Here is a 227,099-nt window from a genome sequence, read left to right on the forward strand (position 1 = left end):
GTATCACGCAAACATCTGATGAAACTTGGCCGTTGCGGAGTGCAGAGTCGATTTTCAACTTATTTCCCACATTAATTGGTTTATGGATCAGGCGGGTGGAGCGTGTAGCACGTGCCTGAGCAGCGAGTTGGTAGGGGATGGTTCGTGATCGACGAAGGCAATGAACGAACAGCGGGGTGAGGCGAAACAGAAAGAAAGCGCGTTCAAGCAAAACAAGAAACACGCGGCGACAAGAGAGAACGGTGAAGGAGCGCGTGCACTGGAATGGGGCAAAAGGGCGAGGTAAGGAACGAGCAGAGAGAGCGAAAGAGCGCGTGCGACCGAGAGGGCACGACGATCTAGAGTGGAGGAGCATGCGCGGGTGGGAGTGGCACCTTATTCGTCGTGCAGCTCCCGCCAAGGCTTTCTGTCAACTACGAACTCTCGGACGGAAAAGATACCCTGTCAACATATCGCGACGTGTATGATCGACACGAAAAGTTCTCTATAATCCAACAGTTTTACAGTGAAACGTTTCGTTGATAACGTGACACTCGGACAAAATTCGACACCGTGTGCGATTGTGAACGTCGGTTTACACTTCGTTTTGTATTCCGTGCGTGTAAACGTTAGGTAACAGCCTTCAGTGAAATTCTGTTTACATTCGAAGTCGTGCCCAAGTATCGACACAACTTGTTCAGGAGTGTATATAACGGATAGTGATAGAGGAATATAATTTAATCACGAAATACCTACACCTTATGAGGATTATATGGGTTCATGGAGGACAAGTGATCGGATGCAGCAAGTGTGATTAGAGTGATACAGTGATACTGTTCGATCGTATCGATCGATAGGAAGAGAGATGGTGACAATTAACCATATCGCGAGGCAGTGTCACGTGGTGTGCGGCTAAGTGGCACGTGGCTGTGTCTCGTTTGAATGCGTTTTAGAGTGACACAGGAAGCATCTCTTAGTTTTCTGCAGCAGGTTACCAGAAGTCAACGCGGAAGCCGACTACTGCAGTACCGTAAACACATTGTACAGTAGAGTGTACGTAAATCATTAGACGAAACAATCTCTTTGAAATTGTATTTAATTCCATTGGAACACCTAAATGTTGTTTAATTGGATGATTAACGAACTGAGAGGAATATAGTCGAATGGTATCGTCGGTGAAAAACATGTGTCTTTCAGGAAAATAGTGGATAATTAATTCGGTTACTAATTAGTCGCTGACCAAAGTGACAAATACGGGTGGTTGACGAACTGGTTGGTTCGACGGATTTGCTGATTAAACTCGCCATCGGATGACCTGGTAGTGTTCGGATGAAAGGGCGGGCTAATGAGACCGGGGAGACGCCTCGAAACCTTCTCGTAAGAACGCGGTAGATACCGGAAGGACGGACGGAAAGTATCGGCAAGATTGGCAATTTCCATCGAGAGTGGATAGAAAAAAGATGTGGGTCACTTGAAGTATATGAGCAACTGCAACCGGTTTCTCTTAGCTATTATCGAGCAACTAAGCGATCCGTGAGCTTCAGCAGTGCGTATGGTCAAGAGTCTGGGATAATAGTGATGTGAGAATTTTGAAAAAATTAAATGAGTTTTATCGTGAGATTATAAAAAGTGGTCAAAGGTGATTTAAACATAGTGTCGACAAAATGATTTGTTAAGAATATTTCAAGTTTGAAATGAATTTCCAATATAAGGATTAAATGTATGTAAATTTCTCAAAGTCGATCTATCGCTTCGAGTTATGGTGATCGAACTGATCTAGGTATCTATAAATTCTAATAGATTGGATTATTGGAAACGTTTGAAGCTTGTGCCCCAACGTTACACGAAGAAAATATATATACATCCGTTAAAGAGAAGCTATTTCCTCGATTTACGTTCCAGCATAGAAATATAATTATAAAAGATGATCGACGTGATTTGTGTGTCTATAAATCGGATTATCGGAACTGGATAAATTGGATTCTTGTTGAAACATAAATCTCCTAAAAACCATCTATTTCCCCGACATACGTTCCGCTATAAAAACATAATTATAAAAAGTGACAAAAGCGATTTAAGTATCTATAAATTTCATTAGATTGGATTACTCGATCTAATCGAGTCTGTGATCCAAAGATACACGAAAAAGATACGAATTGTCTTATAAAGGATTTATTTCCTCAATCTACATTATCCAGTTATAATTATAAAGTGTAATTAAAGTGATTCTATCTGTCTATAAATCCGTGCATTAAACTAGATTAAAACAAAAGAAGAAGAAAACCTAAATCTCCAAAGAGTGACTTATATTGTTAATTTTTAAGCAAAGGATCAATCCAAAATAGAAGAACTCTGATAATAGCGATATTTCTGATCAAGCCCAAAAATCAATGTTTCAATAATCTGGAATCACGAATAAAGAGCGGAGGAAACGTTCGAGACGGTATTACATCTCGCCACCTCGATCCAAACGATCCGAATGTCCCCGCCCATCGAACGTTTCGACGTTCGGTGTCGACCACGAATTGCTGGAAGAATTCGAAGGAGCCTTTGAAATTCTAGGACGAGATCGGAAAAGAGCAAGAGGATAAAAGGGAGGAGAGGAAGTGTAATCTAGTAAGGTGGAAACTCGCCAAGTGGTAAAGAAGTGCGAGGTGTCCTGGATCGAGGCTATCCAGGTGTCCCAATCTGTTGGATTAACAGTCGCAGGGTGCAAATTACAAGACGCGAGTGGTTCCCTCGAGGGACGACCGGTCTGCGCGGAGACATTTCTCAGATGTCGAGCGAACGATGAAGCACTCGAGGCGAGCGAGTGGCTCGAGTGTCACTTCGATCGCGAGCGATTCGTGTTCCAGGTGCAAGGGGATGTGTCCGACGAAAATGCGGCTCGCGCTACTGCTGCTCTGCTCTCTGTTCGGGACAGGTGAGAAAACGTCTCTACTTCTTTCTAAGAATTCGCTTAACACTTATGGGCAGAAGTTTGTAGAATTAATCGGAGTCGGAACTGGGGCTATAGAGTTAATTCCTATTTTGGGTGAAATTTGAGCTCGCCGCACATTTTTTCTTATTTTAGAGGTCATTAACAATTTAATATATTATTATTACTAGACTGTGGATTTTTATTCATTTGTGGAAAATTTGAAGGCACAAAAATACACAGAAAATAAAATATAAAATGTGTGAAATATATTATTCCTTACAGTATTTAGTACGTGAAAGAATTAGTACGTGAATAAAAGAATACTACTTAGGTACCGCTCCTTAAATTACGTTTATAAACATATGAATCTGCGTAAATATCTGCAATCTAATTATTACTGTCTAATAATAGAGAAGGAGCGGAAGATCTATCACTTGCAGTGGATATAAATAGCATTGTAATGGTATTATTATGAGACGACAGTATTGAAATAAAGAAAATTAGAATCACGATTGTAGAATTTTTTTCTATTCAGTCTATGATGTAGATTTTTAAATCTATTATAATATCTATAATAGTGACTAATAGTAGTGTGTGGATAATAGATTGTGGATCAATGAAATCAATTAGGTTATATCGGTATCGAAGTGAAATTTTAATTCTGATATTGACAATAGAACTGAACAAAGCATGGACAAAATGATCAATTGAAGAGATTTTTGAAACAGATAATATTTTGTAAAATATTTGGATAAAAGTTTGTTTTTCTCATTGTATTGTGTATTTTCTTGTATATCTTTCATTTTAATTTCACAATAAATTTAATTTCAATTTAATTTGGTTTGGTACAAATTTCATACTTTAGTCATGAACAGTTCGAGTGTTAATTGTAAATTGAAAGATCGATGGAACGCGCGTATAATATTTCATTGTTTTGCTTTAGATATTGTGCTAATGCAGGAAATAGCTAAAGCAGTACACCACTATTCACAAGTCGCAGAACATATACAATACTACGTTTACGATAGAGATAAATGAGAATGCTCTGGTTAGGAAATGAAGTACACACTTGTTAGCCGTGTGTTCGGATAATATTAGGAAACGTAAATTGTGTTTCTATTTTACCGATTATTTTTCGTTTTACGGATCTCCAAGCATTCGTGAATACGTATGCACATTATTAACTTGTTTGAATATTTAAAATTACAAAGAATTTCTATACTACAATTCAGTTTATTCAAAATGACTGTCTTTTTTTTCTCCTGTATATTTTTATATTCGGAATTTTTTTGAGTACTTATGAGAATATTTTCTCAAATGAAAGAAATCAAATCCAATTAAATCATAAATTAAAGCTTGTTTAGAAATCAGCAAATTTTGAGAAAATTTTCAATGTGAGACTGGAATCTGGAAGCAGGTTCTTCATATTTTTCTGCGAACTAGGAAATTTCGCAGCGATTGGGTACAAAATGATATAGTTTAAATTCTTCCCTGTTTCTTGCTTTCTGTTGAATACAAAAGGCTGATGGGCTGGTAGACAAATTCATCGAGGGCCATAAATTTCCGTTTCTTCTTAACGCTTTAATCTCTGATGCCCGGCAGGGAATTTAATCTTCGCCTAGGATAATTGAAACTTTTTCACGGGTTTTCGCCTGCTGTTTACCGGCTATCTGACCGGATAGCCGAACGGTTGGTAAATTGAATCGCGTTTTTCGTTCAGACTTTGGCTTTGAGACGCTTAATTGCTACGGCGAGATTCAACCAGCTCTGAGAAATATAGCCGGCCGCTGTATTCACCCGCAACGAAACATCCTTGATCCCTTGGCGCTACTCCTGTTGGAGAAATCGTTTATTTTAGGGCGACTGGCAACCGAGGGGCGGAAGTTATTAACGAATGTAGACACGAGGATGATTCACGGGACAAGATTCTTCCATTTGGCCAGCCATCTGTTGGATTCTATAGAACGTAGTTTTGAACGTAGTGTTGGGTCTGAAAATATGCGAAATGGATGATAGTCTAGATGTTTGTGATCTTGAACAGAATTTTTGCGGCACAGGTGTTAAGTTGGGAAATATCGAACTGATCAGAACCTTTAGGATGAAGGTGTTAACTTTGTGAAATGTGAAAAATAGCCGATAGCTGAGTGTTCTTGGATTCAGATATTGGGATTTGGGTTGGTATTATATATATATAACAATTCGTAGGATAAATAATTTTAATTTTATTATTATAATTTCAATTTTCTCGAAAACAGAGCGTGCAATGAAAAATTACATTTTTTATTTTCCATTTAATTTTGCACGTATAATCGTTCCTCTGCTGTTTGTAATATGATTACGAAGACACCCTGTAAGTGAGTAATTCCAGCTGAACCATGGAAGAAAATCAATATCATTCCATCAGTAACATAAATATTCAGAAAACTCAATTATAAAATGGAATACTGTGCATACTAGAATAAAAATCAAAAGATTAATAGGAAATAATGAGAAGTAGTTTAATTTAGTCCATGATTCCAAATTTTTATTTTATTTTGTATCAATAATTCTATTATATCTTCGTTCGGAAAGTAGGTGGACGAATTGCAACGAAATATTATATTACAATACTGACGAAAAAATAGATTTTTCATTGATATAGTGTATCGTAACAGAAATTGACAGTTTTCAGTGTATTAACCACATGTTCATCAATTTCAACGTTTGTCGACATGTAACGTTAGAGCTTAATTAAATATACGTCAAAGTGAAATTTTCAGATCGAAATTGTTACAATTTCTGTCATCTGAATGTTTACTGGGATAACATTGATCATAAGAGCGCATTTGCGTTCAAATTCTAGAATATTTTATAGTGAATTATGTATTGAGATGAATGACACTCCCTGCTTTTTTCACCATGTTTTATACACTCAATGAATCCGAAATTTTTTGTTGTATACGTAAGTGGTTACGAGAATACTTTATATATTTTTATGAATTTCGAGTGTAAAATATACCTTTTGAAAATGACGTTTATCGAGCATACCAATGGCTGCTACACAATGTCTAAACACTGACATTGTTTTGCATACGTATTGAATTCCATAGAAAGCATCTTCTGAGAAGAGATGTTGAGAAGAGCCTATTAGTTCAATATATTTTCAAATATTTCCTAACGTTTGTAATATCTATTCTTTGATATTCTGCGTCGTTACATGGAGAACAAATTATATTTACATTTGAAAAAATTAAATCGACCCATTTCAAATTAAGTTGTCTTTATTAAATTTCAATTTCATACTTATGAAAATGCATGGTTCTGTTGTTAGGATCAATATCCAGATTAAATGATACACGCGAAACGTGAAATTCATAGCAATGTTCTCCTTAATTAAAACGTCGCATTTAAAATATCTAGTAAATTTAATTAAAAATATTATTGTTCCTTTCATCGTTTTATTATCCTAATAATGGCTTATACAGCTATACAGCTTATGCATTTATTGAAAATTGAAAATTATATAGAATGCACGTGTGAAAGATATATGAAATACCTAAAGCACAATACCAGTAATATTTGATAATATTTTGTAAAACAATTTTCTATCGAGATTCTATATTTTTAATTATGTTCTCAGAAACATGAATTTGCACAAAAATTTGAATACAGCTTAAAAAGTAAAAAAAAAATGGAAAATTTAAACTATTTCGACGTATTAAAAAAAATGTAAGGAAATCCTAAATAGAATATATTAACTAAGGAGCGCACTGTATTCGTCATCATTTTATCTAATTCGTTGTCATTTTGAAGATGTAAAAACTAAATAACATGCGTGAAACGCAAAATTCGCGCCAAATGCAGCGATTACAACGAACTTTTCTAATTCGAGCTATTCGACGCGAACGTTTTCAGACGCAATCGCCTTCTCTCAACTCGTACAAAAGAGCGAGTTGAAAATCGTGGGCGAGGCTTTAAAAGCATTCCGTGGACTAACCGCGGCACTTGTTAAATAATGAATCCGGTAATCGTCGTTTATAACGTAACGTTTCAGCCGCGCGTTTCTGTAATTTTCATTCACGTCGGACGATAAATATGAACGAAAATATATGTACAAGTGAATCGCGAGATGTTTCGACGAACGACTGGTGATAGCGAAAGAGCGTGGATTGGCAGGGCGACTGAAATCCCGTGTAATAAATATTTCAGCTAACCAAATATTTTAATATATTTCACCTACACAATTCGTTGTTTGACGAAACGAGGCGTACCAGGTGCAATTTCGCTTTTTATCGGGGTGATATTTGTTCCACGCGTTGTAAAACTCAAACGCATGATATTTTGATTAAAATCATAACTGGAAGTACATATAGAAATCCCAAGCGAATCGCGTAAAGTTTGACAGGTAATTACATTTTGAAAAATATCTTCCTTTTCATTAAGATTTTATTCTTGCATCGATCTCATTAGCTCATTAGCAGCCACGTTAATTTACAGAAGGCTGCAAATCAAATGAAGAATTCTAACATGTTTCGAGAACTTCAATAGACCTGATTTTGAATTTATAATCAGAATCACTTGTTTAGAATTTTCTTTGATATGGTACAATCTTCCAGTAGACAATAGTAGTAGTACGGTGGAATTTACGATAATGACATCCACTGCAGCTCACATTGAACTTAAATTTTCAGAGGGAAATTCTTTGTAATTTCTTTATGCAAATAATACCTTCAAGTTCATCCTTGAATTTAAATTTAAATCTTTTTTCCAGCTGAATTTTAAGCTTTTATGGTTAAATATTTTTAACCTCGTTGCAAAGAAAGAGCTTTCTGTTTAATCTTGAGTTTTCAAGCTCAAAGGTTTGTTCAAGCTCTCCACGAATATGTGAATAGTCTTCAGTTTGACTTGAAGCTTCCGAGTGTTCCTTTATTTCCTACTTAAATGTGTGCTTTAAATATTAAATATATTTGCTTAAGCTTAGACACAGGTGATTTTGAAATAATTGTATTTGTTCCCTCTTATTTATTCATAGCTTTTGCTATTTTTTAAAATTAATTCAACATGACTTTTACATATGGTTGTGTATTTTAGAACGCAACACGTTTCGTCATTTGTCACGATGCGTTGTTTACACCTAGTTACCTGTTATTTTTAACAGGAGTACCTGTTTGCTTTGGCCGTTGTTACATCTGAGTGTAACAAATTGCGCAAATTAGCATGATGTGCGTACCATGTTCTGAACTCTCTCATCATTTCCATTTATATTCATGAATTGCATCCTTAGAGTTAAATCTGTGTTCTTTCGTTCGTTGTTATAATATTTTTTACTTACAATTTATGGACTTAGAAATAATTTGTGAACTACAAAATTTTGCAATCCAATTAAAGAAATTTCATTTCTATTCGTAATTTTGCCAAGTTTAAATATTTCCTACGTTCAGTTTTTCCTAAAGATTGGTATATTTTCGTGAAATAATAATTTTATAGTGTTATCTTACAGTACTTAAATTTCACAATATTTTTACACCATCCAAAAATTTAATATCGATATTTATGTTAAACAGCAACTTTAATATTTCCTTGTATGATTATTTCGCAAGTAAGAGTAGAATATTTTCGTGAAATATGTACTAACTTCAATTAATTTCTTTTGACAGTTAAGATCCTTCAGACATTATATCGTGCATATTTTTCTCTATTTATAAATGATACAAAAAATTATAAACATGTAATAATTTAATAATTCAGATTGAAGTTTAAATTAAGTGTAATTTCTTGCACTTATTCTATATAAGATCCCACCTTTTTTTCGATGTTAGCAAATATTAAAGTGAAATATGTTTCTACGCGCAAATCCTTTACAACTGTAAAGGAATGATGGCAAATGGGAAATCGACTCGTGGCTTCGAAACACCGGAAACGTTGTTATACCGAGTCGCGTAGTGAACAAAGGGTACGTTGCGAATAAATTCGTGAAATACGACGCGGAAGGAAAAGAGGAAGAAAAAAAACAAAGGACAAAATGAAGCGAAAGTAGCGTACGCCGTTGAGATGGAGGAGGGAAATCAATTTATAGAGGAGAATTTAATGTGTCGTCACAAGCAACGTTGGATCATGAAGTTGGCGAACAAGGTTTCGAACTCGTTATTGAACTCATTACTGGCTTAATTAAGGAAGAAAAGTCCAGGTTAATTTTGAGCATATTCCCGTTACGTAAAATTGGAAGGGAAAATTGTACTCGACGTATCATTCGTACATCCCGTCTGGTTAAAGTCGTATTTCATTAATTTTTCACATCAATATAAATATTTTCCAATTTGAAATGTGACTAAATTATGGAAAATCGTTTGTGAATTGTATAAAAAATGAAATGCTTTATTTTACGTTAGAGGAAAGTATTTCCTTCCTCTTTTAATGTAAACAGCAAGTGTTTCCCCTCATCCGATAAGCTGTGTATATTAATCCCGTGTCTCTTGGACGAAAATTCAAATTTTATTCATGGACTACGTGATATATACAAACTTAGTTGTCAAAATATTCTCCTTTATTCAAGGAAGTCATCTGAAATTACATGAACATCGACAGTCTTCCAAAGCTGATGTAAAAGGATAAAATACTTAAATTTAAGATAATCATCAGAAATAAATAAATTTAAAGGGATTGAATTAACTTATCCGCTTAATATTGTATCTACTATCTAATATTATCCATTTCACTCTTGAAGGTGCAGCTGATCCATGCGAAATACGTTCACATTGAAAATTCCACGCTTCAATACGAATGAGCACGCGAATTTCGTTGTCTCTGCGAATATTTCGTTCCTTTTGCCTCTACAAATCATTTATAGGTGCGTAACCTTTTCTATTGAGATAAAAATTGTAAAGAATTTTTGTTTCCATCGTTTGAAAGGAATTTCTCGAATGGGGGCAGAATTGGTCGTTTGCGCGATTCCTTGCTATCGGTGAAATGGGAACTGCTTAGCTAGCGTTTCTACAGGAGAAGTTAAATGACGTTGAGTTGAAAGCGTGAGGATTCTGATTTCCTCTTTGAAAATCTTGTTCGAATCTCGTTGGAACATAATTTGAAACATATATACATGTACTGCCACTCATGAGTATTCACACATTTCTAATGACCTGTGATAATAGTAAGCACGTGAATTTTAGCAAAATCTATAAATTGTAATAATTGAATCAATATGAATTAGTAACTAGAAACAACACTCACTACCTTTTTATGGAATTAAAATATTTTATATGGATATTGAACTAATACATTTTACTATTTACGCTGTATATTATTACATACACTTTCAATTTATCCGTAAGTTTTTGTACTTCTGAATGGTAGTGTACATGTAAAATTCTAATTCCACAAAATTCTTTATCCGTAACAAATGGCTGACATTCCATGAAAAGATTTGAACATTAAATTAATATATACACTTATCGTTACTTGAATCAAGGCAGATAGTTGTCCATTCGAAATTTAGAAAACGAATACTGACGAATCTGTCTCGCGAGTGCTTAGAAGTGCTCGTCATTAGTCACCTTGAATGCAAATCTGCTGAATGTAAATCAGGCAATATATCAAGTAGATAGGTGACCAGATTGATTTATTGGTCCTCTGTTATTGAGCTCCCTAAGGAGAGGAAGTAATAACGCCTTCTAGAGATATCATAGCTTCGACAACGTATATCGATCGTAACTTGTGCTTGAGGATCTTATGATCGCTATAAATGCTTTTGTCGTTCATGATTCTTCCATGTTAGAAGATCTTTGACAATTAAATGCTGGATTGTAGACTGATTTTAATAATCATATTTGATATGATGTTAATAAAATTTGATAATACAACAACAATCTGATCACGTGTATATCTATTTGATAAAACAATTTAAACAGCTCGATAATATTTATTGTTATAACATTAATTAAACCCTTGGTTCTATTTACAAAACCTCAGCATTATCGTCTGAACTGATTTGTTACCATCAGATGTATTCAAACAATTTTCCTTACACATAATTTTCAAATAAAATTAATCTTTCATTCCGAACGAGTCATAGTAGTAACTAACCAAACATAGCTAACTATCAGTCTTAAAAGAACAGAAGAAGGAACTGACTTTGAAAATTCTAATTTATTTACTCTACATATTATACGTATGGTATATAACCCCATAACATATAAATTTTCCCTATACGAGTATGTGCTCTTCAAACAGAATTAATTGCCCATCCTCAACTAGTAACAAAAGTAACTAATCAAACGTGACTAACTAACAACCTTAAAAAAACCTTAAGGTGGAAACGTAACTGGCTTTGAGGATTCCAGGTGTTTTATCTACTTCATCCATCACATGTATGCTATGTAATTCCTACATATCAATTTTCTTTGTGTAAGATCTTCAAACAGAACCAATCTCCCACCCTCCATGCAGCAACAAATAATAATCCAAACAGGTCGAAATACCCACCTCAATACCGTGAGAAACGAACGACGTAGTCTTTGTAGACTCCGTTCTATTTACCCTATTCATATAATACATATACGATGTATAATATACGATGTATAATTCGAAAACGACGGCGTACGGAAACGATCTTGCTCCTGTGATCGGGAAATCGATGGCTCCTTAGGAGAGCAGTAGCGACTGGAATAAATCAGACTGCATCTGGTCGTAAACAGCCGCAGCGAAAGGAAGGATGGAACCGCGAAACGTTTTCATCGGTAGTGTGCCAGAGAGTGGCGCGGCGAAGGGCGGAAAGGGGTGACGGCATGATGGAGGTTGTGCAGAAAGGGAAGAACCGGCTGAGAAGCGGAAAAGAAGCTGCCTGCACACACAGAATGCTTCGGTGTGCACGCGAAGAAGGCCGGAGATTATGCAAACGGCAGCCAATTCGATTGAAGTGCACCGCAAATAACTGCAGTTTTAACCCATTCGACTAAATGCGTTCATGGTCCGCATAAGGGTTGCCACCGATTAGAATATCCAGCGAGGGAATCAGCGTAGTCCCGAGGTCACGCGACTGAAGCGCAGCAGCTTGGTGTCGGCTCTTTCATTAAGTTTGCATTATCAGACCAACCCAATGATTTACGGATTACGAGCTTCTTTGAACATTGTCACCAGTAAGCTTTAATTCGTGCGTGATCTCCAGGGTGCTGGATCGAACCGTCAATGTTTGGTATGCTTTTCAGTCTGCTTTCTGGTTTTCGAATCTTTAGTTTAAGGAGTGATTGTGGGAATTGTTCCTAAATAAGTAATTGTGTGTGAGTGAGATGAATGTGGGTCACTGGAAATATTAAATATTAAGGATAGTAGAAGTATTTTAAGTATTTAATGCGACAGATCGAATATACGGAGACTTCAAGGGGCATCATTTCTGTTTTTAGTTTTAGAGATAATGTTACAAATAGCTGATAAATAATGTCTGAGTAAGGTAAACGTAGATTATCGGAAATGTTAAGCATACCGGGTATTTGAAGTTTTCCACGTCAATTCTCTCATCTCGTGCTGAAACGTTCGGCTCCCACAAAAACTGTAACCAACTAATTTCATCTTATCTGAAACAGAAAGTCTCGATCATGAGTAATCGTGCTCGTAACGAGTACGAGATAATTTTTCATGTCCGGATGCACCGCAAGAAAAATTGCAGCGGATTCTCTCCGAAATCGATCAGAGTAAGCTGACCGATGGATTCACGACGGAACGCGATCAATCACTTCGTAGTGATCCGCCTGCGAGGTAAATGAGCTTCCCACTCTTTCCCATGATCAAGCAAGAAAATAAAGACCGAAGGACAAGCATGGAATCGTTCGACCTCTGACTAACGAACCTCCGATAAAATTGATTAAGATACGTTTGACTGTAGATTCGATCGGCAATTTTGTCAAGATTTATGTGATTACTTCCAATGCAATGCTGCACTTACTTTGATCTTAGTTTCTAGTAAAATTCATATAGTGTGAAATTATTACTAGACTGTGGATTTTTCATGCATTTATAGGGAATCTGAAGGTTCAACAACGCACAGAATGTATGTAATTTGCAAAAATACATAGAATGTCAAAAATACAGTACTTTCTGCAATATTTAGTAGATAAAACAATTTTCTACCTAGGTTACACTTCTTTAAGTATATTTATTAAGATATGTCGCTATTACATTAATCAGAGGTGATAAGAAATTAGGATGTAAGAGTATTTTGATATTTATACAAAATATAATTAACCTAAGTATAATGAAAACACAATGAAAGAACAAAATCGAGTTGACATCATTTTATTTGCAATTAATTTCTATGAAATGTATGTTTTTGCTTAATATTCTTTCATGCTATCTTCTTTTCGAACATTATTATTTTATAATCTTATAAAGTATGAAGAAATTAAAGTACCTATCCGTAGCATTACGGTAGATACGTATACAAATTTCCTTTATATGGAATCCTATCTATTCAGCCCTCTTTCCGCCCCCTAGAAATACAACTAGAAAAAACACACAGATAGTAGTGCTCTCTACTCGTCGTTAAAGCACGTTTCGTTTCAAACATATCGCTTTTCGTTTCTCTATGTTTTATTTCGAGATATTTTTTACTTATTCGTGAACGTCTAAAGCGGAAATGTAGAAAATACAGACCGTTTGTAGCGGTAATTCAGCGAAACAGAAGGCGTCCGAAAGATCGCGCGAAAACGTTGAAATGACATCGTTTCGTGCGTATTCATATCGAAATTACGTTTCCAGTCGTCTCGCGATCTGAATAGCACTGCCGCCAGTAGGGATATAAACAAATATCATTCGGGGAAAGTTGGTGAAAGAGAGCAATATACAGACCGCAATATTTCGACCTTATATTGTGGACAATTTTCTGGCTTTTATCGTTTTCATAAGCACCATGGTTGGTTCACTCGACTCTAATCCCGCCTCTTTCTCTCATTTCCTACCTTTCATTGACGCTTTCGAAAAGTTGTTCAGAGCTGGATGATAAGCCTCTCTTTAACATCCATCTAACTTTCATTTTATCCTTTAGACTGATTACATATTCCTTTTAAAGGCTAAAATCTTCTTTTCGAATACCATTCGACGATATTTTTCAACTGGAAGTTGTTAACGAAATCAAAACTTGACCGATTTTGTTTTTTTCTTTTTATATATTGAAGGATTATATAATGTGATAAAAATAAATTAATATACGTAGTAATGTTTCTTAATGAAACCCAATGTCAAATTAAATAACGTTAGATAATAAATTGCAAACACAAAAGATATGAAATCAGACATTTTGATCGATTTAATAGATCTAACGTTAGAAACAATTGGAATTTATTGGAAAAAAAATTGAAGATATTAAAACGTACATTTATTTCTAAATATATTAAACGAAAGTTTTTTTTCACAAAAATAAGACGAAATTTGATAAAGGTCGTTTTTATCTTTCAAATTTTGCTCAAAATATTTGTCCTTTTTAAAATTTGACAATTCAATGTCATATAAATTCAGTTGATCTGTGGGATACGAGCTACATCGTTTTTCTTCAGGGGGAAAGCTATACGTAAGCTAAGAGATGTTTTATTAAAAGGTGTCAGTTCAAGTGAAAAGTTCTCTTTGCAGAGTTTAATAAAAACACGTAGCGAGTGCCAAGTTGTCGTCGAATAATCCGTGGACTTCTTATGAATTTCTCAGTTTGCTTGGAGAGAAGTTCAAAGTGCACCGTTGTTCAAAGACGCTTCGAGTCGAACTGTTCTGTCTCTGATTCTCCAAATTCTCTTCCGATGTCTGGATACGACAGAAAGTCCTCGAGGATCGTAGATCTACTAAGAATGTCGCATTGAATAACCTTTTGTCACTGTGAGGAGCTTTTTTCTTTTTCTCTTCTTCGAATCTACCATAATCTGCCATACGATGATCAAGATTACTAATGATTCTATTAGTATAAAAAAGAAATTTCTTTAATTCACCGACTGTAAAGTATAGATTTGTCCATTTTTCTTTATCCTAAAAAAAAAAACTCTTCGATATCGTGGTACTTTCAACTTTCTTATCGGCTAATTATATATTTTACATTTTTTGCTCTTTGAGTATCTTTGTCAGAGCAAAAATTGATCCTTTCCCTCGTCAAAAAGGCTTTCAATTGTACTACATTGTTAGTTTTCTTATCAGGTGGCAAAGTAGTATTACCACCATCAAGTGCTCATGAAAGAAAGTCTCCCTTTTTTCTCTTCTGTTGAATGTTCCTTTTCGAAACAATGTGAAAGATTGCTAATGAACGATAGAACTTTTTCTCTAGAGTACAAATTGATTCTTTTCTCTAGTCTACAAATTCCTCCTTGCAAAAAAGGGAGCTTTTAATTTCACAGTATTTTTAACTTTTTTTTACTAGGCAGCATTGTGGTATTTTCACAATCAATTGGTTATAAAAGAAACCTTTCATCCATTGTTTTGTTACAATAGAAGATTATCGATGCTTCTACAGAACTCTAAAAGTTCCCTTATTAAGCAGCACAAATATTTTCTTTATCCCTCGAGCTTCTTTACCAAAGCGCATCATCATCCTGTTTTCCTTAAATAACCGATATTTATATTGCATAACGTTTTTCATATTATCCGAAATCTTCTTACCACAAACTTTCCGTGCAACTTTTTCACCAAAGTACAACTTCACTTTTCTTCTATCAGTCTGCAAATAAATAATATCTAAATTCTATGACGTTTCTCATATTTTCATAAAAATTTCCCTTTTCCTTTATCCTTGAATCCTCTTGACAACAAATCTTTCCGGATCTTCTCTTCGCTTCAAGGAAATAATGTTTTACTATAAATCGATCCCGAAAAAAAGTTTATCCCATTCTCTCTCAACAAAAAAAAAAAAAAAAACGGGAATATATTTCAGTTTCATGCCACATTCGAATTTTTCTTATCACGAAATTACTCTCTACGTCTCTCAAACATTTTGCCGATTTCACCCTTCATCCCCTCCGCTGAAACCTTCACTTCTGTTACATCCATCGTCCGTATGTATTTAAAACTTCCGTCCTCGTAGAATTAACTTGCAGTCCCAGTGGAAATCCATCCTAGAGGCCGGCTCTCGATCAGATACCTTCTAAACGCTACGCATTTCAATCGTACGCAACAAGCAAAAATCAACTAGGGAAAAAGACAGAAAAGAGTAAAAGGAAGCATCGAGGGATTACGCGCAGTGTATTAATCACGATGTAGAGAGGGTCAATATCGGGCGTCCTTTTATCGAGGATACTCTGGCGTTCGTAACGAGCGGATTCTCGACGAAGACGACTCGTCTCGGCCATTAAACGTAGCAGAGGAACTGGAATTGGCCCGCGTCCTCCGGATTACGGTTGAAGACGAGCGAGGAAACGCGTTTCCCGAACGTAAACGCCACTCGACCGCCTTATTGGCCGTGTTACCGAACCTCTTGGTTCACGTAAAGCGAACGTTATCTCGCGACGAATTTCGTACTTCTATCTACTCGACGAGTATCGAAAGCACCGATTATCGTCTGGTAGATTGCGCGCGCAAGAGGAAATGTTTATACGGTACCAGTTCGTCCTCGAGATTTAACGGCCGAAAGATTATGCTGCGAAGGGGGCTAAGTTTAAGGATGAAATAGCAGAGGAATCGTCGAAATAGCTTTCTAGATACGAATGATATATTTAAGCTCGTTTCTGTATAGTACGATATTATAGTTGATTCTGTGTTTGAGTAGTGGGCAGAATGTTTGAATTTATCTTTCCGGGGAAGGTGCTGGTTTCTAGCCTGAGTGGAAGTGGAACGGTTGAATTTAGTTTCAGTGGAAGTAAGTGAGATGCTAGGGGATTTAGTTTTACTTGAGAAAATTAGCTAGATACGTTGTTCGTTGCTTGTATTTTAAATTGGAGGTTGTTTGGTGAAATTTCGTCCTTTGGGAGGTCAACTCCGGAAGTTTGTAAATGCTTCCCTCCGAGTTGCGGATAGCAGTTTGTAAAATATAATTTAAAACATAAAATGTATGTATCGCTCTCTTAAACGGGAAACTGTTTGAGGTACTTCCGTCTTTCGAGGGATGGATTCTGAAAGTTCGAGATGTTTAACTAAAATGTAATAGCCTTATAAAGAATTATACCAAATAAATTTGTATCTTTCTGACTGTGCTAGAAACTGTGTTTCCAATTTACAGTATCTCGAAACTTCATACAATTTCATTTTCCATTTTTGCATCTGTCGAAAAGAAAGGAAACAAAAAGACGCATACTCTTTAACATACTGAAATATGTGTTGCTCTTTGAAGTCAATCAGTCTATTAACACCTACACCAGCAATTTCCAGGAATCGTGTAATTTTCGGCCCATTACATCTCCGCGAGCCGCCTTTATTCCATTAAATGAATAAAAAATCCATTTGACGTTGAAAATGGACTTACACACCTGCAAATCGCTTTTCCGCTACATTGTACGATTCTCGTGAAATAGAAATGAAATTCCTCTCAGATTATGTTAATGACACGCAGTAGAACGTTTGATCCAATTAAAGTAAGCTTCAAAACGGTGGAATCGGTGTTTTCCTTTTTAACTCGAAAACAAATAATGAAAGCTTCTACGGAATTTTCATCGTAACAGCACATTTTTCGAATTCTGAAGAGATGAAAGAGTGTCGCGAGTCTTACAGTACCGCAAAGAATGATTTACGACGAGCGTGGAACCTTTAACGAAACGTTGACGTGAGTTGAAGGATGTTACTACGAAGACTCCGGTTGTGACGCCATGAAATTTCAAAACAGACGACGCTACGCTTCTGTATCTTCTGCTTTATGTACGACTCTGCTTCTTCTGCGAAACTCTTGTAAAAATACACGTCGCGCAGCTACGCTTCAGAGGCGAATAAGAGTAAATTTTTGCGCTCGCGGCATATAGTGAAAATAGAGGGCCTCCTCGTGAATTCTACAATTCGAGGAATAGTGACATTCTTGTTTCGTGCAATGTTTGCTTTAATTCAGCAGAGAGCCCGGCAAATTTTCAGTAACCATTCTTCGAGGTTTTTCAAGTTGCCCTCGTTTCGTTCTACTCATCTCTTCCTCTTTTGACTTTAAATAAGGTTTTCTTTGTGACTTTTTGCTGCTGCAATTCCTATGAGATGTTCATGTAGAAAGTATAGATCTGTGAAGTGGATCAAAAGTAATTTCATTTTGAATTAGTTACAGGAAGACCAAGATCCTTTATCTTTACGATTCTTTTTTGAAGCTTTTTTGTAGTTCGTGACCTCGGAAGATTAATTATTATTATGTCTTTGCGTGCTCGGTGAAGCTTATCGTTGTTTTACAATTATCCTCGAGAATATTAAACAGTCTTTACTATTAACGACGGTTCTTTATTCTTCCTTTAGTGAGTTACAGCACTTTTCTCATATCATATCGTCCTCCCTTTCTCTTATTCCAAATATTTACCGCATACTTCTTTTTCATAATAGCGAGTCAACAAATCTTCCGATCACTTTTTTTCGTTCCATCTAAATATAAACTGTCTTTACTATAATAACCTCCGCGAAGACTCACCTTCCATTGCATCAACCTTATAAATAGGTCAGCATGATTCCCTTTTCGCTTCAAATCCCACTAAAGCAGATTAACCTCTCCGATTATCAAACATCTTGCTCTATTTCTAGCCGCGAGTCTTCCATGTTCGTAACGACTGCGAATTGTATCGACAACGAGGACGTTTGACGCGCTCAGCCACCGCTAACGGACTTTATAAATCAGTTAGCAACGCCTAATACAACCTTGCTCGTACGAGAATCTCGAAAGTTTCGAACCTGTCTCTGTCAGTTAGTCGTCGGTGTCTTCAGCGCAGCGATTAAAGTTATCTGTCCGCCGCAGCTCGGCGGCTGTAATCGCTCGTACAAATAAGCAAAATAGTTTATATCGCGTTCCCACCGGGAGAAAAACGAATTCCCTTACGCTTGGTTAATGGATTAACGCAGGAATTATTCTTTCTGTCCACCATCGTCTCATAGTCGTAGTCGTGGTACGTAAAACGAATGCAAAGAATGCCAACAGAGGGGTGGATAGGAGCTGACACTATAAACTGTCACGGTTTATGAGCGGTAAAAAATTGCGAGGCGAATTTGAATGTACGCCAGGTTGGACCAGCTTTAATTACACGGAACGCGGCGGGAGACCAAGGATTAACGCGATGAACTAGGTTAGGTGTTTTCTTGGGACGCTAATGTTACATTAACTTCCGGGCATATTGGAGAATAAAGACGTTACGGATATGGCTGTTTTCGATTGGAATCGGTAGACAGGAAGTCTTACGTAGCTAGAACAAGCTATAGCTCTGAAACTATAAGAGATAGAAAAATATTTAGCTTTAAAATATCATGAAATTCTTTGAAAAAAAGTAACGAATTGATACGAATAAGTACTTGTATAATAAATATAGTATACGTACAAAAGAGATGGCTGTTATATGGTCAAATTCCGAATAATGATTGTTATAAAAGTTACTAATACTCACAGGTAAATACCAATATTAAAGTTTCCTTTTACCGTTCTTATAAATATTTTTCTTCGAATTTGAGGTTTTAATTTTTGAATTTGCAATATGTATCGAGTTCCGTACATATTGAGCGTAAATTTGCATTCGTAAATTTATATCTAAAGTTAGAAGCAAAACATTAATATGGAATTTTTGTTACATAGTAATTATTTGTTAGCTGTGATATATATATTTAATGAAAATTTGATTATCTCTTCGGCAGAGATTCCTTGATGAAGTAGATTCCTTTCATGCGTGTAATTTTATTATTTAAACGTAAAAGTGTGTATATGTCTGTGTATGTTAAGAAATAGAGGATGGATTTGCAACAAACATCTACACGTTAATTATTACCATTTGATGCGTTCCGTTGAAATAATAAAACATATGTTTCGACGGAAAATTATGTATTCCTGTTATTTTTTAAATTAAATAAATGTTCGCGAATAAATATTTATTTATTTACGAAAGCCAGAAAGTGTTTTTCAGCTTGTTGCACTACTTTTAATTTGTTGATTCTTTCTAACATTACTTTTCCAGGTCAACATTTTAGGTGGCAAAATTTAGCGAATAGATTTTCCCTGTTTGTGATTTTTTTATTGGAATATCACTTACACCAGATGGTGTAACTTGAACTTTTGTAACTCTAAGCTTTATTGGAGTATCGCTTATACACCAGGTGGTGTAGCTTTAAGTTTAGCTGATAGGAATTTGGAAGGACGTTTATAACAAATTAGGCAAGTAAGGAGACTAAGCAGTGTGCAAGTCAGGGGTGGAAGAACGACGATGATGTATCTATGTCAGGATAATAAAGTGGAATGATTGAGAACGGAGTCAGTTGATAGAGAAACTGAAAGACTACTAGACGGTAAACGAATTTTTAATTGTGAAATTTCAAACAATCAAACAGTATAAAGCAAAATTATAAAAGAAGCGTAGCACTTGGGATTCATATATTTTTCTAAAATAATAAACTTAAAGTTGTGGGCTTGCAAATTGTAAAAAGTTAATCAATAAAACTTCCTTCATGGTCAAGTATGACAAATACGATTAATAATATTAAGAACAATACTGCAATTAAGAATTTACAATTACAATCTCATATAAATAACAGAACTTGCGAACTAATAATTAGATAAAGTTTCGATTTAACGACAAAGACTCTTCCTGCGCACCCAAGTTTGCATATCTATTTTACCAAACGATCTCCAAAGGCAGCTATGGTTCAAAATATCTGTGACAACATCCGGTAACCTTCAAACAATCGATATCGCGAGTAACATCTCTAATTAAGAATTTAAAATTAATAAAGGTAGGGAATTTCTGGTTTAACAATTATTAAAGCTTTGATTCAACAGGAAAGAATCTTTTTCTTCCCATTTTTACTAAACAATCCTACTAAATTGCCACAGTTTGCGATATCCTGTGATTACAAAATTAAAAACTACAATTAGTAGCGAGAAACGAAGTTTGAACTTAATACTTGCGAAGCTTTCTCCATATTCGAATATTAGTTAAACGTTTCCTACGAACAAATATGAATTAGAAGCGTGCAGCTCTTCTTTCGAGTGGATTCAGAAGTGAGATTTTTTAACTAGACATTTTTGAATATTTTTGTCGACTCTTCAGCGTGTAACAAAATCATTAATTTCACCTAATAATCCTACAAAAGATCCATGCTTCGCAATATCGGCAACAATATCCGGAAAACTTCAAATAACCAGTCTTCATTGATATCCTCGCATCTAATCCCTTTAGCTCGATGAATCTCACCTCCAGTTTAGAAGTCTTCCCGGAGAAAGATAACGAAAGCAGCCAGAAGCAATCAGACGTAGCACACGTAGTTGGTCTGGTAATCCTCGCGTCGTCAAACTCTAATCCGGCGAAAGAAGTTTTGCCAAACAATCCCCGCTTTTTTCTCAGGCGTTTCCGCCAACAATACGTGTCTCGCAACTCGCAACGATTCGCTCCTTTCGGTCGTGATTCGACCGTGTTTCCGTGTAGACGCTTCCGGTTAGGATATTATTGTTCCTAGAAATTTGTACAGTAAAGAACGAAATCCAACAGATAAGGTATCTTTGTCACGTGTTTTAGAGTTTTTGAGGCTAGATTGCATTGGCTAATTCGACACGGTGGATGCCATTTTATGTTCCAAAGAATCTTCTTGCGAAATTTCACGAAAGCGATAGTTTGTTATTAAAAGGATATTAATACCAAACGCTTTCTTTTATTCTTTGGTAGGAGAGATTATAGGATTTGCTTTTTTCCATATTTCTGTTAAGCACCTTCTTTTTGTATCTGGTATTATCCTTATTGGTCTTATTATTGTAATCTGGTAAATTATGGACAAAGCAAAAATCTTTTGATAACTTATATAGCCTTTAAGTGTTAAATTCTCCATAAATGTATAAAAATTCGCGATCTAGTGACGTTCGTATCTAATCATTACCGATATCCATTCTCCATCCTCCATCTTCCAAAAATCATAACATTGCCTAGATATGAAGCGAAACCGAGCCACAGAAACGAGCTTAATTATGCGAGTCTCTTTAAATCTGATTAGCTGGAAGCAATTTGCGCTGCCGGTTAGTTCGCAAAGGTTCACGGTCCGAATGATTTCCGGATGTAATAATACCGTGGTAACGAACGTATGCGCGCGCGGAATACCGTTGTAATCAAAAAGAGAGAGGCGGACAGAATCTCAGACAGAGGAACAGAGATGGAAATTCTCGACAGGAAACACAAGTAACCCAGAGGAACACCGAGACGAAGAGAGTCCTTGCGTCTACTTAGGACGCATCATTTTCATACGTAAACATGTACGAATAAAGAGAAAACGGGCGGGGCTGGGATACGGCAATAAGACGAATGGTTGCTGCTGTTATCCCGAGGCGGTTTCGCCGACCTAGCGGATTTCTACTCTGTTTGAATTACCACAAAGATAATGCCACTGTCTGCTGGAAAATTCAATTTCACGCGAGCTATTAATTCGAAGGAGTCAAGGTGTTCGTCTCGTTGATTCTTAACTTGAAATTGTAGACTCGCTTATTCGATACAGATAATTCTTATATTATACTATTGTTGTAGATTTCTATCGTTTTAAGGATAGTTGGAGAACTGATGGAGAATTGTTGGCGATGAAGGAATTTAGATGAAACTTTAGTGGTAGATGGAGGTAAAATGAATTTATTTGGTGATTTGGGGAATGAAGTGTAAAGTTTTGAAGTAGTCCAGTGATTTCTGGCCGTTCTACTGTTTCAGCTGTTGTTCGAACTTTGGTGATACAGTAAGGATTCATAGTGTCTGCAATTCTAAACAACTGACTTGATTAATTTACTTTATCGTAATAATAAACTTCCCAAAATTTCCACCAAATCAAAGAGTGATCTGGTTTTTAAAACTCCTCTATAGTATTACAGTAAGAAATCTGTAAATTTCACAATAAAATTCATTCTTTTCATCCAAAGTCCTCTGTTCAAATTTCAATTTCCTATCTGCAAAGCATCATCATACATCACCGAAAACCTTCTCGAACAAATCAATGACAAGAAATTCCTTAAAGATTGCTCTCGGTCCTAGTTGGAATTGTTCGTGGACCGAAAGCATATGTAACATTCTGAGAGCTAGACACTCTCAGGGGTTGCCATTACGGCAGCGTTTTCACCGAAGACTGCGCGATTAAAACGCTGCCGTCGTCGTAACGAAACAGTCCGGCAATTTCATTTGCCAGTAATTTCGAAATGCTATTTCTTCGCTGCCTTGGGCGCCGTCTTCGCAAAACGCTCGAAGATCAAAGAGACGCTGTTAACTCGCTCGAAGGAAACGGGACTAGGCAGAGTAGTACAAGATAAATGGAACTTTTATGACGATTATTTGGACGTTCTCGAGTCTCGTATTCAACCTGATATTTTAGCAATCGATAAGTACAGATGTTTTTTAATTAGTGAGTCCTTATGCACTGCTCCGGTGCCTCTGATAAGATGGAAACGTAAATTCTCTAGGGAGGATTTTCACTGTATGTTATATAAGTTGGCTTTAACTCCAGTATTCTTTTGTGGAGGGTGCTTTTTTGTGAATGATAAAGTTGAAAAGGTATAATTATTCCTTTGAAGGGAATTATGGGATTTAGATGTGAGATTAGGTACTGCTATTAAGCTTGGGATTTTAATTAGGAATTTTCAGGCATTCAAAGAAGGGTATTTTTATAGGCTTCTTAGCGTTGTTTCGCTCATTGATTCATTTTCCATCGAATCGTTTTTTTTTCTTTATAAAATTAAGAATTAAAGTTTCTCGATCGTGTTTTGCTAACCATAAATAAATATCTTTCTTGTTATTTTGCAGATGATGGCATAAACTGGTATAAAGGGTAGAAACTGGTATAAACTCTTTCTGATAGGAACGTTTAAAGTTTAATGGAAAATTTAATGAGCCTCTAAAAACATATTATGTACGAAATTACTTCACTACCGATATTAAGTCTCATTATAACAACATAGAACTTCCGTTTTAATTACTTCACAGAATCAATTTACATACAGTTCGTACACTTAATAAACAAACTATAATTAAAATTAAATATTTTTATTTCGGACAAATCTTTGAAAGTTACTTTACTTGAGCCATTCTCAATTCTTGAAAATACATGTAATATGTACAATATAATGCAAAAATTCCAGCTCGTGAAATACTTGTAAAATGATTATTTAAATAAATGATATACCTCTCTCTTTAGCTAGACTTTATTTTGAAATAATTATCTGTTGGCTTCTTTGAACAAGCAAATGATATTTTTTCGAATTATTTCATTTGTAGCGGCACATGAGCGTGGGAAAGGTCAACGGAAAATTCGAATCTGGGAGAGACCCATATTATTATGCCTTTGTATACTAACGATTGTTTTGGTTTACAAGGTCTAGAGGCAAACGAATTCGGGACAGATTGTTATTGCCGTTTCTTGTAATCTTCAATGGGAGTTACATAAGAAGGTTGGAACAGAGTATTGTTATTCTTTCTTCGATCGGCATAATAGTATTGAGCGAGCGACGATTATAACTGGAATACGCTATCTCTTGTACTTATATTGATTTTAATACATCGTACTATTACGAATTCATCCACTCGTTTCTTTATAAAACAAACGCGTTTAATCCACGTTTAATCCATCTCACATTATTTACTTGTAGTTTTGTACTTTAGTAATAGAGGTTTTCTAAAATCTCTCAAATTCTATAATGTCGATATTATCAAGTGCATTAGAAATACTAAATTTATCGCAGTATACACAAACTCAGACACGTATTACTCAAAAGTAATAGAAATTTTAGAATAATTTGGTTATATTGATTATAATACAAACGCTTGGAAAATATAATATCTAAAATTCAAATTATTAGTTATTTCAATTTAAAATAAAAAATTATTTATTTGATGTGAAGTAAGTAACATGAAGTAGTTAGAACGATTCATATATTAAATTATTATTTCGTGCCTCTATTTCAAAATAAATTTCAAACTTACATTCATTCATGAAAATAAAATATTTTTGTTTGATCCAAAGATTTTGCACCGTACCATACATACATACTCTGACAATCACACCATCCGTATTATACGATTCCATTAAAACTAACGATGTTTGAAATGGACTCAATTATAATATAATTCCTCATCTAAATCATAATCACAATTACATTCCAAATCAAACGCGGAAGGTTTCGGTCTACGAATGAGCTCCTTGGTTCCTTTTATTCCCTTCCGGCTCGACCTATGTCGTTAGCCTGAGGTAAGTCAATTATCTACTATACTTCCAACTTGGTAAGTTGATTATACACCACCAAATTAGTAAGTGGATTAGCCATTATCACCAAAATGCAGAAACTATAAGATGTAACAAAATTACACTCTAAAACGATTCATTTCAAATAACGATATATCAGAGATATTCTGTTTCTTAGCAATGACGGTATATGATTCGTCATCTCGACACACCCGCGCTCAACAGTCTGAGAATGGTTTGTATTTTTTATATTCGTTTCAAAACTGTGACGAAAGTTAAGTTTATGTCAATTAATTGGAAAACATTGATTATCTCGTCATTATTCGAAAAGTACAGCAAATTTTTTAAATTTGTTCAGGCTATCGTGTTGTATATAAAACAAAAAGGCGAAGCTTCATCTTTCCTTGTTTCTCTCGCAAACTTGTCATTTATAAAGCAAATTAAAAGCTATATATAACGAAGTAAATACTATGTAATGTCGCAGAATTGGAAACAGAGGAATTAATGAACTGGTGCGGACACGCGTTGTATAATTTGTGACGTTTTAACAACGTTATTAAAAATCCACCACGATAAGCATTGAATCGAGTTTTAAAATCCGTGAAATCCCCGATGATTTATGTATGAGAGTGTACAGGGTCGCATACTACGCTCGTCACGATGCTTGGATTCGATTCGATACGCGCGCACAATGCATTTCCATCCTACTGTCGGTCTATTTCGTTTGCGTGTAACCTGCACAAAACATGTGGCATTAACTTGGTCGGACGGCACAGTGACCCCTGGACAATTAACAATGAGACTCGCATAATAGCGGTGCATAAGCCGATTGCGAAATTATCGTCGCGCTGTCGCACGCGCCTCGAAATCGCGCAGCGTGTCGCGCTCGTTCCACGAGTGACTAATCGTGAATGATTGTGACACAGTTTTGCGAGTTGCGGATCTGTTTTCGATTGACAGTTAATTGAAAACTGTATCGTGAATGTTTTATTTCGGAGTAGAATTTGACTTTTATGAAATTTTAACAACGTTATACATCCACTGATTCGTTTATGGATCAGTTGTGTTGGAAATTAAAAATCAGATACTTTATTTACGTAACAAATATTTGTATTATTCTTCTTTTTATTCGTTACTTTTTTCCATAAGCTTCAGGACATGCGGAGTACATTCTTTTCTGAACATTTTGTTTAATACGTATAATTATACAGTGATTTGTTTGGCGATACGCGTGTGTAGCTCCTCCGGATGTATACTTAAAAATTTATCATAGACGCTACTAAATGTTTCTCGCCTACTGTCGAACCGACATTTATTGCTTCGTTACTTTGAAAAATCTTCCAATTGCAAATACTGGAATTCTGATACCTTGCAATTTAAAACCATTTAATTCCAAATATCTCAACTTTAAAATCACTCAATTTCTAATGCTTCAATTCTAAATCCTTCCAGTTACAAATACCTCAATTTTAAAATTTTCCAGTTCCAAATACTTCAATTCTGAATACTTCGATTCTAAAAAGTACATTCTAAAGTCTTCCAAAGATTCTGATTCTAAACCATTCCAATAGCAAACATCTCAATTTTAAATTCTTCCAACTCTAACGCCTTCCTGGTCACAAATATTTCAATTCTGAAATTTTCTAATTCCACATATTGTTTCGACCACTCGCGGAGAGACGCGATCGCGAGGAAGCACGCCAACGGGAGTCGTAAATTCCCGTTACGATTAGATAATGGACGCCACGAAGATGATCGATCCCCTATTTCGATTAGGATAATAGAAGTGGTTAGAAGTTGTAAATGACAGTTTATTCCAACAACTTGGTGAAGAAGACAGTTACGCTGGTGCGTATGTATAAGATAAGTGAGTGACTGATCTTCGGGTGTAAACTCGGTCGAAGGAATGTTGACTGTTTGAAAGATGGAAAATCAGTGATGTTCGGTGACGATGCGGAGGAAAGCTAAGGATGGGTGTGTCTAGCGCACGGGACCATCGGATTTGTTGGTGACGATTTTGGCTAAGAGAGTGAGGGAAATAGGATTCGTTGTTAATTGGTTAAACGAAGGTTGGTGGACTAGGGTGGAAGGGTCTTAGCCGCCCTCGATAGAAAGTGGTTAGTAGGAGAAAAGTTGCATCGTACGTGAGAAAAACTAACTTTCCCTTGTCAAGCCGTAGTAGGTAATGGTGTTTAGAAATGATTCGGAAAACAGATGTTTGTTGGGTCTTAGCTAGCAAATTACTGGGATTTATGACGGGTCCTTAAGAATATTGAGGGTACGCAGCGAGGATGAGCGGACATCTAGTTCCCGCTTGGCCAGCGGTGTGTGGCCTGGTCTAGGTACAGTGTTGCCCGACGCAACAAATATGTTAATTTAAAAATCGTTGAATTGTAAATACCTCCTAATACCCTGCAATAGCCTCGCGCCATTAACATTCCTTATTCAGGCATCGAGAATCCCGTTGTATTCCGATAATATTCATTGCTAAACCGGTCTGAATAGAATCGAAACCAAGTCCCGGTCTTAACGGTGGTAAGGAGAGTCGTCTTTGATCAGCGACCAACTCGAAAGCGCTGCTGCGTGTGTTTTAAACACAGAAAGCCAACACGGTGGAAGCAGCGCGTTTCAAAGGATGCTCGAAGAGGTTTTGCTCCAAAGTCAGACGCAAGGAAATATGTAATTATGGTTGCACGGTGTTCGCATGCATTTGTAACCGTTGTCCGTAGGAGAGCTTAAGGGACGAGAAAGGGCAATAGCGGTGGAGATTGTCTCTTGGGGGTTACCGTTGAACCGCTTTCTGTCGGTTGTTGCGTTCCTAAATAACTGTTTACTTTGCTTGTGCCTCGGCGCAGCCAACAGTAATACATCTCACAATGACATTGGAGAACGAGATTTACGTCAGTTTCGTGTCACGCGTGCTTTTCCCTGTCGTCGTTACCTATTTTTCCTCTCTCTTTCTGTTTTTTTTTTTTTTTTATATTTTTCGTCTGTTTCAAATGATTCACTGTCGAAGTGGGATCAGTCCACAGCAAATCTAACAGAATTCCTGGCTTATCTGGCACTCGTGATTTTTATATCCACTCCCATTCCTGTCACTTCCTGTATGTTTCGCTTCTCCCTATTTTTTGGCTTTGGTTTTAGTTGTTTTTTGTGATTTTGCTTCCCCTTTTTTCGTTTCGGTTAAATTATATTTGTATGTTTACGCGTATTGAAATTATGTTTTGGAAGGCGTTTTGGAGAAAAATTCGAAATGATGATTAACGAGTGTGGCAGCACAGCGCGGCTTCGTGGCGCAGCGTTTATCTCTTTTCCGATAGTCTGATATCCCGGAGCCAGGGAAAGAGGTTACTTTCTTTGTGACTTGACGGTGGTTAAATAGAAACTGTCGTTAAGACGTTGTTTTACGGAGACGCGTCGTCCTAATTTTGGTTTCATGTATCGAGAATGAAACGTTATAGTACTATTAACGGTTAATGTGAATTTAATAACACTGGCCTTTCATCTCTTTATCTTGATTTTAATTTTTTCGAGGTCTTTAGGTTGTACACTACACAAATTTTCTTCCTAAACGCAATAGAACTTGAGAAATTTCGAAATTCTAGATAGAATACATACTCTTGTTAGTTTAACATTAGAACACTTACAGGAAATAAGATAAGCTTGAGAAATTATTGGAAATTATTAAGATTTTTATAATTATTACTTTATTTTAGACTGCGGCTTATAGAAAATCCAAATATTCTATGTTATAGCAAGAATCCGTAAATGATAGTCTCCGTTTTGTATCGCTGTTTTAATTCCACGTGTGAAACTTAAATCTTACGGGCTTCATTGATTTTCCCGATAAATTTATCCAAAATTTTCTCAATGAAATTTAAATCAAAGGGTTGTAAGCATCTACGTATAATCCTTGACGTATTATTCGTCGTGGTTCAAAAAATGGCTTATCCAAATCTTCTCTGCGTAGCCTGGATCTATATTTTGCATGAACGCATAATTCTAATTGATTAATCATTTCTCCGAGAATCTACGACTATTATTGCGTTTTTTACGAGACAGCAAGTATCTTTCAATATTTTTGAACGTTCCCCATAAACATACGTAAATATCAAAACCAATCAATACGATCACACGAGAAATTTCCGAAATTCTCGGTGAACCAAACTGGTGGAAACACATCGCCACGGTAATAGAATCCTCATCAGAGGACATCAGAGACGCTTGGTGAAGTATCACAGGAAACACAGCGATGGAATATTTCGAGTGGCACAAAAGCAGAACGGATAACCCGAGTTGCCTGATATCTCCGTGTTGCAGGAGACATTTACGAAGAAGTGTCCTGCAAGCCTCATCCTTTTCGGATCCGCTTGAATATTTCAACGGCGCGGGTGTCAGATCAAAAGGTACACCGAGACACGAATTTCTACGATCTTCACAACAACCCAGTAGTATTTCTCTTTTTTCCACTCCACGCAACGTCGAGCCACGAATTTCAAGAAACCACGATGTCACCCGAAAATTCAAAGGATTCAAACTTATTCGCCCCCTTCAACCGTAGGCTTGAGTATTAAATTAAAATTATCCAGAAAGGCTTCTTTGGTAATCCCACGGAGAGAAGGATAATTAAACCGGAAATCGAGGATTATCCTCAACGAGGCTTTCGTTTGTCGAAGTTTCTGACTTTCTAATTGATTCGATGAGATAGCTTGAGTTTTCGGTTAAAAGGGATGGAACGCCAATTTGCAAGATATTGTAGGAGATGCATGCATAAGGTTGATCGAAAGTTTATTATTAGATTTTAATTGCGTCTTCCTAAGTAATTTACCTTGGAATCTCCGAAAATCGCACGCGCCATCGAAATACATATACGTATATGTAATTATATGAATATAATTATTCTAAATAATTTTCACTTGTATTTGTACCTTGCTTTTTAAAGATTTTTTAAGGACAGATTCGTGGTTGAGTAAAAACTGACTTGCGCACGCATTTTTCATCTGCATCTTCCTTCCTTTTTTCTACACTTCTTTCACACTTGATTCAAGCAGACTCTGCAGATATTCCTACAGAACATTCAGTCACGTCCGCTGAAAATCTTGGGTGACCATGCATTTTGCTTTTATACCTCCAATCTGAAATATACAGTCCACTCCTAACAGTGAAAACTTTGTTACTCGCTTCAACGCATTCGCACGAGATACCTGTCCTTATAATATCTTTCAGCAGGTTTTTAATTTTAAGAATATAAAGGTTAATGTTTGGAAGAAAAGGCACGTTTAATGTTTTCACCCCCTTCTAGAAGCTTTCACAATTTTCGATTTTTAAGGGATTACCGTTAGTTAAAATTAGTCTGTTGAAACTAAAACAACGAAGAAAAAAGTTTCCACAATCTCGTCTGTAAATTATAAGATACGTAGAAGCTTTAAACACGATATTTATAGAAGTAGGCTTATAAAAATTTAAAATACAACATAACAAATGTCAACTTCATTGCATAATTAAAATATTTATCTTTATCGTCTACTCTATTCTAGTTATCGTCTATTCTAGTTATACGTACCGGGTAAATCATGCATACTTAACATACTTAAAAAGGCCTCAGTAAACCTTCTTATGTTGTTAAGGATACAAATCTATTTTAAGCAGTTCCTTCTCCCTTCGAATTCGAAATTAGATTCTTCTCAAATAACGGAGCATTAAAATTCAAATAAAATCAACCACTTCATTAATATCAAAAATTAATTCTGCTGGAAGAATCTTCTTCGGCAGTTTCGAACCGAAGAAAGCCAACTAGACAGACCTTCGGTTCTTCTTCCTGAATTTCTACTTGCCCAATTTAAGAACGCAATATGACGGCGTCCAATTTCAGTCTGTAAGAGATCTTTCTTATGCATACTAATTTCTCTAGGATATTCATCACGAAGAATTCCTACTGCTTCCTCGTTTTCATGAAAACGATGACCCGACGTGTTGAAAGGATTAAATTTAAAGTTGCAAATGTTTATCTAGATTAAGGAGTGGGGTCGAATGCCGAGGCGCGCTAGCTAATCCCTCAAACAGAAAACTGGGATCCGGACCTCGAATATAACCGGCAAAGTTGACCGGCTAACTTCATTATCTGTTTAGAAAGTTCGTTTATTTTTGGTAAATGAGCTGTATTTCACGTGGTATCTCGTGTTAGCGCCCGGAATACCAACGCGAAAATTCTCCACCTCGTAATTTATTCACGTTCACGCGCGAATGCGCAAACATTGCTATGGCTGCCCGAGAATCGCGAATTCGAGCGATATTTTCTTCGTTTTTTGGCACCCTTCCATACGCATCACTAATATATTTTGCATGTTATATTAGAGTGAATGGAATTAGAAAAAAATTAATTTTCTAAAACGTATATGTATGTGTGCGCGTGCGTAGGAGTTTTCAACAGAATTTTTTTATTCCATATTTGCGGGCGGAAATTTTAAAATGAAGGGGAAAAATGTATTTTTGTCTGCTTACTGGTGAAATCTTGTTGAGATTATTATTTCGAATGTATGCCAGAAATTATTGCAGATGTTTGATTAATTTTTGTTTTATTCTGTATTGCAGAGAATCTTTTTAAAAAATATTTCCATCGAAGCTCATTCTCGAGAAACGTACGAAATTTCTCAGCAGAATTTTTTAATTAGATGTGAATAGAAGCTTGGCAATAAGTAAAATGGAAAAATATTTTGAAATGCGGACTTCAATCATCTAACAGAACCATTTTCCCCGCATAGATTCCACTTATATATATGACTGAAATCGGCACGTGAGTAAGTAAGAATTGAAAAATAAGGAACGAAGGATTCTCTAAATAAGTTGAAAATAAAAATTCCTCTAAATACAAATAAAAATCCTGGAACAAGAATATCAATCGATTTCGCTGAAAAGAAGTTAGTTCGTTCTACGTACATTGATAAACGCAAACAGTTTATTATCGTCTTCTTCCGATCTAAGCAGAAAGACGTAGCTTCTCTATCCGATAACGATCTTCTTTTCCGCTATATTTATTCGAGGGAACGATACAAATGCTGCAGTAAAGTATTCGTAATATTCGAATAGTAGAAACATTTGTATGATTTATAATGTATGAATATTAGCGAATTTAATTCCGGCAGAAATCGCATAACTTTTCTAAAGAAAGAAGGATGGCAAGGAATAAAAGTCTGTCGACGTCTATTTGCGAGAGTGAAATAGTTCGCAGCTGTTTTGGATTGTCGAGTTGCTACAACTTAAGGGGGGCTAAGATTAATTCGTACAAAATAAGGCATGTTTTCGTGAATTATTTGTGACGACACAGTTAAAATCTCTTTATTAAAACCAATAGCACAATAAAGTATGACATTCGAAGAATATTGTATAAAATTTTCACGGAGAAATATTAAAAAATACGGCAATGGCAGCAATTATTCGGATGTGTCTGGGAAAAAAGTAGAATTGCTCATAACTTGGTGCTGGATCATCTGAAATCAAAAAATCAAAGTTCATTCGTTAGGTAACAGTTTTTCCCAGGTAACGCTGGGAGGGTTTTTCGAAATTTCAATTTTTCACTTTTTTGTTTTTGAAAATTAGCCGCAAATTTTCGCAAAATCGGCTAATTTATCCCTTCAAAGTGTTCCAAAAAAGTGAAAAATTGAAATTTCGAAAAACCCTCCCAGCGTTACCTGGGGAAAACTGTTACCTAACGAATGAACTTTGATTTTTTGATTTCAGATGATCCAGCACCAAGTTATGAGCAATTCTACTTTTTTCCGAGACACATCCGAATAATTGCTGCCATTGCCGTATTTTTTAATATTTCTCCGTGAAAATTGTATACAATATTCTTCGAATGTCATACTTTAATGTACTATTGGTTTTAATAAAGAGATTTTAACTGTGTCGTCACAAATAATTCACAAAAACATGCCTTATTTTGTACGAATTAACCTTGGCCCCCCTTAATGAAGGGAAATCGCCGATTGTTAATTAATATCTTGATTATGCCAATGCCAACAAGTTGGAAACGTCTCGTATCCTTTTACTTGGAGACGAGTCTTTTCCTTTCTTTCTTTGTCTCTCCCTTCTTTCCTTACATTTCTCACTTTTATTTTTTAAGAAATGTAAACAGATCGCAATTATTAGATATTTATATTATCAATAACAGGAGAATTAGCCCTTCCTTCCTTTATCTTTTACTTCTTTTTACTTCTATTTCTGAGGCAACGTAAAAAGATTTAAGGTATTAGTACGAGGAAATAATAGAATTTTCATTTCGATACTACACGTGTAGGATAGTACAATTCATTACGAAACATCAAGTTGATATTCGTATTACAGAATATGGGAATAAATTTTATTCCTCTCTCCGTTCAGCTTGTTTTTATGGAATCAACTTTAATTCAGACTGAAAACCGGAAGAAAAAAGTGTTGCGTTATTAATTTACATGTGAAGTGCTCTTATTTTGCCGTGGAAAAATTCAAAATGAAAAAGCGCGAGGAAATGCGACATCGAGTTCTATCAACTATTCAATGCCGTAAGGAACGTGGAAAATTAGTAGATATGTGTTTTTCTCGTTGGCGTGAGAAATTTAATTCATACAGCGTAATTGTATAGGACAAGATGAACGATACGTGAATCGTTGACAATGTACGAACATTGAATCGTTTAAAAATCAAAACACTCGTGGCGGAAGAATTCATATCAGAGAGTTATCGAATCGCCTTTCGGGCAAGTAGTCAGGAAACTAAAGTCTATATCTGTGCGATGCGCCCGACGAGAAACCCACGATGGAATCTGCCATCAATAATTGCGCGCGTTTGGTCGCGTTTCCATCGGGGCGAAGAAATCGCGCTTCGTGGGTGTCGCGAAAATAATTCGTGACCTGTCAACTGATGCGACATTGGCGCGTGCTGACGCGTCATCGCGGAAAGAAGTATATAACGGAAGTTACCGCCGATTCATCAAAATCACCCTAGGCAATCGACACTCCGGAACTGAAAATACAACAAAAAATATATAGGTATATACCTATACGGACGAAAATAAAAAACGGTGGAATCGCAGAAAGCGAAAACTTCCGAAAAAAAGTGAGAAATGAAAAATCGAAGTCGAACAACCCTCTGATATCGATTCGAAATCGAAATGCAGCGATCCGTTTGACGCGAGATTATTGGACGTTCGATCATATAGCTCGAATTGTACGAAGAATAGTTGGAAGAAGGTTGGATTAATTTTCTATCTATCTATTCCATAAAAGTGTAGCAATTTTTCGTTCAAGATTATTAACTCATCATTAATTTGTACATTTTAGTTAACTTAACGTATTTTTACTACAAATCAACCAAAATGTGTCTATACTTATGAACGATAATATGTGTGAATAAAATCTTGTTTTCTCCCACGAATTATATATCTTTTCATATGTATTTCATTTTAATCTCTTTGAGATACAATCTTCGTAAGATTCGCGTTTTATTTATCCATAATTCCAATAAGTGTTTTTTTTTTTTTTTTAATATAGCTGCATCATTCCTGCAGTAATCCGATTGTTGTGTCGCACGTTTCACGTGTCGATAACAGGCAGTATCCCAACATTGCAAATATTTGTAGTGTCACTAATTTGATGACGAGGCAACTGGCATGTGAAAATGATCGTTAAGTCTGGTGCCGTACGTTCCACCGAGAGCCTGTTCGGCTGATTCCGATGAAACTCTCGTCGCGGGGATCCTCGATTCGCGTGACATCAATTTATCGAGCTTGTTCTGTTCAGCAATCGGCTTGAAATGCCTGGCGATTGTCGAATAATCGGTCTATCTGGAGTTCGCCGCATGGACGTGATCGAGTTGAATCCGTCCAGCCGATTATCGTCGATTGCCGCTTCTAATTTATAATTTATCATGGTTTATGTTTCCCTATTGCCCGCGCGGTACGTGTTCGCGCGATTGACTCGATTTGTTCGAATAAATACGGTGAGAAAATATGTACGGTTATTGTTCGATTGTTTGATGTTTCAATTAATTTTCAAGCCATATGTGTGTTATAGTGAATATTTAAACGAGCAGCATACGTCGATTTTTTATGTTTAATAAATATCTAATTTGAGTAATAAGGTTTATTGTATGCTAATATTGTTTGGTGTTTGTTCTTCATGAAATGTTATGTCGAGTTGTTTCTAGAAATATTCAATTTGGATAGCTGGATATGAATTAATTTCAAACGAAATTAGAATGATTGTTTGAATGGATTTTGGAGTATTCTATACAATTTTGTATATTCTAAACGTTTTTATTTCTTTAACAAATTTATGCATTTATTCGCAGCTTAATAAGAAAGATAAGATTAATACAAATATCTTTCCACTAATAATGGTTAATGACTGTGTATGTGTAATTATTTTTCTTAGAAGAGGAAGAAATAAAGTTATCTTTTTTGGTCCTAATATGTACTGGTAATACCGAGAATACACCAAAGGATTAGAAAAGACAAAATCATCCGGTACCTTTCTTCATTTCGTATATATGAAAACACAACTAATTAAAAATTCTCACGTTAATCAATACACCTATCTATAAAGAGATCAATGGACTGCAAAATAGAATTTAAATACCTCCAAATATAATGAACTCAACCAGAAAAACCACAATAACGAATTAAATCTCACAAAAAACCCGATTCTTCATCCCCTTGCTAATCCAAAGTGCCAAAACCACGCTAAACCGCGACGGTTTGTTAACACGTGAAAGTTTCCGTCCATAAAAAGTCGTGAAACGCTATTCAGACACGGTGGAACGGTAGAAGCGGTGAACTTTGGTCGCGTGTTTACGTCTGTACAGGCGTGACGGGGCTAAAACAATAAAGAAAAAGCGGGAAATGAGAGATCCGATTATTATTCGCGTGCAGCCAGCTGTGCAGCTCGTCGATAATTCGATATACAACATCAGAAATAATAGATACTCTCTGTTCCATTCGCTTCCTCCGTCATATTTTCATTCTACGAAACAGTCCTCTCTCCGTTCTTCCACTTCCCTTTTTCAACTTCCGGAAATCCGGAAATATGGAGAATACACGGAATTTTATATTTTGAATCAGGTACATCCTTTGTCGTATCTTTTAACATACGAGAAGGAGTTATCTTGTTAGAATATCGAGAAAACCTTATCTGAATTTACAAATTTCCATGAAAATACATGTACGAAGATTATATTAATAATAACCGTTATCGTGTGATGTTCGATCTTTTCCATGATGCAAGAATCATTGAATACGATCAACGATAAATGTAGAGATATTGATCTCTATTTTTTTGCCGACGTAAGACTTTGAACAAGCAATGTCTTACGACAAAGAAAAGCTGTTGTAGAAATATTTGGGACATTACCCAAAAAGCCGCAGTTCAGTTTCGTCGATACTTTTCAATACCTCTCAGTAGTAAGAAGATTTCCCTCTGTTCCTTTTGAAGCCATGCAACATTCATTCGATTCGACTTTATCACGAATAATAATATTATCTCCAATCTATTATAGTCTCTCCGATTCTACCATCGAAATCTCTCAATGGCATCCATTTGCTTTTCGAGCATCTACAAATCAAACGTATCGAGATCATGCGTCTTATCGCGACGATAAGTTACTGTAAAAGTCGAAGACGATCTTCATTGCTGAATCGCGAGAAATATTAGGGTAGTTGAAAAATTCTATCAGGTTTCCCTTGTATATTTATAACTAGACTTGAGCAAATCTGAGTTGAGACTGAGATAATAGATGATGAAATTATTTCTCTATCGTCGAGATTTCGTGCATTTTTTGTGCTTCTTCCTCCTATACGAAAGAATAGTAGATCTAATTTTTTGTAGAAAATATAATACTATACTAATACTAATACTTGTGTTACGTACGATAATTCTTAAGCTATGAAATTTGCATATATTTGAGTCGTAAACAGCGTAATTAAATTATTTTACAACTGATAATAATGTTAATAATAATTTCACAATTAAAAATAATGTAGAATGTCAATCGATTCAAGGTCATAATAAAAGAAACGTTCCCACCATTGTTCTACGATAAAATAAACTACGATAAACACTGCGATCCTTTTACTCTTCGCACAAAGACAGACCTGCAGTGATCACACAGGCCATAAAATCATGGATAAAATGCTTATGATGCTCCCAAACGCCAAACTCCAAGTACCATTAAGCGGTACCAAAAAAATTTACCTTCTCCAATTTCACCAACCAAGCGTAATCTCGACGAATCTCGGTATCCCGTGAGTTCCATTCGCATTTTGAAGAATCCACTCTTCGTGGATATCTCGGCACACGAATAAATCGTCAGTGGCTGTAGGGAAACGCAATAAAACACGATGATCGTTCAACGTGGAACGCTTCCGTGGATCGATATAAAACGAGATATGCCTGGTCGCGACGCTGCGAATGGGCCTCTCTGATCGAATGAGAGAAAAGAAAAAAAAAAGATAGCCAGAGATGAAACGACGATGATGTAGAATGAGATGGGCTGTGGGAAAAAAAGAAACGAACGAAAGGGAAGATCCGTTTATTGGCGGTGGCGCGTAACAATGGCACCAGGCCTGGTAATTGACAATGAGGGGAAAAGGTAATGGAGGCGGTTCTGGTGTCGTTCGCCAGGTTCCTCTGGTCGATCTGATCGTCGTGGCTCTGATCGCCATTGTCCCTTGGATCTGTGCTGGACTCGCGAGTGGTCTGCCGAGTGGGAACTCGAATTTATTATTCGGTCGCGTGCTTCACGTCGGCCGCAGAAACAATAGGAAAACGAGAGAGGAAGCGGGCCGGTCCGCAAACGTTCGAGGACCACTCTCATCTGTCGATCTCCTCTCTCCTCTCGTTTCTCGCTCTCTCTCTCTCTCTCTCTCTCTCTCGTTCTCTCTTTCTCTATCTATCTATCTATCTCTCGGTCTCGAGTTGTCTACTCTTGTCGGCAATGTGGCTGGTCCAGGGAGGCGCTACTACACGAGCTGGACAATCGATCAAAGCCATCGACGCGTGTATGAATCGAGAATATCTTTAGGGTTCAGTGTGCATGGTGTCTCACGACAAGGTGAAATGGTTCGAATATAAATTAACTTTATACCCCTGTTTATGAGTTTGGACAGCCAGCAGGATCGTACAAGATGCGATGATTAGTTCAGATTAATTATGTCTTATAATTAAACTACGGATTTTTATGCAATTTTATATTTTCGTGAACACGACTAGAGGAATATTTGAATGGAGATTTGTTGTACTTCTTAAGGAATATAACGAGAATTCTGCCTTGGATAATTTACACGTATCTGTATATTATATGCATATTGTAAAAATCCGATGTCCACTTGTGATATACGATAAGTTTAATATCTCAAAAATGACTAAAAAATAACCCAACCTTGCTATATCGACAGTTCCACTAAAAACCATATAAAAACTATATAATTTAAAATTTATAGTTTATACCTGATATTGAAGTCTTGCTAAAAAAAAATAACACAAGGGTTTTAAGCGGGTGTGTACATTACCGTACATACACAGGTATATACATGTACATAAGACCGTATGCATCGTGCACGTACGTTTGACGATGAACAGCGTATCGTGTCAGCTTCGATGGTCCTGAAGATCATGGAAGAGATAGAGAGGATGATTGGAATTTCATGCCTCGGACGATTTTCTTCTCTACATTCTTTTCTCTTGATTTTTACTTGGTTAGAAAGGTTGTGACCGACGGCACGCGAGTAATGAGATTGACGAAGCGCAGGTGACGCGTTAGCGCCGCTTCGGTAATCGAGATCGCTATATACAACCTTTGCTGGTGACACCGACGCTCTTATTTTAACGATAGATTGAAGATTTTATGGTAATAGTCTGTGTACCAGAGAAGCGAGCCGTGATAGGCTGTTGAACCTGAATCTATTCGCATGCGTTTTTTTATCTCTCGGTGCATGATATGAATATGTAAAATAGAAGACTGTTCCTCGTGTAAGTTTGCATCGGTATTTGTATACTGGTATGCACTTAGTGTATGGTATATTTTAGCTTTTTCGATATTTCTAGAATCGAGGATGGCTTTTGGTTTGTATTAGGTCTGCGTTTTTGAAATTTTAGATTTTTACCATTTTTGTAGGTTGCTGCGTTTAGACGTTTTTTTATTATTGCTGATGTTGTTTGAATTTCTAGATTTGTAGAATTTTTTGTTGTATCTGATCACTATGTGATCTGTGTTTTTAGAACCTTGGAATTACATATGAATAATGTAAATGGTTTCAGTGTTCGATACTTTAGGTATTTGGTATCCTGGATCTTTGATCATTCTGGTATTAATAATTTGGTATTTTCAGTGCTCTTGAAATTTGATGCTTTCCATATTCCATATTTTAGCTATATATATTCTCGATTCTACATTTCTTGATGTTTTAGAATTTTCGATGATTTCATTATTGGTATTTCTGGTATGTATGCAATACTTTCGATGACTTTCATCGTCGATATCCGCTTAAACGATTTGCTATACAATCGGTCATCGGCTATTCTATTTACAACCCACAGGACCTACTTCCAACACCCAAATGTCTCCATGATTCTTTCATCCGATTACTAAATCCTTGTTCACCGAACGAACGAGCTAGAAGCAGCAACTTCAGCACGATTACCGTTCATTAGCACGTATAACATTCGTTCTTATCCAACATGACCGATAATCCTACCAGAACGAACGAGAACTTGGAATCACCTGTGTCCCCTGAATGTACACCAAAAGCATCTTGGTTCGTCGGTTGGTTTCACACCCTTAACCAAACATTGATATTCATTTACTTTCATAGTCTTCAACGAATGGAGGAACACCAGGCTACACATAACTTGCAAATATGCGTAATTAATGGCGGACGAGCGTAGGTGGTGTCGTAGCCATTACACGTGCAACATGAAGCAACATCGAATTACTTTCACGTGGTTCCCAGCACGACTCTGCGATTTCCAGCTTTTTCCGATATCAGAGTTGGTTTGACGATAGGAGTTCTCGTGGAAACACACACATCACGCGAAACTTTCATTTTGTTTAAAGTGTATACGGGAAACCGTGTAACTGTGGAGAATTTTTCGAATTTCTTTGTCGAGCGTGTAGTTAACGTTATCGTGTCGCTTTTGACTTTTTTTTTTTATTCTTCCGAAGATTCGGAAACGTTGGGACGATAAAACTATGTAATGGTCTCTGCATTGTTTCCAGTTGTTTCGAGTAGTAGTAGTGGGATGGTTAGGAAGTTTTGAGGGGTGGTTGTTATATTTTTCTGGAAGGTAGCGGAATTTTAAAGTGTCAATTAGAAGTATATTCGAGTATCGATATTTTTTGAAGTATTTATAATTTGAATTTATCTTTGTGCTATAAACAATCACCACAATAATTATCCATGTATTGAACCCTCTTACACCCTTGTAAACAATTCTTTAATTCAATTATTGATAATAGAAATATATTTCTCCTGATCTTAAATTAATAAATCTAACCGATTAATAACAACAAGTATCTTAACATTTGTGAACTCGAACGTAAATATGAGTACAATTAAAACGAAAAAAATATATATATAAATAGATTACAAAATATTAGGATTAAAAAATCAGACTGTATGCTACCTGTGATACTGTTTTATGTGATACGTGATACGTGTACGTGTTATACGTATGAATACAATCAAGGCAAAAAAATAACGTAAATAGACAAACAAATATTTAAAAAATCTTAATATACATACCATATCAATACACGAAGAAAATAAATTAAACTGCACGTCAAAAACTAAAATGTGTCAAACATCCAAACGACGATAGCATCGAGGAGCCGGTCAAGCGAACGAGCGGTCATGAGTGGACGTTAAATCAAAATGGAAGCATCCGTGAAACACGATTCGGTTCTCTGACGCGCATTATTTACCGCGTACTTTTACACCGCCCTGCCGATTGTTCGACAGAATCCACCGGTACGTTCGTTGTTAAATTAATGATTAAATCGGCTGACGAAACGTGGTAGCGCACGCATATTATAGGCGTACGCACGAGGAACGTGCGTACGTGCGTGCAATATTCCACGACCGTGTTTTACGTATGCTTCACGGCAGATCTGAGCGATCTATAGCGCTCGAGGTCGTATGACAGTGTGTGTTAGTTCACACAATACGTTGCCGATTTGGTGCAACATTCTGGTTGACTTGTGTCGATGTGTTTTCAACACGTGCAGCAAAAAGGTCCCCTCGAATTTGTTTTTTTCGTCTTTTTTAATGCTTAATCGTAAAACAACTTTGTATATTTCGAATCGTTTTACCGTAGTTATACCGTTTGATCAGTGAATCGAGAAATAGTTCTGTCCTTTTGGAAGAAGTTTCGTTGTCTTCGATTTCGTTTCCCCATGCTTTTTTGCATTTTTTTCTTTTAAACATACAACGAACTTAGAAATGAAAATTTTTATACTTTAAAAATTCCATTATTTCAATGCTTTTTAAATACTTGTGTTCTTACACGCTAGATAAAACAATGAGTTTCGCGTAATAAATGTTCCATCCTTTTCCGAACCACCATTTCCTTTATTTAACGGTAAAGAAAATATTATTATGAGTTTTAATACTTTAGAATTTTAATTACAGAAAGTTTCATCCCCTCCCCTCAACTTACATTTTTTAATCCTTTTCAGTCCATATATTTTAAAGGAACTTTTTATACGTTAAAACGAATGCTGTTACTTGAGAATTTTAATTAGAAAAAGTAGCTTCGTCCTCTTTGAATTTATCTTCCTATTACTTTTCGTTTCCTTTTTCTAATGGTTTATTTTTCCACGAAGTAATGAATCAATTAATATGTATGTTCTCTGATACAAACGTAATTGAGGGTTTTAGCAGAATTTCAAAACCAAGTTGAAAAAGAACTGTGGAACAGATAATTGTAGGAAAACATTGGTATTTTGCGCTATGCTTTATGTGGAAGTTATATAGAATCTGTGTCAAAGATTTTCGTTCAACTGATGAAACTTTTAACTTTGATGTTCTACTTTGCGTTATCCATTTGATCTGTACTAATCAGAAATGAAATACACACTAAGAGGATTAAATTATGGACAGAGATTTCCACTAAACGAGAACGATCAACATTTTTCAAGATATCGAGATGTATTGGATATAAAAAGTTGAAGATTACGTAATCCAGAATTTTTAATGTAAAACATTGAAGATTGAATTACAAATAATATTCGTTAGATGTTTTATTTCTTCTGTTTGTACAATAACGTGAAATTTTGTAATCAATTAAAAGAAAATTATACTTAGAAAATTCACATGAAAAATTAGTTTCAACCATCTATAAATACCAAAATTATCATAATATTTCTTCGATATGTTCAGAAAATTCAATATAAGAAATTAGGTACAGATTTAACTGAAGCAAACAGAGAAGTTTAATCCCGTCCTTGCGTCGGCGAAAGTTCAAATTCTTCGTTAAAGAGAACAGCTTACAAGACAACAACACAAGTTTTCAAACCTTCGTTAGAAGTTTCCAATCTTCGTTGCAATGCTTCCACAAATTAAAACTTCCTTGTTTATCTTCAATGCAAGTATAAACATAGACCGTGTAAGCTCCATCAAGAATCACAAAACTGGAGCTACAAGACTACTCATTTTTTCTTGATGCTTAATTAGAATGTTTGGAAACACCAATTCTACGTCGTGCTAGATTAAAGTTTAAACAAGAAGATCGGACTACGCGAAATTTTTCTGGAATTAGAGTTTATTTTGACATTTAAATTTAATTAACAAAGCGAAGAAGAAGAAAATAATACAAAGGACGTAAGTACTTAATGTTCAGAATTTGATAATCTATAGAGTGTATACAATATGTTTCTAAAATCCGAGAACGGCGCTAACATTGTACAAGTGCGTATCAGTAAGCCGATTAGAATAAATTAAGGCCAAGATCGGCGATTAGCGATTACGCGAAGCACATAGATTATTCACTATTTATCGCCAGATCGCGATTGAAAGTGCGTAAGCCGGTTCCTGCAGTTTGCTGATTTATACCGCTCCGTGCCCTTTATCTCCGCGGCCGCGAAAAGAAAAATAATTACCGCCGAACACTGCCGAAGTAAGGCGAGCATCGCCGTTAGAACTTCGGAATTCAAAGAACAATGATCAACGGCTCGAAAATAATGTGAACGCAGATGCGACGACTTAGTCGGCCGGGATGCAAAAACTAAGCGCTAGGCCCAGCGCTGTGATTATCGAAGCAGAAGCGATCATTGCCTCGAACCTGCCGTTAGATTCCTTGCTTTTACACTTGTTCTATACAAGAACATAAATTTTTATAACGAGCTACCACGATATCCTGTTACTTCTTAATTAGTAAAATTATTTATTACGAATTATTTACTAATTCTTACTAAAAATTTTCTAGACTTATTTATTAAAATTTGTAAATCTATTATCGAGGTTCTTGGAATTTCAAGATCATCGTAGTTTATAATTTTAGACAGCACTTGTTGGCCGCTCAGTTGCATGTACACAGCATAATCGGGCAGAAAGTTATTCTATATGCAATATTAAGTTCCAAATTCATGCAGAATACAATCGTCCCATTTTAAATCTCGTTTATGAGACAATAGAACTTAAAAAGTCATTCAGTATGCATGCATTGGACTAGCATTGAAAAAAAAGCTACATTGAACGTTTCAGAGATATTTTCGTATGCGGAATAACATTCTGTACAATTGTTCCCTCGTATCCTGCCGGTAATTGATCAAATTCGCTACTTGACAAGCTTCCAAATTCAATTAATTCAATTATATTTTTGATTTGAAACGGAGCTTCGAGTGAAAAAATGTTCTTCTACATTTTTCAACTGAATGTTCGTATAGAACAATTTCCTATTTGGTTGTAACACGTATCCTACTACACGAGTATGCATAGTAGAATACGTCGGTTTCCATGTTCATTCTACTGACCAAAGTCAGCCAGTTAATTTCACGTGGCAACGATAACAGATGGCTTCTTGCCGCATCAGTCATAAATTAAAAGCCGTGGACAGTGGACGAATGCAAATTAAGAGCGGTAAATAAATCAGTGCGCCCATACGCGCGCGTTTTATGTTCGGAGTAGCGCTAATTACAACCATCCTTTGGAGCGGTGGCGCTGTGTAATTAGATACGATCGCGTGGAACATACGCCCACGTGAAGAAGAGGAAGGAGGAAAAGATGGGAGAAGAGAGAGAGAGAGAGAGAGAGAAAAATTAACGTCCACAGAACGGACGTTCAAGGGGTGCACTTTACTACGGTGAAACGGGTATGAGACACACGTTTGTGAGAGACGAAAAGGTGAATCGAGTGTCACTTCTATGTCGATGTTTATCGTATACCTTTGTGGTATTAGCTAGAATTGCCATTTCTTTGAAAAGTCACGTTTAAGTACTATTGCTTTGTTATACAGTTGATACGAGTAAGTTTTGTAGAGCATGTGGCAAATGCAGAAGTTTGAAACGTTATACAATGGCTACAGAAAATACTTGAACATACCTTTATTTCCCCCTGAAGCGTCTTTTTGTTAGATTTTAAATTTTATTACAAATTTAATATATTTGGACTTAATTAATTAGCATAAAAATTCTATAATAGATCCAATGGTGTACAAATATTTTTTGTAACCACTGTAGTTAGATTTGGGTGTATATTTTTGAAAATTTATAAACATTTCATAATTTTCATTTATTTTTATTGAAACGCGTGAAAATAGATCGTAACACCGGTTGTTATATGTTCTTGTATTATTAGTAATTAACAATTAATTTGCGTATATAATGATTCATTATTAAAAGTAATTAAATCTGGTTTGCATAGGGCTGAACAAGCCAATGCAAATTAACAAATGATTATATGATTGCGATGTACGATGATTGAAAAGCGTAAACAAAGTGATTAAAGAGTATAGAGAATGAGTGTACCTGAAATGTGTGTTTTAATAATTTTCAATAATATTTGAATTCTATTATTCTGAAATATTTTTGTTTTCTTCGTGGGGAAATCTTTAAATATCTGTTATTCTATAATCAATTATACAAAATAATTAAAACACATGTTCAAACATTTATACGTATATTTCTGATTAAAAAAATTGTATCTCTATCTTTACATACGGAACGTTTTTAATTTTAATTATATTGAAGAGTTAATGGAATTTTTAGATTTTGTAGAGAATGCTAAAATCCTAATTTTGCATTCCTTTCAACTCGAAGAACTCGCATGAAAAATTCAAAATTATTTCTTGTCTCATTTTTTTTTCACGATATTCTACCATATGTAGGATTGAAAAAATTTTTAAATTTTAAAATTCGCATTTCGTAATTCGTAATAGACGTCAATTATCGTTTATAAGTCTCCTACAGACATCTCTAAAAACAGTTCCCAGGTTTAACGACCTCTCCAACAACACTCGGTACTTTACAAAAGCATCTTCATCATAAATATTAATTATCCATTAACGTGTGTTCCGTCCTGTCAAATATCTTCTCATTAATACCATTTTCCATTTCTCAAAGAAAACACAGTAAATTCCTACAAATCGTCTGCTAACTTCAACATCCACTTCGCAACTCCAAGATCCTTCAATCCCGGTAAACTCGTGAAAATTACAATGAACAAATTCAACTCGCGCAATTTCCTTTGCAAGAGTTCCAAGAGGGGACAATAACTCACAGACATCGTTTCTCCTCAGTTTCTTCTCAGAAGAATTTCCTTATAAGATCACGTGACAACGGGGTCCCGCAATCGAATCTGGAAAGAGACGCTCAAGCAACCAGAGGACTTTCGCCAACTTTCCAAATGTAGAAGCTTCCCAGCCGTATTGAAATCTGCCTTCGAGAAGAAGAAGAACGAAAACACTGGCAACGAGCTTGTCTAAAACGGGGAAAAAGTTTCGCTACAGCTCGTTGAACCGGTAAGAACGATACGGTTGTGAGTTTCGCGGCTGACGGAAGATACCAGAACGACGATTATTTGGTTATCGCGTTGAGTCTCGCGCTGATTGGACAGTCCTTGACTGTTAGCTTGTTACTTGGACGTTGGTCTTCCAGTTCTCGCGATTGGTACTCCTAGAACTTCCGATTGAAATTGCATCGCGTCCCTAATTAACGGTAAGAATTTCGTCGAGGCGAACCTCCAGCCACAGAATCGCCCTGATTGCTGTTTACCTTACGTGCTTTCTTGTACCGAATCAAAGAAATATACTACATATAGAATATATATAGAAAGAATAGCCTCGTTTATTGGTTGGTTGGAACTAAACGGGTGATTGGGGACGTGGGGACTTAGTTTGTAGTAGTTTGTGGAGGTTCGTGGGGCAGGTTAAGAGTAAAATCGTGGAAGTTTGATAGAGTCAGTTTGACATTACTTGAAAACTTGGATACAAATGAGATTGGTAAGATATTTAGAGTTTGAAGTTTGAGTTCTTTCTGGAGTTGTAGAAATAAGATTAATTTGAATGGTATTTTTAGGATTAAGAATTTTGTAATGATGGAATAATGGCAATTTCTACATTAGCTTCTCTCGTTTACCTTTTTAGTCTTTGAACGAAGAGCATTTAGTAAGCATCTCTTATATGGATAAGAAGTTTCTTCTTTTCGGTAGTTTTAAGTATTATTTTATCTCCTACAGTATAACAAACTTATAGTATATATAAGATTAGTGTGATATGTATAGCGTAAATGCTACTAAGATACATAAATATTCCTGTCTTTCAATATATAAGTTTGATACCATAATATTGAAAAACATGTTGCACATATTTAATAAAACTATTCAAAGAACGAGCACCTAGTTATGTGATATTTTCACAAAAAAATAAAAAATAAAAAATTGTTAAAAGAAATATATAAATGACTACCCAAATGATTGCCCAGGCAAAGATTGAGTCTCAAAAAGTGTATTGAATTTATATTGCTTATTTGTATCTCTGTACATTGCTGAGATAATCGAGAAAAAACTAATCTATATACCTTCACACGTAACTAAATTTTTATTGCTTCACAATTCCTTTTCACTTTTGACAAAGATGGAATTACGGAAAGTATCAAGATTCACCTTCCTCTTTATTGCCACGGATTAATCAACGCGCAAAAACTTCTACCACCACGCGATCAGACATTAAAAAATTATTCCTCGCTCTAAATCCATTAATTTACATAACTACATATTAATTTACCAAACACTTATTTTCCAATGCATCAGTCTTCCTCCCGCTCCATATTTAACCCAACCAAATTAATCGAAGCTAATAACTCACTGGCGAGATAATCACGAGCTGAACCTTTCCTTTTACCCCATTCACCTGGAAATCCCTCAAGGAAACCACTTACAAATATTAATCTTTACCGGTGATTCCTATCGAGCGTGTCGTTCGTTTCCGCGCGTATATCATATCGCGCAGATAAAACCACCTGCAAATCTCAGAGAACGCGAACATGCGCTTGTACTAGAAAGAACAAACAAATTTCCAGCAAAAGCGCGGACGATCTCGGCATTTATTCCATACGTAACAGGAATAAAAATAACGGGCCCGATTTTGAACAAACCGTGTGTATTTATTGCTAAAAAGAAAAGTCTGCCGATACTGTGAAAATTCGTTCGAATAGGACGAACGCGAAACGGATGCACGAAACGACCAACCGAACGACAAACACGCGCGCAAAATTCCAACTACGTATGGAACTTCCGGAAAAATGAGAGCGAACGAAAACGTAGAAAGAAGATACGCGGCGGGAGAAAACGGGGCAAGCACATTGTACCGGTTCCCCGTACGACGTGTACTTACAATCGTTCATAATTATGAGGGCAACGCGGTTCTGCGTCCTAACAAGAAGCATTATTCAACGAAAATGCAACGGGGTTGCGATACATGTAGCAACTACGAGACTACGAAGGATCCTCTGCATATATTTTCTTCTTCCTCTACGTGGATTCTGGTTGTAGAGGAGATTGTGGTAAAATTTGAAGCTTGAGCATAAGGTTCTGTAAGTCTGATGTCTAATAGAATATCGGCGAAATTAAGATTTCAATAGATTCGTTCGATATTAGTATAAATTAAAAAGTATGGCTGCGTTTCTGAGTATGGAAATTGGTCTACTCTACATGTCTAGTAAATTTCTCAATTTTATTATTTACTTTCCAATGGACGTGAAAACTTGCTTCAATGTGTTTGTTTATTCGTTACAAGAAAATAATACAAATGATCGAAAGTAAATTTGAAGATGAAACATTTGCAGTGACATTACTTTTGTCTTCTTTGTCAACTTCTGAACAGTGATTAGTATGGTTTCAACTATTGTTCAAAGATGCGATCGTGTAATTTCGACGTTAACAAAATAAAAGGCGAAGAATATTATGTAACATTGAATTGGTCAGAAAATTCTATCTTTCTTTTCTGTTAAAAGATAATAAATCATTTGTCGTTTATATGAAAGTTGTAAACATCGAAGGACGAAGTGAAACGAGAAGAGAGCGATTTCGCAGGACAAAATAAAACAAACGGTAGGAAACCTCGACAAGCCAGGAGAACGTGAATGCGAGCAGACAACGAGTCGTACCCCGCTTGAATTGGAGAGGGTGTGCAACGTTCTGGTGTCGTCGACGACGACGTCGTAGCAGCTTTTAATTGCGTATTCGGCATGTTGCTAAAAAGGACTTCGTTATCCGCCACCGATACACACGAACGCGCAACAAAAGACTGCAAACGGAAGCATAATTAAAAATTACGAGGCACGTTAAAATCGTGATACCTCGTGAATGTCGTACCTTTTCGCGGCTGGCGGGGTTGGAATTTAAGGGAGATAAGAAAACAGCCTCCAGCAACGATCCATGATATGTATATACTGGCGTTCCCTCGTAAAATCGTCGCGAAACGTGAGATAAGAACCTGCCCTCTCCAAGTCTTCGAATGACGTTCGCTAATCTTACGGTACGAGATGAGGTTATTGAGGTCTACACCAAGAAAACTTTGAGAAGAATGAGGGAATAATGGTGATCAAGAAGATTACAAATGATCATTTTGTGCATCTTTCTTTGCAAGTGTTTACAGTAGCCTGATGATTATTGTATCAATTTTTATTGCTTCCTTTGAGAAGAGATTTTTTATCGAGTTCTTTACGCGATTGTATAACTATAATATCGTAACATCATATGATTTGAAAGTTGTGTACTCGTACAGGTATGGGTACATGTTTTAGTTCTTAGTTTATAATGCTATGTGTATCGAATAATTTGTTCCTGATGGTAATAGGAATTTTGACATCGATCAATTTTTGCAACCCGGCAAAGATAGGAATTTCAAAAGTAATCTCAACTTTTATATAAGAACGAGAATCGCAGTAATCAGTCAAGCTTTAATCTCACAAGGAATCGTTTCAGTTACATATATAACCTGCAACATAGAGAAGTAAAAAGCTTCCTCCTAACGACTTGCCTTCTCCAGAAAAGACAGTATCCCAATAAATATCTAGATACGCTAAATAAACCAAATAATACAATCTAACCCGGCGCCGAATCATTCACAGTTTCCCATCGACTGTTCTTAGCCCCGTATGCTTTTAACATTCGAACCAGCCGTAAACGCAGAGCGCGGCAGCAACAGGACGAAGCAATTCGAGTGACAAAGGTGAGAGGCGCGTCTTTGTCCGAAGCAGAACCGCGTGGAAATGCGAAATTTATCCGATGCGTAATGAGGCAAAATTAATCAATCGTCGATATTGCAGCTCGGCCGCTCCGGGAATCGGAATCCTTTGTGAATTATGGCCCCGGTGAATGGATGTGGCAACGTACGGACGCATAGATTACAAATTCTCGAATGCCCGATAGCTTCCGGTGTCGTCGCTAGAATGGAACTAGCGAATCGAAAACATTGAATTCATCCGAGACTTCCGGTGTTTTTATTATCATTCGAGATTAAAGCGTTCGTGTTCCATCTCTCCCTCTCTCTCTCTCTCTCTCTCTCTCTCTCTTCTCTTGCATTCTTACTTTTTCCATTTCTTTGCGCACTTTAGAAAAAAACGCATTGTTCGTGGCAGACGAGCAAAGTGTTCCGTAACGTTAAGCTCCTGGATTCTTTTTTGTTGCGAAAAAGAACCAGGCTTCTCTTTCTCGTCTTTTTTTTTTCTTTTCTTTACAATGTAATGAAAAATCAATCGAGCACACGCCAACCGATTAAATTATCTTATTAACGTTATCGTCATAAGGGAGGAGGGAAAAGCGATCGTGAGAGCAATAGCGAATTTTTTTCGCATAAACGCTGTTTTTGTGTGAGAGTATGTATAATGTAGCGCTTACAAATATAAGATCTGCTTACCTTTAGTGGGATACAGCTTTATTATAAAATAATAGTAGGTAAAATGGTGGGTTTAATAATTTCATTCTTTTTTATCTGTTATACGGTAACTCTTAAAAATAGCTTGATATTTGTCCATTTTCCATAGAATGATAATTAATCGTAGTATTATTGGTAAAAGAAGGTAGAGCGATTTTATTTTTCGTTATTTACTTTTGTAATAACGTTGCAATAGAACTGTCCCAGTTGTTTGGTATATAATATCGATTGTGCTGCACAAATAAAACTGGAAAGGATAAAGTCCCGGATTCTCTTAATGAAATGGATGGAACTGATTGTTATTCAGTAAGAATAAAATAAATTTCGATTTTGTAGATTTTTTGTGTTGGCATTCTGGTCTATGGCAAACACTGTATTTCGAAAAAAATTGTATGGACGTGAATACATATGTGGCATGCGAATAAATCCTGTACGGTGTTGACCGACGCGATCCTATCTGAAGTAGGCCTGTGTTTATCTTGCACGCTATCATTGATGACATGAACTGTAGAATTGTTGTTGGAAAACATTGAATTGCGCTAAAATAAAAAAGATAAATAAAATAGTAAAATCATATAGAGAAAAAATAAAAATCGAGAGAACCGTAGAATTTTTTACCTACGTTCATACGTGCTTTTCTTTTTTTATACCTATTGCATACATACGAACATTACACACAGTACATATATCTTCATATATATGTTTTTTCGAGAAACATTTTTCACGCGAATTTTTAGTTATTTGAAGTCGTCAAAACCAAGATACTCGCTCTGTATATTTATACGTTTTATTTGACAATTTCATTTCAAACTATACCATTTTTTATTTTAATCTACTTATATTTTACATAAAGAAATTGAATAAAGGATCACATTTTTACAACTATTCATCAAATTTTTACAACTATTCATCTATTTACAAGACATGTTGCTAATACTTTTTTGTTCACTGCACGCCTAAAGCTATTCTGAATAATGTTTAATCAAGATTTATGAATAAGAGTAATTAGAAATGGATCACTATTTCGGAAGCTGCGAGTATGATTAATAATTAAATAAATTTTTTACACTTGGAACAAACAGAGGAAAAATTTTTTGCTATCTGAAAATTATGCTGGTTGAAATTCACTTTTTATATTCTTCGACAAAATACACTGTAGGGAAGGATGAAGCCAGAGGAGAAAGGTTCATGGAGAAATCTCATTACTTTTAACGCGCCTGCATTGTTTTCGTATGAAAGGGGTCCGTCATTAGCCGAAAAATTGCAATTTTTCAAACGGCAGAAGATCACGACGGCAGAAGATCGAGCTGCGTCTCTGTGCCACGTGTAATTATCATGCTCTTCTCATTTGAAACCTTTACAGGATATTTCTCTGTCGCAAGCACATGTTCACAATCGCAAACAGGCTTCTCAATTCCGTTTTATAGAAAGTTATTTCTCATTGCGCGTGAAAAGCCAACCTTCGTGCCTTTTTAGTGTCACTGGACAAAAATCAAAAGGAATTTCCAAATTCTGTATTCTGAACGAAATTTTCAAATAATATATTTCAATTTAAATCACCACGCAGCTATTCGATCTCTATTCCCAGCATCGAATTATACAATATGCTTTCATATCATATCGCAAGCTCAAATATCTAGGTTTTCCAAAGTTTGTTTTGCTCCAATATTCCATTGTGTATAATTTTAATACGAAATTCGAACTAAACGAAAAAAATGTGTAAAATGTAAATTTTTGCTTGCAACGCATGGAATCGAATGTTGTACGAAAATGTTTCAAATATCTTGTACATGCAATTTTTGCGATGAAATATTTTGTAAAAACGATATAATCACAAGTATAGTTCATAGATCCACTTGCTTTGTTATAATGGCAAATGAATAATAAGAATATATGAATGTAGAATGAATAATAAGAATATAAGAATGTAGAATCTAGACTGTATGGATTAATGACAAGCCAATAATACAAGCCATACAGATTTTGGTCTTCTTTCAAGATTTTTTACTCTTGCATTCAGATCCCTTATTATTAATTACCGCTGTATTTTCTTGGAAAAATAAAATGGACAAATAATTGCTTTCGCCAAATGAGAATTTTTCTATTGGTTCAAATTTTAATTGTGTTAAATAATTTAGTAAAACATTGACTATCATCGTAGCAATCATCGTGTTAATCTTCATAAAACAACACAAAGACGACTAAAACAATGAAAAGAATAGAATTTAACCAATTTTCATCAACTGTAAGTCTCCTTCTCGACATCAATCATCGCGACATACGTTACTCGACGCAAGAAGGGGCCAAGTAACCATGTCCCACGATGATTAAAAAATTAAAGCTAATTACGAGCAAGGTGCAGCCTTCGCCGCAATGGAGACAACGAGACGACGCGTCGCGTCTGATCCAAAAGGAAGCAACGGAAAAGAAGAACGGGGACGCATCTGAAAGGATATCCATTATATCCGTCGGTCTGCGTTTAAAATTACTGGCTGCACTCCGCTGCATTCCGCGTTAACAGACACGAGGGGAGTGCATGATTGTAACGCCACGGCCTGTAGAATGACAATGTGGGAGGACAGTAATCACGACAATGAAGGAATAACTGCGCTCGGTGCTTGCTGGCTCGTATAACGAGATTGCTGATGACGATGATCGCCACCGGGGACACCCACCTCCCTTCTCCGACTCGGCTGGCTATTAATTAACATCGAAGAAAGGGGGACTAGAACGTTCAAATCGACTCGATTCGATCTGTTTCGACGGCGTCGATCTATTTTTTGCCTTTTCATCTTTTAACGCTTGATCATATTTTGGATTGAAAACTTTCTCCAGTGTATGATGAAAACACGTTTCGATTTAAAAAGATATATATAGTAGTCTCAAGTTTGTAGCAATTTTTAAAAATATTCTTGTTGATTCTTATGCTTAATCAATATTACGTATCACTTGAATTCTTGTTTTAATTCATAGAAATATCGATACTAAAAGAAATATAGTTTGCATAAGAAGTTGTTGAAGATATGTTAAATTTGTTGAAAACGAAGTAAAAACAAATGGTAAAAGGTAATAGTCATATATTGTATTATGTCAAGCTTGATGAAAGCATGAAGATATGTAGGGGAAGAAATATAAAAATGCAGACACATACTGCGTTTAGAGCAATCATCAATCGTTTATAGAAAAGAACGTTTCTTTAGAAAATATTTTACCTGTGAAAATATTATATGCTATATATGTATTAAATGCGTAGTTAATTTTACCTTTCCTATGAATTTTAATAAATCGCGAACTTTTTCATCATAGAAATCGTTTGAATATGTTAATTTACAATCATCGCGAAGATAAATGTATGTACCGGTATTGTACTTTGAACACAGTTTAGAATTAAGTGGTCTGTTATGACTAGCGTGCTGCATTCCTTGCGTAAGTGGACTAGTTTCTTTGTCACGGGATGAATATGGCCAATTGTAATGCGTAAAATAACTACTTGATCCATTCTGGAGAGTATAACCGTCGATTCATAATCCTTGAAGAAATATTTCATAATGTTTTTCATGCAAGTGATGTCATCAAAGTATTTGCTTCTATGTTATTAATTCATTTTTTTACTTCTATTGCCATGTCATTGGTGAACAATATTATTCCTTTTTGTTTCGATATAAAATATAAATTTCTAAGCATTTGAAACTTTCGCGAGATTTTCAACAGTTCTAGAAATATAAATAAATAGTTTGTAGAAAGAGAGATTGCACTTTTCTTCTACAGTTATAATTATGTGAGCAAAAAAATGTATTGCTCTCTTAACTGATAGAATATATATAGAAGTTTATTCTATTTAATTTCATTAATTATATTCTTCCTATTTCTAATTATATTATTCCTATTATATTATGTTTCTGTTTCTTTTATTGCTCATACTGCTGTAGCCTATTTCTTGAGTCGTTCACCCTCTCTTATATCAACTGGTACGTAATCAATTACGATGGAACACCGAAAGGCTACGAGACACTAGGTTCTGCCGTTATCTGACCAAATTGTCGTAATAATCTCATGACGTAATCGAACGGCGGGAGAGTTCCTCAGAAAGAACGAAGAAAACCATCCAAATAAATAAGCTCTCTAATAATATCAACAAAGATACGGGCTACGGAACACCATCTGTAGCTCTTCCATCTCTAGATCCACCAGTTGATTAACTACATTGTAATTCTCAAGTATCACGAACAGAAAACCATTATAAAATATATTAAGAAAATAACATCATTTGAAAATTATTGAAGAAGAAAAATAATAAGTATTATTACATTATTTATGATGAGGTGGTATTAAACGTGTTGGTTTGTTTTACAAAGAAACGAGTGATGAAATCGTAATAGTCAGTTATATTAAAATCAGTGTGAGTACAAGTAAAGCGATAGTGTATGCCGGTTATAATCGTCGCTCGCTCAATACTCGTATGCCGATCGCAGGAAGGATAACAATTCAACTCTTCAACTCTCTAACTATTCAAATATTCAACTATTCTAGAAAGCACGTTCGTACATTTATATCGACATCCGATATACAGAAAGTTCAAAGTTAAAGTTCTTATGTAACTCCGGTTGAAGATTATCAGTAACGCCAATAATATTTCGTCGAGAGTTCGTTTGCCTTTAGACCTTGTAAACCAAAACAACGTTGGTATTCCAAGGCACAATAATATGAGTCTCTCCCGATTGAAATTTTCCCTTGACTCAAGTGTCACTACAATGATAATTTTATTATAGAATGTTATTTTAAATAATAAATAATAAATAATAATAAATAATAATAAATTAACGAAAATTTTAATAATAAAATTCAATTTCAAGTAATAAAGTAACTTTTTCCCTATGTAATTTTATTTTAACTAACCGTATCGCTTCCTGTGGAAAGGGAATTCTTTCAAAATTATTCTAAATAGCGATGAAATATTATTTACTACGTGACATTATTTTAAATAACAATGTAATAAATTCAATATTTAAGTAATAAAATTCAATTTTAACGGTAATAACATCGAAACAGCAGAATAATATGGTCTTTTCATCGGACAAATTTTTCACACGAAGTTGTGAGAACTCGCAATTTGTCGCGTCCTGTTCTTTAAAAAAGGAGAATGTTTCCACGATTTCAAGGTTTACATATCGTATTACACCACACGTATCCAGGCCGGATATAATATTCAACGCAGAAAAATTCTGGTTAATAATAAAAATTCATGCGGTCAAGGCACCGTAGAACAGCGAAACTGCACTGCTGGATATGAAAACACGTCCCTATGAATTAGTAAATTCAAACATTCCTCTAACAGAATGTGCGTTATGCTAAATGCGAGCGCGGCTGTGCGACGTTCAACCATTTTCTTTTTCCAAGTGTACAATGCGGAAAATTTTCCCGGTGTCTATGTATTTTTGTGATTACGATACAAACACACGAACGTAAAATAATTCAGGCTAAGATAAAGCTCAATTTTAGGAATGTTTCATACTTAAATATTTCACCGATATTGATTAGTATCTACTAAATTCATAACCAAAGTCAAACAAAATTTTAAGTACGGTGTAAATGTATTTAGTATAATTCACTTATTACGTCAAACCGTTAATATAGGTATATATTTTCTATTGCATTTATGACTAGATAGGCTCACGCCAATGCTCGATGCCACTAATGCACGCATCGAATATTAATCTCCACCGATTCGAAACCACACTGTGTTAAACCCTGGATTATGTTTTAAATTAGGTAATTTGCGAATTGTTATCTGAATATGAATTACACTAATAGGCGTGTAGCTGTCTGTTAGGTTTTGGACATTTTTCCGGGGATGTTTCTACGAAATTGCAAGAGGTTTCAGTTACAAAATTAACGAATTTTCTGATTTGTCATTCAAATCTTCGATATTTATGAGTAATTCCCATCATTTCTACTAATGAATTGTTAATGTAAACGTGAATTATGTTTTAAACTGGTCAGATGCAACAATTCAGCCTCGATGTTATATTATTTGACAGGATTTCGAGACTCTGTACATATCTAAATACACATTTCTACCAATATGTAGATTTCTATTCTCTCCAAATTCTTTTGGCTTATTAGCTTATTAATCAAAAACATACGTTTTCTAATTTAACCGTCAGAGTCACAAAATTTATGATTCAGTATGAGGAAAAGAAAATTTCGTAGCCGAAGGGAGGAATACATTTAAAGAATAGAACAATTCGCCACTTGATACTTACATTGCACGGGAGGTTGTTCTTCGCACGATCGACAAACTGGTAGTTCCAAACTACATACATTCGAACTAGAGAATCAGAAAAAGGTGGGTTTACTCGTTAAACAAATTCAGTCCAACGGGAGTAGCTCGGAACTTTCTTCCGAAAAAAAAAAAAAAAAGAAAAACACGCTGGGGCACTCTAACAAAAATATTCTCCGTTACTACTGTTTGTAAATTCTAACTCAGATTACTTTTACGATTCAACACTAGTGACCCGGTATCCGTCTGTGGTGAAACTTAATCAGGTATTTCCATTGTTCTTACAACGATGGGATTAGGCTACCGGCCCCGAAACAAGTTCAATCTGCACCTCGATAGGGTTAATGGTCACTATATGCATTCGCAGAATACACACGCGTCTGGTTGCATTTCCGGGATGCCTGGGTGGTTGGAATTCGATTTCCATTGAATTATGCTAATAAACGGAGCAGAACGGGAAAGAATGTTGCGTCGTATCGAGACCGAACGAACACGAAACGGAATAGAAAATGGACGACGGAATTGGATTTCTTTCGTCGAACAAAGGATGCAAGGAAACAGAGAAAAAGTTGTTGAATTCGAAATTATTCTCACATCGTGAATAATTAGGTCAGGATTTGTGTTTGAATATCACGGAACTGCGAATTCGACAGAATAATTTGCTCCTTTTAGATATTGCACGAGCTTGGTCAAACAAACAAGTTATTTTAATAAGCGGAATATATACCTCACCTCTTCATTTCCGATAATAATATTCCCTTTTTCCACGTTTTATCCAAACTGATCAATAGACAAAGTAGAATCGATCCATGTTTTCGACGAGTTACTTACGCTACATTATAAGTATATAGGGTGGTTGGTAACTGATGGTATAAGCGGAAAGGGGGTGATTCTACGCGAAAAAAAGAAGTCGAAAATATAGAATAACAATTTTTTTTATTTTTTTTTTTTTTTTTTTAATTTTTCCATCGAGACAACGATCTACAGTGAAATCCGTTATAACGAGACGTGATAAAGTGCACGCGTACCGAGCGAAAATTCAAAGTCGATTTTCTCGAAAACAAAGCCTCAAACGAAAAATTTTTATTCGATATTTTCGACTTCTTTTTTCGCGTAGAATCACCTCCTTTCCGCTTGTACCACCAGTTATCTACCACCCTGTATATTATAAGTATTAAGATATATTGTTGCTCTGTCTATATGTTAAGCAAACTGACGATTCTTAAATTTTTCAGTAACATTGTAATAAATTTTCACAATTCGTCTCGCCATATCTCATACTGGACAATGTTCGAATACTTACAGTGGCGAATAAAAGAAAGTTTATAAAATAAGGAATATAGAGAGACCGCAGAATTTTACAAAATGTATTTCTATTTAATAAGTGCAATGAACGAATACATATATATCTTATCTATACCGCGGAACAGACGGCTGTTACCAATATGGTGAACACCTTTTAGTATAAAAGTTACTAAAATCCATAGTGTAACGAATTTTAAACTTTCGTGTATCCGCCACAGTGTACTGAACGATCTGTTACACGTGACACACGCGCTCTCCTTCTCTTTAAACCTACGTCGTATAATCGAGTTATCAGCCGCAATTCCGCTGCTACGTCCGTTCAACGACTCTCGTAATTCATCATAAAGTTCAACGAAACATCGAACGACGCCGATCAAACGGCGAAACTTTCGATCAATTTCCGTCGGCGGATGCCGAATCAAGTGGAGCTAGGTTGTAACTGGCTATCGAGCTCGAACAGATCGCTAAACGCGGCTAATCCACTTTCGTGACACCGATACCGGAGTCGATTAACTAATACTATAATTGAGCCAACCGCTGGAACGCGTTCGGCGGTAAAATAAATTTCACAATTAAAATTACGTGGTATACATGGCTCGTGTGTACGTTAATTGCGTCGAGTCGAGTAATAACACGAAATTAATTAGCCGTTAACCTGGTTTGCTTGATACGATCGAATTATCTCTTGGTTTCGTTATGAACATTGCACCGTTCGCGAGATCTCTTGTTAATTACAGGTTTGTAAGGGGTGAGATACACGATGTGTGCCGTTGATTGTTGATTTTTGGGATTGTTTGACAGGCATGGAGGCTATGTGATAATTAGGCTGCGAATCTTTATGCGGGTTTATATTTTTATGGACATAAATAAGGGCGTGGAAATTAAATAAAGATGTGCTTCAGTTATTGAATGTTATAAGGGATAGCTTAGCTTGGAGATTTTACATATTTGATTTGAGTAATTCCTCAAATAATTTTTCTGAAATTCTTTTCATGTTAAACTAGTTTTTGATTATTATTGAAGTACGAATGAAATAATATCAATGATATAGTTGTAATTTTATTGCAAATTCTACCGTGTGTTTTAATTGATCAGACTGCGATTTCATGGTAAAATTAAAAGAGTCGCAATCAACGAATGAATGTGAAATAGAAAATGAAGGTCTTTGATCTCGTAGTCGTCATTTATTGAGGCACAATAGAAAGAATCGTGATAATTGCGCATTTTTCTTATGAAATAAATAAAAATTTTCTACTAAAACAGTGATTCGCGTTTATCATACTTTCTTTTTTCCTTTATTTTATTATGCGAAAAATGCTCGTCCTTTATGCTTTTACATTCGGTACGTTCGACGTCGAATAATAGGGAGGATTTATTGTGCCACGTGATTTCTTTGAAAGAAAGACAATCAGACAGAAACAATTATAACATAATTACTTCTGTAGTAATGTTTCATGTTTCATTACGCTTTCGTTGGGAGATCATTGTTGTAAAACGTTTCATGACGTTTCTGTTACCACAATTAGGGCAAATCGATAGCTAGTGGTTGCGTGGATAGCTCTGGGAATCTATCCCAATTCACTTCTCTGATAGTTTACTATTTTCCCTTTTGTCAGTATTATGTTACATGTTAAAATAATCTCCTAATTTCCTTGGATCCTCTAATTTCAATTCTATGCAAATATACTTAATTTTATTTTTACGATAGAATCCCGAAAAAACGCATAACAGTGAATATAAGAGAATGCAAACGTGATTTTTAACGTGAAAATTCAGTACAAACAGCGTATCTTTAATTACATCCTTATTTTATTTTTATTCATTCGAGTACATTTCATATTGTATAAAGATACAGAAATAATTGTAGGTATACATGTAAAGACAATTATTCTTCGGAGAGAAAAAGTAAATTTAATTCACTTTTTCACAATGGACGAATTCTTTTAGCCAACACTGATATTAAATTATTTTCATCGCTTGAAACATGAAATAACAGTACAACAGAAAATCTGTAAACGCAAAGGATTAAAGTCGGTAGTAGCAATTTTAGTAAAGTATTATTTAAACCACGTTAAATCAAAATAAATCGTGAGAATCAGAAAAGGAGAATTAGATCGCGTTTCTAAATTGTATCTTAAAAAGATTTTTTTAGAAACAGAATTAAATGTATACATATCATCCCGTTTATGGGATTCCTAAAATACATAAAAATGCAAGACAATTTCGTTTATTTATAAACACTACTATAATTAAGAGATTTGCATCAATTCTATGTGTATCATTTCCCGAATTCCAAATCAATTATTTCGTTGAAATTATGCGACCTGACTGTTGCTCTTGTCGGCTGCTCTTGATTACACAAATAGCTTTATCAAATAAATACTCTCAAATCTAAACTTTCGGGGTAAACATCAAGAAGCAATGTATGCTATAATTGTTTTACAAATATATTATTTATGACTAAATACATACATATATAAATATATATATATATATATATATATATATATATATATATATATATTTATAAATATATAATAATGTGTAAAACAAAAGAGAAAAAACTAAATCAAATACAATTCAATCTCTCCATACGCGCTTATAACTCGACTTTATAACCGACTACCGATATTGAGTCCGAACAAAATGCACGAGATTCAAAATATCCAAACGATAATGTAACACAGAAAATTCTTCGAAGAAGTTAAACGTTTCAACTATTTCCATGAACATTCTTTCCACTCTTTCTACGTTTCCCTTCTTCTCACATGCCATAATAGCTTTCTATTACCTACGACTCGTCATGCATATATACATGCAAAAGCGATTAGTCTCAAGGGAACTGTTAAAGATAGGTACCACAGTACGAGCACCTTCAAGTTTCTGTAGACTGTGGACCGGTGATGGCGTTTCAGTTTGCCATCGTTTCAATCCAAAGTTATCTCTATAGTGGCTGTGTTTGATTACTCAAACAAGGACGTGTAGATGCAATTATGCAACATGGTGGACCATCATGTATGTACTGTTAGCAGCACAGTGTATAAGTGTCTAGAAGTACTTGAGAAGTTCGAGATTTTTAGATGATTGGAAATTGGTTGGGAAATGTTTCGGCTTATCGATTGCAAAATTTCTGTTCTATGAATAAACGTTATTTATTCTGTTTGACCAAAATTTATATAATTTCATAAATATAAATCTGGAAAACTTGATGAGTTCCATCGAACTAATTGCTATTACACTAGTTAACGTTACATCAAATCAAAATCTACTGACATGAATCTCTATTCCCACGAAAGATTACAAGTTCTAGTCTCAACTTTAAAATTTCAACTTGAATAACAACTTATTTTACTAACTCAGTACTTCTTACAAAATCATTTAACTCCATACCTCCTTGCTCGATCCATGAATCTGTGATTCTCATTTTTTATACGAATCTATCTAAAGTATATAAGCAATGTTTTACAATATAGAGAAAGCCAGATAAAGAAAACCAGACAAGTATTGAATCTACAAAAATTATTTATTAACAGAACTTCGATCAAGCGAGAAAACACTATCAACGCGAAAACGCTACCACCACTACCTACTAAAGAACAAAATCTACTTTCACTATCTACAAGCCCGCCATTGGGCTCCGCCGGAATGGTCACGAAGCAAAGGATTGTTCATAGTTGGGTAAGCTCTCGTAAGTAATTATCCGAGCGTGGCCAAAGAGCGGCTGATACGAGAATAGCACCGACGGCATTCCTTATTCCTCTCGCGAGAACATTTCCGAATTAATGCATAACCCGTGGCTAGAATATCAGCACCGTTCGGTTCGACCAACGAACCAGCTGTGAATTACTCCGAAAAAGGAAACGCAACGTGGGCGTGGCGAGTAGCCAGTGGACGCACGACTCTTGAGAATCAATTATCGAGACTACTCTCTGTCCTTCTCTCTCATTAAAATCGAATTAAAAATGCTTTGCGATTTTATGCATCGTGCACCTTTCGACCGTGATTTCCACGTAATCTCACGATTTTTCATGTGAAATCCTTACTTTATGGGAGATAATGTTATTGCAGCGTTATCGTTGCAGAGATAGGGAATGTTTTTCATGGAGTGCTAATTGGTTTTGTTATTAAACGTGGAGTTAATTGTTTGGTGTGTTTGAATTGGGAGCACAGAATATCGATTAGACTCATATATTATCTCAGAGTCATAGGGAGCAGAAAAAGTGCACGGAAATCTGAGAATAATCCGTGAATTTCGAACTTCTGAACCAATTAATAATACTATTAATAGTAATACCTACATGTGTAACAAGAGTGATGTGGAACTTTCTCGTCCGAAGCTTTGTTTTGTAGGAAATCGATATTAAAAATTGATCAGATGCACGAAACACTTGGCTATCGTGTCATATATTTTTGCATACATATTATACGCATTTTGTGCTTCTATAAACTTCCCATAAATGCATAAAAATCCTTAATATCTACCCAAAATACTTCGCTATAATTCCATGTCAGGCTTGTAAGAGTGTCCCCAGTCAATCAATTATGGTATTGTCAATATTTCAAAGTCCTCAACGAAAATGCGGTTCGTTACTAAATATTGACAATATTCCTTTGATAATACATATTTTCTTTTTCCTTTTGAACCTTGAAATATCGACAATATGTATTGATAGTCCGAGGGCTCGCTAATAGAAACACTAGAAAAATTGTGAAACGATCTTAATATCCACTTTCTTTCTCATTTCAACGAATGGAAATTATCGCCTTCGATTTTTCCTTATTCGCTCTTCTTTTCTCGGTGCCGATATTTTTGCATGGGAAGGAAATACACGTACAATGTGTGTGCATTGTTTGTCAAAATATTTTTCATCGCATTTCCTTCCTTTCTCTTTCTTTTATCATTCACAGTAAAATAAGGAAAAAATGTTTTAAGCAGATTTGGCCTCTTTGTTTCGAGAGAAAATACTCGCGACTACTCGAAATATAAATGATCCACAAGATATAAAACGAAGACAAAGAAATTAGAAAAATTAAGGGTTAGTTTCTCATCGTATGAAAGCAGTCTTGCAGCGAGTCTTGCAGCGAGTTTGCAAGACAAGTCGATCGAGCATTTCCTCGTTATACTTCGAGGGGTTCTTGGGAAAACTGTTCGGAACAGATTGTGTAACTCAGGCCGGGTACGGGGTGGCTCATTAAAAGGGCGTCCTTGGTACAATATAGATGCTCTTTCGCGAAGAAATTGCGAGACTTACGACGCATCAAAAAGTTCTCTCTTCGGATGAAACTATTTTCAGGACGGTATCAATATTATTCGTGTCTCCTTATAGAATTGTATTGTTTCGTTATAAAATACACTGGGTGGAACGAGATAAGAGACTTAAATGTTTATATATTTGTGATTGAGGAAATGAATCGATTTGATCGTGAAAAGATATAAGTAGATTTTAATTTTACCGATATGTAATTGGTCTTTGAAAGTCCTTAAAATATTTAATATGTGTCTTTTTAGAATTAAATGTTTTCACATAACAATTAACTGTCATTTTACTCTTCGATCCTATATTTTCTTATCCCATATTATTATTTTCTAAGGATCTCTTTTAAATTTATTTTCTTTCTATTTTTTTTCATTCCGTATTTATTTTCATCGTCTTTTATTATACCCTTTTAAAAATAAAGTTGTATGTACATATTCTTGCTTTATTAAATTCGATATCTTCAACCCTTTTCTTTATTTTCTAAGAGCCTTTCTATTTATTTTTCTTTTCTTTTCATTTTCCCTTACACGGTCTTTGTTTTCTCAGTATCAAATTCTACGCTTTAACCAGGATTATTATTTATACAATTTTCCCCCGTTTTCTTCTTATTTCCTTTTATTCTTTTAAACTTATATTGTTCTACATTCTCTCAGATCATTTATTTCTTATTACTAGACAAGATTAGAACAAACTGAAAGGATCCATATTACGACGAAGAATACATATCTGTAACAAATAAATATTAAACACTCCATAATAGTCGAGATTTTATCGAATTACCTTTGTGATATATTTTATTTTTTCATAAGTCATATCGATTGCCGCGCGTATTAATCGAACAAAATTCGATTCCAACGAAACATTCGAGAGTTCGATTTGTACGAAACACACGTGAACGCGGCACAGCTAGCGAAATGAATCTGTGATCAGACGTGCGTATGTTAACTGGCATTCTATCAAACTTTATCGCAACTGGAGTAAACGCGGATTCGCGTAAATATACCAGTAAGTAGTGAATATCCGATGCGATAGTATACTCTGGTGAACCGTGTGCAGTGGCCAGTAACGTCGACAAGTTTGCCCGTGTCCTAAAATTATATTATCGCCCAAAGAACAAACGAAACTTGCCTGTGGCGAAATCGCCTTCGTTAGAATAGCAACCCTATGATTATCTACGTGATCAGAATTGATTTTATGAAACTTATCGGAGTTTACTGTATTTTGTGCTGTTTTCTCTTCTGCCTTTAAGATTATTTTAAGTTTCATCAAGTGGAAATGATTGACTTTATGAAGAAAGAAATTTAAAAGGTTCTAGAGCTTTGAAGTAAGAAATTAGGTGTTTTAAAAAGAAACTGATGGTTATTAATTTTATGGATGAAGAAATACGTGAAATATTTTCTTTGTGGAACTTATCTTCATTTTTATATAAAACTAGTATATGTAATTAAAAAGATGCAAATAAAAAGTAAACATATTTCAAAGTTACAGGACGTATGGGGGGATAAGACTGTAAAGAAAGTTTTACTTAAAAGATACGACTTTATGAGTATGAAAAGATTCGACTATGTGAAAAATTAAAAATATAGGAGAAATTTAAGAATATAGCATTATTATAGTAAAATTATTTCCTTTTTATAAGAGATTTTACTTGCTACATTTTCTAATTTACTTCTAATTTCCCTAGAAATCAAATACTTCTAAACGATTAAAAAGAAAAGAAATCTTCAAATATTTAAAACTACTTTTCATGGCAACCTTTTACATCAAGTTAGAGTTTTTTATTCAAAATAAAATATGATATAGTGGGCGTGATATTAAAGGATGGTTTAAATCATCACTTCGCTAGCTTCGAATTTATTTAAAAATATATAGAGTTTCGAATTTTACAATTTTTAGAAACTGTTATAAAAACGCTGTTGAATTCAATTTTTTATTTTTATCTTTATTCTTCGTTCAAATGTAGAATGTTTGACGCGTTCTAGCAATATTTTTTGCTACGTCATATTTTATTTAAAAAGAAAATCCCCGACATGCACGTCAAAGAGTGATCGATTTGACATGAAATGACCCGAATACCTAATAAGTCGGCAAGTAGACTTAAATCTGAAAAATAAACAGGTAAAAGATTCTTTAGAAATATATTAAATATCCAAACTAAAATACTTGTTAAAATATTCGAAAAACGAAACATATTATTTCTTTAGACATATATATATAAATATAAGTTTGAATGAACATCAGCTTATACAAGCTGAACGTAGGAGAGAATTAGTTAGATTTTAAACATTTCAATCTTTTAGGACAAGATCAAAAGCTCGCTTTTTCACTGTCAGATAAATATAGCTATTATATTTTCTTTCGATGGATTCTGTGGATACAATTTCATAGAAAATGGAGAACAAAGATATATACGGTTTTGTTGCTAGGAGAGCAGAACAGGCATTTCAATCGTTTTGTCGTTTTCTTTTTATCCTGTTCCCTACATGCGATCTTTACGTGCGCGATCGATAATACATTGAAATTTATTTACGATATAACAATCGAGGATGCATCGACAGAACATGCTCGAACTGGCGACCTGAATTTTTGCATAAATGGCTGCCTTTGTTGTTGCTCGCCAAAGATTTCCTTGTGAAAACGCAAACTGATTACATTCGAATTTATTCCCGGCGAAAAATCCTCGCAATACAGGCGGAGGATTTATGTCCACCCTCTCGTAATGCCATTACGATAAATAACGACGATTTTCATATTATCTCAATGAATCAAATTCTGCGATCGTATTATACGAAGACGCTGGTTCCTTTTATGAATTGTAGAAACATAAAAACTGTAGAGCAGAACAGGATTAGTTATATATTTTTTTTTCTTTTTAGACGAGAAATTTTTGAATTTGACGTACTTGAATATATTAAACTTACTTGTATTTAAAGGACTATTAATTAACAAATTTTCAATGCTATTAAATTCTATATTGATCAAATTTTATGCTTCTTAAAATTGTACTCTGTGTTAGTAAAATTTTATGCTATTCGTAGTATGTATTTCCCTTCAGCCATCAACTGACGTTAATATTAAAAAATTAATATAAAAAAATCTGGTCTTCATACGTACGTCTCTTTCAGTGATATATGCAGCGCGTTATAAACGGTTAGTTTCAAATACATTTTTTTCACAGTCTGTTTATGTTTTATCGTTCTTTTTTTATCACATTGTATGTTTCGAGTTCTTTTATGAACACGAGCATTCAAGCCAGGTGATAACAGCTGGCCCAGTAAATCAATTCTTTTTTTATCACTCAAAACTGTCACAATAACAATTTATGTCGACGAAAGACTCTTTCTACAGATTCAGATCTGCCTGCTAACGCTATTGAAAAATTTGAGCATCAATGAACTGTTCTATCTTCAGATCACTAAGAAATTATATAAAATCGTAGATATTAAAGTGGTAAAGTAATAATTTCATACAGTAATAATATTATCACTATATTACTGTTAATTAAATAGAAAGATATAATACCTATACATCAAAGTAGAGGATAGCAAATAATAAAATTGGACTTTATTTATCTAAATCGTTCGGGAAATAAAACGATTCGGACAATAGGAATTCATTAACTCTTTGCGCTATTTCTTTTTCGTTCGTATAATAGGAGCTGATGTTTGTATAACTGGTTTTACACTGATCTATTTAAATTCATAGACAGTGGTCCAACGAGTTTAAGGAAAAACGTCCACTGTCCTTCAAACGCGTTGCGATTGTTTCTACGAATGTCGTGAGTTCGAATGAGCGGTATACCACGGCAGTTGGTTCGCGCAAGAGCTCAACGAGTTTGGTAAATCGGAAGTTCTGATTCTGACGGCATTGATTCGGCTAAACAGAGTTTGAATAAACGGAATCCCATCGTATATAAAATAACATGAAATAGTAGAATAATAAGTAGAGAAACACATGTTAAGTAACGAAAGACCAAATACTAAAACGGTAAGTAATAAAATTTTAAACAGTAAATCACAGTAAATACTAAAATCAGGAAATCAGCATGATCCATATTACAAAGTTTCCAATAGACGAAAATTAATCCGCACGTAAATTATATTCGTAAACGAACGAAATATTTGCGCGATCAAATAATGGTCATGAGTGCGCAGGCTTGGAAAAGCATGGTGCGCGGCTGAAAGCCACGAAGGATTAATAAATCGACGAAGGAGTGGAGATTTCGAAATCTGGCCCTCGAACCACCCTCTCATCTGAACCGTGCTGCGTTTTAACCCCCTCCACGCCCTCTGAACTTATGAAATTCAAACGCGCACACCCTCGTGCCGAGCATTATTTTCATACATCACGGTTTGCTAGTCGTTATAACGTCATGCACATAACATACTATGTAATATGTATTAACTTACGTTAAGGGTACGTACTATTACTCCGCAGCGGAGGTCCTATTATCATTTATAGTGACACAGTCATGACACCCAGGAGGGCTCGATATAATGTTCAAGGTATATTAACAGGAGCAGAGTATGCGCTAACCGATATATAAAGTAGTATATTGGGACATCGATAACACATGCTGATATCTATCGAATATTCATATCTCGTGCCGTTATTCAGATTCGCGGATTATAATTTCGACGTTCCAAAGGCTTATACCACGAGGATTGTTACTTTGTAAGATATCTACGATATCTGAAATTTAAGATATCTGCGTTTCAAAAATCATTTCTGGGCTGATCTTTTGCTTTCAAGCATCATTGCTGTTGAGCTTACACCTTTAATTGGAAGGTTAGATGGAATTGTTGGAAAGGAAGGTCTGTTGCTTTATAAGATATATATATATACGTGTCAAGAAGTTTTACTTTTAGATCGATTTTTCGGTTTCAAGCGTTATGGCTGTTAAGTTTGGATCTCTGATTGGAAGGATGGGTGGGAAGATTGAAAAAAGAGATTGTTGTTCATTCATAAGATATATCCATGCATATATACGTTCCGAAAAGCTTCGTTTTTGCGTTGATTTTGGTTTAAAGTTAGATTGGTCTCGAGTTTGAATGTTTGATGGGAAGATTAAATAGAATTGTTGGATGAAGTGGAGGATTTCTCTGATAGAGAATATGTATTTCACTTGAACGCTATAGACAATTTTAGCATTTCCATTTTTACAGACTTAAATGGAGAATACGTGATAAAAAAGAAGTGTGTTTAGTTAGCACTTATGTGTACATTATTACATTCCATCTTACGATAATCATAAGAGATTAAATTAATGAAAAATCGGACAATGGGATAAGAGAATAAATACGAAAGCTACTTTCAGATAAAATAAAGTTAAATTGAGCTTGGTAGCTGCTTCCTTTTGCGAAATCCGACCTTCCACAGAGTTCTCGAGTGTTCGCGACTTTATGCCTCATTATTGAAATATCCTTCCAATATATCGCTTTATCGTTGATATCAATTTATGTCATTATATTCTCTTCCAATCTCGTACATATATCAGTATCGTCTTAAAATTTCTTTCGAATTATTAGAATTCAGGTAGATATAATAAAACTTAAGGATTAAGAGTTATTGTTGTTTCACTATTAAGCTTGCATGTTTTTAAAACGTATTATAATAAAATGCAGGTATTAGAATTTAAACTCGCTCACTAGCAGAATCAGAACTTTACTGATGAAGTTACAATAAAGAATGAAATTAACGTTAGTCTATGATAGAATTATGCAGTAACAAAAATTAATTATACAAAATAATATAATTATAATAAATTAATTATAAAATTAAGAACGTGTTTGAGTTACGAAGATATAAGATTTAAAAAAATGTTTGACAAATTTCTTATAACGGTAAATATTAATTTTATACGCCATCGAAACGTACAATATACGTGCGACTTACATTTGGAAACTTTTGCTTCATAAAAAGTACTTAACTTTATTACAATAGAAAAAAGAGATATTTCTCCGTTATCCTACTTCATAATCTCGTCAATATAAGTTTTTCTAACTTATTCTACGAAAAAAAAGAGGATCATTAGTCTCGTTAATATAATCTCTGTAACTTTTTCCACGAAAGTAAACGAATAATAATTAAAATAGTATAAATTGATTTCAACGACGAGCAAGCTTCTCAAACTCGTCTTAACAGAATTATTCGTCGTCGCGCAGCGTCACATTTGCTTTTACGACCACGCACTTCCGTTCGAGTTGTACGTCTTGTTACAACCTATCCCGAGTAGATCGGCCAATGAACGAGCAGCTCGTACGACCGAAATTGGATAAAATTAATGTTGCTAGTTTACCCTCACGATTACGGCTGACATTCTACTCTCTTGGATGGTTCGAGTCAACTATCGTTTGAAAACTAATCGTTTTTAATAAGCACTAATCAACGAGGCCAACGAAAGGTTCCTAGAGATGGAGGCCTGTTGTGGAACAGTTATTTATTTGCTTCGTCGTTTAGAGAATATTACCCTCTGTGAAGAGAATATGAAGTGACGTAGAATATTAATTTAACGGAGAAATATATTTTCTTTTTATTGCGATGAAGTTAAGTATCTTTTTATGAAGTCAAAGTTTCTAAGTGTCGAGGTTAATATTTATTGTATCTTTGTGAAACATAAATATAATACATTCAAGTGCATTTCGCCAGTTTCTTGTGTCTATGTGAATCATTTTATGAAACGTTGAAAGTCATTACGAGAAATCATAAAAATTAATGAAGATTTCTCAAAGTTGACTATCTTCCATTTACGTACGACGACTCTACCTCATCACGTGTCTTAGTTACTTTTTTTGTGATATAGAGTATCAGATTATCTTACTTCAGATTATTTAAACTTTTCTGGCTTTGTAACAAATATAATGACTGTTAAAAGATTTTTAAAAGAATTGGCTAATACTGAGACATTATTAGGAAATTATTAAAAAAACCCCTTTTAATAATTCAACATTAAAATAAAATTCTTCTCAGTTGTTTTCGTCTACATGTATTTAATGTAATTGTCAGCCGCTGTTGTTATCAGTTTTGGCATTCGTGTCATTATCTTTTTCGTAGTATTTGTTATTTGAACCGAATTGATTAACCCTATTTTATAAAATTTCTAAAATTTTGGTGCAAGAACACTTGATTGATACTTATACAATTTCAGGAATTTTCTCTGTTATTTATTTTATGGAATTAACAGAATTGACAAATAAGCGATTCATTGGACAGTTTACCATAATCACCTTAAAATATATATACGTACTCGATACTTTTTCATTCCCGGTTTGTGACACACCGCCAAAGGAATTTGACGTAGTGTTCGACGACTTTCAGAAAGGGAATGTACCGTGAAAATTTCAAGGCGCAACGTATAATACGTCGTGGCGGATTTTCTGGCGACAAGCAGCCAAGAAAGACTCAATTTCCTCCTTCAAGCAGCTTCCCTTTGCTACTGTTACAACTAGTTTCAAATGCAATCAGAATAGAACGACAGCGAGTTGCTATTGCTCGTTAGGCGAGTTAAGAAATTGTGAATTCTTCGAGGTTACAATGGAACTTTCTCCGCTGCATAATAAGCTCCGCTGCTTACTATAAGCTTATGAATTTCCTTTTATATTCATTTTTTTTAGGTAGCTGTGATATTGTTATTATCATAATGTTTATTCGGATGTATTAAATTGGGAAACAATGCTTTACTCTGTAACTCTTCCGTATGTGTAGAATGAAATATCGTATTTCAAGAAGAGAGTATGTATTGTATTTCTCACAATGGAATCCACGATCTACGAGAATGTTTAACATAATTTTCATAAACGAACTTATATATGTATTAATGAAACAGCTGGGTGAATACTCGTATTTGGGAACAGAGGATAAAGTTTGTAATTGGGAATATTTAGTTGATGAAGATGGAATACGGAACTGAATATTATTTCCGCGTGTTATGAGAAGTATTAGTTGTTACATTCTCATGAATTAGAACTTAAGTTAGTTATTACATAAGTCTATTTTTTGCGATAGGATGTTGTAAATAATCATAAATTCCGAGGTAAATTTTAACGAATAAAATCTGCAACACCATAACTTGTGTTTGCTTTTCAATTTGTCGAGTTGATGAGATACGATTCAAATTACGTGATCTACAAAACCAATACTAAAAAGCATTAAATTAATCTACCAAAAATCTCGTGCAAAACGTTCTAAAAAATAATATCTGAGTCCCAGAGCTAGTGTATTGAGTCTACCTTTTAAAAAAATGACATATTTTCCGATATCAAATTCATTATTCTTCCCGATGATAACAATTTTCTACGACTCTGAGATGCAAAGTAGTTTCTTGTCACCGGAGAAATTCCGCTTCGAAGCGCGTCCGCCTACCCGAAAAAACCTCAAAATAGTCAGATGATGCATTCGGTTACAGGCTCGTCTAAACACAGAGAACAAAATATTACCAAAGTGGAGAATCCCTGTCAACGAAAAACGATGAATACCACGTTCACGTTCAATTAGCGATGCCACAAATGAGAACGTTGACGCTGGCTACGGAGGAGAGGGTGGGGCCTTCGCTTAAGAAACGCTCGTGAGCTCGTTAGCTCGCGATTTAAGCCGCGCGTTCGCAACCGACTGCTCGCCGGAAAACGGAATACGAGGACGCGTCGTTAAATGGCACGCGTATATGGCTCGGTTTTAAAACGACGTCGTATATAGACGTCGTAAACGGTGACGACCGCAGCAACGACGACGAAGAAGCGTCGTCTTCACGGCGACGAGCCACGACTTACGACGGCCAGCCACTTGACATCCCGACCCGCCCACATCTCGTATACTGCTCCCTACAGCCCTTCCCACAAGTAGTCCAGAAATTTACAGCAATTCCCACTAATCTTCCCGCGTCCACGAGACACGGGTCCCTCTGTTCCGTTGCCATTGCTAATTAATGGCTGGACCAAGGGAATTCTTCCAAATATTTCTTTGAGAAAAGTGCCATCTACATCCGGAAGTTTCAATTTTGGTAATTGAAAGAACATTTTTTGTAGCGAAAGTACGCTTTATTTGGGTTAGTTCGAAGCTGTTTGAGAACATGTAATATAACGTACAGTTCAAGAAACAATCTGAAATAAATAAAACAATAATAAGAATGAACGGATTTCTTCCAGACATCTCTTTGGAGAAAATATGATTTTCATTCGGAAGCTTCGATTTTGGTAATTGAAATAGTTGTTTTTAATGAGGAGATAATATCGACTGAGTAAGATGTATATGTTTGATTTGGTTTAGTTGGAACTTGATTGAGAATGTGTGAACGTATTTGAGAGGATAGAAGATTGATACGTTTTACAAGCGAACTGGATATAAAATAATAATTTTACTCAGAAATTATTTTACATTTCAAAACACGCAATCTGTGAGACAATCTGTGTAATTCAAAAAATAATTTTTAGATTGCACATAACCTGTTGTTTTTTTTTTTTTTTTACGTATCGCTCGATTTAACCAGGAATTTATCCGGTTGCTAGTGGAACGATCGCGCAAAAGAAAGCAGCAAGATATGAAAAATAAAGAGGAGAGAAAAAAGAAGTAGAAGAATTATAGGAAAAAAGAGGAAGGAGAAGAAGAAGGAAGAATCTTGAATCAAGTAACAACACGGCACAAGTCAATTGGTAAACGTGCGAAATAAACAGGACACAAGGCGTTTCCAATAAAGCCTACCGGCTGCCTGTCGAATTTATTGCACGCTTAATTAATGGACAAATAACGCGATTAACGAGAGAACGGCCGGTACGCGATAGGCTGTCGTAGCCGGTTGGGAACACCGAGAATGTCAGTGCTGGAAAACTGTTGCTCGCAGAAAAATGGCCGAAGTATTTTTGTCGCGGCACCGCCGCGAAAAATGGGAGACGACTAATTGCTCGATAGATTTTATTTTAACACGATGTCCGAACATATTGCCATGGATTCTTGTAATTTTTTATCGATAAATAATGATTTCTCTCGTGTATTTGCTTCTCTTCTTTTTATTTTTTCGAGGGGCTGTTTTTCTCGTCGCGACGCCACCACGGAAAATGGGAAACCACTAATTGCCTGGTACATTTCTTTACGCCATATTTAAACGCGTTGCTATCGACCTTTGTAATTTCTTAGGGATAAATAGCGATTTTGCTCGTGTACATTCTCGTTTCTCTTTATGTTTTGATAGGAATTATTCCGTTGGAGATGAGAAAGAAAACGTTGTAGCGGAAACTTGAGATCGTGGATTCAAATTCTTCTCTATTTTCTTTTTCGTTTTTAGAAGGAAATTACTTTTATGAAAGACAAGAGGGTGGTAATAAAAGTTTGAAAATTAAAACTGGATTTGTTATGTTATGTTTTTATGCGTTGAAGGCAATTGATTTCACGTATATATTTTATATGTACGGGACATCTTATAATCGTATTGCATGGGGGATGGATGGAGAGTGATAAATGTGAAATTTTTATCTCCATGTTTTATGCAGAAGTACTTCGTTACAATATATGTAGAATAGGTAGATTATAAAAACTTTTTTAATGCGTAGGGAATCTTGGTATCTTTATTATATGCACGCGGAATTATTGTAGTTACTGTTCTTGATTATGAAATGTTGGTCGTTGGAATAGTAAAAGTTAAATTCGAAATTTATACCTTTAGTAATCCTTTGAGACAAAGTAATAATACTCTTATCTAAATTATACGAGTTTCTATAATTTGATACAAAGTAATTTTACTTTCTCCTCAATTCGGTTATATACATAATTCCAAACGACAAAGCGACACAAAAGGACAATACCAACGAGATTTTTCGCTCTCCTAAACGGAATGAGACAGTTAATTTGTTAAATTGTTAAATCCATTAACCACGCATCTAGCTAAAATAATTCCAATTCCCAATCCCATCGCTATTACCGCCGTTCCATTATACATTTTTTAAAATAATGACAATAATAAGCACCTTTATTATACACATCGAAATACACGTTATATCTATCAATCTTAACATTTTGGAATCTATTTAAAAAGAATGACGCAAGAGTCGAGCCTTGATCCTAATAGAAATAAGTCTGTCAATCCCGTCTTCAGAGACTTCTACTCTCATGAACGCACACGCACACGTTGTCAAAGGTCCTTAATCAAGCAAGCAACGAACGGTGGTCGTTCAGTGACAGACACTCACTGGGAACACTGCTTTCAGCTGCTCCATCTATTGTCCTCTCGTCTCGTTCCGCCTCGTCGCGTGGCATGTTAATTAATCCGCTAATTATTAAACTAATTGCTGGCTTAATTGGCTCGCGAAAAGCTCGCTCCTATTCAGCTCGATCTTGATGCTAACGGAGGAGACGAAAGCAAGATCGAAGGTACAAGAGGGATGGAAAGGGTCAAAATAAAAACGAGCGAAAGGATAAAGGGAAGAAAAATAAGATAAAGAAAGGGGTGGTTGAATAGCGACGTAGTTGGTCGCTTGGTTCAACATCATCGATTCTGTATTCTCGACAGTGTCGCGAAAAGCCTGAGGATTCTTGCGTTTTACGGCTTGTTGAGAACCAGAACACGAAGTCAGAAACGAAGTTAGCAAAATAAATTCTTTCTGTTCATATTTCTACGTCCGATGATTTGAATATTTTTTGCGATCGCGTTTGTAAGCTAATGTGGAATTTATTTTTATGGAATATATAAATTTGTGTGTTATTATATCATTTCGTTTTGTGTAATATCATGCACAAAAAAGAGATTGTACATGTTAGTTTTAAAAATTGTATAGTCTTACACTGTATGAACAAGCCGAATCTTCTTAAAATATTCTTCACGGAAAGTTTCACGAAATTCGTAGGAATTTCATCTCTGTCATGATACTAAATAACTGTGCACAAACTGCCTTCTCAGATCTTCAAGACCTCGTTGTTCGTGTCTCTAATTGCCATTGTGTCTGCTCCCTCCGAGGGTGCTCGAACTCGATGACGATCTGTGTCTCAACTCAAGAACGGAGAACTGCTTTTCGAACGACTTAACGTCAACTTTATTCAACTCCTATAATAAATTTGAATGAGTTTACTTTGAGATTCGAACGGTTTCTTAGAGTCAGACTATTTCCCATTGTTAATTTCATGCAGGATGTATTATAGGTACTTGATACGATTAAGAATTCTTGTCATTGTGTGAACTTCGACAATTTGATTGGGTTGTTTCTATCGAATAATAGAAATAACATGTATGATGGAGGAATTAATCGAAATGAAAGAGCCAGTTTTGAATGAAGGCAAAGTTGAATAAAATCCACGTAATTATCGCGACGATCGCGCTTTTTGAATCGTCCTGTAGGACTGATTTAGTGCGTGCTGCGTAGCAATTGCTATCAAGATATTGCTTCAATTGACGCGTCGGCCAACGACAAAGATAAAATACACTGGATCGATGGAAAAATCGACGGATCAACAGGTTAAATTAATAAAGACTCGCAATTTTACATGGCGCATTGTATCATGAAAGCGTACGAATGCGTTTCAATGGCATTAACAGTTTACACAAACCAATCTATATGGATCAAATAAACTACGTATCTTAAATATCATGTGTAAAAAAACATTTTTATTCTTAAAACAATGTTGATCGCAACTTTCACGAAAATCTTAAATATCCATAAATTTCTGCAATTAAGTCAAAGATAATTTTCAAATAGAAATTTCATTTTATCTCCAGGATATGAACATTCAAAAAAGTAATATTTTAAAATAGTAACCGTGAGATTTTAAGCGTGCAGAAAATAATTTTTCGGACAGCGATTTCAAGATTATAAACACCAAAAAAAGTAACCTTTTAAAACAGCAAGTTCGTCGGAAAAATTCAATCTCGTCGACAAACCTACGCATCCATTCACTCCGATCGTATTCCTTCGCTTCAGTTGAAATCCTTTTCTGAATCACAGAAAAATAATCGACGAACCGCCGTGAAACATCGTGGAAAAGCAACGTGGGACGAAAGCAAAATGAAAGAAACGTAGAAACGGAAGGAAACAAAGCAGGATCGAAACATATCAAAATTTTAACTGCGCCCTAGATCCCGGAGCTCTTCACTGGGAAAACGAAAGAGAGAGAGAGAGAGACTCTGGCATTGTGTCTCGTATTCACCAGGAACTCACGATTCGGCTTGCATAATGCAATAACTTGTCTCAACGAGCGACGGGCCCACGAATGAAACAGAAACAAAAGAATCGGTCGCCGGTATTTTTCTGTTTGCGCCAGACAAAGACGAAAAAAATGGTAGGCAGTGGAGAAGAAAGGAGGGTGGAGTAGGTCCCGACGAAGTAGGAAGGGTACTCGAAAACCCTAAATGGAACCACCCCTGTTCGAATCGTAGCCTAACTATAAGGGGTCTGGCCTTCATTCTACCACGGTTTAACTGTTGCTTACTGTGGCATAAAGCGTTCAAAAGACAACGAATTATTCAAAATGCCTCGTTAGATTGTTCCCTAAAGCCGTCACGTCTATGGATCCGGAGCCAGACTGTTTGTCGCTTATTGGGTAAGAGAAAAATTGTTGCAGTTTGCGGATCGAGGGTTGTTCCAGTTTGTTTAGATATGGGTTCGTCGAGCGATTGTCGACAATTTTTTGACTCTTTCGTGTTTTCTCGTCTTCCTTTTGCATCTTTATTTGGAAAGGACGAGTTCGACAAAGGATTTTCGATGAAGTCAATCAATCGATTGTTTCAGTCAAGCGATAATTTTGCAGTTACCTTTTTCAAATGAAGTACTTTATATTTAGATTAATTTTGTATCGTTTACGTGTTTTATGCGAGTTGAATGGAGCAGATGTGTGTGTTATATTTTAATCCTTTTCCTGTTTCTGTTTTGGTATTTTACTTCTATTTAGAGGGGATTCGTTATTTGTTGAGTAAGATGAAAAACTGTTACAACGTGAAGAGAGAATTGCTAGGGATTCGTTGAACGATTGTCGAGGTCTTTTTACGATTCTTGTAACTTTCCTCTTCCTCTATTTTTTGTTTCCGTTTGGAGAGGATAAGTTCAGTAATAGATCTTTTTGTGAAATAGTTTTAAAGTTTTGTAGTTATTTATTTTCAATTAAGTGAAAGATTTATATGAGAATTAAATGAGAGATTTATGTGTGATGTATTTATTGTATTTTACTTCAGTATATATTTAATATATATCCAGTATATATTGTATTTTACTTTCATCTAGAGAAGGTTAGTTACTTATCGAATAAAAATAAAGATTGATGCAATTTGAGAATCGAGGGTTTGCTAGAAGTTTTTTTGGAACTGATTGGACGATTGTCGGAAATGCTTTTATGATACTTCTTTCCTTTTCTTTTCTTATACTTTCCTTATACTTTCGTTATTTATGGATTTGAAAGTAAAAGGTACAAAAATATTCCATATTTTTATTTCCATTTGTAACAAATAGAAATTGTGGAAAATTGTATTGAAAACAGATAAAAGTATTTCCATCAAGAAACTATCATTTTTTCATCAAATATAGAATAGAGATTCGATCTTCCAACGAGAAGAACTAGACCTATAGGCACTTTATTGACCACTACCAGGCAGAACTGTCGCTACAAATGGAACGCATCAATGAGTAACCGGTCGCTTGGGTCTTCGATCATAATGTTTCGTAGAAAGCAATCTAACTCGTCGGGCCATTCATTCTTGTACAGCTCCCCTAGTTTTCTGTTTATTTGCTCCTCGTCGATTCAGTAGCTCATGATAAATTAATCGCTATGGCGAAATAAAAGGAACCTGTCTGTCACTTTGAATTTACTTATTGTTTTGTGAAACGATTTTTCTTTCTTTTATTACGTTCTGTTAATTTTACAAGATATAAGAAATGAACTAAGGATAGGATGAATAAAATGCAACATGTTGCACTACGTGCTTGATGTTGTTTAATTACGTAGCATATACTTGAAAATATTGAATACATAATTTTGTTTCGAAACAGATTTAGTTAATATTTAAATGAATGCTTAAATTTTACTTAAAATACTACTTTCGTGATCTATTTCACTATTTAGCGTACAATAAAGAAATAAAAAAATGGAATAAAAAAAATCAAATGTCTAGAAAAAGCTTCAAAATTAAAAAAAGAGAGCTTCGTGGCTTCTTTCAACAATTTTAATCATCACCTAAAAACAAAAAAAAAAGAACAAAGAAAGATATATATATATAAATAAAAAAGGATTTCATGAAACTTTATAGTCTATAAAAGAAATTTTTATCATCTGTCATCGTTCTGAAGTATAAAACAACTCGAAACAATTTTGCAACTCGGCTCAAAAATTTCTATCATTATCCGTGAAAGAATACCCCAATTTCCGTTGAAAGGGGTTTCTTCGTTTATTACGCTGGATGAAATTAATTTCATAATCTATTCGTATAATATCTCGTGGGTTCGATTTATTTTTCGACCGAAGCCCGGAGTTCTTCGGCGATAAATATTTAATACGTCTGGCTTTATTTCGAGCGCGGTTCTCGTAATCAGTAAAAACCGACCAGAGAAGAAACTCGTTTCTGAATGTAAAGTACCTCCTCAAACTTTCATAACGCCGGATTAAAAAAACCCCTTGAATTTACAATTCCGTCGCATTCGCAATTTTCTTTAAAATACACTGTGGAAACAATCGGGCGGTGTGAGCCAAGAGCGAAATGTGCTATGTGTCGTACTGTCTTCAAATATCGTCAACCAAACTGATAAAACACTCTTTTGTCCTAGTGCTTTTAAAAAAATATTCCCTTGTGCTGCTTTATATTTTTGTTATTTGAATTGTTTTAGCTATTGATTTTTATTCCTCGTGCTTCGAAATTGTTTTTATGTGAATATCAATTGTTTTTACTGTCCTTTGTTTCTTTTTTTTTTTTTTTTCTTGAACGAAAATAAACGATTATATTATCTTGCTAAATATGGTAGGAAATTAAATGCTTCGCGGACTGTGTCTCGATATCAAATTTTTAACGAAGGATACAATAAAAGCTCTAAAAAATTCAAAGTATAATACGTTGCGCTCAGCTTTATTTTCTCTAAAATCAACGTTGAAAGCTTGCGGTGTAGGTGGTGCACTTGACTAGAAACGCTTCGTAAACCTTTCCCGTGGACGTGAAAAGTTGACAAAGTCAGAAGTTAGCCCATTCCGGGGAAATGCATCTTCATGTTTAACTTTTGTCCTGATCCCTTGCAATAATCCATGTGTCAGCCTAACTTATCTTCAAAAACTTTCACAAACATAAGATTCGCCGCAGGTAGAATTTTTCTTTTCAATTCCTTTAACTGTTATATCTTTTTGTAAATGCTTTTAGATTGACACATTGTACTATGATCATGCGCTAACAATAAATTTTTATGAGTTCATCGTTCTAAATAGAGGACAGATGTACAGTACTGTGCGGTAATCTTAGGCCATGTGTGATAGTGATCACAGTATAGTAACAAATTATATTTCCAAGAATTCTTTTACATGTTGTTACAAAAATGTGAAAACACTCACACACTCATTGTGAATATTTAAACACTCATTGAATACTTTTATGAATATACTATGAACATATTACACAAAATATTTGAAAATATCGTTAATATTGCGCGTAAACTGAATGAATGAACAGTTTTAATAATATAGAATTTAGTCACATGTAATTAACTATTGAAATTTTCAATAGTTTGTCGTGTTCTTTTCCCGTATATAAATTGCTCCTAATTTTATAAATTAAAACATCTTTCATACAAATATTGCCACAAATTAGACTCACCGCATTTCTCAGATACATTGCGATGTATCGTACAAATAGATTCGAAGAATTGAGAATATCGACCAGAAGTTGAAATTTCTGCAAATAAATTTGCTTTTCAGGCAATAGTTATTCGATGCTTGAGAAATTTCTGCGTTTACGATTCGCTCATAAAACTATAAGCCTATTCGCGTCGGATCGTAAACAGAGAGTAAAGATTTCTAACAATGCACAGTTTCTCGCACGATAAGAGATTCAACAGACTGCAGAAATACTGGAGAGATTGCTGCATGGAACAATCACGGCTTTACGGCCGTTTTATTGCCTTTGGACGACTTCTTTATGCCGTTAATTGACGGATTGCTGGAAGTATTGCCAAACAGAAAGCGCGAATGGATTTCAACCATGGTTAAGCCGCTGAACAAATGTGTGCGGCGAAAAATTTGGGAATGCAATATCTGTATATGAAAGGTGAACGTGCGGTGAATACATTTTTTCAAATAATTCTGCATATTTTTCTTTTGACAGCATATTTTTAATTTGAACGTGTGGATAAAGTTTAGATTGCAAATGTAAATCAGATGTAGATAAAATGTAAATTTAAAAATGTAATGTAATTGCTGTTGGTGGGAATACAAAATATTTTAATAATACATTAGAAATATCCCGACAGATAAGTAATATAAAATAAATAACTCGACAAATTTCTTTGTAAAATATTCTATATTTACTTCATTTAATATATTGTGGAAATATAACAGACAAATAGTATAAAATGATTTATTTTCAGAATTCTGTAAAGTGTAACGTTATGTATATGTCCTGGTGAATGTAACTACAGTAACGAAGAGCCTTTCTCTATATTTGTAATTCCTTTTTCGAGAAATATTCAAAATATTTATTTTCATTCATCGTCAATCCCCGATTGCTACATACAACCGCGGCTTTGTCACCAACTTCTGCAATCTTCTTAGGAATTCCAATATTATTTAAATTTTCGAAGAAATTAATCCTACAACCGTGTAATCAATTTTTATTCTAAGATCCATCCAAAAATTACGTCTTCAAATGCGAATGGGCTCTTAAAATAAAACGACACTTCCAACTGAGAACTTCTACAGAATCATTTCAGAATTCCAAGTAAAATACGATTACTTTCAAAGTAAAAAAGCAGAAGAACAATAGTCTGGCCATTCGCCTGTTTAATACCGGGAACCAGTTCTTTGACGCCTTTGACGCAATCGTTTCGTCGCGATTGCCTCCTCCATACCATGGGCCGAGGTAATTCCGCTTGTTCTCGCGGTTTTATCGCATCCGTTGGCGGTTCGGCTCACGTGCCAAACGCATGACAAATTCGTACGATCTGGAAATCGTTTACGATTTCGCACATTTTGACGGTTTTAGCCGCACGTCGCGACTGCAGAATTACTTTTCACGTTCCATACTCCCCCCTCTTTTTTTTCATTTTTCTTCCTTTTTTTTACACCCGCTCTCTGTGTGGACGTGAACGACAGACTAGGTTATTGTTTTAAGTGGCACGTAGCTGGCTCGCGATTTGACGCGGAACGAGTGCTACAGCCTCCAGGAATATCGTTTTTGGCACTGGTCGCCGAATTCTTCTCTAGGCGGTCCCTAGATGACGGCGATAAAATGGCTCACGTGAAATTGAAGAGGGTTATCCCATAGTTTGGAGTTCAGCAACTTGAGTTGCAGAGGAATTTCTACAATTAAAAATCCTGGTAGTCCAGTTTCGTAACCGTAAAAACGAAATCATTAGAATGATCAACATTTATTTATCCTCCACACACACCCATTACGCGAATTACTGTCATTAATAAAAATACTTACCAGCCGAATATAATAGGGACGATCCGAAAAATAAATAACTTCTTTTAAACTTTAAATCTCGAGTAATGTCAAAATCCGAATGAGCTATGTAAATGTAGAAATTACCGCGATTTTGTCGTACAGTAAGTAATCGATAAAATCAAGTCAAAGGAATGTTATGCAATCAAACAAGCGTCCATTTTCTCCAATTGGGAAACGTATGCAAACGATATTCTAAAAATGTCGATGCGTTAAAATCGCACAATCGGCTGCAAAAGGGAATATCGTGGCGCCATTTCCAAGCAACACCCATTTTGGAGCCTGTTGGATTGCTTTTTGGAGGACGATAATTACACGAACCTCGTCGATCGGATATTTTTAATTAGCCAGACTATTCGCTACGATTGCTCGGCGAAGCAGGGAGATAAACAAATTAATGCAATCGCGTTAAACACTCGATCGAAGGACGAGAGAAAATTATTCCCTTGTAGAGATTCGGAGTTCCACGATTTTTGTGCTTCTTTTTTTTTAACACCCACTCATTACGCCGATAATTGCTATTTTTTTCTGCGCTCAGCCAACCGATAAACGAAGTTCGACTAGGGGCGAGCTGCTTTCAATGTAAACTTTTTGTCGTTTGTTTACACGACTAGCCAGCTGAACAAATTCTGTCGCATTTACATCTTTCACACAGCCGTTCGTTAATGAACTAGCTTTTTTTCAACGCTTTAAATATTCTCTGTAGCTCCGCCCGGTGATCTCTTAATCAGAATAACGCCGATTATTCGAGCGAAAGGATGTTAAATGCGTAAAATGAAAACCTTTTGTACAAAATTTCTTTTTCGAGAAATCCATTGCGTGAATCTTTTGTCTGCCTAATGCATTTACTCCATTTACCAAAAATTTGTAATTGTTTTTCAATCGTAGCTAGGATTGTGCTATACCGATTCATCTGTCAATTTGATATTAAAAACTAAGAATATGAAGTTAATTGAGAATTAATTCTACGCGTTTCAAAGACGATTTTCTCCGAAATGAAGCTTGAAATGAGATAATTTCATTCCATACTTTTGATTCATTCTTGCACAAACGATCATCTTCTGCCTGTATAATACTTTTGACCTCATTATATGTAATGAAGGTACTTTAAAGTATACCACTTTCGTTAAAATCCTGTTATAAACTAAATGTGTTTAGAATCCTGATAGTACTTAGGAGTACATGCTACTGCTATGAAGGAACTTCTACGAAGTTCTCATTTCTTGGAAGGAAGTTCTGTTCTCTTGATATCCGTGCACTCAGTGCTAGCATGTCTGGTATATGCGTAGGTGAAGTATATATTTTGAAGTATCTGATTTGAACAAGACAATAAAATATATGAATCGCACAGTTCAAGATGCAAAATGTCGAAATTTAATAGAGAATTGAATGAAGTTTAGTAATTGAGTGAATTTCAATTACTAAATTTTGGTTAAGATACGAGATTGGTAAAATCACGAAAATATTGCTGAACGAAAGTAATTAAAATTATATAAATTAGAGTGCTACATAAACTACTAAATTTTCTTATGGATTAATTCTGGTAACATTAAATGTCTATTAATTCTTTGAGTTACACATTGACAACACGAAATAAATGCACGTAATAAACAAAACTAATGCAAGTGCAAACTAATTTTAACTTAAAAAATAATAATCTCTTTGACGTGCAGATAACATCGTAGTATTTTTTCCTTATACATAATATTTTCACTGAGAAAGGGATCGTTGCAGCAAAATTTTATTCCCAACGTTCCGAAATCATCGAACTCACAAGCATTGATTTATCTTTCCTATTTACATTCTTCGCCTTAAAGGAAACTGGTAGAAGATACCGATAAAAGCTCACCGCTCTTCCTTCACCTCCCATGAAATACTCTTCGTCTCAAACATAGTTCCACAAGGAAAACCAAACATCAATGGAAACCAATTTCTCTTTTACTCTCGAGCTTTGAAATTTACTGCCTTTCTTTCACCAACTTTCGACCTTTCTATCCCCATAAAATACTTCTCCATATTAAAGAGAACCAAAGAGAAGACATTCGATCACATTTCTCCACTTTCAAAATTTATATCGGCATATCCGTTAAAACTTTATTGGCGCTTGATGTCGTAAAACGAGTTACAAAGTAAGATAAAAAAAATAGGCGAATTTACATAAGTTAATTATCATCACTTGGAATGAATTCGAGCAGTAAAAGAAAATTCTGTAACACGTAATTGCAATGGCTACAAAAACTACACACACTTATTCACCAAGCATTATTTTAGCAAATCTTTTATATCATTTTCACAGTATCGATTTATTTCTAGTCGTATAAAACTACTATTATTTGCCTAATTGTTTACGGTCTTACGAAGGTACTATTAATTACTCAATGTTTTATAAACATATGAACGTACTACCAAATGACGTGGAATTTAATATACCTGAACCTAATTATGTATGCTACAATAAATGCAATGGTGCATACCTTTCGTAACCATTGTACATACGCTTTGCGTATCTTCAAAATCGGATAATTTTTCGAATTTCCGAATTGAGGACCTTCCCTTCTTTCTACGCAGGTCCTACGGGAATTACACTGTGAAACCTTAAAATTCTCAATTACGAAATCTAACATCTTTGCCGTGCTCTTTTAAAAAATTCTCAACGTGTACGAAACTTTTATTTTTCCAGGAGCCTCCATACAGCTTCTAAGGCTAGATGTGCCGAAGATGGCGGACCCAAGATGGGAGAAGGTGATACTAAAATGCGAGTACGATCTGGGCGGTGAGGATTTGTATTCCGTCAAATGGTACAAGGACGGGGCTGAGTTCTTCAGGTTCATGCCAGGCTCGAGACCTCCTGGCCGTAATTTCTCCGTTGATGGAATATACGTTGACGTGAACAAGAGCGACAGCAAACAGGTGACGCTGTTGGGACAGGCGAACAATCGAAGAGGTTCGTAGAGAAACGCGATTTGTCCCGTTTGCTCGATTTAACGATCATTGTTCGTGCGTACTCGACGAGGCTTTTGCTTGTGCGATCGTAGTCTGAGGGGAAATTCACGAGCATCTGAGGATCGATGGATTTCGAGGAAAGGGGTGTATCAGGTGAATCATGCGCGACGATCGACTGTCGAGGGTTTGTCGAGCGAGAGGTCGTGAAGCTGTAGCATCGAAAGCAGCGCAATTTACCAAGAAATTATGCGGTTTAATGTGCACCGAGTGTTGATAAATTGTTAACTGCTGCGGGGAGTGTTTCGAGCTGAATTGAACCTCGACGAGGTTGCGCGTTTCAGGTTCTGTATTGGTTTGCGCATTTCAATGCCGGTAAGAGTAGGATGCCCTATCGCGATTTGTTTCTACGGATTCTTAGTTTTCCTGAGAGATTTGAAGCATCCTGCGTTTAGATATTATCTGGATCCTTTTGTAGAATTAAAGCAATATTGTTAGTGAAATTGAAAAAACTGTTTGGTATAATAATAATTGAGATTGATGATAAAACAAGCGAAATTTTAAAAATTGATCTTGGTAGTTTTTGTAAGATATTTAATTTTATGAAAATCTTTTACAAGGAAAATTTAAGAAAAAGAGTGTAAAATATAGAATCGTAAGTTTTTCTCTTCAACTCTAATGAATTTCATTATCAGTCCTAATATATTTTTTCTTCCGACTTTTCAACTCATTAAACTCGCATACATCTTTTCTATCATCTTTTATCCATTTATCATACAGGCTAAATTATTGAATTTGTATTTCTAGCTTTACATTTAATTACCTTTAGCCGTTCAGACACCTAGAACTCACGTTTTCCATCATTTCTTTACGTCCATTTAAGTTTTTCATCCAAAATACAGTAAGAAACGCGAATAATAAGAAATAATCTACACTATTATATTCCTTAATCTTGCAATTAACTATCTTCATTCCCTCAAACAGTGAAAATTCATCTCCTTCCTTTTATCCTCATAACAAACTGCAATACTTCTCCGTAATGTCTAAGCAAACGTGAAACAGGAGAAACAAATCTTCTTGAAACTCGATTTTTTCGCAATTTTAGATTAAAATCGAAACAGTAATTCTGCGAGATCTTACGAAACTTCAGGCGATGAAAGTTAACGGGCTGCCTGAAATTTCACTTAAATAACCAACGAACTTTCCTCGTCGCGAATGAAACTGGCCCCTATTAAATTTCTATTCCCGCCCATTTTTCACTGGTCCACGAGGATCTACGTTCTTCCACCATCCTTACGCCTGCTATTAGGTTTCTAATCTTCAAGGTGCTTGCATTCGAGCTTTTAAAGTAGTCCGCGTAATTTTCTTAATTCATTATAATCGAAAAGGCTGATCTTGTGATGAATTTCCATGGCGCGATGCCTTATTCTTTTCTATTTAGCTTCGTTCGTCGACGATGCTTTTCTAGAACAACGTTCCCCGACGTTTTGCAAATCTTGTTACTTAAATTTAAGAAAAGGGTGTATTTAGTCGAGCGAAGAAAATTGTATTAACCCTTTGTTCTCTGACTCACTAAAGTAATAAAAGCTACTCCAGAAAACATGTTTTTTAGGACTTGAACTTGTACACGTCTCACCTGTATTTTTATTGCCCTCTTATCGCTCTTTCATTATAACAAAAAGATTATTTTAAAATATTTGAAAATTGATTCTGTTCGTACAATATCTTGTTTGCTTTGTAATTTATCAAGCTATAGAATGTACAAATCTATGGATCCATCCTCTTTCGAATATTTAATTCAGCACACATTAAACACCTAAAGGCGTAAAAATAGATTTTTCAGAATATTGTAATTTAACTATATCCAGATTTAATTGTCGAAAATTTGTCTAATGAAATTTCGTTCGAAACAAAATTGTAATTCAAAATAACCATATTGATTTCCCAGAAAACATTTTGTAACTGCCTCGAGGGTCACGTTCCACTGATTGGAAATCTAAATAAAATCTGAAGTATGCTTTTCAAATCAGTCTCACAAAAAAAGCACGAGTTCGTGTTTAACCTCATCGATGGGGCAACGGCAACGATCGAACGTTTCCTTAAAAGGAATTAGAGCGTGTTGTAAGTCGTGAAAGAGGAAACTGACAGCATGGTAATTTTGTCTGCGCTAAGGCTTTTTTGAGATTGGTGCTGAGAAATGGTTGGGAGTGATTCGTTTCATCTAGATATTGTTCGTATGGATTCGACGTGAAGGAAGGTTTTGGGTAGGGGTGATCGATAGAGAGGCTGTGTAAAAGAAATTTTTGAAGTTATGAATTATGCGGAAATATATATTTTTTAAGAGATGACATAGAGTATTTGAAAACAACTTCTTTCTGATTTCATATCATAGAAAGAAAGTGTAATACCTTATCATAATAATCACTTGATATCTCGAGATTAACGAAGGTATAGAAAATGAGAAAATAATTCTGTTTCTTTTTCCATTTCAAAACACTGGCTCGTCATTTCAATATTATTCCGTAATTGTTTAATATTCTTGTATTAATCCTGTCGCATTTCCCATCTTTGTGGAAATACCATACAGATACATAAAATGTCATATTGCGTTAAAAATAAGTAGGTCGGAAAAATAGCAAGACATATTGTAATACTTGAGAAAGAAGTTAATTTTCATGGTAATGAAGTATTGTTAATTCGATACAGTAAAAAGCAACAGATTAATTCGATTTATTCGTTTAAATATCCTCTTTAACTGTTATTCAGGGAATTAGGGTCTTAACAGAAATAAGGCAATGCAAATTTTTTTCAATTTAAAAGCTCATTAATTAAACACGCGTTAATCGGTAGGACATCAATGAACCCATAGTATACGAGCAGAGAGTACAATTTATTCAAACTTTTTACCTGTGCATATGATTATTATACGTTGTATTAAACGTTTTAATCATTGTTCCTGCATTGGTGTTATATAAATGCAGTTGGATTCATTATCAGTCACGAATGGATTATAAGCTTTGTTTTTCCCTCGCTATCCGTTATGTGTATTATTTTACTCTTGTTTTATTGATTCCATATTGACAGGAATTTTCTGTCATGAAATCTACATCCGAAAAATGTTCATGTTATTTAAAATAAATTAAAAAAGTCATTAAAAGTCATTCAATCCAATACTTTAGTAACAGAAACTACCTATATTATCTCTTCGGTTCTCAATTATTCCTCTTCTTTTATATCCAACGAATATTTAATTCGTAAAGGTATATAATATTTGTATTCGATATTTTTCAAAAAAGTGGCTCGAAAAATATTTTTCCAATATTCCAAAAAAATATTTTGGTGCTACTGAGGTAGGTTATACTTTTTTGAGTTTCTAAGGTTGTTTTTACTTTTCGAGGAATAGGATTTATTCATAAGAAAAAAATTCAGCAAAATTGACCAAGATGAAGGTACGAAGACACTCCAGTCACCAATGTATTAATCGAATAAAATAAAGTAAAGAACAGCGATGTAACAAAGTAATTTACACGACAGGTAAGGTGAACCTCATGGGATCGTACGGTTGCGAGGTGTCCTCGGAGGGGCCCAGTTTTCTTACGATCTACGGCGAGGCAAACATGAGCGTTGCTATCCCACCAAAGGAACGACCCAGTCTGCGCGGTCTTCGACCGTCTTACGAAGTGGGTGAGACACTCCAAGTGGAATGCAGTTCCGCGGCCAGCTACCCTCCAGCCCAGCTCGTCTTTATCCTCAACGGGAAAGAGGTAAGAGAAAGAAAGAGTTTTATGAGAATGTACGGGTATTAGAGCCTGGAGAGACATTTCGTTGCCATCCGTGAACTTCAGAATTCCTGATTGTAGTCGGCCTAGAAAAACGACTCGCTCGAGGCGGACTTCTTTTTCCTCAACTTCCTTCCGCGATTCTGATTTTTCCCTCATGTGTCTTTTCGTTTGTGGGTTCGTTTATCTAGTTCAACGCTTTAACAGTGGATTCTGTTGAATTTCTTGACATATTAAGAATTGGATAATTATCGATTTAATTATAATACAATTTAATATCACCCATATAATTCAATTAATTTTTATTTGTTTCTCTTCGTTCGTTTAATTTAAAGTTTTGGAAGTTTTGATTCCACTCTATTTCACTTAATATCATATTGTTAAGCATTCGACCTTTCAACGTGGATCATAATTAAACCTTCGATTCTTCATCCAAACGAAACTCGTCGATTTGCATCCTTGAGAACAAGCTGTCGTCATCCTTCTTACAAATTTTGGCTCGATTTAACCCGCTGAGAACCGCTGAATTTTCTTGACACTGTTATGAACGAGCACTTGCCCTGTTTCTAGCGATTTAACACACAGCATGTCGTGTATAAACATTTATTATCTGTAAAACAGCGCGAGGTACGTGCGGTCCGTTTGATCGCGCGATATCCAATGTGAAATACGGTGCAGTCTATCCTAATGTATCGCCTAGACCAGATATACGAAGAAAGGTGCTCTCAGGCGATTCTCTGATCTCAATGTTTATCGTTTCCTTGATAAACGATCGTCTGTGACGATAAATATGATTCCGTCCCACTTTGTTTTAAAGAATCGTTCTTGTATCGAGTTGGTCGATGTTTCACATTGCTTGTTTCAATATTAGAACTGTCCTAATTGCATTCTCCTTTTTCAAAAGATTTTCTAGCCATTAAACGAACGGGTTTTCTAAAGTACGTTTGTTTTAAATGTTTGATTAAGTATTTTTGTAAGTACTAAAAATAAACATGTTTCGGATGAAAGTTCGATTTGATGGAGGAAACTTAACAAGATATTTTGATTTTTCTTTTATATTCTCATTTAAACAGATTTCAATGCCAATGTAGCTTTCTTAAATGGAATTAAGATACCTGGATCGAAAAATTTTGTTTAAAGGGTATTTTAACTCTAATCTCGCAAAACTTATCATATGAAGAACACGGAAAAGAAATAATACCTAAATATAGAAAATAAATGGTAATATTACGTATTGAATATTACGTATCAATTTTTAGAAAAAATACAGGTAATGGGTATGCATGGATATTTAATTTGTTTTTTCTTAATTGGAGAATTTTTTGTATAAAAATGGAAACAGTATTTATTCAAGTGGAATTATTTTAATTGAAAACAATAATGAATATTGAATTCTTTTAATTGAGAGGCGATATCCAGAAACGATACCGAATTATTTTTGAATTAAAGATTGAACAATCGTTTCACGAATTTTTACTTATTTTAAATCGGGAATAACAATTCGACTCCGGATGCTCAAACATTTCTGAGAAATTTCAAAATGCAAAAATGTCAGGACTAGATACAATGTACGTAAAACTATATAAAATATTTAGTGGGTGTGACAAGTATATAAACACTTATTTTGTAATAAAACAAACAAATGTATATATGTCGGGTTTACATTAGAATTAGGGTTAGGGGCGTGAAACGAATCTTCGTTTGGGTTACACGTTGTCGTTATGCAATAGAGAAGACATTGACTAGTGCAAATACGATTATTATAGAACCGGACAAGTAACCGTGGTAGTTAGGTACTCGAGAAACTAATGACAATGATCCTAGGTTCAATAACGAATCCGCGGTCGACGGGATGATAGATGAACGTACTCACAAAATCTAAGTCGGACGCGTAATATTCACTGGTCGTAAGGGGTTACTCTTTTTCATCGATGAGATCGCGAGCGGGAATGACTTTCCCATCCCGATGATGCCACAGAGGAAAACTATATTGGGGTGTGTCTAAGGACACGAGATCATCGGTTTCGTCGAGAAAAGCCTTCGTTCAGAAAGTAAGGGAAATTGGCGTTGCTGCTAATTGGTCAATCTCCATATCGGTGGTTAGAAAAAGATGCTAGCCGCCCTCAAGGGAAAGTTGCTAGTGGGAGACGCCGCTCGTTGAAAAATAGGTCTCCCCTATTTTCCCGTAGTTGGGACAAAGACTGTTTGTCTGTTTGAAGGACTTTAGTTGACTAAATCTTAAGATTTATAACGGGCCCTCGAGCTAGCTGAACATGTACTGCGGAGACGCATCGACATCTGGCAATCATCTTACTCGAAGAATAGGGTCTGCGTGTGGCGAGCCACAGGACAGAAACCGTTGGAATGTTTACTGTCGCGTGTCGCCACGAATATTTCTTTTAAGGAGAGCTATGGAATTATTCCATGCCTTTGTTAGACAAAGCGTTCATCCCGTGACCGCGGCTACGTTCGGCGACTGACTGTCGCCTCGAGCCCAAGCTCATTATCACAACTCTCGAACAATTACAATCGGATTGAATAACTACAATTGTTCAATTACAGCTATAGTAGACTCTAGGTTACAATGTTGCGGGATTATCCAAAATTCCAAAGGCTCCGGTGTTCTTTCATCTCCGACATATATATACATAAAAGGATACTTTAGAATATTAGAATAAAATAAATATATCGATTTACATAAAAACATTAATTTTCATAAACGTCTATAATCCGATAATATTGTACATCAATCTGTAATATTGCTAAGTGATCAGATACACGATTAAATTGATCAAAAAAATTGATAGATTTTGATTGAGGCGTAGAAACTTACAAACATAGAAACTTTCCCAGTTGGAATGGTCTCTCGAAATTGACGGTGTCGTAAACGTAACAACGTAAAACAACGAGCGTTGAACTGGAATGGGGTGAGGATTGAGAATAAAAAGTCCTGGAAATTAAGAGAACGCGCGATGCCTTTGAATTGCAAATTCAACGCTAGCGAAGGATATAAAATCATGGGAACCGCTTAAAAGGTGCTCGTTTAGTGTTCTCGCGACCGCGCCCCTTTATTCAGGCCCCTTAAAAAGTTCGTCGTGGTGGGGCATGGAGAAATTAAAACCGTCAGTTTAGACTCGAGCATACTTTTAAAGTTGCTTACTGTGCATTCAGCTGCTGTTTTCGTTTTAAAAAAAATAACAGACGGAAAGCTGCCCTATTAAATTTGCCTCGAACATCAACCAAGAAAGTCAGTTCAGTTAGATGGTCGGTTAACGTCTTGCGTATTGCGATGGTGTTTTAAGAACTGTCATTAATAGAAGGCGGATTTTTATGAAAATTGATATTTGTATGCACGCAACTAAAGAAACAGGACTTAGATAGAAATTTGTTTTATCTACTAAGAATTATGACAAACACTCTACTTTGGATATTTTATATTCTTTTGTATATTATGTGCATTCTATGCATTTTTACGTCTTCAAATTTCCCATAAATGCTTAAAAACTTGCATTCTAAATATTCATTTCTTTTCCCTGCATTATAACATTCTGATAGAGAATTATTCAATGATATTTTTAAACAATTAATCATCCTGTTGAAATTATGATAACCATATCCAGCTTAATTTTATCTATTAATGTGTATCAATGGTTCTTATTAATTAATTCCTATCAATTTAAATTCACTTTAACATTTAAAATGGCTCGTGTCTAAACTGCGCATTAATAATCCATTAAATCCATGCATCCCCTAATTGATCAAATTTCTCCAGTCATCCAAATACGTTATCTTAACGTCCCTCCATTAACCAGAAAATTTAGTGCAGAGTTCTCTAGTATACTCGCCATTCATCTCTCCACTCTTGCATGAAATTTCACCTCGAAAGACAAGGATCATCTCACTACCATCTCACTCTCACTATCACCCTCTGTCATCAACAGGTGAACAAAGTGTTGACCAGAGAATTGCCAAGCTCAGCCTCCTCAGAGGATAACATCGTATCCTCGACGCGACTAGGGCTGACTCTACGCCTGGAACGACACCATTTCCCCGGAGGAACTTTGAATCTCAGCTGTCAGTCCACTTTGCCAGGGATCATGGACGCGAGGGCGCTTGAGAGAACGGAAACCGCAACGTTGGCCGCCAGCAATCAACGACTGGCGCAAGAACCGCCTAGATCCGGATGCATCGTAAACCTTCCATCCCTGTTCGTCATGACCTGCTGTTTCTTACTGCGATCGTTTAATCACGGTATATTAGCAGTTTCTTATGTTTAACCTACGACCAGTTGGAAATCGCCACTGGAGCTCGTTCGATCGTTCTGGGATCACTTTGTTCGGTAATGTTACTTTACAGGTTTGGGTATACTCTGATTGAAATATAAATAAAAATATTGTATCGTTTTAGATGCTTTATTAGTTTTATTTTGGAATTAATTAAATGTTTAAAAGTAACATAAGAACTATTTTGTGTCCAAATTCGATAATTGTATATTTTATGTTTTAGTCAATTCTTTCAAACAAAAGTATAAACAATTTGGATTTTAATATAAAATTGAATTTTAAATGGCATGTGTTTGAAACTTATGTGGTACAACTAGGTTGTTATATAATATATATAACAAGATTTGCATCCAGAGTAATTTTATATCTAATTATATTTTAATAATACGTATTTGAAAAATTATGAAATAATCGGTTCTCGAATATTTTATTTACATAAAACATATTCACGACTATCAATCGAATATGCTCAAGCTTGTTGCCTCTCAAATATCGAAAGAAGCCAAAAGATCCAACTTTTCTTCTGCTAGTGTGTGATTTCGTTTCTCCTGCGGAAGCTCTCGTTGATATTTCGTGCGAGCAATTTTTAAGAAATTTCCCTAATTTTTCAATGCAACTGAAGATTAAAAAAAATTAGATTTCATTAGCCTTTTTAAATTTTAGGCCGATATTAGTCAGGAAAACAACTTTTTTTTTATTCTTCGCTATCACTGTGAAATTCATCGTATCACAGAAAATTGCTCGCATTAGACGTCTTCTCAGTCACATTCGCGGGCAAAACTTTTTTCTTAACTTTTCACTGACAAAGAGAAAATCTTACAAAAAGAAGAAGAGACAAAATTACTGTTACTAGGCTTTTTGAATTCGTTTGTTAGGCGAAAATTAGCCTTGAAACGAATTTTTTCTTCACTGCCACCATGAAATTTCGTTGCTCATGCAGAAAAGACTCTTGTTAAAAATAATTCCACGAAGGAATTTTACGTACACGCATGTAATATGTTAATATACGTGTGAATAAATGCATAGGATGAATAAAGTACGTGAAGTATATGATTCAAGTATATCAATGGTCATGTAGAGGAGATGGAAAGCGAAGATGAAAAAGCTCTATAGCAATATAATTTAATTGAAACAGCGAGTCGTTTACGCAAGACGCGACATTGTACATAGTGTATGATTGTGAATTAGATTTATGACGGTGTGTAATTAAAAAAAAGAGAGGGTGGGTCGGGGTAAACACGGTGAAAGTAAGCAGGAGAATTCATTAGGATCTCGATGAGGATGAAGTGATATCACAATCACGCGACGTGTGATTCGTTTTACGAATATTAAAAAATAAAGCGAGAGAGTGATTGGTATCGAACGACAAAAGGCATAAATTTGAATCGATGGCGGTTGAAGTATAGGGAGATTCACGTTTATGGCGTTCGGGATAATTGAACTGTTCTTTTTTTTCTCTTGGATCTCTCGACGCATCCTTTTTGGTGGCGTACAAGAATTTATATATACATACATAAATATATTATATATATACATATACGTATATGTATACACGATGATGAATTCGTCATATTTACGTTTTACTGTAATTTTACATGATCCATATCTGATCGTTATGACATTTCAAACAATAAAGAGGAACATCAGGCAGAATTTTGTTCATGTTCTTTTACTTTAAAACCTTCCCTTTTAGAATTTGAGAAACAGGTAAGATTGCCATTTGACATTAAAATTTTTTAATATTCCACATATTAATGTTATTTTAACTTAGGTTTAAAAAATTTTTATATTTTTGGACGCTATCGCACAATTGTACTAATACTATTGTATTACTGAAATTTTATAAATCACGGATCATCTTATTGTCCTGTTTGATATAAAATTGCGAAAGGGAATTCTATAATTTAAATAACTTACAATTCGTCAATTTAATAATATATTAATTGATAAATTATTGTGCAAGAGTGTACTGTAGCGTGTATATATGCATATACTTTAATATACAATACACAAAGGATTATGAAAGTGGAGTTATGAACAAAATGGACAGTATATATATAAATAGGTATTAATTATGTTTTCAATAAAAGATAACATTGTCTCGTCAAAAACGGCATCCCATTTCTAACAACTACAAAAGCATTATAATAAAATTGATAAATCTAGTATTAGTTCAAATTAAGTATTTTCTTCATTCACAGATATACGACTTTCATATTTCTAGCTAACTGCTAAAGTAGAGAATGTGAGGGACACATGGAGAGAAACAACGCAATTAAACATAGTAAAAAGCGGTGTTATGCGGTATTGTAACGTAAACCATAAATTATATCGATTACTAGGTTTGGCTATTCCCATAAACCTCCCTATCTCTTCCTCGAATCATAATCCGAACCCTTAGAACCCTTACATAACATTAATTCACTCAATATTTTACATAAATGCTTAAATATACCTCCAGGTGTTACATGGGTCCGTTATCTGCACCTTATACTACGATTGCGTACGTATAAAATACAGTTCCTGTTAAGTTTCATAATCTTATCACTTAACACAATCGTAAATTCGCGCTAGACTCACTAATGCTTAAAAGTCTTCCAATTATAATTTTCGTACTCATATCATAATCTCGCGGTCATAGCCACATTATGACGTTCATTGCATTAAAAAATACTGTTATCTTCCCCTTCTGTCACTTTTTATTCCTTTAGCTTTACCCTTTCAGTAGATACTATCATCTAAAATAAATACTCTGTCTTTCATTATTTCTCTTTAAAATTGCCACACGATTCCCTAATACATTATTTTTTCCTTAAAAATTTCATTTCTTCCTTTTTCTCCCTTTTTTTAGTCATTCTTAAACATATTTGATACTATATCAAGTCTTCCATTAAAACTGTCATCTAAACTCTTAAAATATTACTTTCCCCTCTCAGAAATAATGTTCTCTACCTTTCTTCCCTTTTCTTAATAATTTTCTGAAATATCCGACACTACACCGACTATTCCATTAAGATTGTCACCAAATCCTTTAAAAATTTATTTTCCTTTCCTTACTTCCCATCTCTTTCCACAAAATATTTCATAAAAATTTGACGTTTTCTATAAAAATTGTTACCGAAATTCTTACGAAAATTATCCACTTCTTCCAGAACCTTCTTCTTCCATCTTTACCACTTCTTCTTCAAACTTTTCGTTATTAACTCCATACGATGTATAAACTATCAGGACCCGTGATTGTTACTCTTTAAAAATCTATTAAACTCATTATTATTACATATTAACTACGTAACCATCAGATAAACTACTATACATAAGATCCACGTAAGACAGCTTCTTCTAAAACCGTGCCGGGCTTCTCACAGCACGTCGCTGTTTTAATCAATGTGAAGCATCGGTCTTTCTCATTTCAAAAAACTAATAGAAGGCATATTTTCGCAAAAAGAAAAAAAATTGATACACTATCCCACCTATCCTACAGAATTTCAATTTTCAATGTACATATTGTTCTTTCTCCGCCAGTTTTCATTTCCGGTAACACGGGTCTTCACCAATGAATTACCTTGCATCGTCAGGATCGCGGCCCTCCTCGATAACAGGTTCGCCGGGATAAAAGCGATTAGAGATGGCAAAAGGGGAGGAACGATTTAGCAGGCGGTAAACAGTCGAAACGGGAAATCCAAATCCCGCCAGGAGGGATTTCCGGTAGCTCGATCATCCCCTTCCAACTCTCAAACCATCCACTAGCCGAAGTATACCGACTTCGACCTATCGGCCGAGAATTCACAGGTTCCTCTTCCTTCCCGATTCGATTTCCAGATTAATTAAGGATAGCTGGCCTGAAAGGACGCCCTCGAGGATCCTTTCGAGCGTCGAACTTCCGAGGAAAGGCGTAACGAGACACCGATTCGTGTCCGTTTCACGAGACACCGAACACGATAATGACATTTTTTCGCCGATTCTCAACGACTAGGCCACGGTAGCGCGTTAATGAGAAACGACCATTGGTCCCTCTGATACGAATTCGTGTCCCTACCACTTAAGGGAATGGTTAACAGCTGCTTCGATCGACAAAAGGGGCTCTGTTGGCCTAGTCACGATCCGTTACAGCTAGGAGACGGGCTCGTTTGCGATACATGGGGAAACGGTTCGAGTTGATCGATTCAATTGATGGTTGACAATGGCCTACGGCTTCTCGATGCTGTCTGTGTGCTCGTTAGGATAATAGAACGTTGTTGTAGGGTTATTCTTTTCATTATTGATGGACAGAGTTTGAAAGTTTATCGATATTCTCGACATATTGGAATTTGTAGATAAAATCTTTAATCGTTGAACATACAATTCAGTTATTATAAATTCATTACTATGGTGATGGTTGCAATGCATCTACGGCTACTTGCTGTGATCTGTGTGTCGATGGAGTTTACGGGCTGTTTAAGGATAGTTCATTAATATCTCCAAGATATTGGGATTTGCACAATAATATACTATACAATTAATTATATGAGTGAATCTTGAGAAAACTAGAGACTCGGCTTAAATCACGAAAACTTCTATCGTACGTAATTTTTTCAACTGTATAATTCTGCAGAGCTTGACTAATTTTATTTCCAAACTTTTACTGTTACTCAAAAAAATTTATTAACACAGGCGACTTACAACTCGCGAGTTAGAAAATTTCGCTAATAATATTAGCTCAATGTGTCCACGTTTCCAGGTACTTCTATAATATTCGTTTTAAGTATAGTTCAGAGTCTGAAGATCGTAAAATGATTCTTACTTCTTGACCTCCTTTGTATTCGCAAATGAGATATCTGCTAATACGTTCTCGTTTATACGACTCTTTGGACGAGAATCTCGTGTATATATATTTTACATTATTTATAACTGAATGTTATCTAATATAATAAAAAAATTAATAAACTATGCTTTTAAAGGTATAATATATTCTATATTTAGCGTCGTTAATCCCTTTGCATTCACGAGCCTTGTGAAATGTTTCTCGAATATCTGAAAGAAATATCTCGTGTGTCTGTTCTGTAGAATTTCAAATTGAATGTTCTTTTGTATAAATACAAACAAATACATACACATTCTACATATAGCTCAATAAATGGGCTGCGGGTATTTATGGAAATTTATGTTTTTATAAACACAATTAAAGAGATAGAACATAAGCATAAATTTATTTCGCCACCCTTCTAGAATTATACTTTAAATCTCACAAATTGCGTTTTCATACAACCCGATTTCGAAATCCTTTGTTTCGATACTATTTTCAAACAACGCTCGTTAATTCCTTCTGTATAAAAGCCTCTTGACGGAATTAACCGAATAAAAGATCAAATCAAACAAGTTAAAATGTAATTAGCAACACGATGTCGATCATCTTTGAACGAGGCCAGGTAGGGATAAATAAAGCTCGAGCTACTACGATCGAAAAAATAGCTCTCGAACGAAGGAAATATAACGCGACGAGAGCAAGCATAGCATATTCGAATATGCTTCAACGATTGGTTTCTTCATCGTACAAAACGTCAATGAGTTCAATGAGTTCGTTTCACCTGCAACGACCTACATAATCCCCTCCAATTCTCTTATTGCCAATATATAGGGTGTTGTATTATGTACACTGTTTTGCGAATATTTACCAATAACGATATTAACCCGAAAACAGAATTTATTTAATACAAACATTTAATACAAACATTTAGTAAAGGAAACTAATATATAGCACGAACAGCCATCTTAAACATATAATAAGTGTAAAGAAAATAGTGTCACTGACAATGAGCATCGTCTAATGTAACGAATAATTAACTATTTGAATTTGTTTGCGATCTCCACCAAATATACGCACCTATACTTGCACTAAATATCTCGTAGCTTCTACCTTAAGTTTCGAACTTTACCAATATGATCCTGGTAGTTGGGTTTCATTACAGTGTCACAGAATTAGAATGCCTTCGCGAGTTGCTGTATATTTATTTATCTTTATTATATCTTATCTACAACCTTCTATGCATGTAAGTTTAACAAGTACAGATTAAGTACTTATTAAAGTCTTCCTGATGCAAGTATGGATTAGAGGTTGACAGTTCTAGCGTTAATTTTTGATTACATTGGTTGGAATCGATCTTATAAGCCAATATTTTTTTAACACGCTGTAGAAGGAAGGCTGTAGCTGGGAAGAAAATGAAACGAGATCAACGTAAATTCAGAAATGGCACACGCTGTTGGGTTCGAGACGTTCGAAGAGTTAACCCGCGATTATCTTGGCACTGTTTCATCGCTGTGATGACACGCCGGCAAAAGCTAAAACACCACTTTCCTGGGTGTAAAGGTTAACTAGGCCGTGTTTGTGCCGGTTTGCAGACGAACTGGTGTTGATTCATCACACAGCCCGTTTTCGCGTGTATAGAGTAGCGCACGCGTACGATAGTTCGTAAGCACACGAAGGATTCTGCGTTTCAAGCGAATGAACGTACGGACATTATTATTAACTCTTGCAATAGATAATAGTGGTGATGCGAAGCTTTTCTGTAAATTACGCATGATTTGATGTGATTAATATTGGGATATAGATATTTATATATTTACGAGAAATTTCCAAATTTACGGAATGTGTACGATATACAGGTATCCTAATATATTGATGTTTGAAATTAAATATTTAGATGGAATCGGTGGTTTGCGTGAAATTGTTAATAATGGATATGTACCTTATGCGGTATCGACAAAAAAAACAATTATTTACATAAAAGTCTAATTTTGTTAAAGCAATAATGTACATTTTACAAGTATAATATTTAATACAGATTTAATGTTTACTATCATACTTTACAGAAGAGTCTCGATATGAAATAAATGAGATAAAGTATATGAAATAATTCGAACGAAAGTTAAAAGCTTGGATGAAATTATTACGAACAACGTTCAATTGCTGGAACAATCATTTATTTCATGCACTATCGAGTCAGAGGAGAAAATTGTTCGTATAATGGTGTGATTTTGCATTCTTACTTTGCATAGATAATATCGGTAAAAAAATTTTACGAAATTATTATTGAAGTAATATTAATATCGGGAAAATGAGATAGTTGAAGTTGACGGTGAAATTATTAGGATGCATATGTTGAATTTTCCACGCTACAGAATTTCTGGTTTCCCCTGTTCAAACAAGTAATCCTTTGCATTTCTGGTGGCGCGTACAGTAGTATATGTATGTTTTTGGTCGTCCCGTTTCTAATCTTTCCTGGCCTGAAATTTATTTTCAAAGGATTTATCTGTCTTCGACTAAGTAAACCCATTTGCATTTCAAATATCACCCTTGATTCGCTTCCTCCGACTCCGTGTTTCTTCTTTTTTCCCCGAATTTATCGTTGAAAGGTCACGCGCGCTTTGCCTAACGTCTTTTTCATCTTTGGCCTCCGGTTGATTCTCCGAACTTCAGCAAGTTCGCTAATCATCGTATAAATTTGTAATTTTTTAAGCCAACGTAAATCGACGATATTTCAGAAATTGAAAATTTCTTCGATAAGTACAATAATTGACACACTTATAACAGCGATTTTTTGTCAATCATCGTTGATCTATATTAATTTTAGCAAAAACACTGACCACTTTTATGGACTTCTGTCATTCTGCAATACGTTTATTTTCATTATTTTATACAATTGCAACTTTACACATCCAATATTGTACATCGAATAATAATAATAACAATAATAACGTACCAATTCCGAAACAGTTTTCAAACCTCGATAATAATAATCTGTGCGACGATACAATCTAACAATCCCATCGAACCTTTCGAACCCACCATTATTCTTCTGGATATTAAATTTTTACACAATCTTCTCTTTCGATAAAGTTGTTCTACGTAGAAAGTAAATTTTCTCTTCGTCCTTTCACCTTCTTAATATCAAAGAAATGATCAAATTTATGCGTTCGAATCGAGAATATTAAAGACGAACCGTTGTTTCCAAATAAAGTAACGCAAAATCACGTGAAATAATAATTGTGTTTACAAACGCACCGTAGGATGTTCGCAGGAAACATGGAACGCGCGGATAATTAGCAACCATGCGTATATATTGATTTCATTTACTTGGATTTCCAAGCAGACAGCCTCGTCCAGTATTCTTTTATGGTATGACGGAAGAGAAAGAAGACTTGATGCAGGCTTGAGCGAGCAACGCGCTCGTGCATGATGCACAAGTAATATGCACTACTTGGAAATCGAGTGAGACATTTCCATCGGTCACGAAACACAAGAAGCAATCGTTCGGAATTAACGTTGCCGCCTACGCTTATATTGCATTTACTATCCGTTCGTTATTTCCACGGAAACGTCGCATAACAATTTCGTATATAATTTGGATGGAGAAATACTAAAAATATATTTAAATAATTTCGTCGCTTGTAATCACTTGAAATTGAAATTTCACTTTCATCGTCAAAAATGATGTATCATTTTATCGGGAATGTTTTTTTACACTCAACTTCGTTATACGTCATTATGTTTGTGGGCGTGAAGGAGTTATTATTATTTATTATTGCTTAGTCCGTGCCTTTCGGCTTTGGATGAATTTTCGGTTTTACATCTCTTATGTCTATTTCGCTTCTTATATGTCTACCTCCCCTCTTATCCACTCTATTCTATTGCACTCCCTTTATTATTCTATTTCCAAAACTAAAACTAGAAACTACAAATTAACAACTAATGACTAAACATTATTGCAACTTTGGGCTTTAGCCTCCTTGCTGTGCTTCTTTCCCTTCTCTTCTCTATTATTGCTTTCAGTTCTATTAAACCTTCTCCGGTCTTATTTAGCGTTTTTCCTCTGTCCTTTGGTCTTCCCGTTATTTCACATTCGTCTATTACATGTCTCAGGTCTTCTTTTTTCCTCCTACATAGTCTGCATCTTTTTCTCCCTCTTCTTTCCAATATTCCCTTGCTTTGGTCTCGTTTCCACATCTGAATCTTGCCAATATTCTTCTGTCCTTCCACTTCATCATCCCTTCTAAGTGCTTTGGTAATTTTTCTTTGGCGATATTTCTTTAGCGTATATTGTATTTGGATTCCCTTATCCTTTTCCCTCTCTCCGTGAAGGAGTTATCAAATGAATTCATTTTAAAATTTCCATTTTAAGCGTGAAGACGTTCCAGGTTTCTACGGTTAATATTAATCAATATTCGATATTTAACCATATCAAGAGCACTTGCGTATAGCTTCAATTGCAGAAATGAAAATCTGTAACCCGCCATTTTAACAAGCGTAGCAATTGCAGCGTGAAAGTAACTACGTCGCCATACGTGTGATTAGTACATTGCAGATTTTTATGCAAATTTATATTTTCATCAACACAACTCGAAAAGTGGAACGTAAGCAAAGATTTGCTTCAGCCACTAAATATTATGAACGGCGGTATATTTTGAATACTCTGTACATATTTGCATATTACGTGTACTCTGTGCATTTACGTAACTTTCGCATAAATCCATAAATATCCGAGCTATATTGATTACAGTGATTGATACTAGGGTAAGAATTTCGTTACATTAATAACGCTTCGGAAATCCGTTTATTAACTACAAGCGTCTGGTAACAAAATACTATACGCACCTCTAACCTCGTAAAGTTAGGAAAGCGATTCTTTCAAATACATTCTGAATATTCAACCCTGAACGAGTATACGACTGCATAAAATATAGCTGGATCGTACAAACGCAATAAGGTACGGAGTTTGAAAGAAAAAAAGTTTCCTCTCGTGGTTTCGTTGCGGCTTTTAAAATTGAAAGGATCGTCGATCGGATCGTTTCCGAGAGGGTGTGCGCGCGGGCACCGGGTACAATTACTTTTGGAGAACGATGCAATTTGCACCGACGACTAATTTCAACTTCCTACGGAAACGTTTTGCCCCGAGGGCCGCTTGATTTATTTGCTTCGGGCTCCTTCTTCCCCGTGGAAACTGCATAAAAGACTTTGTGTAACGTACCAGAGAGAACATCTCGGCTGCTTGAATGGATCCACGCGAGATAACGGGGACACCTTGATTCCCATTAACCTGAGTGTACTATGGTTCGGGCTCGAAACTAAATAAGTGGCAGATAACGCGGCGACGCTGCAATTTATTAGCGTCACCGAGGAAAAATTGCCGGGTACACTTGGCCACCCAGGAAACATGCTTACGAGAGATGATGTAAAGGTTGTCAAGGTACCGGAGAAAAATAAATAAATAACTCTTACTGTTTTTCTAAATCAAATTAAAAATGATGCTAATTTATTAAGCACCGACGTTGTATTAACGTGACCTTTCATTTGTAACTTTTTTTCAATCAATTTTCCCTATTGAAACCTATTGTTTAACTTTGCAGCTATGAAAGGAAGTTCCAGAGATTCGCTCAATTATTTTTGTCACTATTTCTTTCATCTACATAGATTCTACGATTTTATGAAATTTAGAGAAATTCAAATGTTCGGAACATTATGATAAACTGATTGATTACGCCTTAACGGGTTAAAACGTACAATGTTAAATGATCAATTAGAAAATTCTTTCTTGAAATGGATTACGTATTCGGTTTGCAGTAGATGAAGATAAGAAATACATTTTAGCATATTATGAGCTTATTATCTTCTTTGTTTCATATCATGTCTATGAATATCTTTATGAACTCTTTATTATTTTCGATGTTTTGGCACAACAAATACATTCTTTAGTTATCATGATGCGCTTCAAGTATCATACTGAATCAATAGAATAGATCAAAGTGGTCCTTTTGAATAATTTCAGAAATGAAATGGTTAAATTAGAATGTTGTTTCCATTTTATATGTTAAAATCTTTTTTGTGCTCATAATTCACGATAGTTCACTTCAAGATCCTGAAATTATTTCTAGGCTATCTTTTAGACTTCTACTTCCACGTTGCTATTGTATACTTGCATTGCATGTAGTGACAAGATTATTGTGCGACGTGGACACATAAAATATTATTCTTACTCTGGTTCCATATTACCAACTCCTCTATTAATTTTTCAAATCGAATTTGTTAGAATCTATGGTCCAAAAATATTTCAAACTTTCACTAAACATTTGATACTACATGATTGAAATGCAAAGTTTTTAAGAGAAGTGTGCCGAGCAAATAGCTTCCGAAATTTCTTCATGAAACTTCGGAGCTTCGAAGCTGAAGATTTATGTTTGAAATTTGTAATTTTGATAGTTTGAGATTTTACAACGATACTCGTTATTTCAGCGTTGCGTGCAGGAAAATTGATTTAAGAAATCGAGGTCGTGAATTTCTCTTTTTCTTTCTTTCTCTTTGCAGATCCTCCGGTATCCGTGTACAAAGTGAACGGGATCAGGGGTCAGTAGAGCCAAAGAAACTGTAACTCAATCTTCCACTTCTTTATTTTGTTCATCGATGGTTTACTGGAAATGCTGGCCGGTAAAGAAGGCGTGCACTTCGAAGTAAAGTCTGAACTGAATTCTTCAGGCGTCGGGCACTATTTTCTTTACAGAAAATTCTTCTTGTCAAGGGAAGAATCTTGCAGCAAATATAATCATTTAAGTAGAAAATTAAAAAATTCACGCGAACAAAAATGGGAATTATCGATTTTGTATAAAAATCTAAAAAGATCATTCTTGTCTCCGTTCTTTGCGAAGATTTAAACAAAATTTTAAAGCTGGGTTAAAGAGCAACTTTGAGATATTTTTTAATCATAGAAAAATAACCATAAAGCTCAATTTTGATCATCGTTAACAATTTTCTAACACTTTAAAGCAATTTTAAGTAATTTAATATCAAACATTTAAAAAGGTGTTTTAAGTAATTTAAAATAATTTAGGTTTAAAAATAAAAAAGAAAGTAAAATACAGACTAAGTATCATTTCCAATTAGTATCATTACTTACAGTCAATAGATCACAAAACACATTACGAAACCCTACTTTCAAAAATAATTTAGATTATATTTTCTTATATCGAAAATTCCACGCGCTTTCTAATTTTTCCTACGAAATTTCGTGCACGGTTTCGCTTGATTAAATTACATCTTATATCGACTTAATTCAGGACACAGTCTCAAGGGTTTCCTTCATCACGCAAATCGAGAATTGGCGATAATTAACTACCTTATACTGGTGTCGTCTGCATTTAATCAGCAGTAAGACGGGCGACCTTAAGCCATACACTGCTCGAAGAATATTCGTTGTACGATCTCGTGAGTTTTCCTTGTTTTCTTTTTTCTTTCCCTGGATACCTTGTCCGGAAGCGTCAAAGAGGAGGGGAAAGCGTAATGTAACGACACCGAACGCTAATGAATTCGAAAACGGATTTAAATTTGTTCGATGGAAATTCATAATTCATGCGGATCCCCCATTTATTACGTATTCCTTTTCACGGGGCGCTGCATTAAACGATTTCATCGCGGATTATTTCGGCAAAGAAAGTTGATTAATTTTTTACTCGTGTAATGGATATGTTGGAATTTCGTAGTTTTCAGATTTCACACGTGTTGCGGGGAATCTTTCTTATGGATATCTTATAAGAAGAACAGATAAAGAGACAACACAAAGAAACAAAGTTTTGGTAGAGCGTAAGAGATTTTTAATGATTTGACCTTTAAGTCTTAATATTCGATATTCACCTCTGAAACTTTAAAACATCCGCATGAGGGCATTATCAAACAGAAATGTTCGACTGGAGCACGAACACGATACAATAACGTCCTTCTTGATTCAATTTTTCCTTCAAACGTTCACCAAGAACATTAAACTCTCGAATATTAAACAACATTAGAGAAACGTTAAGCGAACGTTCTTTTTCAACCATTGAGCGCTAAACAATTTTTTTCTTATCAAACACTAAACAATTCCATCTTTGATATTTCAATTCCATCTCTTCACCTTGAGATATCTTTTAAAATATCTCTCTATAATTCGTGGAACGGTACAATTGACCGATTATTAATATTGATGAGGAGGTCTAAACGGTGTCTGTTTCGTATTAATTTAAAAAAGGAGCTCTAGAAATATTGCCAGGCACCAAACGACGAACACAAACGTGGTCGACAAATGTACAACAGTTAAAGCAATCTACAGTGTGTCCCAGTACTTAAAGACCAAACTTCATCAATGTATTCTACAGGTAATAGTTATACCTTTATTTGGTTAAAAGCGTTACGATAAACATGGATCATTTATAACTTTATTAAAAAGTTATAATAAAAATAAGAAAAGAGGAGCGATAATGTTAATCTGAGATTTTTAACTTTCACGATATGTCACATTGTTATTCTTTGGATTACGATTGTGTTTTTAATATTAATTTTTAATAATTGCGCCTTGTTGTTACTCGTGAACATTCCAATTCATTTCTTCAATGCAGACCAGTTTCAGGCCAATAATGTTAATCCATCGTATTAATAAGCCTCGATATACGACGATCGCAAAAGGTATTAGCACATTTTCTAATTTACCAATCAGGTTCTACATTTTATTTTTATAATATCAAATTTTTACAGTCGTATAGAAATACTGCTAAATGAATTCTAATATTCTTACACTTAATCAATATGTTAATCTTATAACAATTGCAATGGTGTGCCAAGGTTTTTGTAGTCATTACAGTCATGCAATACGCTAAGAAAGTTAAAACATTAAACCCTGGAACACCCTGTATATTCATAAAACATTCTCGATTGCGTTTTTAAAAGACCATTTGTATCCGTCTCGTTCATTATCGAGGTCCACGTCGTCATGGACCCTCGTTAAACATTTGCGTTATATATTTATGACGCGATGCTACACATAGATTCACATGCATATTCAAATTCAAGCCACGTCCTTTACAATAAATACACGTTAACGAAGAAACATTAACGGGTATAACACTTGAATCTTTCGAATTGAAAATGCACCACAAGATAAATACGTTTCGCAGATGAAAAATATATATAAAGCGAGAGAGAAAGAGAGACAGAGAGTAGGAAGTTGGCTCGACGTTACTGAATTTAACAAGAATAAAAGCAAGCTCTACCAGCGAAGTGAGGTACGCAGAGAAGAAAAACAGAGGACGAAGAAATTCTGAAGAGATTAAAGCATTCGCAAGGACGGAAGCGGAGATACGAACGAATTTTTAAAGCGGTTGAAAAGTTCCGATGATGAATCGTTATTTTGAGGAAAAGACCAGTTGCTTTCAGAGAATGGAGGAGAAGAAGGGGAAAAAGATGGTGGAAGGTCTCTGACATGTTTCTTCACAGCTCCTGTCTTAATTCCTAGTGACTTCTTATTCGTTTCTGTTTCATGTTCTTATTACGTAATCTGTTCAAAAAGACTGATGCTTTGTTTCGTGTATGTTTCTTAACAAGAGTTTACGCGAACGCTATCCTTTCCATCCTTTTTCCTTGTTTAACTTTTCTCAATTGTTAATGACAAATTGATTAGAAAGAGATTCGGACCACGAAAATGTGAGCAAAATTACAGATTTTGGATTTTCTACTATAATATCCTTTCCTTTAAATCATGAAAATCCTTGTTGTAATTCTAATTTATACAGGACATTTTTGCAAGATAAGTATCTGTTGCTCTAATAAATATAAATATACGTATAAATATAAAAATATATATAATAAATATAAATAATATTCATGTCAATTCCTATTTTTACGAATATAATCAAAGGAATGGAATCTAGATAAACAATTTTATATATTCTTGCATATTACGTACAATCTGTGTATTTTGCTAATTTCTCATAAACGTATGAAAATCCGCAATCTGATAACAAGTTTGTTCTACCTAGACGATACAGTATGTGACTTAATTTAATTACGTTTTCAACAACGTTGCATTAACACAACTTTTATGCATGATTTCACTGCATGATCCTTAATGGATCAAACACTTAAGAGAATACTTACGGTTATGCCTCGATTTTCCAAGATATTAAGCAATGTGCCAAAACAAAGATATAATCCGCCTAATCACCGCAACCGATATTACCAACCGTAGCAGATGCTGACTACCAACAAGAAATAGCTCGAACAGGATCCTAATGAAGAAAGGTATCACTGTTTCACAGCGAAACTAACGGGATGAAACTCGTTCGACGTGTTGGTAAAAACTTCCTCTTCGAACTCTTAATCGCCTGTCATAACTACGGGCAACGTAATCCCACGGGATTATTTCCTTGGTCAGGAAAAGGAACTTCATCAAACAAACAGCGCAACGAAGAATCTAAGCTGGCAAAAAGCAAGGATCGAGAAAGTTAGTATATACAGTTAATTCTCGAAGTATTGATGCATACGAAATTAGCGGGGACGAATCTGCTCCGAATTTTTGCATGCAAAAAGATTCATATAATAACAATATCCAAATCCAGATAAAATAACTCATTTTTACTCTGTTGTATTTTACTGGATTCTAAGGAATATTGATTTATATAAATGAAAGTTAATAAATCAGAGTTATACACGAAAGACATAATTTTTAGTTTTAGAGACACCATTCGAAATATTGGAAAATGAAAATTGAAATTAAGATCAGAAAATAAAAATTGGAGTTATATATAGAAATATTGTTCGGGATATTAATGCACACGAGACATATAATAATGAATCCACAAGGAGAAAGATAGTTACAAGGAATATCAATCCTGGTAATTATATTTTTTATGTGGTTTGAAATAGTACTATGAAAATTCTAACTTTTTACATGAATAAGCAACGTTTCGATTTTTAAACTATACATTAAGCGGTCTTTGAAGAGATACAAATATTTGTTGTAAGAAAGAAGATTAAAAAATTGATATGACGAAATTTCCATTATATTTTCTCCCCTGACTTAGTTCGTAATCAAATCACTGTTCCAATATGCTTATTTATTTTCTCTGTTTATTTACATTTTCAGTTATCGTTTACATTTTCTCTTTCCCGTTTATATTTTCAATTATTTGTTTATTTACTTCCGTCTCCCCTCTGTTTGTTTTGAATCTTTTTTCTCACATTCCTCATTTTTTATTTAAATCTTTTTCCAGGGGAAAATCTATCATAGTCCATTCAGAATTGTCGAAGCGCTAGCAACTACATTTGTCAGAGTTAACCAAGATTTATGACATGTTCGGGGATGATAGCTATTTTTGAGAGTATAGATTTAACGTTTTTATCATCTGCGTGTCAGTATTCAGGTACATTGCGTGACTTAACATTTATTCGGAGGATTTTAAACAATCTGTTCAGGTTTTTGTATTTTCAGTTTTACATGGCTTACTAGCAAGTGATCCTGTCACAAGCGTCTATCTGTAATAACTCTTTATCTTCTGCAGATTCTTTAGTCTTTTCACAGTGTAATAACATGACGAGGAGTTCAGAATAATACATTTAAAAAATGATTCTCTTCTCAGGTTCAAAATTTTCTACATTCTGGATATCAAATACGAGGAATGCCTACTTTTTATTATTTATATTACGTGAAATTCATAGTACTAGATAATTTACGCGTCTCTTTCAGCTTATGCTGTTAAAGGATTAAATCAACACCTTTAGAAATATATTGCTAGGAAACAAATATGCATAGATATTTGTCATTCATGACACGCATGTATAAGATATTTATTACGCCGGTAAATGTCGATCTACAATACATTTAAGTAATATTTTTATTTACGATTACAATACATAGTGAGTGATTGAAGCATTCATTTACCTACAATTGTCGACTTTCAGCAACCGATATTTTTTACAATACATATTTCGAAATTCTGATGAGCACGTATGTTAGATTAACCAATTTCAACGATTCGAGGCAATTCGTTTATAAGATATACTCTCAAGGGGCATTTTCCAATACAATAAAAATCACCAAAGATCTCGAATCCCATTGCAAAAATTTTTCAACGATTTCACGACTCCCTATTTTCTTTCCGTGAACAGAGACCGGATCTTCAGTTTCATGTTGTTAAAATTTCATAAGTCGACGAGTATGTTATCGAACAACAGTTTCCGCGAGTTTATATTTTAATATGTTCACAAACAAATTGTTTTTGCAACAGATCGTTTAGTACGTGGTGTAATATACAGATTTCATAAAGCACCAGATAAAAAGGATGGAAAAATGGGAAAACCAGCATGTGCTGTTGCTCGTAATCGCCACGTTATTGTCGATCTCCTTGCCCTTCTACGGATTTCTTCCTGTTACAAATTACTTCTAGCAGTTCGATACTTTAACTTCTTTCCGCGGCTGATTGATAGAGGATTCCCAATGCTGAATTGCAAAGATAACGCTGTTTACAACCGTTGATAGCGCTTTAAATCCTGGTTAATACCCCGCTGGTCGACGAATGACCCTTACATAGGGTGACCATTTCAATGTTAATAATGTGTCATTCGTGAAATCTTTTTAAGGAGAGAAAACAATAAGTTCTTTTTAGAATAAAAAGCTTTTCCGAGTAGAAAGCATTTTTTACATGAAATGTCGTAATTTTGTTATTTCTGAGAATCATAATTTTTAAGCCACCGCGTTTGTTTTCAGCGCTTCAGTATTTTGATTATTCTTAATCCTCTAATTAGTTTGCAATGTGTTTTAGGCATAAAAATATCTCTGCCTATAATTGTAAAGAGAGATACAAATTTTTTGAAAGATACAGGTGCTTACTATAATTTTTCTATAGAGTCCCGTGAGTTATACATATCATTATCAGATTATCAATCTGATTTAGTACGTAAATGATTTACGTATTTTATTTGTGAAAATAATTTATCTATTTATATATGTATAAAAAATGAATTACAAATTGCCTTACAAATGTCTTCTAATTCTAAAGAATTTCTACAGAATCCTTTAAAAGGTGTAACTCTATACGCGGTTCCGAAGAGGTTGAACAAAAAGTTCAGTACAAGTAGAGTGTGTCAAAAGGAGTTCATATAATATCCATGAAGAAATATGGACAGTGATAAAAGAATTCTTCAGCTCCACGAAATTCTCTTCACCCTTTGTAAGCACATTTATTCGAAATTTAAATGTATCAAGAAGTAACAAAACATACATAATATGCAAATAAATATAAAATAACCGGAGTAAAGACTTCATTGCAATATTAAAAGGATAAAGAAAATTTCCATTTCACAAGTTTTCAAATATGAATTTACATACAACATACCTATATCCGAGTGTATGTAATTATTAGACTGCGGAAGTTCATGTATTTATGAAAAATTTGGACGCGTAAAAATTTACAAATTCCGTATAATATTAAAAAATGTATCAGATATATAAAATATAAAGCATATCTGTAAGTACACGTTGCAATATTTAGTAGGTGAAACAAATCTTTATTTAAGTTTCATCCGAAATATATCTTTAATCAGTGTCGTATTGATAAAAATATGGATTTTCACAAACATTCGGACATTAGTAATTATTATTAATAAAAACGAATGTCACTGTATCTTCTATTAGATAATACCCGAACACCCTGTACAGGACTAACTCCACGACAGGATTGCTTCACGCCATCTGTTTCCCCCACGGTCCACCGAAACGTCGGACAACGAAAGATGCATTATTCGTAATGGATTTGTTCACGCCGTTAATGCACGTTGCCAATAGTACCGAAAAAAAAACAAAAAATAGCCTTTTGGTAGTATTGGGAGCGTCAATGGATTAGCTCCGTATCGATATCGCAGCAACGAAACTTTTCTTCTATTTCCATTTCTCTTTATATTCCTTTCTTTTTTGGGGAAGGGGCGGGGGGGGGGGGAGAATAACGACACGTCGCATTTTTTACAGTATTTTTATAGCACTCATGAACTGTACTGTGAACAAATATATCAGACTTGTGTGAGAGATCATCATATAATGCAATCAATTTTTCGAAGACTTTAAGTTCCGTATTTATGGTGGTTCATAGTTTTCAATAGCATCATCAAATCCTGTGTTGCATTTTTATGGTGACATGTTTTTTATAGTTAACTTAATGACTTGACATAATTAGAAAATTACTTTCGATTATTTTTATATCGAAATTAATGTTTAAAAAGCTCAACAAATTCGATCTTTTCTTATTTCCTAATCAATAATACGAAGCCACAATGTTGCTACATATTCTACAATAATGAAAAAGAATATTTTAATTTCTTATTCAAATTTAAATAGAAACTTTTATTTAAATTTTGTATCGTCGTATTCTTCTATAGACGTCGACCAATTGTGCATCGTCGGAATGACAAGAGACAAAAATAATTGCGTAGAGAAGCGATCATAGCTTGAGACGTGCAACGTAACGAGACACACGTAATCAGGATGAAATCATTAGCAAGTAGCATTAATTACAATTAGTCGCGTTACGTCGACTCGGGGATAGTCTAATTACCGTAAATATAATTGCGTATTGAACCGCTTTTCACCGGATGAACATTGTTTAAACGGTTATAATTACATATTAAAATCAAGATATAGAAATGGTTTAATAATTATGGCCCCGAGCTCGTTCTCTGTATGTCGTTTTGCTTTCGAATGGTTCGTTCGACTGGCAAACCAAAAAAATTTCATTTGTATTGGCGTAATTAATGGAATCGAAAACGTGTGTGATGCGGATTGTAGAAGGATGCGGTTAAATACATAAATTTCAAAGCGTGCGAAAACTGCAAAGGAATCTTTATTATGCAATCTCAACAATGAAATCTTACGCATGAAGATGATAAAATTCTTTATCGTTGTTATGTACTGAAGAGAATTGCTCTGAAGCTGAATTCTCCCCTCTATTATAACCTGTTTGTATTATAATGATTATTAAACTTTTTAATGCGATATGATTCTACTGAATTTACAATAATAGAATTCCAGGAAGGCTGTTAATTCAGTTTCGTAAGTTCCTGGTAATTTTTCGTACCTCTCACTTTTTAAATTTTGTTCTATTCGCCACTGTAAGTACACACACATATTGTCTTTTTAAAAGACTGTTTCTTGTATATTTTACAAATACGCAATGTCGATGTCGACAACGTCTTTTACGTTAAACAATATCTTTCCTTCATTTCTTTTATTCCTTACCTTTATTTTACGCATTGTTATATTTTAATCTTATTTTATATATTGTTATGTATCTTCTATATATCCTATATGTTCCTTCTTTTATACCGTATACATATGCATATATTCTTTCTGACTTTTTCGAGATTTATAATGTTGACTTCAATCTAATTAACTTATTTATTGTAATAAACTTTATTACTTTAAGGGGAACAATTTGTATTTATATTCCTTCATTCCAGTTAAAGTATTTGATACATATACCATTAAAAACACAGACAATGTGATAAAATATCAACCCAGAAGAGAATTGATATATTTTTTAATTGGAAATACTTGAACAAATTCTACGTTTCGTGGAGTTAATTAAACGTGTTCTCCCAAATCGATAATGGATGAAAAATCCATGAAAATGATTTACGGATCGTAAACGGTGCATTTGAGTGTGATCTGAAAGAAACGAGGGTGGGAAGGAAAGCTTCGTGTGAATAAGTAAAAAGTATCTCGCTCGCAAGACGTTAAATATTTGACCAGTATTTTTTTACCAAGTATGGTAATGTAGTTTGTTGTGCGGACAGTACGAACCGTATACCAGAATGTCGGCTTTAATAACTTTTGTTTATGCCGCGTTAATTAAAAATTTCACTCGCGCGATACATTCTGGTAGATGAGTAACGCGAGCCCCGTGTCTAGATATGCAAAAAGTATTCGCCGTTCCAATAAACCGGCGCAATACAAATACGTATTTGTTTGGTTCTGTCATTTTTACGCTTCCTTTGCCTGCAATTTGTACTACAAATATTCTGTTCTTTCTCATGGATCTCACGTATTTATTCTGCGAATTTTCATTAAAATATCGTAGATACATTCTATAGAAAGTTTTGTATGGTCTCACTGGATTTTTCCGAATCTATATCTGTGCATCAATTTGTAAATTAAGCATGGCGAACGAAACATCGGAAGACTACACTTTTCTAGATTTATATCTTTGCAATAAATTCCACGTTTTATTAACCCACGCCTGGCCGAAGCCCTTATCGTTGGTCATAGCTGTCGCACATATCGGATGATTTATCTTATAGTAACAAAGCAAAGAGCTCGACGAAAGTAATTTTCATTCCTATACGCATACTGAGTAAGTGACAATAAAATTTACTTGTGAAGCAAAATTCCTCGACATGGTACTTACAAGTGTTGCGATTACTCGACCACCGAGTGCCAGTCTCGTTGTATAAAAAGTTGGCCGCTAATGAATATTCCTCGAGTAACACTCACGGCCTTATATCCTATACGAAACTCTTCGAAACGACGAGAACAGACACACTCGGATAAAGTCTGAAGGCTTGAAGGACTTGCAGAACCCCTACTTACGTAACCTCTTCATATGGAACGAGATCTAGTAGCAAGAGACGAGAGGTTAAAAGGGAATAGAGAAGTCTGACTTAATACACGCTTCGTCACTGTCGATGAAGAGGGTCGACGATATTTCCTGCACCGCGACCAACACCCCGCCGCAACCTCCTCACCAACCCTTTAAATCCAATTTTTCTCCCTTTCCATTTCCCTCGTTACGTGGCTTCCTCTTCCAATTTGATAGCAGCGTTCCATTTTCGGTTCTACCGTAGCCGGATACGATCGCTTCCGCGGTCGCTTCGATCTCATTTACAAATGGACCGGTCATCTCACGCCAGATTTCTGTAATATACTTAACGGTGGCATACCCTCATCGACATTGTAGTCGGCCATGTTCGAGCGGCGGACGATCGACTCTATTACGCGACAACTCGAGCGAATCGGACTGGCCAACGCGATGGCTCGTCGTTACGCGTCGAACTAGCTAATTTTCGCTGGAAATTCGAACCTCGCTCTTCGAATCTCATTCGAGTAAGATCGGAGTCATCGTCGCGGGTTCCTGTGCCTCTGATGTGGCTTTTACGCAGATGGTAATTAAGTGTATAGATATACGCGTGTCTTTCCCCTTTGTTTTCGAAGCATCCGAACGATATTTGGATCAATTCGACTGATTCTTTTGTGGTTTATCGGAAAGGATTCGTTGAAGCAATTCTCTTTCGCTCGAAATTCGTTTACGTGACTAATATGTTTTATTAGTAGATCGTAGATGTTCGAGGAAATTTATATCTTTTGCGACTAAGAAAATGAGATCTGAATAAAGATTTGTTTCTTCGTTCGCGTCTCTGTACATTTGAATTTCCTAGAAACACATGCACATCTTTATATACTTATATGTTTTAGTTTTATATACTTTTATTCCAGACAGATTATTCTTTTCAAAACCAGCTTAACAATATAATGATACAAACAGTGACACACTAAAGTTTGAAAAAATTCATCATAATTGTTTTAATGAGATGTGAAGTTCCATTTATGACAGAATTCGTATGCTATAATAAGTTCCAGTGGTGTCGGAAATATTGTAATAATTCAGTCATTTTAATAAAAATTACTTTGGAACCTATTGTACCATTAGTCTGATAAAAGGTAACTTAATTTTTGTGCAGGATTTTAAAATTTTTCGCATTTCAAATTTTTTCGCGTTTAAATTCGAATATTACAAATGAAATTATCTTTTTAAACGAAATTATCTTCGAAACATTTCAGAACAATCTATTCAAGTAACAATCCGTGCCACTCGTTTAATACCTAATTTGACTAACGTTTGTAATGAAAATGAAAAGTGAAAAAATTTCAATTACGTATTATCTACATTCAAAAATTTTTACAAAAATCAACTTTTACCTCTAATTCAATACCAATATCCTAAATCACTATATCACAAAACGAACGTACCAGCTCAGTTAATTTCAAGTTCCCAACTCTATCTCACACACATAACCACGTGAAAACTTCACTTTAACAAAGACTGATGAGAAGACGAAGTACGTCTGCGTCGCCAAAATGGGAAATAAAAATCATGTACGAAACATTTTGTTTCATCAATACAGGTATTGGCAGCGTGGACAATTATTTTATTTATTTATTATTATATGTAGAAATTATCATAAACAAAACGGCCAGCTACAAACAAAATAATAATTTACTCTATTGTCTTCCATGGTTGAGAATCGCGAAGAGGTGACTTTATCGGCGGCGAGCCGATCGTAATTATTGAATTACAACGTCGTAAAAGTTTACGAGACCGTTAAAACGACGAGCCGTTTGCAATGGGAAGTCGAGCGGGCTTCCAATTAGGTGATTGACACTGATACGAGTGCCAATTTCCGTCAGCGGCCGAAATTCCGCTCGTATTACCAAGCATCGATACTAATTCGTCTGAATTACAGGACAATCGACGTGTTAACGCGAATAACTGACGAACAACGATGTCATCGTTGTCCTCATGTGACGTTTGGTAAACGTTCTCTAGCAAATTTATTAGACAAATTTTGAAGAAATTTTTAATCTATCAAAGCACATTGTTAATTGATAGAATTTATAGAACGCATCGCTCTTTGCACGTAAATATCTATGTTCGTTATTCTTAAATATCGTGTTCTATGGTTCTTACGAATTTTCCTAAGTTTCATGGGAGTATATTTTGAAGAGATCGTGTTTTCTAATTTTGAGGGAAATTTCCTAAATTTGAAGAAAGTTTCGTAAAAGTTTTAAAGGAAACGTATCTTATAATTTCCAGAGAAAATTTGAGAATTTAAAAATTTGGAAATAAAACGTTATATTTCCGCAACATTAGACTTTAATCAGTTAATAAACGTGACGTCTTAGTTTAATCGATTTGGAAATATGATAGAATTCAATTTTGGGAAGGCATCGAAAATATTTCTAAACGAACAAAATCGTTCTCCAATCAAAGTTTATTTTTCTTGCAAATTGTCTCTACCAGTAGCTTTACTAATAGCTTTACAACAAAACTGGTTGCCAAAAACTGAATGCAATTAGGTGTACATATCTTAGATGTACGAGATATGGCTAGTTAAAATTTCATGAAGTTCAGACAAGGCATTGACAATTTTCAGAAAACTCTGATTAAAGTTTAGGTTAGTCCGAGCTTTATGTAATAACTCGTTCGACAGATACGAAGCACACTGACTGGACGGTGAATAGTTAATACCATCATTCGATCTTCTTATAGCTTCTGGTTTATAATAAGAAGTACATTTATTGAATCAACGTTTTCTATCAATCAAAATTTGTATTCCTTTATGCAACTTTTTGTGCACTCTTAAAAGCAATGAAAATATGTTAAACTGTCAATTTTTAATGTTTATCTAAATATGTTATTCATAAGTGATAATTAAAAAGATAATTAAAAAATTAATTTAATAATTAAAAAGCAGTATGATAAAAGTAAGCGATTATGTGTAAACGAATAACAAATATATATATATTTACGTTTCTATCTCAGTGGAAAAAGATATTAATTTTATCAAAAGTATGTGTATATGTTAAATTATCCTCGACATGTTAAATTATCCTGAAGTAAATATTGATATTATTTTGCACTGCACTCGTTCAATAAATGAACTAAAATTATGTTCCAAATAGTACAGTAGAATAGATCATTTACAGTCAGTCATGTGTGTATAATGCGACACAGAAGATTAAATACAATTACTCCGTGTTATAATATAAATTCATAAATAAATCATTAATATCTGTGTTCAAAATACGAATATGACGCGTTCATATTTCATTGTCCATATTCATTCATAATTAATAAATAAAATTAAATGTTTCCAAGAGTGACTGAAATAAATGTAGACTTTTAATAGGAGCGTACAGTAGTATAAGTCAAATATAGTCGGCCACAGGTACGCCTCTTAATTACAACGACCACTGTTCTGCACATCTACTAGTTGTAATGCAATTGTTGTTCCGAATTTGTAGAAACCCTTTATCATTGTTTTAATTAATTTTTCTCTTTGCTATGATAAACATAAATATTCCACTACATACCTAACAAATATATATTAAATCTCTTTATTATAATAACTGAATCTTTGATTTAACGTAAAACGAAATCTGTTTTTTCCCTAAGAAACAAACGAACCATACATAGAATAATGACACTAAGTATATAATACACCCTATTTTCTTTTATATCGAGTAGGATGTTCATTTTCCTTTCGTGAAATTTCTTCTTCGTCGCTATGTTGAAAAGAGAAGCCATATATGTATAATAAAAGTTTGCAGCTGCTTCTCTTTATCGCGCTCTAAAATAGAGATTTCCTTTGATTTCCTTCTCCCTACGTTTTATCACGCTGTCTGGTCGTTCAACGAAATCGTTTGACAAAACCTGACAATATGCGAGCGCATACAACATCGGGAAATCGATCGTCAAGCACATGCTGCATTTATTATCAACTCTCGTGCTCTAAGCTATGATAATTTTATTTTCGCTAGAGCAACGCTTCGTGACGCGGTTTTATGGTACATTGTCTGGCGGTCGTATTGTCAGATTTAGTGCTTCCTTTTTTGAGATTTAATGTTTCATTTAATTCTTTTTCCATGGGATTAAAACATCAAAAGGACTTTTAGTGTTTTATTACTTTAAGCAAAGCACTACTATCATTAGATGTTAGTTAATTCAGTAATGCATTCATTTACAACAACTATTCTTCTATAATAACAGTATACAACTAATTTATATGTTTTGCAATAATTAAATATGTCGGAGATGAAAGGACATCGGGGCCTCCCTTTTGGAATATTGGGAAAAACCCCAATACCCTAATCCAGACTTTTACTATAGCTACACTTAAGTGATGAAACTAAGAAATAGTTGTGCTCAAGGTTTATGACGATGGGCTTGGGCTCGAAGTGACATAACGGGTCACTGAACGTAGCCACGGTCACGGAAGGAACGTGTACCTAACAGAGGTATGGAATAATTATACAGTTCTCCTTAAAAACAAAGATTGACCTGAGAGGTGGGGAGAGGACTATATAAGGGCAGTTCCACTTGGACATAAAGTTAGTGTCTATTCAGAACAGTACTACTTGCAATTTCAGTGACATCAGGATCGTGTATCACATCGCATTCGTCGTCCCATTGGCCGTGGATTCGTTATCGAATCTGAGGCCACCGTCATTCATGTCTAATTACCGCGGTTACTCGATTGTGATAATAAACATAACCGCTATTGTATAACAACCATGGCTAATCCTAGCGAAAGTTCGTTAAATGCTTCTAACCCTATTTTTGACGTGAACCCGACGAATATATTTTCCTTTTATGATGGAATCAATAATATACGATGTGTATTCACGTAATTTTATAACATTTAGTTGAACAGTGAAGCCTATTTTGATAATTAAGTTAATGTTACATGAAAAAATAAAATCTGAATTTTTATACATTAATAAAATGCTATGTGTGTTTATGTAATTTTACCAAAAATAGTTGAATAATGGAGACTATATTTATTCCGGCAGAAGCCTCGAATAATAAAAGAAGCTTCGAAATAACTTTAATATACTTCGCCACTTTTGGTTACCAAATACATTTTTATACTAGTGACGAAACCTAACAAAAGCCAGCCCTTTTTTCTTCATTCTAACAAGAACACCAGCGAGCCACAAATCCGCGGTGAAAAAACCTCAGATAGAATCGCGGAATAAAGCACCGTTTCTAACGGCCGCTAATTTCTCCTCGGTGAGTAACGTTTAAATCCTATTCACGAGTCGCGAGCCACGATTTCCACGCGAAATGTATCGAGGTGGTCTCGCGTTCACGTACACACGTACGCCGGAAAGCGGGTTGGAGATCGCCGGAATTGCAATGGCGGCATCGTCTGCGACAGGGAACGTTAAGGCCGTTCGTGGTCGAATTCAGCCGGAAGCACCACCTGCAAATGTAGATACGAGCGCGTAGAAAGCCATCTAGCATTCGTGGCGAAACACAGCGACGCGAGGGGGATTTCGTGAACTCACGAAGAGAGAACATTAATCGGTGTCGAGCTGTGTATGAAAATCCGCCGCAAGTATTTGACAAAGGTCTCTTTCTCTCTCCTTCCTCCGCGTCTCGATTTGATCGAGAATTACTTCCGGCATGTGAACGTGCGCGTATTGACCGACAGGACGACTTAATAGAGGCTACGTGTTTGAACGAAGCTCACCTCTTGCGATATTTGTCGCGCCACTGGCTTAATATACTCCTGGCTCTTTGACCGGACAGAGAGTTTCGGGACCTCTGTGTGTTTCGGAGGACCAGAATTGTGTGAAATGTTCGCAGTGAATCGTGCGAAATTGGGCTTGGATTCACAGATGAGGTGGGTTACTTGCAGAGGTTAGAGTGGATTAGGATTGGAAAGTTTTAAGTCGAAAGAGAGAGACAGTGAACTGATATTGTGGAACTCTTCGCGATATGTTTCTGAAGCGTTGAATTGCTTTATGAGAGTCTTAGAGAAGGATTAATCAATGAAATTGACGAATTTGTCCAAGCTTTGGTAAATGGATCCGCATAGAAACTAAGCTGACCGACCCGATAAGCTGCATCGACTGTTTCGTGGAAACAAGAATGTTATAAATTCAAAAGCATCCGACACAACGTTATTACGTTACAGCGTCAATTCGCTATCGTTTGATCGTGTTCATGGAAAGGTAGGTGTGCCGTTATTGTTTGTGAGACTGGGTTGTGTAAGAGAAACAGAGCCCGGTTAAACGGGGCCTTTTCACGTTTAAATCGAGATGACAGTTATTATTATATCCACGAGGAATTTAAGCGAATTTAAGTTTCGCCGGTAATTTCAAACCTATTACTAAGTAAACACTAACTACTTTGTTCACGAAGGGAGACGAGATGGGAATCGTGATTTCAGCTTAAACTGAAGTGATTCCTTAGTTGGAGAAAACCCTGCGCAACATGGTAATTGAATTTGACTTCAACTATGCCTGTGGTAAAATTCTACATTAATATTTTATCCCGCTGTTATTGTACGTAATGTAAAGTTACTTAATTGAAGGATAATTCGTGACTTTGTTACATAACCGACATTAATTTCGGGTATAATTAGTTTAAATATAATGTTTAATTAAATTTGAAGTAATTTTGAAACACGCGAATGATACTGATTTATACGAGAATGAAGTATTAATATCGATATTTATTTATATATTTTTTATTTGTAGTATCTTTTTTACGAAAAGCGCTGCATGTAACGATTTATTAAAATAAGAAAAATTCTCTCAGATTATTTCCAGCAACATGAAACAATAACAGGTTAACGACTACTCAAAAAAGCACTGCCAACTTAGACGTTGCGAATAAAAAGAGATATAATGGAACAATAAAACATAAAATAACATAACTGTACTTCGCGTTAAAATAAAATAAAACATTATTGCAACAATTATTTTCACGCAAAGAATTGTAAGAAAGACTATAAAATAATAATTTTAAAAGATACTTGTAGTTTATAGAATCGAAATGATTTAGGATGATATCTCTCCAATTATCAGGTACGAAACAATAACTTCTTACAGAAGACGTTTCCAATTTAAACCTAAAACTTCCAAATAGAAATAAAATAAAACTAAGTCGAAAAAGGTCCTTGGAAGCAACTAACGACCACACTCGAATAGAACAAAACACGAAAGAACATGGCGGTACTTTGTGTTAAAAGGACCAACCAGAAACTCTGCCGGTAGCGCCGTTAAAAAGTCCCATTCCATAGCTTCGATTTACCCTCTCAAGAAGACCTGACGCCATTTTCCACCGTGCGCACCACTTACCCCGATACCTCCTTGTATTTTTGAGCCGTACACCGTTCAACTCCCATTACATTCCACAAAAGCGGAGCGCGAAGCATCTCGTTGCTTCTCAAAGGAGGAGGCAGCAACCCGTTTAAAGGAAATCCGCGTAGCCAACGTCGGGGTAAGCCTGGCTGCGGATTTAATTCGTTGGATCTAGGACGCCGATTACGAAAATTACCCCGCGATACTGAACGCTTCTGGTGTCCTTCGTTCGACGAGGGCATCTGGGACAGAATTCTCGAGGAAGCCCTAAGAAACGAACTGGCTGACTCACGGCTAGCGTTCGATTCTATTTGCAGTTAATCCCTCAGCCTCTGTATTAATAATTGCGCCGAGCTCTTGTTGATCTTTCGAGTTCGAAAGTTTCAGCTCAAAGAAACGATATATTATTGATCGGCTGTAATATCTATTATGTTTTGAAGATGATTTGGAGTTGATAGCGTCTTATTATAATGGCTATCATACGGCGATTACGGTAAAATTTGAAAAGGGCTGATTCTAATATATGATAAAAAATAAAGAGTCGAAAGTATAGGATGTATCGTGACCCTTCGTTTTTGAAATAATCGGTTTGATGAAACCTGCCAAGTATACGTGAACTTGCCTAATTTCTAAATGCATCGTAAAATTATTTATAGAATAGGATTGTAGAATAATCGGTAAAGGATTATCCACTGCATTATCTTCTATAGAATATCTACTATAGAATAATGTGTAGAACATTATCTATTACGACATCTATAGATTGTTCTAGAAAATACGTAAAAATCGTAAAATAAGATTTATTTATTTGAAGTCACGTTTTCGAAAGATAATTGAACGAACGTTTCAGCGACTTCAATTATAAAACTTCGTTAGCATTAAAAACAATCAAGCGTAAAAACATATTTTATTCGTAGTGGTGGAGTAGCAAGGTAAACGTCGATACTCGATATAGAAACTCTTCTCGAAGCTCTTCCAAATCGATTTCCATCGCGTCATACTTGTCGAACATCTCGAGTGCCAAACGAAACAATAATGGCGCATCGATAATAATGGACAATTATCGCAATCGCGTGCCCGGTACATCGTAAAATCGCATAATGAAAGTATATCGATGTTAATATTCATTTTGTACGAGCGTAATTGATCACACGCTCCGCGAAATATTAATTATCCCATCTCGTATTTTCAATTTCATATTAAAAGTTAGCCATACATTTCATTTCGTCAAATACTGAAAAGTACAATTTTTAAACGTTTTTAATATTCACTTTTTCTTTTTATATTTTTCTTTTACGTAGTAAAGCAATGAGCAAATTTAGCGCAGATACCAAAGGATTTTTCACATTTTTGAACTTCACTTTCACTCTTTATACTTGCTCTTTTTTTTACACATTGTAGAGTCTAAATATCATCTTCACCTTTAATAATATAGGGAGATGTTTAAAATAATTGCACATTTTAATCCAGTGATTATATCTGTCCGAATGATTTGGAATCATCAAGTGTTTCATAAAATTGGAGAAACTGAAAGAAAATGAGATTAAAATCTTGTATTAAAGAAAATACTAAAATACGTTCGAAAATCTATAGAATTAAAGAAAATTACTTTCGATACCCATGTCGTCAATTTCAAATTGATAGCAAAACTATCAGATTTACCGTAGGTATAATTAAAAATCTAATTCCAAATTTTTTCAGCGAGAAACTTCGCTATATGTGTAACCGTTCTTCGCTTTAAAACAGACCTACCACATTTTATTCCCAAGTTATTTAATGATACAAATTTTTCTACAACGTTCATTAATGTTGTAATTAAATATAATCATAATTAAAAAATGTCAGAGATTTAAATATTACCATATATTACGTTATAATTATTTCAAAATCTGGCCGCAGTAACAAAAATTACACGGTAGTAACATAAAAGTAACAGCAAGACCAGTATGAAAAATTAACCGCATGACTAATTAAGGGTCAACCGGCACTACCTTTCGACAGCCTTTATTTTCACCGGTACTAAACGTTCGTTTCGCTGTGGTACGCCGAGTCACAAGTTAATTAGCTCTTTGCCCTCGCCCCACTCTTCTTTTTTCCATTCTTTTTACGAGGTCATCGTACACCCTTCCGCCACTTTATATGTTTAACCGTTAACTGCTTCTATAAAACTGGCAGCTCGGTCTCGGATTTATAGCGTAATAGCGTCTTTTCGGTAATCTAACCATCCAATGGCCAAGAGATTCGCCTGGCAGAATCCGGGAAGAATTTATAAATGCTTGATAAGAGCGGGGGAAATTCGTTGCGAAAGTTGCGAGAGACGGGTCAATGGCTTGGGATATTCGAGAGGGTAGTTCGAGCGCTTCGAATAATAATAATGTGTGGGGTGTTTGTGATAAAACTGAGTCGAAAGGCATAGAATCACGACGAAGATTTATCATTGGTGTATTAATATTGAAAGAGGCTTTGAAATAAGTTTTTTCATACTAATTGTTCCAGGCATGATTGCAAGAAAGGTTCAGTCGAGACATTTCTGCAAGGTTGGAATTATTAGAAAGGCCGAAAGGTGGCTGAAGTGAAAATTGAAGAAGTTTAAGGAGATTTTATTGGATTTTTAAATGGAATTATAAATATATATGGTAGTTGCAGAGAGAATCAAAGAATATTCCGAGAACTTCATTGGACTTTTAAGTGGAATTATTTTAAATATTGTAATATTTTTATTATTCATTTATTTATTTAGATATGATATCACATATGTCAGAGTTGGAATTGTTATGGAAGTTGAAAAATTGTTTAAATGGAAATTAAAGAGTTGTAAATGCGTTTCGTCGGATTTTTCAATGGAATTACTTTATTTAGTCATTTTTATTATTTGGATTATTCATTTAGGATATTTATAAATGAAATATAGTAACTACCAAGGATATTGGGTATCGTTAATTAACGCTTTTGATACAAATTACATTTTATATCACGTATTAATGTCGTTGTAGTACTCAAAGCGGTAAATAATTTAAAAATTAACAAAAATAAATCATAAATAATTCCAGGAAAGATTATAACATTAATCAACCACTAAATTATAAAAGAAAAGAACAATAAATTTTCCAATTGCAAACAAGATTCAATAGCACCGTGTACTATTGCTGGAAGAGAGTAATTTTGCAGATGAGCGTTTATAGGCCAAGTAACTGAATTTTTTCCGCAGCGTACTGTATACTACACGTTTTCATACGCGAAGCGAATGAATTTTGCTATTTCTTCGAATAAAAGACGTTTGACCTAATTTCACATATTTTTTTCACCCACTATAAAACCTTTTGAAATCATCTACCATTTGAATGTCTGTCCTCTTCTGTAGAATTTTTTTACCCCAAGCTTACAATTGAATTAATTTTCTTTATTTCCATATGAGTCGTTTGGAAACCACATTGATAAATTCCACAAATTGAAAACTAAAGAAACGTGGTTACAAATACTCTTTTAAATTTATTTTTTATAATTTATCGCACTATTATTTATTTTATCTTTTTGCAGTAGATAAACTCATTAAAATAAGTTGTGTTTCTTTTGAGCATTGAACGTTAACTCTACTGCGTTCTTTCAGTTCTTTTTTTATTGTAAAAAGAATTTTTTATGTTTCAGGAAAATATGAAAAAGATCGCTGCTGACATGCGTGATTTCTCGTTCCACTTTTTGCGGTTTCCTCCAAATTAAAAGTCCTTTTGTTTGTTAAAACAAAAGTTAAAACAAAAAGATTGAGACATGAAAATTCAAGGTGTGTGTAGTTAATCGAATATCTGTACATCGAAATTAAAAAATTTTTAAGTTTGATCAATTTTTGCAATTGATCACATAAATATCATGTAGACGACGCGATTTAGGAAAATCTTTAACTTTATATCCACTAGCCCAAAATATTCCCCTGAAACGTATCCCTTAACGTCACAAAAGGACACAAAACTACAATGACAAAGACAGTACACTTTTGGTGTCATAAAATCTGCCACAAGCATAAGGGAAAAACGAATCTCCTGCATGGTATAATATTTCTCAGCGTCGCGTCGTGTCGGACGACTCCCGATCTCCTGATCTCAAAAAATGTAACAAACCCCTGCAGGGGGAATAGCGTGAAATGAAATTCCAGCTATCTCGGTACGTGGTGAAAAATAAAGTCAACCTCCTTACCACTGGCCACGTGTAATAGCTGGAACGGTGAACTTTCATGGAATACCGAGTAGAGTCCCGACCATATCCTGTGCATCTGTACATACAGAGTGTTTTTTATACTAGGGAGACAACTTAAAAAAGGATGAATCGATATGGAAAATTGAGTAAAAAATGTATAATGATATTTTTTTCGTAGAAAACCTTATTCCGGAATAAACAAATATCGAGGATTCGTAATCTAATTTTTGCTGTATTTGTATCTATAAATACTATCGAATATACAATTCCGCTAAATGAGTTATTATAATTGTCGGAGATGAAAGGAAAACCGGAGCCTTCCCTTTGCAATTTTGAGAAAGCCTTCTAATGCTTTAGCCTAGATTTTATCATAACTGTAATTAAGCAATTGTCATTTGTAATTGTTTGATATTTGTGAAAGCGAAAGTGGGTTCGAGGTGACAACTGGTCGCCGAACGTAGCCACGGTCACGGGATAAACGTTTTGCCTGACGAAGGTGTGGATCGGTTGTATTGTTCTCCCTAGAAATCACATAGAATTGTACTTTAGAGATGTCGATATAATGGGACACACGTTGTATTAGGAATCAATCTCCAGACAGTAACTGCCTAGCAACGGCGTTTGGATCTTTCTCGATGTTTCCAAAGAGTATACAACAAACTTTTGACAGAAATTGCCTAGCAACAACGATTGGAATCTTCTCGATGCCTTCAGCGAGCATATAACAAACAAATGCAGTTGTATAGTGAAAAAAGATTTTCATTAGATATTCATTCGTGTGATCGCCTTGGAAAGTGATACATCGAGCAATTTACCGAGTGTCTCAGCAATCGTATTTTTGTGTTTAAAATTATTCTACGCATAGTAAAGAGTTATCCCGTTGACCGTGGATTCGTTTGAACCCCGGAACATTGTTAATAACGTTAATTAAATTCATTATTCGTAAAACCTATCAATCGTTAATCTCATTATTCGTTAAATTTATTATTCGTAAGACATATTATTCGTTCCTCTTATTGTTCGTTAAACTTATTATTCTTTAATCTAATTATTAGTTAAACTTATCGTTTGTTAATCTTATCATTTATTAAACTCATTATTCATAATATTTTGTAAAATCTTGTTTATTCGCGTAAATATATTCTCTGTTTCGTAAAACAATGGCTAATTCAAACGAAGAATCATTACGCGCCTTAAATCCTAATGATAACCCGACATAATAAAATAGCTTGACCACTATAACTCCTATGAAACAATACTGTTTTAAATGATAAAACGTCTAATCCAACAGTACTAGTGTGCACAAAAATAAAATTACAAAGTAAAACTAATCTCAGTTAATTAAATTCCAAAACGTCTGTCGACCAAGGCTTCCCAGGTATCATGCCGAATAATTACACGGGAAAAAATCATCACCAAGCGATATCCTCGAGGCGTGCTTGAAATTTCGAGCGCACACGTCGCTACTTGAGTCCTGTCTACCAGACGTTCGAGTGGCCGAAATGAAAAAAGTTTCCCTCAGTCCGCTGTCCGATAAACGAAGAACAGGCTTCCTAATCGAGAGCTTGTTCATTGATTTCTCTTCTCGTCAACCGATCGAGCCACGATTCTCGTTCGTTTCCATATACAGAACTAGACTGATCCAAACTATAATAAAGAACAAATGTATCGAATTTAACACTAAAACTAAAAGAATGACGATATTTCGTAGAAATTAGTATCTCACAAAAATGTTATGGATCTTGTGGATTTACGATGAATTTTTGAGAACTCGAGTAATTTTTCGTTAACTATATGTATTTCTCTGTATATACATCGTATGTACACTGCCGTCCAAAAGCGTTTGGACACTTCCATGTTACTGTAAATATAAGAAACATACTTCAATTAAATTCCTTGATTCACGTTTGCGTGAGCAAAGTTCTAAACAGCAGGTGTCCTAATATTTATGAAAGAAAGTGTATCTCAGATTTGAATTGCCTCTGTAATACATATACACCGTATATATTAGAAATAATTCCAAACTTTCATCCACTGTACTTCTTCCTTTGATTACTTTCGAAGAAGTTTTATACTTTACTCGATAACCTTAGCGTGAAGCCAATATTCAGCTCACGATACGTTCGGTTTTGGTGTAGAAAAATAAGGAGTACGTAGCGTGTTCCAGTGCAAGCAGTTGGCCGAGGCGTGACAGCTATCCGACGTAATACAGAGAGAGAGAGAGAGACGGACAAATATAGAGATCGAGACGTTTTGTAGGTGCAAAATGGATAGCGGTTGCCTGCCTTAGCATTAATGTCGGGATTAGGTCGAGGCCGTTAGTCCTTCGATGCCGTCGAAACTGCACCTCTGCTTGGAAGCGGACCTGGAATACCCTAGAAACCATCGGCAATCCCTTCTTCCTCCTCGCGTCCCTCGGTTACCCTCCTTCGTCAAGAGACCGTCGCTCGATGCTGCACACTGGCTGCCAGCCACTCTTTAAACAGAGTCGAGCAGGAAGCACCAACTACAGGGTGGAACGTGGGTTGCAGGATGGAACCTACTCTAATGGGATATCGATATATTCATGAAGGTTCATCCTCAGCAGTGTCCTTTTCCTGCCTCGGGAGCAGCGGACCGTCTTACCCTCGGATGCGGATCTCCTGATGCATGCCGATGTGAGATAGGCTGTCAGGCTAATTGTTTTCTAACCTCTTTCTTGCACATCTTCGAGGGCTTTCATCGATTTGCTTCGCTTGCTCGCGATGCTGTTACCCCTCTGGATTCCAGATTCTCGTTGTCAGTTCTTCAACCTCTTTCACACTGTTCTGTTACCTTTTTTGGTCAAATTTTGTTTGTAGGTATAAAGAGTTTTTGTATTTTCCTCTATTGTCGCTTTGTTTCGAAGCTTCCTGCTCTTTCACGCCTCTATAATAACCTTTTCTGGGTAAATATTGCTTGCCTGGAAGTTCTTTCCCTATTCGAAATCCTCGTTTTGTTCGTAGCTTTTCATACTTTTCGTTTCCTTTTCTTGTTAAACTTGGTTTACGGCATATAGACAATTTTTGATCAATTTTTACACTTTCATGTATCGTTGATATTAGCTTTGAGTATAGGAAAGTTCCGGATGAGATTACATTAGAGTTCGGTTTCAGATTTATGTTAACGTAACCGATTAATGTCTTCCTCCTTACAGACAAAAAAAACGATTTATACTAATTCTATTGGACGTCAGGTTTATAAATATATTTAAGCTCCGCCAACTAGACATGTTGGTTTTTGAGTTTCTATATCGATCGAACGGTAATCCGTTCTAACATTTCACCAGAACAGACTCTAAAGTACTTTTGTACACGATCCTGTTGACTTCCATGGTAGATCAACAGCTTGGCTAGCGGAAAGAGATAGCGTTGTTGGTTGTGTGTACACGTTATTCGTACATACGAACGCGAAGACACTTGTGTCATGCACATACGGTGTATCAAACTGAAGACACAAAATGTATTAGTTTCGACTAGATTCGTTCTCATCTGAAATTCCTGTGCAGACCGGAAGTGTATAAAGGTACATTAATGTGCGCCGCAGCAACAGGAGTAAATTTAGCTGAAGAACGACGGAAGTTGCGTGATCTGTATCGCTGATGTTGGGATTCGAGGGAACATTCTGATAATTAAATTACTGTTTCGTTGATTTTTATGATTTAAGAACAAAAAAAAAAGAGAGATTCGATGTCAGAGTAAAATTTTATAATGTGCTAAGTATTTTAGATATTTAATTTTTTATTTTTTGCTCCTGTCATTGATTTTTAAAGGACATTTCAGGTTTGAAACGAATAGGAAAAAAGTTCGATGCAAATATGAAATGTTCTATTAATGAAGAAGGTATTAAATTTGTTATTTCATTAATTTTCAAATTTGGAGTAAAAGGGAAGAAAATTCGATGTAAATATGAAATTTTAGAATGCATGAAATGTTTTTTACCTTTGCATATTTTCTTCTTTCTTTCGATAAATATAAAATTGCCAATGTTTTTCATCCAGAAGAATATTAAAGGTATAAAACTACAACATAATGAATATCTTAGTAAGTTGAACGCTGCGTTACTACATAGAATTGCATTTTGCCCGGCATATCTCTTATCCGCCTTTTTGCATCACTTAACTTTAAAGAAACCAGAAGTACGATTGCTATTATCATAAATTTTTGACAATTGCCACAAAACTCTGTAACACGGTATACTTCACTGCAATAAAGTAAGTATGCAATATTGCGTTATTTATTTTTGGAAGGCATCAAGAATGCAATATCCTACGTGTACATTTTCTACCAACGTACAAGCTGGGTTACATTAAAGTCTAAAGTAGTTTCATTGTATTCGCGAGAAACATTTTGAAAGAACAATGTAGAAGGAAGCGATATAAAAGAATTAGGAAAATGGAACAATCGTTGTAAAACCCCTCGAGAGCTTTTTATATTTGAATGAACAATAACTATTATTCTCATTCTAACTTTTAAAAATTCGACGTTGTTAACCATTGGTTCAAATATTCAAATAAAACACTTTCCATTTTTCTATTCCTACTTCTACTACCCATTTTTATTATATTCTGGTATCTTTTGCCCGTCACTTTGAATGAAGATTTTGATAATTCTCTAATGATTATTCGGGTGTCCTGAACAGGAATGCACATTACAACTACATATAATAATATATTGTGCTAAAAGAAGAGACAGTACTCCAGCATTGTATACGAGACACGAAATTGGCCTGGTAAAGGTTGCATAAAAGTTATACGCATCGACTAACTGCATAAATTAAAATCAGAGAAAAGTGACGCTGTTACAAACATTTTTAACATTCATCTTGCAATTTACAGTAATTTATATCATTATTCATTCACAGTTACTTACAATATATAAATTCATGGAAATCGATTGTTGATATTTTGAGACACATATTGTTTTGCGCATTAATTGCATATTTCGACTCTGAAATTGAGATATTTGCAGAAAGAAAGTGATCATTTCATCAACTTGATTTCTAACAGGCTCGGTTAACTCGGTGTCGGTGTCAGTCGATACCAGAAGTATTCTAAATACTATCAACCAAAGCTTATCAACCGAACAAAGCTAAACGACCAAGAGAATCTTCCAAGAAACTCACAAACAGCTAAATAAAATACCTCAAGAAACGTAGAAAAAAAAGGAGATCTGCCGAGAAGAATCGATCGATTGAATCTTAATCTCAGTTAAATTGCTTCGACTAGCTACTATCGTACTCAATTGGCGTGTACATAGACAGAATGATTAATATAGCACAGTGTACACACGGTAGTGAATTATCCTTGAACGGGAGCACCGAAAAGAGCTCCGAGGGTTGCACGTTAAAGGCAGTTAGCAGCCAGGGGATTGGTAGCCTCCGGCTGTTTAACTCGCTTGCCCCTCTATAGAATTCTGTGGATACAACCACCATTACCATCGCCATTACCAGCACTACGCTCAACTGATATATATTCACCCCGTAACGTCAACCTGTGCCACCCTGCGCGGCATCTCGACCCTGGCGGACCCTGGAAAACGCGTTTAGTCGAATTTATGGTACTTTTGAACGGCTTCACTCCATCATCCCCTTCCATTAGACAAAATTCTTCCACGGATAGGTTGTATCTACGAAGACATTAGCTGGCTGGGCTGAGAAAAAGAAAAATAAAGGTGGCTGGCTTCCGAGGTTCTTTGTCCTTGGTAATGGACGAGATTTTGATTGGACTCCGCTCGGTTTGTGCTAATTTGAAATGATTTGTAAGGTGAGGTGACGTGGAACAAGATCTTGATGAAATCCTGTTCGGTTCGTGCTCGTTTGAAAGGATTTGTGCAATGTGAGATAATGTTGGAGGTGATCTTCGAATAATAATCACTTTCAAAGATCATTCTGTATTAGATTCAGAAATTTAAGCTGGTTCAACTATGTTTACACTGTTTAAACGTATTGTGTTAATAGAAATATCACGTAGTTTGGGTTACCTTTTTTTAATTCGTCTTAATATTCCCTACAATTCATTAGAAAGAAAAATATAAAATCTCATTTAAAAAACACAAATTGACCTTGATTTTGCTATGAAAATAAACTGTTTTCGAAATTTGAATCATCACTGCTTGTTGTATACGTTAAAAGAATAAATTGTGATCCATAATTTTTCTTACTACATAACCGCAATTGGAAAATCACGCATCGCGTTAGACACAACGCTCTATATGCTGTATATATATTTGTCGGAGGCAGGTTGGCAGTTTGGGGCGTTCGATGAACCTTTACCGTCTTATTTTACCGTCGCGAATGTAGCCAATATTTATCAGTACGAATGTGGACGCTACAAGAGGCTATGAGGAATGGTAATAGGATGATCGAGATGATGGTGACAATGAAGTCAGGTTCGATAACGAATCCACGGTCCACGGGAGGACTCGTATCAACGTGCTACTCGATTCGGGTAACTTCCCGATGACTCAATCGTCCAACGACTCACTAACTAACTGACTAGCTCTCACTCTATCTCCGTCAATCCAAAAGAGGCTGCCCTTATATACTCCTGTCCCCGCTTCTCGGCTTGATCTTTGTTTTAAGGAGAGCCATATAATCATTTCATACCTCTGTCAGGTACATGTCCCTCCCGTGACTGCGGCTATGCCCGGTGACCTGCCATGTCACTTCGAGCCCAAACCCATCGTCATAAAATCAGATTGGAACATTAAGACTATTTCTTATTTTTATTACTTAAGGGCGGCTATAGTAAAAGTCTGGACTAGTGTATTGGGGTTTGTCCCAACATTCCAGACGGGAAATCCCGCTGTCTTTCCTTCTCCGACATATTTATTATAATAATATAGCAAACATACCGAAGAAACTGACAAAATATACACTATGAACAACCTAAAGGAATTTCACAAAATTTACTCACACAGTAACCGATAAAATTATGAAAACCTTATTCCGAATTTGCCCTATGAAATCGCCCTAAATTAACCGACTTCGCCAGCTAAACTTTTCATTACAATGATAAGGGAGGAATATTTGCTTCGCAAAGCTGTTCTGTACAAAACTTTCCCCGCAGAATGGTAAACGACACGGTATCTGTTCCGTTTGAGGCACGTCGAAGGGTGCTTTCGTTCTTCTGATAAAGAACGACCTCCTTCCTGTGTCGGTTTCATCAGCAGCATGAAGTTATCGCGTCCGTTGAATCTCCCCGACAGTCATTCAGCAACCTACGAAACTTATCGGATTCGCCGTAAAAAGTTATTTTCTGAAAATGAATTCGCAGACAATCCTCCATGACCCGTATGATACGCTATGGAAACCACATATAATCTTCGAGAGGTGATTTCCTGGTGTTTCTTATGTAGATGAGTATCGAAGAAGAATAGGTTATATATTGTTATGGAACTTGTTGATACATTCGTTTTCGTATTATGTGCAATGACCATCAAAGATTCCTTGTCAGATCGTAACTTTTTAATGTTTTCGTCAGGAGAGTTTAACTGTAATAGTACAATTCTTCTGCAGTTAGAAGTTAGTTAGAAGATAAGGTGAATGTAACCATAGAATTTGTTGATACTTTCGCTCTCGGGCTATGTATAGCGAGTATGAAAAGTTTCTAATCAAATTGTAATTTTGAAACGTCTTCGTTAAAAGATATGAATCATGTAGGAATGTTTATTATAAATTAACAGAAAAGACAGTATGATAAGCACAATATTGTAATACTCTCACAAAATCGAATATAATATCGCGCTTCACGAATTCGCTTATCACTATTTCTACGTCACAGCAAAACGATGAACTTCTCTCGATCACGATTAATTCAACTCTGACAGCATTACCACGCTCATTTTTTCCCTTAACAAACTTTGGTAACGCTCACAACACTCCTTGACAACATTAACATATCTTAACAACGTTTATAAACAATCAGCCACGTCTTTCGCTAACGTCACACCATCCACAATCATATGGTGTAAAATTCTTCTATAATTAGAAAGACCAAATTTCTCTATAATTTATAATATTCCCGTTGTAAAACATCTAATAACAAAACTTCGGAATAAATAATATTTGTTCTAAAAATACAATAAAGTTCCCTCTTGTTAGAAATATACAGCAGTTATTACGTATATAAAATATAGATTTCATTTAACAATTTATTTGATTTATAAGATCTATCTGAAAGATAATAAATTTTTCCTAGCGACAAGAATAAGAAAGATTACTTTTCCTTCAACTCGATGTCTAGCGGCCAAAGCGGGTCAAAGATCTGCAAAAATTTTCTCAGACCAAACCTTGCACGGTGAAGGACGCAGACAATGATAAAATAAGACTAAAATTACGAGGAGGTTGGCTTAAGCTTATTGGCTGGGCGTTTTCGGCCGTCGTAGATTCGCTACCCTTTCTTGTCTTCTCCCTCTATTTCCCTTGCATGAGACAGATATGGCTATAGGTCACGAGGTGTTCTCGCAAAATATTTCAAAGGCTGGCTATGACCACGGGCCAGAAGTTCTATTTCTGCTATGGCTGTTCTTTTCTCCTCCTTGAGGAACGTCTTTATTTAACACAGACACTTTATTTACAGAGGAAACACTTTTTTCCAAGGAGAAGAAAGACCTGGTACAGTTGGCTAAGGAAACGAAGAGCTCACGTTTCACGGTCCCGTAGTTTTCGGAAATTAGAAGAGATTACTTTTTACCGAGGGTGCAAATCACCCTTCGATCACGTTACAACGTGATTGCAGGACTCAACTGGTTGATCAAATGGTCTTCTCTGGTTAAGGAAGCGATGTATTTCCCCTTTCTCGACGAGCTTGGGTCTCTAGTGGAATTGCAGTGTTGAACGTTGAATTTCGAGGTTGAAAAGTTGTCTATATTTTGTTCTTAGTCACACCCATAACGCTTAGAAGAATATTTCATAGCAAATAGTGTGCAGGACTACATATAACGGAAGAAGAGATTGTGTAAGAAATTCCACTCCCATAAATTGCTACTATAATAATATCATCCTTTCTCATAGAATTTTCAAAATGAAAAGAAAGCTTAAAAAGATATTCTATATTTGAGAAGTTTAAAATACAGTCTTAAGAGACTACATAAGAAATTCTCTTGTAAATGATGATTATAATAGTAACATTCTTTTAGTGAAATTTTTAAATTTAAAGAAGTATTCCACATTTTTAAAGATATGTCTACAAATCGATATATATACAAAATAAAGGAGTTATGCTATAAGAAATTCTGCTCCTACAAATACCTATCATGACAGCGTCATTCTTTTCTCAGCGCATTCATAGAATCTTGAGAGACATTACAGAATTTAAAACGGTGTTCCACATGCTCGATACACGGGAAACTGTTGCAGTAAATATGAGCAAATCATTTGTTCGCGAGAAGTGCGAGGTACAGTTTCTCGAAACGGTAAATCATAGCCGACGTTCGGAATGGTCTCGCATGTTCCAACACCCTTACTCTCTTTCTGACGATATTATACCACTTTCTTGCAACCCCTGTAAATTCCGCATCACTGCACCAAGATCCTATTTCATAACGATACTTCCTTTTCAATTTTGACACTGTTGCTAGAGAAATCAGAGAACAGGAAAACTCCGTTCCCTTTAGTGGGTGACTTTAGAGTTCGAACGTATACAGCCTGATTCACTTCACCCTTTGAACACTTTAATTTATCTTGCATTCAGATCGACCTGAGTCCCGTTGCAGGCGAAAGGGTTCGCTACGAAAAACGACGCTAAAGCAACGTTTTCAAAATAAGAACACAGAGATGGAGGAGAAAAGGTTGAATGGCGGTTGTAATTGTACGCGTGTGTGCACACCAGCGAAGGGAAAGTTCTTTTCTTAAGGGCAAACGGAAAGTTTTCTGGGCGAGACTTCAGAGGCAGCGTTTAAAAAAGAAGTTCGTTGAATAACCAAAGCACTCCCCCCCCCCCCCTCTCTTTCATTCTCTCTACTTGACATTTATTTATATTTCTAACATGTTTGTGGCTATATTGTGATATAATATATTTGTATGATGCAAGTAATCAGGTGAAGCTGCAATATAGGACGCATACACTGACTAGAAAATTTTTATGAACGTAATATACGTGTATGAAAACTTTTTGAAATTTCATTAGCATTGTAATGAAACACGATTATCATGATCATTGGGATAGAATTTGAAACGAGTCTTGAAATGTATGTAAAAGTTACAATATGTTTATTATAGATATGAACAAATATAAAAAATTAGTTGTCTTAAACATATAGTTAATGTAAGAAATATTTCCATTAAGTACTGAAGCTTATTGATATAATGGATAATTTTTTATTGGATTTAAATAACTTTATAAAATTCATGAAGCGTATATTTGCAATTAGATATTTTGTATCTTCTATGTATCGTACATTTTCAGATTGATCCGCATCTTTACCAATGTGATCTTGAATGTCGAAAATCATTCGTAACACACATAACATATTTACAAAAAGTTTTTACAAGTATTAAGATACTTTTATGAACTATTGTACATTAACAATAATAAAAATAGTATTACTTTTTTACTAAATAAGTTGAATACTAATAATCTTCAGTATTTTCCCTTTGTACCGCGTTCATTCTTTTCAACAAGCGTTTAATATTGTGTACTTAAGATCCTAAAGCCAATTTATGTTTCATTATAGCTTACGCAAAACTTGTTTCGCAAAGAGGTATTAATAATAATATTATCAGGAACTTTAAGCATTTTAAATTCTTCGTTATTAGCAATATAAGTATTAATTGGATCAGAAAAGTCGCTTTTATGGGTCAACAATATTTTAGTACTTAACAAACTAAAATTTAAGATGAAGATTTAAATATTCATTTAGAAGTACACGTGGACAAATAAAAAATTTCAAAATTTTTTAAGAATACGACATTAAAAACAGACGGTAAAATTCTCAAATAAGCATAACGAATTTTTCTTTATAATATTATACGATCAACTCAATTTTAATTACATTTTAGGACATGATACATGCCGTTCATTGGATTAACGAGGAATTTCGTTAATTCAGGTCGAATTATTCTGCGATGAAACAAAATAAATTTTGGATTCATACAGTAATGAAAATGAACGAATATTCCATTAAAATTTAAGAAGCTCAAGGACTTGCTGAAATTCCATCACTTTTATACCCTTCCAGTTATCTCTGCTACCTTTCAACAATAATTCTAGTCCACCGATCCACTAACCAACTAGTTATTTACTCACAATCAGCGAACTTTAGGAAGTATGCTATTAATGGTAATAGCAACGATTATTCTAGCAGTAGTATTAGCTGCACGAAGTTTTTCAAGTTGAATTCGGAACATGGGTGAATGACCGACATCTATACAATGTATACGCTGATATTGACGTATACTTACTGTTCGGGCTTTATTTACATTAATTATTATTAGAAACTAATTAAGTAGTAAATTATGTTATACTTGCTATCAGATATTTATTATCAGGCACTAAATAGTTAAATGCTACTTTGTAGGCTTGAAAAATAGCCAGAAATATTGCATATGTATTTTTGTTGTTGTTACGATAACTCAAATTTAGGGGGTGAAACCACCCTCCAAAGTCACCCTTAAGAGTTAACTCAGAAATGATTACAGATAAAAAAAGTGTTTCGCAAGCTGATACAGTATCAGTCTGTATTTCAACCCCTGATGAAGACAATTATGCATATACAGGGTGGTTGGTAACTGATGGTACAAGCGGAAAGGGGGAGATTCTACGCGAAAAAAGAAGTCGAAAATATAGAATAAAAATTTTTTTTAATTTTTTTTTCTTCTTTAGTTTTTCCATCGAGACAACGATCTACAGTGAGATCCGTTATAACGAGACGTGATAAAGTGCACGCGTACCGAGCGAAAATTCAAAGTCGATTTTCTCGAAAACAAAGCCTCAAATGAAAAATTTTTATTCTATATTTTCGACTTCTTTTTTCGCGTAGGATCGCCCCCTTTCCGCTTGTACTACCAGTTGCCAACCACCCTGTATAATATATGTTCAATAATTGTAAATGTTGGGATATTTCACTTACACTCTGAAATCTTGATTTTTTTTCTAAACGGAGAACTTTTCTATTCTATAGAACTTGCCTTCCTCCATACTTTTATTTTCTTTGGAATATTTTACGTTTATAGTGACACATTTTCCTTATTCTCTGCCACCTTCCTTTAATTTTCCTTAGTTTTTATTATTTCTTGTTACTGTTGTTATTATTTATTGTTTCTTGTATTATTTCTTGTTATTTATTGTTTTCGATTAATTTTTACAATCTTCTATCGCTTTATGTTAGTTTTCACTGCCTGTTGTCTTTTCTCGTTATTTTTTATCATTTTCTATTATCTTCTAGTATTTCATGTACTTTCCATTATTTTCCATCTCGTTTCGTTATTCTCCTTGCATTTCATTTTTTTTTATTTCTTTTTCGCAATTTTCCATTATTCTCTCGAAAACATAAATAAATATCCTTTTCTGTCAAAACCTATCTCCACAAACTTCCTTCCACAAAAATGACGATTCCACTCCAGAAACCATACCCTTTCTCCTAACTTTAACCATTCTGAACCAACTCCCTTCGATTCTAACCAAATTTAAACTTCGCTCGAAACATTCTGTATTTTCTCTCATATACATATTCCCGCACCTACATACGTATACATTGTCCTGTTCGCGAGATTTTCGGAAGTTTCTGCGGACTCATTCCGGTCGTTAACTTCAGTCAGGGTCGAAATACGTTAGGGTCCAAATATCATTAGTTATAAGATTTATAGGCCATCCTCAATAAAGAACCGTGGGGTGAAGAAACGTTTTCGGACCATGACATCCAACCAGTAATATGTTCAATGGTATACATCAACAATCAAGGAAAATTGGTGCGTTGAAAGGTAATTTTTGACGTACGACTGTACAAGATCGAAATCAGTTCGTAGCTTTAATTTGCAAGTAGCTTTACTATGTTAGTTTACGATTTGGTTACACGTTTGTTAAAACATGTTTATTTACTTTAATGAGTGCTGCATCGGTACTACGTAAGAATTGATCCCAACTTTTTGAAGCAGACTGTATACCACATACACGCGAGTAAGCTCGAATATTGGATCGAAGTTCGGAAACGTATCCACTTTCAATGGCCGAGCTAGCGTGATTCGTAACTCAAAGAAGGTTGGATCGTTTTATACGGTTTCTTAAAGGATTTGGTGCTTGCACCTAGCAAACTTGGTCGGCGTTACGGAGATGACACGTAGAAACGAGGTCTGGTCGCCCGGGGAATTATTCCAGCGAATCTTCCTACTATATATAATTCTTCGAGCCACTTGAACACCCCTAGCAAACTACCAGGAGGGTAGCTTAAGGGGGTGTCCGAGCTGGTCTGGGTAAATAGAGTGTACGATGAAAGTACTCGACTCTGAAACACTCGTCCGGCATTGTTTATAAGGATCCTAGATCCATTCGGCGAGCTTGTAATATATTTAACGGACTTGTCACTGAATTGATTTTATTTAGAATTTCATTTGTACAGGGAATTCTGAAAGCTTCTCTATTTTCCTCTTTTTTGGGGATAGTAGTGTAATAAAAAATGGAAGAAAATTGCTTGCCGCGCGATACAATAGCGCGTTGTGTATTAAACACATCCACACAGGGGAAATCATTAAAAATTCGCATACCTTCGTTAAATAGAGACTACACAAGGGAAATCATTATAAATTCAAACCCTTGGACCATTTTGTTCAGTTTCGATGTTGCTAAAAAATAAGGAAGTATTTCAAGCTAATATAATGCTATCGCGTACGAATCTCATTGTACACGTGATAGAGAGTTAACGTAACTTCAACAGTTCAAAATGATCATTTTGTATTTCCAATTCTTCGATATACCGTAATAAGTATGTGAGATCGTGTCAGTGGCCGCGAAGAGAAATTGCTGGACGAATAGTTGAGATTTAAATGAAAGTTTCAAATTATTATAAGAATACAGAAAGAAATTAGGATGAAAATTTGTATATTTACTAGCAATGCAAAGTTATTGTAAGAATACAAAAAGAGACTAGAACGAGAATTTGCATATTTGGTAGCACGTGTATTGTATGTGTTAAGTCTTTACGAGTGTAATTGCAGCCGAAATTGGAATTACCGTCATATGTGCCAGAGGTATAGCCACATTTACATAGATTCCATTTGCTTCCTGTGTTAGGTAACAGTTGATAAAACCCTATTTTGCATGACAGTAAACAATGTTATACAGCTTCACCTTTTTAATGTTAAATACCGAGTGATGTATATGTATAATGATAAAATCGTAGAAAAACTATCTTTAATTGTTTTGAAAGTATATTAAAAATAAGGAGCCAAATAACAATTGAATGGAAATCTCAACTAATGGCCTGAAGCACATTCAACACATTTTAAGGGAAAGTGACTTTCAAATTCCACTATTCCACATAATTCCCTATATCTAAGGTGCTTCATGCGTTTAACATTACATCGACTTTTGACGAAGTATCTGCAATCTGTGTGCATTAAATCGATCAACAGAAACTGTAGAACCAAACTTTACCGTTAATTTAACTTTGACCAAAATACGCTATAGGACCTGTTCAAGGTTTCCATACAATTTACACATCATTGATATGACTAAGACAATGCTAGTAGCGTGTAAATAGTTAGATTAAATCATATATTTATAGAACAAGTACCCGTCCCATCTTCAATATTTGGTCACCTCCATCCTGGACAACGACTGCACCTCGAGGGACGTAAATCGTTATTACTGCTTTGATGTCGAGACCAAAGGCCGGTTGTGGACGTGTCACAACGTCGTGGTACAAATTTTAGAAATTACTGTGACGCACGTAATTTCGTGGGGCCGCAAACACGAAGGGAGAATCATGACAGTGTAAAGGCGGCTGGAAAGGGTGCGCACATCTAAGCGGTAAGTGAGACTGCTTAATTAACATAGTATGTGCGAGGCTCCGAGCGGCTGACATCTAGAATACACGTGCACAAATAGACAAGTCGACATAGTTGACTAAAACGTTCGCAAGAACCCTTTCCAACCCTTGCGCCTCGACTTCGTCCTCTTCGTTGCAATTACACCACGAAATCGATTCTTGACTCTCTCCCAATTCATCTATCTTCAGTAAATTTGAAGAGATGGGAAAAAAGATGAATGAAATACGCAATAAATTTATTAGGTGGTTAAGAACAGTTTATACTGTAATTTGAACTTTATAATTTATATCAAATTTACTGTAATAATTTATATCAAATATACTGTAATTTAAAATTCATAGTTTGTATCAAATATTAAAATTTCATTAAAGATAAACGATACCCTAGGACTTTTGAGCGAGAATATAGATACAGGTACTTTTACACTTTATTCTTTCCGCCCTTTCCCTAGCACGGAAGAAAATTAATATTAAGCGTGGCTTGTTTAGATTCAACAACTTTCCCCCTTTTTCGTGGTAACCCCCACACCCTCGTCGCCAGGGAAGCCCATTTAGTCACGGCCAATTTGTCGTCAGCTCGATCTCCATTTCAATTCTATGGATATGGTGACACTGGGGCCGAAAATAACTATTGGCCGCGTTAGCGCGCGATCTTAATGTCGAAATTAGATCCCAATCGAGCGTGAAAGGAGACTGTCTTAGGAAAGAGGAAGCGTTCCCTTTTCTAACGGCGCGCCGTTCTTTCTTTCTCTTTTCTTTTTTTTTTTTTTGTTTTTTTATTTACTGAAACTTTACCCAAATTTAATCCAGACTAAGAAAATGTGGAAGATAAATAGCAAAAATTGGGAAGGTCAATAAACTAGAATGATTAATCCTCCAGACCCGTGCGATTTTTATATTTTTCTATACAAAATCATAGAGGAAATTCATACCTTGTATAGGTCTATCATAGGGAAACACTTAAGAAAACGCAAAAAAGTCGACGTGATGGTTGTCCGAAATTAACAGAACAAGTAGAGTCGGTTTTGGCATTGTTCGCCGCTGGAGGGCTAAACCTACTGCGTTCTTTGGATCCGTTTTGACCGAATTGTATTTCTCTATCGTTACAAAATTTCTTAAACTCGAGGAAACTACATTACATGTGTTACAAATTTTCTTGAAATATTATGAGCCGTTCTCATTCGACTAAGGCGAAGGCAAGATTACAATATACAGAATCGAAGGATCGCAGCAGGATTAAACCGTAATAATTATCCTCATAATTTAACTCAGGTAAAATATTTCTCCAAAAACTTTTTAACGTGACTGTATGCGCGTGGATAATAAAAGGTAGCATAAGGTTCTCTCGTTTAAGTAGCAACGAGATTTCGAGATGCCGATATAAATAAATAAATGTAGAATCTCTGCTTGCCTCCGTTTTCTCGTGGCCGTATTCATGTGCCAACGGCGGATACGGAAGCGAGCAAGAAGTTGGAAGAAGATAGAGGGAAGAGACGTCTTGAGTCGGCTGCAATCGAGTTTCCAGAACACCGATCCCTCTTTTGCTTCTAGTCACGAGTCTGCGCGTTTCTGTATTAACATCTACACTCTATTAACAGGAATCAACCTTACTTGGGACACAATGAACTGCCTGCAGGTCTTTCTTCTTGCTCACTAATTAAAAGAAAAAAAAAGAGGGGAGGAAGTCAAAGAGGCAACGAGACAACCGCGATAGAACGAGGTACATATAATAGTTGTCGAGGACTTTGGCTTCACTTCGCTGGTGTTTAAAGCTAACTACGTCGCTGGTTCGTCGTGTTCGATGCTAAATGGGACGGGTTAGTGGTGTAGTTTGGAGGATTCGAATATGAATATTCATTTGAATGTGATAAGGGGAATATATGCAGAAGGTGGTGTATGGAATGTTGTAAGGTGGCTTTTTGAAATTGTTGACGAAAGGAGAATATATTTCGGGATTTAGTAGATATTGAGATGTTAAATGTAAAAATACAATTTAGGCGAAAATGAACGAAAAAATGCAGGGAAGTTAAATGACATGATAGCTATGTAAGTGGTTGAATTTTTTAAATAGCCATCTTATATCTCATTGTATAATTTAAAAATTATATTAACTTTTTATTAATTATTTTACATTTAAATAATTCAAATAATTAAAATATTGTAACAATTTCTTTTCAAATATAGTTATAAATAATAATTTATCATGCGTAGGTATACATAATTTTTTTTTTTAGATAATAATCAAAGTAAATACAAATTTTATGGAGATGGTTTATTCAATATTTCTAGAATAGAATCAACATTTTAATAAACTTCGTAGCCTATTGATTTTGCAAATCGACAGAATGGCGCTGATTGGATTCAATTAGCACCGGCTCTCGAAACTGATCCACGAAACTCTCTAGCGATGCATTAGATTAATTAGATTAACTATTATGTTGTAACTGGCTAACTTATTTTCGACGAGAAACTCGATATACAATTTCCGGTGATCGATAATTCAATCGAAGGTCTTTAGGAATTAAATATCACATCGAATCGGCCAATTAATCAGTATTTTATATCGGTTTATTTAAAAGTCACTAATCAAACAAAAAATAAATTTCAATATAAAAATTAATCGAATAATCGTTGCTAAATTTTGAACAAATTATCTCAATAATTCCACATTTCAAATTAATTTCTTTGAAATATACAAATCGAACGAATTAAATTTCAATATATTTTATATATAGAATATAAATTTCAACGCAAAAATAATTCGAATAATCTTACTTACATTGTGGGAATAAATTTAAAAATTCGACATTTTTCTTTAACGTACGATCGTTCGTACGAACCTCCGCACCTATTAATTTCAATCCCAGCAGAAGAATCGGCAAAATTTTTTAGCTTAAACAGCAGGATCCATGATTAACTTAACAGACGGAAGGAAATTGATTAGGGTTGCATCACGCTTAAGCAAACCTACTCGAGGGTCATTTTGTTGGTTGTAGCGCTGGTTATGGCGATGATGCTGGAGCAGCGCCAATAAACGGCACACAGAACCAAACTTACTCCTGTAAATAACATTCTGCTCCATTTCACGAAAATGTCTATTAAATTCAGGGGAAATTTTAAAAATTCCATGGAAAGAAAAATTGCCAAAATGTACGACAAATGTATTAGTTGATCAAGGTCACTTCTTCGTCGTTATTTTAGCATACTAAATAGAATAACGTGGTTTCTTAACAGATGAATATTGCTGAACGTATTTGTTCTTTTACAAGGCTGAAATATGTGATGTTCAGATCAATACACTGGATACGAAGATTAAAAAAAGAATTATCATGCAGAAAGTTCTGCCGTTTTTACTCTTTGAGTGAAAAGGATTCAATCATTTTAACTAAAATTTCTATTGACAACATTAAACAAATAATTGTCTTCCATCTATTTATATGGCAATTAATTTATTTTTATAATTAAAAAAAGCTACAGAAGCTATCTCGTTGTGAATGTTGTTATCTGTAACTTGTAGACATCTAAAGAATTCATATGGAGATCATTTTAAATTTCTTACTCCAAACAATTATATTTTTTTTCAATCATCTTTGAATTATCTTACTTTCTAAGGTCCAATATATAAGATCCATAACTATGTGCAAACAAATATTCTACTGATTTGAAACAAACATTTCTGATCAGAGAGAAGTTAAGTTAGAAAATGAAATACGACGAAGTTAAATAACTGATTCAAAATTCTCCTGAGGTTACGTACGGGTCAATCATACCAATCGAGAGCTAAAATTGGCCGATTGACAGTTGAAGATATCTCACAAATCTCTCCATTTCCCGCTCTTTTATCTCAGTTCCTTTCAGAAACTTCATTTTCTCTCGCTAGAACTATACCGTCCTTCGTCTCTCTGTTTCTTGGCAATATGCTCTCTCTATCTTTCCTCGTTCTGTCCGTCCTTCTTCCCTGATCTGTAACCTATCTTCCTCTTTCTTCGAGGCGTGGCAAGAGAAATCGCCCGAACTCGACCGTACAGTCGGTATATACTTGGACAAAAGGAGGATTTGACCGGAGGAAAAATAAATGGCCATTTAAAGATCCCTGCGCCAAAGGATCCCAACGAAGTAGCAATTGTCTTAATCCCGATATTCCTGTTCTTACGTAACTGTCTACCTTTTGCCAGCACATTTTTTGCCCAAAATTAAACGTTGACGAACAGGTAGCAAAGAAAAAACCAGTAGAACAAAAATACTCGACATTCTGGTCGCGTGGCTTTAAATTTCTAGCGACCAATTACCATAAACGAGGAATAATTGCATTTTTTGAGGCGAAGAGCCACTGGAGTTAAGCTCCCTACCGAAATAAGTAGTTCGACACTGGAAAAGGAGCGTAATCGTAAAATCCTGTATCGTCTCGTGACAAAGGTCCACGACGCGTTTTGTATTTGTAAACTTAACAACAGCGAACGAATTATCTCAGAAAGGTTTGTATAGGATTATAGACGAACCATTTTGCATTTATTTAGTATTTCCAATTGAATGGCACTTATGGTTTTGGTCAAAATATTCTATGATTATGTTTGTAAATAATGGACTATGGATTTTTGTGCAAATTGAAACTTTTATAAACATAATCAATGAAATAAAATGTAAACAGAGATTTGTTTCACCCACTAATATTATAACGAATAGTATATTCTTGGTACGTTGTACATTTTTACCATTTTCACATTACGAACGAGAAAATTCAATCTTTGAAATAAATTAAAGGGATGAAATTATTTACGTTTTCTGTAACTACAACTTAATTGAATAAGGTAGCAAAAAGTGTGACATATAGAATCAAAGTATAGTTGACAAAATGGTAATGCTCACGAAATATTGCAAATGTTATATACGTAGGTGGTCTATTCTAACCACAGGTCCGTTATTCCTCAACTTACCCCATTTAGCTGCCGCATTTTATGGGAAGAAAATTTCAGCAATGTTGAAAATGAATTTCATAATTAGATTCTGAATGTTGTGGTACATAATAAAATCAGTAAAATGTTAAGAAATGAACTTATTGAAAACTAAGTAGAAAATAAACAACGTTATTGGAGTAAATTCAAATATACATTCATTAAATCATGTCATATTATAGTGTAAATATAATATTAGGTATAATATTTATAATATTAGTATAATATTAGATACATATTAAATTACATATATGATATTATTAGTATATTTATTTTATTCCCATATTTTGATATACTATATTTAGTCACAATCGAAGGAAATGATATTACAGAAATAAAATAAATAAGATGCAATTGTTACTTTTATCTGTTGGTTTTAGTGAAGAGAAGATTTGAGAGATGCTAAGAGTGAATGTCATAAATCGAGCGTGGCAAGTAGAGGAAAAGATTCGCGGGGAAAAGCTCGAGAAATCTTCCAGATATTGAGCTGTCACGATCTGAGAAAGATACACTGGAGCACAGGATCTCCAGACGAAAAGGGGGTTGAAGGTTTCCGAAACTGGTTTGACGAGTACGAGAGGATTTTTCTTTAGAACGAGGCGAGGAAATCAAACGATCGCATATAATTCACATTGATTTCCACAAACATTTTTTTCAAACGTCATTTTTCGGATTAACTGGCTAAAAATATCATTATAAATTACTCAATGATTTTCAAAATACCACGAATTTACGATTTTACGAATCTTTTAATAAGAAACGTGGTTATCCAACAATGTTAAAAATATATATTTTGACGATGTATGTACTCACAGGAAAAATCAACAAGATTAACGACGATGATTAAATTAAATAGGGTAAAAAGAAAGAACCGATTCGAAATATTGATTGTCAGATTTGTGCTGTTTGATATTCGCCATTTCAATTCCTTTATTCTTCTCTTTAATCTCTTTACTCCATCTTCAGGTAGTTTCTTAAACGAACGTTTTCGTGTAATATCTCTTGCACCGGGTAAATAATAGGCAGCGAAATGTTTATTTAAAATGGAATTTTTTATCCGGAAACGGTGGCGTAATGAAAAATATTTCGCGATAAATATTTTAACATGTCCGCGGAATTAAATTTTTTTCGTTAAAAAAGAGAATTGTGTTATAAAATTCTATCATTACTGGATGAAATATTATATTAAATATTGCACGACGATAGAAGTATGGGAGGGAGTACAGCTAATTAAAAGTGATGGGATGCCCACTGCCTGTTATCAGACTACAAAGAAAATACCTTTCCCCCTTTTTAGCACTTGGATAATTGTTCCATAACTAGATCGTTGTTTTAAGCCAAAGGAGAATCGTATCGTCTTTACAGAAACCCTTTGAAAGAGCTTTCTCCGCAAAAAAAGTTTTCTTCGTAGAAACTTTCCTCTTTCTTTCGGAGCTGTGTGTGAACCTCGAGGAAAATCGCTAGAAGTCTATAAGATATAAAAACTTTGCAGCGAAATACCAGAGGATGTAATATCAGAACATCGTTTCAGTAGATAAGGTGTTGATTAATAATTCCACGATCGTTAAAAAATAAGTAGCAACAAACGATAGATTTACATTACAACATAACAATCGTTTTAAACATGTAAAAATCACAAAATTCCAGGAACTATTACGAAAGTCTACAAACCTGATTACGATTTCTAACTACAAAAAGCCGGTATCAGACGAGGTCGATTAAAAATCCTGATCGTTCTAGGAACGTTATTCTCTCAACGATCCAATAATTCCTCTCGTTTCTCCGTCAAACCGGCGTTCAATGACGCAATCGAGAGCTTGGAAATTTAATTAAGTCTGATCCGTAACCTAAGCTTAACGAAAATACGATCGCAATAACTCTCGATCGTGAGCAATGTGATAAAAGCAGATGGTTTAGTATTTTAAAGCATAGTGTGCGCGTGCACGTAAAGGAAAATGAAATTTTCGAGGAACTTTTCGATGGTTTGCCGGGACTGTCAAACAAACGGAGTCGACACACCAAACTACGAAAAGGTAAATCAGCATAGCGGCAACAATATTTCATTTGCGGGGAAAATTTTCGTGGCCGTTGTTCACCGCGTAAATTATTGTTCCTGTGCTATTTGCACGGATAATTTTTCAATCGCGTTACTACATTCACTGTCCACTTGAACTTACGTATTCATTCCTTCTTCTGTATTCTCTGTTATTCCTCTCGTTGCACTATAAATGAAAAGAACACAGGAAAAACACGATAAATCCACTTTTGCTGAGTTTCCAGTTTTTATTGTTACTTGATAATTAAAATTGAGTAATTTTATATAGATATATACTACATGCAGGTGAACATAATTGATTAATTATGAAGATAAATGATAAATCCACGAAGTGATTCTCAAATTATCCAATAACGTAAATAACGTTATATATGTCGGGTTAAGGTTGGAATTTTGAGCGTTCGATGAACCTTCACTCGAATTTACCATCCCGGTTATAGCTGCTATTTATTGGTACAAATGTGCACTACAAGAGGCTACAAGGATTGCGGCGATCGGGTGGTCAAGATGTTGATGATAACGAATTCAGGTTCGATAACGAATCCACGGTCAACGGGATGACGAATACGATGTGATACACGTATGACTCCACGTACAAGTAAAACTTATCTGAATGAACTGACCCTGCAGTCCAAGTGGAACTGTCCTTATATATTCTTCTCCCCACCTCTCGGGTCAATCTTTGTTTTTAAGGAGAGCTATATAATTATTCCATACCTCTGTTAGGTACACGTTCCTCCCGTGACCGTGGCTACGTTCAGTGACCCGTTATGTCACTTCGAGCCCAAGCTCATCGTCATAAAATCGGATTAGAACATTAAAACTATTTCTTAGTTTTATTACTTAAGTGTAGCTATAGTAAAAGTCTGGTCTAGGGTATTGTGATTTTTCCCAACATACCAAAAGGGAAGCCCCGATGTCCTTTCATCTCCGACATATATAATGTTATAACTAGATTGTAGATTTTTATGGATTTATAAAAAATTTAAAGGTGTAAAAACGAGCGGAAACATATAAAATATTCAAAGTAGAAGATTTATCGTAGTACTTATTTATTTATAATTTTATTATTATGGGTAAATAAATCTCTGCATAGATTGTATTTCTCTAGTTATGGTCATAAGAATATGAATACGGGTAAAAATTATGATATCTATCTTTTAATTGTTTTGTAAAATGAAACAAATCATATATTTAACCCCAAACTAGAATAAAAAAAGAATTTCATAACAATATCAATACGCGTAAAAATGATGATAATTACTTTTTAATTGTTTTGGAAGATGACCTAAATCATATATTTAATTCCAAACTAGAATAAAAAGAGAGTTCCAATGATACCTTATTGGCTAACGGTATATTACATTTTAAAATTACTCCTTGTGAATAGTGAGGCATATAAATTATTATGATTTTGCTTTGTGGTCTTAGAATGCTAAATGATATTGTCGATGAAAGAGAAACGAAAAGAAGGTACTGTTTGAACTCTTCTATAATTGATTTTTAAAGATTCAGGGAACTCTTTCTCGACAAGTGCGAATTTACTGTTGCAATTTTGGAGAGAGGAGGAAATTGATTGCTTTTAGATTAATGGTGCGGCGGGGTTGTAATTTGTGTGACGAAATAGGTTCAGTAATATCAGACCATTCCATTAATTAATTTCATAAAAATCAGCTATTTTCGATGATGCAAGTCATCATTTAGCCTAATAAGATCATAATATGTTATTTAACTAAAAAATGTCTCAATTCAAACATTGTTGGATCCTTTTTTTAATAGCGAGTAATAAACGATATTTTCTTCAAAATCAAAATATCATCATCTAAATCATAAATCGCCGAGTTATTAATAATTTTTGGCTTTAAACCAATTTTTTCAAAAATTTACTTTTGTCAGTTATACCACGCCCCTCTAAACCATAAAGAAAGGTCACAGAATTTATGATTTCTTTTCAATATTTCCATCATGTGATACAAATTTTACTAAAGTGCCAAACTCCATTCTGTACTTCGCCAATGATACAATATTCATTTTTCAATGGGTTTTTTACGAAGTAGGTCGGTAATCATCGAGCGGAGCCCGGCAGAGGGTGACTTCCATTGACTTTCCAGCTCCCATCGGGTCGGCTTTAAGCGAACTTTATCGTAGAATCTCATTCTCCGGTACCTTTCTCAATCGATTTCGTGTTTCGAATTCGATCGACTGCTGAGCAGGAAAGAGGCGAAGAAGCAGGCAGTGAAAAGAGGCTGTGAACGACTACCAGGACAAGGGCAGGAGGATGACTCGTTGCAAGTCCAATGGAAGACAAGGCCGTGAGTTTCCTAACCAAGAAACCAGAAAATACGAAAACGCATTGAAAAAAGGACAAAGATGAGGTTGGAAAGGCAGAGGATCTACTACGGGTGGCTAATTCAGCCAGTCTAAATATCGGAATAAATCGTAGCTGTGCCCAAAATCACCTAGCCAGCGAGGACTATACGCGAAAAGAGACAGCAAGGGTGAATGGGGTGAGTCGTGGATGGCTCTTATCGCGTGTACGCTCCACTGAGCTTCTTCGTGGCTTCGTGAGCCACCTTACAGCTCTTCCACCACGTGGCTAACGTGCCTTGATCATCCCTCTGGGCCACTTTTCTCTTTTCAAAGAACCACTCGGACTACGCTTGTCGTCCGCTAACGTTTCTCTTCGATCACACCCAGAGGTGATCTATCAATTTTCGAAGCAAACCGGTCGATCTGAAACACGCTCCATGTCGTTTTCCTCGCGATCCTCGCGGCTTGTTTCCGGCAATCCGTTATTTTTATGAATCGTAGCTGTCATACAAAGGGGTGGAATGGGGCGTAAAAGACGTTATATTACAACATTTGGTTCGGAGGTTGGGTATTTTTAGAGGGAGAGAGTCGGATTGTACTGCGTTTGGGTTAGCGTCAAGACTGTTGTTCTTTGGAATTTTCATTAAGTAATTTGAAATATTTACTCGATAATCAGTTATTTTCATGAATCGAATATGCCTAAATGATGGAATAGCTTCATTTTACAATATTTATAAGATGAAAGAAATCTCTATTTAAGTTCTAGTTCTTTAATTGTGTTTGTAGAAATTTTTCGACAAATTTGGTAAATGTCGAGTTTCACGAAACGTAATTAATGTATTTACTCTAATCATGTTTCCTATGTATAACATACATAGCTTTTTAACATTTCAGCTTAGACTAGGGATCACTTCAGCTTAGAGGGATAACTCTAACGTTAACCACTCGAAGCAACTGAATCGTTTATTATCCCAAATCAATGTTATAAAAACCGAAGTGTAACAAAATATCCTCTCTCTTCGCCATGACTAAGAACGTCCATCACCTACTATCGCAATTAAATCGCAGTATGCGTCAACAGGATAACGCATAGTTTGAAATATTGTTTATTTGTAGCGAAATATTTGCTCAATAATCTCAAGTATCACACATAGACCTGTAACCCGCGAATAACAATCGAGTTTGCTCTCTTTGTGAGAGATTATGACGGTGAACCGATGGAAATTCTGAGCGCGACGCTGTCGAACAACCCGTAGAACGGACGTCGTCGATAAAAAAAAAACACGTATCAGATCTATGTGTGTGTCTATCCAACACCTATACGTGTTCTTTTTTTAAATTCCGGCACGTTTTATGCAATTCCATCTTTGTCGCTTGCACGCGTCCTCTTTGTTTACCGACAGGGGTCGCGTTATTTGGCTCGCGAACATCGATCCTAAATTTCCAGCAGGACGGTCAATATAATTTGAAGAGGCTTCGAATTCGCATTTAGACGACAGCTGTCCGTGCTGAAAAATAGCGAGCCCGTTGATTAAACGTTAATTAAAGACAGAAATTCTCCGTTATAAAACGGGGTACTTCACTTATAAATGGAAATGGTTCGGTACCGCGAGAATCGTCGCTAATTTTATTTGTTCTTGGCCCTAATTTTATAGGCTTCGATGATTGCCAAACTATGTACAGTAAAAAGCTCAATATTTTGTATCTCATAGCAGACGTAACATTTTTATAGAATATAATATGGATAGACTATAAAAGATGAAAAGATTCATAATCATATATTTAACGTATATTATCATTTGATATCGTAATGAAATTTGTAAATTTAAGAGTTAACAAACAAACATATGAAGGACATTAAATAAAATACTTGAGTTAATTTTTATAACATAATTAAATGAATAAGGTTATCAAGTAATATCTTGGAAGTATAAGCTTGGAATAATGAAAAAAATATGGATGTACACAGCTAGGAATTAATTCTACGAGCGAATTTGAGTTATGTTAGATGTTTAGAACAAAATACATGAAATAGTGATTGAGGCAAACCATGGAAATTTCATGAAATGTAGTAATCAGTATGTAACTAGAAATCGAACGATTACGTCTCTATGTGTTTATCAACGTAATGTGAATTGACTGATACATTGTGTAACGTAACCAAATCTCTCGACAACGAACCGAGTTATCGAGTGGTTTGTGGGGAATCTAATAATAATAAAACGAGCATAGGCGTACTATAATAATAGTGGTAATAACAGCTACGTACGTAGCGTTGCGACATTACATTATAACAACGGAGATAACGCTATTTTCCTACTGACGATGAACAATAGGATTATCCACTAATTAACACACGCATCTGCAAGGGTGAAATGAATTTTCGTATTAGCGTGGAAATTATAAAACAACTTCAGATGAGAATGGCAGAATGTAAGACGAATATAGAATATATAAGCCAGAATATAAAGTTGTTTCGAACATTGTTAAAAGGAATTTGGTGAACTTTGGCATGGTGTACACAGAGTAACTTATAACAAGTTGAATTACGTATTTGTACATTTTGAAGATTGCTGGAAAAATATTATTTATAGTAGTTTTGATAAATAAATAGACTGAAAAAGAGATTATCAGTGTTTCAAGTAGCTCAGATAATTCAGATTCTTTACGCTTCAACCAAATGAAAATTATATTAAAAGATACCATATTCACATTACTTTGTACAATCATTATACATTTTATGAATAATTTTTTTGAAAATATCAAAAGTAACCTACAAAATAGTATACATTTTACGATTCTTACCTTTCCTTGTCAGTCAGATAACGTTCTTTGTATGTATATCATTGGAATAATTATATGTTTTTGTTAAATATTCCGACAAGAAAGCTCCTCTTCAGAAAACTTAAATGTCACCGTGAAAAGTATAAGAAATTCCATCATCCTGAAAGACTGGCTAACTTTTTAACCCTGAAGTCTTTGCCTTCCGTTGGTTTCTTTTGTCTCGGTTGGTAAGCAACGAAGTCAAGAATATAAAACTGTCTGTTTCGAGTGCCCTGATCTGGCTTGACACCATTACACTTTTTCTTTTCGTCGCTTTGTTAAAGAACGCTTGATGAAAACAGGCGCAACGACGCGTAGAGATATGAAAAATAGAATGCCCGTCCTGCCGTGGTCGTTGAAATTGCATTTCTGGCATTTGTGTAATATTTAGCGCGGAACGATGCATATACATATGTAGGGCTGCGCGTAACGTCCCGTGTAATTTTGTACGGCCATTGAAGTTCAGTTAACTCGGCAAGAACAACCATAAAAGTGTGATAAACTCGTGGTTACTAATGCTTGGAACAAACCTCGTACCCGGGCTTCGGTTAATTATTTAATTAAGCAGAACGACAAAGTCAAATGCTGGGAGTATATCGCAAGCTAATTACTAGCGCGGGAAACCAAATGATTTGTAAGAAAGAGACACAACTATCACGTAACCTAAAAAAAGTTTTCAAGCGCGTACAGTGATGGCGATAGATAATTAAAGCAGTTAATTAAATTGTTTGTAACATGGGTCAGTGTAGTTGAAAGAAGAAGATAAGAGAATATAATATAGAAGAAGAGAAATGTCGAACGGAAAAAAAGTAACAGCGGAATTAATACTAAAAGTGTTAAAGCTGTAACATTAAAATGAACACCAATGCTAGAACTCTATGTTAGGATTAGGACTGTGCGTCTACATGATAATGTACCTACAATGCACATATGAAAACCAATATTCATTTTATATCGAGCTCAATAAACACCGATACTAATTTCGTCAAAAGTATCTGCTTTTTTATAGTAATTAAAGAAAGAAAATATCGACATTCGTAATTTTTGTACTCGTGCTGTTACAAATTAGAAAAATATACCAAAAGCGTTTCAGTTCATCTTTGTTCTCCAAAAAATAATCATGTATTATTAAAGATCATCGACGCGTTCATCACGATATTTCGAAATTGTCGCGTTCGTTATATTCATGGCCGGAAGCGGGGCACATGTAGCGTTTCGTATAATTTCGTAGCGCCGTTAAAGGAAGTTTGGAAAAGTACAAGGACCGTTAAGAAAATGAGAAGATAACTATATCCAATGAGAAAACGACCGTCTTATTCGCGAGCAATGGCGACCGAGCACGGACCTAAAACCTTGCTGTGAGCGTGAGCGTGTACGCCGGCTGATATCGTTAACATAATTTTAAATGCAGGTTCATAGTCCTGTAATAAGACGATAATATTATCTCGCGCTAACATCGATGATAATAACGCGAAAAATTGCGGCGGATAATATCGAATGCAAATGTAAGAAGGGTGCCGGCTAAATCCAGTATCAAGAAGATTTATGACAGTTGAATCTTGTTCAAGCATACGACTTTACTTTTTCTTGTTTCTTTTTACATATATACTTTCCTAATCTGAATTTTTCGAACGACTTACTTAACGAGTAGCTAGCTTGGTTCAATTAGTTTACAAGCATTGAAAAAATCCTATGTATTAGAATTTTTAATTGCAGTGAGCAAAAGTATTATATGATATAAAAGAAGCAGTATTTTTCTCATTATTAAAACAAATGTATATATTTGTTCTACACATAGCACAACAGCGTATTTGTTCTGATAATATAGAAAATATACTTTTTTAAAAATAAATATAACTACACCTTCCTTTGCTTATGTTTATTGGTGTTATCGTCTGTAAATATTCGTTAATTAAGCAATTTTGAAACAGTACGTAGTTCAGAACGCAAAATATTTTAACTCCAATTATATCTGGTGGTCACGATCATTCGGTCGTGCTGCACGGTTTTCATAGCTACAGATTTTGCGGTGAAACACAATAAATTGAACGAATAAGTCCCAACGTGTGCAAGTTTAATTGGGGATCGGATGCGAATCGATTGAAAATTCGGGCGAAAATTCGATGAAAAGAGTACTTCAGGCTTGCATCGCGGCGTTTTTAAATGAACACCACCGTTTCGACAAAATGACCAACGTAGGGTTTCGTATTTGCGCTTGAATCAATGCGCTTTATTATGAATCTTGCACGTTAATTAGCATCGATCATCAACAGATGTGCTCGATGTTGTGAAATAAATGAAAACCAAAATTTTCATTGATTTTGCTGATTAATTGGAGAATCTGACCGAGTTTCCGAAATTCGATTGATTCCAGTAAACTTATTTAGTTTAGCGTAACGAGTTATCGTAAGATTAATTGTCTGAAGTCAATCAATATACAATCAACAACCTTTGTACACGATTGTAGTGTATTGTAGTGTAGAAGTATTGTTCTTAAACGGGATTCACAACTGTGATTGTCTAATTCATTTTAACATAGTAGTTCATAATAAATAATAATATATAATAATATATATAATAATAATTCAGTAATTTAATAGTTCAGATTTAGATTCAAGTTTAATTAAAATGAATTGTTGAAGATATTAAATAGTTTTCATAATAATTAATCAATTACACGAACATTTATTGATGTACTTTCTACAAGGCGAATGAATGGGCGCTTATTTGGAGACTAAACTGATGTAACACGAAATAACTTTAATTTTTAATTGGTTCATTTGCACTTCAACTTTCCACTAGACATCCCGAACTAATTCTCTGTAATATATCAAAATATGTAATCAAAATTTATAATTTCCTGGTTGAATTCGATTTTCGTTCCTTTCATTTTCCTACATAACTTTTCAGTTCTTCTTATCTTATTTCTTCTTATAAATATTTTTCATTATAGTATTTGATACCGTAAAAAGTCCTTAATTCAAATTCTTTAATAAAATAAAAAATACAATAAATGAAGATCTATATAGAGCGAAAATTTTCTTTCAGAGAGATGAGCATTGAGAAAGAGACTAATGACTATCAACGACTACTTCAAGAACTGTCACTCTAATTTACAACCATAACCACCTTCGCGGTTTAAAATTCTAACCTGTAGAAGCCTCTAGGATTTAAGGATCGCTTCTTCAACGTTGCATCCTCTTTCATATAGCCGCTTTTACGCTCACTAAGTTTCCTGTTTCATTCGCGATCCGCGTCTTTCCAAACGATGCACTTCCACCCCTTTATATACACGCGCTTATTTTTTTCCCTTTGCCTTCGCCATTCTTCTAGCTTTACGCACGCACACCTTCCACATACCATAAAAGATTCTCGTCTACGTGACACTTTCCTCCGGAGCACCTGATCACCACAACAATCTTTCAGCTCCATAAAACATTCTCGTTCTTTGTCTCCGGGTATATTTTTATTCCGCTCGCCGTTCCTTATTCATTTTTCTTCCCCAGCAACGCCCCCTACCCTACACCCTTACTTCACTCCTTCTTTTAGTTTTCTCATTGCTTCAGCCATGTCCTCTTCTTTGGAATTTCCGTTTGTCCCACGAAATCTTAATGGTGAAAATCCATTAACCCCCGTCCCATCCCCCTCTAATCCTCCTGGCAACGCGTGCTCCGCCATTCTTATCTTTCTCTAAATATTTTTTACTCCCTTTTGTATCTTGCGACCCGTTCTTGGCCACGTTTCACACTTCCAACCATTATTATCACTGGAGTCTACAATCTTGTGAAAGGTGATCTTTCAGCGAGAAAAGATATTTGATATTTATTTTATAACCTGACACCCCCGTCAATAAGTTATGGAAATCGAGAGATAAAACTGGAAATATCATTGAGAAATTAATAAAAATTTGATGATTATTTTGTACAGACCCATCAGATGCGAAGAAGAATCTGTTCCATGTTATAGTAATGTCTATTGGTACATCTATATGTTGGTATACGGAATAAGAATTTTTTGGTGAAAGCTTCATTTCTAAAAAAAATTAATTTTGTATATTTACATACTGTATGCACTTAACTACAGCTGTCTCTTTAAGTAATAAGAAATTTCACAAAGATGGATATTATTGCTTTAGAAAATGTTGAATGCGTCTCACTAATAGAAGCGATCTTGCGTAAATATTCTGTTCCATAATCCATGGCCCGTTACGCAATAGAAAGAAATCCATTCTTTTGAGATATGGTAGTTCAGTTTAGATATATCAAGTAAATATTTCAAGGAAATCTACTCGAAGAAGGAGAGTGGTTTTAAAAACCTTTTCTGATCATCTTTTTTCCATTACATCACTTATCGCAAAGTATCTATGTATATATAATAGATACCTAATATCTACATCTTTTAATAAGTAATTGAAGTTTAAAGTCTGCATATTCCGTGCATAAATAGTAAGTGCTATTTCAAATTATTAATTATCAATTCGTATACTTTAGATAAATTCAAGTTTTCTTATTACGATTCTCATTACAAATCGATCAAACTCTCTGCATACTCATAAACAGTATGTAATGTACATATGTGTGCGTTGAAAAATCGCGATTATACAAGAATACAAATGTTTGTAAGACACCTACGTAAGAAGATCTAGCCTTCCTTCAACCCCTCTGTTCTTCCATCCCTTATCCACGCACTACGATCACCATTCTTCTCCGGTTTCGTAACCATGGTGAGAATCGTGAATCATGCCCATGAGGAAAAGGTGAGCCATAGAGAGTCATGAAGAGAATAGGAGCGCTGGTCCATGGAGGAAAATATTAACGATAAATTATTATACCACATCGAGTCGCGGCTAAGTTATTGCCAGCCGTGCAATAACCATGGCCACGGCGCACGGTAATATAGACGTAATATTCTCAGCACGCTGTACCATTGCCCGCGTCACAGGGCTTACGTGACATCCAAGAGATTTTTCTAATTAAACTCGAACAGAACATGCTGAATCTATTTATCGCAGCGCCCAGCCAATTCGCGATAATTGCACTACCGTCGCGTGGAATTTATTTATTTGATAACCTGTATCGAGGACCGGTCTTATTTCTTCGTGATTGGATTTCTTTAGTTGATCTCAAATGGTTCGTAGCTAGGGGCTGGACAGGAGTATAAAATGATAGATGATAAGGGCGTTTGCGCGCTTTGAGATCGTTATTTCTGTTATTTAGTATGCGAGTAAGAGGATTGGAGGTCTTAAATACAGGGATTAGAGTATTTTTGTGTTATCTGCCAGTATTGTTCCGCAGATATGAGTGTTGTAGAATTTCTGAAATGTAACTTTCATTACAATTCTTGTTAAAGAATGTTTAAATATATTTAAGAACTATAATATTTCATTAAAACGTTAATGGTTTTTATAGAAATTAAAATTCGCAGTTCGAAATTGACATTGGTGTTGGCATTATAACAAAGAATTATATTATTTTTTCTTGCAACTGTCAAAAATATGCAGATATGTCTGCCAAAATTAGTATTGATCTTTTATTAAAGTAGAAATATCATTATTCACGTGTCTATCTATTGTTATTAAACTATTTTAAATACGTTATCTATACGTAGTATATTTCTTGCAGTATACTCTGTAATACTACATTAGTTCCAGTATTAAAGAGACACGTAAGGTGTGATATATCACACGTGTATTAATTATGCATTTCAATATCCATGTACAATGTACAGTATACAATATACATGAATATTAGGATTGCCTGATTCGCGTATACTCAAACACACAAGTACGCGTGTATTAACATATTCATATATTAATTCAAATGCATTTCGATACGTACATAATCAACCATTCGTCTTACTAATAATCGCCTTTAAATTTAATAACTTAACACTAATTTTCAATCCTAAATATTCCACTTCACAAATCTTATTTGCCGAAATCTCCACTCCTCTTCTATTTCTACTTCATCTTCGATTGCATCCGTTCTAAAATGCATTCTCACCACAAATTTTCATTCTCTAATAAACTTCGATTTCCGAGATTGTACAAACATACCCGAGACCTTCGCTCGAAAATTACCACCGTTAACCAAACTACGCCTGCAAACACTGTTCGCCAAATAGCAGGCGGAACATTATAGACCATACGACGAATCGACTCGGGGACAGTTTTTCACTCCGAATTCCCTGCCACGCATTTCTTGTACAGTTAAATTATTTTTAATAAAAATAATAAAATTAAAGTTAGAGCGGTGTACGTTTGCATAAAGTCTCAAACATATTAACCTGCCGTACGCATCCCGTAAGAAGGAGGATCACTCACCCTTATGTAGACCACAGCTGGTGTTTCTATTTCGATGAAAGTATTTAACGTAAGTTGTAGAACATAGAACAACGATGACACTGTGCATACATTAGTGTGCGTTAGAATAAGTAACCTGAATAACATGATTGTAATCGTCTATAAGTGATTAAAGTTAGATAATTAAATCTTAAATATAGGTGATCAAAAGTCAACCTGGTAATTTTTTTTTAACCGTCAATGAGGAAACAATACTATAGATATCTATATGAATGCATGGAAAGATGAACGATACATGCGTGTGCGCATATTTCTAATATTCTTATCAATTTCTCTTAATGAAAAGAATTCTATTGACATCTCGCGTGTCTTTGGCAGATTCCTTTCCTATAAATTATAATATAATTTTACGAAAACGTATGATATATCTTCTAATGTAATAGCAGGAACTTCTAATTACATGTTCATTTCGAGTGACATACTAGAGTAACGAGAGAAGAGCTGTTAGTGGAAGGCGGAAAAAGACCACGTAGAAGGTTACAGATGCGTATGTGAAACATGAAGATTTGGATGTGTGTGAAACGAGCATGTATTAGGTGTGTGAAGCCTTTAAGTGGTAGAAGATAGCAACTTTGATCTTCAATCTTAATGAGAAAACCAGCGCAGAGTTACTTATCTTCATCAAGGAACTCCTTCAATATAATGCAGTCTTTAACTGTTTCGAAGCTTTAATAAGGTTGATAAGTATGTATAACAGCAACTACATTATTGCAAGACCGATATCAACCGATGTTGTGCTTACTAAGGTTAATTCTATGACTAAACTACCATATCCCATGCGTCGAATGTCCTTAATACTCGATGAAAAGAAGCAAATTATTGTGTGCGATACTTTCTCATGTAAAACATTGTAGTTTTATCAATTCTGTAAAACATCAAAATTTATAGTGATATGCTCACAAAGCAACTATAGACGTTCGTTATAATTAATACAAGACGTTGTACATAATAAAGTTCTATGTTTATGCACTAATCGTGTATTCCACTTATTCAAATTCACTAATTCCATAGGATCGCTAATTCTTAAAAAAAAATACGCGAATGCTACTTATATGTTATATTATTATATTTCATAAATATAGCACAATTTATAGGACAATTTCAAGCACAAAGACAATGAAAAAATGTTGCGACAGTCATATTTCAATAGAACGAACGTAAAGGCGAAAGCAATGAAAATCAAGCAGCAGTTGCGTAAACGTTTAAATAATCCTCGTTTTCTGTTACGCGTGACTGCTGTTTGCTAAACGTTTCAATTATCGTTCGCCGTTCTCCAACGCGAGTTCGAGGATCTTCCAGATGAAACAGAAACGACGAAAACAGAGATAGGATGCGGCAAGTCGTACGTTGATTGCGATATCTGGAAACAATGCGGGGATTAACATTCGAGGAGGAAGATTCCGAGTAACGCGATCGACTTTCTTCCTTGCGGAACGAAGGAACTTGCTTTAGGGTGCTTTGAATTCAAGAGACTGCCTTATGAGAATGTTCAGCTTCGCTAAGATATTTCTGGATGAGTTTGCGTTAGTGGTGCAGTGTGATCGGCTTGTGAAGAACGAATTAGTTCGAAATATAATATAAAGAATAATGTGAGAATCTTTTTTCGAATGTTTTTGAATACAGATGATTGTAATTGGAAGATGAATTTTTAAATGTTGCGTTTGCAATTTTGATAATGATACAGTATAATAGGATTTTTGTCGAACGAGGCAATAAATGATACTACAGTTTAACTCATAAATGCACGATTTTTCGAACAATAAAATTTTGTGTGAAATTGCCAATTTATATGTCATAAAAATATAGAAGAATAATTTTAAAAATCGTTTAGTATATTCTCATTTCTATAATTAAATTGTATCGTATTTTGGTATAGAAAACTTTTTTGGAGGTATTTTATCCCACTATGCCACTATTCGGTCTATCTGTCCACGTGTTCATCTATACCATCTGCCATATTAAACCTCATATCCTTCGCGAAATTCTAACGAATCGTTTCCGCAAAACTTTCCACTCGAGCAAACTAATTTACAAAACGAATCATAAAAAGCAAAATACCAGGTAATTCTACCAAAAACCTTAAGCCCTATTACGTTTTATTCTCGCAAAAAAGTAACCTGTTTCGCCCCGTAGTCTCGAGATTAAGATTTCTTAGACCAAGAAGCTACCCGACCGCGTGATTCGTTCCTTTAAAAGAAAACTACGAAATAAAAATGGAAATAAAGGAAGCACGTTGTATGGAATAAATCAGTCTTAAAATTTGCGTAAATTTCAGTGCAAAAATATTTAAACGTTTGCATAAATTTCAGCATGAAAATGTCTAAGCCTTTTTGTATAAAATTAAACGTCAATATATCCAAAGTGAACGAATGCAAAGTTTCCTATAGAATTTTATGATATCGAAGCTTAGACGAGTGAAATTATCCTGCCTTACTATTGGGTTACTCGAAATGTTTCTTTCGTTTTATAAGGAAATAATAGACGCACAATGTTTATTGTTTTATATTAGTTTATTGAATTATGCACAAATATAATAATAGAAATAGAACGAAATGAATCATACTTAATTCAATAAAATAATATAAAACAGAAATTGTTGTTCATTTATTATTATCTTATGAAATGAAAGAAATTTTTCGGACAACCTAGTATATTTCGTTAACGCTGAAATCTAAATTCGACAGAAATTTCTCAAAGTTACCACAATTCTATTTTACCAAATTCGGGAAAGAATATTAAGGAATTTAATTAAGGTATATAATCAACATTCAATTCTTACGCTACAACTAACCCTCGTAAAAATCTCGTTCATAAATAAACAAGCATAAAATGAGCGAATATAAGCAGGCCAGTCGCGTTTATCGAACGGAAGTTTCTCTGGCAAATCCATTTCGCAAGGCAAACGCTGAATGAGGCTGCAAGGAGAAAAAGTGTTTAACGTGAACAGCTTAAGGGTTGAATACGCGTATACCGGTGTCGCGCAAACAGGTCAGAGGGAAAATTGCGAGCGGAAGTACGAAGAGGAGGTGGGTGGCGAAAAATTCAGCATAGCGCGGCGCGGCGTCGTCGGCGAGGAAAATAGGCAGGCGGTACGTCATGTATTCGATTTGCACCGTTGAAATCTCATAATCTTCAACGATTCTACAACGACGGGGATCGTTGAGGATCGATGATAGACGAGAGTGGATCGACCATAGATAGATCGATCTGGTATCGCGAACCCGCGACCTTCTCTGTCATGTAGTCGCGTTTCTTTACACTTTACGGGTAATATATATGAGAATCTTCCGTAACTTTAGTCAGAACGGTTCTCTTCAGGGATATTCCTTTTTTGTTTTTATATACATTGGTTGTATGTAGCTCTCATGCGAGAAACCATGTGACGAATACAGTCGAGGAATTTTTTGATCAAATGCTTCACTTGTATCTGTTTATTGGCAAACGATTGCCAATTTTCTACTATCAGTGTTGTCGAACATCCAAATAAGGCATTATATGAAATTCTCTATCTTATTTTTATTTTATTAACAAGAAAAAGAGCTCGTATACTTAAAAAATGCCTAAAATCTGCTATCAAATTTTCAAAAGGTAGAAAGGTGGAACAAAAAGTCATTTGAAGAAGAAGTATACAAAGCCTCGTACGTAATTCTTTATTCTCCATTTTCTTCCTTTCTGACTCGTAGGAGTACTCCTTCTATTTTCTACTATCGAAACGAAATATACCCTTTGAACACTTTGTATACTAAAAGATATGCTGATCTCCCTAGTAGAATTTCAGAACACGAAAAACCTTTTCTACTTTTATTGTTAGTGAAAGATGACAAACGGTAAATTTTAAAACCGTGTCTCGCCTATATTCTGTAGTCACGACTTGAGACTAAAGTTATAATATAAAAATGATTCACGTGCCTGTTTATCACCCCCGAAGGTCTCTTTTACCACTCATTCCGCAACTTCCCCTTTCCATTATCCAACTTTCCACGCGGTCCACGAAGTTTCGGGGCTACTTTTATCCTAGTTTTTCGCGGTGTGATCAGTTCGAAAGTTCAGTTGCACGCTTTTTCTAGTGGAATCATCGAAAATAACCCATCTCTCGATGGATGGGGATTAAATGGAAGAGCGATCACTTGCGCGTACTTTCGTGTATCACACTCGAGTAACGTCCTCTTCTTAAATCGTTCGAAGACAACGGGAGAGAGACGCGATCTCTGCATATTTTAATTTTATCGCGCTACACTGATCCATCCTTCTTTCGTCGAAGGGTGAGAGCAAACGTCTTGAAACCTGTTCATTCGTCAATGTCCTGACGCTTCATTCGATTTCGTTCTTCCCTTTTCCTGTTTCGTTTCGATACTTGGAAGACTGTGCCGTTTGCAGAATTGTTGTTCGAGGAAATGTGAGTAGGAAGCTGAGAATCATAGAGTAGTTGTGAATTATATATATATGTCGGAGATGAAAGGACATCGGGGCCTTTCTTTTGGAATTTTTGGGAAGATTCCCAATACTTTAGTCTAGAGTATTTATTATAGCTGTACTTAAATAATAAAACTTAGAGGTAGTTGTTATGATTCAATCCGATTATGTTTGGCCGAGATTTGTAACAATGGGCTTGTGCTCGAGGTGACACAACTGGTCGCCACGGTCACGGGGTGAACGTTTTTACCTAACAGAAAAGTGCCAATATTGTGGGACACACGTTGTATTAACAATCAAACCCCGGGCAGGAGCAATGTCAGTTCTACGCGGGTCTCCTTAGCAACGGCGGCTGGAATTTTGTTGGTATCCCCGGCCAATATGCAACAAACAAACGCGATCGTAAGGAGAGTCAAATTTCCATCAGTCTTTTATTCTTGCGATCACCTTGGAGAGTTTTCACGTCGTCTTTACGTGCAGTATCATACCGAGCGTCACAGCAAACGTTACTTTGTGCTTCAAAATATATTCTACGTTTAACAAACAGTTACCCCATTGACCGTGGATTCGTTATTGAACCTAAGGACATTGTCTTCAATATCTCTAATCACCACGGTTATTTGTCAAACTTTGTAAAAATTAATGTTTATACCAGTAAATATAATCTCTATTGTACAACAACGATGGCTATTCCGATGAATGGTCCGAATGAAGATTCGTTAAACGCCCCTAAACCTAACGCTAACCGACATATATATATGTAATTTGGAATTTTCGAGATATACTTAGAATGAAAACAAGAAAGATAATTGGATCTGAAAGCTTAGTTTCTTCTTTACAAGTTTGGACGTTCTACTTTTAGAAGTTTAAAGAGTAGTTTAAAATTTTCATTGAGATCTCTTTTAATTCAAAATTGAAATCGTGAATTATGTGTATCTTGGGAATGTTGAATTATACTTGGAATTAAAATTGGAAGAGTAATTGTACAGTATTAAATCAGAGAAGAATATGTAAAAACGTGGAAAGAATGGAAAACCTAATTTCTTCTTTGGAAGGTTTAGCTGTTTTAATCACGTTTTCAACCGAAATGTTCTTCTTGACCCTAATGTAATTTTCTTCGAGTTAATTCTGATATGTCTCAGAAGGTGAAAAAGTAGAACTTTAATTTATGATTTCAACTCAAGTAGGTTAAACCAAAGAATGTACTTTCCACGAAATCCGACGACATAAAGCAACGTATTTCAATGGAATGCATTGCTAAGTGCTATTTTATTACAGAAATATCTCGGCGATGTTACAAAATCTACAAAATGCAGATGATACTTGAAACAGAATTCAGTATAAGTAGGAACAGTTTCCGAAATACCTTAAAATCTTAGAATATTTAACAAGTACAATCTACACGAAATTTCATCGCAGTCACAATGAAACACATAATTCTCCTAACATGAGGTATTACTTTTGTTCGCGTCACATTGTCTTACGTCATTGTATACCGTGGAGTACGTTAGAATACAAATTACCATTACCAAACAACAGATCGATTTCCTCAAATCCCTGTAATTTCATCATTTCATCAAAATCAAATGTACAAATTTTAAAACACATTTTCAAAGCTTGACACTTTTCAAAAATTTTATAAGAGGGGAACTGATTTCTTAAGTTCCAGAAGAAGGCAAATGCAATACGCCAGCGATAAACGTAAGCGACAAGGAATTATATAGTCCTTCGTTTTAATTCATCATGTTCAAGATAAAGACAGAATATTATCTTGGATATCCATATTAAATCGTACAATAATTACAATCATAACCACGATGATTTTTCCCAAAATTCCACTTGGGTACTCATACACGATTGGACTAATATATAATTAGTTAATTAACTGTCTGTCGTTCTATATGCGTAAATAGGAAATTTAAACGTTAAGAAACATACACGCAACACAATATTCAAGATAAAGAATTGGTTATAATATTTAGAAGTAGAAGGGAATCTCCTTCTAAACGATATTCCAGCTTAAGAGAGCAAACAGAAACTAATATCGCAGTTGAGTCGTTGCGTAAACGGCGTGTTGCGCAGGTCTAGGATGCACGGGTGCAATTTTCGACTGTGTTAAAATGTAAATCTTCAAAGGCGAACTAGGCTGATGCCGGCGGCGCCGTCGGCGCCGTCGACACTCTTGTAATTCGATCCCGTCGAAAGTGGTTTCTTACAGAAAATAAGGCATGCTCTTTACGCTACTTCCGAACGGAAGTTTCATACCGAGCCAGCGTTTCCGCTTGTACGTGATCGGCCGTGTAACGTCCCGAAAAACATTAAACATGCAACAGCGTTTGGTGCAGTATAGTGCACACGTGCGTATAAATGGAAAATAGAAAAATCGGCCCTCTGAGAAGAATGGGAGAATGGCAGGTAAAAATCTCTGATCTAGCTACGTGACTCAGAAATTTCGTTGTCTTGGATCATCTGTGTTGCATCACGCCGATGCTAGTTTTCGATTTGCTGAATTTGTAAGCGGTCATCTTTTTTAAAGCAATTCGAGATTATTCTATCGAGAAGTTCCTTTCAAGCGTGGCAAAGTGCTTTTGTATTATATGATGATCATAGGAACACGATCATTAGACACGATACTTATATCTTTGTTGATTTTTTTATTTTAACATCACTTTATGACTAACAAGATATCGGAATATTAATATTAAGGAAGATCATCGAAATTATTTTACGCGTATATTCGTAAGTATATTGAATTCATATATATTTTATATGAAGCTTCCTCAAACCTCTCTAGGAGATTTATACATGTATGTGTTTGTATAGCTATACAAATTTAACTGAATATAGTATTAATTACAAAGTTTTTACATTCGTTTAAACTTGGATACATTTTAAGGTACATTTTAAGACTTTTACACTACACTTAGTGAAAAGAGGTTTTATATAGAATGGAGAAAAAACTTTGCATTTCCACAACTTATCAATCGATATAAATCTCTGCTCGTCGTATAGTGAACGATTTCAAGGAATATGATTTAGATCACTTATACATTCAATCAACATAAACTGGGTTCTTTTTTACCCTCGCTCCAAATAAAGATTTTCCAAATTCAAAAAATAGAAGATACTAGTAGGGTAGGGCATCTCGATATAGAAGATCGTACGACCTAATACCAAGAAAGATTATCAAACATTATCTGATCGTATCGAATCGTTCCGCTGGAAACATATGCCGGAAGCTATCTAATGCTCAAAAGAAATATTCAATAAAACCTGGTACAATTTTATGCAGTGAAAAGAGAACCGGACGGAATGTGCTCGTGGATAATTAAAGTCCTTGCAATTTTTATCGCGAACAAACCCAAAACACGTAATTTCGAACAGATCTCATCGCCCGGGGATCGCGGAAACTTTTGGGAAACTGGTCGAATCCAGCAACTATGACAATTTCGTATTCATAGAAACTAGAACCGTTCTGCACGCGTACATTGCTCGTTCGTCGATGAAAACTTTCGTTTTCCAGTAAATATTCGGACAGACGGTTCGCGAACTGTGGCTATTGAGAGTCGCGTCTAAAAATCATTTATCTCCATAATTTGTGACTCTATTGGAGAAGAAGGGGAACACTCGTTTCACCTAGTATTCTATCGTTCCTATCTAAAAACCGTGACATGGCCAACAGGCTCGAGGCAGGGCATATGGTAGGCGAAGGCTGCAAATCGAATTGAATCGAATCGAATCGAATCGTGGAATTTGCAAAGGCTGTGGTACGCTCGCGAGATTATCGATATCGCGCGAAGACCGATCGGGCCCGTTCCTTACTCGCCGCTGCTACAACTGAAATCTATTCTCCGTCAATATCGAGATACCGGTGAAATCTAACATTTTTGCATTTCTTCCATATATCCCATTTGCAAGCTGATATCGCTTATTTCTCTGTATACCTTCCCTGTATACATTCCCTTAAACATTTATTCCTTCTTGTTTATAATGATATACACTTTCGTTTATGAGTGTTAGAACACACGCTGATTTGATGTAAGGATAATTTATCCAGATTGCTATATAGAAACGATCGATTGATTAGCTTTGTATAGGTTCGTAAAAATTTTCGCAAACAGCACAGAAAAACGACGAATTGCCAATTATTATCGACCTTCATAATTCTTTGATTCATTCAGGGGTAATTCCAAGTCGACAGAGCTATGTGGTATTTTCAATACGTAGTTTAAACACTGTCTTCACTTTCCATTTTTGAAACTGTGTCTTAAAAAGTTTAAATTATGCACGACATTTCACATTTTGAAAAATTCTAAAGCTCTCGAGAAAATTTAATATCTTCAGTTTCCAAATTCATTCGTCCGTCTAAAATTGTCCTCAAATTCACAAATTCAAATGCAAAAAGATATCGGAAATCATTTTAACCATCTATATCCTGATCATAATTGTTAATCACGAAAGTGTCAACGTACGCATGGTCTAAAATGTGTGTGGCTTTAATGCAAAAAGAGGTCATGGCCGAAAAAAGGTCACCAGAGGTTGAACCGGCGAATCTATAGGGTGGGAGGTGGACGCGAAAGATATTACGTGGTCGCTCTATCTTTCAGCTCGATTTCTTCCGATATTCCTCTGTCTCATGGAAGCCTGACCTCTGAATGGGTATGAAAATTATTATCGCCGCGGGCCACAGGCATTCTACGACCGGCGATTATTTATTGACACCCGATAGATAAAGTGGTGGTAGTCGAATTTCTATGAAACTCGGAAACTTTCCGGCTCGACCAAAAGATACGGCGTATCTTACTGGAAACGTATTTATACGTTCTCCTTTCCACTGCTGTGAAAGTAAAAGCAACGCATCGGATGAATATCGCCAGTGGATTCGATCGCTATCCACCGTTACTTGAATTTCTACGATTTTCGTAGGAAGCGATATTTCTCATACCGTCTTGGATAGTTCGAACGGTGTTTTTTCTTTTCTTTTCTTAGAAGATGTGAATTTTAGACATATCTCTGTCAAGGAACGTTTTTCACGAATTTTCGTTTGATTTCCGGATAAATTCTATCGTTTTTCGATATATCGATGACGAATCGAAAATTAAGGCATATTTCTTATAAATGTATAGAAGTTCACAAATAAGTAAAAACTCCGCAACGTAGAGTTTTTGATAAGCTGCTCAATAATAGATTTTAGGAAAGAGAAACCAATGATATTCAGTTTTGGATGCAGACGATTAATACAGTATCTAGTGGTTTATTAGACATTTAAATTTGAAGTTACTAATCCCGTATATGTATATCTGCTGAAATATGACTCATCAGGTATAAGATGTTTGTGAGAAATGGTTGTGGTGTGGTCGATAAAACGTCAGCCAGCACTACTAATAAATCTTATGTGTATATCTTAAATTGTAATGTTTGTCATTCCGATGAATCAATTTGAGAGTATTTTTACGGCGGATATATGTACAATGGCAAGCATATAAATAGGTGCAAACATTTCTGACAATTTACTGGAAATAGCTTTTTATTTCTACATTTCAGTTCTAAAATCATTCGTAAAAATTTACATACACTCCTTAAATTTGAAATGTTGTAATAAAGTTGTCACCTGTAGTAGTCGTTTTGTGCATGAAATTTTGTATTAATTGAACTTATGAATTCAAAAAATGCAATTCGTTACATATGTTAAAAAGAAGAGGGCTTATAATATTTTTTGTTATTGTTAAACTCAGAGACTTCGTAATTTCTGATGATTTCGTACTTCTATAAGTTATATGCTCTAAATTGTTTTAACTTATTCGTATTATTTCGCATAATTTAGGAAGATAAAGTGTAATATCACTTTTTAATATTTCTGCGTAAATATTTGCAGAAACGAAGATTTTTTTGAATAAAATGTTTTTCATCAAAACTAAATAACTGAATATTATTTTTGTATATATTAGAATATCTAGAAATAGTCTGAAAGTTATACGGATACAGGACAATAAGCACTAGCTGAAAATGTAAATAGATATTTCCACGGAAATGCAACGAAGGATTTTTATACGATTTATGAATGCGTTCCAACAAAGGTTTTATTTTATTCGGGTAAATCGATGCTCGAAATATGAAATTTCATAAATGAAACAGGAACATGGGAGCAATTTCCATGTCAGAGTTAAAAAATAAATACAGAAGAATTAATACAGGGTATATTGATACGTCGTGCCAATAATATAATTAGTTATATCGCAAAGTACTTTTCAGGTCAAACAGAAGAAGTGTAATTTTGTACGAAGGAAAATATTTTGTAATTTGCAAAATGACTCCATATCCACGAAATATTTCTATTTAAGCAAGGGAACTTCAATTATACACATGAAATCATTTTGATAACATTTTTCTACCGTTGAATTAAATATTTTATATTCTTTGTACCAAAATCAGTTAATACATTAATGATTTATACCGGTATTTAAAAAAAGACTCCATCACTATCGTATATTCAAATCCTGTTTTTAACAAATATGACAACAAGATCAAGGATAAAAAGGAATTTATAAATTCATTCAGATACATTCATACACGAAATTGTTCGTATCGTCCACAAATAATAAAACGATGCGCAGAACACGTTGCTTCTTTTAGATTTGCTATCACGCGTTAAATTGGCACAAAGCACAGTGACTCTTCAGATTTACCTCATTTTCCCACAAATACTATAACAAACGGTACAAATAACGGTATAGACCTTATCACGACCAAAAAGGAACCAACATGAATTCGAACGAAACTTACACCTCGCCACCGTCCAAATAATTACGCCCAACTCCACCACTTCCATTATTCTCTCGCGATCCAGATCCCATCGAAGGTTATCAATCGTGGTTATCTCCGGAAAAACCAGCAACCTCATCCCATTATTCCCCTCCTCCAATTCTCCAAAACTCTCTCGTACCGGAAAATTACAGCTAGCCACGTTCACGCAGTTTCGAGCGTTTAATTTATTTCGTCCCTCGGCGCTAGCTCAAGCGATCTAGGGTCCCTAGGCGGAGAAAAATATCGATTCGAGTATCGTCACAGTATCAACTCCCTCCTCTATCCTGTCCCTCCTCCAATTCACTCCGATGGCATTCGATATTCCCGCGAGATCGTTCTCATCCCCAGGACCATCGCGTCACCTTTCGCAATGGATGTATTCTGGAAAGTGTGGCAGACACAGACGACCGCAGACAGTGCGTCAGGATGAAAGACGGTTGAAGAAGCGGAAAAAGAGGGCAGTTGCCGTATACTAAAAATTTGTAAAAATTCGTGTTTGTAAGAAATATAGACGGGATTTTAACAAGAGTAATCTCGTCGAATTTTTCCATTTTTTAAACAACAAAGCATTTTAATAGTCGGAAACGAATATATAGAATAAAGCTTTGAACAACCTATGTACGTATAATTGATTCTTACTGGATGCATTCTGGAATATATATATATGGTAGACAAAGACAATTACAGACGTGCACCAATTGTGCACCAGCATGAAAGGAAATTGAAGAAGCAGAAAAAAGGTAGAGACGACGTACCATACAACAGAAATTTGTAGAAGTTCGTGTTCGTAAGAGATATAGTAAAATTGAGCAGTAAGACATAAATGACAAAACTAACCCTTGTCATATATTCATGAAATCGACAGTGTTTAGTTATTAAACACTCTTACACGCTATATATATTAATTGATAAGACTTTTATAGCTGAATGCATCTGAAAGATATGATGGACAGATACAACTACAGACAGGATGGAACGATGTTGAAGAGGGAAGGAGAAAAACAGACAAGGTGGCCAGGGGTGCGAGTGACGGAAGAGGTGAACGCACTTGACGTTTTGCGTTTCGCCAGGAGCTCTCCCGCGGGATGCCAGTGGCTTTCGTGCCTGGAATCTGCCACGGGCGATTCGTTCGAAATGGATATCGTGCACGCTCCGTGGGATAAACGAATAGAGAGGGTGGAAGGGTGGTGAGTTAGGGGACGATGGGACGCGAGTTACCGAAAAGCTGCGACAAATTGTCTCTTCGCTACTGTTGCTTGTCTGGTTGGATGTTGCGTTGTAAAATGCAGGGTGAAACAGGGTGGCGAGGGTGGTAGACTGCGTTAAACATTGAGGGATGAAGGTGCCGATAGATGGAAGGGGTAGAATGGAGGAAGTCGTGCCAGGTTTTCAGTGGGTGTGGAGAGCTGTTGAAATGGTATTAGGAGCGAAGGAGATGATTAAAATACAAGACACTGGCGGGTGAATATTAACCCCTCTCAAATGGGATTCAATTGGGGGTGGTGTATTGTAAAGGATGTCTGTATTACGATTGTTATTAATTGCGTCGTTAGGCAAGTAGTAAAAATTGACAAATTTATATAGATTGGTGTTCATATTATATTTTATGTGTATATACAAGATGTAAGTAAATTTGATATCATGGTTCGTTTAGATTAATGAAAGTATTGAAACACAAAGCAAAGCAAACAAATATTGAAAGTATTAGATCATCTTTCCAACCTTCGCGTAATTAATTTTCATATTCATATAGTAAAATATTCCGTGATGGATTCTTAGATCCTTCTTTAACAAGAATTATTGTCATTATTGCTTATTATCGCATAAACTTTTTCAAAAATTGATTCTTAGATTTTTATAAACATTTTCACATAAATTAGATATATTGTACCGTCAACACATTTCATGCATCTCCTCATATTTAATTCTTTTAGATCCTTTTTAGATATTGCGTATTAAGAAAAATAGATATGTTTTTGAACAGACTTCCACTAATTTAAAAGAGTAAATATAATTTCTTCGCAGCCAGTGTAAAGTACAGATAGATGATATGTCACAGGAGTAGACATTTTTAAGAAATACATTTTTAAATCCAGCAAGATAAAATTTTATCACAGGAATATCGCCTGAAGAAAACTGAGACGGAGATAAAAACAGCAGGAAGCTGTAGGGATGTAGATAAGGAATGGCGACAGTTCAAAAGGTTGAACTGGATACGTGATACAGAAACGCGCTACCTTGCTTTCTGCACTTACGGTCGTCCTTTTTGAAGATGGCCAGGACCAGGGGCCAAAAGAGTTTCTTCTAGATCCGAATCGATCGCTAAAGACCGAGAAAGCTCGCCTTTCCTTCGCAAATTTAATAACCGGTGAAGTTTCGTGCTGAACAATACGTGTGTTTCCACTGTATGAAAACTTCAATAATACTAAAAGGTAGATAAAAATGCGGGCTTTCATTGCAGCTTTGAAAAAAACTGGAACGGGAGCCTGGTAAGATTAAACTTCGCCTATGTTCTAAATTTGCTACCATAATATAATGTGAATCTGTGTTACGAAATGATATACGTATAGGTCTAATAAATGAATATGGAACATCTGCGGGTGATGTTTTGTAAAGATTTCAAGTCTTTTGTGCAACGCAGTAGAAATATTAGAAAATCTTTCGTGTTAATCATTTTTCTATCCGCTATACTGTATTTTGTCAATGAAACAAATTGTTTACAAAAAGATGATCTAAACTATGGTTGACTATGATCAAAACTAAATGAATAATATTCTCACCAAAATGAGAAATCATGCGGTTTCCGTTGTAATCGTATACATTCTAAAAAGCTGTTAAGGATTTACACCATTTGTCAACAGAAATGGCGTACTAATGGGACTATAGCGGTGGACAAACAGCCAGTCTAGCGAATTCTTTTCTTTCCTTCCTTTTCTTTTTACCCTGACTGTACACTGACCATCTGTCACTGACCAAAGCTTCGCCACAAAAGGCTACATCTAAAGGACTCGATTTCGCTTCTGCCAGCTTCGACCATTTGTTTTCACGACTCTTTCTCGTTTTTTTTTTTTTTTTTTGCACCACCGACTCGAAGCCAGCATCGAAATTAACTGTAAACGATACTTCGTAATTCATTACATTTAACTTTCCATAATGAAGGTAAAGGTTGCGTTGTACTTTCGTTGTAACACTCTGTATTCCTCTCGACATTTCCAAATGGTTGAACGAAATGTGTAGAAAACAAAAGAGAAGAGCTAAGATTACAAATATTTTGGAATTGTACTTTTAATTCGGATTCTTTACTTTAAAATTCGCGTTAGGAAAAGAGCTAAATTAACTCGAATAAAAATTAATATGCATTGAACTTTTAGTCAGCCTTCATTTCTTTTCAATTATTTAAGACTACTAAATATATCAAATGTTTTAGGTGATTTGGAAACACGTATTTCCCATATACCTAAGTAACTTACGAACGTGTTTCATCTGTGCCTAAAAGAGTCGTATAATTATCTGGTGATCGAGGTAACGATGTCATGTCCTTCACCTGTGGTCTTCGAATGAAATGTTGCGTTCATACAACGTCGATCCAAAATGCTCAAGTACCACGTACTATCGTCTTTTACATATTCAAACTTTCCAATAAATATTTGTGTGTTATAACTTTCTTAGCGAAACATGTCTGTTGAAAAATCAGGAACGAAAAATATCTAGCAACTATACTGTCTTTGCGCAGTATTTAATTTCCCAGCGGAAACCTTTCGGCGTCGTAACGTCACGCACGTCATACTTTCTCAACACGCGTTCACCGAGGTCAACCATGGCCCGACCGATTTCTCAAACTTCGCATCCTCCTTCCTATCGTTGATTTCCATTCATTTTGCCCGTTTAGTCCAGAGGCAGGATGGAAACGACAATCGCACGTGTCGCGAGGATGCGTCTGTTGATTGATCCACGGCCGGCCGGTCGGAATGGGCGCAGGGAAATGGAGTCCATTTACTTCTAGGGTCAGCAAAACCTACTCTCGTGATAGTTGTTTGCTTTTTCTACCGCTTGGAGTCCTATCTATCCCGTCTCCATACAGAAAAGCGTAGAAAGCGTCGCCCTGTTCCTGTCAGAAGAAAATTTTCCAGCGCGACACGCCCTGACACCGGAAGTGAGATAGTTTCCAGTCAACTTGGCTATGCGAAAACCTTCGAATATATCAAACGTGTACCTGAAACGAAAATGCTTCGATCGTCTCAAATGTTGTTTAGACGTTTGCGAAAATTGGGTAAAATAGGAATGGAATATACTCTTATCATATAATTTATAATATTAATAGTAGGTTAAAGATACTTTATATTAGGATTACTCTAGTTAATATTATATTTTATAGAAATTTTATAAGGTAAGAAAAGAATGGATTTCTTTCTATAATTTAGTACAGTATTAATTATCAATTGGAAACGTCAGTGTTGTATGATTATCTTTCTTCCATTTTAACGGTATTCTCACTTTTGGTGTTCTTATAAACTTATAGTATATTGAATAACGAGATTCTATAATATTTAAGAAAAAATTAGAATTGTCGAAAAGAGTACAATAGCGAATTGAAGATTGAACGATTCTCATGATTTTATGAATATGGCGATTGTGAGGCGGCCAAGAAGTTGAGTAGAGTCCATTATCGAGCCCTCAATCTTCCTTTCTCCCTTTCTTTCTTTCTTTCTTTCCTTCTTAGGATAATTAAGCAAGTTTAAACTCTTTGATTTATGGTACTTTTAGTGGAGATATTTGCTGGGATTACGTATTCGCTGCTTGATAATTTGATAAATGAAGTTTTGAAAGAGATATTTTATATGTTTTATTATTATAGATGCGTATCAATTTTACTAATTGAAACTCAAGTGCTTGATTAATAGAAGCATACATTTCCATCTGAAATAAAACCCTATACCGATAAATTCTAAATAATGAGACTGAACGATTAATATATAAAACGATACATTATCAAATTATCACGGGACATATATATTTGTAACAACTTGAGAGTCTGACTTCATTCCAACTAGAGCTCATTCTCAAATCTTTGGCGCACTTCCCTTAGAATTCCAGGGTAGAATAGAATCCTAGGAATGTGAAGGTCGATTACTTTCGTAGACATCTTGGATTCCGTTCATCGTATATTCACTCGTTGAAACTAGGCACTCTACTTTCCTTGGTGTTCTAGTTCTATTCTCTTTTTCCGTTCTTCGTCCTTCTGGTTCTTCCGTTGCTGCTTCTTTTATTGCATCAAGATACAATTTTTGGGATCGTTACATCGCTGTCTTTATTGCCGATAGTCCATTGTTATAATTTTATGCTAATTCTCTTTCGTACTGCTGGAATTTTCGTACTACTTTTATTCCTATAATTTTTGATATTCTTGTTCCATTTCTTTTATCGCTAAATTCTTTCTTTTTTGTATGATCGTGCTTTTCGCTTTTCTTTACTGCAATTGCTTTTTAGCTTTTTTATAGTCTACTTTCAGTACTCCTTTTTACGATACATTTTATCATCATATCGCATTCCTTTAATTTCTTGTTGCGCTTTTCTGTCTACCGTTATAACTCCTTTAGACATCATACTTTTGAGTATGGTTAATAATGTCAATAAAATAAAATTGTACAATATTCAGTAATTTAAGACCTTGATATACACCAGTCATTGCAGAAGCTACATTCTTTGATCTTCCTAATTAAAGTTTAAACTTTTTATGAAAGACGGTAATAGATTGCCATGTTAAAATTTATAGAGTTAACTTGAAATTTAAATAAATTAATTAAATTAATTTAAAGTACTGTAGGCAATTCAGTAAACCAATTAATACAACTACTTCGTATTTTATTCTGAACCTTAGCGTATCGTGAAGATAAGAAGTGAAAACTAAAAAATGTACATTTCCTTAATTATATTTATCAAAATACGAATCTGCAAAAAGGTGCTAATGTCTATTCAAATACTTACGTACGAACGATAGTATATATTTTCTGAAAGAAGGGGTGATCACAGAAGGTGGAACTGTTAGTTAGTTAGTCTTCTGCACATGCATCACGTATGATTATAAATCCATTTAATTGGGTTAAAACGGTGATAACGCGGAATACTAAATCGGTACGTTGTAATTTGCAGTAAAATGGAACTATAGTATAGAAGCATAATTTGTTTCGTTAGCAGAAGGTTGAATTGATTATGTCCTGTACACGTTGGAACAATGTTGTCTCCAAAATGGATTCGTAATAAATTTCCAAGCTTCAAAGACGCTATAGTTCATGAAATATTATTATCTTCTGATGTATTAGTGTTAGAGACTCAACTAAAATTGTAGGTTTTCGGTATGGAGTTCTAGAGATCATCTATTATTGAACTATTGTACCTTGTAGTAGAAACTATCGGTTGACTTAATATACTGCTTAAAACAGGCGAAGGAATCATAGAGACATAATTTAGAAATTTTATAAACAAATTTTTGTATTTTTGTTTAGAATGAATTAGTCATAATGTTTATGTATTTATAAAAAAAGAAATTAGTAATAATAGTTCAATTAATAATAAAATAAATTTTACACTTCCTTTTTCATACTGTATGACTATAACTGTATCACTATGCTGTGTAACCGTATAAGTATACATCTATACTAATCGTACATCTATGCTACCGTACAATATTCTCTTCTCGCAAATAAATCTCAAAATTTCAATTGTGCATATTAATAACGAGTGCTATATACTGGACATTTATTTATATTTTTGCATATGACGTGCTGCTTCAAACTTGCCTTAAATGCATGAACATTTATAGCTTAGCGATCAGCGTTAGAAGCAGAAAGTAATATCGATGAGCAATATGCAAATGAATTCTAAATTCCACAACTTTGTAAACGTTTCAAGTGGAACGTTGCAGATAGTTGGTATTCTCATGCGTATCGAGCAGATTCCAAGATAAATTTCCTCACATTCCAAGATAAATTCAATTTATCGGAGCCTCGGCGACGTCGTTTATCATTGTATCGATCGACTCAAAAGTAGCGGCGACGAGCTTCGGCGATTAGAATATTCGGTCGATTTAACGCGGTCGATATCGTTTGAAACGTTTATCACCGTTCAGAAGATTCCTAGTGGTAACGTTAATAACGAATCGAATGATTTTCCGCGAATTTGACGAATTTGGCAAATATATGCCGTAGAGATAAAATAGTTCTTTCATTTTGCATTATGCGATAGATTCCTTGCCTTTACGTAAATCAGTTGCATCCGAACCAGTTTTCTGTTGAAATTTCAAGATATCAGCACAATTGTAACGCAGTTTTGTAAGTCAATCAGTGTACTACATGATTCTTCGTATAGAAGCTAAAGATTCTAAGAGGAATATACAATATTTTAATATATAGATTCGTATTGCTAATACGTAACATTTCAACGAACAAATTCAAGATTTTTAAGCAAAGATACATAATTACATTTATAGCGTGTTTGAACTAACTGACAAGAATGAAATATTTCGTAAGGGCTCTGAATAATTCTCAATGAACAATTCGAGGAAATAAATTTTCAGAAATTACTAACCATAATTGGAGACAAAATTTCCAGCTTTTAAATCATCGGTCATTTTAAATCTGTCGAAAGCCAGCTAGAGCTGCTGAGTTTCAACAAATTGCTCCAACAAACACAATCAAAGGCAAGTGCGTGAAAAATTTTTCCCAGATAAAAAATTCACCTTGCCACCCCTTAATCACATTTTTCGTTCACAATTACAGCTGTCATCCAGCGATGCATCGGCCATTCTCTTTAAACCGGATCATACGCCACCCTATTGTTCCCAGCAACAAAGAAGACACACGTTCAATGATGGCTCGTTAACAAAAAAAACCGGCCGCTTTTAATTCGTCGCAATTCCCGATCGGCCGTGTGGAATCTTTCATAGGGTCGTTATCGTGCCGTTGGTACGCGGCCGGTTCATGGAAAGGAAAATAGAATGTGATAAAGCGAGAAAAATGAGTGATCACGCACGTTTCGAACAGGGAGATGAAAAAAGAACGATGAGCGAGAGGATAGTGGAAACAGAACGTGCTGCTGGCTTATAAGAGATTCAAGGAAAGCAAATATTCTGCAAGCATGTACAGGGTAGTGTGATGGTACAATGAAGGGATGTGGAGAAATAAGGGTGCCGTTTCTTTCGAAATATTCTTACGAATATTACCTGGATTTCAAACAGACAGTGGGTTATTATTAACAAGGCTTTATTATTCGTGTATGATATACATAAGGTACATAATTGGATAGACCATTATAATGGAATAAAAAAATAAATAATTTAACATGGGATGTAAAAGTAACCAACTGTAACAATTTACCTTTTCTTATATTATTTTATGCATATAGGAAGGGGTAAAAGTACGAAGAAAATATATTGGTTATTTATATTACGTTACATTTTATTACAGATAATAAGTTAAATAAATTAAATGAAACCAGAAAAATTCAGTCTTTGTGGCGGGACCTATTTCTGTAGAAAAGTTTAAAACTATAAAGGAAGTATAATGCTTTCGTAATTTGTAGTACGTTATATTTCTTTGAAGATAATAATTAAATAATTTTGACTAATGGAATAACGAATCTGTTGTATGTTTACCTTGCATACGGTGAAGCTAATGGAATGTAGCTCGATGAGATTAACATTTCGCTTCCGAATTGAAATCCTAACCTCGAAACTCGTCGATTCTTTTCAATAGATTTTCGATATTGTTTTGGTTACAGAATCGAAAAGATAAACGTGGAGGTACAAAAATAGCGTGGTAATAAAAACAATCGACTGAGAGTAAATTTACATACGCCCGATGTTGCTGTAAACCTCGATGAAATTAAGAAGATTACATCGAATGAATTCACTTCAGGCATGCTGAATTTATATTTATACTCTGTTGATTTTATTCAGAAGGACTCTTATTACGTGAACTTTCTCAATCGCTTCGATAAATCACCCTTCGCTTTTCAACCACCGAAATTAATTCTCCATTCACGAGATTCCGTACGAAACAAATTCCACGCGTCTCCAATGATCCAAGAACTCGGTTCAGCAAACTGCATAAAGCAACAAACACAGAATCTACGCTCCATTAAACCCGCCTTGGTTGCTATTTATACAATTTTTATCTTTTCCATCAAGCACACGTTCGCGTATTCCTTGTTTGATCGAGTTTTAAATTATTAATAACTCATGTTTGTTCCGAAACAGCTAAGAAAACGAGACATGAAATATTCAGTGCTGTATTCTTTCGAAAACGCGACGAGGTGGTAAGAGAGAGAGAGAGAGAGAGAGAGAAAAGTATGCGATAAATAACAGCAAGAGTAAAGGTATATTCGCCCGGAAGTATGCAAATATTATACGCTCATTATGCGAGCAAAGTGCACGCGTGTAGGAACTTTTTTCCCTTCGTGCACTCTTTTCCATGCGTTTTACGTCGAGTTACGGAATTTTTAGTTGCATCGTTAGTCACAGAATAAAATAATTTCAAAATAATTGTGGTGTTACTCTAAATATGGCACAATGATTAAGTTAAGTTTGCGGAAAATAATTAATGGAATAATAAAATAAAAGCGTGGTTTTGTTTATTTTAATTATATAAAATGAAATATTTTTAATATCTTTGACATGTGAAAATAGTAAATTCATCAAGATAATAGAAAAGTAATTCGTTTAGAATTTACAAATTTTAGAGTTACCATTGCTTTTTGAAAAGAATAAGTATTAGATTTCTTTTCCTACATATATCCTGTACGTCCCATTAGTAAATATCGGAATACTCGTACATATTGGTCTTATAATAATTGATCCAAATTATGAGAGAAACGATTAATCATTTTGTACTGGTGAAAAAATAATCCAAAAGATGTAATAAAAATGTGTCTAAACTACCTACAAGAATTACGGGAAAATAATGAATTAGAAATTGTTGTGTTGCGAAGAATCAAATTGTAAGATAGAAAATTCTACAAAATCTGTCCAAAGTCAAAATTATATGAATAACTTATGGAAAGGAATAAATTATGAACAGGGATGTACTTATAAAGAATAATAAAGGACGAAAAACACTTTCAATTTTAATTAATCAGTTCAACTATGATAGCGACATTATTTACTGATTTATTTGCACGCGTGCATGTATCTTATTTTGCATATTTTGTTGAAACTAATTAATGTTCATTTATGTGGGTGTGCTGAGCTAGCGAATGCAAGCTGGAGTATTGATTTAGTTGAAAACCGAAAACAGAATATGTAATTTGAATGTTTGAAAGAGACGACAGATATATAAATTTATGTATACATATCTGCATTTCATCGAAATAAAATGTTTTCTTTGCTTAACAAATATTCATACAATACCAATTACCAATTGCTTTTATCATTATTTCCGTATATTTTACATAAATATTTTTAGATACGTAATGTTCTTCCAATATAAATTAATATTCGTTCATGCGCATCAACTTGATCCAACCCATTACAGGAAAGCTCATTAAAACATAAATTTCCACATTCTACGTATTCTTCATATTTATGTTTCCCAGATTATCATATTTCGAGATACTCGTACAGCTTTGGAAACGTTATAAACGTTATAGTGTTTAAAGCTTCAAAAATATTTTATTGGTCAAAGAACACCAGATCAAAAGAGAAAATATTGAAATGCGCGTCTTCTTACATTATTCGCATAAATATATTAAATACGATAGACGCTCCCTGGTTAAAAATACATGAGAGATAAAACGTATCTGAATTACTAGCGAAGATGAATTAATTCGTTACATGGATTTCCTGTCTTTCAAACCTAATAATTTATTCACGAATCCTTCATATTTTAATGTATCACTCCATTTCTACTAAAAATATATTACATATTGATAGAAATACAGAGTTTGAAAGAATTACTAACACGAAAGGGAGACTAATAACAGAGAAATTAATAACAAAGAAAAAATAACACGAGTTCCCAGTTTCTTGCCAGTTCTTTTTATTCAGTGATCGGTCAAACGCTTAACGAAAATGCTTCCTACGTTCTACGCTTACGTCATCATAGTTAAGTGGTGGAAATATAAGAACTACGACAAGTCTTTCGAGATTTTCATTCGTTTCTAACCCAAGCCAAACGAAAATGAAGCATTGGTGAATGCAGAGACGACTTTTATTAAAGGAGGAAATTTTTCTTCGATGCGAATACATATTGCGAATTTTTACGAACTCGTGATGGAAGAGAAATTTCATAAATCCTCAAGGATTTATACGAGCGTTCTTAGTAATTTTTTCATGGCCACCTTTTGAAATATAAAGTTCACCTTTTTTGAAAGCAATGTAATGGCGACTGTTAATGTCAGCAAGCATCCAAGAAACTTTTGAAACTGGTTTACTTTTCAACGAGTTTTTCATCTTCCTCTACTAATACGTTTAAAATCGGTTGCTTTGAAAATTCTCTACATACTGCACTATCTCGAAATGTGAATAAATATTTCTCTTTATCCAAAATTCGATTAAAGGAAATTTGGTTTTCTGTATTGACCGTTACCTTTAAACTAAATTTCGACAATATTCAATCGAGTTTCGTTTGAAAGTTATACAGGGTGGTTGGTAACTGGTGGTACAAGCGGAAAGGGGGTGATTCTACGCGAAAAAAGAAATCGAAAATATACAATAAAAATTCTTTTTTTAATTTTTTTTTAACTTTTCCATCGAGACAACGATCTACAGTGAGATCCGTTATAACGAGACGTGATAAAGTGTACGCGTACCGAGCGAAAATTCAAAGTCGATTTTCTCGAAAGCAAAGCCTCAAACGAAAAATTTTTATTCGACATTTTCGACTTCTTTTTTCGCGTAGAATCACCCCCTTTCCGCTTGTACCACCAGTTACCAACCACCCTATATATCTATTGATATGCATGTTCGAACAGGGATAATTTGTAAATATATACACGTGTCTAAATATACTACATATAGGTGATTATAATTAAAGTGATACGATGAAAATACGTAGTCACATATAACTGGGTCTCCACCTCAATAAAAATCAATGATAATTTTACCAAAAGCAGATGTTCAGTAATTAGAGACTGCAGCGAAAAATATGTTATATTACATCCTTCGTTACTTTTCAACGGAATTATTACAAAATTATACACATTTCCAAACATTCTCATATTGTAAAACCTAGGGATAATCTTTCTATTTTGATGATTTTAGAATTAAATATTTTGGATCAAACTCTTCGATATTTTAAAAGTGTTAATTAAAGTTGTTCCATTTTACAATTACTACATATTAAGATAAAATATTAAGACAGAGATCAGAAAATCCGCAAAAATAGACTAACCATGTTTTTCTACAGTGATATTCAGTCTTAAAAACAACGAATGGAACTTCAGATAATTTCCTACTATAAATTTCGTATTTTCTTTTCACTTTTATGTTTTAACAAAAGCATTAGCATCAACTTGAAAGGAGAAATCACATGCGTTCGCGGGGAGACGCGATCTCGAAGAAGCGCGCCAACGGGAGTCGTAAATTCCCGTTACGATTTGCTAATCGACGCCGCGAATCGCTCGATCCCTTGTTTCTTTTAGGATAATAAGGGTAGTTAAATGAAAGATAACGCTGTTGCTAACAGGTTATTATATATTTTCACAAACCAACAACTTCGGTGTAACACAAAATGAATATTTGTTATGAGATGACTACGAATGAGTGCGACCTGAGTCTCTAGACGGATTATCGCGTATACTGATGGACTTGTCGACTCACTGTATTCGAATTGCTGACCGCTTGACGAGATGCTTGATTGAGACTGAGCTTTTCGCCCTTGTGTTTTACCGGAGGAAAGCTTGGTGTGGGTGTGCCCTTAGAATGAAGAACGCGGATTCGTTGCTCACACTTTTCGTTAAGGAGGTGAGGGTAAACATCCGCGATGCCGATTGGTTATGACCCCTGCTAATGAAGAAGGACATGGGGAAGTCTCCCACCAGCGTGGAACGGGGTGACTTCATTTTTGGAGAAAACCAGTCGTTTCTGGTGGCCATGTGTTCGGTTTTCCGTTCGGCGACTACCCGCTTTCTCCGTGAATTTTGAAAGTCAGTTCGCTGTGGAGTGCCGAAGCGTGCAGACGTGTCTCTAGTGCCCAGCGTAGTTCGAAAACAACACGTGTCGCCCAACCGTCGAAAGAGAACGCAGCTAAGTGTCCCTTACCCTCTAGGGAGAAGAAAATCCCACGCACCTAACACCAACCCGAATACTAGCCTCACAGCCTCACGACTAGTTGTTCATTCCGAATTAACTAGCTCGATGATGGCCCAGCAACCGCGACCAGGCTCTCCGGAGCAGACTCGCAGCTACCCCGTGCTACCCCCCCCCCCCCCGTGGCAAAAGTGTAGCAGAACTCTCCGCACTAACGACGCTAACACTACAAAGAAAAGGAAACTAGAAACAGCAACGCAAATAAACACACACAACAGGTTCGCCGTATTGGAATCCTCAAACGACGCCATGGAAATCGTAGAACCGCCACCAAACCAACACTCACAGAGAATCCCCCCTCCCCCACCAATATTTGTGGACGACGTCATTGACATACAGACAATGATCAAGTCCCTAGAGAGAGACACCAGCAAGGAGGAATATAACCTTAAGATAAGCAACAACAAGGTGAAAATACTACCGACGAACCCAGAAGCTTACAGAAAACTCACCAAGACACTCAGGACCCTGAACGCCAACTTCCACACCTACCAACTCAAACAGGAAAGGCCTTTCCGGGTGGTCCTACGAAACATACACCACTCAGCAGACATAGACGAACTAAAATACGAACTCTCAAAACTCGGCCACGAAGTCATCAACGTAAGTAATATAAGGCATAGAGTCTCGAAAGACCCGTTATCCTTATCCTTCCTAGACATTAAACAAAAACCGAACAATAAGGAAATCTACAACATCAGTCGCCTAATGAACGCGATAGTAAAGATCGAACCACCGCTCGTGAAAAAAGAAATAGTGCAGTGCAAAAGGTGCCAAAGGTACGGTCATACGCAGAAATACTGCAACCATACTTTCCGCTGCGTTAAATGCGCAGGCTCTCACTCCACTGACCAGTGCGCCAAATCACCGGAAACCCCAGCGAAATGCATCCACTGCCAAGGGGACCACCCTGCCAACTACAAAGGCTGCCCAGCATATAAAACACTATACACGAACAGGTACCCTAAGCTCAGAGCAAAAGAGGTATCCAACCAAACACCCAGCCCGCCGAAATTCACGACTACCCCAACCCCCTCAACCAACCAAACACCCAGTCCTACCAAATTCATCTCCACCTCAACCTCCTATGCCCAAGCAGTACAAGGCATCCAAAATAACCCGAACAGCCAAAGGAACCTTCCCCAAAACAGTGTCCCCAACCCACCAAACGCAGACAACTCCTCAAGGCTTGAAAAGCTAATAGAGAAACAATCGGAGCAAATAAATCACTTGCTATCGCTGCTAACACTCATCGTGGAAAAATTAGCACGCCCCGACTCAAAATAAAACCAAGGCGCATAGCACTCTGGAACGCCAACGGTCTAGCGCAACACAAACGTGAACTAGAACTCTTCTTAAAACACCAGCAAATCGACGTAATGCTCGTATCGGAAACCCACTTCACCGATAAGAGCTACCTGAAAATAAATGGTTACAAATTCTACCATACCCAACACCCCAGCGGAAAGGCCCACGGTGGCACCGGAATAATAATCAAAGCAAGTATTAAGCACTACGAACTCCCACCATTCCAGAAAGACTACCTCCAAGCAACAAACGTAGCAATAGAAGACTGTCATGGCTCAATCACCACCTCAGCAGTATACTGCCCTCCCAGACACTCCATCGCCAAAGAAGACTTTGATAACTTCCTGGACACCCTGGGCAACAGATTCATAGTTGGAGGAGACTATAACGCCAAGCACATCCAATGGGGCAGCAGACTGGTTACAGCAAGAGGCAAAAACCTCTTAAACAGCATAATAAACAACAACCTCAACTACCTCACCACATACGAACCCACATACTGGCCCACTGACACCAACAAAATACCCGACCTTCTCGACTTCTTCAAGACACGTCCAGATCAACTCCTCGGCTGATCTCTCCTCTGAACATTCTCCCGTGATAGCAACAGTCAGTTCAACAATCATCGAGAATACACCTAATGGCTCCATTCACAATCAACACACCAACTGGCAGCTCTTCAGAGAAGTCTTTACACACTCAACCTCAGCCTTCACCCCACTAAAAACAAAAGAAGATATCGAAGCAGCCACGGAATACTTAAACACGGGCATAATAAACGCAATCCGCCTCTCCACACCGACAAAGCCATCTAACAGCAAACAAGAATATCCACAATACATACTAAAAAAAATAGCAGAAAAACGTAGACTAAGAAGAGTATGGCAGACCCATAGAACACCGGAGGACAAACGCAAACTTAACAACGCAACTAGAAAGCTATCCAGAACCTTAAGAAACTATAAAAACGACTGTTTCCATAAATACCTCGCCAGCTTATCCCCCACAGCCGACGCCAACTACTCACTATGGAAGGCCTCCAGGAAACTCACACGCCCCCCACAAATAATCCCACCTATCCGCCGTCCGCAAGGTGGATGGGCGCGAAGCCCTATAGAAAAAGCCGACCTGTTTGCAAAACACTTGTCAAAAGTATTCAAACCCCATTCCCCCCAAGCCGTCGCGGACGTTACTGAATACCTGCACACCCCCTTCCAAATGTCCCCTCCTATCGAACCCTTTTCCTCTGCTGAGACTATAGAAACAATCAGTCGCCTAAACCCCAAGAAAGCAGCAGGACACGACCTAATAGGCAATAGAGCAATCAAGGAACTTCCCACAAAAGGGATAGCACTCATCACATCGATTTTTAATGCTATCCTTCGCCTGGAACACTATCCTAAGGCTTGGAAAATCTCATTGATTACCCTCATCCCTAAACCCGGTAAACCGATATACGAAACCTGCTCCTATCGCCCAATCAGTCTTTTACCTACCCTGTCCAAACTATTCGAGAAGATGCTCACGAACCGACTCCTTCCAATCCTAGAGAACTTGAAAACACTCCCAGATCACCAATTCGGCTTCCGAAAACATCATTCTACAGTAGAGCAAATCCACCGCTTAACTCATACGATCAGCCAAACACTCGAAAAGAAAAAATATTGCTCAGCGGTTTTCCTAGACATCCAACAGGCATTCGATAAAGTATGGCATGAAGGGCTACTATACGAACTTAAAAAGATCCTACCCCACCCCTACTACTCCATCCTAAAATCTTACCTAACCAATAGACAATTCATGGTTAAATACCTAGACGCCACTTCCGCAACATTCCCAATAGAAGCCGGCATACCCCAAGGTAGTGTCCTCGGACCCCTACTGTACTCCATCTACACTGCCGACCTACCTATATCAAACGATATAACAATAGCGACATTTGCAGACGACACAGCGCTATTAGCTTCCCACGCAGACCCGGTAATAGCCTCATCCACTCTCCAGCGAAGTCTCGACTCCATGGAAAAGTGGTTTCACAAATGGGGCTTCAAAGTCAACGAAAAGAAATCCTCACATGTAACCTTCACGCTCCGAAAACAAACCTGCCCCCAGGTCACCATCAACAATGCAACAGTTCCTAGCAGGGACACAGTCCGATACCTGGGCATGACCCTGGACAGGAGACTAACGTGGAAGACATACATCTCAGATAAAAGGAAGCAACTAAAGGACAAACTAAAAAAACTCTATTGGCTCACGGGCCGACGCTCCAAACTAAATTTACAGAATAAAATTACCCTCTACAAGACCATAATAAAACCTGTCTGGACCTACGGAATCCAACTATGGGGAACAGCAAGTAACTCCAACATTGAAATACTCCAACGCTTTCAATCGAAAACGCTAAGATCCCTAATTGACGCACCTTGGTATGTAACCAATGAAACAATACACCGCGACCTCAAGATACCCACCGTCAAAGAGGAAATAGCAAAATATAGCGACAGATACAGCAAAAGAATCAACAAACACCGAAACCCCCTAATCACTGGACTACTCGATACGACGGACCAGATTCGCAGGCTGAAGAGGCACTACCCGCTAGACCTAAACGTTAGATTCATTTAATTATCCAAATTAAGCATATGCACTTACTTATAATACTTATAAATTATAAATTATACCTATCTATAATAAGTATTAACTTATTGTAAATAAACAGCCATGTCACTGCGCCACGCCAGAAAAATTACTGAAAATTCTCAACGCGAGAATTGATTGTAATTTCAACAAATAAATAAAAAAAAAAAAATTTTTGAAAGTCTAATAAACTCAAGGACTTCTCCGAAACTCTAACAAACTCTAACCGAAAATACTTCTAGACAATAGTTTGACTGGCAAACGTGTGGAAACAATGCAGCTAAAAAGTGCCGTTTTATGGTGGGTCCTTGAGTTTATTGAGGGTCTGGAAGGCTGGCGATGGGCCGCTGGCTGCTAGGTAGCGTCGGCTGGAATGCAGATGTTCCATGCGACGCAACATGCGTACATTAATGATGCTTCTCGCATACCTATGCCTTTAATAAATTCTGTACTGATAAAAAACACGATTAGGTCGAAAATGTTTCAGAGGGCACGATAAAAGAGAAAAATTAAATCATAAAAAAGATATAACTCAGTGTTACATAATGTATCACACAATTTAGATAGTAATTTAGTAACATAAAAGATTTATATTTTATCTGTACCGCGTGTTTACGTTACATCTCATACTATACCTGAAGCTATTAATACATATAAAAGAGTAAAAACAGCAAATGTTCACATATCATCTTTCTAAATAAAATTTAAATTGTTTTGGAAATCTCGCAGTATATTAAATCGCCAATTTCTCAATGCCACGAATCCACTTATATTCCATTATCTACGATGCTCGACGAACGACAAATCGATATCACACGTTTCACAAACCAATATATATATATATATATATATATATATATATATATATATATATATATATATACACATATACGTAAGTGGATTCACAGTATTAAGAAATTGGCGATTCAATATACTGAGAGATTTCCAAAATAATTTAAATTTTACTGAGAAAGATATACACATCGTGATCAACTCGTGTTGCTTTTATCGCAGATCAGTGTAAAAGAGTACAAATATTCGATAACATTTGCGGAAATTGACAGTAAAGGGTCTCAAAGGCTATCGTGCCTTTCGCCTTCGTTTCCGCGCGGAAATTTTCTATATCGTTTCGTAAATCGACGTTAAGCGCGACTATGAGTTCGACCGGGTCGAGCACACTCGTTAAATATCCGGGCCAGAAAAGATATTGGCGAACGTATCGTTTTAACAATTCGTTGATGGCGTGCAATTGAATGCATTAACGAAACATGACATTGAAGTCCGTGAGGCAGCCGATATTAAACGCGTATAAAACAGGGAACGGACAAATGAAGCGCCGGCAATTTCATTCGGTTGATAAAGGAGATTACCTGAATACCGAAATGTCCCACGTGCCTTTGGTAAATTTAATTATTTCTCGCAGTTTCACCACGTAAAATTGTAATTCATTCCTCGATGTCAATATGTCGGCGTTGGCTGGCATCTAAGAAATCAGTAATAGCGATATACTAATAAGATAACAGTTTTGCTATTCAAAACGCAAAGATAAGCCTACTCAATTGTCAACGGATGTTGCTGCGAGAAAGAGAAAAACGTTTGCTTGTCAATGACTCTAAGGAAAGACGAATTTCGTGTATTTACTTAAATTAATGATGGCATATACATTTGAATATATAAGTATGTAGTACATAAGTATGTAATTCAAATCCTGAAATATTAAGCGAAGAAATATTAAGTAGTGAAACATCTTTTGAAAAGAACAGATATTGCTATATTATGATATTAATAGATATTATTATATCATGGGGAAACTGTTTGGATTATTAGATGATTTCGTAGCTAAATTTTGTATTTTTAATTGTTTTTAAATTTACAGCGAAAGGAAATTGAAAAGTGACTTTGATCTGCCCTGTATTTGTCTTGATCGCAGAAATTTCCGATTTTCTCTTTTAAGATTTCCATTAAATTACTGCTGTAGAATTTATTAACGAGGAAGGAATCAAGAATGAATATCGACATATATTATTCTGGATATTCCCGTAAAAATTGAAAGATTTTTAGAATCGTTGCGGAAATTTACTTCAGATATAAAAGTTCGACGAATGCTTGCTCATTTTTCCGGTTCTGATTCTTCGATTCGCGCATTCAGCGTCGTGTGATGTTCTGAGCCTCCCGCAACTGGGTCGAAAAGTTACGGTGTAGAGTTCAATTATAGGGGAACGACGATTGCGCTGAATTTGGTAGCCACGGAATGTTAAGTTCGGAAGAACGAAGATTTTCTTTGTTTTTCACGGAATTTAATTTCGGTCTCTACGCTGCGGTTTTTCATAATTTCCTTGTTTGGATTTCCTGTATTATTTTGTATTGGTTTATAACTGGTTTATTTATAAGATGTTCCATATTTCAGAAAAAGAATTTATTACGTAACTGCCTTTCTAATTAGATATATCTATTATTATTGTTGCTATCATTACGTATTCACTTCGCAGGTTTTACAATAATCCACATCTTAACAGCGATATTTACAAATGAAAGTATGAATTTTTATGCACACTTGTATTTTTACAAACGTAACTCAAAAAGTTGCACAAGTGTTCGAACATTCCCACGAGTCTGTGTATTTACCTAAATTAAATGACGATTCCTTTGACATTCTTACGGAGAATGTGAAATGAAATATCAGCCCCTGAGATTTTCGCTTTTTAAACCTGAAGAGCGCGTATATCTGCGGCGAGAAACGTAATTTTTCACGTCGGATTACCAGATAGGGAGAGAGACAGAATGTGGGAGGCGAGTCGAAGCGAGAAGTATGTGGAAGGCTGAAAGGGCGAAGAACGTAGAAAGGACATTTTACCAGCAGGTAGGTCACACGTCGACATCGATATCGATGTTTTCAGCCCTGACCGGTTATCGAACGCTTGAGAATCAAGCGGAACACGTTTCTCCGTATTGACTGAGAGGTAACATTCACAACGCTTTATAATTTAGCACTTCCGCATGATTCCATCGAAATACCGTTTGTTTCGAGTATGGTTTCGAGGAAAAGTAGGCTTCGATTTACTCCAGGATCAAACGGAATTGTTCATCGTGTCGGCGGAACGATACGCCTCTGGAAACGCTGGGTTAAATAATCGATTCGAGGTCGTACGGTCGATCAGAAAGTTCGAAACTGGCGCGGCTCACTGACCGAGATCCGAGAATATTCTTTTGACGCGTGGTTTCGGTGAATCGTTGAACTTTCCTCTATACATACTGTATAGTGAATGGATAACAGTAAAATTTTTCGATCACGAGGTGTTAAGGCGCCCATACAATTCGAGCGAATTCAATTGCTTTGTAAAATAAAAAATTCTTTTTTTTGTCGACAGAAATGTATTGTTCATTGTTTCGAGTCATAACGTTCTGTCGGAAGTCCTGTAGTAAACGAATTGTAAAATTTTGTACGTCTTTATGAATATTTTTAAGTTCTTTCTCATTTGAACAAACGAAAAGAGTTTTAGCGTTTTAATCGTAGAACTACGATCTCAAAATCAGCACTCATTGTGTTACACATAGAAGATTATAAATAAAAGAATCTGGAGAAAATAAAAAAATATATGCATATCACACAGTAAAATTCAACATTAATTTTAACAAAAATCTTGACATATTTTTAGTAACAGCAAAAAGAAAATACCTGCAGCCAGTATCATTTTGATGATAAAAGTTTGATACCAAAATAACAATTTCATATTTCAGTGGCCAAGAGTTCAAATCTACATACAGAAATTTTTACCAAACAATAAAGCAAATTTAGTGAATAACGGAACGCGAAATGTTTAATGTATCGAAACATGAAGCTTTCCGTGGAATTGAAAATACACAAAAACTATTTGAACCGCAGGTAATTTAAATATTTTGCATCTGGTTTCGCGAGAAAACTCGGCGGGCGAAAACTGGAGCGTCTCGCTTTCTCGCGGAACGCGCTACAATACAAGCAAAACCTATCAGTCTGAGTGGATTACGTAAAGATGTCCGACACAACATCGCACTCAATGGTCAGCTCTAGCTCGATATGCCTGATACTCTATGCAAGTGCTGTAAAATGAATTGGACAGCGTTTCCTGCGTCGAAGAACGAAAGTGTATGAAATGGCCAGGAAAACTAAAACGAATCGAACTAGACCGTCCAAATCCGATGAGAAAAGTCATATTCTGTTCACAACTAATTGAAAATCTTTAACATATTTTCGTATTCTCTCTTTGTATGTTAAAAGATTTTGTATAAGATCGCAGAGATTTGCGATTGAAAAAGCATCTTCGCTGTGCAGGTAGATTGAAGAATGGTTAAAGAGTGTTACGGAAAAATGAAATTGAAGTGAATCGTTTACATCGAATCAGAAGAATTTCAACTGTATATTCTGTTGGTAACTAATTAAGATAGTTTCAGATATTTCTATATTATTAGCCAGTTAGAGAACTTTAAATATGTTGCAACGAAAATTTGTAATCGATGGGGTGGAAAATATATCTTCAAGCACTGCAGATTCAATCGCCTTTTCTGCGTCGAAGAACAAACGTGTGAAATGATTAGGAAAATAAAATTGGTTTACGCCATTTGCGTCCAGTGAGAAAGGTGTGAACGTCGTATTTTAACGGCAGCCAATTATTCTAAATGAATGTTAGTGCGTTTCTTTATGGAAGAAAAGTTTGTTAAAAGACAAAACAACATGGAAAAGACCATAGAAATAAATTTTCAGGAAGATATACAGGAAATCATCATTAGGCAGGAACCAGCGTTCATCAGCAGCGGTTGGTCGATGAAACTGTTCCCGTGTGTTAGTTATTCTAGTAATTACGCACTCATTTCCCTTGATACAACAGGTTTACACGCGCACCCATGGTACATATTCGTCGTCCCTTTTCCGTTTCTCCTTCTTGCAACGGTGATTACATCGTACAGTTCTATTCATAACTCGTTACCTCTCTCTGATGGTATGCTTTCAGACCCACGAACTCATTGTTACCGCAACAAACTTTTTTTTGTATACCTTCCCTTCGCGACTTGCGCATCTGCGGTTTAAGGTTGCGTGAATTCTCCAAACTCGAAAAAACGCCGCATTATTGCATGCGAAATGCGTATTTTTGAACCTCAAGATGGTTCCAATTTTTCAAGGAAATCAGTCGATTGTCAACAAGACGATATAGGATAAAATGAAAGTATTATCGAAGTAATTCGATGAATCTCCGTTTTATTAAATTTGTATGTATTGGAGCTTAAAACGAATCGACGTGTGAAATGATGGAATATTCATTGATGTATTACTATTTAATACTTTAAGTATTAGAGCAATAGGTACTTAATACTTTGGCAAAAATTCAACACATTAAGCACTGGACATTTTGAGCGTCCGTTACTTTAAATATTTGATACAGCTGATAATTGAACCTTTGACTGGTAAATATTTGAAGTACTTGGTACTTCGAGCATTCGATATGTCAGATTTTAGGAACTTCAAATACCCAACATTTCAAATTTTCATTATTTTAAGTATTAGTTGATTCTTTAGTCTCTTGAATATTCTATAATTTAAATATTTGACGCTGTAGATGCTCCTCGAATACCCAATTTAAATACCACTAATATCTGACATTTAGCTACTTCGTATTTTGAATATTCGATATTTCACTTCTTCACTGTCTTAAATATTCGTCACCCCATCTCAAAAGAAGCAAGTTTCCCGTATTTCAGGCGAAGGCGGAAACTTTTCTTCCATAAACAGGAAGAATATTACCAGACACGATCGACAGGAAAGGATAAGTAACGGGAGAAGACGCAACAATAATGTGAAACAAAGAGCAGCGAAGAAGTCAGGGAAAGTAACGTTAAGGAAGTCCGTGACTCTTTGTCCTGCGAGAACAATGTCAACGAATTCCTTTCCCGCGACCGAACTCATGCAGGTGTTAAATCGAAACTGAATAAAACTGCCAACGAAACCCCGGGTTCTTACTTAAACGTAGCAACGGAAACGACGAGTCACAATTAAACGGGATAATCGTACAGGCACAACAATAACTGCCGCACTGTTTGAAACAACGCGTCTCTTTTCGCTACTTCCGGCGCGGCGTTGCGAAACCTTTCGATGGCTTCCGCTATCTCGAATCGCATGCAACGATCTGTAATACGGTCGGTCAACGATGCTCGAATACAATGACAGAATTACGAGACGAAAATTTACTACTGGTAACTAATAAGTATAGTTCTTATTTATGGAGTTAGAAACATTCAAAACTTTCAATAATTCTCGTTTTTCTAATAAAATTGAGGGGCATGAATTCTGATATACTATGGATATAAAAATCTTACTAAACCTTGTACGAATTTTTTCATGAATATGTTATGTGCGTTATAGGAAACATTTTGAAATTTCATTAGTACTGTAAGAAGACACGGCTGTGGTAGTTATATCGCGCAAGTTTGAAACGTTGAAACCAATCTCGAAATGTATGAGAAACTATATTTATTGCAAGCATATACTTAGCGAAAGTTACTGAAGTATGTAAACAGTAAGATATTAAATTACATTACCTAATGGGATCGTTTTAAGCGTTAATTAAATGTTTAAGATCATTACTTGCACAGTGTATTAATTTTCTATTAAGCGTATGCTTGCGATAAATCACTTGCAACTTCTATGTATATTTTCAGATTGATTTCAAATGTTGTCAATATAATCAAAACATCCGTGTTTTTAAGTATATAGGATTGCAACATTGCATGAATATAGAATTCTGATCATTCAATCTTTCCCTTGATAGTTTAAATTAATTCTCACGTTCCATTTGAAACTAGTAAGTTGCCTAACAGTTATCCACCTTATAGGTGTATATCTTACAAGTGTTTAAAATAGTATTTGTAAAGTGAAATACTTCATTCAGTTTGGACTTATAAATACATGTTGAATTAGCAAATAATATTTCCAGTGAGTGGATGAAAGAAACAACTCGAAGGGTAGCGAACGTTCACTTCATCTCTGTAGAAGATACTTGGACGAGTTCGAACCTCCTTCCCCTCTTAGAGTAAATCGAAGCAGAGGGCCGATGATTCGATTAGAACTTAGTTTCGCTTTTGCACACCAGGGACCACTGTCCCTCAGAGTTGAGAGTTGCAGACTTTTCCAGTCTCAAAAAGATCGACCTTACTCGGCAGACCAGAATGCATCCGGGGAATTTGACGAGGGCGGAAGGTGAGGAGGACTCGATATTTGAGAAACAAAGACTGCCGCTTTGGATTATTAGAATCGTAGATGCACTTCTTTTTACCATCTTTGCACTTCTTTCATCCAGGTACGTACCAGGATGTGAAAGTTGGGATTTTATCGCTGGACATGTACTACCGCTCGAAACCTTTAAGATACAACTTTATAAAACTTCAGTATTTGATGGAAATTCTGAATTTAAAATTACATGCGTTCTTCGATAAAAGTTTTAATACATTAATTAATTAAAATAAGTTTTAATACATTAACATCCCATTAACTATCTCTTTTGTCATGCGAAATATGAAATTACATGATATTTCATCATATCCTTTTACGATTGAGCGCGAGTTTAAAGTTCAAACTTTTCCCCTATCTTGCCCCGAAAATTCTAAAACTAATATAATACCTTGAACCCTCCATTTTCCCCATTTTACGTTTTTAACATGTTTTCCCTAGAGAAAAGAGTATAACAAGATTATTCTCGTCTTTCGAAACGCCATTGACACCGTAGTGAAATTCTGGAACGTAGGTTTATTTTTCAGAAAGATCTATGGACATGGCAAGTGTCAATCGATACTTCAGAATACCATCGATGGGAACTTTTTGTGTCCTGAGTTGTGCGCCATTGTAAACATTGCACCCTCTTAGTGCCAGTAGATAGTGAACAAGAATCAGAGAATCGATCCGGGGATTTGAAATGGAAAATCGTGTCATGTCAATGGACGGTATTTTCGATAGGTGAGTTTTGTACGAGTTGGATTAAATGCAGTTTGTTGCTACACAGCGGCTTATTTTTCCACTGGATTTCCAGGGCATACATATATTTATTTCCGTGCGTGTTAGAAAACTTTGGTAAATAATAAATATATTTTATTACAAAAATAGGAGAATAAACGAGATTTAAATTTAGTATACGAAAAAAATAAAAAGGAGAATATCGTGCAGTAACATATAGTACAGAAATAATTAAACGAATTTCGCTAAACGTAAATGCATTTATGATTCGAAGCTGCAAAATTGCACAGAATAAGTACAATATACAAAAATATATGAAATATCTAGAGTATACATTTGTCCTCCTTAGTTAAAATGTTCTGTCTCTACTTTCTTTCTTTCTCAAGATATATTACGGTATCGTATCAATACAATAGGAATACAATCAATCTTAATTGAACAGAATAGAGTATTCTATAAATGCATACTCATCGCTTATTAGATGGAACAAATCTTTTCGTAAGTTCATTTCCTCAATCTTATTCAGGAAAATATAAATTTGCATAAAAATTCTAAGCCAGTAAAAGCCCGAACCACATTCCCAATCAATTACACTGTCTCCTAGCACAACTATATAACAAGAAGCATCCACAAGCTTAATACAAAATGTACCTAACATGCGATCGTTGTTTTAAATTATTCGACGAGCGGTCTCCCGTAATCCCAGCTCGGGGAAAGATTAATCGAGTTACGAAAAGTTGATTGTGGAAACACGCGGCAAGGCTCGCGGCTAGCGAGCATCCCAGGGAAAACGATTTACGTGGTAAGAGCTGATCCGTAACAGCTACAGAGACGTAAGCTTATTCGAGAACACATTTCCCATTTGCATACGAAATGTATCCCTGCTCGGTTAAGCCGTTTGTGAGCCACGTTCAACGGATCCACAATGACCTGCAGATATTCTGAGAAACAGTGCTGAGTATCTATCGCGAAACCATCGTATGTCCACCGCTCTCCGGATTTCATCGAAATCTCTGGAAAGTATTAATCTTTGCCAATCATCGCTTCGAACGCTTGTAATCGATCGTATCTCGTGATATTGCTATTGTATCTCGTTGACACGCACTTATCGGCGTATCGAGTCGGTGACCGATGCCTCCTGGTCATTTATATGCAGCCATCGTGTTACGTTATTCGCGAAGGCCGGTGTAGCTTCTTCTCTTGGCTCTTCTTTCTCCGGACAGCTATTGTCAAGGATGACAAATTAGCTAGCAAGATTGAAGAATCCGACGGTTTTGAAATATCGATGTTTCGTAATGAGTGGACGATGCTGGGCCAGTGTCGAGCGAAAGTTGTTAAGAATAAGTTGAAAAAGTTTAGTTTATGAATAAATAACGGATCAAGTAGTTGGCTGGTATTCATGGATAGTGGATGAATGGATATCACATATAATTTGAAATAAATGAAAAATAACAAATGCATCAAGTTTATTTGTTCTCTTTTCGTTGTTTAAATAAAATATTTTAACTTGTTTCTGTAGCTACCATATAGGAACTATTGAACATCGGACAAGAACAAGTAAACAATGAATAAATGAGTAACAGAATTGAAATCGAATGAAAAATGGGGGAATTATTCATCATTTAAAGGAAAAAAGAAAAATGAATTCAAAGAATCAAAATTGTGTTGAATTAAAGTTGACTACAGAATAAAGAATGATGTAGTCAGATTCGGGAAAGAAATTAATCAAATAACATTTAAATGCAATATATTGTGCGATCTAAAAAAAATGAACTTTATAAAATTCAACTTTTTATTCAGATTTAGTTTATCTGAAAATATGATCAGCTTATCTGTAAAAATATAAATTTGCATAAACACCCGCTAATAATAACATTTAAGATGTAATGTAGATAGTCCTATATTTGATCGTTTTAATGAAAGAGTTAAATTACTGACTTACCAAAGTCTAACCTTATCCTCGAACAATCAACTTCAATTTTAATCCCAACCTCAACGCCTATCCTCAGAAACAATAGGTGGCTATGAAATCCGGAAACAATGTACATACACAATTTTGCCGACATTCAATCCAAAAATGTGTGGCATCCATCACCTACATCCATTCTTCAAAGGGAGTCAATAAACAAACACGTAAAAATCAAGCGCTTTCAAAAAGAATTTTTCAACCGCGAAACGAACAAACCACCAGGGATACAATTTTTGAATCTAATAAGTGCATTGTGCGGTATACACAATGACAAGGTTATCTCAAGCTTTTCTTCCTCTCCGTGAACCTAATGATTTCAACATGTAACCATTTTCTTAATGCTCCTTTCTTAATTCTCTAATAGATACGACCGGTCACAGTCTGCTACTACAAAGGAATACTATTTAATCGATAGCAAAATCGCATAAAGTTTTTAATATGATTTGAAAGGATACACTATAAAGCTAAGAAAATTATTTTAAAAATGCTATTGATAATTAGTTTGAGTTTGATCTACATTTGTCCTATTTCTAGAAAATTGTAAATATCGATAAATAATTATTAAGTTATTATTTTCCTATAACTAGAGAGCAGATTTTAACGCAAATAGATAAACGCATAATTTTCACTGATTAATCGTTTCCTTAATAACCTAGCCCATTTATCACATTTTATATAAGATTAGCGAATGTTCTAATGCTAATGAACGGAAATGTATATGTATCTTCCAGTACAACAGCGGGAATTTCGAATAGAAAGTTTATTTCCAAACAGCCAAAGAATCTTCGTCACAGCACTCTCAACAATGAAATTCCGTCATCGTTACAGGCTAAGCAAAGCTTCCGAATTTCTAGGTGTGGAATGGAAGCAGGGACAACTTGGTCGAGTTCACGTAGCATACTCTGGGATACGATTCCCTAAGGTGCCGTTCTCCAAGACTTCCCATCATCGTTCTCCACTTATTTGCCACCAACCACGGCATCCCTTCTCATCTTGTCCCTTTTTACAGGCTACGTAGGTATACACGTCATCGTCGTTTTCGCTCACGACTTTGCAATTTACGTCCAGAGCACGTTACATCGTGACGCTGCTTTTACGTCGGTCTCGAAATCATCTCGTGATCCGTAGTAGCTATCTCAAGGTAGAACACCCTCGCGAGTGCGTCGCAATCATCCCGTAACTTCGTTACGGCAATATCACTACGATATATTCGCACGCGCATTCGACCTAGGGAAAAACTTGTTATGTTAAAAATCTTCCTTTTCCTTTTGAAAAATCATATTTCTTAGGAGTTACTGGAATGATGTTACCAGAGTCTCAGAGAAACGAAATTCCAGTGGGTTGATTACATGGTACTAATAGGTGGAAAGGATGACATGTATTTTTTAACATCTCACAAAAGAACGAACGAAATATACGGGGAATAAAACAATTGCAGTTTGAGTTGCACGTGATTTTATAGAATTTAACGTAATACTACATAACGTAATACCATATAACAGGATATAATATAGCGTAACACAAAATAACGATATATGATATAACGTGATGTAGTATAACGAGATATGATATAACCAACTACGATATAACATGATATTATATAACGTAATATAATATAACATGGTGTGATATAACGTAATATAATACAACATGACAAAATATATTATAATTTGATATAACATGATACGATATTACGTAATGTAATACAACGTGATAGGATATAACGTGATACTATATAAAGTAATACGTTATAATGTAATACTATATAACGTACTACTATATAACGTAATACGTTATAACGTAATAGTACATAACGTAATACTATATATCGTAATACGTTACAATGTACTACTATATAACGTACTACTATATAACGTAATAATACATAACGTAATACTATATATCGTAATACGTTACAACGTACTACTATATAACGTAATATTATATATTGTAATACGTTATAACGTAATATAATATAACGTAATATTACGTAACGTAATACTATGTAATGTAATACTGTAATATCGTAGAATAGCTTTGATTGGAGATCGGCTGAAATTAGAAAACACCGTGTACGCCGTCTTTTTGTGGTTTGTTTACATCCAAGAGCGCCTAGTAACAGTGACGCGAGAAAAGATAAGCAGCGTCAAAACAGAAGTACGGTTTCATATTTCAAGGAGTGGCAATCGAGAGGCCAGAGTATGTGAGCCGAAAAGTGTGTGTGTGTGTGTGTGTGCAGGACCGAGCAGGAATGCATTGGCGAGGGTCAGAGTTGATCGAGACGTCGAAGCATAGAGTCGTTAGAATTGAGTTGCGAGTGTTGTCGAGTGTTGCTAGTTGCTAGTGAGAGAGAGAGAGAGAGAGAGAGAGAGTTACCAAATAGTTGTCAAGTTATTTGTTGTAAATACGAGCGTTGCATTTAGTTTTCCTGTTAATCAAACATCGTTTCTCTGTCTAACTAATATCTGTATTTTCAATCCATTATTAATAAATTATAATTAATCGGACAAAATTACACCTTTAATATATTCCGATATTACAATACATTATAACGTAATATGATATAATGTAATACATTGTAACGTTATACTATATAACGTAATATTATAGTATAATATAATAGAACGTGTTATGTTATAATATATCGTTATATGATATAACGTAATATAATATAACATAGTACAATATAACGTAACATGATATAACCTAATTTAAAGTATAACTTAGTGCGATATATCACGAACGCTGTGATATAGGATTGAAAACAATCGGATGTGCGGACATCGTGATTGTGGACCGTTTGGAAAAGTGAACTAGGTGATTCCATGGTCGTATCTATTGTTTCTCGCCGATTATTTTAGGCTCTTGTGATATTTACTGATCTTTTATTGAGACGAATGATTAGCAATTCTGTTTTCTTCGAATTATGTTAAGTATCTTAAGACTCCCCGTGGTTTCTTATATGTTTGTCGTGGATATTGTGGATGGTTTAGAAACATGACTTGGGTAATTCCGTAATCGAGTTTCCTTTTTTTCTGTGATTGTTTGCATCTTGATATATTTTCTTGATGTTCTGCACATATAAAAAGATTTTGACTTGCTACTCTATTATTACGCTCTACTACTCACCGCGGAATTCTACTAAAATATAATATTTTCTGTTTTGTAACACGTACGTTGTTTGTGCAATGTTGTAAATCGATACACTATCAAATCTATCGATAATTAACTCCGAGATCACATTGTAAGCTTAAAGGCGCTGCTTCACAAAATTGTCCCTTTCATCAAAGAACTCGGCAGGCTACAGAGTGAAAGCTTTACTTAAGACTACCTACTAAGTCGATCTACTAATTGAATAAGAATCGAAACTTTGTCCAGGCAAGCAAATGGCCCGTTTCGTTACTTACATCACTTTCCCCAGTTGAACATCTAATTCCAGTGACTACGTCGAGAGGATAGCTGCTGGAAATAAAATTACGAAGTGGTGACTTCCAGCAGGAAGGGTCTTCCCGACCACATTCTTGGAAGGAATACGTTCTATATCTACAAAACCCACGCAATAGCGCAACATCACCCAGCAATAATAATAATCGTAAATAACCGCCATAAAAGATCGCCCAAAATAATAGACGATACTAACTTCGTCGAAAGTGCATTCTGATAAAAGGGGATGAACTACGGACTTACGGTCGAAAATGAGATTAAAGTGTAGGCGAGAGTTGGTTGAAGCGGTTGATGAAAATCGGGCTGAAACCGATAGACAAGATTATAAATCCCGGTGGATAATTGCAAATGAACGGATGACATAAATCCTCGATTATTTGCGATAATCGAGGGAACGATAGTCGCGAATGAGGCTACAGTGTCGTAAATCACTGCGACTGGATACTGTGCTCTCTGTATCTCGATATTTAATCGACTAGTTTTACCATGATCGAGAAAAGTATGCTGTTATGGAATGTGATCGTGTTTGCTCGAGGCAGAAGTGATTTGTGTTCAGAATCACCTTTTTGGAGTGGTGTTTAAGTAGTCTTGAATTTCTTAATTCGAATCTACTGACAGATGTTTCTTGATATTGTCTTTCAAGAAATATTTATAAAGTTTTAGTTTCTTCTAAATCTTATTAATTGAAAATTTATTATATTCTTCGAGCTGTAGAATTTCTCTGATGTTTCTCTGATCTTAGTATTCCTCGTTTCATTTGCACTTCTCGAGAATCTTGACATTTCTCAAATTAATAGCATTCCGTCAACTTTCATAGCATTTGTGAAATCTCAATATTCTTCAAACTTCTTTTTTCATTTCCTAATCCCAAAACTTTCGCGTGAACATTTCTAGAACCACTGGCTAACCACTGGTTCACTTGAGCCTCCACGAAGTTCAGAGTACCTTAGCATTTCTCAAATTCTTAAATATCAATATTTTTCTCGTCTCTCGTCTAAAAGCCTCGGCTTTTAGAATCTTAGTATCCCTAATATTTCTACAAAAACACGAGAGCCCAATAGCTCACCGACTCGCCGATTTACCTAATTCGTCCAAAATTTCACCAAATACATTCACTCACAAAATTTGAAATCCTCTAGGATCTTGGGTCTGTTATCAGTATATCTCTTGCATCGCATATATTCAGAAATACTATTCTCTCCATTCTTTCTACTTTCCCTATACTATCTATGTCTCTCTATTCTCTCTACCCCTCGGAACATTTTTCAACCACTGCCGCCAAAAACCAACATTTAATGTACGTACCTATTCAGCTAATTCCCTCGATCCTTCGACTAAATACCATCATCCATAAAATTCAAAATCTTCATCCCATAGATACTTTATTACAGGGATCTCAAAGAAACACAACGGTGGCTCGTGATAGTGAAGCGACTCTCGTAAAGACGTCGCAATAACGTTAATGCTCAACGTCGTCTGAAAGCTGATTTACGGGAAGCCGCGTCAATCCACGGTGGCTTCCGGTCGCCGAGCTAAGCTCGAGCCCTGTGTATCACGAGGAAGAACGAGGGGTGAGTTTATCCAGACCTGGTGGATTATGGCCGAGCAATATTCGCGTTGAACTCGAGGTTACCCATTGATCGACGTCGATGCAAGAGAGGGCTACTCGTACACGACTACCCTACATATGTACGTACATCGAAATATTTACGGGGCAGGTGGCTAGACACCGACATTCACCCATCTAACAGTATTTTATACCCGATGACGTTATTTATAACTTTAGGGCTGGATGTACACTAACACTCAAGAGTATGAGAACACTTGCTTTCGACAGAATGTATTTTAATTTAGAATATAAATTATAAGTAGAAAGATACAGAACGATCTTATCGTTTATTAGAGCTTTTGTAGAACATTATGACGTGATAAAATTTATATTAGATGTTAACTTGCAATAAAAAAGTTGTCATCTGTATCTGTCAAATAATATACATGTATGTTATTTAAGGAATTCATTATCCTCAGTTTGTTAACCCTACTATACTTTTTCGTATTTCTCTAACTTTCTATTTTCTTGGTTCTCAATATTGCTCAATGTTGCAATACTCATCGTAAAAACACGTTGAAGTCTGTTACCGATAAATATTTCTCTCCATCCGAAATTTTTCCTTTCTTTTTTAATTCTAACGAAATAGATCTTTGCATTTTACATCAAGGATAAAATATATTTGTACTCCAACAGCGCGTTAACGATACCTGGCAACCGTTGGGTTTTATGACAAAATCGCTATCCCCCGCACAACAAAAGTACAGCGCGTACGACCGAGAACTACTCGCGATGTACACCGCGGTAAAACGATTTAGATACGCCGTCGAGGCAGAGATTTCACTATTTTCAGCGACCACAAACCCCTTATATATGCGTTTAATCAAAACCTCGACAAGTGTTCGCTGAGACAATTTAGACACTTAGACTACATCGGACAATTTACGACCGATATCCGACACATTAAAGGGATAGACAATAACGTAGCCGATACTCTATCCCGAATAGAAGCGATCGGGAAATCCGTCGATTATCAAACATTAGCCACAGCGCAAGAGGACGATACCGAGCTACGTGAAATCATTAAGTCCGGCTCTAGCGCGCTGCAATTGAAAAAAATACGATTTCCCGGTCAGGATATCAGGTACGTACCGGAACCGTTACGTCGCACCATATTCCAATCGTTACATGGATTTTCCCATCCGGGAATACGTGCTACGCAAAAATTGGCGACAGCACGTTTCGTCTGGTCGTCCATTAATAAAGATTGTCGAACTTGGACGCGACAGTGTATACTATGTCAACGCTGCAAAGTCACCAGGCACGTATTCTCGCACGTCGGAACGTTCAAAACGTTAGCAGGCCGGTTAGAACACATACACTTAGACATTATCGTCATGCCATATTCACAAGGTTATCGATATTATCTAACGTGTATCGATCGTTTCTCGCGTTGGCCTGAAGCCGTTTCCATCGTCGATATGGAAGTGCCAATCGTTGCTTCGGCCCTCCTTTCTACTTGGATAGCTCGTTTCGACGTACCTTTAAAAATCACGACCGACCAAGGACGCCAATTTGAACCGCGACTGTTTGAGGAGTTATGCCGGTTGCTCGGCGTCAAGCATTTACGCATGACGGCCTATCATCCCGCGTCTAACGGGATGGTAGAGCGCCTACACAGACAACTAAAGGCAGCGACCAAGAGTCATGATACGAGCAACTGGGTCGAAATTCTCCCGATTGTTTTGTTAGGCATTCGAACCGCGATAAAGGAGGATCTTAACGCAACGGCGGCCGAAATGGTTTACGGCACAAGCATACGATTGCCGACAGAATTTTTCTTGCCATCAGAGCAGCAAGCCAATTCAGAATATGCGAACCGGCTTAAAGAACAAATGGGGAAGGTCAGGCCACATCCGGTCACGCGTCATGGCGAAAATAAAATTTTCGTTTTCAAAGCATTAGAATCGTCGCCGTATGTTTTCTTGCGCTATGACGCGACAGGGGGCCCTTCACAGCCTCAGTTCGACGGACCGTTTAAGGTTGTAAAAAGAAACGAGAAAAACTACATAATTAAAATAAACAATCATGACGTAACGGTTTCCATAGATCGACCAAAACCTGCGTTTATTGTTCCGGACAACCTAGAAGAAGAAACCGCCGAATCTTGTAACATACTGATTCCTTTAGGTCAGACGAACGCGCGCGACGGAAACGGCACAAACAACAACGATCGAACCGCGGAAGAAAACACCAGAAACAGGTACGTTACGAGATCTGGACGAAGAGTCCGTTTTCCCGATTGGTATCAGGCAGGTTTCGGGTAAAAGTCGAAAATTGTCGGACGCAGGACGTATCGGTGATTTTAAAAATAACGGCGACAAAGGATACTCTGTTTAACAAATATAAAAACGTTATCACTGGTAGGGGGTGATGTAGCGGCACATGAGTCAAAGGGCGACGCAAATCGAGACACAGGCTTGACGCATGAAACAACGACAAACAAACTCCGGGCAAAACAATGTCGCCGCTACATGCAACCGTCGAATTAAAGACGAGTTTGAATTTTCCGACTCTTCTCCGACCAGTATAAATAAACAAACGTGATCGAGTGCGAGTCAGTATCGACACAGTATCGACGAGTTATCAAGAGTTATCTACTGAGTTATCGACGCGTATCTAGCGAGCATCTATCAAATATTAATTAACAACCTTATTTCGTGATTTATAAACTGTACAAGCAATTTAGCGAATATAGCCTGTTAACTTATTTATCATTTTAAATATATTCGACGGTTTCAACAACACGCAATCAACATCCGTTACACAAATTCTCTCCACATATTTTATGTAGGGATTTATAACAATTTGTCTATCGGGATAGATACGCAATTGCATCGATCGATTCGACGGTCGAGTATCACTTAGGTTGAATTTCGCGGAAAGATAACCTTGGATGAGAGGAAGAAGCGGCCAGTTTGGAAAGAACGAATAGAGTATAAGGATATTGGAGTCGTAATCGAGATTTCAGAGTTCGAAGACTTTTGAAGAGTATATGAAGCTTTGCCACTTCCGAATTGATAGCGCGTGTACTGGAGAATATTGCACGCGATTTAAAGTTTCTTCGAAGCGATTCGGAGTCGCGAACTTTTGAGTTATCAAAAATCTTTCGATTAAGAAAAGTTGTATATAATGTAGTATCTCTCTAAAACGCACGAAGCACATTTATCTTGATTTTTTAATTTTACAATCTGATAGTGAATCAGTTTCTTAAAACATCCTTTAAATTTTAAGCAAACAATTCATCATTTTACTTTCTACTTAGTATTTCTTACTAGAATGGTAACACATGACACTTTTTGTACTCAATCGTATAATTTTGACATTTTCCTATATTTTTTCCATTAGATATAAAAAGAAACAGAAGCACACGACTTTAGTTTTATACCACATTCAATTTTAACATAACACGAAACGAATCCTGATCGGACACGCGAACTAAGTTACCTCACGATTTTGATACGATTAAACACTCGATAATTAAATTCGATCGCGTGTAGAAACACGGATATACATATAATTTCATAGATCTGGTCATTCTAGTTACGTGTACTCGTGACAGATGGCCATTTTTCCAGAAGCAAGATGAAATGACAAACATCGTAAAATTGGAAGGAAAATTACACATATTGTACTTCTATTAACGTATATCTTGTAGGGGAGCGAACTTAGTCAATGGAGTCGTGACAGCATGGAAATAATTTTCTTTTTCCCCTATCGTAATTACTCTCACCCTCTCGAATTGTGCTGTACTCGATAACAACGATGATGAAGCAACAAGCAGCCTCGTAAAATTTTATGTTACATCGAATAATAGAATATAGAAAGAATGTAGGATATATCATTAATCATTGAAGATACTTTCTATTATAGTAACTTCGGGAAATATCCTGAAAGGACTCGTATGACGGCCAAACTGTATGTTGTATAGTTGATTTTCCATTATGATATTTTATGTTGATCGTATAAAGTTAGTTGAATGATGAAAAATTAATTTTAAAGCTTATTAGCTCAGAAATCGATTTTTCACGGAATTTCTACACGACCGGGTAGGTCTACAAACATTTTTACAAAAAAAATTTCAAAGCTCCGAAAGAAGCAAGATTTACGACGAACCATCGTACCCACCAAACTCACTCATATATATTTTTAGATTGTAATGAACTACGCAATTAGTCTTATCCTCCAATTTATTAAATTTATTGTCAATAGTATTCCACAATTTCTTTTCGATCCAAAAATCTCAAATCGCTCAAAGGTGCAAGATTTCCGACAAAGCATCACATACGTGAAATCCACTCACGAAGAACACGAGAAGCAAACGGAACCCAACCCCCTTGCTCCAGTTAACGAAACGACACCTGAGTCACTGACGATTCGACAATTCGCCGATGTCATATACAGTGCAATGGCGCAAACACGTTCGAGTTGAATCGTTTGGACCTCTTGAAAGTTTGATGACTTTGCGACGGATATGCACATCGGTTTACGAGCTATTTTATTGCGACAGTTTGACCGTGGTTTCATTCAAACGAGGAAAAAACGAATAGGAAAAGCGTAAGAAAGGAGCGAGTCGGTCCCACTTGAATCTAGCAAATTGGCAGGTGATAATGGCATCGTTATCCGAGGAAAAAGTTTCACCAAATCGAGTATCCGCATCGTGCTAGAGGCTTCTGGCCAGATCGAACGCGATCGTCGCTCGTTGAAGAGCGGATTAAAACTGTCAAGTAAAATGGCCATGGTCACAGAGGCGAGGAACTATTTTTGCTGAAGACACGAATCCTTGCGTTAAAAGTTAAATTAGTTATGTGCAGTTCTGGAAGTTAAAACTGCCATGAAGAGTTAATGGGACAGTGTCCATGCTACAACCTTCCTTGTCCACCAGATTTTGATTTATTTACGGAGACATTTATGTAGTATCGGGGAGAAGGGCCTAAGAAACGTCGAGCCAACTATAGACAGATATAGCAAAAGAATCAACAAACACCAAAACCCCCTAATCACTGGGCTACTCGATACGACGGACCAGATTCGCAGGCTGAAGAGGCACTACCCGCTAGACATAAACGTTAGATTCATTTAATTATCCAAATTAAGCATATGCACTTACTTATAATACTTATAAATTATACCTATCTATAATAAGTATTAACTTATTGTAAATAAACAGCCATGTCACTGCGCCACGCCAGAAAAATTACTGAAAATTCTCAACGCGAGAATTGATTGTAATTTCAACAAATAAATAAAAAAAAAAAAAAAAAAAGAAAAAAAAACTATAGACAATGCCGCGAGAGCCGAGGCGCTGTCGGCTCCATCAATGCGTTATCGGGTCCTTCAAATAAATAGCTTCGCCGAAAAGGCCTACGTGACCCTGGCTACGAGCGTCCGCGGAACACATGTGCGGTGGGCCTAGCAAAAGACAAAAGAATGCTACAACGGCCAGAGAGTCAGTCGAGAAGCAGAGTGCGAGTTGAGCGGACACAGAGTGTGAATCGACGTGCGACGATATTATAATCGGTCCTTTTGTTCTTGAATATCGCTTATTTAAACTACACTAAACTCTATTTATATTCCTCTTGTATTTAAATATCACTTCTTAAAATACATTAAACTTTGAACCCACCATCATTACTTGTCCTTACTCTAAGAATCCATCAGTTACTACATTTATTATATGTAGATACACAATACATAGATCGTAAAGTGTGTCAGTTGGATCAGTAAATTCAAAAGTTCTGTACATCGAAGCACATTGTTTTGAAAGTGACACAACTCAGAGAAAGTGTCTACATTTAAAAAGGAAAAGTATAAAAGTGTCTTTGAATTTATTTATCCTAAATACAAAGAATTGTTTCTGAATGTAAAGAACTTAAAGAAAGTTGCCATTGAATACTTATAAAAGAAACTTACACTCAAGAACAAGATCTTAAATGCAAATTATTTTAATTTCAATCATTACTTTTATAATCACACATTTACATGCTATTTTTAATATTATTTTGTGAATATAAAACAAGCCAAATCCTATTTTCTTCGATAATTACGTTCGTATATAGTTTACATTCCGAAATCGCAAAGGAATATTTTTTCCATTTCCACAGAGTATTACATTTCCATCCATCTAATTCGCGATAAAGAGATATAATATAGAAGTAGAAGTCACATGAGTGAAGCCCATATCGATATTACTTCGTGCCTCATAGGGGCAATTTGAGATAATAAAATTCGTATTGTCCGATAGTGTTCCCGAGCGGAAGAAGTTGCCGGCCAACAGAAACGTTAATAAAGAACTTTGAAAGTTATTTGAAGAACTTTGGAATGACGTATGTCTGGCAGCCGCATAATTAAATTTAATCCAAGCGACGGCGACGCGCAACAACTTTTAATGCCGCGTTAATATCACGCGTGTGTCGCACCCAACTTCCATCGCTATTCCTAACGGCTGCCACGTTTACGTCGTTTGAACTATTTCCAAAGTAGCTTTTGAAATTGCGACTTGAATTTCGTACTTTTATTAAATTGGGAACTGGCAGTTTATTTTAAAATAAAAATTTCTTTTAGACAATAAGATGATTATTTGAACTCGGTTTAAATTAATTTTTATTCATCTCCGTCTTTTGTAACAATTTGGTACGGTGAGACAAAACTTATATCGTTAAAATCTTTAACTAAAAGAACGATAAAACTTGTGAAATTAATAAATGCAAAAATATACAAAAATTTCATTATATTACATTTGATAAAACGAGCTGCAACTTTATAACTATTTATTTGTTAATTAAATTTGATACCAAAATATAAGTTAAGTTGGTGATCTGAACGTTCTGTATGTACTTAAGAATACAGATACTTTATTGTTTATAAAAAAAATTGCAAGTTTTATCCTTTGACTGTATCGATTTTTGACAACTCTACATTAAGCAATGAATTACACTGGAGACACGAATGGACGAGGGTTAAAGTTCCTTCAGGCTAAATGTAATAACTCTAGCTCGAAGTTACTTCGGTGTTGGTGTAATAAGACCTTGCTACTGTTGTTGTTAGTGAAGTTGACGTAGTGAAAGTTTTAATTTAATTAAAGAAAGAAGTTAAATCTTTTGTAGAACAAGCTTCTTCGTTGATAAGATTGAATCGATACGAGCAAAAAGTGGTTACAATTGTGAAAGATACTCTCTGACAAGCTTCTCGATTCATTCGGCACTCCTAGTAGGTTTTGTTTTAGCTTTGAATAAAGGAACTTTATTGCTTTTATGAGAGTAACATAACGCTTGACGCAAAAAGGTATGCTGGCACATTTTGATTTCTGTTTGTGATAATATGCTATAAAAACAGAAGGACGAATAAAGTACATAGGACTAGTGTATACATCGATTATGTAGTCCCAAATTATATACATATAACAAAAACATTTTTACGTTAGAGCACATTTAACTTAATGAGCCAAATGAACTGGAACCTATTTCCAAAAATATTCATTAATGCGTTAAACATCTAAAAATAATAATAAATCTCTATAGACCCTTTCTAAAGAAACAAAACAATTTATATTTACACAAAGAAAGTATAAAAAGCTATCAGTAAAAATGCTTCAAGCTTAGCAAAAAATAATGTAAAAATCATCAGATACCTCCTGCATCTACGATCTTACGTAAATCATTAGCACGAAACGGAAAGTTTATTTTTAACGTAACGGCAGCAATTTACGAAAGAACGAAAACAAAATATCCTATAATTAAGAAAAACGGGGTAAATTATAGAAGCGCAAAACGGTGTAAAACGAGGCACGGAACTGTCCGGAAAGATTTGTGAAAATAGATTCGACGAGGGAAATACGGTGCATCGTTCCGATAAGACACACAAAAGACGACGAAACAGCAGGTTCACTCGCACGTAATATTTTTCCCTTATTTATCGCCGAACTTGGCCGATTCCCTTCTACAGACTCGGCCATCTTCCTCGCTCCTATTCGGATTATAGGTGCCTCCATTTTCCAGGAACCCCCGTCGCACACCGTAAAGAATGGACCTTGTTACGTCTCGTTAAGGAGTTTCACGAAAGTTTCGCCTCTACCTTGCTCTTCTCTCAATCTCCCTTTTGTAATAACCGCGAGATGAGTTTACGGTGTTAGAGTCTGGGTTGAAACGAGAAACTAGACGAAGAGAGAAGGAAGCATCGACGCGAGGTATCTAGCTAATTCATAATAACTATCATGCCATCGCTTGACCCGGGTCGCGCTGCTCTTCTAATTACATATAAAACCAACTGTTCTCGAAAGTCTGTCGAGCATCGCGAACGTGTTTCGTAATAATTAAATTGCTTCGTCCAGCTCTTTATTAATAAAGTGCATGACGAGCGTACTGGGTCTACTACTGACTTTCCGCGTGGCGAATTGTTTGCTGGGACTGCATTAGTCTGTTTATCCCTGGAAGCTTTCTTATTAATGATTTTGACGTTGATAAGTTTTATTTTTTGCGATCTTTACATTATTATGTCAGGAGAAAAAAAGCTTTATTGTTATCGCTCGTAATCTACGGAACTGCATTATGAATTTTTACAAATATATTCGTAGATTGTTCGTAGTGTAGTTCGTGACACTACTTCATCCAATCCATTATTTGTAATAAATTGAAGAATTACAGATGCATCTAGATGTTGTTTTGAGATACAGAAGATTGTAAAAAGCCATGGAAATGAACAATATTTGTAGAGATTACACTGGATAAAAAAGTAGATGTTCGAAGGATGTTAAGTTCCAGGTTTTTCCAGAAGGGGATGAAAATTTGTTACACACGACCGCTAGACACTTGGGTACTACAAATTATAAACGTATATGTTGTCCGAATGAGCTGACTCTCTGTGTCTTAACAGGCCTTTTGTCCGTTATTTAGATATAAACATAGTACATAATATATTACGAAAGTATTATTTTTTAAATTAGAGAAGGAGACAAGACTTTGCTAACAAATGAAACAGCTCTAACGAGAAATATGAGAAATTAATATCAGCACAATGCCATCGCTAATTACAATACGAGGACGAGGCAAATCGATTCACGAATAAGAGGAAACTTTGATCGTAATTAGGAATGAAACATCATTACGGGATTTATCGGACGATGGAAAGATATTAGAGATATTAAAGTTCGGCTCGATTTATCGAAGCATTAATCTTTGATAAATTAGTGGAATCCTTTAATCAATTTGGAAATGATAACGAGCATAATCATATAAGAACGTACAGCGTCAAACAGCACGTTAGTAATTATAATTATATCGAAACACGTGAATCAAAGTATAAATACAGGTTTCAGTCGATCAGAGAAATTCCCGCTTAGAATTTCTACATTTTGCCTCGGATATTTCGTTCTCTGGAGGGTAAAATACAGGTACATTACAGATAGAGAATCCGACAACAGTACAGAAAATTCTGTTTCAGCCGTAATTAAGAAATCTTGTTGTCTAGGGCACGCGTTGTTGCTTTACTCCGGAGGAATCTTCCACGGCTCGTTTTCCAACCGCGTTTTGTCCCACGTCCTCTCACCGTTAATCTTACATTATTCTCGACATGAACGTGAACGTTTTGTTCAAGTTTCCGTTGAGGGCAGAAGCATAGAATCGCGGGACCGGCCTTTAATACGATGGAAATAACCGAAGAATATAAACGCCCAGGCGAATCGTTATGAAAATATGAATCTTTTATGGCGCTAGGTGTCGCAAAGATTAAGCATAAAAAAAGTGATTCCTTCTGGTTACGACGTCTAAGACAATCACTCTCGAGGTTATCAACCTATATGTCTACGCAGAACATTCCATTTGCAGTTTATAGATTTGCAATTTCGCACGCACTATGTCAATTTGATAAATATAGCTGTTAGGGCTTTAACTCTTGGCCATGTTTTAACAGGAAATAGGAAAACGTAGAAATAAGGAAATAAATTTAGCACAGTGATAAATTCGAAATTTTTAATGACGATCGATGGCCTGTAAGAGTAACAGAAACGGATATACTCGAGAATAAAGTTTGATTCAATGAATACAGAGTTAGCGATCGAAAGGAATCGACAGCTACTGCTGTAACGTTCGAACTCTTTCCAGAGAGCTACTTTTAACTTCTCGTAGCAGAACTGAGTACGATAAGGTAGGACGAAGTTCAGAAAATTCTGTTTCGATACTTAAATCAGATTTGATGACACGGAAGAAAGAGAATATTCAAGGAGAAACAAATATATCCCGTGCGCAAGAATTCTACTAAAAATTATTGAAAGCTTATATTATTTTAAATGCAAATAATTTCTGTATAATATTCTATAGAAAATTTTAAAAAAGAGAAAATATTTCATTGAAACCGAATTTTGTTAACTTTCCACAACTTTAAAGTATATCGTAGTTTAGAAGTGACAGTATTAATTTTTCTTCTTTTTTTCTTTTTTTTTTTTTTTTTTTGGTAGCGAATCGAAGATGATCGGTACAGAGTGATAAATGTGCAAAAAAGGACTAAAGTGATAAACTGTTATGAAAAAAAATGAAAGAATTATATGTGTGTTTTATAACGTATAGATTCTTTATTAAACCTACAAAATCTTAAGTACTCAATTTATGTTAACTGAGATAGATAAAATCAAGACGTAAACATCTTAATAAGGATTTCATCACTAATATACAAATTACATTACTAAACAATAACGCTGTTATTATTTTAATTTTACTAATACGGTAATCAGCTTAGCTTTGAGTCATTATGAACTCTGTTATTCAAACTCTGTGTTAATATTTCCCTGGTCAAATATAAAATATGAACACGTCTGCCTATCATTTAAGATTAGCTGCATCAAAATAAAAATCAAGGAAGAAAGAGTACAAGAAAGAAAAATATATACTCGCGGCAATTACAATACGTCCAGAGTAATAGTGAATCTTTTCCAGAATATTTAATCAGATTTGACAGAGTAGGAATCATCCCGTATACAGATCATTATTATTACTCTAGTATACTATTATTTCATTTGACATTTCACAATCCCGAGCCTGTCTGTAACACAATACCATGGAATACCCTTCAAAGCAAATCCAAAAATCCAATATTAACATTGTTATGTCGAAAAAAACGAATCCACGTTTTCATATATCCGGATGGTATTTTATTTTCGAACATTTACGAGCCAAGCAACAGATATCAATCCATGCTGAAACTGGACAGTCGTCGGTCCATTCTAAAAATTTAATTAACCCAAACGATCTGCTTCATCGTATATCGAAAATTCGTAATTCGATGAAATAAAGCAAGATTCCCAGCGGATATTCTGAGTAATTTCGCGAGCTCGATAGTCGAGCTGACTAAGAGCGGTTAATTCTGATTCTTAACGCGTGTAATTCGCGAAATGGATAATTGTAATTCTTAACTCGTGTAATACGAAAGGGAAAGGATTGCAGTCGTTCGCCAGAACGAAGGGAAGGGGGTGGCTCTCTTGGGCGAAACACGGCGACGCCTCTGACGAATGCAAGGTAAATAAGGACGATGGAGATGGAGGAGAATAGTAGAAGCTTAATGTCTGGCTTCTTGGCAGTTGAAATAAATTAAACACGGTCTTACGCGCGCTCATAGAACGCTCTCGAGGACCAATGATTCCAAATTTCGTCCTCCTCTGGCTGCATATTTATTCAGTACCCACCTTCGTCCACCGCGCCAGTTTCTCTCCGCTCCTTCCATGGACCGACTTGTAAATTAATAAGACAGAGTAAACATACGGCAGGACCAGTAGAGAGGGCTGGAAGTATTATGACGGGGATCGAAAGAGAGTATCGTAGGCTAAGGGTGTCTCTTGTTTAAAAGGTCGGTGGACGAAAGGTTGGATGTAAATAGACGACCATTGATTTTCGAGTTACGGTGCAACTTTATTTATCGAAATTAAATTTTAGTTGATGTTTGGTTAAATGAACTTTTATTGATTGAATCTATTTACACTATCGGCAAATTTATGAAGGTATATATATTTAACACCAGGTTAACAGTGCCATAAATTGTGTACTTAATTTTAATGATAAGGTTTAGATAAACAATTTTTATTTTGTCCGATGTCCTGTGTTTGTTGATTTCGCAAAGAAAATAGTATTATTCTTAATCGTTAGTTTCTGATTATATTTCAGTAACATCCGTGTATCGTTAAATATATATTTTTAAGAAATGTATTTTGTATATACGATAAATACATGGCTGCCTCGTATTTGACTTTACAATTAATTAATACAATTTAATTACTTATCGTATTTCTATATTGTATTGCTATGTTTTTAATGTAGTTTCAAATTCTTAATTGCATTTATACCGTTGTTAAATTTTAATTTATTCTGTTGAACGGTAGAAAATTTCGACAATAAAGCCTCGCACAAAGACCTAAAACTTCTCTACTACCTAGCACCAAAAGCGTTAAAAATGGCTTTCATTTGTCCATGTAAGAATTCCGTAGAAGAACGTCGGTTTTTCTCTGGCTTTACTAGAGACTGAATGTCATGATCGTGTATATGTATACGTCGACCAACTAGCCAGAGATTTTCTAGATGATAAATACAGCTGACATAGGGATGTGTGTCTGTTTTAACGCCGCGGGACGTTTCCTTAAACCGCGTGAGAAAGCGCGCGCGATTCTACTATATTTTTCTAGCGTAATGCAGTCGAGAGTTTAAGAAGACCCAGCCGAAAATCTGCAGTCACCTATTGCTGCCAACTATCTTTGCGAATTCATGAATTTGTCGCGAAATATCCATAGACTATACGCTTTAGTTGCGTTTTCATGAAGAAGAAGAAGAGAAGAATTTCGTACTTGAAATTTTTGCAATTTTCCAAGAGAATATTTCAGAAAATTCGAGTATTTCGTTGGGAAAATTGAACAAGTATTTCCATAATTTATTATGGGAGCTTTAGAACTACCGGGAGGGAATAAATGAACTAAGCTCGGATAATTATGGCGATCAAAATTGAGGAGCAAACTGAAGATTGTTATGATACTTGAAGATAATGTTATCGATTAACTGCGAGTAGTTTGTATACCGTGAAGTTAGTTAATCCAGAATTTCCAGCGGTTTCCTTGTTTAAAATTGGTTTAACGCTATAGAAATAAGTTTCTTAAAATATCAGAAAAATTGTAATAATAAAAATATCTTAAAATGTAAATAGACATATAAAAAATGGTGAAAAGAGTTAAGATAATAAATAGTAAGCATAAAAAGTATTAAAGTAATAAATAATATAACCGAAATTTTTTGTTTAAAAATTATACTTTTAAATAAATATCTTCAAAAGTGAGACTATTTGTATGAAAATATTATCGGATTTGCCTTTTTCTTTTCTTTTTTTTTTTACGTGCAGGAAACCTTCATAGGCACCCCGCGTTCTCCGGGGAGAGGACCCTGGAATCGCGATATTTATATTTCCTTATTTTTATGTATAATATTATTAGTTAAAAGCTACAAAGCTACGGATCATACTTCCAAGAATTCCCGGCCAATTAGCAAAACAAAGCTTAGTGGCCAGCGAGCCGAGAGGAGTGGAAGGGACAATGGTAGTTAGTTAACGGACAAACTGACAATATTTATACAGATTCATTGAAATGCGGATGAAATTATTTTATTCGATCGGATTTGCCTGTAACCATGTTAACTGGAAATTGATTTTAATGGGTGATGTGGGAGAAATTATCACAAATAATTCCTACTGTTTTCTAATATAAGTTTTAATTAATGAATTTTGGCATTGATTATTACGAATATCGTGTCTCTTCGATATGATGTCTACCTAAGCGAAGTTAATAAATAATAGCACTCACTCCGTATTTCCATTATTGGGTCCATAATTACTGTCGTTATTCATACCAACCAAGATGACTTCCTCTACACAGTTTTTTTCATTTCGTGACTATAAACGAACAACCTGTAACAAGTAATTCTGTCAATACATTGCGATAATTTCAATTATTTCCTATGTAAATATTAATTAATTAAATATTTTAATTAATAGTATACATAAACAAGTATACATAAACATTCATTAACGCATCTGATGCACGATTGTTCAAAACAAATATAGTTATTTTAATTTTTTTATTATAAAATAAAATTGTTTCTGCAATTTACATTTAGAAAAATCATATACCCAAATGTTAAAGAACTCTCGACAATCGACGAAACGCGACTTTAATGCACATAAATAATCTCACACTGACTCTAATCACGATCTTACCAATTTCTCAAATTTTCATTCTAACCAGTTTTCACAGTGTATACACCTTCTAATCAACAAGGAACCGATCATCACGAGAAAGCCTAATTACACCATCGTTTTTCTATGGTAGGGAGGACACGGTAACGCGCAGTCCTCGAACTACAGAAACTCCGGCCGGATTCACAAGAGGGTTAGCGAGAGCGACGGAGCGGTTATACGAACCGGATGATTAAATTCCCAAAAGCAGTCGGTGTGCGCTCGCGATTCATCGTCTATCCTGGAGTGCTGTAGTTACAGTGTAGATCGTGGAGAAGACCTCTGCGGGTGCCTATAAGTGTAAAAGCCTTGAGGATGCAGCCTAACGTAGCAAATCTAATCCTCAAGGAAGTCGATGCGTCGAGGTTAACGAAGCGGCGTGCACAACGGGTGTCGGGTTAATCGAGTTTAATCTATCCCCACGCTACTTCACCGATTTATCGCGAAATTTCGTCCGCTGCATTCTTATCAAGTACCTCGATCCTTCTTGAAACCTCTACCGTACTGGTTTTACCCGGATAAATGAAGAGATGGGGCTTATGCTTTAGTGGCAGTAATTTGTTTTCAGATCTCGTACTGCTAGATATAAAGAAAATTTGTATTTTTTAGGATTTATATATGACTTAATAACTGATTGTGGAAATGCTCGAGAGAATTCTGTGAACTGTACGAATACTGCACGAATGTTCCAAATACATTTCAAACTTTTGCCAACTATAATTACCATAATCGTGTCTCGTTATAATACTAATAAAATTACAAAGTATTTCGTGTAAGACATATAATATATTCGTAACACGTTTCTATAAGCGTCCAAATATTTACTTCCCTGTATGATTGATAATTAACTATCAAATCGTTGAAACTATCTAAACATAAACACTGGAACGATTAAATTCGAATGGGAACAAAACCAACAAAGACTACGATAAAAATTCCTGTAAAAGAAAAAAGCTTGTTCCGAGTAATACCTGACCAAGAGCATCGTCAAAAGCTCCAATTTAGACTAAAAGGATATACTGGCTCGTCTCTTGCTGCTCTTTCTCTAAACTAAATTAAATTAGATTAACCTAAGCTTTATATGAACACATTCTTCCTTAAATTTCCTTATACTTAAAAAATTTTACTTTCAAAAGATTTCCTCTGTGAAACATAGGTACGTAAAGGACAAAAAAAATTCCAGTAAATTTCGTTCTAACATTCAAATAACGGTGCCTCATTTATCATTGGACCGGCAATTCCATTTTTACATCATTTCATTCAATTTTTCGTTTAAAGCCTTTTGCGATCGATTGAACATTTATGCACAAATATAGAAATTTGACAGAAAAATTAGTCGTCGAAATACTTTATTCTATCTGCTCTTTCTTCGGCTATACATGTATTTCCATAGAAATAGCATTTTATTGAATAATATATGCATGGTTTCTTCGATTGAATTTTTGCCAAAATAACTTCATGAGTCTTTTCTCGAAAAACTCCTCACCTTTCTCGATAATGAATTCCCTCGAGTATCTTTTACAGGCTTCTGGAATATTTAATTTCTTATATAGGTCTTCCGAATAAGTATTGTTAAAACTGCAATAAATAATAACAAGATACGATATTCGACGAAGTTGAATATTTCAGCTAATGTCCAAAATTTCTTGCTTGATCTTCATAATCATTGCCACACAGGCAAACGAAAACCTGTTTTATTAACAAATTTTGAATATTTCTTCTTAATTCTCTTTCGTATCCAACTAAATTTGTTTGAACATTTCATTATATTATTTGGTTGAAGTTCATAACAAAAGCGATGAAGTTGCCGAGCAATCTAGTGCATACTTGTAGAGTAAAAAATAAATCTCGCATGAAGTTTCAAATATTTAATAAATTTAATTAAACTTCTGAGACTCAAATGTGAAAGGTGCTTAAGTAGAATACTTAATGGTGCGTTTAGCGATGACCGCTCGGCCTTCATTTCTGGTCACATCAACTTTGTCTTTTATCATCATGACTTGTCGCTGAACCGCCTTTGCCTAGTCTCCTCTTTCTTTTAACTCGTCGCACTTTCCCATCGCTAAAGGCGAATACACATCGACGTCATTTCAAACGGCACAGGACTCAAAATGGTCGTTTATTTTGCAAACTTATTAACATCGTTTGACTTTGTCAGCCTTCCTCTACTCACGACATTCGTTTCCATAAACCTACAACCTACCGCTAAATCCGTAAATAGAAGTTTGAATAATGAAATTTTGAATCTAGAAAATTCATTACTTTATATTTTGTGCTTTTATTTGTGGAGAGATTTTGGATGAAATTCTTTTACAGGAAGTTAATTAAGGACTGTTGTAATAAATATTTTGCAGAAAATTTCCCTCAATAGGTTTTTCTATAGCTTGAACTCGTAATCCTGTTTAATCGTGTTTGCAAAGTGTTCAATCATTTTTAATAATTAAAATCTCAATACCTAAGAAAATAATAAAGAGATATAACGGGGAATCAAGATTATTCCAGAAAGGGGAAATATTTGTCGAATTTGTAAATGGTTTGGTAGAAAATCATTAATCTTAAATTATTATTAAACGTAATTTAATACTAAAGAAAGCAATCATACATTTTACATATCTTATATTTACTTATACTATTTTCATTCTAAATTTTTTAGCTTTTTTTTTAAGGAATGTGAAACAAACATTTTATTGATCTTCTCTAGTGATTACTACAATCTTAAGATCTGCAAGAGTTTTCATACACGAACAACTCGAGGGTGAAACGTAATAAGGAACAGTTCAATCGTGGAGGGAAATAATTCGCTTGTGAAATCGTCTTAAAACAAAAGAAGGAATATATCACGTTTACGAGAAACTTAAGTCTAGTTATAAATACCTTTACGACTGAAATCAATGGGAGTTAGACCGTTTTATCAGAGAGCTTCCTATTCGGCCTCACTTCCGACCAAACAATGCCTGGAAATATCTAATTAACTGATATAGACTGGTTTCGATTTTAGAGGATAACGAACTTCTAACATCGACTCTTAATTTCATTACGATGTTTTCACGTGAAAGTACTAAGACAAAGGAAGATAAGAGAAACGAAGGAATCAAGAAAGAAGGGCTTTAATTTCGCCTCCTAATTTCAGCTGAATTCATAAGCATAAGCTGAATTTCATAAGAATATAGAAAACGTGGATAAGAAAAGAGAAACAACCGAGCGGAAGGATAGAAGGAACTGGAAAAAGAACGAGGAGAAGAAGCGGATTGTAAAGAAAGAGAACTGAGAATTGAAAATTTCTCAATTTTATCAGGATATATCCATATAGAAATAGGGAAAGATGAAACAAGAGAAATCAAGGAACAGGAAAAAGAGGGGCAACAAAGTCGGTATGAAGAAAAAGAGAAGCTTTTAGTTCATACTTTCCCAATTTCATCGGCATCTACTCATATGTTATTACAAAAAGGAGAAAAGGAGAAATGGTGAGAAAAAGAAAAAGGAATTCATGAAAAAAGAAACTTCTAATCACGTCTTTCAATTTTATCAAAACATTTACATGTGGAAATAGAAAAAATGGCGAAGATAAGAAAAAGGAAACAACCGAGAAAAAGAAGGATCAAAATGATTGGAAGAAAGAGGGAAGTTCCTAATTGTGGCTCTTAACTCGGAACAAAATTGTAAACGAGAAAGAAAGCAACAAATAAAAAAAGGATTGAAAAAAGAAGCATGGAAGAAGCGAGAAGAAGTCAAGAGACTTGTTTGAATACTCGACTTGTAGAATGAAAAGAAAAAACATGCAGTCGGGCAATAACGAGCAGATGAGGAGAAACAGGTGATACAGAAATGTTACGAAGGGATACGAAGGGATATAGAAGCGAGGAAATAAATATATGAGAAAAGCAAGGGAAATATGTAAGGAATTAACAAAGCGTTAATAAAATAAGGGAAAGAAAACGAAAGCTTCCTAGTTTCATGCTACTTCTTTATCACGTACGAGAAAATATCGGTAGACCGACAGAAAGAAAAAAAAAAGAAATAAAAGAAACGATGGAAGAGGGGAAAAAAGGAAAATGGGAAGAAGCGAGGAGAGAATAGGGAGGGGAGAAGGGAGGATAGAGGATGGAGAAGGAGGATAAAGAACGTCGACCAATACTTTTCATTCTGTCACGAACCATCAACCCTTTCTACTTTATTTCCTTGTCGAGGGGGATACGTTGCAAGGAATTCTCTGCAACGTAGTCTGAGTACTGTCCTGAGAAAAATCCTTTTACACTATCAAAGTTTTGCCCGAAGAAATCCCTGGAGTTTCGCCACGAGATTAAAGCGAAATCTTTCGACTCCGACTATCGATACGCTGTCTTTGTGACTAACATTTAAATTTCGTTAAGCTTCACACGAAACTGGTTCAATTGCAACGATATCTGGGGAAAATTCATACAAAAAATCATAATGGTCAGTCATGTTTTTAATGGGAAAAGTTTCTCAAATGTACAGTTTTGTTGTAAAGTATCTGAACACTTGCATATTTCTGTGAAGACGTATTCTAATTGCAAAATTACGAATAAATTGAAGATTTGTACACATTAGTTGAATTTACATATTTGTTACTACAGTATTAGGAATTTTAAAGTAAGAATAAATTTGCAAAATTTATTTCAGGAATAATATTTCTTTACAATTATCTTAGTCTAAAATTCAGAGATATTGTGTAGTATCGATATCTCATTAAATTAATCAACTTCACAATATCCAAAATATATTAATAATTCTACAATCATCGTTGAATATTAGAATAATATAAATCCTCTTAAAATTCAGGAACATTCTTGAAATATCTCATTAAATTAGTGAATTCCACAGAGTTTAAATGTATATTACTAGTTCTAGAATAAGGACAAATTTCTGCAATTTTCGTTCAGTATTAATACGTATGTATATTATGACGTCTCCAAAAATTAAATATTATTAAATATAATACAATAAAATTTCATATATATATATAAACAATTTTATAATAAAAACATACAAGAATGCATTTTGGTAAATGTTTAAGGTATTTAATTTAATAAAGTAGAATTAGAGTGAAATGCAACACGTAGCTAGTTTCTGTCCAACTCGCTAATATTTCAAAAGCTTCCCCAATGCTTTTCACGTTATAATCCAACTGTTCTGCAAGCGGAATAGCGAAAGCGCTTCGCAACCTTACCACTCCCTTATACCTATGTATGTACCCCGGTAATCTGTATATTCGCTCACCATTGCTGGTTAGTGATCATGTTAACTAATAATGATCACTGTTTTCCTCGATGATGTATGGAAATTAACCGTAATAATTTATTGTGTTTTGGCAATTTGGAACGCCTCCTCATACTATCTTTCCCTTTGAAGCGCTTCCGCCTATTTTATTTACAGGGTATTTTAAACGCAAATTACGTTATATTTAATTTATTTACTACAAAGATATTCTTCGACTCTTCTAAAATTATTGTACGTCTATGAAGTATAAAAATACCGTTCATAGAAAAGAACACAGATTCTGATAAAGAGAGTATTTTTCCTAACTTAAATCTTTCGTTTCAAGCAGATATTCCATCGGGGATGAAAAACGTAATCTTTAGAGATACGTGATCTGAATGTATATGTTCGTAAATATCCCTCGTGTAGACAAGGTGATTTAGAACACTGTCAAGTGTCTGGTAAGTTGGAACATCCAAGTTAACCATTTGTATGCCATTTTCTGACAGGAACAATTTAATAAAGTCTGTTTAATATAACAAGAACAATCTCATAAAACTAATTTCAACATGTATTGACTCATTGTCGGTTTTTCTTATATAAAATAATTCTCGACCATTTCTACGAAACTTCATGCTCCCAATCGACAACCTCTTGTCATAGATTCTACGATCCCTGTCTGTACAATGGTTGACAGACGAATTTCTTCGAATGGTAGTCTTGTAACTGTCTAACAAACTGCCATTTCTCAAAATGTAGCAGGTGGTCGTGTCATGTGAAGGGGAAAAGCAGCGTATAACCGGAACACAGAGGTCGCAAAAGCAATCGCGCTTTTTCGCATGGAACGATCTTCCTGCAGGACGAAACATTCCATTCCACGGGTAATTTCGCATCTTTCAAGAATTTATTCGCGAAATTGGCATCCAGAATACGGAAAAAGAAATTCTACCCATCGGATGAACCGCGGACATTCTCCTTTCCATCCCACACCAGGGGTGGCTTCTCTATGTGAAACAGAGATCCCGAAAGTGTTCGTTTTATGAATGTCGCGCAAATTGACGATGGAATAAGCAGATTCCGGAAAGCTTTCCAATGGCGAATGTTTCCCACCGTTACTCTCCCGACTTTTCCCCAATATCCACGAATTGATTTTGCTTTGATCGATTTAAACGGGATTAATTGATGCAATTTGTAGATTTTAGTTGATATTGGTGATTATTAATGAGTTTGGTAATTCTAACACTATGAAGAATTTTTATTTAAATTTTTCGTAAATTCTAGGTATAATATAATTATAAAAATATAATACTATATTATGGTTTATATAGTTATGTATATATCTTCTATATCATTCTACTCTTACAGCGAGGAACTTCATTAAAATAATCGAAAAATTTAATCTTGAATATTTCTATTAAATTTACGCGTTCAATTCTCATACGCTTCAAATGATAAAAATATAATCTTATACGTCGTCGCATTCCTATTATTATTATGCAATTCCTATTTATTATTCTTATCCCGAACATAAATCGAAGGGCTTTAAATTTGATGTAAATCATCTCGAAGTTATAAAGCCTTCCAATTTATCTGTATTTAACGTATAACTCTGTGTATATCATTTTTTAATCGATCTTTCCTATAATGTTTCGTCGATACCTTATCACTGATACGACAAACTATAAATTTGCCGAGCGGGACTCTCGAAGTTGACAATATAGGTCAGATAGGAGCGCCAACGCCTCCTCTATCCTTCACAATACATTTCCTATCGCGACTGCATTCTCTTCCATGCTTTTTCCTCTCGACAAAACTCGCTTCCAGAGAATTATCGCAGAAACGACGAAAAATCGGTGAAACTCTCGCATAAATAATGTGCACCCGTTCCCTTTACGTAAGAAACAACTCGTTAACCAGCTTAAAGAAGCTATATTCTGGGTTGAGAAACAGACAGAAAGAAAAGGTTTTAAAAAACTACAAAAAAATTTTCAGCTCCTTTTAAGCTCTTAGATATTAACGGTATATTTTTTCATTTTTTAATTTATAAAAGAATAGCATCTATTTTAACATTTTCAATAACACGAACTTTCAAAAATTCAGCATTCAAATCTAGATAAATTCAAACCTATTACAAACCTTTCTCGATAGTATACATATAACAACAGCCTTTGTTCAACGTCCAAATTAATATCATACGTATAATATTCAAACCTCATTTCATTATAGAAGATGTGAATGAATACAGAAGTTGAACATTTTCGGTCTTTTCTTATTATTCCTTTTTTCTAGGCATTTTGAAATTTATTATATTTTTTACTTAAAAATTATTTTATCTTTCCTGTCCAAACTGTTTTGTTTGAATATTTGCTAGCATCAGATCAGTCACATTGTATAGTCTTTTCCGAGTGTCTGATAATTAAGGGACTTAAAATGAAAATATCTTATTTCTACTTGCTATAAGCTTCAGAAGCAAAGATTACATCGACTTACATAGCAATCTTATATTCATTATAACTATGATACTAATCTACTTATGTGAACCGAGGGTCCTCAAAATTTATGTAACAATCTAATATTATCATTACTATTATATTACTACTATTAGGTTGGTGAATATGAACTGTCATTTGCTCAAATAAAACTTTAATTACGTGTACTTCCTTAAGAACACTAATTAGTAGAGTTTCCATATAGCGCAATGTATGTAAGTACTTTTTAGTGACTAACTAGCTTCATTACTCCAGATTTATATTATGGATTCAGGGATTCATTTACAATTTCTTGTAAAATAATTTATGCATTAAAAAATTATCTGATTATCTTCCCTTATGTCTCCAATAAGTATCGTGGAACTTTTATTCAAATTCAAGATCACATAAAATCACACGAATATTCCGATTATTCTCATGATAGTCAACAATAAGATTGTGATATTTCTATTTGATATTTATTTGTCTCGACATTAAGCATACGTAATTCATAGTTCCTTCTTCAATTTAGTTAATAATCATCAGTATGATTATTATGTAATGATTTCGCAAGTTTAAGCTTCAGTGAAACGACATTTCATATGCACCAACTTAATGTATGTACTTATAATACAATATTTGTATAAGAATATCAGAAACAAAGAAAACTATAAACTGTGACAAATTCTTATAAATTTATTTTTTATGGTTATCATTCACTAAAATCCCAGGCTCGCTAAAACCACGCCCTGTTTCAAACACGGTAACAAAAATCAAGTTCTAGAAAAATATACAAAGCGACCATTCATCGAACAATCTTAGTTTTTAACGAAGCGCTTCGAGCACCAGTCATCATGAACAAAAATCACGTGTGCACGCTCTCGTCTCGAAAATCGAGGAAATGAAACAGTGGCGGATAAAAACGAAATAAAAAGCGCAGTCGTCGAGACAATGCTCGAGAAGGAACTCGACAACGAACCGCGATCTATTCATGCAATTAAAGCTCATTCGCGTCGCGAGAGCTCCTTGTTTCCATGTCTTTTGAAGCGAGGTCACGGCTGGCGAAATGTGTATGCGGATCGTGTTATTGCGTAGATGCGCCCTTCTAATAAAGACAACTCCCATCCCATCGCGTACACCAGCTCGTCTTTATCTCTGTCTTCCGCCTCCACGGCGTTTAACGCCCGCGAGCTCACTGGAAGTACGATTCCTCCGCGTTCCTTCGCTCCGCCGAAAATCGATATAGCAATTAGCCTCTTCGCGACCTACGCCTTCGCGCGATAGCGCTCAGCGCTGATTGGAATGACCGAAAATGGGATTGTTGATGAAATTTGAGAAAGGATATGAAATAAGGAATTAAAGCTCTCGCGCGAAGCTTCGTTTTGAGATGATGTTAATTGTTAGAAATAAAAAACTATTTATTAACAAAACTGAATAACTTAAGCTCTGATTACTTTCGCGATAATGAGATTAAGTTGTAGGTAAAATATGAAAGAAAAATCTGTGAGACTTGTTTCTAAGATGACATTTTTATGCTGAATAAGAAACTACTATTAATTAAGAAAATTGAATGATATAAGTACTGGAAACTCCGATAGCAATGAGATTGGATCGTGGATGATATTACAAGTTCTTATCAAAAACTAATTTTTAAGATAAAGGGATGAGATAAGAAGTTATTTGTTCGAAAAATTGAATAACTTATGTAATTATATTTATTCAATAACGAAATTAAATCGATCGTTCGATTAGTTATTTATTTTCTTTCTTTAATGTTATAAGTTATAAACGAACTTTAAATTAAGTACACTACTTTAAATTGAAAGTGATGAAGTTGCAAAGAAAGGTTTATTTAATAATTAAATCGCAGATGTTTATATATTTATTGGATGTTTAATGATACAAAAATACATAGGATGCACATGATATTCAAAAATATATAAAATAAACAATGCATAAACATCCGTAGTCTATTAATAATTAAGTAACTGATCTTTAATAGTGTATGCATATTTCTAGAGAATTCATGATTCAATAATGGGCACAAAAGAATGGAGAGTGAAAGAATAGAGTTTATCCGAAATTTAATCAACATTGTACCCAAACGCATCTAAGACATGACAGAAAATTAATCTTTTATGTCACCCGGTGTGTAGAAAATACTAGTTACATTTCAATCATATGTTCAGTCGCACACACAGTATATGAGAATGTTAGGGAAAAACTAAACGGA

General features: G+C 35.3%; 2 protein-coding genes across 3 annotated transcripts; both read left to right on the forward strand.

Annotated features, from left to right (window-relative positions):
- The first annotated feature begins 392 nt into the window (after positions 1-392).
- Positions 393-141,171, forward strand: LOC126873850 (uncharacterized). Of its 2 annotated transcripts, none has more exons than XM_050635151.1 (4): positions 393-2,902; positions 84,705-84,968; positions 88,499-88,728; positions 140,701-141,171. In XM_050635151.1, exons 1-4 carry the CDS (start codon positions 2,770-2,772, stop codon positions 140,911-140,913), a joined length of 840 nt encoding a protein of 279 aa, XP_050491108.1. In that variant the 5' UTR covers positions 393-2,769; the 3' UTR covers positions 140,914-141,171. The 2 variants fall into 2 exon arrangements, with proteins under 2 accessions (XP_050491108.1, XP_050491107.1); XM_050635150.1 differs by lacking the exon at positions 140,701-141,171 and adding an exon at positions 92,685-94,679 and having other exon boundaries at positions 400-2,902.
- Positions 141,172-204,499: 63,328 nt separating this feature from the next.
- Positions 204,500-205,195, forward strand: LOC126873884 (uncharacterized). Its single transcript, XM_050635218.1, has one exon. The coding sequence runs from the start codon at positions 204,500-204,502 to the stop codon at positions 205,193-205,195; it is 696 nt and encodes a 231-aa protein (XP_050491175.1).
- The last annotated feature ends 21,904 nt before the right edge of the window (positions 205,196-227,099 follow it).

Source organism: Bombus huntii, chromosome 15, assembly GCF_024542735.1.
Source record: "Bombus huntii isolate Logan2020A chromosome 15, iyBomHunt1.1, whole genome shotgun sequence".
In the NCBI taxonomy this organism is placed as follows: domain Eukaryota; kingdom Metazoa; phylum Arthropoda; class Insecta; order Hymenoptera; family Apidae; genus Bombus; species Bombus huntii.

Coding starts and splice junctions, on each gene's coding strand:
- LOC126873884 (XM_050635218.1), top strand. CDS start 204,500: ATGACGGCCTATCATCCCGCGTCTAACGGGATGGTAGAGCGCCTACAC.
- LOC126873850 (XM_050635150.1), top strand. CDS start 2,770: ATGAAGCACTCGAGGCGAGCGAGTGGCTCGAGTGTCACTTCGATCGCG. Junction 84,969..88,498: donor ACAGGCGAACAATCGAAGAG/GTTCGTAGAGAA, acceptor TTTACACGACAG/GTAAGGTGAACCTCATGGGA. Junction 88,729..92,684: donor TTATCCTCAACGGGAAAGAG/GTAAGAGAAAGA, acceptor TGTCATCAACAG/GTGAACAAAGTGTTGACCAG.